Source organism: Centruroides vittatus, unplaced genomic scaffold (assembly GCF_030686945.1).
Source record: "Centruroides vittatus isolate TY-2023 unplaced genomic scaffold, ASM3068694v2 contig_377, whole genome shotgun sequence".
Classification (NCBI taxonomy): domain Eukaryota; kingdom Metazoa; phylum Arthropoda; class Arachnida; order Scorpiones; family Buthidae; genus Centruroides; species Centruroides vittatus.
The window spans coordinates 2,657,835-2,889,380 of record NW_027122198.1 but is presented as its reverse complement, the minus strand read 5'-3'; the positions used below and the strand labels follow the sequence as shown (position 1 = coordinate 2,889,380).

The window sequence follows — 231,546 nt, the reverse complement described above, 5'->3', positions numbered from 1 at the left end:
ACGTAGCTTCTATGTACAACGGATGGGAATTAACTGCCAATTTAATTTTCGAAACGGAGAAGGAATTTCCAGTTAGCCTTGGCTTTTCCGTTTGCGCCAGTGGGGCCGAAATTTCAAATTTTACATTTTCATCTTTCATCGAATAAAGACGCGAGACAAATGTACAGAGGGTGCGTCCGAGGTCTGGGTCCCGTTCTCCCAAAGGAACCACCCAAAAAATCCTCGTTTTACGACCGAGCCCTTCCAAGACGGTGGGCCGAGGGCCTTCTGATACCGGGTAAACTAGAAAATACGGTGAGAGATAAGAGCACCCTTATTCTTTTAAATAAAAAAGTCAAACCGGAGTAGAGGTGTGTTCTTTATCGGGTCAAAGTTTAGCACGTAGTCGCCTTATAACCCGAAATGTTTTCCGACAGATTGGTACGGAGGAGTGATCATTGCATTTAGTTACTAATAAGTCCACTCGACCGCCGGTCGAGTCGAGAAAAGTCGACGATACTAATAATAAGAACAGTGACGGCAATAGTAAAAATAACAATCCCCAAATTAAACTGGAAACCGAAACGAAAGGTTAAAACGCAAAGTTTGGAAGGATGGGTCCCGCCGGACGCTTGTTTTAAAGTATAAAATTACAAAACAAAGAGCCGAGCGAATGAAAAACGAATGTTTTCGAAAGTTTGTTGTAAAATAAATAAACCCGGGAACCGGGCAGTCCCACCAAACTCCGGTTTTCCGACGTCAGTACATTTGGACTTGAGAAGGCGGCGGAGGCGGAGGCGGAGGAGGAGGATGCTGATGGGGCGCTCCCGTCTGGTAGTAGCCTTGTTCGTAAGCTAAGAAAGAAAAACGTCCACCCATGAGTTACTCTTATACGTAAACATAAATAAAATTTGACCGTACAAAATTTCCGTCTTTATTGGCTACCGGGTAGCCGGTTAATTAAAACTAAAAATAATACGGTAATAATTAAAACTCTGCCTTTACACCGAAACCGAAACCAAAATTAAAATGGAATCGATGGAAAGTTAATATTTGGGAAAGTGTGGAAAAATACCGGTTGTGGGTCTGGATGAATTGGGTTATATTCCACGCAGGGAGTCCCAGTCGACTCTCTATTTGCAGCACTTCTGTAAAGTTAGTTTCGGTTTCGGTAGCGACAGAACATTTTGCTTTTAATATATAACATAGATTTATAACGACCAAGGCCGGAAACAAGTGAGGCCACAGAAGAGAGTAAAAAAAGGAAGGCGTGTCTCTACCGGTGCCTTTCTTTACTTCTAGAAGAGACTACAGATCCGTAGGGCAGTGGCCCCTCCGTTGCATCATTAAAAGACAACGGTTTAATACGGAATCGACGGTAAATGCATATTAATAATAGAAGTCGAAATAAGGAACGACGTTTAAGAACCCAAGGTTTTGGCTAATCGAATCCTCTTATATCGACGGTCCCCAAGTAAATAACGTCGACGAGTTTATTCCTTTCGGTCAATTTACGAAAACGGATAAAAACTAATTATTGGAAAGAGAAACTTTGGCACGTTCTTACCCCACGGCAGTTACGCTGGCATTGGGAAATTAGGCCGACAAAACGAAACGGGTAGTGGAGGATGTCGATTTTGGTCCTACCGACCGGATACGGGCTGCTAAACTTTCGCCCGCTTAACTTTTAAATAGGACCCGGTTCTCCACGAAAGTCCCGTGTACCTCGCCCGCCCGTCGCATTGCTGCACCCCAGCAAAGTAACAACGTCATTGTGGCCCGTCGAGAAAATGCAAATGACCGTGCCAAAGTTTTTGTAAGAGGCGATTTAGTGTAAAAATACAACTTTCACTACAAAACGTGTTTTTTACTTCTTAAATGGACGTGAAAACGTTGTAAACTTAAATAAAGACAATTAAAAGCCAGTTATCCGCAACCAAAAATCTAACAAAACCTTCTCCGTCCAGTCTGTCTGTGTTTTTAAAACCGTTTGGCCGCCACGTGGTCTTCTCTACATTACTGATGGGAACGAAGAAACTACAGGAGTCCGTATCTGGTGGAGGCTGAAGCCGTCCCCGGTCGATACCATCGAAATTGCTGGACTCCACATTCCGCTTCCGTTTCGCGGGTCTATTTTTCTAAATACACCTCTATTATTTGACAGGGGCGTGAAAATTTTTTGTTCAAATAATCTCTTTTATGGTGAAATCCTTTTGTGAGAAAGTAAGGCGATCCGAATTAAAGCCGTACAAAATTATTTATTCGAATTTAATTGTGAAATTTTTGTTAGATTCGAGACTGACCGACGAATATGTAACCTTTATGACCTAAACCACGGATGGGCAACCTTTTTCTATGTAAAGGCCTCATTTTAAGACTTTTGAACTGATGCGGGCTGCATACAAGAGAAAGAGAAAAAAAAAATGTTGGTAAATCAGAATTATTTATTCATATATAATTATAAATTAGCACAGGTATACTTAATTTAGCTTCTGGAACTAATGTAAACGTAATATATTGGAAATATTTGGTTAAATATTCGTCACTGCTAGTTTTAAATTAGTTTCCATGTGTCTGTTAGCCGGTTTCTGTTTTAATTTTTACTAAATTCATTGCGGGAAAAACTATACACATACATAAGTTGTAGAAAATAACGTTTGAATTTTTGCTGCGTACTTCCTTAAGCTGGGAAATTGATATATTTATTCACATTTTATGCGTCGCGGGCCGCAGGTTGCCCATCCCTGACCTAAACAATACCTTTCGTGGCCGGATGGCCGAGCGGTCGAGATGGCAGCCTACTGCCGTAGGAGAACCGGAAAATGTCTCTGGACGGGTCAAAAAATCCCAGGGGTTTTTCGACCCGTCTAGGGATACGTCGGGCCCCGTCCCTCGCCATCTAGCCGTACCCATAATGAGCTGGCTAAATGAGGCCCGCTCATTTAGGTTTTTTAAAACTTTAGGTAGACTTTTTTAGGTTTCGCTATTATTCAGGTTTTTTTAACTCTGTCCTGTGGGCAGAGAGTTAAAAAAAAACCTAAATAATACCGGAGCCTATATATACACTTACACGAAATAAGTTTTGCCAACAAAACCGGGTTATAAATATTTCGAATAATTGTCTGATATACGGCAAACTCGATACAACTGACTTGGAGTACCAGCCGATTCCGTCCGTCGTGACGATATTACAGACACGGTCCATAATATCGTAACGGACGTGCTGGTTACAAATTCTAAACGCAGTATTAAAGATACGGTTCACGGCCAATTCACATTGAAAAATATGGGAAAGTTTCCGTTTGCAACGAGTTGCACTAACTCGGGTTGCACACGCGGCAACTGGCAATCCGGGTGCAACTAACAGGCGGCACATCCGGCACGGTATTGCGTCGTCGCAACTGGACCACCGAATTGCATTGAGTACCGTTTATGGACGAATCCCGCTTCTGTATGTGGAGAAATGGCGACCGTGGAGGGATGGAGCGTATTCCGGTGCACATTTCCGGTACTCCGACGACGGACCGGACGTTGCACGAATTGTGGGGCCCGTGGTTCGGTCGCACCCGACACGGTGTTTCGGAAATACAATGCCCGACTGCAGGTCGCGCGACAAACTCTCACCAACCCGAAGAGAATTCGCGTCCTTCCTTGGTCGGAAGCCTCACCCAATCTCTCTCTCATTGAACACGCGTGGGACCTCGTCCGACGCGTGTTCAATGGGAGAGAGAGAGAGATTGGGTGAGGGGACCACCGCTATACCATAGACCAGGGGTGGCCAACAAGTCGATCGCGATCGACCAGTCGATCGCCAAGCCAATTTTGGTCGATCGCTAGCAATGTCTTGACTTAATGTATTATATTTGTAACCGAACGCAACTGTATGCATGCAGTTATGACTCGACTCATAAGCAGTGAGTGCACTTCGTACTGAAACAGTGTATAAACATAGTTTGTATTTCACACTTCCCCCTCCCCATTTAGACTATGCCTATGACAACAAGTCGATCGCGACACATTTTTACGATAAAAAGTAGATCTTATGTGCACAAAAGTTGGCCACCCCTGCCATATATGACACGCGAGGGACCATAGACGACACGCGTGCCGCAGTGGACACGACTTTACGACGGACACCTCGGGCAATCGTTAATCGCCTCGTTGGTAGTACGCTTTGCCATATTTGTTACCGAATAAACAAGTGTCTATTGCATATATTTGTTCTTTTAATCGTACGCTTATGTCTCTCACCTCTAACGGCATTGGCCTATATGGCCTTATTCTTCGTGACGCTGTGATTTCACTTTTTCGGGAGTGCGTATTCGAATCCTGAGGTATCTGTTTGAGCATTAATCTAAGGGTGTTAAAATTTTATATTATCACTGGGTCCGAAGACGGTGTATGACAGGCCAGGCCAGGCGGTCAATGGAACAGTCGACTCGGGTTAAGATTCTGAAAAATTTTGTCAGAGAGCGGTGCAATAATCCACGCTGGACAAAATGTTTCCTTTTTGTCGTCCCTGCTCTTTATCCCGGTAGCCGGGCTTTCGAAATTCCAATGGCCGCTTCTAAAAACCTTCGACGTCAGTCCCTTTTGCAGTTTCTCCCACACGAGAGGACCGCTTAGAGAAAAACTGTTACTGTTGACCGTATCCATTCATTTTGCCCACCTTTTTTCCGGTTTGGGATGCGCTCCTCCAGCACCCACACACTAAATATAATTAAAACTAGAGAACCTTACGTACCGCACTATGGTATACGTACTCCACTGTCGTATTAATAAACAGTTTTATCTAATACAATTTAAAACAGATTTTAAAGTTTTTGACGATGGCTTTAGACTTAGCGGTAGTTTATTTTATAAACGTGCAAAAATAGCCCAAAACGTCAACGGTCATTACGGTAAACAGACATTGGTTAGTATCGGGTTATCTTTCGTACGTAATTTAATTAAACAAATTTCTAAAACAAACATCACTGCAATTATTAAAAAAATATCATCACGATTAATTCTTTTGTTCTTTTTTGGTCGATTTATCATCCAATTTCTAATTTACTAATTACCTATTTACCGTGCCTTTGACTTTTTTACCGCCCCTTCTCCAGCTATAAAAGCTCGCCGCGTCTTCTCTTTTTCCCCGTATTTCGGCAGCCGTTAGTTAATTCGAATTCTTGTCTCGGATAATAAATGATAATAACAAATCGGATAAGTAGGATAAAGAAGCGTAGTGTGTGCGACAGTTTTTGGAAAATTCCTGCCGACCGTACATTAGCGAATCTACAATAAACTAGGAATAATAATAAAGTTTAGTGGTAAAATTTGGTTGGCTTTACAGCCAAAATCGTAAAAATTTGTATATTGCGGATCAAAATAATATAATAAAATACAACAGAATATCAAAAACCAACTTCTAGACTTCCGGACTGTTTTAATTAACAACGACGAGAACAAACCCTGATTTAGTTTAAGCCAAAGTTAATTGGAATTGTTGGATTTTAATATTCGAGCTACTTTTCAGGTGGTAAAATTAAGTGTGGACGATATTATTGTTGACATCTTTAAGTTATCGAAGATAGCCGACAATTTACTAATCGGGCATTGTTTGCATTGACAAAACCGAGGCATCTAATGATAGAAAAAGTATCAATTTCTTGTCAGGAATATTTTGGCAATATCATATATTACAAGTGCCGGCATTAAATGATGTAAATTATAAATTTATAAAAAGTAAATCGGCATAATAAATTTATAATTTGTTACGTTGATGTCCTTTTTAAATTTAAATATTAAAATATTTTAAACTATTATATTGATAATTATTTGGAGACAAAAGCTAGACTCCCAACCACGCAGAGAGATAAATGAAAACTCTGCAAAAAGAATTAGACATAAGTAATAATTGCAAACAGAAATCGACCAAAACAATCACCTAGAGCAGTGATTCTCAATCTTTTTTTCGTCACGGTACACTTTTAATAATTTAAAAATTTGGCGGCACACACAGTTACTTCGGTAAGTACCGCAGGACGTCATAACAGTGATTTTTAAACGCGGTTGGTTATTTAGGTCACATTGTCTAAACGCTTTGGTAACTACCGGCAGTTACCGGTAACACCGGTTACAGTTTCCAAACGCGCCCTAGGAAGGCAGAACCTATTGAACTACTTGTCTGACGTCGCTTATGTACGGGTATTCGCCGTGGCTGTACATTTCAAACATCTAGCGGCACAGTGGTTGAGAATCACTGACCTAGAGGCACCAAATATGCTCGTATTCTATCAAAATTCTACCAAAGAAATCAAAACCACGTTTTATTTTTAAAGATGTAAACGAAACAACTATTTTTACATAATTCGCAACTCATTTAACTTGAATTTGTACAAGTTGTTTACTTTTTGAGTATTAATAAGGGAATTATATAATTTAAGCAAAGAAAAGCTGGCAACGGGCATCGTAAACGAGAGGTGCTGGGAACCCCTTATTTACAAAGTTAAAGTTATGTATGGCAGTTTTGCATTATTAGTTATTATAAAAAGTTAAAAGGCTTATTTTGAGAGATAGGAATGAGATTTTAAAAGAAATTTGTAAATGTTAATAAATAGTGAAATTTTCATTAAGTCTTACACCACTCGAAATATGACACGTGATCACTTTATCTCCCCACCCCGTCGACCTTTAATCACCAAAATTTAATAGCATCGTTGTTCCATATACGGAAATAATCATTCCAAGATTCAAATTTTATGGTTATCCAGTCCCAAGATATAATGTAAAACAGATTTATTTATATTTTTGGGCTCGTGGAGTGTCAAAACACGAACGAATGGGGGAAACAATGCCCGGGAGAGTTTGACCCATCACCATACTTTCCCCGTTACATTCTATAACTGCGAGTAAAGTAACTTTCAAACTGTCAGATTACACGTTTTATTTCAAAATTTTTAAATTTTTTACAGACAGTTTGCATCTAGCGCTTGGATGGTAACCACTTTACACATTACTATAACACAATATTGCAAATCGTAGAAAAAGTTTTTATTGTAGTCTTTGGTAAATCAAAAGACTTTTAAAAGCTTTGAAAGTCATCCACCCACCTCCCAATGTTCCCTTTCAGAGTAAAAATAACTTTGCTATTATCTTCCATCTAAACGTTTCAAAGTTATTAACAAAAATTAATTATCGTTTAGGTAATTATCACCAGACTACAACAACTGTCTACCTTCGACATTAAATTTCTAACTTAAATTTCTAATTTCAAATTGGCTCAAAAACAGTAATTTCATTATTGTTTTGATTTTTAACATCAAACTGGTTTACTGAAAGAGCAAATTTTAGGAAAAACATACCAAAAACAAAATAATAAAATTGAAGGGGGCCGAATGTATTCTTTTCGCGAATTGGCAACAGGCATGCTCGAAATCCCATTACCCTATTCTCTTATCTGTAAATGCCTCTGTTACGAGGAATATCTAATGTTAAAATCTAATGCCGTGGAAATTTGTGGAGATCACGCAATCCTTATTCTCTTTTAAGGATGTCGATCAATTGCGTCTTACTAATGCAATAAAAGGTCGAATTATAAATAAAGTGTAATAGAAAACTTATCATGTAAACAAAATTTCACGTATTAATAAATAATAAACAACCAAAACCCGCCCTCTGTCCCGTTGCTTTAAAAGTGTATTCCGTCTTTTATAAAATCTGTGGAGCTAACTAAGAAGTCCGAACTTTGGTACACGTTTATAGGCCTATAGGTATTAAAATTTCTTGGCCCTTTTTTTAAATTCTGAAATTATTTGATAATTGTGCAGATACGAGCCTACTTCACTGTTGAACTAAAACAGCCAGCTATGCACAGATACTTGTAGGAATGATTGGCTAAAACAAAATACACAAAGCACCAGAGAGACACTAAGAGATAAGAGTAATAGGGATGGGAAAGTAAGAAAGAATTTACTAAATCTCCTTTTCTACAAAGGAAATTCTACCTGTTGCATTAGTCGGGACGGGACCGAACTGTCCGGACGGTAGATACGTCGCAGTGACGGCCGCTAGTACAGGTATGCCGGACCCGCTAAGGGGAGGGACTTGTATCGACGTTGATACTACTGTCGTCTCCATACCTGCTAATCGGGACCATAATTATATCAATAATTTGCTTATAAATTCAATCATAGTATAAAGTAACAAATGTAATATAATTAATGAAAATAGCAACATCGGGGGCCTTGGAAAGAATGGATGAAATTTCTGTTTTCTGTAAACACTCATTATTAAATTATATTTAATTCCACCATCAGTCAATATAAAGTGAATAATTCAAAAATAATTTGCATCTCTGAGTAATTTCTTATAAAGTATTAAAAAATTTTTATAATAAATTAATCAGAATGTAATCATTACATTTATATTTGTCTGTCAGTAATATTCCCGATAATGCTATTTAAAACTATTCTGTATCTGTTAATACTGTAGTAATCTGTTTGTGTTAGTGTGTAAAATTTATTAAAATGCAGTATCTAATATTATGAGTTGTATCCCAGTGGAAGTAAAAAAATAATTCCTTTAATTACACCTACAAATTTTATTTAAAATTTTTTGCTTCAATGGAGACTTGTTACACAAAGTAGGATCCCCATATATGGCTTGCCAATTATTTAAAAAAATAGGTTAATGTTGCCCTTGGTGCCAAGATAGCGGCTTGTCTCTGATTCCAGAAAGGAAACAGTGGAATACACGTTCTAACCTAACCTAACCTATTCTTATAAATTACCATAATTATTAGCAACCAAATTATTAGAATAAGTTAGGTTAGGTTAGAACATGTGTCCCACTGTTTCCTTGCTGGAATCAGAGATGAGCCGCCATCTTGGCACCAAGGGTAACATTAACCAAAAAATATATATGCTTTGAAATGAATGGAACAAAAAATTCAATGAAACATTGCTATCTAAAGAATTTCAAAGTATAACCAATCCCTGCATTTATACTGGAGGCCATAAAAGATGTTTGTTTTTAGCAGTTTACATAGATAAAGTAATAAGGCACGAGCATATGTTAACCGACTGAGACCAAAATAAAATAAATACATACGTTCACATTACGTATATATAGCTACCACATCTGACATTGAGAAAAATATTTTTAATTCACGAAGAAAAATATATTAAGAATTATGAGAATTTAACTCATCTGATTGGAGACCATCTAATATTTGAATATGTGCTCTGTGGAGAATTTATCATGCACTGTCAATGCAGCCGGAGAAATCACAAAAATTCCTAACTGCTAATATTACGGCACTAACCATCTAATATTTCTATGGATATGAGATACCTTAAGAAGAAATGAAATGCCTGATACATTCGAGAACATGTAGAGGAAAGTGGGCAATGATGCTCGATTAACAATCTGCTCACTTAGGTATTCTGAAAAAGAATGGAACCGTGAATGTGGCCGACATTTGCGACTAGCAAATGTCGTCGTAAGTTTATAGTCACGTAGTGGTCACTATCGGAAATGGTTTCTTTCATTTGTGTGTTGTTTTTGAGTTGATCTAGAAAATTTTGCAAATTTCAACTGAGGATGAGTACATCTTTATTTTAAATTGATAGTTTTAATTATTATATGAATAAACCACAAATATATAGTTCCCATTCTTACTTTTTATTTGATTTATAATATGCAGTTAGGCCAACAAAAAAGCATCAGAATCAAATATTGTTATTGTAACCTTCTTGTCACAATATACCAGAAAAAGGCACCAAGGAGAGAAATAGAAACTTACTTGTGTTTGTTTAACTTAGTTTTGGTTTTGGTCATTACCCAAGTAGGATATCAAGACAATTGTTAATTAACCAGTAGTTTTATATCAAAGAGTGCCCAATACAAGAATAATATTGAAGAGTAATGACACTCATGTAAGGTAAGTATAACAACCAGTGCCTTTAGGTAATATTTCACCCATTTTTTGCATTTCAAACAATGCTAGATGGCAAAAATTGAATGGACAAAATAAAACATTCACAAATTCTAACAGCTACTGTAGAAAATCTCAAACTGGAAACAGTAGAAAGCAACAATCTGAGAAGACCCAGATAAAAATTCCAAAACTGGTCACATAAAGATTGCAGAGATGTAGAAACTCAAAATATGATACTTATAAATGTGGCTATTGTTCTACATAAATCTTCAAATGAAATTATGAGTGCCAATGTCCAACCATTAAGAGGGTATAGCAGACATTGTCAGATATTCCTGCTTGATGGATAACATTGGAAATTATTTTTAAAATTTTTATTAATCAACTTCTATGTAAAAGTAAATAAAAAAAAAATTGCAAAGTACATTTTAAACAACAAAACATTTGGAAAGTGATTGGGTGGAAGTAAAAAAATTTTTGTTCTCTGAATTCAACAAAAAAGAAGAAACTTGAACTAGGAAAAATTGATGAAGAATCAGAATTTAAATGTTATGTCAATTCTGACTGGATAAGCAATCTTATTGTTCATAAAATAAACACGGGATATTTACTCATCTTAAAAGGAAGTCTTACTCATAGAGTCAGTAAAAAGCAACAAGTGTGTAGCATTTTGTCCACCAAAACTAAGTAGCCCTGGCTGAAGCTACCCAAGAAACTATACAAATGAAATGACTTCTAAAAGAAATAAATCTACTGATTATGACACCTATTAAAATATTTGAGGACAATCAAAGCTGTATTTGATTTTTAAAAGTAGGAAAAGCACAGCAGTGCACAAAACATATCGACACAAAATACCACCGTGTGCAATTTAAAAAGTTTGGGAGATATTAATATAATCTAGCAGTGGTGCCTTCAGACTATGAAAAAAGGGCATTGTACATTATGCAAGGAGCTTCAAATTCTATGATTCAATTTTATAAAAATTAGCCAGGATAAAAAACTTAAGTTTACAAACATTTTTAAGAAAATTCTTGAATTGCCACTGCCAGAGGGATATTTTTAACTTTTTTACATTTGGAAGTAAATGAGTAGTCTCAAATAAAAGGTCAACTCTGCTGTAGAATTGTTATTTTCTCATGTGCATTTGAAAGGACTAAGTGAAAAAAACACATATTGTATGTATTGTCTACTCAAGAATTTTCTTAAAATTTTTTGTAAATCTATGATTCAATGTCAGATCAGTGCTCCTACAAGATGGGAGTGGACTGGCCTTAAAGAAAGGAATGGGGGTTTTGATCAAAATATGAAGAAGTTGTCACATGTGTGTCAGTTAGGCAAGTTGCCTGGCAGACAATAGATGGCACTTTGTCCGGTCTACCAAACATGGAATATATCTTTTGTCTATCTTCCCGCCAGAACCACTTTTTGTAGGAGACCTTGTGCCAGTGACTCATGGCTGTATGTTGTTCCTTGTTACATGAAACAAAGCATATTCAGTCACTAGTAATATTTGACTTATTCTTAAACATTTCACTGTAACTAAACATTACAGTTGTATGGGTCAATGGACAAATATCATTCATTAGTTTCTTTTACATTTGAAGAATAGGCTAGAAGTCACAAATTTTCTGTTGTTTGAGGACCTCTTGGGGATGAGGTAAAGGGAAACCAAGACAAAAAAGGGTGCTACGTGCCCCAATGTACTGATACCCCCTGTAATTCAGTGATTCTTAAACTTTTTTGAGCCACACCCTCTTGGTTCCATAAACTTATACCCAATCTATCAACCATACATTAATCCCGCCAAATCCTCTTTCCATTGTGTGAGAAAGGCTTGGAAATAAAAAATAAAAATACTCCAGAAACTGGATTATACTATATTACAAACACTCCCTATCTTGGTATTCACCCAGCAGAATGGTGCAAGTTCAGAAAAACGAATGTGTTTGGTCTTCTAAGACCTACTGCAGGTCACAAATTTCAAATAAATCTGCTAAAAAATGACTTGGACACATTCTATTGGTCAGTTTTAGAGGATTTTAATAAATTCAAATTTTTGTATAAGCTCTTCTGCACCTGGCACATTTGAACACCAAAATGTTAGCTGTTCCATCTATTTGAAATTTGTGACCTGAAGCAGGTCTTAGAAGAAGACCGAAAACGTTAATTTTTCTGAATTTACATGATTTTATCACTGCTAAATCTTTCATTTCCAGTAAGATATAATACACAAACAAATGAACGTTTTTGATCTTAACCAAGATCTGCCTTAGGTTCTTGGATCACTTGAGTTCTAAATATGGAATGCTAAGATTCAAACGTTTTGAATACAAACTGTTTTAACCAGTATGGAATTAAGAACAAAGATCTGAAATAATATACTAAACTTAATTTATCTAAATATATCAAATTATAGACAAAGTGATTCAAGAACCTGAGGTAGATGTTGGTTAGGATCAAAAATGTTCGTATATTTGTGTCATATCTTACTAGAAATTTAAGGTTTAGTAGTGATATTTACATGTACCAGTAATTAGTCTAGAAGTTTGTTTTGTATTGCATGATTTTGCTGGATGAATATCAAGATAGGGAGTTTCTGCAGTAGGCTTAGACATATTCTTAGAAAAACTTTTCTACAAACCTCACACTTTGTGTTCTATCGTACATTGTTCTCCACATCTGGAAATCATTCAATGAAATGTTTCTTCTTACTCATTTTAACAGAGGAAAGAGAAAGGTTGTCAGTGACACTAACCCCCAGCTACAGTAACCATTCAGTCAGCATCCCCCTGCTGCCCACTTGCTTCTTTTCACCTCCTAGATTTACTCTTCTCCTACAGGGGAGCAGTAGTACCCACTTTGAGAGCCACTGATGTAATCTATTGTTCCAGTGAACTAATGATTGGTGACTTGTTAACCAAGCCACTTGATGCAAATAAGATTAAGTGTGGCTTTATTAAACCTTATTTATTTTCTTTTCTTTACTTTCCTTATACTATCTTTCTGTAGTAACAATTTTACTTCCGTTTTCTGTTTACTTAACCACGCGGTAGTTAGTCGACACATGTGGCCTGGACGGTAATAAAAACAAAAAGGGTGTGACACCGAGGGGTCGAGGGGTTACGTCAGAGGAGATAGGAGGACAGGAGCGAGAGGAAGGAAGATTTTTCGGAGAGAGAGAAAAACGGGACGAACAGAAACAAAGAAAGTTATTAAGGAACGGATCCGAGGTTTTTTTTTCTTATTTATTACCGCCAGTCACCCCTTCGAACCAATTTTCAGTCTTATCATTTCTGTTTAATTCTCTTCCACCTTATCTTTCTCTAGGGCCCTGTACTTAGTTAAGCTAGATATAAGTTAGAATAAGTTCTTTGTCTTGTCAGCACGCGGGGACTAATTGATGACATTGTTACGTGCAGTCCCAAATGTATTTGTATTAGTAATTAGTAAGTGTGTGTAATCGTTTCTTTGTAAATTATTTATGTTCGCTGAAATTAATAAACCTCTTTTTTTTAATTCTATCAAAGCCGAGCGACTCTCAGGGTCTTGTTATTCCATATACTCGGCTAACATAAGAAACTTACTTATGCTATCAAATTATATTAATTAATGGCTAATTATTGAGGAGGTGTATTACAATATAATGAGTGATTGAAATTATTAATAAATATAATGTCTACATGTATACAACATATGTCATAATGATTTGTAACATGTCTTTCTATCAAATAATAAAAGATTAGTGGCACTGTGATAACAACTCCTTAGGGAATTGTTAGTCACAGTGACCCCTTCTTTCGTTCTCCCGTTTTCTACACCAACCTTCCATAAACAAGTTGTATAATTTTTTACGTAATCTTTTGTTTTTTTTGTTTATTTAACCAGTTCTACAAATTTACTCACTTATATCAAATCTCTTACATGCTTAACAAGTCCAATAAACTTTTGAATTCCTGATCACTTAAGATGAAAGTTTCTGTCATTGAGAATGTCAAAAAGCTATAAATACTGATTACTGAGGAAAAATTCATGCAGAACAGGCAAATAAAATGACAAAATATTATGATCAGCATATTAAAGTTTTACATCCATTGAAGATGGGAGAGAAAGTATATTAAAAAAGAACCCCAAATCATATATCCTAACAATGCCTGAAGGCATTACTTATCACAGGTACCGGTACAGGTAGCAGCTAATGAAGACCTAAAGATTCCCTAATGATCAAATTAACTTTGGCTACTGGGGAGTACAGCTAACTCCCTCAGTCTCCCTGATAAAATTTCTTCAAGTGCAGCTACTAGTCAGCTAGAAAGTCTGACAAAACAACCCAAAAAGTTTTAATTCTCTGAAAATGACACAAGCCAGTGAAAACAAAGTTTTGATTTGTTCATTGTATTTTGTGATGTCAAGGCTGCAAGTGATAGAGCTGACAGAGTGTCTGGTGTCTGTGCAGTCACACTGCCATAAGTTAGTAGTAATGTACTTAAAAATTGTTCATTAAAGCTATTTGATAAAAGTATTAAAGGCACTGTCTCCACTTTTAACTCACTACAAAATTGCATCTATAGTTTATGTATAGGTTTCTAATAATGCAATTTTCTTGATATGATCACATAAATCTTGAATTACTTTAATGTATACTTTATATCATTAAAATGAAATATGCATTTTAAGTAAGAATACTTACCTTCTAACGATATACCTAATTGTACTAGAACGCATTCTGCGGCTATTTGCTTTGCTCCTTCAGGATATGTGCACAATTTATTTCCCTGAAAATGATTATATTGTCCAAGTAAACCAGGTATTGTAACCTGTAAATGAAAATGGAACATATAATTTAATAATAAACAAATAAATTAATAATAAAAATTTTATCCATAATTAATACAAAATCTTTTTAATCGTAATGTCTAAGTACAGTACATCTGATATGTGCTTGAAAATTTTTTAATAGATATAATTTATTAATTAAAAAAATTATAAACCACAGTAGTAATCTCTTCAACTGGATAGATACAACTTAAACTTCAAAATTCTTAAAATGTAGCATGTACTTTTGATGAACAATTGTCTTTTGACTATTTTAAATAGTCATTTTCAGGTTCAAGAATGTATGTGGACGAAGATACAATAAAACAAGAGACATATTGTATCTCTTTGTATCCAATCCCATCTACATGCTGATTTTTGTAGTTGTATAATTTTTTATATAGCTTATTTGACAGCTTAAAAATATAATTGAAAGTAAACTAAAATCCAAATGATTGTCATTGATATTAAATATAAGAGTAGATAATAAATTAGCCGGCATTGCTCAATACTAATGACGAACAACTGCACACCGGGCGTAAAATAAAATGTTACTCATGAGAAACCCGTAACTGGTGTGTAACATACAATATCAGTCACTACAAAGGAGGGGTTTTGAAAACATTTGTAGTGACTGATATTGTATGTTATGCACAGGTTACTGGTTTTTCGTGAGTAACATTTTAGTAGATAATAAATTTTAAGTAGTAATATATAGATAGAACAGGGTTGTCTAACCTTTTTTCCTAATGGGCAAAATTAGAAATTTACATATATTCAGCAGGCCACAAAAGTACAGTACCTTGTATAAATATATATCTTTTAGAAAAGTTCAAAATGTGAATATCAAATTGTAATAACAAATATATATACAGGGTGTGTGAAAAGTTCTGTCAATTTTATTTTTGTGTGTTTTTGGCATTTGTCATTGCATTTTTTGTTATTTTTTATGATTTTATTGGATTGTACGTGCAATTTTAATCAAGAAAGTGCTCTAATCATTTTTTTATTTTTAGTTGTGCTAACGTTATATCTCGTGAAAATGAACGTATCATCGTCGTTGAGTTGCACAAGTTGGGAATAAAGACAGCCGACATTGTTTGCGCGACTGGTTTCCAACAGAGGACTGTCTACAGGATTGTGAAACGTTTCAAGGAGACTGGAGGGACTGTGGACTGTCCTTGGAGCAGCTGTCCAACCACCGTTGTGACCACTCCAGAGAACATCAACAAGGTGCGATGCCGGATTCATCGCAATCCAGAGGTGTCCATGCGCAAAATGGCCAAGGAGCTCCAAATCAGTGAGGAGTGAGTCCGTAATATCATCAAGAGGAAGCTGGAATTTCACAGCTACAAGATCATCTGCATCCACTTCTTAAATGAAGTGACAAAGGCGAAGAGGTTCAAGAAAGCTCGCCGAATGTGTCGGCTGGTCAGCGCTGGTCGCTTGAACAAGGTGCTCTTCACTGACTAGAAGATTTTCACCCTCAAGTTGCTTCAAAACCTCCAAAACCATCGACAGCTGCTCAAGAAGGGTCAACAAAAGACTGCTGCTGCAAAAGCCATTGGTTGCAGCCATTTTCCGGCCTCAATCATGGTGTGGGCCAGCATCTGTGCCACTGGGAAGACACCGCTGGTCTTCACCGATCAAAATGTCAAGATCAATGCCGTCATCTACCAGCAATGGGCCCTACGTGACATATTGGAGCTGTGGGCGTCTCAGCACTTTGGCCCAGAAGGATTCATGCTTCAGCAAGACTGGGCACCAGCGCATTCAACCCAATCAACAATTACCATCTGTGAAGAGCTGTTTCCGGGCTTTTGGGGCAAAGACGTTTGGCCACCTAACTCGCCATATCTTAACCTGCTGGACTACTCGGTGTGGTCGATCCTAGAGCAAAATTCTCGGAAACACGATATGCCACCATGGACCAGCTAAAAGCAGTGTTGACGCATACCTGGGATGAAATTTCAGTGGAAGAATGTGCGACCATCATTGGAACTTTTCGCAAGCAACCACATAAATGCATTGAAGCCCAAGGAGGCAATTTTGAGCATTTGTTGTAAATTTTTTTGCTTATTGTTATTGTTATTCATTAAATAAAACTTATTGTTCATTTAGTTTTGTGAATTTATTTATTTGTACGGTATTTTTATACTGTTGAAGTGTTTCAAAAAATTAACAGAACTTTTCATGCACCCTGTATATACAATATACAGTATACATACCACCGACCCCACTTAATTTTTAAATATATATATATTTTACAAATATATATAATTAAAAAAAATACTGTATTACTTATTGACAGTAAAAATAAATTATACTCACACAAAATAAAAATAAACTCAAGGCAATTTTTGACATTGCCTTCCTTTTATAATATTGTCAATATCTGCTTTTATGGTACTAGTCTTATGTTAGTTAAATGGGAATCACACAACCTATTTCTTTCAGCAGTTTTGATGATTTTCATATATGAAAAAAAAAATTGTTCGCAGAAGTAGAGAGGTTGCAGCTGATGTTTTCAACACAAAAATGTGTATGTTGGACATTCAGCACTGCCTTCCTGTAAACCTAGGAGTTTGACAATGATGTTTGGAAAGTCAGTGGAATCATGCTCAACATTCCAAACACCATTGTCAAACGTCTAGACTTACAGGAAGGCAGCGCCGAATATCCGATGTACACGTTTTCACATTGAAAACTTTGGCTGCAACCTCTCTATTATGTACTACCCTACATGCGTAACAGTTTTCTAGTTAAAACAATTTTCTAGCACCAATTATGTCATTACGACATCAAAGTATATCCAGTGAAACGAAAATAATTTTTACAACATACTTTACCAAAATAAATGAAAATGTACCTAAAAAATTTAGGGTGCAGTGGATCGCATATAAATATTAAGTGGGCTGTGGGCTGGACATCTCTGGCATAGAATCTTTTGCACAATCTTGTGGCTATGTGGTCAATTCATTTACAGTATTTTTAAATATTTCAGTACATCTCTTGTGTTACTGCTTTTTGTGCATTCCTTGTTGTTTCTTCTCTAGTTATAGAAAATGTTCTACACTATTTAAAAGAAGGCTCATTTTCCATATCCCAATTTCAACATTTAGCACACTGATCACTTCACTCATCAACACAAGATCTATACCATACATAATTAGTAGTCTTGGTAAAACTAACTATAAATTACAAAATGCTCCTAATACAGTTTTTGTTTTTGATTGGACTACAATTTGAAAAATTTGCAGACCTATAAATTTCCACCATTGTCCATTCATCCTTCAATCTTGAGAACAGAGTTAGATAAATAAAATCCAAGACCAAATATGGAAACCTTAAAGACAGGAGGCTTCGATTAACTATATAAAAACTTCCCATACAAACTAGAAGTCATGTTATTTCAATTCAAAACTTCCCCTGAAAGCAATTAATAGATGACTGGCACTGTGACGGTACGTCATAATTTTGTATATACACGATAGTTATAAGCCTTATATTAATCCTTCAATTCTTTGTTCTGTCTCTCCCTTGTTTCTCGATCTTTCTATTTTCACTTTCCTTGCGGGTGGGGCAGTCCCTTCCCCGGAAGTAAGGGGGAGGACAAAAGAAGAAAAAGACCCGGAGGCAAAAGAACGGGAGTAACGGTCATTCTTGGTGTGGAGCTGGGACGGAGCAGACGTGGAGAAAGAATAGGATCGGCTCGTTCAGCGAAATAGAGATCTCGAGGACACATCGTTATTCTGGGTACCCCCTATCCCTTCTTATATATAATTCCATATATTTATCTAACTCTTCTTTCCCCTTTCTATAGCAAGTAAGTTAGTTTTAATCCTAGTTTGTAATAGTCCGGTGAATATCCTATTTGTAACTCGTTATAAATTTGTCGCGCTTATTGTGTGTGAACCACGTGTTTCCCTTTGTTATTTTTGTCTACTCCTTCGCCTACACGTGTGAGGTTTCGAGTCGGAGTTGTAAAAGAATCCTGCGTATCATCACGCGAGGTGAAAGAGTGTTTTATTGATTGTTGTTTTTTTTTTCATTAAACTTAAAGTTTTGTTTTATTGTAAATTTGTCCTTTCGTTGGCCATACACTCGCGTGACATAACAATGGCGTCCGCGACAGGATTCTTGCTCTGACCTCTCTGCGTGTAAACGACAATTTTTGTAAACTCGTGTTGTATTTTTTTGTATTGTCACCCTTCCCCTTTGTGTGACGCGCGTGGTGATTCTTTAATATGGCTACTAGTACTCCGGTAGACAGTTCTGTACAAAACGACAGACACAATAGTAACCCATCGTTCGTCGTGACCGGCTTCCTCGGCATGTTCCTGATGTTCTCGAATTCCCCCAGTGATTCCATAAATGTAATCCAATTCTTCCAAACTATTGAGAACATAGCTAACCTTGCCGGGTGGAATAACGTTGTGAAGATCGCCGTCTTGCAAGCAAGACTAAAAGGCGAACCTTTGGGAACGTTCTTTTGCTTACTGGAACAGTACCCACATTCCTATGACGAAATCAAACGAGACTTGATAAAATGTTTCGATAAGAGAAAGGCAGGAGGAAAGAATATAATTGATCAGTTACTAAATCTAAGGCAAGGGAATAACGAACCCGTTACCGATTTCATTATACGCACCAGAACACTTCTGGCTCGTGCGATTAAAGATCATCACGAGATAATTGCTCTACGTGACGAAATTATAATGGAGAGGTTTATAAAGGGGTTGTGCTCTCGTATAAGGGCCAACGTGATGAGGAGATCTCCCAAGTCTCTTGATGAGGCCTTCGAAATGGCAGAATTAGAAGAGAGGATTGAAATCGATTGTAACGGTACTAATGAGCGTAAAGGGGTTTATGCTGCGATGGGCGAAGACAATGAGTATGTATGTGATAAGAACGAATCCATTAATACTCATCAAATAGACCGCGAAAATAAATTAGATAGAATTGAAAAGCAGATTGAGGCTTTGACGGATGCCGTTAGTAAGCTCGTTAGCGTTCGTGATAAGAAGGATAGGGTCAATGATAAGAAATGTTTCAATTGCGGTATGAGAGGTCATTTCGCTCGCAGTTGCCCAGCACGCGGTAATCATAATTTAAACTTATAGAGGAACACCATGATAGCCAGTATCGTGCTCCACGTATACAATTAAATCTGGCAAAACACATTACTCGTTCTGTTAATGGTCTTCCCATTATTAAGGGTAAAATAAATAATCATGGTCTCACCCTGCTCGTCGATGCGGGCGCGGAAAAGTCTCTCCTGAGTTCCAAATTTGTTAAGCAGATATCCCGTACACATGTCAATCGCGCTACTATCGATTCTCATAGGATAGGCATAAGGGGCATCAATGGTATTGTTACCGAGTGTGAGAAAATATTGCGCTGTATCATAATGCACGGCACCAGTTGTCATGAGACTACTATCGCTTGCATGGCTCTCCCGGATCATGCCGAGTATGATGCTATAATTGGCATGGATGTGATAAGTAACATCCCTGCGATTATCGACAGTGTGAGAGAAATGGTGAGTGAGTGCTGTCGTAAGAGCTTCAATACTCCTATTTCCCCCGTTAATTGCGTTAATAATACGCCTATGGTATCCCAAGATCTTAGTCACTTAAATTCTCAGACAAAGGAAAGACTTTATAGTATATTAAATAAACACCCAGGTTGTTTTGCCACTTCTATATCCGAATTGAAGGGTACGACAAAGTTCTCTCATAAGCCCATTATCGAAACCAGCGAACCGGTCCATGCCAAGCAATACCGCATACCGGAGTGCTATCTGAAAGATCTCAAAAACCTACTAACATCTTACTTAAAGGCCGGCATCATAGAGGAGAGCTCCTCTGCCTGGAATTCCCCCATTTATATCATAAAAAAGGACTCGGGTGAGCTTCGTATGACCCTTGATCTAAGGCGTATTAACGAGTTTACACTCTCCCAAGACTTTCCCATAGCGAGGGTCGATGAAATACTGAGCAGGCTCCAGCTCCACGGAAGTCAGTACTTTTCTGTTTTAGATCTGAAATCAGGGTATTTTCAAATCCCCTTAGACCCCTCTATTGTTAAGTCACGCGAGTGTATGGCCAACGAAAGGACAAATTTACAATAAAACAAAACTTTAAGTTTAATGAAAAAAAAAAACAACAATCAATAAAACACTCTTTCACCTCGCGTGATGATACGCAGGATTCTTTTACAACTCCGACTCGAAACCTCACACGTGTAGGCGAAGGAGTAGACAAAAATAACAAAGGGAAACACGTGGTTCACACACAATAAGCGCGACAAATTTATAACGAGTTACAAATAGGATATTCACCGGACTATTACAAACTAGGATTAAAACTAACTTACTTGCTATAGAAAGGGGAAAGAAGAGTTAGATAAATATATGGAATTATATATAAGAAGGGATAGGGGGTACCCAGAATAACGATGTGTCCTCGAGATCTCTATTTCGCTGAACGAGCCGATCCTATTCTTTCTCCACGTCTGCTCCGTCCCAGCTCCACACCAAGAATGACCGTTACTCCCGTTCTTTTGCCTCCGGGTCTTTTTCTTCTTTTGTCCTCCCCCTTACTTCCGGGGAAAGGACTGCCCCACCCGCAAGGAAAGTGAAAATAGAAAGATCGAGAAACAAGGGAGAGACAGAACAAAGAATTGAAGGATTAATATAAGGCTTATAACTATCGCGTATATACAAAATTATGACGTACCGTCACATACGTCCCCCGACAAAGATTAATTGCCGTAGTGCAACCTACGATAATTCACTTTATTACCGCGCAGAAAATAGTTGTGACGGGGCCTTGGTGAAGCGTCGACTACCGCATTTTCATCAGGAGAACCTCCAAGACATTCGTTTTCCTCCTGTTGATCATGCATGTCTCTCGTTGGTACATGCGGGATTCGGATTTGAATCGGCAGATCATCTTCCTCTTCATCGTTACGTTCGGGTTCCTCAACTTTAGAAATTCTTTGCCTCCGCTTCCTATGTATCCTCCTAATGTTTATAGGTACTTGACACAGCTTTAAGCGGTCGACATGAACAGTCATGCGGTTACTACTAGAATTGTTCTCGATCTCTACTGTCACAGGACCCAAGATCCGGGCTATGCGAAACGGACCTAGGTACTTGGGGGAGAATTTTCCGAAACGCTTCCCTTTTTCCTTTCGCAAGAGCCAGACCCGCTGACCTATCTTCCAATCAGTGACATTCCTCCTCTGATTTATCCGATTTCGACCCTCTCTATTCTTATCTCTACCGACCTCGTAAGCTATTTCACGAATATACTTAAGTCTTCTCTTCCACTCACTGAGTGATTCGTCATTGACAAAATCATGTTCAATATCGTTAGGGAAAGCCCAGGGGAGGCGGGGATCGTATCCATATAAAAGAAAGGCGGGTGCTTCACCCGTTGAGGAGTGCGAGGCATTGTTGTATGCGAACACAGCAGGAGGTACGAATATGTCCCAGTCCTTGTTATTTCCGCACGATATGCGGGATATAATTTTCACGATAGATTTATTAAGGCGTTCACAAACGGAATTCGCGCAAGGGCGATACGCGGTGGTAACATTATGTTTGATGGAAAGGGACTCACAAGCCTCGCGAAATACCTGTGACGTAAAGTTGCCCCCCCTATCAGAAATAATGATCTCCGGGCAACCATAACGACAAATAACATGTTCGAATAAGACCTCAGTAACGGTCTGGGACGATTGATTTTGTATGGGGCATACCTCAGCATATCTAGTATATAAATCAATTATCGACATAAGATAACGGTAACCTCTTGATGTAATATTGAGAGGGCCGATTATATCGACAGCCACCTTTTGAAAAGGGAAGTTCGCCGTTTCCGTTTCCTGAAAGGGGGCACGGTTACGGTGAACATTATGCTGTTGACAGATGGTGCAAGACTTAATGTATTTTCTAACGTGGGTAGATAGGCCCCTTATGTGGTAATTGCGATCAATAAGGTTGCAAGTCTTCTCGATACCGAGATGACCGGCCAAAGGGGACGCATGAAACGCCTCTATAACTTCGTTGATCATATTCTTCCCTACACAGGGACGTCTCCAATGGCGCAAACCATAACGCCCAGGCTTAACGTTGATGAGAATGCTCCCCTCTAATTGGTACTCAGGTTGAATATCGGTGTTCGGAATTAGGTTATCATTAATATGATTTATCTTATGTACCTTCAACTTGTTAAGAAACTCATCACTCTCCTGCGAGTCAATAATGCGTCTCCAGAACCCATTACTCACGACATTCATATCGTAACTCATAGTTATACTAGCATCTTCATCGTCAATGGGGCGTGAAAGTAAATCCGCTACCGGGTTATGCTTTCCTTTTACATGATAGATTTTTATATCGTAGTCCGATAACTCCATTGACCAACGCATGAGACGTTTATTATGGTTATGCATGTTGTTTACATAAATTAGGGGTTTGTGGTCAGAATAGATATTTATAGTATGACCCAGCACGAGGGGTTTGAAATGGCGTAACGCCATTACGATAGATAAACATTCTTTCTCCACGGTTGCATAGTTTACTTCTGCCCCACGAAATTTTTTGCTAAAATAACCTACTGGGACGAAGCTCCCGTCCTGTAACTGGCCTAGCACAGCCCCGGCACTTTTATCAGAAGCATCAGTGTATAAACTGAAAGAGCTGTTGAAATCAGGATGAGCAAGTAGGGGAGGTTTCGTGAGGATAGTCTTAAATTTATCGAACGAGGCTTGACATTGTTCACTCCATAAGAACCTTTTTCCCTTTTTCGTTAGATCGATTAATGGGAGAGCTAACTCAGCAAATTTTGGGATAAAACTACGAAAAAAACCAACCATCCCAAGGAACGCGCGTACTTGTCTAACATTCACCGGGTGGCTCAGATCCGTGATGGCAGATATATTTTTGGGGTCGGGGAGGATCCCGTTTTTATCAATCACGTGTCCTAAGTACCGAACCTCGCTCATAATCAATTTACTTTTTTTAGGATGTAATTTTAAATTAGCGCTATCAAGGATGCTCAGGACCTTATCAAGAAGGTCCATATGGTCGTCTATCGTACGGGAAAATAACACAACATCGTCCTGGAATACGTAACAGTTGATACCCAGGAATTGACCCAACAGGTTAGACATTACGTACTGGAAATATCTTCCACTATTTTTAGCTCCCTGGGGTAACCTACACATTTGATATTTACCCCAGGGCGTGGAAAAAGCAAATATGTGTCTAATAGTGTGACGGTACGTCATAATTTTGTATATACGCGATAGTTATAAGCCTAATATTAATCCTTCAATTCTTTGTTCTGTCTCTCCCTTGTATCTCGATCTTTCTATTTTCACTTTCCTTGCGGGTGGGGCAGTCCTTTCCCCGGAAGTAAGGGGGAGGACAAAAGAAGAAAAAGACCCGGAGGCAAAAGAACGGGAGTAACGGTCATTCTTGGTGTGGAGCTGGGACGGAGCAGACGTGGAGAAAGAATAGGATCGGCTCGTTCAGCGAAATAGAGATCTCGAGGACACATCGTTATTCTGGGTACCCCCTATCCCTTCTTATATATAATTCCATATATTTATCTAACTCTTCTTTCCCCTTTCTATAGCAAGTAAGTTAGTTTTAATCCTAGTTTGTAATAGTCCGGTGAATATCCTATTTGTAACTCGTTATAAATTTGTCGCGCTTATTGTGTGTGAACCACGTGTTTCCCTTTGTTATTTTTGTCTACTCCTTCGCCTACACGTGTGAGGTTTCGAGTCGGAGTTGTAAAAGAATCCTGCGTATCATCACGCGAGGTGAAAGAGTGTTTTATTGATTGTTGTTTTTTTTTTTCATTAAACTTAAAGTTTTGTTTTATTGTAAATTTGTCCTTTCGTTGGCCATACACTCGCGTGACATAACAATGGCGTCCGCGACAGGATTCTTGCTCTGACCTCTCTGCGTGTAAACGACAATTTTTGTAAACTCGTGTTGTATTTTTTTGTATTGTCACCCTTCCCCTTTGTGTGACGCGCGTGGTGATTCTTTAATATGGCTACTAGTACTCCGGTAGACAGTTCTGTACAAAACGACAGACACAATAGTAACCCATCGTTCGTCGTGACCGGCTTCCTCGGCATGTTCCTGATGTTCTCGAATTCCCCCAGTGATTCCATAAATGTAATCCAATTCTTCCAAACTATTGAGAACATAGCTAACCTGGCTGGGTGGAATAACGTTGTGAAGATCGCCGTCTTGCAAGCAAGACTAAAAGGTGAACCTTTGGGAACGTTCTTTTGCTTACTGGAACAGTACCCACATTCCTATAATGAAATTAAACGAGACTTAATAAAATGTTTTGATAAGAGAAAGGCAGGAGGGAAGAATATAATTGACCAGTTACTAAATCTAAGGCAAGGGAATAACGAACCCGTTACCGATTTCATTATACGCACCAGAACACTTCTAGCTCGTGCGATTAAAGATCATCACGAGATAATTGCTTTACATGACAAAATTATAATGGAGAGGTTTATAAAGGGGTTGTGCTCTCGTATAAGGGCCAACGTGATGAGGAGATCTCCCAAGTCTCTTGATGAGGCCTTCGAAATGGCGGAATTAGAAGAAAGGATTGAAATCGATTGTAACGGTACTAATGAGCGTAAAGGAGTTTATGCTGCGATGGGCGAAGACAATGAGTATGTATGTGATAAGAACGAATCCATTAATACTCATCAAATAGACCGCGAAAATAAATTAGATAGAATTGAAAAGCAGATTGAGGCTTTGACGGATGCCGTTAGTAAGCTCGTAAGCGTTCGTGATAAGAAGGATAGGGTCAACGATAAGAAATGTTTCAATTGTGGTATGAGAGGTCATTTCGCTCGCAGTTGCCCAGCACGCGGTAATCATAATTTAAACTTATAGAGGAGCACCATGATAGCCAGTATCGTGCTCCACGTATACAATTAAATCTGGCAAAACACGTTACTCGTTCTGTTAATGGTCTTCCCATTATTAAGGGTAAAATAAATAACCATGGTCTCACCCTGCTCGTCGATACGGGCGCGGAAAAGTCTCTCCTGAGTACTAAATTTGTTAAGCAGATATCCCGTACGTATGTCAATCGCGCTACTATCGATTCTCATAGGATAGGCATAAGGGGCATCAATGGTATTGTTACCGAGTGTGAGAAAATATTACGCTGTGTCATAATGCACGGCACCAGTTGTCATGAGACTACTATCGCTTGCATGGCTCTCCCGGGTCATGCCGAGTATGATGCTATAATTGGCATGGATGTGATAAGTAACATCCCTGCGATTATCGACAGTGTGAGAGAAATGGTGAGTGAGTGCTGTCGTAAGAGCTTCAATACTCCTATTTCCCCCGTTAATTGCGTTAATAATACGCCTATGGTATCCCAAGATTTTAGTCACTTAAATTCTCAGACAAAGGAAAGACTTTATAGTATATTAAATAAACACCCAGGTTGTTTTGCCACTTCTATATCCGAATTGAAGGGTACGACGAAGTTCTCTCATAAGCCCATTATCGAAACCAGCGAACCGGTCCATGCCAAGCAATACCGCATACCGGAGTGCTATCTGAAAGATCTCAAAAACCTACTAACATCTTACTTAAAGGCCGGCATCATAGAGGAGAGCTCCTCTGCCTGGAATTCCCCCATTTATATCATAAAAAAGGACTCGGGTGAGCTTCGTATGACCCTTGATCTAAGGCGTATTAACGAGTTTACACTCTCCCAAGACTTTCCCATAGCGAGGGTCGATGAAATACTGAGCAGGCTCCACGGAAGTCAGTACTTTTCTGTTTTAGATCTTAAATCAGGATACTTTCAAATCCCCCTAGACCCCTCTATTAGGCACATATTTGCTTTCTCCACGCCCTGGGGTAAATATCAAATGTGTAGGTTACCCCAGGGAGCTAAAAATAGTGGAAGATATTTCCAGTATGTAATGTCTAACCTGTTGGGTCAATTCCTGGGTATCAACTGTTACGTATTCCAGGACGATGTTGTGTTATTTTCCCGTACGATAGACGACCATATGGACCTTCTTGATAAGGTCTTGAGTATCCTTGATTGCGCTAATTTAAAATTACATCCTGAAAAAAGTAAATTGATTATGAGCGAGGTACGGTACTTAGGGCACGTGATTGATAAAAACGGGATCCTCCCCGACCCCAAGAATATATCTGCCATCACAGATTTGAGCCACCCAGTGAATGTTAAACAAGTACGCGCGTTCCTTGGGATGGTCGGTTTTTTTCGCAGATTCATCCCAAAATTCGCTGAGTTAGCTCTCCCATTAATCGATCTAACGAAAAAGGGAAAAAGGTTCATATGGAGTGAACAATGTCAAGCCTCATTCGACAAATTTAAGACTATCCTCACGAAACCTCCCCTACTTGCTCATCCTGATTTCAACAGCCCTTTCAGTTTATACACTGACGCTTCTGATAAAAGTGCTGGGGCTGTGCTAGGCCAGTTACGGGACGGGGGCTTCGTCCCAGTAGGTTATTTTAGCAAAAAATTTCGTGGGGCAGAGGTAAACTATGCGACCGTGGAGAAAGAGTGTTTATCTATCATAATGGCGTTACGCCATTTCAAACCCCTCGTGCTAGGACATACTATAAATATTTATTCTGACCACAAACCCCTAATTTATGTAAACAACATGCATAATCATAATAAACGTCTCATGCGTTGGTCAATGGAGTTATCGGACTATGATATAAAAATCTATCATGTAAAAGGAAAACATAACCCGGTAGCGGATTTACTTTCACGCCCCATTGACGATGAAAATTCTAATATAACTATGAGTTATGATATGAATGTCGTGAGTAATGGGTTCTGGAGACGCATTATTGACTCGCAGGAGAGTGATGAGTTTCTTAACAAGTTGAAGGTACATAAGATAAATCATATTAATGATAACCTAATTCCGAACACCGATATTCAACCTGAGTACCAATTAGAGGGGAGCATTCTCATCAACGTTAAGCCTGGGCGTTATGGTTTGCGCCATTGGAGACGTCCCTGTGTAGGGAAGAATATGATCAACGAAGTTATAGAGGCGTTTCATGCGTCCCCTTTGGCCGGTCATCTCGGTATCGAGAAGACTTGCAACCTTATTGATCGCAATTACCACATAAGGGGCCTATCTACCCACGTTAGAAAATACATTAAGTCTTGCACCATCTGTCAACAGCATAATGTTCACCGTAACCGTGCCCCCTTTCAGGAAACGGAAACGGCGAACTTCCCTTTTCAAAAGGTGGCTGTCGATATAATCGGCCCTCTCAATATTACATCAAGAGGTTACCGTTATCTTATGTCGATAATTGATTTATATACTAGATATGCTGAGGTATGCCCCATACAAAATCAATCGTCCCAGACCGTTACTGAGGTCTTATTCGAACATGTTATTTGTCGTTATGGTTGCCCGGAGATCATTATTTCTGATAGGGGGGGCAACTTTACGTCACAGGTATTCCGCGAGGCATGTGAGTCTCTTTCCATCAAACATAATGTTACCACCGCGTATCGCCCTTGCGCGAATTCCGTTTGTGAACGCCTTAATAAATCTATCGTGAAAATTATATCCCGCATATCGTGCGGAAATAACAAGGACTGGGACATATTCGTACCTCCTGCTGTGTTCGCATACAACAATGCCTCGCACTCCTCAACGGGTGAAGCACCCGCCTTTCTTTTATATGGATACGATCCCCGCCTCCCCTGGGCTTTCCCTAACGATATTGAACATGATTTTGTCAATGACGAATCACTCAGTGAGTGGAAGAGAAGACTTAAGTATATTCGTGAAATAGCTTACGAGGTCGGTAGAGATAAGAATAGGGAGGGTCGAAATCGGATAAATCAGGGGAGGAATGTCACTGATTGGAAGATAGGTCAGCGGGTCTGGCTCTTGCGAAAGGAAAAAGGGAAGCGTTTCGGAAAATTCTCCCCCAAGTACCTAGGTCCGTTTCGCATAGCCCGGATCTTGGGTCCTGTGACAGTAGAGATCGAGAACAATTCTAGTAGTAACCGCATGACTGTTCATGTCGACCGCTTAAAGCTGTGTCAAGTACCTATAAACATTAGGAGGATACATAGGAAGCGGAGGCAAAGAATTTCTAAAGTTGAGGAACCCGAACGTAACGATGAAGAGGAAGATGATCTGCCGATTCAAATCCGAATCCCGCATGTACCAACGAGAGACATGCATGATCAACAGGAGGAAAACGAATGTCTTGGAGGTTCTCCCGATGAAAATGCGGTAGTCGACGCTTCACCAAGGCCCCGTCACAACTATTATCTGCGCGGTAATAAAGTGAATTATCGTAGGTTGCACTACGGCAATTAATCTTTGTCGGGGGACGTATGTGACGGTACGTCATAATTTTGTATATACGCGATAGTTATAAGCCTTATATTAATCCTTCAATTCTTTGTTCTGTCTCTCCTTGTTTCTCGATCTTTCTATTTTCACTTTCCTTGCGGGTGGGGCAGTCCTTTCCCCGGAAGTAAGGGGGAGGACAAAAGAAGAAAAAGACCCGGAGGCAAAAGAACGGGAGTAACGGTCATTCTTGGTGTGGAGCTGGGACGGAGCAGACGTGGAGAAAGAATAGGATCGGCTCGTTCAGCGAAATAGAGATCTCGAGGACACATCGTTATTCTGGGTACCCCCTATCCCTTCTTATATATAATTCCATATATTTATCTAACTCTTCTTTCCCCTTTCTATAGCAAGTAAGTTAGTTTTAATCCTAGTTTGTAATAGTCCGGTGAATATCCTATTTGTAACTCGTTATAAATTTGTCGCGCTTATTGTGTGTGAACCACGTGTTTCCCTTTGTTATTTTTGTCTACTCCTTCGCCTACACGTGTGAGGTTTCGAGTCGGAGTTGTAAAAGAATCCTGCGTATCATCACGCGAGGTGAAAGAGTGTTTTATTGATTGTTGTTTTTTTTTTCATTAAACTTAAAGTTTTGTTTTATTGTAAATTTGTCCTTTCGTTGGCCATACACTCGCGTGACATAACAGCACAACTCTATTGTTAAAGGAAAAGTATGATGTACAGGAGCAAGCCACTACTAATTTGAGGTGAAAAGCATATATTTTAAATTAAATAAATTCAGAATATGATTAAAAATGGCATCTTGACATTGTGACAATGTTACAATAAATAATTGCTTGTTATTCTTCTATTTTCAACAAATCCTTCATTATAATTATTTCTAAATATATTAGCAAATTATAAAAATATTATTAAATTTAATTAGACAAATTGCATTCAAAATTGATTATTATAACAAAACAATTATTTATTGTAATATCATCATAATGCCAAGATGCAATTTTTAATCATATTTTTAATTTATTTAATTTAAAATATATGCTCTCTGCTTCAAATTAGTTCTGTAGTGTATTGCCCTGAAAGGAGCAAGATAGATGACTGGTATGACTCCACTGGTAATGGAAAGGTATTGTGTACAAATACAATACCTTTCTGTTACCAATGGAGTCATGCCAGTTGTCTATCTAGCTCCTTTCAGGGGAAATTTTTGAATTGAATTCATGTGACTTCTGATTTGCATTGGAAGTTTGTATATAGTTAATTGAGGCCTCCTGCCCCTAAGTTTTCCACATCTGCTCTTAAATTTCATTTATCTAGCACAATTCTAGAGAGTAAGGATAGACAAACAGACAGCCAACAACAGTGGGAATTTATAGATCTACACTTTTTCAAATTGCAGCCCAATTATGTAAAAAATTCTTTGATTATTTATTTTATCTAGAAAATATTATAGTTATTTATGTATACTTTTAGTTAGTTTTTCTTAATACAAGAAAGTATTAATCTATTTGAAGACAATATAATTTAATTTACAACTTCATTAAGAAATTACCTTGTAAGCAAATAACTGTTCTGCATTATCCCCGAACTATTCTGAAAATGTGAGAGTAATTCAAATACTGGTTCTCCCCAGTTATTCTTTTCACAGACATCATAGAGTATCTGCAAAACAAATGCATTTATATATTTAAAACATATCATACAAGAAAAAATATAAAATTATAAACAAAAAATCACTAATATAAAAGATACTTTTATACTTGATTCAGTTATTCAAATTTCTAGTTTATTAAGTATATATTTGATGATAATGAAAAAAAAAGAATTTATTATCATTAATATATTACTAGAGAATGAATCAAGAAATACATTACACATGCTAATTTATTACTCCAAAGTTAAGATATTCTGACATTTTGCTCTTGTCATAGTAGCACTCCTCCCTGCCATTCTGGCTACTGAACAAACTTACATCCAGTATAAAAACACTTCTGAACATAACTTCAAGTTGATATTCTTTTGTTGATTTCTAATTCTTTTAGAATTTTTACTGATTTTTCTTATGTATTAACTAATATGAATAAAAAAACAAGTCCATAGCTCCTTATAATAACTTTCTTTTATTGCACTTCATTTTACCGTTGCCAACATCACATGTGATGCTGGCTAGACAAAAGAATGTTATGTTTCTTCATTAACCAATTTGTATACCCCCAACCCCAAGGCAATGGTGTTGACAATAAATAAAAATTTCTGAATATTTGATTTTATGTTCTTAATAGAAAAAGATTATTGTAAATTAAATTTTGGTCAGAAGGACCAACATCATTTCTTTTGAATAAAATGGTGCCTAAGCAAAGTAGAAAATTTATAGGTAAGCAAGAAAGAAATGAGAAACTACGTTTGATTACTTTGGACTCAAAGCCATTTGATGATGCTAAATGGTTTTAAGTCCAAAGTGATCCTATTTTCAAATCTAATGAATGTTTTTAAATAAACATACAAACAGGGACAGATTAAAGAATTTTTGGATTGTGAAATCTGATTTTGGAGCCTCCACGTTTATGTCTAGAAATAAATTATACTTTGAACGCTAACTAAGTCAATTAATGATGCATGCAATATACAAGTACAACCAAAAATAAAACTATGTAGACCAGAAATTTAAGATCAATAATTGAAATAAAAATGCAGACTACATTCTAACATTCAGACATTTTAAAGAAAAATCATTTTTAGTGAGAAATCCAGTCTGTCCATTATTTACAGGGTGTCCAACAATTTCCAATTTCTTTGAGATTTCCAAGTTTTCCAGGACGAAAACCTGCATTTTACCCTGACTAACTGAAAACAACTCATTGAATAAATCTGTTAAATTTCTCTCCCATTATTATCTATATGTGTGGTAATGATCTGTGTTGTTTACCCCTTATTCTTTTTTTAACAAATAAACAGCCATGGGGTGGTGTCTCTGTCGAGTCTGCTACTTTTTGATTCAGTGTGTCTTTGAAGGGGATCAAAGTAGTAGTGTGTAATTTATACTTACTTGTAAAGTTATTCTAGCCACAACCCATAAAAGCATAACTTGCACAAGTGATATATTTAATAAAATCAAAAACAGTTCACAATTTATTTGATGTTACCAAATGAAACTCAGTTATAAGACTGTTCAATTTCTTTTATTATAAAAAATGATTAATTTTTTTTTCATTTCAATTAATGTATTGTTGCTTCAAAATGTGCAGAAGATTGTATATCATCATATATATAATCATACAGTGGTGGACAAAACTTAAGGATGAAGAAGAAATGGGCATGTATATGAAAAACTATATGTGGTTTTAGACCAAGAAGAAAACAATAGTAACAAACGTACTACACCTTTTAAGTATCCAGTAGGAAGTTTTATTAGAATAAAAACGTTTTCGGCCGCATTAATCAGCCTTCGTCAGTTAACGAATATCAAAAACGAACAAACTTCGAAATTACAAAAAAAAAAAAAACGGAGACATAACATAGAGACTCTATGTCATCCAAACGAAGTAGAACTGATTCTTCTGCATCAAACAAGCAAAGAAAAACTTTATCTTTGAAATGCAAAGTTAACATTATTAAAGACTCCAATACAAAAATGAAAATTTGTAAATTGGCCAAGAAATTTGATCTGCCAGAATTGACGGTCAGAACAATTTTTCCTTTACCTTTTATGGTAAAGGAAAAATTCTCAAACCTGTGAAAACTTGACAGAAGGCCTCAGTTCAATTGAAAAGGGTTACAAATTTTAGAAAATATAGACTCCAACGAAGAGCACATTTCTTCTACAAAACAAGAAATAAAAAAATTATTAGCATGCTACGAGGAAATTTTGCAGGAGAAAAAATCTTTGAGCCGTCAGACGAATTTGTTAGATTTTATGAAGCTTTCTATATCAAAATAACTTTGGTTTACGATTTTAATAATATAATTTGTTATACATATGTATGATCTAAGATTTTATTAAACATTTTTTTATAAATTATCGTTTTCTTTAGTCTCCGGCCCCAATTAAAAATAACTTGTATGTATTTATATGCGAAATTATACCCCGACTTACGTGAATTCGACTTACACCCCGTAAGTCGAATTTGCATAAGTCGGGGTTATCACTCGGTCCCACCTATCGCATAAGTTCGGGGTATTACTCTATCTCATAAAAAGTAAAATCTATGTTTATTGTTTTGTAACTGTAAATTAAAAATTTGTAGCATGTACTGTACAACACTGGAGTAAATTAGCATGCATAATGTAATCTTAGACCATCATTCATATCATGTGACACAACAATGTGCACATTCAAATTGCTTTTGTTGTTCCCTTTCCATTATAAGCATTGCAATAATATATATATATTTTTTTCTTCTTCTGGGTTTTATACCAAATTTCCTGAGATTTCCATGACTCTTCCCTTATCTGATAAATTCCCTCACATTTCCAGGTTTTCAGGTCCATTGGACACCCTGTTATTTAGTTACATTTATGAAAGACGAGACTCCCTCAAGCTCGGGGTACCTACCACAGCAGTTGTTGCAGTAGCCTTAAAATGGTTTTGCATTCAGAAATAAAAACTGATAAAATTTTTAAATTGACAAATTTCTATTTTTAAGAAAACAATTTTATTATTCTTTTACATCAATTTTAACTTATTGAAACTTATATAAAGTCCTTTCAATGCTTTATGCAATTTACTAAAAACAAAACAAACCTAATTTTTGACACTGATTTAAATAAATTAAATATTTTACATAACTGATAATTTCAGTTACCTGAACTGGAGTACGCATAGGTTTCAAAGTAAATGGATTAGTAGGAATTAGTTCCATATTAGGTTGGAGTTCAATAAAACGATGCTGTAAAAAGATATTATTTAGATTACATGCAAAAAAAGAGAGAGAAAATATTAATAATAATAATTAGTACTTGTAATTTTTTACATTTAATTGAAATTAAATGTAATTCTAAATGAATTACATTAAATGTTTATTAAATTTAAACGTTAAATGATAGATAAAAATATTATGCTTATAGAATTTGGAGTAAATTTCACATTCTCCATTAATGAGAGATAAAAAGTCTTGGTCAATTAATTTTGAAATGTTTAATTTGAGAAGTTGTCAAAAAATTGCTAATATTTTCTGTCATAATTGAGCTAATTAAGTGATTTAATTAATAAAAAATGTAAACTAAATATGGGTGTACGTACATATAAGTCATCATCTGTTAAAAATTTTAATGATCGTTAAATTTGGGTGATTTAATTAAATTTTGATTATCACTCCAGAGTAGAATTTCACCCATAATTCTTCTTTAATGTGCAAATTTATTGCCAGTTATAAAATTCAAACTCCAACAGAAAACTAGGAATGTCCAATACATTAGATGTTGCGGGTTGCATCAGTTACCTTGTTCTGGGCCAGCACATCAATAAATTTACCGTTGTAATTGTGGGCTACGGCGATGCGTTTGATGTGCTGGATTTCACGAAACGCGTCATTAGTGTTAGAGCAATGGGTATAGGCCCTACGGCCTATACCCATTGGTACGTTAGCAAGTGGCAGCGCATATTAATAACATCTTTTGAAATGAGGTTCAAAATAAAATGATAGTTAAATGTTCTTGATACATAACTGAAAAAAACATATTAATTATAGGTACTAACATATTTTCTATATATAAAAAAATATTTAATTAAGAAATTAAACAAATCAAACAGTTATGATGCTTTCTTTTCTTAATAGCATTGCCCAGGCAAAAAATAAAAACAAACATTAAGATTATTAGCTTATTTCTCACTTCTAATACTTCTTATTATATTGTATTATACAGTCAAATCTATCTATAATGGAATCCCAAGTGACTGAACAACTCTTCCATAGTAGACAGGTTTCTGCTATATACTAGTTACCTACTATAGGTATCCCTTGATTAATGTGATTAATAGATTTCTTGATGTTACCGCATATATCAAAAGCACATTATTCAAATACATTGGTACCTTGGTACTCTACTGAAAAATCACACCCACTAGAACAAATTTCCGGTTAATAACAAATATTTTTATTTTAAAATTTATTTCTATTTTTTCATTCATCTGTAAAAAAAGTTCTCTAAGATAAAAATTAGTAATCAATTTAAAAACAAAATAAAACCTTACAGCAGCCTACCTTCATCAGACAAAATTATACTCAATTCAGTTTGTTTTTTCATAAGTGAAAAAAAACAAACTGCATGCAAAACACAATCAACATGTTTTACAGCCATTTCAAGTGAATGTAATGTTTCAACAATATGTGTCTGTGACATACTAACATTTTTTACAAATTCACAAATTGTTATTGCTGAAAACATAATGTTACATTTTCGTAAGCACAAAAAATCTTTCACACGCTGTTTCTAGCAAACAAATTAGTGAGCACAAACGTTTTCGGCCGTTTTAAAAGGCCTTCTTCAGGTGCACTGAGGACTGTTGGAAAGTCGGATAGCAAATGTTTACATGACGTCATTGTTTATGAGGGGTTTCCTCTTACAAGTGACGTCTTAGCAGAGAAGGTTTAAACGAAATTGACCTTGGAAAATATTTTAAGATTAGCCAAGCTGCGTGAACTATTGTCGAAGATATGCAAATTGTGAAAGGCGGAAAAAAGGAAAAGAAAAGGAAATAGAAAGAAAAAGGGAAAAAAGAAACCCGATAAATTTAGAAACTGCACGAGAGAACGAAACGGACAAGGAGAGGGTGGACCGGTCTATTTAATTAAGGGGGTTATCGAGGAGTGACCGCCAGGCAGGGGAGAGCGAATCTGCATCCCTGCTGTTAATGCAGTTTCCTTTGAGGGACTCAGTAAAGATTTCTATAGCTTCGATTGTTCTAAGTTTGCTACAGTCAAGAATAGGAACGGTAATCCTAGCATCTTCCCATTCAACTGTTATACTGGGTTCACTTGCAAACTGGGCTAGGGTGGAATTAAATTTTTTGTTGTGCGCGTTGTACCTATGCTCAGCTATCCTTTTGGTAAGCGATCTGTTGGTTGAGCCTATGTAGGTTAATTTATTGCTTGGCTTAACTCTATTGTCCACCAGCGGAACAGAGTAAACCCCTGGAATCCTGGCTTCGCTGCATTTATCCTTGTTATTTGTTAGAAGCTTATAAATTACGAGGACTGGAACTAACAGCTTTGTTAACAACGAGATCATGCGTTCTCTGGGCCAGCACATCAATAAATTTACCGTTGTAACCGTGGGCTACGGCGATGCGTTTGATGTGCTGGATTTCACGAAACGCGTCATTAGTGTTAGCCCTCTTTAACCACGACCTGGTCCTCCTGTCAAATGTCAACTCCAGAGTCATAAACCTACAAGAGCAAGTTCAGCAGTCTCTACGCAGGAAATACGCCAAAAAATTGAGTTGGGTAATGAAAAACCAAAAAAAACAGTGCAAAAACAAGCTGGAATGTCCCCTCATATGCTGGGACAATATTAAACCTCCAGAAGAGTTGGTTCAAGCCTTTAGATTTGGGCCTATGTTCGCTCCAAAACCTCCGAATATCTCAACCTATACTATCGTTCTGAATATCGCGAAACTTCTACTGCCCGTTAGAGCTCAACATAAAGAGTTCTTTAGATGGAATACAGCGCTCAGCAGAAGAATTAAAGAGGTTGACGACAGAGACAAGGTTTTCTGGACAAGCATAGATAAGAGTAAGAAATGGTTACAGGCTAACGATATCACCCTTACTAGGGTGGATAAAAGCAGAAACGTCGTTCTTATGAAGAAGCACACATATGTTCAGCTCCTCAAGGAATATATCAGGTCTACGGAATGCCAAAATATTGCGGAAAGTTTCTTTGACAAGCTCCAGAATAGGGTTGTTAGATTTACCTGTTCACCTCTAGCTAAACACCTACGCCTAGGGAATGCAACGATGCAGTCTCCCGAGGTACCAAGGCTTTTTGGCTATGCTAACGCCCATAAACCAGGCAAACAAATACGGCTGATCGTGGACAAGTCAAGATCCCCAACACTCCCCCTTGAAAGAGGTCTGCATGAGCTCCTCAGAGCTTATTTGAAAGAATATAGCTACACTCGTTTCGAACGCGGGTGAACTCGTCTCTAAATTACAAGGCATTGCTTTAACCGGGCAAGAATTTATCACAGTGTTGGACTATGAAGCTATGTATCCGTCCATTAAATTGGAGCCATGCTTCTGTGCCCTTAGAGACTTCCTCTTCCAAGCAGTTCCGCCCGGACCTAAGCACCACAAGCAGATTTTGGATCTGGCCCACCTAGTATGCTACAACTCCTTTTTCACCTTCAACCAGTGAATCTACCTTCAAAGAAGAGGGGTCCCAATGGGTAGCCCCCTGTCTGGAGACCTCTGTGAGTTAGTGGTTAGAAAATTAGATAGCAAAGTCCTACAAACCTTCAATGCAGACATTATACTCTACACGCGGTATGTTGATGATATTCTTATTATTTGGAGATCCGAACCGGACGTCGATAAGCTGCTGCAGACTGTTAATAACAATCCGTTTGGGCTTAAGTTAAAGCTTGATCAGCAGGAAGATAAGTTGGCCCATTTCCCTGACCTCAGTATTTTCCTAGACCATGGTTGTATAACCACTAGTGTATTCCATAAGCCTAATCTTCAACCTTTCTTCATCCCCTCAACCTCGAACAACCCCTTTACCTATAAAATTTCCGCCTACAGGGCCCTGATCCGTAGGGCCTATACCCATTGCTCTAACACTAATGACGCGTTTCGTGAAATCCAGCACATCAAACGCATTGCCGTAGCCCACGGTTACAACGGTAAATTCATTGATGTGCTGGCCCAGAGAATGCATGATCTCGTTGTTAACAAAGCTGTTAGTTCCAGTCCTCGTAACCTGCGAAGTAAGCAATTTGTTGTTGATTTCGACCCTAGGTTGAGCCAAGCGTATAAAATCTTATCCAAAAAAGCCAAAGTTGGTCTTACGTACAAGCGCAGCCCTACGATTTATAAGCTTCTAACAAATAACAAGGATAAATGCAGCGAAGCCAGGATTCCAGGGGTTTACTCTGTTCCGCTGGTGGACAATAGAGTTAAGCCAAGCAATAAATTAACCTACATAGGCTCAACCAACAGATCGCTTACCAAAAGGATAGCTGAGCATAGGTACAACGCGCGCAACAAAAAATTTAATTCCACCCTAGCCCAGTTTGCAAGCGAACCCAGTATAATGGCCGAATGGGAAGATGCTAGGATTACCGTTCCTATTCTTGACTGTAGCAAACTTAGAACAATCGAAGCTATAGAAATCTTTACTGAGTCCCTCAAAGGAAACTGCATTAACAGCAGGGATGCAGATTCGCTCTCCCCTGCCTGGCGGTCACTCCTCGATAACCCCCTTAATTAAATAGACCGGTCCACCCTCTCCTTGTCCGTTTCGTTCTCTCGTGCAGTTTCTAAATTTATCGGGTTTCTTTTTTCCCTTTTTCTTTCTATTTCCTTTTCTTTTCCTTTTTTCCGCCTTTCACAATTTGCATATCTTCGACAATAGTTCACGCAGCTTGGCTAATCTTAAAATATTTTCCAAGGTCAATTTCGTTTAAACCTTCTCTGCTAAGACGTCACTTGTAAGAGGAAACCCCTCATAAACAATGACGTCATGTAAACATTTGCTATCCGACTTTCCAACAGTCCTCAGTGCACCTGAAGAAGGCCTTTTAAAACGACCGAAAACGTTTGTGCTCACTAATTTGTTTGCTAGAAACAGCGTGTGAAAGGTTTTTTGTGCTTACGACTTTAAATTAGTTCTAGCTTTGTGTGCAGAGATTAGTTACATTTTCAGCAATCAAAATATGAATTTTGTGTGTTTTTTAGTGTGTCTGTTAACTAACAGTGGGCACCATTTTCTCAGAAATGTGAAATATAAGCTATTTCTTAGAACAATGTGCATCGTTGAATTCAGAATTTTGTTGCCATATTTTGCAAGTGAATTTAAAGTTGTTTTATTTTGTATATGTGAGTTAAGTTCAGATATGGCACATAAATGTACTGAACAGGAATTGTTTGAATTTATTAATGAAGAAATGAACAAATATAGTGATGATTATATTGATTTATCTGACAAAAGTCTAGCGATAATGTTCTAGACATAACTGAAATCAAAAAAGTACAAATAAGCCATGTAATTTTGTTATTATTTTAAACCTGTACAGTTCATATAATTTATACACTTTCTAGATATTCTCAATACAAAAGTCAGATTCCTATATTTCTGATCGTGCTAATGCCATCTCATCCACATTTGCTAAACCAACACACAACTATCAAAAACAGCTACAGAGTAGTATGGTCTGTAGTCAGAGGAAAGTCTACTAATGAAATTGATACAGTACATTATTATTATAAATGTAGCTGCCCACCATATTGTTTGTTTTATTTTTACACCTAACATCTTTCCCTTCATTCTTTGTTACTCCTTTTTCAAGAACTTTCTTTTCTCTCCTTTTGTTCTTTCATAACAACTAGAAGGTCCATTCCTGGAACCATTGGGAACAATAAAGAGGGAAGTCACGTGGAGTATTAGGAAGAAAGTCGCAAGGCATTCTTCAACCAGAGACACTTTTTTGCTCAAACCAAGAAAAGGACCGACAGTGCTAGGAGCAGAGTCAAATGAGAAAAGGTGATAGGTGACCCAAGCTTAATTCATGGATTGTGCAGTGAACTTTTGTGACGAGTAGAAAAGAAAAGGAAAAAAGGAAGGTATCAAAGCGCTTTGGGCCTAAAGAAAAAAGTAGAACTTTATATGAAGACTTCCCAGTGGACCCTCTTTTCATTATTCAATCACAAAGAAAAAATATCCTGAGTATATCCTTATTCTATCTTTATCCTCTTCGTCTGTCTCATTCCATATCTTTGTGTTCTAGTTTTTAAAATCATTTTATCATAGCCTTAGTTTATAATTATTGTAACACATGAACAGATATTATTTTTTGTACTTTTACGATGCTAGAAAAAATATTAGGGATGAAACAATCAATGATTGTATATATTTATATATACAATCATTGATTGATTGTATATATTTATATATACAATCATTGATTGATTGTATATATTTATATATACAATCATTGATTGTTTCATCCCTAATTTTATTGTATATAGTTATAATCCTATCTTATTTTTGCAATTTCCTCTTTTTTCCTTTGTCTATTCTTTCTTAAACTTTCCAAGATGACCGTTATCGCCGTGGGGATGGATTAGCTGTTCTGAGAATTGGTAGAGACAATAGCAGGTAGTGTGGCCTGGGGAAAAAGTGGCTAAGAGAGGGGTCACTTTTCGACTAGACACGAAGAGAGAAGGACGAAAAGAGAGAGGCTCGATTGTGATTTCTGAGAGAGGAAAGAAGTTTGCGATAGTCTAGTGAGGAACCGAAATATAGAGACCGGCATATTGGAGAACCCCGATAATTGAGAGAAGAAAGGATAGTGAAGAAAGCCACTATCGTCGAACCCAGATCATACACAAAGTATGTATCCGCTGAAGAAAGAGAAAACCCCGGGTGAATCATCCCTTCATTTCTTCTACCTTCCTGCTATTCCATCTTTCTTATTTTTCCTTAATATTAAGTTAGATTTAAGCTAGATTTAAGTTAAGTTAGTCACGCGATAACGAGGGACTGATTGTTACGCGCTAGAAAAATAACACACCATTTTGCTTTGTTTAGGGACAGAGTCCCCCCTGTTTGAAACACCTTGAATTGTAAGTCATAAAAAAATCAGTTGGGATTCCTTATAAAAAAAAAAAAAACCTTATTTGTTCTAAGTGGAATAAAGGGACATTGTCTATTATTGTAGTCGTTGCAGAGTCCTTTCTGTATGTTTCATTCGCAGACCGTACTGCCTCACTTTTATAGAACACCACAAACATTTTTCTGCTGGATTTTTTGGTTTCCTGTGTTCAATTTACTTATACTCAGTTGCCTGTGGGAGTTCAATAAGCTCATTAGTCTGAAAATAAAATTGGAAGTGGAAGGCTATAGGAAGGAATGAATATTTACTGTAATTGATACATCTTTTTTTTTTTGATTAAACACACAAGCAAAGAAGGCGTGATAAAATCAAAGAAAACTGTATTATAACAAATGAAGTGTACCAGAAATTACCATTGCCACTATCTTCTTTCAAGATTCATAAGCTTGTCAGGGTTGACTTCAAGGATTTTGTTTCAATCTTTTCTTTCACAACCTATTATCTTTCCTTTTTGTTTCTCTTCTTAGGTTAAGTATTGGTTTAAAATAGTTTAAGTTTCTACTGGACCACATCACTAATTTGTGTATCATGTATCAAATTGAAATCACATACTACACAAACTTTTATGTGTATCTATAATTCACATGAATATAAATATATGTTTCCTTTACATTTTTTGTGGTAAAACTTATTCTTATTTGGGATATTCACCATATTTTGACTTTCACAAAATAAAATTAGTTAGATTTTTATATCTTGAAACTATTATAAAGTTTGGAAAACAGAAGAATCAAAGAAAAATTTTTATATCTTAAGTCTAAAAGAAAATAAACTTTCAGCTTTACTGCAATTACTGTTAGGACTAGCACTGCTTACCAAAGCTGCGGAGTCGGTAAAAAAACACTTGACTCCAACTCTTGATAATTTTAGTAGGCAGACTCCAACTCCCAACTCTGGCAAAATTAAATACCAAGTCATTTTATGGGGTGTGCAGAGGTGCTCATAGGAGTATCAACTCTAAACTCTGAAAGGAGCCCAGGGCATTTACTTAAATACTTTTATAGTTAGTATTTTTAATATTTAACTTACATTAATATTTATTTGTATAAAAAATTAATTTTTAACAAATATTTTATAAGAGGAAGAAGAGGGGATGATAAAATTCTACTTCTACATATCTTTATTCTACAGCATTTGCACATCAATTTCACCCTTCCAGAAAAGTTAGTCCAACAGTGGCGTGCCGTCATTGGAAGCGATGGAAGCGCCGATTCCACCTTCCAATGACCTTCCCTTGTATTTTATAAAATATATATTTTCATATTTTAACGTACTTTGAATTAATTAAAATTAATATTTTATTATAACTGCATTATGTATCTTTTTACAAATTTCTATACTACATGTGAAAAAAAAACGATAAGATTGCTATTGTATATTCGAATAATTCGGTGGTGGAAGGAATGTCGAAACCGGGTCAGTTTCTAATCAGCCAGATTATATAGGCATTAGCACATGCGGTTTACAGAGCACCAACCTCACCCGGTTTAGCTGGTAGAAGCGACACACGCGTACAGAGTCCAACTTTATAACCCGAACTGGTTCTGAGCTGTTAGCCGCCTGCTTGTCAACTTCCAAGCAGCCAGATTATAGGCATTGGCGCATGCGCTTTACAGAGCACCAACGTCACGGTTTAGCTGGTAGAAGCGACACACACGTAAAGAGTACGCGACTTTATATCCCGGAGCGGTTGTGGGCTGTTAGCCGCCTGCTAGATATTCGACCACCCTCGCCCGATTATGTGAAACATGAGCAGACTAGATCAACGGCGGGCAACCCGCGGGCCAGCTACGGCTGGCGAAAAGTTTCTATCCGGCCCGCGAGATCTTTAATAGATTATTAAATTAAAAAAATAACTAATTAATTAGTTATTTTTCCAATTCTTTGTAATTTTCAAAAACGATAAGAGAAATAAATGTAGTAATTAACTTTTTATTTATTTATTTCATATTTGCAGACTAAAAAAATTGCAAGTCACAAGAAGGCGTCAATTAACTACTACGGCGCGAAAAAAAACGTAAAATTTATTCTGGCGCATGTTATAAAAAGGGTTGCCCACCCTAGACTAGATTTATAACAACCCAACCGATAGGAGTTTACTGGCACGTTTTTATGATAGTTCTGTATAGTTGACAGGAGTTTTAAAAAAATCCATTAAAATATTTGATATATTTATTCTGCGTTTATGCTGCTCTCCCATCTTATATTACTTACGGATTTCAATGTTAAACCGGTGATATTACGATTTAGTACGTCCCATCTGTAAGGGGATGCAGAAAAAACGTGTACAATTCTAGTACAGTGTTAAAAATTAACTGTTACTTTGGCAGCATCATTTACAACCAAATTTAATGAATGAGACGTACAGTACATACAATGGTACAAAAAAAGCTCTAGAATTTATTTTCCTTAAATTTACAATTTATATATCCGTTGTCATAAAAATTTGTCTTTCCACTGTTTTCCCAAGACTACAGATATTCAGGTACAAAGTAACTGGTTTCGACTTATTTCTACTTAAGAAGTGACTAAATAATTAAGAGATTAGGGAATGGGGACATAAATAAAACCCTGTTGAAAGAGCCAGAATTTTACTTCAACAAAAGCTTAACAGAACCAATCACTCGCTCAGTACAGTGGGAAACTGATTTCCGTGTACACCTGGTATTAAAACGAATTAGTTAGAAAACAAATGACTATTAAGTTTAACATATTTAGATTTTTACAGCTATGGTGAGAAACGTTTAAAATTTACAACAGCCCTGTGGCATCCTTTGAGATATACTAGTGATGCGACAAAAGAGGCATTTGACATTGACCGGTATCGGCACCCTCGGGATTTGGCACGCACACACTCACTACACACCTACCTGGACCGTCACTAGTTCCATCCATTAGCTACTCGTATCAAGATATTTGACTAAGTGGATTGTTTTAAGATTTAAAAAGTAAAGAATATTTTATGTTATTTTTATGTACGTTTCTTTACAAAGCTATATTTTAATTATAATTTTTTTAAAAGTATATTAATACAATTGAACAATACATTGTACCAGGTATGTATATCCACCGCACATTTTATTTCACCGAGTAAGTTTTATAATTTATTTTTAATTTTAGCCCTTATATCGTGGCTAGCAATTCAGAATGTAATTGTGATATTAAAAATACATTTAGAGAAGTCTACAGTTTTTACTGGCTTATCAAACAAATGAATACGAATGGACCCTAGACCAGTGATTCTTAACAGGGGGCCGCGGCCCCTGGGGGTCCATAAGAAGTTTGCTGGGGGCCGCCAAATTATGCAAAATTTCCTTCAGAATATAATAAAAAGAAAATTGATGTATAATCCGAATATCGTATTGAAAAGTGAAATAAGAAAGATAAAGTTTTCCTATTTAGTTTTTATTTATTTATTTTGTATTTCTTCCTACATACAACTTTGTTAGTACAGAAGAAATAAATGTAAATATGCTACTTACACCGCAGTATTTACTTCTTTTATTCCAAAGCAATTTTAAGAAACTATTAATGCTTGGAAATTTAAAAATAATTAGGAAAAATAGTAGGCTTTGAAAATTTAAATATTTTTGCAAAAGATATGCAAAATCCTTACGACAAGTGGGCGTTTTAGTTTTAGTTTAGTTTTAGCATCGACATTGGATCGATTTATGGACACGTTTCTTATTTTATTTTCTGTTAAAAATTAATGAGTTTTCATGTTTAATTGTGAAGTTTGAATGTTATTTAAATAGATAATGAAATAATAAAGTTATGATTTACATTTATTATATAAAAAATAAAGCAATAATAAAAAAATCAATTTATTATAGATAAATTATCAAATTATCAAATATAAATTATTATTAAAAAATGGGGGTCACAAAAAAATTATGAAATATTTGGTGGGCGGCGAGTATAAAAAGGTTAAGAATCACTGCCCTAGACCATCACTGACGCGCAATTAACTGATTGCCCCTGGAAGTCGGCTTCTTACAGAAACACAGCTTCCCTGTCATCAAATGTCACGGCACGCCACTGTAGTCCAACTAAAAAGATTGCAATCTAGCTACTTCAGCCCCTTGTTCAGAAAAGAAAAATATATACTCTGATCAATTAGTCTGGCTCATTCAGAAAAATAGAGTACTTATTTAGAGCAGGGATAATAAAGAAATGATTTTAAAATATTCAAATTCAATTGGCTCAAACTAATTTAACTACTAAACACAAATACTACAAAGGAAACTACATATTTAATACATAAAATTACTGCATTTTGCCAATTTCCAATATTAAACTTGACAAATTTTTCTGTGGAAAACCAAAAGAGAAAAATGCCAGAGTCAGCATTGGAGTTGACACATTTTTCCCAACTCCAACTCCACAGCCCTATTGCTTACCCATTTCCATATCCAAATATTTGAGTGTATCGAGGTGTAGAATAGAAAATTACTACCTGAATACTTAGGTAACTGTGCCATGAGTATCCATTTCAAAGTGTGTACTCGATATGCTAACAAACCAAATGGTTTTATAAAATGTTTGAACTAAAGAAAAGGTTTAATAATCTAATTAACCATTTTTAATTAAATGTTCTTTCTAAGGAATCATTATTTTCAATTTTTAAAAGAGTATTTTTGCAAACCAAAATATTTAATTAGAGAATTATATATTTTTAGATTTGCTTAATCATCAAGATTTGAAATAAGACATTTTATTAGATAAAAATAATTTATTCTGTTTTTAATCCACAACCTTAAACTATACAGCTTTAAAAATAAAGGCAAAAGGTTGTTTGTTTCTAATTTGTTAACAAATCCTGTAATTTGTTACAAGAGTATAAATGTATTAAAGTGTCTTTTAATTTCACAAATTTTAAGAAATATAAATAACCAGGAAAAAATTTACTTGGAAATTATACATAATCAAAATTATTAAAATAAAAATACCCACTGAAATGCATAGTTTCAATAAATAGGACTGTCATATCTGCTGGAAGATTTTTGGTACAAATATAAACATCAACAGAAACCCAATGCAAAGCAAATAGACACCCACAACTGCTATAAATAATCAGGCTATAATTTGGAAATAATAATTATACATTAATTATTAATTTCAATATGAGACAGTATCTAATGCCTCCCTCTAGTGTCAAATTCATTTCTAATGTAAAATTATTATTTCCAAATTATAGCCTGATTATTTACAGCAGTTGTGGGTGTCTATTAGATTTTTGGTAAAAAAAATTTAATTAAACACATATCAAATATTAGCCCTCAATTCTTGAGGATTGTTGTTTATTTATTTTATCACAAACTCACAAATTTACCCAATGTGGAACAACTCATCTCTCAGAATGTTTTTTTGTTCAATTTTTTGTTTGCTTTTTTCTCTCTGTTAAGTCCTGTCTCTCATTCTGATGTTAAATAATAATGTCAGGCACTGAACTTATTTGCAGAAATATCTTTTTAACATAAATTATGTATCAGTACTTGATTGCTATGGAGAACTTATCATACAGGAACGCTTTATCGATCACAAAAAGTGTTCCCGTATAATAAGTTCTCCGTAGCAATTTTGTGCTTAATTCCAAAAAACAAAGAATAAATTATATCTCTAACAATGAACTATGTTTGATAAAAAATTTGAACTTTCTTGTGTTTAAGACTTATTTATACTCAACAATATTTTATTTTTATCTCCTTTAGTACATTTTTGACTGTTATTTTATCTTTGGAAGTAAAACTTTTCTTTAAAAAATTTTATATGGCATTATAATCTATTTCATCTCAATTAAAATAAAATATCAATATATTTATTATCTCAATATTTATTTAACTTTAACTTCATTTTTATTTCAAGCGGAAGTTTTAAAACCCACAGGATATAAACCAACTGTAACAAGTAAAACAGTGAAGCCATTTTTGGGACAAGGCTATGTCTCAAAGAGCGCAAGCAACACACGCGCAAATGTGGAGATTTGCGCCTGTTTGTAGAAACAGTCTCAGCATTTTGTATTTTCTTTTTGACCTGGTTCTTGGTTCCCTGCCTACCTACAAGTCTGGTTTAGTTTATGTGTGCATGATTTGAATACCAAATACTCTGTGCCAAATTAAAACTCCTGACATGTACTCCTTCATACCTCTAAGGTGTACAGCCATTGACAGCAGTATGATTTTAGAGACGAGACATAGTTTTGTCAAAAATTTCATACCTCTAAAGGTTTACGAAAACTTGTTGCACCCCTTCCAAATCCTCCAGCATATCCTCTTCCACCTCGAACTCCGGCAGCCCCTCTTCCTCTTCCTCTAATCGCAATTCGAGATAATCCGCTATCAAAAACCAACAATTTATAATTAAAATTTATGTACTAGCATTTTTGTGTAATTTAAATATATATTTATATATTTTTAATTACATTAGTGATCGAAATTATATGAATACAAACTATTATATGAATTATGAATTGATATCAATTTTTAATTACATTAGTGTTACCTGTATTCTAACATTGACAATAATAATACTACAACACTGTGGATAAACAAAGATTAAATCAACAATTGTGTGACATGATTATCAAAGAACTGCTAATATATTCAATTTTATAGGCATATTAGTGAATAACATACTTTTCAATAAATAAAATTAATTATTACAACAAATTTATTTTTGTCAATCTTATAACTATACTTATGTGGCCGTCGGCCATGTTTTTTTTGTATAATTTTGTACATATGTTCGTATTTTATTGGATTAGTTTTAAGTCTTTCCTGTTTCTTTGTTCTAAAATTCTTCCTAGAACGTTTTCTTAATCCTTCTCCCATGGGGGTAAGACGACCAGTTCCGAGAACGTGGGAAAACAAAAGAAGAGTGTGGAGCCTGAGGGTAAAACGGCTGAAGAGAGACCATTCTTGTGTGGGATCCGAAGGAAGAAGCACGAGGAAGGCAGTGCTCGAGAGTAAAAAAAAGGAAAGAAACAAAAGAATACGAGAGACTGCAAGGTGCTAAGGGATCCGAGAAAGAAGTGGAGAACAGCGAACATATAAGTAGAACATCGAGACAAGTTAAAAGATAAGGTCTACGGCAACAGAGGAGTCAAAAGAGTATAAAGGAGAAAAGAATCGGAGAAGGTGTCTTACCCCAAGATTCATCGATTCAAAAAAAAATCCCGGGTATTTTCTAATCTTTCTCTCTGTCCTTTATTCTTAATTTCCATTTTTTCATTTTTATTTTAGTTATAAGATAGATGTAAGTTTAGTTTTTAAGTTAGAGTAAAAATATATCGACCCGCGTATATTTGTCACGTACCACGAAGTCTGGTTCGTTGGTTAGATAAAAAGAATTGGTCAACGCCTGTGTATCTTGACTAAGTAAGTGTAGTGCTACGCAACTATGTATTATTGTTATTATTATTATTATTAATTATTTTCTCGGTTTCCTTTTTGTATGTATCGGGTTTTCTTGGTTTGTACCGTGTCGCGTGGAATTTTCTTATGATGTCACCTTAGGATACGTGAGAAGCTTTCTGATTGGTCCAGAGTGGGACAATAAGTGAAGCGGACTTCCGGAGAGCGGGAAATATAAATTGAGGGACTCTCACGATTGAGGACACTTTTTGGCTGCTTTTGGATTCGTCGAGGAAGGTTGCCGAGGAAGGGTCAGCAAGGACGTCGGAGTTAGACCGGGAGAACAGGAGTCTAGAAAGGGCGACCACTTTCAGTCGGGAAGCACAATCCGTTTCCATCGTAGTGTAATTGAGAAGTATCAACGAGGGACGTACTTCTGGTGACGTAAATTACGTTCAGGTATCGGAAAGAACTATTAGTTTTGTGAATTAACGTAAAGAAAAGGAACGCTTGGAACTCGAGATCGTGTTGCATTTACTTAACATAATACCGTGATTCGTCGAAGGCTAATATATGCAATTATTGTATAGAAGGAAAATGTGTATGTATATATGTATATAGAGTATTGTAAATTTCGTTAGTTTTAAGTCGTGTATCGTGTAAACTTGAGGGTTAGGAAGCATCTCGCGGTTATTGTACTGTTAGAATAAATTACTGTTGTTTCGCCAAATTCGTGCACGTGTAATTGGTCATTACTTGAGTCCTTAACATACATCCTTATTACATCCGTGGACTTAGATCCATCGGATAATCAACATTGGCGTCCGCGACAGGATATTGATCGGGTTGTTTGTTGTAAAAGGACCGACCAAACGTGCATCTTGTATTAACCCCTCATCCTACTGCCGCTTATATCTGTAATTATAGCCATTGGAATTGTAAATTATATTATTGTAAAACCAAAAGGTTTCGGTAAACTATGGATGAACAAATTACCAGCGGATCTTCAGGGGCAGGGGAATTGGGCAATGTGCCTATTGTAACGGGATTTATGGGCATGATCCCATGTTTTTCGAACCTGCCCGGAGATATTTTAGATGTGAGTAGGTTTTTCCAAACCGTCGAGAACGTCGCGTCGTTGGCAAGCTGGGATGAGACTGTGAAGGTCACCGTAGTTCAAGCCCGCCTAAAAGGTGAGCCCTTGTCTTTATTTTTCGATTTAAGGGACCAGGGCGTCATGAGCTATGATGAAATAAGGAGGGCTCTTATAAAGTGCTTTGGTCGTAAAGAAAAAGAACAGGACCCGTTTGATCAGGTATTAAAGATCTCCCAGAGAAGAGGGGAGAGGGTTTGCGAATACGGGATTAGGATTAAGTCGTTGTTTTCACGAGCGGTGACGCGCAATTCTAATTTAGCGACGCTTCGCGACAATGCTGTTAAGGAATGCTTTATAAAAGGACTACTAGCGGAGATTAGGAGGCAGGTGATGCAGAGGCGGCCGGACACCTTGGATGAGGCGATAGTAAAGGCCGAAGAAGAAGAGGAAATCGAATCGGCCTGCAACAAACGAGGTGGGATAAGTGAGGTATGCGCAAATGTTGAGCATGAAAGGGGGTTGGAGAGAAGGGAAGTACAATTGGGTAAGCGTGTAGAGGAGTTGGAGACTCAAATAAGGAGTTTGACCGAGTCCATGGCATCTTTACTCGAGCACATGAAGGGGAACAATAACCGCGAGAGGTGGGGAAAAGAGCGCCGTTGTTACACGTGTGGTGAAATAGGCCATATTTCGAGAAAATGCAACAAGAGAAGAGGTTTAAACTAGTCAGAGGTCATTTGAAAGGTCAGGCGAATGACCGGTTAGTTAAATTAGAACTGACCAGAAAGATCCACTTGTCAGACCGGGGGTTACCGATTGTAAGAGGTGTAATCCTAGGACGTGAAATTGCTGGTCTAGTAGATACAGGTGCAGAAAGGACCGTAATTAAGAATGAATTGACTGAATATATCAGGCGTGAAAATAGGAATTGGGTGGTCCCAAACAATTCATGTATTAGTGGGATGTCGGGAGCACTCATAAACAGTGATGAGGCCGTAGCAATCGAGTGCTGTTTCCACGATGGGAAAAAGGTATGCACGACAACACCAAGTGTTGGGTTTCCTGAAAGGGCAGGTTACGAGATGATCATCGGGATGGACATTATTTGCCAGCACCCTGGGCTGTTGGTGGGGATCGAATCAGTGGTTAAGGCAGATAAGCAAGGTCGTGAAGGGAGATTTTGTATTAATATAAATAGTGAGGTAGGGGTGGCAGAGGTAGAAAGAGAGGTGTGGAGATTGGATCACCTAGATGAACCGGTTAAGAGGAAAATAATAAATATTTTGAGAAAGTATCCGGACGCTATTGCTAGCGAAATTGCCGAGTTATCTGGCACTAGCAGACATATGCACTCTGTTAGCCTGACGTCGGAACGTCCGGTCAACGTTAGACAGTACCGAATTCCGTACAGTTACTTACCTGGCCTTAAGAAGCAAGTTAGTGAGCTGATAAAAGCAGGTATATGTGAGGAGAGCTCATCGGAGTGGAACTCTCCTATACATGTTGTTCCTAAAAGCTCTGGTGAGATTCGTATCACTTTGGACCTGCGAAAAATTAATGATATAACAGAACCCCAAATATTCCCGATGGCTCGAATAGACGACATCTTATCCCAACTTAATGGGAACAGATATTTCTCGGTATTGGACTTAAAAGCAGGGTATTTCCAGATTCCTCTAGATCCCAAGGTAAGACACATATTTGCGTTCTCCACACCATGGGGAAAATACCAACTTTGTAGGATGCCTCAGGGTGGGAAGAATAGTGGGAGGTTTTTTCCAATACATTATGACGAAGATCTTAGCAAAATTTGTCGGAAATAGCTGCTTTGTGTTTCAAGATGATATTGTATTATTTTCACAAAGTTTGGAGGATCATCTTGAGCTTGTCGATCGAGTAATTAGTACATTAAGGGATGAGGGCCTAAAATTAAATCCGAGTAAATGCCAAATATTAGCAAAGGAGGTGAGATATTTAGGACATATTATTAATAGCGAGGGTGTGCGACCTGATCCCAACAATGTTGAGTCGATCAAGAAAGTGGAAACACCTCGTAGTGTAAAAGAGGTCCGCAGTTTTCTCGGTGTGGTTGGATTTTTTCGGAATTTTATCCCGTCGTTTTCCGATATCGCTGCTCCATTAACAGAACTCACCAAGAAAGGGAAGAGATTTTTATGGAGCCCAGAATGTCAGAGAGGTTTTGAAAAGTTAAAAGAGGCAATAGCAAGCCCACCAATTCTAGCTCACCCGGATTTTGATAGACCATTCTATTTGCACACTGACGCATCTGACAACGCGGCAGCTGCGGTGCTCGAACAACGGCACGAAAAGGGACTGGCTCCGATAGGCTATTTTAGTAGGAGATTTCAAGGGGCAGAAATCAATTATTCCACAATTGAGAAAGAATGTCTAGCAATTGTTTTAGCCTTAAGACACTTCAAATTTTTAATTCTAGGCCAAAAAACGATAATACTCTCTGACCATAAACCCCTTGTGTTCCTTAGCAACATTCAAAATGGGAGCAAGCGTCTGACTCGTTGGATAATGGAGATTATGGACTACCATATAGAAGTCCAACATGTGAAAGGCGTTGACAATAAAGTAGCGGACTTCCTTTCGAGGAACGTTAACGGGGTTCATCACTTCGATGTTGAATCTACAAGGGCTGTAATCCCTAATAGATACGAGATTGGTTTATCACAGGATCGCGATGAAACTTTTGGCCCCATAAAAAGGGATTTACTGAGAAGCCCCGGGAATAGAAATATTGGGAGCTATATGCACCAGTATGTAGTAATAAGCGAATGCCTGTATAGAAGAAGCCTCTTGAAGTCCCGTGACAAGTATGTTAGCCAATTATGCGTAGGGGAGGATCTTGCTAGGGAAGTGATTAAGGCTGTTCACGAAAACAATCTGTCGGGGCATTGGGGCGTGCGAAAAACTATAATTAACATTGAGAAACACTATTATATTCGGAATTTGAGGGAGAAGGTCGAAGGTGTCATTAAGACGTGTGAAAGGTGCCAGAGGCATAATGTACACAAAGGAAAGGCTCCTTTCCAAGAAAACGAGACGGCTGAGGCACCTTTCCAAAAGATTGCTGTGGATATAGTAGGACCTATCCGCACATCGAGCAGCGGTAACCGATTCATCCTTGTAATAGTAGATATTTTCACTCGTTTCGTCGAAGCACACCCTTTGAAGGACCAAACTGCATGGTCTGTGAGTAATACAATATTTAATGAAATCGTTTGTAGGTACGGTGCCCCAGAAGTAATTATTTCCGATAGAGGTACCAACTTTCTATCATCTTTATTCTCGGACTGTTGCAAGTGGTTAGGAATTAGGAGGAACATTACTACCGCTTATCGACCTTGTGCGAATGGCACGTGCGAACGGGTGAACAGATCGTTAGTCGAAATGATAACTAAATCCTCTGACGATGGGAGAGTCGAATGGGATGAAATGATACCTTCTGCATGTTTTGCCTATAACAATTCGCACCACACTGCCATAAATGAGTCACCTGCCTTCCTCTTGTATGGTGTTGATCCCCGTACCCCTAATATCGAATACCTGCCTGATGATATGTCTACCGATGAGCGTAGGGCATTCCTGGTCACGAAACTCCGTGCATTACGGGAAAATGCGAGTATCCATGCGCGAAATTACAACAAGAAAGGAAGGGATTATCGAAGCAAAGGGAGAACATTAGTAAGTTTTTCGGAAGGGCAGAGGGTTTGGGTGAGAAAGAAAGGTGTTAAAGGGAATAAGTTTTCTTATAATTATAAAGGACCCTTTCGGATCACCAAGGTGATAAACCCAACTACGTATCGTGTGGAGGGTTGCAATATGAAGGATCAGGAGACTGTCCATGTCGATCGCCTAAAACCTTGCTATGGCTATCCGATTTGTAATAAGAAAAAAAAGAGGGAGGATAGAGGAATTGTACTGGAGGATGATGATGAAGTCCTGGATGATCGGTTGGTGAGGAGACGTGGGGTGGTCACTAACACGCAAGGTGTTGACACAAGTGGTGTGCAGAAGTGCACTGACCTTGAGGTGCGTAAGAAACCTTATAACCTACGTGAACGCAAAATTGATTTCCGTAGTTTGCACTACGGGAAGTGAGTCGCTTGGGGGGGGAGATATGTAGTGCTACGCAACTATGTATTATTGTTATTATTATTATTATTAATTATTTTCTCGGTTTCCTTTTTGTATGTATCGGGTTTTCTTGGTTTGTACCGTGTCGCGTGGAATTTTCTTATGATGTCACCTTAGGATACGTGAGAAGCTTTCTGATTGGTCCAGAGTGGGACAATAAGTGAAGCGGACTTCCGGAGAGCGGGAAATATAAATTGAGGGACTCTCACGATTGAGGACACTTTTTGGCTGCTTTTGGATTCGTCGAGGAAGGTTGCCGAGGAAGGGTCAGCAAGGACGTCGGAGTTAGACCGGGAGAACAGGAGTCTAGAAAGGGCGACCACTTTCAGTCGGGAAGCACAATCCGTTTCCATCGTAGTGTAATTGAGAAGTATCAACGAGGGACGTACTTCTGGTGACGTAAATTACGTTCAGGTATCGGAAAGAACTATTAGTTTTGTGAATTAACGTAAAGAAAAGGAACGCTTGGAACTCGAGATCGTGTTGCATTTACTTAACATAATACCGTGATTCGTCGAAGGCTAATATATGCAATTATTGTATAGAAGGAAAATGTGTATGTATATATGTATATAGAGTATTGTAAATTTCGTTAGTTTTAAGTCGTGTATCGTGTAAACTTGAGGGTTAGGAAGCATCTCGCGGTTATTGTACTGTTAGAATAAATTACTGTTGTTTCGCCAAATTCGTGCACGTGTAATTGGTCATTACTTGAGTCCTTAACATACATCCTTATTACATCCGTGGACTTAGATCCATCGGATAATCAACATAAGTGAGATAAAGTTGGGATCGTGTAAAAAAGAACCGTTTCGTTGTGAATAAATATAACTTTGTGCTATTTTTGTAATCAAAGTCTTTTTTTTGTACCTTCCTGCTCGCGGGATCCAGTACGTATCATAACGAACTTCACACTTACATACTATATAGTATAGTATATACATTGTATATACTATACTACATTCATGGACAAAAATGGTTATGCATCCAAAAGGAAGTATTGGGACTGGATAAAACTTTAATAGTAAAAATGTTACAACAATGAGCTGTAATGAATTATTACATCAAAGCATTGCTTTTTGCTTTTTTCCCTTAATTCTATTAAACATTTCTACTAACTTAAACCCGTTATGTATGTCCCGTTATGTATGTTAGGGCTTATCAAACTAGTGAATATGAACATTAAAATTTCTTAAATTTAATATACAAGGTCTGTTCAAAAAATAATCAAACTTTATTTTTTTAACTTTTATTTTTGAAGTTACAGATTATTGGTTTTTGTCCTCTTCAAAGTACTCGCCTCCCCCTATTCACATACTTATCCCAGTGGTGTGTTGTGCTACAGCACTAGTATTATTGTAAAATTTATTTTTTGTGTATGTTTTGTTTGTTCTGTATTGGGTCATATATTGTACTAAATTCATTCTCTTTCGTTTTGTATCGGGACATCACATTTTAATGTGGTGCGTATTGTGTATCCGCTGATTGGGTGAGGGTTGGACCACGGGTGAATGAAGTACTCCCTAATGATGGGAAGTATAAATCCAGATGTTTCATCATGGGAAGCAATTCTTTTTGTTTGGGGTCTCCTGCTTGTTGCAAGTGAGAAAGAAATTGGTCACCAGTGAAAAGATTTGGATGCTAGAAATATGGAATAAGTAAAAGACAATCCAATTCCATCCACGTCAATTTAGCAATCATCAACAAGGAACGAGTGCTCAGTGACAAGGGAACTAGTAAAGACAAGTGTAAGACTTTTATTTTTCTAACATTGTAGCCAATTGTGGTGTTCTCATCACATGTGGAACCATTCTTGTAATTGTACAGAGGATATGAGAGTGGGGGTCGAAAGACCACTAAGTTCGTTGTATATGTATTTTTATTTTTGTGTATACATGCATTTGCTATTGTAAATTACTGTAAGGAAACTGTGGCCATGCGCTTTATTTTGTATATTGTAGTATATATTATTCTTAGTATTTATTCCATTTTCTTCCTCTTCGTTAGTTCTTTTGTCTATCTTTTCCTAGAAACTTCTGTCTTCCCTAACCCTTCCCTGTTCAAATGGTGATGACCTAATTAAAAGAAAAATAAAAGGTGGTAGCCTGAGGGCTAAGTGGAGGACACGAGGTCACTTTTAGACTGGGACGTTGAAGAGATAGGACGTGTTGTGAAGGCCTCCAGGTTGTTCTGGCATCAACTGGACAACAAAGGAGATGACAAGCCTAAGCTGGCTTTCGAGAGAAAATCCGAAATATATCCCGATATAGAAACCTCGAGAAGCTTATTGAGAGAATCGGATAGACGTCCACAATCAACAACCCGAAAAGTTAATAATCTAGCAAGCGCCACCATCACCCCAAGATCGCCGATACTTTGGGTACTCATTCTTCTCTATCATCATATATCCAACTATCCTATTGTCTATCTTTTCTTCTGTCTTTTTTTTATTTGTATAAGTAGTTTTAAATATTTAGTCGTAGTTCTTTATTTTTGTACTGCGGTGAATGTTCTTTTGTTGCGAGGTTGCTTGACGATTCTACCCGAGTATCTGCAGGAATTATATGTAGAAAAGGTTAACAGAGAAAGAACGAGGAGTGTCGGAATTGTAAAAGAATCCTGTAAAGTAAATAAACACGGGTGATTAAAACATATATGTGTGTTATATTCTCTTGTTGAATCACTCACCACGTGCATATCCTACAAAACCCACTAAGTCTCTTGTATCAAGACCTACTATGTTGTAATTACACAGAATAAATTTTATTTCCTCATCCATTAAAATTCGTCTAAAGTCCTTGTTGTATTCCCCTGCCTTTACCCTACCCATGAATGTAGAACAGGTGTTTCCGCTTTGCAAAGCAGTAAGCTTTGGTAAGCTTATTTCAGACTGTTCTGATGTGCTTGTGACAAATTTGTTCTAATGTCATTGTGTCAAAACAGTGTCCTTTCAGCACTGATTTTAATTTTGAAAACAAGAAAAATCACAAGGAGCCAGGTCTGGTGAGTTTGGAGGCTGGGAAAAACACTCATTTGATTTTTGGCACAAAGCTGGCAAATTGACAAGGCTGAGTGAACAAGTGCATTCTCATGGTGAAGACTGGATGGAACTTTAATAGTAAAAATGTTACAACAATGAGCTGTAATGAATAATTACATGAAAGCATTGTGTTTTGCTTTTTCCCTTAATTCTATTAAACATTTCTACTAACTTAAACCTGTTATGTACGTTCCGTTATGTATGTTAGGGCTTATCAAACTAGTGAATATGAACCATGAGTTGTCTCACCACAACTCTGGTCTCTTTTTGCAAATTTGTTTATGGAATTGTTTCAAAACATCTACTAGTACTGACAGTTGATTGTTTGACCTGGAGGCAAAAATTCTAATTACACAACTCTGATTTTCTGAATGTGTGTGTCATCAGTTTATGTCAAAAACTTTCCTGGTTGAGGGTCATCTTCAACTAATTGATGACTACTTTTGAATCAGGTAAACTATTCATAACACTACATACAACCTAGAACATCACCTCCAAACTTAATTCAGAAGTTGAAATGTTTCTGTAAAAGTTTTCCCCAGTTTTACACAAAACTTTACATTGCATCATTGTTCCCATAAATTGCATGTTGCAAAAATCACCACTAGCACTGAAACACCTTTCACTCAAAACAATAACATGAAAATGAAACAAGATATAAACAATCCAAAAATCACAGCTTACTTGGTAGGTTATCACAAACATAGTGTTGTCAACTTCACAACACTAGGTCACTCCATTTTTGTTCAATTCAAAAAGTTTGGTTATTTTTTAAATAGACCTCATATATTTAAGTTTTCAATACAAAGAGATTTTACAATAATTAAAACTAATGTATTGTGGTTGTTCGTATCAAGAGATTTGTACGTACGCGAACAAACGTTATAAATAGGAACATAAAAACTTATATATACAATTAAATATTCCTTTATTTCTCTCGGAACACGGTTCTTTTCTTTATTATTTACAATTGATCCCAACTTGAGTATCCTCACTGGGGAAGGGGTCGCCACTTATTCGCGTACAAGCAATAATACACATGCGCGTAACATAAAACCTATACAACCAACTTAAAAACTAAACTTATAACTACCTTAAAATTAATGTAATAGGGAAACAGATAGACTTAGGAAAGATAGAAAGTACATAGAAATAGACAGAAAGTACCCGGGTTCACAATCGATCAATACACTCGGGGAAGTACCCTTCCACAATGGTAGCCTTTCCTCCTCCTCCTTATTCGGCTGTTTGTCCTCAATGTTCTCCTATTTTCTCGGCGCTCCCTGGCCCTCGTGACTATTTTTCTCTGGCCTCGACGGTCCTGCAGCCTCCTTTCTTTCTCTCTCTTTTGAGTCTCGAACGCTGCCTTGCACCTCCGTTCCTCTCAAGGTCTAGCCAAAAAGTGTCCGTTCTTTTACCACTTAGTCCTCAGGACTTCCTCTTTTCTTTTTTTCTAACTCCCCAAATTCGTGGAAGTCCTAATACCCTCTTCTTTGTTTATCCCTTGGTTCTTAGAAGGAATAATCCTCCCCCTTCGGCGATAACGGTTGATATACGAATTGTTGAGACAAAGGAACGGAAATAAGAAAGTAGAAATGAAGGAAGAAGAAAGAAAGAAAGAAAAAAAATATATATATATATATGTATTTATAACTTACAAACTATAAAAAAAACACAAAAAAAAAAACACAATATGGCTGACAGCCACAGTATAAAATATATAAAATACACCCAAAGTGCATTTTGTGTGTATTTTATATATTTTATACATATTAGTTTAAATTTAAAATAAATGAGTTCTACCAAAAATTGCCGCATAATCCACTTGCATCAGAAGTTGGGCCAGATATGAATGGTAAAGATTAATCTGAACTTTGAACTCAATGATAAAACCAATTTTTGAAGAATTAGTTCACAGATCGAAGGTAATTATTCTGGTCGAGTGTGATCAACCCATGTATAAATGTTATTGTGTCATTTGTGGTGCTGCACACATAAGACTACCGTTACATTTATACATCTACGTTGTTGGAATCAATGATTGAAATTATTGTTAAATGTTATATGACATTGTTATGTACAATGCATTGTGCCTCAGTGATGTTTAGTAAATATTTTTCCGTTACGTAATAAAAGGTTGGCAGTGCTGTTGACCTCTTGGTAAGCCGTTGGTGATGGTGACCTCATTTTATTCTCCCCTTTTCAGCACTGCCTTCCGTGAGTCAAGACAGTGTAATCTTTTGTGTAATCAGTTTGTTCCTTTAGTAAAAACTGGTTAGACTCGCATAACTGGTTATGTAACAATCTCCGAAAAGCAACATACAGTCTAACATATGTATGGACATATATATATATGACCATACATATGTTAGATATATATATATATTATATATATAAATATAAATTGTGGTGCTGCACATATAAGACAGTAGTCATATATGTGCAGCACCACAAATGATACAATAACATTTATACATGGGTTGATCACACTCAATCAGAATAATTACCTTCAATCCGTGAACTAATTCTTCAATTACATACGTATGTATATATAATTGTTTGGTAATTTATTATTAATATAGCTGTTATATAGCCCCGATGACATACGGCAGTGGTTGGCTTTATTCTAAATGTAGATATATACATTACCAGCAAAACCCGATTTTATGCCAAACTAGTTTGGCGTAAGCATGTCAGGCCAAACTAGTTTAGAATTATTATTGAAGTATATTAATGGTTAATTTAAGTTTATCATAAAACACAAATCAGTTCATTTTTAATTTTAGTTTCATTTTAAAAGTTATTTTTATTATTTTGTTTGAATTTTTGAAAATATTTTCGAAAGTTTATTACCTTTAAAAGTGCACAGCTTAATAAAAAAAATACAAATTGATAAGTACTGATTAGCTTATTTTTATTTTATAGTTTTGTACAAGTGTTGTGTCACTTCTAATCAATACTGTTTTTGGTTAATTTTACCCTAGGTATCGAAGATGGCGGCTCGTCTCCGATTCCAGCGATCAGAAGACGGGGAACAGTGGGGACTCACGTTCTAACCTAACCTAACCTATTCTAATAATTTGGTTGCTAATAATTATAGTAATTTATTAGAATAGGTTAGGTTAGGTTAGAATGTGCGTCCCCACTATTCCCTGTCTTCTGATTGCTGAAATCGGAGACGAGCCGCCACCTTCGATATCTAGGGTAACATCAACCCCGTTTTTTATAATTAAGTAGACTATGAATAAATATTGTTCATCTAATTGATTGCCTTTTAATTTTATTTTAACTATTAATATATTTAACCATTAATATACTTGAATAATAATTCTAAACTAGTTTGGCGTAAAATCAGGTTCTGCCAGTAACATATATATATATCTACATTTAGAATAAAGCCAACCACTGCCATATGTCATCGGGCTATATAACAGCTGTATTAATAATAAATTACCAAACAATTTGACCCTAGAGGGAGGCGTTAGATGCCATCTCATAATAAATTTAATAATTGCATGTGAACAGATGGGATAATAAAACAGACTTATTAATGTCTATTTTGTTTTCCATTTTGTAACTTTGGCCTTTAGAACTAGTATGTAAATATAGTACATAACAAAACATTTAAAGTCTGTTTTGTTATCCATTTTGATAATTTTTCTAAATTTTATTGCTTCAAACTTATGTAATTTTTTTTCTTTTTTGAACATGTCCCTAAAAAATCTAAGTGTTTTTTCATTACATCCCAAAATGAAAATCCTTGTTTTCAAGAGCATGATATGTACTTGGTCAAATTTGGAACTTTCCACCATAATTAAACATTTTATTTTTCTTTGAAATGTTTTTAAGAAATTAAAATATGGCAAAGCTCTTTTTTTGCAAATTTTTAAAAATTATGTAAATATTTACTATGTTAAATAACTGTGGGCAGTTATTTAACATAGGACTGTTCTGATGGATAGATGAATATATAACTGTTCTGATGGAAGTCAACTACAGGAAGGATAAAGCTCTGGCTCTGGCAGTGGCCTACAAAGAAAGCTCTGTTGAGAGATGTGTACTTTGTCAAATGTAAAATTTTTGTAATAAAGTAAACATTTTATTGTTCTTTAAAATGTCTTTTTAAAAACTGGAGCAAACAGTTTAAATATACTTGCTTCCATAAGTGAAGATAATTAATGAAATTAGCTTCCATTGTGAAGATAATTAATGAAAATAGCATTGTGCACAAGCCATTTGCAAGGATGAATAGCATTGTGCACAATGCCATAGTGGGCATAAACAGCTGCACTGCATATGGATAACAAAACAAAAGCACCAAGAAACACATTTCAATAGGTGATTAAATAAGTGTTTACAAAGGTTATTAAGTGGCAATTTATGGTAATTTATAATATTTAAATAAAAAATTTTATTGATATTAATTTTATTTCTCTAAAAAATTTCTAAAATTTTTTATTTACCTTACTGTAGCAGCACTTGATTGTGGAATTCCATGCAAAGGAGGAGGGGGTAGTGGATAAACCATACTGGCTCCGTAATTACAAGTATCAAAACTTGCTTGGCTATATATGTATGGGCTATAACTGTTAACAGTTGTCCCTGAATTAGGGCGACTTCTTTGTTTCGTAGACCTATCAACGGGTTTTGCCCAGTTTATTTCAATTTTGGAATCATCAAGAATATAATCTGTAATAATTCATAAATATTTGTTTTAAACAATTGCTTGACAACACAAATGGCAGATTACTAGACAGATATACCATCATCAAAATACACTCAAATTAGAAAACAGAAATATTCCAAAATAATATTCAAGGTACAAGATTTGAATACAAATATAAATAACCCCATATAAATGTCATTAAATTAAATTAAATATTAGTAATAGATGAAAAACACTATACATAGGAGATTATTAACTGTAATTAAAAATATAGGATTAGTACAAGGTTCAAGCATTTAAAATGACAAAGACTTCAGAGTTAGATTAATGAATTAATGAAAATTTAACATTTATAATGAAAACTTTTTTTTATGAAATTTTTAATTCAACTAATTCACTTGTATAATAGAAATGTAAGATAAATAAACAATATACAATTGTGGTGTTCTATAAAAGTGAGGCAGTACAGTCCACGAATAAAACATACAGAAAGGACTCTGCAACAACTACGATAATAGACAATGTCCCTTTATTCCACTTAGAACAAATAAGGTTTTTTTTTTTTTTATAAGGAATCCCAACTGATTTTTTTATGACTTACAATTCAAGGTGTTTCAAACAGGGGGGACTCTGTCCCTAAACAAAGCACAATGGTGTGTTATTTTTCTAGCACGTAACAATCAGTCCCTCGTAATCGCGTGACTAACTTAACTTAAATCTAGCTTAAATCTAACTTAATATTAAGGAAAAATAAGAAAGATGGAATAGCAGGAAGGTAGAAGAAATGAAGGAATGATTCACCCGGGGTTTTCTCTTTCTTCGGCGGATACATACTTTGTGTATGATCTGGGTTCGACGATAGTGGCTTTCTTCACTATCCTTTCTTCTCTCAATTATCGGGGTTCTCCAATATGCCGGTCTCTATATTTCGGTTCCTCACTAGACTATCGCAAACTTCTTTCCTCTCTCAGAAATCACAATCGAGCCTCTCTCTTTTCGTCCTTCTCTCTTCGTGTCTAGTCGAAAAGTGACCCCTCTCTTAGCCACTTTTTCCCCAGGCCACACTACCTGCTATTGTCTCTACTGATTCTCAGAACGGCTAATCCAGCCCCACGGCGATAACGGTCATCTTGGAAAGTTTAAGAAAGAATAGACAAAGGAAAACAGAGGAAATTGCAAAAATAAGATAGGATTATAACTATATACAATTGTAGTGATCCATCACTTAATGTAATTGTAATTCCCCTGCATTATGGATGTTAGACTTTCTTTCTTTTTTTTGTCGGGTTGTAATTTTTGTATAATTATTCGCGTCTGTTTTTGTTTGTGTCGGGAGTTCACTTTTTATGTAACCTCACGGGTCTCTTATTGGTTATGTGAAAGTTGACGTATGCAAGTTATGACGTCAACAATGGTATAAAAGGGAGGAGCTTCACTGGAGACGACACTTTTTGTTGGCCTTCGGACTGGATTCGTTGGAGATTGTCGTGTACGATAAGAAGAGAGATTGGAGACAGTTTGAATGTGTGAAGCAATCCACTTTCATCCAAGGCCTGCCTGAAGACACGTGTATGAATTGGGTAGATATTTTTTATTAACTACAAAAGGACACATGTAAGACTGTTTTGTTAAGGTTTTCGAGTTTGTGTTATGAAAATTTTTGTTACCCCACAGAGAGGTAATAGAATAGTTTTGTAAATTTATGTTCGTGTTATATAGAATTTTGTATATATAAATAAGCCTGTAGGGTCCAGGAATAAATCTTTGTTAATACCTCACTGTATGAGAAAGTGTGAAGTCCTTTGTTTTTCTCTATATTGTATCGCCTGTTTCCCAACCGTGTACCCTGTATACCCAGGTATATCAGGATCTTAACACAATAAAATATATATATACAATATGGCCGACGATCACACAATATTTTTTTAATTGCTGGAGGCAGGGATAGATCACAACTGTAATCCTAGAGTAATCTCATCTTACACAAAGCCAAGGAAAATTTAGTTAAATGAAGTTGTTTATTGCATCCAATTTGTAAAAACTTAAGAAGCAGCAATACATACATTTCTCCATTTATTTTTTAGATGCACTTTCAGTAGTCCATTATTTGCACACTCATTAGCCAGTTTGAAGCTAATTACAAAGACTTGTGACATTAATGACACCTCATTTGCTTTAGTGCATATTACAGTAATACCACGAGTTAGGTAACAAGCAACTTATTTAAATTTGCAGTTACATAAAATGTAAATCTCAAAAATTGGAAAAAAAATGAGTAGAGTAACACTTAATTTTACAAAGAATTATTCTATTTCAAACATTCATTCAGTTTCTCTCTCAATTCCTTTCTTTCTTTTGCACTGTACTGATTTATTACTGTACTTCATTGCTCTGCTAATACTTTACATTTTGGTCTAATTGTAAGCACGTATGCAAGCGTACTGAGCACTCTTTCTTGTAAACAATTCTTTTATATAAAAAATGATAAATAAAATATGTACAGTACACATATAATAATAAATATAGTATTGAGTTATTAATTATGTAGTTACACTTAAGCAATTTACAAATTCAACTTACATAAAATTCAAGTTACGTAAAGGTCTACAGTCCGCATTACTTACATAACTTGGGATATTACTGTAATTCAATGCATTCTTATGCAGAGGTGATACTACAAACATGAAGTATATATAATTATACATAATAAGACTATTTGGATCATACAACAAAATTTACTGTATTTTACAGAGTATAAGACTGTAGTGTCATGACACTATGTTGTTTTATTCCTTTGGTAAACTCCGTATCGGAATTTACCGCCTAGTCGCGTACTTGTATACTATACTTAGTTCCGTTTGTCACGTACCGGGTTTTACCGTTGTTGTTTATCGTGATTGGTCTATGTTTGTGACGTATGGCTCGCGTGTCTTTTGTTCAATTTATTGGCGCGGTATATAAATTGTGGGAGCGCCATGTTCGAAGCTCTTTTTTTGTTTCCTTCTGGTGAACTATTCTTCATAGGAAGAACTTCAAGGGACTATATGAGAAGAAAGGGAGGTAAGGAGGGAGGAAGTCTGATGTAGCGAGGTTTGAGTTGTGAAGGGCAAGAAAAGCAATCCATCGTCATCGAGACGAAAACTTTGTGTGGACCTACGACGGTTACATTATATAACTGCTTTAAAAACGATTATTGCCGATCTATAGTTATTTCTCTCATTCGTTGGGAGAGTTACCAGCGATCGACCAGCATATGTGTCGTCAATGTAACTTTTGTAAATAGATTTAATCATAATTGTAATAGTTAGTATTAGGCTTAGCATTAGACTTAGATCATTAATTGCATTCGGGTAACAAATCATCCAGCCGGTGGAAGGATTTGTCGATACAGTCACAACGTGTAAACCTCAATATGTGTATGTATGTTATTAAAATTAATAATCGCCATATTTTTTGTTTGAGAAAAATCCTTATCGGTCTTACCCCCCCCCCTCTGTGAGCTTCGGCCATTCAACTGATATTCAAGACACACTTTTTTCTTCAAAAAATTTCCTCCAAAATTTAGGTGCATCTTATAGTCCGTAAAATACAGTACATCTTTACATACAAAAAAAATACAAGCAATTAAACAAAAGGAAGTTGATGCTGAACACATAATTTCACAAGCATCATTATAAGCATTTTCATACACCTAAACAATTTGACAATGATAGGATAATGTTTTATCTCTGTAATTAGGGTCATATGCAAAAATGTATCAATTGAAATGCTCAGTTTTGTTTGCTGTCATGAAATATTTAGAGTCAGGAATCTAGAGATCTTTGAAATCATTGACTAACATCAATGATTTTGAGGGAAAAGGATGAATTTATTATATTAATTACAAATTGTAATGACAGAATAAAATTCATACAAATATAATAAAGAATTAAGGAATATTTTAACATTTAACAAATACATTAAAAAAATTGATGGCTGTCACATAACAGATTGAAAGGGGGCATAATTTTTATTTGATTTTGACCATTTATGGCAAACACTTTATAACATGTAAGTATTTAGACTACAATGTAAGAAAGAAAGGTGAGAGAGCTCTGTTTCAAAACTGTCCAAAGTTATTTGTTCATATGTTATCTATCAGAGGGTACGTTGTAGTTGAGAATATTCACATGTAACTCTTTTCATGTGTATGAATGTAATCTATTACATTCATGCACATGAAAAAATAGTTGTTTCATTTATTTATGATTTATGACTACTTACAAAAAGTATTGGGTACCAATATTTGCTTCATCTGTTAGTGGTAAAGTGCCTTTTTCGGTAAATTAGTTTGAAATGTGCTGTCTTAACTATGGGCAAAATGTGTTTTGTGATTGGATGCAATGCACATGTTCAGAGAATATAAATTTATTTAAAGGACTTAAAGATCCAGAATTCTTACTGAAGTGGTGGCAAATGATTCCCAGAGAAGACAAACTTTACAAATCAAAAGATTTTGTTGGCAAAAGACATCTGCACCCCACTTTATTATTAATGAATGAAGTGCTACTAACAGAAGTATGTGGAAATTTCTGGGATTAAATGGAAACTTAGGTAAACTTAAAAATTCTATGGTAATTTGTTTATTGAAGCTGTTTTACATAGTTTAGTGACTTTTTATCTTAGGAGATGCTGAACATTATTTCGTGCTTCTGTAGCGCTTCACCGCTATTAACTAAATGTATATATTTATGTATTTTTTTTTTGTTCGATTGTTCTATTTTACATGTTTGTTTTTTTGTTTATGTCACGTCGCGTATATGTTTTTGTATCGGGTTTTAGATGTAACGCACAGCCATTTTGTTGTGTACCGTACCGTCTGTTGTCGTCATTGCTGTGCCGTGGTTTTTGATTGGCTATTTGGAGGATCACGTGAGAGGAAAAGAAAAAGCTCCCGGATGGTGGGAGATAATAACGGGCGACTTCCATGTGTCGAGGCATTTTCTTTTTCGTGGATCGGGGATCTGGAGCGGTGAAGAGACGAGAGAAAGGATTCGAAGCAGAGCAGCCAATCAGGAAGAGAAAAAACAAGAACCAGTGAGAAGAATCTCATTTTGTAACAATGTGTCTCACGAAATACGGCGACGGTATCTACCATCTTGTAAATGTTTGTATAGTTTTTTAAGGTTTAATCGCATATCAGTTTTAGTCTCGTGTAATCATAGTGTTATTGTCATCCTTATTTTTGTTAAGCATGCTGTTTGCCTGTTTAAATCAGGCGATCAATCCCCCTTTTTTTGTGTGTGTATTTAATAAACCTTTGTTTGTTTATCTATACGCTTCTACCGACTATTCATTTCCACTTTCTTTCATACCCGCAAACCACGTGCTTGCGGAGTCTACACTTCCTTCAGATGACAACAAAAAAATTTAAATATTTTCTGATACTCCTCATCTTATAAAAACAGTCAGGAATTGGCTTCTTAATGGATATAATTTACATCTAGTCTTATTTAAATGCTTATATTTGAATAGTAACTTATTTATTTACTTAGCATTTGAATGATGGCATCATTAAATGGGAACATTATCAAGCTTTGCTTGCTATGGATTCCAGAGCAGGCAGCTTAAAAGTTTATTCTAAAGTAACCCCTAATTACATTTATCAAGCACTTTTCAAAATATGAAAGTTAAATTGGCTACCCAAGTATGTTTCTATTAAATATGTAAATAGTATTAATATTTATAATTTATCTTGAAAAAACCCAGCAATGAGTTGCTTAACTTTTCTGGCAACATTTAAAATTTTGATGATGCCATCTATTACAATATTTTTATTACAAAAACTTTTATATATTTTTAATCATTATAAAATGGCAAAAAACCTTAATTTTGAGGGTAGGGAAGGGTTTCATAAAAAAAGTTGTAAATGCTAATAATGAGTAAAATTGCCATTAAGTTCAACCCTGAGATATAACACACGACTCCCATTATCTCTCCACCCCTTGACCTTTAACCACCAAAATTTAATAATCAAATCCCCCTAACACACAAACTTTCCTGCAAAATTTCAAAAATTTTCAACAAAAAGCATGGGAGTAGCAAGCTTCAAAAATGGTGAACAAAACTGCTCCATACACATACACTAACATCATACTAGGATTTCTTCATTTCCCAGTCTTTTGCTTGTCTCTGGATTTCCCTGAATCCCAGGATATAATTAATTATTTTTAAGATATAAAATAAATCTTAAAAACAAATGATATAATTATTTTTATTTTTAAGTAACTTAATATGTCCTGCAAATCTCCAAAATAATAACATTAATAATGCTGTGTAGAATATGTATTAAAAATTACTTTTGAATTATGTAGAAATTTTCACAAATAGAAAAAATTTATTAAAGTTTGTTGGAAACTGCTTACAACAAAAAATACCTTTGAATTGAGTTGAAAATTTAAAGAAAAAATGAACTTAGATCAAACTTCTAACTTAGAAAGTAATTTTCGTTATTTAAATAAAACATAATACTAATACATAATATTATTGTAAATTTTTATAATAAGATTTTAAAAAATAAACATGGTCAATACTCCAATCACTCAATTTGATTCTTATTTCACTAAAGAAAAGTCCTACTACCAAGAATGCACTTTTCGATTCAATCGATTCAGGTGGAATTGTCTTTAATGCATTTAAGAGAAGATGGATGTGTTTTTTCACCTGCAGCCTGGAAGATTTCTAGTTTGTTTTCCAGATGCGTTGCAGTGCTTCTTTTACTCTAAACTATTCTTAATCTGTATACTTTGGCTGCTTTAATAGTGGCATCAAGCTTACAGCCCGATAATTTGGCAGTTTGTTTGGCTTTAATATTCAGGTTTACGAAGAAAAACTTCATACTTGCATACTTAGTACTCGTTTGTATCCTTGCCCAATTTGCACAACCTGGCATAATGCAGTTATTGAAGCTACTGGGCATGGTTAAAAATTAAGACAGCATAAGCACAATTATTCTAGATATTACAGGCTCTGACAAGTAAAGAATTTTCAGTCCTGTCACAAATAGGCTACATATTGATTATTGACAGTCTGTGACATGCCATAATAAGCAAAAATTTAAAAAACTATGCAAGCTTAAAATTAATAAATATAAATGTATTCTGACAGTTTATAAGTTATACTTTGTATTTGCAAAATTTCCTCAACTTTAACACAGAATAAGAAGAAGGTGCAGGATTTCCCAGGATGAGAAGAATTTTCTGGTTAAAAAACAGCCAGAATGCTGGGATCCCATAGGAGAAACTTTAATCCATACATACAGACATGTAGTGCTCTGACACTATTTTTTTTTTTTTTAATATTATTTTCCTTTTTGCATTATTGTAATGTATCGGTTTTTTTTATTATTCGCCATTTTTTCGTCGTCGTGAATCGCATTTTGGGGGTCACGCGAACCACGTCGTGATTGGCTCTTCGCCAAGTTGTGGGGTGGATCATGTGACCCCGGTTAGAATAAAGTATAAAAGGCACTGCCACACAGGAGTGGGGCTTTTTTCGTTGTTGTTGGGTTTCCCCTGCTGAGGAAGAAGAACAAGGAAGGCAAGAGTCGCCGCCATTTTGTCTCAAGAAAGGTGACGGTTCAAGCAAGTAAGTGAATCCATCAGCATCGGCGTCAGGAGAACGAGAGGGAAGAACCACTGTGTTCGATAGTACTGCAGGATAGTAGGAACAAGTGTAAAGACTATTATTTTTTGGACTGGTGCTAACGAGTGACCCCACGTGCAGGTCAGTTATTACATGGTGAGGAGCATAGACTCATCGGAACAATCGCCTATGTATTTATTGTAAATAACTAGATTTAAGTAATTAGAGTTTAGATATAGAGCCGCGAATTTTTTTGTTTTCCGTTACCTATTGAAATTTCATTGTAGCCCACTCGAGTGAGTATGTTTGACGCCCGGTTAAATAATATAACAGTATTATAATAAAGGAATTCGTGTGGTTCACTTTTAAATTTTTTTGTTGGCCTTTTTTCTCTTACCCAACCTCAACCCTGTATACTTCGGTAATCACAGCGATTTACAGACAAAACCCCTAAGTGTTTTTTGCATTTCTCAACATCTCAAGGTCCCAGAGTTCAAAAATTCAAAAATCTTGTCATTTTTTGACTGATTGCCATACTTTCCCTATGTTATACATAACAGAGTTTGGAAAGTAATTAGATGAATCTAACTTTGTTTACATAATTTTGAATTTACTTTTTTAAATACTTCAATTTGACATACAGGTATTTAGCAACTTGACTACAGCTGGACTAAAGTTTTATGCTCACAGAGGTGACATCAATATTACTTATATGAATCTACCAGGTAAGTCATAGAACATATAAATGGTCCTTTTGATGCTCTTAATAGAAGATTTCCTTCAGAAGGTGAGAGAAATGAATCAACTGATCTACAAGTATGGAAATATTTTTACCCATACTCTATTTTCTTGTGACATTTATAGTATTATTTTAATAATTTAACAAAATTGGTTATTTATTATCCCTGTTGTAGGTACTTAAAGATAACCTCAAATGACTGAATATCTGGAAAACATTGTTAATAACAAGCAAATTCTATCAAAAGAGTTTTAACTCTCCAAACAGCTGAGAGTCTGCAAGTTACTTTGATGTCAGCTCAAGATTCGATTTGGTACTTTCTATATGATTGCAAATACAGATATTTTTACAGGGGAAATTAATCAAGATCTTCTCGAGGTAAGCATATAAGCTAAATTAAAGTATATGTATCAATCGGATTAACGTTAGTGCTTCTCCAATTCAATTTGTTAAGCTGGTGAGAAAAATGATCATCCAGCAGTACCAACATTTATACACTTGTACCAACTGCTGATAATTTACGTTTTGATAAAATCACCAGTATATGGAAATTGCACTATTAGTGAATTGTGATAATTAAGAGAAAGGGTTTTGTTGATCAACGAGGGCATATACTTGAAAAAAGATACAAGCAAAGTAAAAGATGGAAAAAATGAATTTATTATATGCAATATAAAAAATATAGGTACAAAAGGATTCCAACTCTAGAGAGGGTATTGATTAACAGTCACCCAAATTCAATCATTGGTAGAACAATTACAAAAATTATTGCAATCCATACAAAAAGGAATCAAAAGTAATATTTACAAAAATTTCTCTTTAACACTAATCCTTAATACTAATTTATACCTAGAAAGGAAATAGAAGATAGGGGTGAGTATAGTGAAGATGATGGATAGGATAGGAAAGAATACCCAAGTAGTGCAAACGTCATTTAGTTACCACGAGGGCAACATGGAAGCTTCTTAAACACTAAATTCTAGCTTCTGTCTTCTTTTTCCTCAGTTCTTGAGGGTTTTTGTATATTTGATAACAATAGCCAGTTACACATTTGGACTCATCAAGCTGAAATGCTGACTTTAACACACTAACTTCAGCCTAGAGATTTCAAAGTTCTGACTTCACCCGTCTATTCAGGCATCAAACACTGTGATATCTCTCTCCTGTCTTCCTCTCTCTTTGAGCACCAGCTCACAAATGACTTCCCTTCACCCATATGCCCTTGGCTAACCTCATTTACATTATGTTCGTGAATTCTATGAAGTGGGCCTCAATCTCCAAGAAAGAATGATTAAAAAAAATTACAAAGTTCCAGAAGGTGGAAAGAACAAAAGGACATAAGCATACAGCATGGCGTACAGCCACAGAACAAAAACCAGTTTTGGATTTGATAGATATATCCAGCTGTTAGCCGAGTATATGAAATAACAAGACCCTGAGAGTCGCTCGGCTTTGATAGAATAAAAAAAAAGGTTTATTAATTTCAGCGAACATAAATAATTTACAAAGAAACGATTACACACACTTACTAATTACTAATACAAATACATTTGGGACTGCGCGTAACAATGTCATCAATTAGTCCCCGCGTGCCGACAAGACAAAGAACTTATTCTAACTTATATCTAGCTTAACTAAGTACAGGGCCCTAGAGAAAGATAAGGTGGAAGAGAATTAAACAGAGATGATAAGACTGAAAATTGGTTCGAAGGGGTGACTGGCGGTAATAAATAAGAAAAAAAAACCTCGGATCCGTTCCTTAATAACTTTCTTTGTTTCTGTTCGTCCCGTTTTTCTCTCTCTCCGAAAAATCTTCCTTCCTCTCGCTCCTGTCCTCCTATCTCCTCTGACGTAACCCCTCGACCCCTCGGTGTCACACCCTTTTTGTTTTTATTACCGTCCAGGCCACATGTGTCGACTAACTACCGCGTGGTTAAGTAAATAGAAAACGGAAGTAAAATTGTTACTACAGGAAGATAGTATAAGGAAAGTAAAGAAAAGAAAATAAATAAGGTTTAATAAAGCCACATACGTCCCCACCAAAAGACATATTAACAATTAACAGAAACATTAATATGGATATACACAACCATTAATGGATGATGAACTACAGTTCATCTTCCAAAGTGAAGCCGGCGATAGTCCACTTTCTGCCCCCGTAAGTTATACGGGTGGGAGATATTACCCCTCTGTTCCAGCATGGTCTCATTACCCGAATCCTTGCGGTCTCCTTGATGCTGCTGGTTATGTTGATTATACCTATTGTAGCTCGCCCGTTGCGCAGTGGGTAGGTGAGGGATGTCTTCTTCCTCTTCAATCTCCTCGATCTCTCCGGATTGTGATCCTTCGTGTCCAATTGGGATGTTACGCTTCCGTCTAGGCTCACGGAAGTTTGAGAAGCACGGTTTTAGTCTGTCTATGTGTACAACAAGTTTTTCCTTTTTATTACAATTTTCGATTTCCGCGTTAACAGGCCCCAGGAGGCGAGAGACACGGAAAGGACCTAAATATTTTGGAGAAAACTTGCCTTGCTTCTTCCCTTTCCTTAACATCCAAACTTTCTGCCCTACCTCAAAGCTCCTCACCTTCCTCCCTGTGTTGATGCGGTTACGGTTAAGTTTGTTACGGTTGCGACTTAATTCGTATGCCGATTCACGGATGCATCGTAGCTTATCCATAAGGAAATCACGATACTCCCGAATACCCGGGTAGTCATTTGTCTGTTCAACAGGGAACGCATGAGGGAATTTAGGATCAAATCCGTAAAGAAGAAATGAAGGTGACTCACTAGTAGAGGAGTGTGTAGCATTATTATAAGCGAACACAGCAGTCTGTAAGAAGGTATCCCAATTGTTGTTGCTGCCGCCTGATATTCTGGCCAAAAGGTTACTGATGGATTTGTTCACACGTTCACAAACTGAGTTCGAACAAGGGCGATATGATGTCGTAACATTGTGCTTGACGGTAAGGATGTTGCACATTTCATTAAAGATGGAGGACGTAAAATTCGTGCCCCGGTCAGAGATGATGATCTCGGGACTGCCATATCTGCAGACTATCCTTTCGAAAAACACATTGGCTACAGAGGCCGCAGATTGGTCCCTTAAAGGGACGGCTTCTGTGTATCGAGTAAACATGTCAATTATGGTGAGAATATAACGATTACCCTTATGTGTTTGATTTAAAGGGCCAATTATGTCGATTGACACCTTTTGAAACGGATAATTAGCGACTTCCGTTTCTTGAAAGGGGGCTCTTCCTTGATGTAAGTTATGTTGTTGGCAAACTTTGCAGAACTTCACGAATCTATCGACGAGTTTTTTCATCTTCTTGAAGTAGTAGTAACGGTTGATCAGGTCACACGTTTTTTCTTTGCCGTAGTGTCCGGCTAATGGTGATTCATGGAATGCTTTAATTACGTCATTAATTGCTGTTTCCCCTACACAAACACGCCTCCATTGACGTATTCCAAACCGTCCCGGTCGTACGTGGACTAATACATCACCATCTACTTGATACTCAGGAAGTATGCCACTACTCGGGTAATCATTGTAAGAGGGTGGGAATTTAATTAAATGATTTCTCATTGGACCAAAAATTCTGTCCCCAATCTGGGACTTCTTTACCTTTTTCCACAACTCTTCACTGATGCAATTAATGACATCGCTGTTTGAGGGGGCTTCTTCTCTACTACCATGTGGTCGAGACAATAAATCAGCCACTGGGTTACTCTTCCCTTGAACATGCGTAATGACCAAATCAAAATTAGATAATTCTACGGCCCATCTCATGAGGCGGTTATTGTGATTTTTCATATTTTTCACAAAGGTTAAAGGTTTGTGGTCGGAAAGCACAGTGACCTTCTGACCAAGAATAAGATGTTTAAAGTGGCGGAGGGCTAAGATTATTGAGTAGCATTCCTTCTCGATAGTGGAATATTTTAGTTCGGGCCCACGGAACTTCCTACTAAAGTAGCCAATGGGAATGAGTTTCCCTTCGCTTTCCTGTTCTAAGACCGCACCAGCCCAGGTATCTGAAGCGTCCGAGTGCATGAAAAAAGGTATTTTAAAGTCGGGATGAGATAGCACAGGGGGTTTAGATAATAGTTCTTTAAATTTTTCGAAGCTTGATTGGCACTGGTCGTCCCATAAGAACTTTACATATTTTTTAGTCAGATATGTAAGAGGAAGAGCAATCTCGGCAAAGTTTGGGATAAAGTTGCGGAAGAATCCCACCATTCCGAGGAAACTCCTGACGTCTTTCACATTACGCGGGGGTTGGACTTCTTTAATCGCATCCACGTTGCAGGGATCAGGTCGTATCCCCTTACTATCGATGATGTGTCCCAGATACCGCACTTCTTTCACCATGAATTTCGATTTTTTTGGGTGCAATTTCAAGTTGGCTTTGTCTAATATAGAGATTACCTCCCTTAGGAGTTTCACGTGATCTTCAAAGGATTGGGAGAACAACACAATATCGTCTTGAAAGACGAAACAATTGATATCTATGAATCTCCCCAACAGCCTAGACATGGCGTATTGAAAATACCTCCCGCTATTCTTTCCACCTTGCGGGAGGCGGCACATCTGGAATTTTCCCCAAGGAGTAGAGAAAGCAAAGAAATGACGTGTTGATTCATGTATGGGTATCTGGAAATATCCAGACTTTAGGTCGATTACCGAGAAGAATTTGCTTCCCTGAAACTTCGTTAAGATCTCATCCACACGGGCTAGAGGGAACTCCTGGGACTGGGTTACTTCGTTAATTCTTCGTAGATCGAGAGTAACCCTTAACTCGCCGGACTCCTTCGGGACAATGTGAAGGGGGGAATTCCATTCAGAAGTACTCTCCTCGCAAATCCCCGCCTTCAGATATGAAACTATCATTTTCTTTAGTTCACTCAAATAACATTGCGGTATTCTATATTGTTTTGTATTAATTATTTGGTTACTCTTAATGATAGGTGTATGAAGAAATTCCTTAGTACCGGTCAAATCTTCTATTTTCCGTGCGAAACATCCGGGGTGTTCATTAAAGATACGCTCCACTTCCTTTTTTTCGTAGTCTTTCAAATGGGATAAATTAACCTCCATCGTATTATCGGATTCCTCCCTTCTGAATCCACAACACTGATAAAAGTCATCAATTTCGGTTCTATTCCAAGATGTTACATTCTCACCTGTTTCAATTAATACTTCCGGGAACCTGTTTAACACATCCATACCCAATACTCCTTCGTATTCGACTTCGGATGGCAAGTGCATGCAAGTCATTTGAACATTTTGAGTTCTCCCTCCTCTTTCGATCTTGATATTAGACTCCCATTCGCATTCGATAACCTCCCCACCGATTCCTCGTAGTCGTTTCCAACTCCTGTGAAGTGCACCGTTCGGTCCCCTACTCCATATCTCGCTCTGAGCGATCTTCAGGCTTAGCACGGACCTTTCCGCACCCGTATCGACCAGAAACTTGATACTGGTACCATAAGCATCACCAAGAATGAGGGGAAGGCCCTTTTTAGAGAAGAACACATTAGGGGCCAGGGTTAGCTCGATGCATGGGACGTGATACTGGCTATCATCACGCCCCGTAATTAGTTTAAATCATTTATATTCCGTTGAGGGCACTGGCGGGCCAGGTGGCGAGGATTCCCACAAATGTAACACCTTTTTAGGACAGATCGGTTCGGGCTATCCTTATTTTTATCTAGATTTCCACCCAGTCTTTCGACCAAACCATTAACAGTACTACATAACGACCCCACCATTTTTTCCAACCTTTCAAGTCTATCGTCTTCCTTTGTTTTCACAATATTCATCACACCATTCGGATCCTCATTAGCGGTTGGGTTCTTTATTTCAATGGTGTGTACAAATTTATTTTCTCTACTAACGTTACACTCGAGTTCGACCCGTTCTTCCCTCTCCGCTTCCTTAATTGCCTGATCTAAGGTCTGGGGTTCTCTCCTTAATACGTATCCCTTTAGCTGGGGCCTTAGGCCCTTTATAAATCTCTCTCTAATAATGTCATCCCTCAAGGCACCAATTTTTTCGTTATTGGAAGCGGCCTTCGACAACAGTGTATTCATGCGGATGACATAGTCACATACCGTCTCATCATGGTTCTGCTTAATACTTAAGAGTTGGTCGAGTGCATTCTTTTCCTTAAGTTCTCGCTTTTCGTAACATTGAATTAATTTTTGCCTAATTCCCTCAAAAGTACAAGGATCTTGGTCAGCCAAGCTGAAGAACGTCGATAATGGCCCCCCTTTTAACCGAGCTTGTAAGACAGCCAATTTCACTTCACTGTTCCACCCAGCCAGGCGAGATATATTATCTATGGTCTTGAAGAATTGGCGGACATTAACCAAATCACTGCCACTATTAGAAAAAATGGGAACCATTCCTAGAAACCCTGTGACTACAGGAGGGATCCCCTCACCCTCGCCTCCTGAGGATGTAGCAAGATTGTTCTGGTTACAATCATCCATAATTAATGATATAAAAATAATACAATTGATTACAAATTGTAGGGCCTTAAATCTACAGGCACGATAATACAATGCTACGTTCTATACAATAAAAACCGTATCCCGTTACTAACAGAATCCTGTCGCGGACGCCATTGTTAGCCGAGTATATGAAATAACAAGACCCTGAGAGTCGCTCGGCTTTGATAGAATTAAAAAAAGAGGTTTATTAATTTCAGCGAACATAAATAATTTACAAAGAAACGATTACACACACTTACTAATTACTAATACAAATACATTTGGGACTGCGCGTAACAATGTCATCAATTAGTCCCCGCGTGCCGACAAGACAAAGAACTTATTCTAACTTATATCTAGCTTAACTAAGTACAGGGCCCTAGAGAAAGATAAGGTGGAAGAGAATTAAACAGAGATGATAAGACTGAAAATTGGTTCGAAGGGGTGACTGGCGGTAATAAATAAGAAAAAAAAACCTCGGATCCGTTCCTTAATAACTTTCTTTGTTTCTGTTCGTCCCGTTTTTCTCTCTCTCCGAAAAATCTTCCTTCCTCTCGCTCCTGTCCTCCTATCTCCTCTGACGTAACCCCTCGACCCCTCGGTGTCACACCCTTTTTGTTTTTATTACCGTCCAGGCCACATGTGTCGACTAACTACCGCGTGGTTAAGTAAATAGAAAACGGAAGTAAAATTGTTACTACAGGAAGATAGTATAAGGAAAGTAAAGAAAAGAAAATAAATAAGGTTTAATAAAGCCACACAGCCTTTTGACAACAGAAACCTTAGGCTCAATAAAAGCCTGTTAAGTTTCAAAGTAACCTTTGAACTTTTGTTGGGGATAGTGACAAAAGAAGCACACACAAACACCTTTTGACAAACAAAATGATTTTAATAAAATAAAACCATCACTACTACACCCCAAGATATCCAGTAAGATAACAAATCACGACAAAACAAAGTAACAAATCAAATTTGCATGTATCCAGACAGCCATAGACTATTTTAACTAATTTAAACAAAAACTCCCAAAGATCAAATTGAATCAATTACAATAGTGGGACTAATAATAACTGAGTTACAATTATCTTTAAAATTCCTAAACTAAATATCTTGCCAGTAGGTGGCCGAACAATTGTCTTTGTGTTGAAGTTTCTTAAGCTTTAGCTGAAGCTCCTTATGTCTCCTTGCAAGTCCAATAATAAAGTCCATGTAGGTCATTTCTACCACACCACACAGTCACTTTGAATACCGTAACACACAAAGAAAAAAAAAATAGACATGTTTCACCAGCCAGCCAAGAAAAAAGACCCTTGTTGCCAATTCATGTCACCTTAAGTACTGTTCCCCTCTCCTAATGGGTTGCCAAACCCCCCATACGACATACAATAAAAATTATTATAAACAGCCCAAAAAACTGCAACAGCAAAAATAAAACAATTTTTTAACGAGAGACCACTGATATTTACTCAACATAGGAATTTGATTATAACATATGTGACAAAGGCTTTTTGCTGTTCCAAATTTCTTTGCAACATGTAGTATGTAGAATTTCAGCAAGTAGGAACATCTTGAATTAATTTGTGTTTCTGCAAACCTAACTTGTCTTTTGAATCTTCCAATTTGCTTATAGCTACAGCAGAATGATTAAAATGTGCGACAATATTTCTATTTACTGTGATTTTACTTTTCACATCTTGTTGAGAAAATATGGATTCATTTAGTGTCAGCTGCAGTGTATGTGTAAAGCATGATAATGCCTCTAAGTTGCAATTCCTAATTCCAGCTACCATATTTGCTCCAGATTATCTTAGTACTAAGAGTATCTTATGACTTTTGTCAACTTATACTATTCAAGAGTAATGTTTATCTATTAACTGATTTGTGTAGTGGTGTGGGAACCTTCAAAGGGAACAATTCGCAAAACAGCTCTTTTTTGCAAATTACGTGTAACAATAAAACCTGATACAATTTTTCTAAACAAAAAGGAATGCAATTACATGATAATACAAAACTTATAACAATAAAATTATTATAGTAGCAAAGCACTACACTCATCACTCCAATAATTGTTCATCAAATAAATAAAACTGTCTTTTGGCATGAAAACTTTTTAAAGATGTTATAAAACTCTTTAAAAGATGATAAAGATGTTGAAAATGTTGAGATGTTTGCACTTTGATGATGATCAAGTACCCACTTTAGTGATAATAAAAAACTGTGGCTGTACGCCATATATTTTTGTACATATGTATTATAGATTTAATTAGTTTTAATAATTTTCTCTCTTTCTTAACCCTTCTTTCTAACTTCCTTTGTTCATTGTTCTGGCTTCTGGGAACAGGGGCTTCCCACTCCCCACCCACCAGGGAGCCGTGTGGGACAAAGACTTCGAGTTGAGGACGAGTCAAATCTGGGTCACAAAGGGTCACTTTTTTTCTCTGGCCGGACACAAAGAAGCACGGACAAAAACAGCGAGCTCGTGAGACGGAATTCCACAAGAGCCGAATGGAGAGCCGTGAGGTGAGGATCCGGACTGTAGAATCAGAGACACCGAAAAGAATCGTAGGCATAAAAAACCTTTCACACTCTATTTCTAGCAAACAAATTAATGAGCACAAACGTTTTCGGCCGTCGAAAAGAAATTATAGTAGAAGATATTTAAAACATTGACGAACCCAGAGACACGCAGAATAAAGCATCAGCCGGCATCGAAGTTCAGCGAGAACAAGAGTACCCCACTATCCTATCAATTCTTCTCACTTCCCATCTCTATACTTTTCTATCCTTAGGTTTAAGTTAGTTAAGGATCGCGCGGGTTTCATTAGTATTGTCGGGCAAGTAGTTGCCAAGAAGGTAAGCTACTTGGGTTATTGTTACTATCGGACAGTAAGAGAAACTGGACCGAGGGAATCCAAAAGAACTCATCTGTATATATTGTTTATCGCGAAATTAAATTCGTTTTAATTGAATTCACGTGTCTGTGTATTCCTATCGCACTTCACACTTCACAAAACAAGCACTTTCCACATTGCATTGATGTCTTTTCCAGGTTAAAATAGTAAGTTAATTTTGAGATTGTTTGACCAATGAAGCATATTTAAAGTTGTAAGTGTTAAAATTCAAACATAAATACAAATTGAAGATGTTAAATATAATGAATTTTATGAATTTTATACAGAATAAAAGAAAGGTAAAATAATCAAGTAAATTATGAAAACTTAGGAGTAGAATATAAAAATGACTTTTATGAATAAAAATAAAACAAATATACTTCTTAATATATACTGGATGAATTATAATTCTTCCCTTCACGAAAAACCTTCATAATCCAGTGATAGGTGTTTCTACAACACCTAACGTTTTCAACCCCGTCTGGGTCTTCTTCAGGCACAGCTCATAAGAAATTTCAAATACCAGTGAATGGAACAAAAACCCGAAGTGATTTCTATTCCATATTTGGAATCATGGAATTGGAAGATAAGATGGAACATTATGCTCGTGTTGGGATGTTGTTTACACATGCGTACTATTACATTTGCCAATCTTTGAATATAAATTGAATTAAATCAATGTGAAGTTATTTGTGGGTGTGCATTTCCCTCATAACAATATTTCCAGGCGTGCGAGATGTTAATTGCATCCTTGTAGTTGATGCATGTGTTCTGCAATCCCGCCTTATATATCTCTAGTCTCTCCAATGTTCCAAGTTGGTTCGTATGGTGTGACATTCTGATTATACGAGCATTTTGGAGGTCGGTTGTGAATCCCGATTGTGTGGCATAAGTTGCCAGTGTGGTAGATTGTTTATTGTTGGCAATGTTGTACCTGTGCTCCCAGAGGCACTAATATGAGGTTCCCCTTTGGGATGACAGATTTAATAGAAGTTTGGTCTATGTGGGTTCGACCATACACTCTCTCTATCAGCGCCTCCAGGAGCACAGGTATGACATTGCCAACAATAAACAATCTACCACACTGGCAACTTATGCCACACAACCGGGAATCACAGCCGACCTCCAAAATGCTCGTATAATCAGAATGTTACACCATACGAACCAACTTGGAACATTGGAGACTCTAGAGATATATAAGGCGGGATTGCAGAACACATGCATCAACTACAAGGATGCAATTAACATCTCGCATGCCTGGAAATATTGTTATGAGGGAAATGCACACCCACAAATAACTTCACATTGATTTAATTCAATTTATATTCAAAGATTGGCAAATGTAATAGTACGCATGTGTAAACAACATCCCAACACGAGCATAATGTTCCATCTTATCTTCCAATTCCATGATTCCAAATATGGAATAGAATTCACTTCGGGTTTTTGTTCCATTCACTGGTATTTGAAATTTCTTATGAGCTGTGCCTGAAGAAGACCCGGATGGGGTTGAAAACGTTAGGTGTTGTAGAAACACCTATCACTGGATTATGAAGGTTTTTCGTGGAGGGAAGAATTAAAAATAAAACAAAATATAATAAAATACAAATTTAAATTTTTGTCACAAGGTATGATGTTACCCATTTAGAAGTTTAAATAGTGATATCCATATATTTGGGATTTCTATAGATTTGTTACAGAGTTCTAATGTAGATATGTATAATGCTTTCCAAATGAAGATAGATTTGCACTCAACACATAGTTTGAATGTTGAGTGCAAATCTATCTTCATTTAGGAAGCATTATACATATCTATATTATTATCATGTAACAAACCTACTTTAAAAATCCCAAATATATGGATATCACTATTTAAATTTCTAAATGGGTACCTTGTGACAAAAATTTAAATTTACATTTTATTTTATTTTAATTCATTAAAGTTTTATATCTTACTCTTAAATTTTCATAATTTACTTTATTACTTTATCTTTTTTTTATCCCATATAAAATTCATTATATTTAACAACTTCAATTTGTATTTACATTCAAATTTTAACACTTACAATTTTAAATATGCTCCATTGGTCAAATAATCTGAAGAAGACATCAATGCCATATGAAAAAATTGTTTTTTATTATCACTAAGATAGTTATTTTATTATCATCAAAATGCTAATTTCAACATTGTTAGAGTTTTAACACCAAAAGACAGTTTTATTTATTTGATGATTCGGTAATAAAAATTTTAGTTTTTTCACCATTTTACTTTATCATAAAGTAAATATATAAAACCTTGGCAGACAGTATTTAATTTTTTTAAAATTTAAAAACATTGCAAACATCTTATGTTATGTATTTGATTGTGAAATTGGCTAATTTACCAGAAGACACTGTTTCCATTCACATGATGTTGCGAGACCGTAGCCTAAAAGAAAAGGTTGTCTCCATATATAAGAATTCTGTTTTGGACTGTCACTGGTGTAAAAGATGTTTTGCGTTTATTATTAACTATTGTTATTTTAATATAACTTTTTGTGAACTTTTTCTAAATTTCTCCATCACTTAAGCAACTGTGTTACTTTTACATAGCATTCTTAACAAGTTCATGGCATCAGTAGATAAATGTTTAGGCAGCTGCTGGGCGTTACGAGTCACCCATGACTCGTAGTTTATTTTAATACAGGGCGGCACGAGTCACCAGTGCTGCCTCATACTATTAAATTAATATATTTTATTGCACCTAATAAAATAATATCGATATATCAAGCATGATGTTTGAAGAATTGTTATCAAAACATATGCGTCGCCCCACGGATAAAGAAGCAATTATGTCTGTAGCCCTAACTAGACATGTCCATACGAGTCACATGTGCCTCGTAATGCCATGAACGTGTTAAATACAGGGTGGACCAAAAAGAATATACGTATTTCAAACTGATATATTTAATAAACTGTAAGACATACAACTATGGAACTTGGGACACATATTTATGAAACTCTCTAGTTTAGATTACAGGTGTTCAATATGTCCTCCACCAGCAACACGAACAATATCACACCGATACTCAAATTCCTGCCATACTCGACTAAGCATGTCCGGTGTCACTGCATATGTAGCAAAACTGGTTGTTTCCGAGGCTGAACAAGGACAACCTCATTTTTCAACAAGACAGGGCACCCCCTCACTGGAATCGTCAAGTTCGTCAGTTTCTGAATGAAACTCTTCCGAACCGTTGGATTAAACGTCAAGGAGCTGACGATTTAGCACTTTTCAGCTGGCCTCCACGGTCACCGGATTTGACGCCGTGTGATTTCTTCCTATGGGGTTTCATCAAGGACACCGTCTATGTTCCTCCACTACCACAGAACCTCGATGAGTTGAAGAACCGGATCCGTACTGCCATTACATCAGTGACACCGGACATGCTTAGTCGAGTATGACAGGAATTTGAGTATCGGTGTGATATTGTTCGTGTCGCTGGTGGAGGACATACTGAACACCTGTAATCTAAACTAGAGAGTTTCATAAATATGTGTCCCAAGTTCCATAGTTGTATGTCTTACAGTTTATTAAATATATCAGTTTGAAAAACGTATATTCTTTTTGGTCCACCCTGTATAAGCATTACTTGCTCCAAAGTGTTAGATTCCAATATTAAAGTTTTTAAACACTAGTAGTTTTATTTTATTTATTTATTTACAAGTAAGTGGAAAAGCCTGAAGACAATTAATTTCTGTCCCAGATAATAAACCCCCCAAAAAAATAACACAAGTTAAAAGACATTAAAAACAATAAAACATAACAGATGAATAAATTATAACAATAAGAAATAAAAACTAAATTACATATTATATAAAATAGGTTTAGATTTGTTTTTATAAGAAGTAAAATTGCAATTTTAGTTTGATTATAAATCCTAACAAATTACTTTTAATATTTTTAATGTAAAAATTGTTAACATACCATTAAGTGAATTCAATGCTTTTTCAGCATCTTCTCTGCTTTTGTAATGTACGAAAGCAAAATCTCTCAACTTCTTCACTTTTTCAACTTTTAAAGAATTGTTACAGGAGAATACATCTCTAATTTTGTCTTCGGTTGAAGAGAGCATCAAGTTTCTTACGTATAAAACAGTAACCTAAACAGAATTTTAAAATTTTAAAGAGAATAGAAAACATTTTATTTTTCAAATTATCAACTACAGTTTTGTATTGTTAAAAAATTATTGATAAGAAATTTATTTAGTAAGAGAATATTTATTTAGTGATAAATATAAGTTTGAATGTTATCAGTACTCTTTCAGTTTATATATTATATCTTAAAAATTATAAAAGTTAAAAAAAGAATTCATATTATTATTCTATATTTACTTAATATTTATTCTTCAGAATTTAAACTTTAATTACTTTGATGATTAAATATCAAATTTTCTAAATGAATATAATGTAAATGATTTGATGAAGATTGTAGTGCTCCGCCACTATTTGTTCGTTTTTTTTTTTTTTGTTGTATATTTGTATATATTGTATATCATTAGACTTAACTTCGCGTCACTGTATCGGGTTATTATCGCGTTATTACTGTATCTAGTTATTATCGCGTTATTGTGTATCGGGTATTATTTTATCGCGTTTTCTTTGTAACGGGTTCTCTTTTCTTTGTTTAGTCATTCTTTGACGACACGTGTCCCCTTTTGTTCCACCTTTGGGGGACACGTGCAAAAGGGGGCCTTGGATTGGTTGCCGAAGGATCACGTGGGAGACGGCAACAGCGAACGATATATATAGAAGGTCCTGAGGTAGAAGGGCACCTTTTTTCCGGATCTTTGGAGGCCGAACGCTGTCAGTTGTGGAAGACCTGTGTCGAGCACGTGAGTGAGGATCAGGGAGCCCCGGAGAACAAAGAAGAGGTGTTTCATCAATCGAACTCCATCGGAGCCGTAGGAAAGATTAATGAACTAAAGTGAATCAGTACAGGCGTAGGACAGTCCAAGGTACAATCCTGAACAATTATATTTTTCTCCACGCGGGAATTTTGTCGGTACACTTGAGGCTGGAAGGGAATTTGTATGTAAGTTTTCTTTGTTCACCAGTTGGTGTTAGTTATTAATAAACACGTCTTCTGTAAGCCGACTTCTCTCTCCTTTTTTTTTTGTAGACCGGTAGACTTCGGTCTAACCTCAGGGTCCTAACAAGATTAATCAAAGCAATTAAAATGCATAAAATTTAATTAAATTAAATACTATAAATCGAAACTAAGCTAATACAAAATTGTATGATTAATAATTCTGTATTAATATGTTTGATTTATAAGAATTTATTTTAAGTATTTTTAAAATTCAAACAAACTTTATAAGAAAAATTACTATAAAAAAATATAATAAATTACTGAAATGTCAGTTCATGATTTCAATATTAATGATGTACTTCAGAACAAAACAGAAATTTCAGTCAATAATCAAAACATTTCTTTCAAATATGATTTTAATGAATAATTAACAAGTATTTATATAAAAATATAAAGTATCTTTTGAAAAAACCTATCTCTAGTTCACTATTAAGCATAACATTTTAAAGTAACAAATCAAAGTAAAAAATTAATTACCGAAAAAGTTTTGGTCTTTAAAGTGATAATGAAAACAAAAACAAATCACTTAGAATTTGGAATGTGTAATTTAGATAGTCCTTTTGTTAGATAAAAGTTGAAGAGCACTGTCTATCGTGTTAATAAGGTTTTGATGAGTAAACACAAAATAAATACAAAATATTAAAGTACTTTGCAAGTACTTTTCACATGTATAGAATGTCTTCTTCAGACCAAACAAAAACAAATTTTAGAATGTTGATATAAATTTTAACATTAATTTAAAACATATGTGTTAAATTTAAATGGTGCTATTAAACTAACATAAACTGAAAATTATTTTAAACTTACATAAATTGAAAATTATTGGCATATGTGATTTAATTTTTTAAGTTATTAAATAGTGAAACCCATATTTTTGGGAGCTCTAGAAGTGTAATCTAATGTGACACTGAAGTGTATCAGGTTAGATTACAATTGTATCCAAGTGTATAGATATATTAATACCAAAGGTCAAACAAAAATTCTTTGATTTTCTTGTTCTCAAGAAAATCAAGGAATAAACCTAGAAACTGTTGCCATCTTGGAAATATACTTGTCCCAGCAATATCAAGCACCTAAGCTGATCAACAAAGAGTGTAATGCAGTGAGACAATTCCTTTTAAAAGAGAACTTAAGAGTGATCATTTTGGACAAAGTTAAACAGTTTGTGTTCTACAAAAATTATGATTTTCTACTTAGAGCAAACCAATTTTTTTCACATTCTAGGTTTGTATTATTGACTTCAAACCCAACACCAGGTGTTCTGCATAAAACAAGTAAGGTTTTAGCCTAGGGTTGCCTGCTCATAACTTAGTCTCGCCTGGAGATTGTAGTGCTTGATCACTAAATGTATATATATTTTTTTGATTTTGTTTGTTTGTATCAATTATTTAATTTATTGTGTATTGTAGTTAGAGAAACGGAAATAAATTCCGTTCCGTTTATGTCGTCGCGTACCAACCCTTGACGGGTGAAGTTTGTAAACGGTCATTGGTGGATTGACGGGGCACATGATACAAAAGTTCCCGGATGGTGGGAACTTATAAAACGTGCATGTGGTGACATACAGAGTACTTTTTCTTTCTTGGAGATTGGCCTGGATCGAGCGAGAAGTTTACTAACGGATTAGAGGGAAAGAATTGGAGCGGTGGAGCTAGGAAGAACAATCCGGATCCATCGGCGTGAGGAAACGGTATGTGCCTTTTGCGACAATAGTATTTCGTGGAGGAAGGAACATTCATTCAGTCATCATATTTATTTCGCTAGAAAGGACTTTTTCCCAACACGTGAATGCCCCATTTCCCAATCGACTGAGTATAATGTGTAATTCGAACGTGCGTAATTATCGTCTGTAAATTAATTTGTATCTTGTTAGGTTAAGTCTGTGTCCCTTTTTTTTTTCTTCTTCCTCTCTTATTTTATTTAATTAATAAATTTTGTTATTGTGTAAAGTCCTTGTTTTTCTTACCGATCTTTATGTCAAGATTGTTTCGTTCATCCCAGACATTACAAGATGATGATTTAAGAAACCAAAAAAAAATCCCGGGGACATTTCCATATAAGTCTCAGGAGGTGAAGGGTCTAAAATAGGGTGAATACTAGCTGGCAGTATATTTCTAAATATTTTCAAAAATTACACTTTATTGCGATTTCCGACCCCCCGACTTAATTAAACATATATATAATAAAATCTATTAATTAAAAAAATTAAAAAACTATTGGATGTCTTTTTTGACATCAGAAAGTAGCTTTAAATAACTTTACCGAAGTAAAATACATGCACTAGAACTTTAGAATGATGAATGAAATTTGATTTAAAAAATCCCATAAAAAAACAATTAAGCATTAATCGTGCATCATTAAAGGTTGATTAAAATCGCGATAAAATTTTTTCACACAGGTAAAAATTTTTGGAAAAATTTGGAGACAAAAAACATCCAAAAATCAAAATATATATATATATATATATATATATATATGCTTTTTTTTTTTAAATTAAAAAAGTATATATATATATATATATATATACTTTTTTTTTTCTTGAGGGTCAACAGAACTGTTTGTTATGTAACACTATTTAGCCTGCTCGAGACTGACTAGATCGTGGGACGATAGGAGTAACTATATTCTATAACTTACCATTAATCATCAACCAACACGAACACTGATTATCAAACTGTCCCCTATGTAGGCTATATCATGTCACTCTCAATAGACATCTCTTGACAGAACAGTCATAAGAGAGAGTACAACTACATAGCGTGCAGCAGCATTGCGCCTGTGGCCGTCAGCCATATTGTTTTCTTGTTTATTTTTTTGTTTTAGTTCATAAGTTGTAAATACATATATATGTTTTCTATCTTCTGCTATGTATAGCAGCACCATCTCTGGCAATTCTTATATGTTATGTTGTAGCGCGCCTGCGCACTACAAGTCAGTTCTGTACCGCTTCTTGTTCAATAAAGACGTGCTTGTTACTTGTTCATAAGAATCCGTTTCCATCCTTCTTAATCTAATTCCGACGACCATACATACCAATTCTGGCGACGAGGTGGATTAAAGATAGTCTATTTCTTCAATTCTATTCAAGTTTCAGCAAGAATACTAACGTTTATTTTTTTTTCCTCGACGAAGTCAACACGTGGCTTCAAGCTAGACTTTGAACCTTTGACCCGTAAGTTACCGAATTGCTTATTATCATTATTTTCTTTCCTTTATTCGGAAATGGCAACGATTAACGTTAATCCGTATAACGTAAATAGTGATTGGGATGAATATGTGGAACAATTGGAAGAATTCTTTATAGCGTCTAATATCACTGACGATAGAAAAATGGTGGCTACTCTTCTTAGTCAGATGGGACCGGTGGCTTATAAATTGTTAAGAAACCTTTGTCAACCTGATAAACCCTCTTCGAAGACATTTTCTGACTTAAAAAGTATAATGAGATTACATAAAAATAAATCAGTTAGTATAATTTCCGAGAGAGCGAACTTTACTCGCCGGGTACAGAAAGAAGGAGAATCGATTAATGATTTCATAGTTGGGTTAAAATCTTTAAGCGAAAAGTGTGATTTTGGAGACTCCCTTGCAACACGTTTAAGAGATCAATTTGTGTCAGGCTTGTACGACCCTAGAATTCGTTCAAATCTTTTTGCTAAAAATGAATCGGAATTAGACCTTCAGAAAGCGATCAATTATGCTATTGCTATGGAACAAGCTCTGATTGATGCAGGTCGTTTCAATAAATTGCCACTCGAAAACGATTGTTTTAAAATTCGTTCCACAAAGTTCCCTAACAGAAAGAAGGAGTTTAGTGAGAATAGTTCTAGAGATAAAACTAAGTTCGAAACAAAGAAAACTGGTAGTTACATTTGTAGATCTTGTGGAAGCAAAGATCACTCCCGTGAGAATTGTAGATTTAGAACATTTACCTGTAATAAATGTGGCATACCTGGTCATATTGCAAGGGTTTGTGGAAAAACTAAGCATCCTCATGTGAGCGTACACCAACTATCTCGTACCAACAAAGATTCGAATGGTTATTCAGAGATAGATAATTCAACTTATTTTAATCTTTTCAATATTCAAGATGTCTCCACACCAGTTCCACCTATTATTCTCACTCTATCCATTAACAAGAAGAACATTAGTTTTGAAGTTGATACTGGCTCCCCACTTTCCATCATTTCTGAATCCACTTTCAACAGAGACTTATCATCCTTTTCTTTACATGAGTCTAAACATTTTCTTTGCACATATGGAAATTTCAAGTTGAATGTATTGGGATTTATCACAGTACCAGTTCTTTACAATCGTTCTCGCCATAAACTTCGCCTTTATGTGGTTCGTCATGGTAATGCTAATCTCATTGGAAGAGATTGGATTCGAGAGTTAAAGCTTTCATGTAAAATCAACAGTATTACTCCTGGGATTTCTCATACAAACTCTAATCTGCTTACTCTACTAGACAAATACTCTACTGTATTTTCTGATGGTATTGGATGTTCTAAATCAATATCCCTTCATTTAACCTTAAAACCAGATGCACATCCTATTTTTCTGAAACCAAGGACAGTTCCTTTTTCCCTCAGGGATAAAGTTGAAGCAGAGTTATCTAGGTTAGAAAAGGCTGGAGTAATTTCTAAGATATCCAACAGTGCTTGGGCTACACCTATAATTCCAGTAGTTAAAAATGATGGTAGTGTTAAGATAGCTGGACTTTTTAATCTAACCCTGAATAAGATGTTACAAATAGATGTCCATCCAATACCTCGTTTGGAAGAGATTTCCATGAAATTACTTGGAGGTGAGAAGTTCTCTACCTTTGACTTAAGTGATGCCTATAACCAATTCCAATTGGATGATGATAGTAAAAATTTAGTGGTTATCAATACTCATCTTGGATTGTATAAGTGCAATCGTCTCTTATATGGTATTGCATCTGCCCCTGCTTTATTTCAAAGAGCTATGGAGAAATTATTCTCCACAATTCCGAAAACGCAACCATATTTTGATGACTTGGTTACTTCTGGTACAAATCAGTCAGACCATTTCAGTAATATTGAAAGAATCCTATCCATTTGTGAAGTAGAAGGAATCAAACTAAATAAACAAAAGTGCAAATTCTTACAAGATTCTGTAAAATTCTTAGGATTTGAGATTTCAAAACAAGGAATTGCTCCTTTACCCTCAAAACTGGATCCTATATTAAAAGCTCATAAGCCTCGTAATGTCCATTCTCTACGTTCGTTCCTAGGCATGTTGAACTATTATTCTAAATTTGTACCTAAACTGTCTACTTATCTACACCCTCTCTACAAACTCTTACGTAAAGGATGTTCTTGGACCTGGACAAAAGAACATGAATCTGCTTTTCAAAGTGCAAAAAACTCATTAAAACAAGCTACACTTCTTATACACTATGATCCTAACAAAGAATTATACTTGGCTACAGATGCTTCTCAATTTGGTGTCGGCGCTGTTCTTTTCCATATTATCGACAATGTAAAACGTCCTATTACGTTTGCTAATGCTTTACTTTCACCTGCTCAACGTCGATATTCTCAGACAGAGAAAGAGGCATTATCCATTATTTTTGGTATCAAGAAATTTCGTCAATATCTTCTTGGTCGCCATTTCATCTTAGAAACAGATCATAAGCCCTTACTTGCAATTTTCGGTGATAAAAGAGGACAGAATGAGATTGTAGCTGCTAGACTACAAAGATGGAGCATCATACTGAATGACTATAATTATACAATCAAGTACATCTCCTCTGCAACTAATATCATAGCTGACGGCCTTTCCAGAAATACTACTAATGATTTATTCATAGAAGATTTTAGTAACTCAGTTCCAAGTTCATTATTTAATTTGCAGTTTGACTCCCTTCCTTTTACCAATAGTGCCTTTATAGAAGCATGTCGTACAGATAAACTTTTCAATGTTTTGCGTAAGTGTATCAAGAATAATTGGCTTCAGATAAATACAACTGTTAAGCCATTTCTTAAATTCAAGGATTCCCTTTCTCTAGAAGGAAACTTAATATTTATGGGTGATAGAATATTTGTTCCTGAAAAATTTCGCAGAAATGTTCTCATTGAATTACATTCTGGACATCAAGGTATTGTTAAATCGAAAATGTTAGCAAGATCAATTGTTTGGTGGCCAGGCATTGATAGTGATCTAGAACGAACAGTGAAAGAATGTATTTTATGTCAGTCTTACCATCGAAATCCTCCCTCTACTAATACTTTAAGATGGCCAATTCCTGAAGAGCCTTGGAGTAGATTGCACATTGACTTTGCTGGTCCATTCCTTGGAAAAATGTTTCTAATAGGTATTGATGCAAAAACTAAATATCCTGAAATTCAAATAATGCAATCCACAGATTCTTCCGCTACTATTCTGGCACTTAGATCTTGGTTTAGTCGTCATGGCCTTCCACTACATGTTCATTCTGATAATGGCCCTCAATTCACATCTCGTGAATTCAGAACGTTTTTAGCTCAGAACGGAATTCGTCAGACATTCTCTCCGCCGTACCATCCTGCAACTAATGGAGCAGTTGAAGGATTTATCAAAACGTTTAAGTCTTCTTTAAAAAAATTAATTCGTGAAAAGGATTTAATGACATCCCTCCTTCAATTTCTTACTTCATATCGTTCTACTCCTCACTGTTCTACTGGTAAAACACCAAGTGAGATGCTATTCAACAGAAAACTTCGCTCAAGACTAGATTTGCTGCGTCCTTTAACCTTATCGAATAACAACGTAGTTCGTCCACAGCGTTCATTTATGATAGGAGACACAATTTTTGCTCGTGACTTTTGTTCTAAAGAATATTGGGTTGCAGGTAAAGTTATTCAGAAACTTTCACCTGTTACATATAACATTGAGCTTCCTAATGGTTCCGTATGGAAACGTCATATTGATCAACTGAGATCTCGATCATCTGCATCCGTCGAATCTCAAGGTGCTTCATTCGTTCCTCTTCAGCTGTGGTGGGAAGAAAAAGAAGAAAATAATCCAATAGTTGAAAACACTCCTCAGAAAGATAACATGAAAAATTCCTCTTCAGATACTGCCTTAGCTTCAGACTCTTCTAATACTCAAGAATCAAGTCGTAGACATCGTAAAACCCCTACCTACTTACAAGACTATGTTTGTTTGTAATTCTCCTTAGGAGGGGATGATGCTATGTATTGCAGCGCCATCTCTGGCAATTCTTATATGTTATGTTGTAGCGCGCCTGCGCACTACAAGTCAGTTCTGTACCACTTCTTGTTCAATAAAGACGTGCTTGTTACTTGTTCATAAGAATCCATTTCCATCCTTCTTAATCTAATTCCGACGACCATACATACCATCTTCCTTCTTCCTTCATTTCTATTCTCTTATTTCCGTTCCTTTCCTCTTTGTCTCAACAATCTGACTGTTATCGCTGGAGGGCAGGATTACCCCTTCTAAGAACTAAGTAAGAACAAAAGAAGGCGAAGAAGCCCTGAAGGCTAAGTGGTAGAAGAACGGACACTTTTTGGCTAGACCTCGAGAGGAATAGAGGTGCAAGGCAGTGTCCGAGACTCAAAAGAGAGAGAAAGAAAGGAGGCTGCAGGACCGTTGAGGCCAGAGAAAAATAGGCACGAGGGCCAGAGAGCGCCGAGAAAATAGGAGAACATCGAGGATGAACAGCCGAATAAGGAGGAGGAGGAAAGGCTACCATTGTGGAAGGATACTTCCCCGAGTGTATCGATCGATTGTGAACCCAGGTACTTTCTGTCTATTTCTATATACTTTCTATCTTTCCTAAGTCTATCCGTTTCCCTATTACATTAGTTTTAAGGTAGTTATAAGTTTAGTTTTTAAGTTGGTTGTATAGGTTTTATGTTACGCGCGTGTGTATTATTGCTTGTATGCGAATAAGTGGCGACCCCTTCCCCAGTGAGGATACTCAAGTTGGGATCAATTGTAAATAATAAAGAAAAGAACCGTGTTCCGAGAGAAATAAAGGAATATTTAATTGTATATATAAGTTTTTATGTTCCTATTTATAACGTTTGTTCGCGTATGTACAAATCCCTCGATACAAACAACCACACGCCTATGCCAGTTATAGACGTTATGTATTTAAGCCAACGACCACCACACTAGTAATTTGGTACACAGGGGAAGAAATATATGCGAAGGTTTGCATATAATTTTGTACATATTCATTTCAACTTGCACAACCCAGAGAAATATTAATTAACCCCGGAGCCCAGAAATAACTCACTGAATCCCGGAGTCTCTGGGTCAAACCTGGATAGGTGGCAACCCTATTTTAGCCAGATTATTCCCTTGCCAAGAATCACTTTATCTCTTACTGGCCATTTAGATCCCCCACTAACAACATATGTTTGAGATTATTCTTTAAAGCAAAAGTACAAAAACCAGAGTAGCCATTCCCCCTTAGTAAATAAATGCACATACCCTACATATTTCTTAGAAAAGGAAAGGGCAAAATTTCTAAAATCCCTAATGCCCCACTCAGATCTAGTTACTTCAGTCATTGAAACAAACATGATAATCAACGAATATCTAGGTGCTTTACCATCAAATTCATATAAATTTTTCAAAATTGATGTTGTTTCCCTTTATCCGTCAATGCCGTATTTTGGGGCAATAATGTTGGCAAATGCACTACTACTTAACAAAAGTTTGTCTAGGCAGCAAGTTTTAGAATAATGTGAAGCTCTACTCCTAATAATAGAAAACCATTACTTTTGTTTTAATAACCAAATTTATCTTCAAAAACAGAGTACCAATTAGTTCTCCACTATCAGTGATACTTATAGAGTTAATCATGAAAAATATTAAATTTAGGAGTTTCTTTTTTTTTTGCACCTTTAGTGGTCCAGTATCTTCCACTATATATTAGATGTATAGATGATATATTACTAGCATGGGATGGAACTGAATTTGAATTTTTGCAGTTTATACAGCAATTATTCCAGATATCAATTTTAACAATTTCCAGATATCCTTTCAATCAATTTTACTGTAGAAAAAGAAAAAGACAGCAGCATCAATTTCCTAGATCTTCTAATACAAAAAAATGCCCAAAGGAGTTTGTTTCAGTGTATATCACAAGTTTCATCTGTCCTCACATTATACCAGCCACTTCATTCCTACTGTGGTGGGTAAAGCCCCCCCCATGTAATTATGTATGTATTATCGTATTTTATAAGTTAACATTTAACATTGTTCCACTAACCCCATCGTCTATGACTTTTCACTAATTTTCTAAAATATTTTTCTCATGGCGAGTTTTGGGTGAGTGCGAGGTCACTCACCCCTTGTCAAAGGAGAGGGGGACGATTTGCGGCATTGGCGAGAGAACGGCGGGAAGAAGAACACGTGTAGAGAGGGAGAAGATTGCCGATGAAGAAAAGAACAAGAGAGGGAAATTCAGAGTTGTGTGAAAGGACTGTGTTATCAAGAAGTGAAGTAGTTCTTTCTATTTAGATGTTTCGTACCACCGGAGGAGTTCCAAGTAGTCAGGTTTCGTCTTTCATTAATCGTAATAGGCCTCCTAAACTCGCCAAACAAAGAAAGGGGGGTCTTCTTAAAATATAACCATCTTATATTTCCTTTCTTAATCTAACTAACATTAGTTATAACCTAGTTTAAGTAGATTTAATTAGTATAGTAGCGCGATTAAAACCGATTGTAAACCAACCGCCTTCGCTTACTTATTTGTAATACGTGTGCATCCGTGAGATTATTCACATAACGTGGTTTTCTTTAACCCGTCACACCACACTACCACCAGGCTACTTAAATAATGCCATGTACTTATTAGCAGAGCCTACATATTACCATTATTGCAACATTTGATACTGGAAAGAGTTACAGTTTATACACTTGCAATAAATTAAAGTGTATTCACACCCATGTACTTAAATCCCTCTTCCCAGCATGGGGACTAATGATATTTTAACTGAATGACCACTTCATGCTCCTTCAGTTTGCTCCCAGTATTTGTTTTGTTTCTCCTATATAATACATTTTTTTCACTGCATGTATGTACAATTTAACTTATACACAATACTTGAAAAATTTATATTTTGCAGTTGAATTTGATCATCAAACTTTACATTAAAATCCACTTTACTCTTTAGCTTTACAGCCAATACTATATCAAATTTAATAAATTATTTTTTATATTCCTCGAATATACCCTGGATATAAGGAAAAGATATATATTTATCACCCTGTTTTTTAAATTTAATTTCATATCTATTTTCTTTATAAGTTTTAATCCATTTTGTCAATAATCTATTTGGATATCCATTTAATATAAATTTTGTAATTAACTGTTGTTGTTCTCCAAATTTTTGATAAAAATGTAATGAAATTATTTCTTTCTATAAACAATGGGCAGTTTGATTTATAATTTATTGTATTTTTAATATTACAGGCTTTTTTATATGTTTTAATTTTAATATTATGATCAAATCTTTTCATTGTAATGTCTAAATAATTAATGATGATGTCATTTTCTAATTCATATTGTGGCTGCATGCCATTATTGTATAGTTATAATTCATTTTATTTTAAAATATTATATTTCCCTTCCCTCTGAAATTTTCCTTCAACTCGTTCTTAATGGTGGAACAGCAGGTGGTCCCTTAAGAACAATGGGATGGTATGCCACCCTCAGGGCAGACGATAGACCACAAGGATATTAATAAAGAATCATCACACACCAGAGTAAGATGCAATTAATCTCTCATAAACCTTTAACCAACGTGAAGTACAAATAACTGTCCTAGCAAACATTTTCGGATCCCTCCTGGGTCCTTCTTCAAGCTACAAATCGTTTGTAACGATTAATCAGAACAAAGACCAGCCATTTAGAACAATATTTCAAATTGCAAAATTCAAATACAGAAAGGAATCACGTGCATACTAGGTTTCGTAAACTAAAGTCATTACATAATGTCCTGCTTCTTACTAAAATAGCTTCTGTATTTTATACAAATAAAAGTTGTTCTCAGAGGGTTGACTAGTGAAGAAAAATGAGCGTTGTTATCAGGGCCGTTCCGACCTGGTGGTGCAGAGGGTGCGGGGCACCCGGGCGGCAAGCCTAGGGGGCGGCGCGAGCCGCCTTAAAAAAAGGGGAAAAATTAACTTATCATTAACTCGTCTTAAGCTATTTTTCACGTCGGTCGCGAGGAAGATTTTACAGGAAAATACTCGTCTGTGGTCAAAGCAGGTTAGGTTAGGCAGAAAAATGCACGCACCAGGATAATTTCTTTTATTTTAATTTTAAACATGTAATCGTGTAAATCGCAACAGCTTAAAAAGTTTTTGTTTGATATCGTGGTTAGAGAGACAGTAAAAATTAAAGGTGAGTACATACATTAATTTGATTATATTTTGCTTTTGCACGGTTAAATAAAATTTAAATAATATTTTGTTAAATTAAATTTTGTAACTTAAATAATAATACCAACATAATAACAATAGTAAAACATTTTTCTTTTTTTTTTTAGTAAAATATAGTTTAATTAAAGATTAGCATAATCTTAATATTTTTTTGTTTTGATTAAAAATGTTGAAATTTTCAGACAAAATAAAAAATTTTGTAAAGTTTCCTTTCAAAAGTTGGTATTTTTCGAAAAACAAAGCTTAATTAATTTATGCTTCTTTAAATCTTCGAAAACAAAATTTTTTCGACGAATCATAACTTGGATTCATTTTTTTTTTTTTTTTTTGGTAGATGTCTGATAATCGAAAAAGGCTTTCTGGCGCACAGTACAGAAAAAGAAAGCGTGAAAAGGAAGAATTAGTTAAAAAGGCTAGTGGTTCACTCGAAACGTTTATTTGTAAATTTTTAACAACTTTGGGGGAAGGGGCGGCAAAATTATTCTCGCACCCGGGCGGCAGATACCCTAGGAACAGCCCTAGTTGTTATTCCCTAATTTTTATTTATATGTAGTCTGATCCTTTAATGTAGAAGAGGTATTCAATCATCTTTGTGGAATAGGGTTTGCCAAGCTAAAGAGAGGGTGATTTCATTCCTGGAATTGATGGGTGAAAATGTGTTGTAGGCCTTGTAGATCTTAACTTGTTCCAACCATTGGAGGTGGTCTACATATGAAGTTGTAATAATGAGCTTGGCGTTTGAGAAGTCTGCCGAGATCTCCGGATCAGATGCATAAATAGATAATGACGTGGAACACCTGTTGTTTCGGATGTCCTGTTGGTGCTCGCTTAGAAGGGCATCTTCTGAACGCTTAGCATTCAGAAGATGCCCTTCTATGTTTCATTTACTATGCAATGAAAAGACAAGCCTAGCAAAGATAAACTACCTGGGGTGTACATAGTGCCTCTCAAAGACCACTGATATGGCAAGGACTTAGTATACATTGATGCCACAAAGTGTGCGATTGGAATCAGATGGATGAAGCACCAACAGGACATCCGAAACAACAGGTGTTCCACGTCATTATCTATTTATGCATCTGATCCGGAGATCTCGGCAGACTTCTCAAACGCCAAGCTCATTATTACAACTTCATATGTAGACCATCTCCAATGGTTGGAACAAGTCAAGATCTACATGGCCTACAACACATTTTCACCCATCAATTCCAGGGATGAAATCACCCTCTCTTTAGCTTGGCAAACCCTATTCCACAAAGATGATTGAATACCTCTTCTACATTAAAGGATCAGAATACATATAAATAAAAATTAGGGAATAACAATGCTCATTTTTCTTCACTAGTCAACCCTCTGAGACCAACTTTTATTTGTATAAAACACAGAAGCTATTTTTGTAAGAAGCAGGACATTATGTAATGACTTTAGTTTACGAAACCTAGTATGCACGTGATTCCTTTCTGTATTTGAATTTTGCAATTTGAAATATTGTTCTAAACGGCTGGTCTTCGTTCTGATTAATCGTTACAAATGATTTGTAGCTTGAAGAAGGACCCAGGAGGGATCCGAAAACATTTGCTCGGACAGTTATTTGTACTTCATGCCATTTAAAGATTTATGAGAGATTAATTCCACAAGGATATTGTGGTATTACAACACCATTTTGATTAGTATTATTACTGTTTTTTTTGTTTGTAACGGTTGCGTTCCACAGTAGGGGGAGCCACTGTGAAGTAGTACTTAAGGTGTGCTCCCTTTTGTTCTTAGCACTTTCAGTTGTGCTATTCGTCAGGAGAGATAAAAGTGGACAAGCAAGTCAGAACTACAAAAGGAAAGTGTGTAGAACTTTATTTTTTTTATCCGTTTGCATTGGCATTTTGGAAACGACTCTTCCGTATGAACTACATCAGGACTTTTATATTAGTTAGATTGTACCAGGTGAAGTAGTTAGTTTTGTGCCAAACCGGAAGATTGGTAAAATTTTGTAATAGTAAATTCACGTGCTCATTATTGTAGTCTAGCCATTTTGTACAAATTACATCGGGAAAGCTTCACATTCTTAATATTGTAGTCTGGCCGTTTTTTGTTGTAAAATTAAATCAGATTTCCCTTAGTCTAGGACTACCAGGAATTACAATATTCTTAATGTGGAACTGGATGAGAGGAGACATGTGAAGAAAGCTCTCCAGCTTTTGTAGTGCCATATGGAGAAGACAAAAAGATAAAAGAGAAGTGAAATCCTGATAGTGAAAACACAAGAGTACTACTTCGTCCCAAACTATTTGTCTTAATAAGAGATTTGATGAACAAAACCATTATTCATCAAAATTAGAAAAGGTTCATCCTTTAGATCTATTGCATTGAGAGCACAGCCGATAATCTTGGGTACCCCTCTTTTTGTGTTCTACACTCTTCCTTGCTCTAAATCTACCTATTCTCTTAAATTAATAGTAGTTAGTTATAAGATAGTTGTAAGATATACCTATATATTCGTACTTGGCCTTTGTAAAATATTAATTAAGATTGCGATATTTCAATTTGTGCCTTTCTATTATTGTCAGTTACAGTATTAACATGTATTTGTATCAGGAATAGAGATTGTAAAGCTGACATCCTACATAGAAGATCCTGTATTCGGCTACGTGAATTAAAGATTCTTTTTTTTACTACACTTAGTTTTTGTCTAAAAATTTATACGTATCTTAACAATATACAAATTTTATATCCAAATCTATTTCATTAGCAAATTCTGCTATTTTATTTTCTGTTATAATACTCTTATCATAAATTATAAATATATCATCTACATATCTAACTATAAATTTAATTCCATTTAAGAGTATTGGTTTTTTTTATCCAGTTCTATCATACATAATTCTGCTAATTTGGGTTCTATAACTATACCCATGCTAATACAATTTACCTGTCTGTAAAACTTATTTTTTAAATGATTAAATTAAATTAAATTTATTAACCACATTTCCATTTTTAAATTTTCTACAGTATTTTCTATATTTTTGCCATTTTATAGAATGGTGCATTGAAGTTATATCCAAACTTAACATTCTGTAAGTTGGTTTTAAATTTACACTACATAACTTTCTTATTAATTCATCTGAATTTTTAATTGTATAAACAGTTAGGGTATATTTCTCAATTTTTCTTTAATAAATAATTCTAATTTATAGATCTTGATCTCTGATTTAATACGGATATTGGGAGAAAAAAAACATGAGGTTTCACTAGTCTTATATAGGTTTCATAACTGAATTTTAATTTTAAGTTCTAAAATTTGTTTTCGTTTGCCTGAAGAAGACATTCTATACATGTGGAAAGCACTTGCCAAATACTTTGTATTTATTTTGTGTTTTACTCATCAAAACTTTATTAACACTGATAGACAGTGCTCTTAAACTTTTATTTAATAAGAATCTGGCATTAAAAATTATTTCTTTCACAGTCCTTTTGTGTTTGAACTGTATCTAGAAGCAAAAGTCTGCACTGAGGATGGCTTTCAAAAGGCTAAAAATGTTATGGAATGTTAAGACTTTTTAACTGAAGTTTTAATTTCTTTTTGTTTTGTGTGAGTTATTAATTCAGATAAATTTATGTTTAAGGTATAAAATTTTATGTTTTAAAAATCTGTTTCACAGAACACCTGACAAATTTTTAAACAGCACACATTTTAAAAATCAGAAACTTTTGTCATAGAAATTAGCAGTCTACACAAGAGTGTGAGTTAGAGTTTAACAGAATAAAAATTTGCAATTTTGTTTTGTTTACCAGCAAAAGAAAAGTAATTGCATTAAATGATATTGAGAATATGGTCAAATTAGTTAAGGTAGTGATCGTACTGTAACATTTGGTGCATTTCTGTACGGCAACACGATGTTGGAATTCTTATTAAGAACTTGTATATGTATACAAAATACACTACTTGTGAAATTACCTGATTTTCTTTGTCTGGTAATATGATTTCTTTGTTTGATCATGATTCCCGTGTACCAAATATAACAATGGCATCCGCGACAGGATTCCAACAATAGTCACAGTTACAGATACAAAGTCAAATATTCTCCTACTTGTAAACCATTGATATTTAGAATATTACATTGTTATTTAGACCTTTTCAAATATGGCATCAGGAAATGACCACGCAGAAAGTACAGTGTCGGATCAATTCAATGTTACAAATTCCCCTCTGATTGTTACAGGATTTCTCCATTTTCCAATTCCCCCAGTGATACGGTAAATGTCCAACAATTCTTCCACACTGTCGAGAACAACTCTAAGCTTGCTGGATGGCAAGATGAAGTAAAAATTGTCATTCTCCAAGCCAAGTTAAAAGGGAAACCCTTAAGCACTTGTTTTTGTCTGATCAAACAATGCCTGGCATCATACGAAGATATAAGACGTGATATTATCAAACGTTTCACAAGGAAGTTCCCAAGAGAGAAAGATGCTATAGACCAACTGATGAACGTCAAACAGGGTAGTAATGAATCAGTGACAGATTTCATCATCTGCACTAGGACTCTGTTATCACATGCAGTAAAAAGTAACAAAAATATGGCAAGTCTACAAGATTACATCACCTTAGAGAGATTTATTAAAGGGTTAAATGGCAGAGTTAAGGGTTACGTCCTGGTGTACTCAGCTTCAGAGAAGCTGAGGAACAGATTGAATTAGAATGTAGTAGTTTCAGAGACCGGAGAAATTTAAACCTTGCTGTTCAACACCCTTCCAATAGTTCAGACTAACATAAAATCATATCTGTCGTTACAAAAAGTCAGGATAATGACCATATAAAAACTTTAGAAAATGAGGTTAAGGCTCTGACTGAGTCAGTTAACTGTTTACTATGAACACAAGAAAAACCTAATAAAAGTCAACCACGTGCATGCTTCAAGAGTGGTGACCTAACTCATATTGCACAAAATTTCCCAAAATGTAACAGACGAAATTTAAACTGTTAAAGGAGCTTGATGAAGGTCAGTATTGTGCTCTTGATGTCATAATAAACCTGACTCCAAATGTTTTTGTATGAAACAAGGATCTCCCCCTCGTTGAAAGCCACATCCTTGGATGAAAAATGAAATCTCTGCTTGATACCAGAGCTGAAAAGTCTTTATGTAATCTAGTTACTCTGAAAACAATCCCTAGTAGAGTATTAGCGAAATTAAAATTAGAATATGTTAATTTCGGAATAAGAGGTAACACTTGTATTATCACTTAACACTTGTAAACATCTATTCTATAAAAACCATAGCTTTCCAAAATCATTTGCATTCTATCGCAATGGCATGCATGCAGTTCCCTGACAATCTCGAGTATGAGGGTATTTTAGGTGTTGATGTTATAACAAAACACCCGACCTACTAGATAAGATAAAGGAATCACTTCGTAGAATGTCACCGACCTCACATAGAAATATAGATCTAGCATTTGATTGCTCAAGCTCCACCCCTGTAAACTTCCCAAGTTTAGAAGGTTTAAAATGTGGCTGTCCGTCATTTTGTTTTTGTAAATTTTGTATATAAAAGTAGAGCTCCTTTCTTCTTTCCTATCCCCTTTTTCCTTCCGCTAATGACCCTTTCCTGTCACCTGACAGGAGTAGGAATTTCGTGGGTCCCGATTGATAGTTTCGCCAACAAGGACAGGGAGGGGGTCCTGCCTGAGGTGATTGGGAGACATGGGGTGAGAAAACGACTACTTTTGGATCAGACACTGAGAAGGAAGGTTGAGGGAGACTCCTTTGGAATGTGCATGAAACGAACACCAACGGATAGAGCCCAGATAGAAAAGGTGGGACAAAATCGAGAACTAATTGAGAGATCCGTTCCTGTGAAGTCTCAAGAAACACCTTGGTGCATAGCGAGTACCCACCGCTTAGTATAAAATCCGATGCTAAAGGATTGGACATCCACCGTAATTGACCTCCCAGATCAGGACCCCTTTCGTCTAACTACCAGTAGCCTCCTATTACTTTCTTCATCTATCTATTTCTATTAGTTGTAGTGATAGGTTAAGTTTAGTTGTAAGTATAGTTATAAGTGGTTAATTCTAATCGTATTGAGTGTGACATAAATTGTTTGTAAAATTCTGAACAAGAGCAGAAACTTTATAAATATATCCGCGAAAATTCATCTCTGTGACGGGCATTAGTATCCTGTTAATTAAATAATTCAGCTAATAAATTTTTTTGTTCCTCGTGGCTTGTTCATATCTTTTGTCTTTTATATTCCACATATCACAAGAACATCATATTGAGAAAAGAGTTTGCAACTTATTTACAAAATATCCACAATGTTTTGCTATGTCTATCGCTGAGTTAAAAGGAACCTCGTTATTCTCAAACAAAGCCATTGTTGAATCTCAATGCCTGATCAATACTTGGCAATATAGAAACCCAGAATGTTACCTCAAAGAATTTAGAAAGTTGATTTTTTCGTATGTGGAGGCCAGCATAATAGAAGAGTTCCTCAGAATGGAACTTTCTGATCCACATTACAGAGAAAAATACAGGCGAGTTGTGCATGACCCTAGACCTTCAGTGAATAAATGAGATTACCTGTCCACAAGAATTTCTCCTTTCTCGGGTTGATGAAATTCTTAAGGCTACGGTTACTGTGGATGCGAATTCTGATGAAATCTTGTTCTGATGAGTTCGTCCAAACAAACAAATACGTGTTTTCCAATGACAGTGTTTACTGTGGCAGCTTAAACAAACATCAACAGCCAACCCGATATATTATAGCAATAAACCAACCAAAGCCGAATTTTTGGGCTGGAATCGGCTATATTAATAATAAATTATGAGATAATTTTATCATATTCTCATTATATGAGATATATTATTATATCTTATTATATGAAATATATAAATTATGAATAATTTTATATGAGATATTATCTCATAATTTATTATTAATATAGCCGATTCCAGCCTGAAAATTCAACTTTGGTTGGTTTATTACTTCAGCAGCGAAGGGCATGTCAGAACACGCACGATGTAGTCAGAACCATTCAAGCTAGTTTGATTTTTTCGTGCGTTCTGACATTGAAATTCAAGTGTTTTGGTTTTTACAACATGGATATTGATAAATTGATTAGTCTTGTGTTCGAGAATAGGTGTTTGTGGGACATGAAAGACAAAAACTATCACAACAGACATATTTCTCGGCAAAAGTGGGAGAAAATAGCTCAAGAAATCAACATTAGCAGTATTACAGCTCACCCTTATCGTCTCTTGTGGAAAATAAGTGGTTAACATGCTCTGTTTTGCCACCACCTATCAACAATAACTTAATCAATGGACTTTCAAGAAAATCAAAACTCATCAAGTTCGTCCATTTTGCTGGGAGGCAGAAATGTACTGACTATCAGAAAATGCGCACAATGTATCCACCTTGTTCTGATGAGGATATCAGACGTACTCGTCAGAACAAGATTTTATCAGAATTCGCATCCACAGTGACCGTAGCCTTAATAGATTCCGTGGCAGCCAGTATTTTTCAGTCCTTGATTTAAAGTCAGTGTATTTCCAAATTCCATTACATCCCTCAGTGAGACTTCTGAACCCCTTAGAGAAGTACCAAATGTGTTGCTTACCTCGAGCGGCGAGAAACAGTGGTCATTACTTTCAATGTGTCATGTCCAACCTGTTAGGACAGTTTGTAGGTATAAATTGCTTTATCTTTTAAGACACTATAATACTTTTTTCCAAATCAATTGATGAGTATCTTGAGTTACTCGATAAAGTCTTACGTATTTTAAATAAACCTAACCTAAAATTACATACACAAAAAAGCAAGTTCATTATGGAGGAGGTTTGTTACCTAGGCCATATTATTAATAGGAACGGCATACTCCCAGATCCAGAAAATGTACGTGCCATCCACGAAGTTCACCATCCTAAGAATGTCAAAGAGATACATAGTTTTTTGGGTATGGTCGGATTTTTAGAGAATTTATCCCAGATTTTGCAAGCATAGCCTTTCTGTTAACTGAGCTAATGAAAAAAGGAAAGAGGTTTATTTGGGACTCTTGCTGTCAGGAGAGTTTCTGTAAATTCACATAAACTCCTACTAAAACACCGGATTGTAAATAATTCTTCACCCAAAAACCTAATAACTGGTGCCAGTCCACTTAAATTATATGGCAAACGTTTTCGGACACTTCACTGCGCCCTTCCTCAAGCCTTCTAATCTTCTTACAACGAATTTTCGAACAAACGAAGTCATATTTCCGTTATGCACGTGCCAACCGAATAAAATTTAAAAATTAAAAAATCAAAAAATTAAAAAAAATCGAACAACTCAAATTCAAACCGTTCAACTATCTTCCGTAAATGAATCTTCCTCCAAACATTCTACTGTTTTGCTATTTACAAATTCCTACAGCGCTCCGCCCTTCCTCTAAAGAGCGATGACGTAAGCAGCTCTACGTCATTGCTAAACGTCGCACTTTTTAACAAATTTCAAAAACGCTCCTCCACTCCTTCAATAAAAGATCGTCATCCCGTTTCCTTTCTTTTACTCTGTCTCGTCTTTTTGCAGCAGGGCCTGCCAAGCCATCGATAATTTCACCTCATCTTTTGCGTTAATAGGCTGTGATGAACGGAAGGTCTTATAAATTTCTATTTGTTTCAGCCATCTAATTTGCTCAGCATGCTTAGTGGTAGCAAGCAACTTCGCTGCCCCGAAGTCCGGGACTATTTCCGGGTCGGACGCATAAATCGCTAATGAGGTGGTGGCTCTCCCATGTTCAATATCTTTCTGGTGTTCTCTCAATCTTACTTCCATCGCTCTTTTCGTGGATCCAATGTAGACCAATTCCTCATTGCACCTATTATCTGTTAGTGGGATAGCGTATACCCCAGGAAGTTTGCCACTATTCGTTTTGTCCTTATCATTCCATAGTAGTTGCAGCATAGACGGGCATCTGCTGTAAGCTATGTCGAACCCTTGTCTTTTCGCAATTTTTCTATATAAAGGTGCCAATATCGGGTTGTATGAAAGGGGTACATTCGCTGTTCTTTGATTATTCCCATTCACCGGAGTGTTAGGACCATCGCCATTTAGATAATTTCTTTCCAGTTGCTGTATCAGTCTGCCGTACCCGTGCTCTTGCGCCACCACCCGTAAGTGATCCAATTCCTTCTGTACTGCTTCCTGGGTGGTGCTGTGAGTGTACGCCCTTTTAATCAGGAACCTGAACGCAGCCATTTTATATCCGAACGGGTCACACGAATCCGCTGTTATGTAACTTGAGCTGCCTGTTGCCTTCCTGTACATACACCGCTGTTTGTATCCCGTCTTTTGCTATCTGAATGCCTATGTCCAGAAAGTGCACCTCCTTATTGCTATGTTGCTCCAACTCTATAGTAAGGCCGTAACTGTTGTCATTCATCCGTTGTATGAATGAGCCGACGTCCGGGTCTTTTTTCCATAATATTAAGACGTCATCCACGTACCTTCTATACATAATGATGTTCTGGCTGAAGCTTGGAATTATTCTCTCCTTTAATTTCCTTATGACCAATTCACATATGTCCCCTGATACGGCACTACCCATGGGTACTCCCTTCCCCTGTGCGTACGTGCTTCCTCCAAATTGAAAAAGGGATCCATAACAAATTAAATGTGGCAACTCCAGCACTTGATCATGTAACTTGCCAACATTGACTTTGACTTTTTGATCTTGCCATCATTGACTTTTTGCTACAACAAGTCAATGATGGCAAGTTACATGATCAAGTGCTGGAGTTGCCACATTTAATTTGTTATGGATCCCTTTTTCAATTTGGAGGAAGCACGTACGCACAGGGGAAGGGAGTGAGTACCCATGGGTAGTGCCATATCAGGGGACATATGTGAATTGGTCATAAGGAAATTAAAGGAGAGAATAATTCCAAGCTTCAGCCAGAACATCATTATGTATAGAAGGTACGTGGATGACGTCTTAATATTATGGAAAAAAGACCCGGACGTCGGCTCATTCATACAACGGATGAATGACAACAGTTACGGCCTTACTATAGAGTTGGAGCAACATAGCAATAAGGAGGTGCACTTTCTGGACATAGGCATTCAGATAGCAAAAGACGGGATACAAACAGCGGTGTATGTACAGGAAGGCAACAGGCAGCTCAAGTTACATAACAGCGGATTCGTGTGACCCGTTCGGATATAAAATGGCTGCGTTCAGGTTCCTGATTAAAAGGGCGTACACTCACAGCACCACCCAGGAAGCAGTACAGAAGGAATTGGATCACTTACGGGTGGTGGCGCAAGAGCACGGGTACGGCAGACTGATACAGCAACTGGAAAGAAATTATCTAAATGGCGACGGTCCTGACACTCCGGTGAATGGGAATAATCAAAGAACAGCGAATGTACCCCTTTCATACAACCCGATATTGGCACCTTTATATAGAAAAATTGCGAAAAGACAAGGGTTCGACATAGCTTACAGCAGATGCCCGTCTATGCTGCAACTACTATGGAATGATAAGGACAAAACGAATAGTGGCAAACTTCCTGGGGTATACGCTATCCCACTAACAGATAATAGGTGCAATGAGGAATTGGTCTACATTGGATCCACGAAAAGAGCGATGGAAGTAAGATTGAGAGAACACCAGAAAGATATTGAACATGGGAGAGCCACCACCTCATTAGCGATTTATGCGTCCGACCCGGAAATAGTCCCGGACTTCGGGGCAGCGAAGTTGCTTGCTACCACTAAGCATGCTGAGCAAATTAGATGGCTGAAACAAATAGAAATTTATAAGACCTTCCGTTCATCACAGCCTATTAACGCAAAAGATGAGGTGAAATTATCGATGGCTTGGCAGGCCCTGCTGCAAAAAGACGAGACAGAGTAAAAGAAAGGAAACGGGATGACGATCTTTTATTGAAGGAGTGGAGGAGCGTTTTTGAAATTTGTTAAAAAGTGCGACGTTTAGCAATGACGTAGAGCTGCTTACGTCATCGCTCTTTAGAGGAAGGGCGGAGCGCTGTAGGAATTTGTAAATAGCAAAACAGTAGAATGTTTGGAGGAAGATTCATTTACGGAAGATAGTTGAACGGTTTGAATTTGAGTTGTTCGATTTTTTTTAATTTTTTGATTTTTTAATTTTTAAATTTTATTTGGTTGGCATGTGCGTAACGGAAATATGACTTCGTTTGTTCGAAAATTCGTTGTAAGAAGATTAGAAGGCTTGAGGAAGGGCGCAGTGAAGTGTCTGAAAACGTTTGCCATATAATTTAAGTGGACTGGCACCGGTTATTAGGTTTTTGGGTGAAGAATTATTTCTGTAAATTTAAGGATGTCCTCAACAACCAGCCTGTATTAGCTCACCCCAATTTCTCCAATTCCTTTTATATGTGCTATAAACTGATGCCTCCGATCAGTGTGCCGGGGCAGTGTTGGGTCAGGTAAGAGAAGGAAAGTTTACGCCGATCAGACATTTTAGCAAGAAATTTCACTAGTCTGAACTAAGCTACTTGACGATTGAAAAGGAACGTTTATCTATAGTTTTATGTTAAGGTTAATCATATTCATCATCAGTAAACCACACTTTAGTTAGGCACTATCCGCTCATTTTGTGTGTCCGACCGTCAAGGGACTGCTCAGGATCGAGCTTCATAATTTGAAACTTGACCTTGTCAGTTATATATATACAAAAGGTAAGTTATTTACAAGCTAAGTCTTTGTCTATTGTCTGATAAATGTACACTTCCGTTTTGTCAATTGTTTACGATAGGAGGCATTTTTTTTCATGTAAGATCCAAGTTGGATGTGTATGAGTTAATAAATGTTCTTGTTACTTTTTGTCTCGCCCTGTTTTTGATTCGTTCGCGGTTATAAGAAATCACCACAGGTTATGGGCCCAGGTCCTGTGAACGAATCTCAACAGTCGAATTTGTCTGAAAGAAAGGAAATTGCATAAATTGAGAACCGCAAGTTGCGTCGAGACACATGTCAGCCACATCTTCGTTCATCGTCCGCAATCGCCATCTTCGACGAACTTCACTCGTCGGTCAACCTCGTCAGTGTTCGTAAGTGATCGCGAATTGCCTCCCGTTATCACCGTAAGTGTATTTAGATAAGACACAAAACTAATTAAGTAAATTATTTAGTCTGTCAATATGGATATCGTGAAATCTCAAATGAAAACTTTGTCAGAAAACTCACAGGGAAATATTAATTATATCTCATGGAAGTTTAAGCTAAATCTTACGTTGAGATCGAAGGACTTGTACGACGTTGCGAACGGAATCATTCTTAAACCTGAAGATGCGAATAATGCGGCAGATGTCGCAGCGTGGATTAAAAAGGATTTAGACGCTCAAACTTGTATAGGTTTAAATGTGAGCAGTAATATCGCAAAGAAAATTTCAAATTGCACCTCTGCATATAGTATGATACACAAATTAGAAACCTTATATGGTAAAAGATCCGATCTCACAATTGAAGAACTACAGAGAAATTTTTTAAATTATAAGTATGATTCAAGTAAGTCTGTAGTGGAGAATTGCTTATCAGTTCAACAATATGCAGAAGACTTAAAAGCTGAAGGAGAAACAATTAAGGAAAGCTGGATTATAACAAGAATGCTCGGAATACTGCCACCGAAACTATATCACTTCAGGACGCCATGGGATAATGCTAATCCAACGGACAAGAACATCGACACTTTAATTGAGCGACTTCGACTGGAAGAAGACAGATTGAAGGAAGACGACAAGAAGGAACCAATTGCACAGAATGCCCTCATTTCAAAACAGAAAACGCAAGGTAACAAGGACAGAAGTCAGCAGAAAAATTCAGGAGTTGAATGTTTTAGATGTGGACAAAAGGGACATGTAAAGAAATATTGCAAGAATAAGTCGTGTCAGAAATATTTCGAATATTGCAAGAAAACCTACAATTGTAACAACTGCAATCAAAAGGGCTATTTCGCAAGGGAATGTAAAAATGAGAAGTCAGACGAATCAGACAAAGGAGATAAGACCAAAGGACAACAACGAGCTCTTGTCTACAAAAATAAATGACAAGAACTCAAGATGAAACCAACAGGATATTTGGTATCAAGATAGTGCTGCCACACAGCACATGAAAGAATGGCTGACAAGCTACAAAGCGCTGGAGGAGTATACGAAGGTGATACTCAGGAACAACACAGAAATCAATGGAATCAGAGTAGGTGACGTAGAACTCGAGGCCTTTAATGGAAGGGAATGGTATCCAGCAACCGTGAAAGACGTTTTATATGTTCCTAATATATCATTCAATCTATTTTTGGTTACCCAAATGTTGGATAAAGGGTTTATTCAGACTGCCAATGCCAACATGTCAGTTATCGAAACGGCTGATAGAAAGGAACAAATAGCAGTAGCACAACGACTCGAAGGATTATATCAAATGATGTTCTGCAGAGAGGTCACAGGAATGTGCATGATGGCCAACTCAATCAAAGTCTGGCACGAAAGACTGGCACATCAGAATGTGAAGTATTGCAAGAGTATTTTGGACAGAAACAATATAAGATATATTGATGACTGGGACAACAACGTTTGTATTGGCTGTGTCTACGGCAAACAACATCATATCTCTCACCCAAGAAATAACAAGGTAGCGAAGGAAGTATTGGATCTGATACATGTTGACTTAGATGAAATGGATACCTTATCTCTGGGAAAGGCAAGATATTTTCTCTTATTCAAGGACGACTTTTCCCATTTTAGAACTGTTTATTTTTTACGAACCAAGGATGAAGCCCCTGCAGCATTGGATAAATACATGAAACTAGTTGAAAATCAATTTGGAAGAAAAGTGAAAAGTCTAAGGTCTGACAACGGGACAGAAATCAAAAATTCGACTACCAGAGAGTTATTGGAGGAGCTTGGAGTTTTTTCATACCAGAACAAACACATATACACCGCAGCAGAATGGACAAATAGAAAGGGAGATGCGCACCATAGTAGAGTCAGCTCGATCTGTTTTACATGCCAGGAATTTAAGCGAGAATCTTTGGGCTGAAGCTATTAACTACGCTGTATTCACCATTAATCAAACAGGAAAGAGCTCTGTAGATGACAAAAGTCCTGCTGAACTTTGGTTTGGACATATGGTAAACATCTCAAAATTAAAAAGTTTTGGCTGTGAGTGTTACGTGTTGATTGAGGATCATAAAAGGAGAAAGATGGAGAGAAAGTCTATGAAAGGAATCTTCGTCGGATATGATCTCAATTCACCCTGTTATAGAATCTACTTACCAGATGAAAAGGAGGTTGTCTGCTCTGACAATGTGATTTTCAATGAAGAGTCTGAAACTAAAGGAAGCACTGCCGAAGTCGAGACCTGCATGAAAGAAAAAGGAACAGGAGAGAAGATAGAAGAGCCTGAAACTGAAGACGAAACCGTGGAGGATTCGGATGATAGATGTTCACAGAATCATTCACGATACATCACTCTAGAAGAAACTGATGAAAGACCAGAACCTCCAAAGGAAACTCAACGAAGTTTAAGAGATCGCCGAAAACTAAAGGCTCCAACCAGATTCAATGATTATGAGATGGGACTTATTCACAACTATGCCATGATAGGAGAAACCGAGGATATTTCAGTTAAGGAGGCTTTGAAGGACAGAGGATGGTATAAAGCTATGCGGAACGAGTACGACAGCCTGATCAAACTGAAGACTTGGAGCTCGGTGGAACTTCCAAGATATGCAAAACCTCTTACATGTAGATGGGTGTTACGTCGTAAACAGGACGGCAGGATGAAAGCCAGACTTGTTGTGAGGGGATTCGAGCAAAGACAAGGCATCGATTATTCAGACACCTTCAGTCCCGTAGCCAGACATGCATCTATCAGACTCGTGCTCAGTCACGCAGCATCCAGTAAAATGAAAGTAACAGTTTTTGATGTCAAGACAGCTTACCTACATGCCAATCTCAAAGAAGAGATATATATGAACCAGCCGGAAGAATTCTCTGATGGGACAGAAAAAGTTTGCAAGCTTGAAAAGAGTCTGTACGGTTTAAAGCAAGCCGCCAAAGATTGAAACGACGAAATCTCTGACTTTTTTCTCACGATAGGATTCGCTAATACTGACGACGACCCATGCATTTATTATAACAACGACAGAAGTGTGATAATAATATTAGTTGTAGACGATGGGTTCATTGCCGCCCAAAATGAGGAGGACATTTTCAAGATTCTGAAGTTACTGAGTGACAAGTTTGAAATTACTTATAAAAGGACTTTACAATCACACATACCTAGGTATGAAGATCAAAGTGTCGTCTGAGGGAATTTTTGTGAGTCAACCTGATTACACGAAAAGAATATTAAAACGATTTAGGTATGATCAAGTGAACGCCGTGAATTCACCAATAGAGCCAGGAATGAAAACAAATTCTGAAAATCTTGTCAATGACCAGCCACTAGAAAAACAAAATCGTTACCTCGAAGCCGTCGGAAGCTTACTTTATTTAGCAACAATTTCCCGCCCAGATATAAGCTACGCCGTCAATTATCTGAGCAGATTCAGTAATTGACCCATGAAAAGTCACTGGAAGATGATTAAAAGAATTTTTCAGTATTTAAAAGGAACTACACATTTTGGAATATTTTTTAACCGCGATCCGAAATTGATAGCATATACAGATGCGGATTACAGAGGAGATGCCAATAGTCTACATTCCACAAGTGGAGTTCTTATCATGAGAGGAGGTCCAATTGTATGGTATTCAAGACAGCAGCGTCTTGTGGCAAATTCAACAGCTGAAGCCGAGTACCGTGCAGCAGTTTTATCTATCGACGATATCTGCTGGGTACGAAGAATAGGGATTGAACTGAGATTATTAAAGAATGATAAACCCACCCCGTTACTTGTTGACAATCAGTTGGCAATTCACATGCTTAAAAACGCTCACCAAGGAAAGATAACCAAGGGTAAAAAGCATATTGAGATTCTGAGAAAATTTATTCAGCAGCATATTGGCATGACTGTTGAACTGCAACATATTAAAAGCGTCGATCAGCTTGCTGACATATTAACAAAACCTTTGAATCGCGTAATATTCGAAAAGTTACGCTGTAATATGATTAAGGAGGAGTGTTAAGGTTAATCATATTCATCATCGTAAACCTGGCTTTAGTTAGGCGCTATCCGCTCATTTTGTGTGTCCGACCGTCAAGGGACTGCTCAGGATCGAGCTTCATAATTTGAAACTTGACCTTGTCAGTTATATATATACAAAAGGTAAATTATTTACAAGCTAAGTCTTTGTCTATTGTCTGATAAATGTACACTTCCGTTTTGTCAATTGTTTACGATAGGAGGCGTCCCTTTGTGTAAAATCCAAGTCGGATGTATGTGAGTTAATAAATGTTCTTGTTACTTTCGTCTCGCCCTGTTTTTGACTCATTCACGGTTATAAGAAATCACCACATTTTAGCTTTCTGACACTTTAAACCAATAGTATTAGGGCAAGATGTAAAAATTTACTCCGATCACAAACCCTTAACCCTTTCCCGGCCAGGGTACTGATCTATCGTTACCCTAATTGTTTCGCAAAACAGCCAGGGTACCGATTCATCGTTACCCTGTTAAAAATCGATTTTTATAAAATTTATCGACAACAGATGTCAGCACTTGACGGTATCGTCTTGTTTATCGTCTGTTTCACATATTTTTGTCCAGGTGGTGTTTTGTCGATGTAAAAAATTTTAATTATCGATGTTTTTTCCTTAATTTTTCATTTTCTGATAATTTTTTATTTCATTTTTAGCATATTCATGCAATAATATTACTATAATAAGTTCATTAATGCTATAATAAGTTTATTCAGCTATAATATGTTAATGCATCATAAATATTCAAGTTATGATCTTCAGTTCCGATATTTTATATATTTTTTTAATTTTTAATTTTTAATTATTTTTTAAATCTAAAATATCAGCAAATGTTACATCTATTGCTACTGGTAATCATATGTTTATTACGAAAATAAATAATCTTGTTTGATATAAAATGAATAAAGTATATTAGTTCATTATATTAGTTGAAAGCAGAATAAAGTTCAGATTTCAAACAAATGTTTGATATAATGTGCGATTATTTCACAACGAATAAACGTACATGCATAAATGTTATATCAAATTGTACAGAACAATATTGTACGTGTATTGGCTCAGTGACAATAAGAATGAAGTAACCAGACAATGTTAATTTTGACAAATAGTAACAAATTTTCAAGTCTGAATGTCAGTTATCATATATATATTTTTTTTTCTCATAAATTTTTCAAACAAACTTTATCGAAATATGTCGTATTTAAAACTAACTATATTGATAAATATATGTGATTTTTTTCATATGAATAAAATAATAATTTAATTTTTAGTGAATTTTTAAAATAATATTGCCTGATTCACCTATTTTGACTTTGGCCGTTTTACAAAATAAGGGGGCGTGGCAAACGGCAGGCTAAGAGTTAACATATCTAAAAAGCAGGCAGAATCATAACAAAAGATTGATGTGCTGGTCAATGGAGCTCTTGGATTACAATTATATCACATGTCACATAAAGAATAAACAAAATCCGGTTGCCGATTGGCTATCGCACACAGAGACTCAAACAAAAGAGTTAAAATCCCGCCAAGCTGTAATACAAAAACAACTGATAAGAAATTTTGGGAGAGGACAATCAACTCGCAAGACCAGGTTGTTCTTAAAGAAAATAAAAGATAATCACATAAATCAGAATTTTGGCCCCTTGTTACCGTCGAAGGAATACAACCCAAATACCAACTGGAAGGGGGCATATTAGTACACGTCAAGCCAGGACAATACGGTTTACACATGTGGCGACGCCCATGCGTTGGTAAGAATGCAGTTGGGGATGTTATTAAAGTCTTCCACGATTTGGACATTGCCGGTCATTTTGGCATCAAGAAGACACGTAATTTAATCGATTGCCATTATCACATCCACAATCTATTTAAGTTCGGTGCTTTATCAAAAACTGCACCATTTGCCATAGATTTAATTTACACTGCCGCTGCACCCTATTTCAAGAAGCGGAAATTGCCGAGTACCCCTTTCAAAAAATAGCAATAGATATTGTCGGACTACTCTGCATAACCCCTAGAGGAAATAGATATCTTATTAATAATTTTATAATGGCACTATCAAAGACACGGAACAGAACATCTAAGGCCAAAGACAGAGAAAAACAAAAAAATGAATTAATAAATACTTTTATCTCGAACAATTACCCAAACAGATTACTAATAAAATGGATAACTGCATTTATAAAAAACCGAATCAACGTTAAAAATAAGAATGAGAATATTACATATACATCATTCCCCTATATTAAAGGAACATTTGAAAAATATAGAAAAGTTTTCAGAAAATATAGTGTTATACTAGCAGCCAAACTAAAAAATAAAATTAAAAACATCTATAGCAATAAAATTAAAAATAACGAAATACTAAACGAAGCAGGAATGGTATACAAGATAAAATGCACATGTAAAAAACCAGCAATATACATTGGAGAAACAGGAAGGCAACTCAGAACCAGAATAAAAGAACACGAAGCAGCAATTAGACTTAAATATAACCAATCACCACAGACAAATCACTGAAGCAGGTTTGGATACACAATCAATGAAAAGTGTAAAAATAATCCACAGAGAAAAAGACAGTTATCTACGTAAATTCAAAGAACACTTCGCAATTGTTAATAAAAACAAAACCATAAGAGCCGTCCATAAATTATGTAAAGGCAATTTTAGCCATTCTGGACCTCCACCCACCCCTGTGTAAGAAACCGTAATATTTTCTTTGATCCCCCTCCCCTTCCCTATCTTATGTAATATTTAGGCATAATTTTATAGAAAGATTTTAACAAAAAATAAATTTTTTTAATGAAACCCTAAAAACCTTAGGTCCAAAATATATAATTATTAATTAGTTAATTAATATGTACTTGTACTATTATTTATAAAAGACTATGTAAACAAATTTAAAAATATAAAAATTTAATAAATTCAAATGAACAATTTACTTTAAGAACTTTATTTTTTAATTATTAACAATCTTTTTATTATCATCATTAATCAACGTCATAATATTCATTTTTATATTAATTTTAATTTTCACAAAACGACGCAAAAAACATTGACAAATTGACCAGTTAGTGCACGTGTAAACAGAAACTTCATACAAAATAAAACAAGAGATAATAGAAACCACATTCCATTGCCATACTAGTTACATCTTGGCTAAGGCCAAGAAAATAAACTACATGCTGATAAAATGTGCTAGGTGCACCAGGGGACTAAATCATAAAGCTTATAAAACTCTATATAATGGGACAACACAACCAATGCTACTTTACGCAGCCCTTAGCTGGAGTCATGTAACTAGTAAAAATTCAGTAGCAAGTAAATTACTCTCTCTTCAAAGACAGTTTACCATCAGAATTTCAAAGTGCTGCAGAACTGTTTCTACTAATGCCTCTCTGATTCTAGCAGAGCTCCTTCCTTTGCCACTATGTATTGTAGAAAAGGTTCTGAACTACTACATCAGAACTACAAACATCAAGGCTCAACGACAGTCTCTAGTCCTATCTACGGCTGTTCAAATGCTACCAAATTGCAATTACCCTATCTCTGATCATCACCCTGTAAACAAGGTTACCCCCAGGGTACTGTACATTTGGTGTCATCTACTTCCTCCATGGATAATCATGCAGACATTAATATCAACACAGTTGGGTCAAAAGCACCCTTCATGTTGGCTCAAGAATCTGTATCTTCCTCCAAACTGACATATTTTGCCCAAAATATGTTAGAAGGTACAGATACCTCCACATATCAAGCTGAAGAAGATGCTGTCTACCAAGCTGTTCAGTGGGCCACTTTACTACCAAATAAAACTCTGTCTATCAACATTTACAGTGATTCTTAGTCTGTCCTAAAAGCTCTATTAAATCCCAATTACAATAGCAATAAAATCACATATATCCAGCACCATATTAAAAATCTTGTAAATAAGAAACTTTTGTTTGTTCGTGGCCATACTTACATACTAGGAAATGAAAAAGCCGACTTTGAGGCTAAGTCAGCTGCAAAGGACACTGACTTGGACTACACTCACATCCCTCTCTCACGCAGCAGCCTTAAAAAATTATATTTATGACAGCGCTATGCAAAAGTGGAATCAATAATAGTTGAGCAGTAAAACTGGTAGAATAACAAAGACTTTATTTTCCTAGTGTTGAATGCAGGTTCTCATCACCAGTTAGAGATTTAATGTTTGCTACTGCTCAACTACTTATTGAGCATGTATAACTGGGCAGGAAACTGCCTCTTGCTTTTGCTCTCCAGAAAACCTAGACACCGTCCACCATATGATCTGTTATTGTCCAATTTACAATCAAGATAGACTTATTCTGAAATTAGAAATCTTTATACTTGGTTTTAGGTAGCCATATCCACTCAATAAGCTTGTTCAGAAGCCACTGTTTGATGCTTTTTACAATTATGTTCAAAAAATATGGAAGATAAGATTATTTATAATTTATAATTTCTAGTTTTACATTTTAGTTTTCACTAAAAACCAAATACTAATTTTATGTTTACTTTGTATCATGTATTTCGGTTTATGTATACTTAGTGTTATACACCCATAAGAATGGTGCACTTATTCAAATAAATAAATAAATAAAAAAAGAGAGAGATAAAAACAACTACACGGCCATGATAAAAAATGTGTCTGCTAGCGTTATTATTCTATCACATCACACTTGATGGCGTTAGTACAACGAGCGTTCTTAATAGAAACCGCCAAATTCAAAACTCCACCACTCAACAACATCAAAAAGTAAAAATAAGAATATTACGTAAGACGAGATCTATTACCCCCTACCCCTGAGTAAGAAATCGTAAGAAATCCTCCACCAAATATATATTTTATACTCACGGCCCACCAAATATTTCATAATTTTTTTGACCCCCAATTTTTTTAATAATAATTTATATTTGTTAAATTATCTATAATAAACTGATGTTTTTATTATTGCTTTATTTTTTTATATAAATGTAAATCATAACTTTGAATGTTATTTAAATAAATGAAATAATAAACTTCACAATTAAACATGAAAACTCATTGATTTCTAAAAATAAAATAAGAAACATGATGATAAATCAATCCAAAGTTGATGCTAAAACTAAACTGAAACTAAAACACCCACAACTTGTGAAGATTTTGCATATCTTTTGCAAAAATATTTAAATTTTCAAAGCCTACTATTTTTCCTAATTATTTTTAAAATTTCAAGCATTAATAGTTTCTTAGAATTGCTTTGGAATAAAAGAAGTAAATACTGTGGTGTAAGTAGCATATTTGCATTTATTTCTTCTGTACTAACAAATTTGTATGTAGGAAGAAATAAGAAATAAATAAAAAAGAACTAAATAGGAAAACTTCATCTTTCTTATTTCACTTTTCAATACGTTATACATCAATTTTCTTTTTATTATATTTTGAAGGAAATTTTGCATAATTTGGCGGCCTCCGGCAAACTTCTTATGGACCCCCAGGGGGTCGTGGCCCTGTCAAGAATCACTGCCTTAGGGGATAGAACATCAACAGGTGGCTGCATGTCTAACATAAAACAGGTTAGTTCACTATTGTGTAAATACCTGGTACGATTCAAAAGTTCGGGGAATGCAGTAATCTATGACAACAAAAGCATGTATTTGAAGTTACAGCGTATGAAATGGATTCTACCAAACCACCTCTACGTGTTCAGGTTAATTTCACCCATGTCATGTGATCAAACCGCGAGCGCTGCTGTTTTTTTCCGGAGATAGTTACCTTTGTCCTGCGACGTAATCAAAGTGGAGTTTCAAAGAACAACCTCCAACATTAAATTTTGTCAGCATTTAAATAAAACACCTACGGAGATTTTAAAAATTGCTAAGAAAGGTGTATGGTGATTCTACTGTGAAAGGTCACGGTGAAGTCGAAATGTTGGAGGTTGTTCTTGAAACTCCACTTTGATTACGTTGCAGGACAAAGGTAACTATCTCCGGAAAAAAACAGCAGCGCTTGCGGTTTGATCACATGACATGGGTAAAATTAACCTGAACACGTAGAGGTGGTTTGGTAGAATCCATTTCATACGCTGTAACTTCAAATACATGCTTTTGTTGTCATAGATTACTGCATTCCCCGAACTTTTGGATCGTACCACGTATATCCAAATAATGGAAGTTGTAATTTGTGAAGTTGTAATTTTACCGCAATAATCACTATAATAATTGTATTTATACCAATTTGTAGAAATGTAACACCTGATGAGGGGTGCAAGTTACACACAAAAACCTTGCACCCGAAATGCATAGTGAATAAAGAATAACAAAGATAACACTCAGAAGTTTTTGTCTCCGATGAAATGCGGTCCAGACAAAAAATCAGTTAACATCTTTGGATTTAACCTACGAAGTCTCATCAATTTTTTTGAAGAAATATTTAAAGAATTGATTTTTAAAGCAATATAAAGAAAACCACACCATTTATATAATACATATCTACTCTTATAGTAAATATAAAAGTTATTTTTAATAAAATCTCATAACAGTCAGAAAAGTTAGGCAACAAAAATTCTAGCTTCTTTTATTATTGTTTGCTTATAGTTAATATTCGGTAACAGAGATAGTAAATTTTACGAAAAATGTAGAAACAATCGAACCCCGTTTATACGTTTTTAAATTAAGGAAATGGAGGAAAATGTCGGATGGGTAAGACGAAACTACTTTTCACTGGTTTTGAGAGCGTCGTCTGGTAAGTACGGTGGAGAAAAAGTTGGCCCACAACCGAACATATAACAAAAGTAACCATACGTATAACAAAAGTAAAAGTAAAACAATGGAAATTAAGTGGCGTACGTTTAAGAAATTCGTCAAGTTGGCAATCTTCACTTTGTTTTGTGACAAACGGTACAAAGGAAAAACGCAAGATCCAAGTGTTTTATCGGGAGGATGCTGGTGCAGAAATTTAACTCCTAATGCCAAAAAACTACAACCGAGAAGAATATATTTTAATAGGCGTGGCGAAATCTGTCTTTTGTCCAATTTACGTACTGTACTTCCCTGCCGACGGCTTCCGTCGCATTTTATAGAAAAATTGGCCTAAACCCAGAAATTTCCCTTCCGCCGCCAAAAAAAGTTTGTTTCGGCCGAGGAATGGCATCCGGTGTAACACCGAAACAACGCATTCGCTGGAAACAGGCAATGGTTTCCGGTTGGGTTTCCACATTTCCTTAAAACGTAACTTCTGTCTGGGGAAATTCCCTACGCGGTTCTAAATTGCTCGGCCAACAGCCATAAGAATTGCCCCGGTCATTCTGGCTCTAAGCTCTATTGCCAGTGGAACATCGACTCCAACCTACATCTAAGATCGTCCGATCAAACAGTGTCTCCTCTCACCCCATGATGTTGGAATAATTCTCCAACCTATAAACACATTAGGAAATGATGACGTCGAGTTAGTTTTTGCAATATATGCCTAAGTTTTTTACTGCATCTTGTTCAAATTTCTATGTTATCGGGTCATTGAAGAGCTGGAGACCGTCAACATCCTTAATTCTCGTTAATTTGAAGAGAAACATCTAAATCGAAACAAGATTTTTTAATTTCGTCTTCGGTCATTTCTCCGTATTCGTAATATGTTAAGAGTTGGTTAAAAGATAATTATGTAAACCTTCTCCTGTAGTGTCTAATCTATATATATAAAAACGAATGTATGTCAGTCTGTTTGTCCTTCATGCATTACTACATCATTTATCCAATTGCCACGAAACTTTGGAAAGTTGTTTAATACACTCCCACGAAGGTTTGTGGCATATGTGAAGACTACCATTTCCCCCTTTCCAAAAATATCTTTATATATGGATTAAGGCTTTTATGTCCAACAGATGGCGCTAACTCCGACGACCTAAGTTTGCTTTTCTGTGAGAATGGACTAAAGCAGATCATTTTCTATTCTATCTATATAAATAAAATAATAACGTTCGTTTGTTCCTACCGATTCCTTTGAAATTTTGACACAACGTTGCATTCGAATACGCACGTGTTTTTATATAATATACATGTTGAAATTCCCCCCAGTGGGGGGAGATGGACAGGATTAAGGCTTACCGTGAAGAACTCGGCTTCTATTATACTATTTTACATGCGGTTTTTTGCGTTTTTGATTGCGTTTTAATAGATTACGTCAACAGAATATACACTAAAAAGGTATTTTTCGATATTCCCTTGCGGGGGAGAGGGACAGGATTAAGGCTTACTGTGAAGAACTCGACTTTTATTATACTATTTTAGATGCGTGTTTGATTGCGTTTTAATAAGGTACGTCAAGAGAATGTACACTAAGAAGGAATTTTTTGAAATTCCCCCCACGGGGGAAGTGTTATACATTTATAATAGATACATTTTGAGCCACAACAACGCGTGGCCGGGTCTGCTAGTACTGGATAAAACCCAACAAATAATTTTTCGACTGCCACTTCGGAAGTATCAATATTTACAATTCTTACTACAAACGCTATCCGTTCGGCATCTGACCTACAATCGAGAATTATAGAAAAATATTTCGTTTTCTTTATAAATTCCTGGATTTTTGATTTTGTGCCACTGCATTTCGTTTTGAAAAGCATGGCCTAAGTAATCAGACGTATGACTTTTAGCAGGTCGAGATTGTGTTATGTTATTGACATAATACGAGATAACGGGGTCAAATTTCTCTAACTTTTAAAAAATTTTCATTATTTGTTTCGTGTCATTTATCATTTTTACCCGGAAAGCTAAATACTACTCTGAAAAAACTGGACAATTACAACGATTCTTTCAATTAAAGCTCTCCGTCGTGTTTTTTTCAGAATCGAAGTGTCGTTCTTGTTCTTTATCAATGGTACAATTGTTGTCGAGGTGTGTTTTTAATTCGTACCACTTTTTACAATTTTGCATACGTTTTATACTCGTTTCGTGCCACGGTAAATGAGTGGCTAAATGTCGCCAATCTGTTTTCCCTTAAAACAAACAACTAGCAACGAGAGCAAAACACACTATTGGATTTCGTACAATAGATTAACAAGTTCTTTCAACTTTTTCAATGTTACGTAAAAGTCTCGTATAGTGTGACGCAAAAAATGATCTGCCGTTGTTACCTTCAGAAAATTTTATATTCTGAAGTACTAAAGGTTCCTTCCGAACTACGAGTTCTAATAACCGATTATTAATAATTGGTTGCCAGTTAAAAGGATCCCCCGTATCTACGTCGCATTCGGTCGTCGATTAACACGATTATTATTTTCTAAATTATCCCGGCCACGGCTTGATTCGGGCACCGATGATTCTCGACACAATTTCCAGCGAATTTCAGACTCGTCGTTTGATTTTTCACCTTCCATTTTTCGTCATTATTATTCCGAAGTGGCCGTCGATGCCGTCGAGTCAGCCTCCGACTTTACGAATTTCGGCACGGATCCTGGTAGTTTTGTTTTCCTTATCGCGTTCGTTCTTCCGCTGGCGATAAAACGCATTTGTTCTCCTATCCGACATAACCGAACGTATAGATACTATAATAGTGATAATCCTTCCCTTACATAAACTATTTGCTTTTGCTTTTCGAATATGTAAAACTGTCCTAACGATCTAAACCCGACTAAAGCGTGGATACAAAGTTCGTTTACAATAAATTTATTTATTTATTTAATTTATTTATTAAGTACATTGGAAACGTCAGAGACGATTGTATTTTACCCCTGATAACAAGAAATAAATGATCCCGAATAAAATAATAACAAAATATAAGACATAATAAAAATTATCAACAAAGCAAAACAAGTTACATTATGTATTATATAAAATAGATTTACATTTATTTTTAAAAAAGTTAAAATCACGATATAGGTGTGGTTCCACAGGCTGTATGTGAGATGCTATACGGTAAAAAAAAAAAAAAAAAAAATCTTTGTGAGGGAGAAAGGCGAAAATATGGTATGAAGAAGCATGATGTATTGCAGGTTCTTACAGTTGGGATGCGAAGATCTAACCAGTAGTTTGAAATTAAACCATTGAAAATTAAAGCAGAGAATGCGATCAAAATGTTTTAAGCGATCAGAAAGATTAGGAAGACCTAGGTGAACTCTTGCCACATCGTGGTTATCAGTAAAGGGTAAATTGCACAAAAGGGTAAATAAATAAGCACAAAACGAAAACATCGCCTGTTATTTATTCCGTTTGGGTCGTAATCTCACGCGATTTCTTAGGTGGTGTTTACGATTTACGCACCCGTTGTCCTAAAACTTTGTCTTTCCACTTCTTTCCCAAGACTAAATATTCGAGTAGATAGCCACCGGTTACAGCTTAATTTCTACCTACGAAATAGTTAAATAATTAAGAGAAGAGAGAATAAGAAACATAAAACTCCGCTGCCGGACTCGGAACTTTACTTAACAAAAACTTAACCGAACCAATCCCTAGCCTAGTAAACAATGGAAACAGATTTCTCGGTAATATTAGATGTAATAAAGAGAGATTTTTCCCGTTCGACGAGAGTGACGAAAGTTGTAATTTTAATAATTTCCGTGGATCTAAAACGAATAATTAAGAAAACAAATGACAGACAATCTACAAACCCGTCACGTCCTTTCCGGCTATACCGGTGACGCCACAAAAAAAGCCTTTGACGCCGCCCGCACCGGGACCGGCTCCGTCCGAAAACGCGCGCTTTGGTGTTCTATGGCCCTACCTAGTGTCGCGTCGACACAATGGATCCATCCATGTTTTTATCTGGCCAAGACCTAGCATTTTTTTATCTTTCTGTTCTTATTTTGCCCCGCAGGCACTACCGAGTAAGAGAATCTTTTATATTTAATCGTCTCCGTGGTGGATTAGGCCGGGTGCGGTAAGAAGTTAAATTAATGACGATTTTACTGGTTATTATAATTTACAATTTTTAAAAAAACCCATCCCTGCCTTCGAAATTAAATTTTTTGTCATTTTATAATAGTAAAAAATATAAAAAGTCTTAAAAAATAAAATACGGTAACAGATGACGCTATCAAATGTTGCCGGGAAGTTAAGCAACTGGTTATGGATTTCTTTTGCCTTCGAAACGAAAACGGAAAATTCGGCCGCGGCCCGGGTTTACAAAATATCGATAAACAAAAGTATTATTTCGTAGGCGAGGACTCGCCACAACCAGGAGGAATTTCCAATGAATTTCGTCCAAGGACGCATTTAAAGCATTTTTATCGACGCAGGTAGAAAAAGGTCGGGATCGGGCGATAATCGGGTTCCGGCCGTCGATTCCACTCGACTTTTCTCGCCGAGGTCCTATAATTCGACGGACCGTAAGAAAATCGCCAACGCACTCACGCATCAAACATCCACGCCTACAGAAAAAGATGTAGCAACCGGATACTTAACTTTCACGGCAACATATAAAACTGCGCGTGTGACGCCGTCCGTTACGGTATTTTATCATTAAAGCTTTTTATATCTTTAATTATTATAAAATGGCAAAAAGCTTAATTTTGAGAGCGGGAACGAGTTTTATAAAAAAAAAAAAAAAAAGAAGAAATTGTAAATGCTAATAACCACTAAATCGTATTAAATCTTACCCTACCAGAGATACACACCACCCCCGTTATCTCCCCACCCTCTCGACCTTCAACCGCCAAAAAATTTAATAGTATCCATCCCCTAATAAACAAACCTCCCATGAAATTTCAGAAAATTTCGACAAAAACCGCGGGAGTTATTAAGCTTCAAACGGGTGAATTAAATCGAGCCCTCTAAACGCACTAACGTAATAACATCCATACATACAGAAAACAAACCCGAATTTTTTTTTTTGCATTTCTCGACGTTTCCGAGTCTCGCGAGTCCAAAATGTAAAAATCTGGGTGGATCAGTTTGACCCGCGGCCATTACCAGTAAAATGACCGAGCGTGGTATAAGGGCAAAACGTGCGTAACGGTCTTCGGATAAAAAGAAAACTTCCCGAAACTCAAAATACTAACTAAATCATTTACCATAAAATATTACGAATCGGTTATATTAAGGATGGATTCGAATTTTTAACCCACCGAGGCGACAGTGCTAATAGGGCAAAGCGTTGCTATTTCGGCGATAAACTTTTCTTTCCTTGGACGATAAACGTGGTTTTTTGTAGTCGGGCAATTTCCTAACGCTCGTTTCTATCCGCCATTTGCACGCGTCGGAGAAAATGGAGGATAGGATAGGATAGGATACGTGTGAGGTTCTGCACCTCCGGGTGTTTATACCGACGTTTTCGTCCGCGTTTCGGCAAGAACGATAAATAAAAACGCGGCCAATATGGCCACCGGGAGAAAGATAACGGCCTTTATCTCTGCCGGTGCGCGTTTCTAGGTGAAATGCCAACGACAGACGTAAGTTACGCCCACTTTTTCAATTCCCTCGGTCCATTCGCAGTGAATACCGCGGAGTCCACGTTTGACGCGCTAGAATACCAACAACCGTCTCTATAATTGAAATTAATTTCCTTTGTCGCGATTTACGGTTAAAATTGGCAACCTCCGCGTCGGACGGGAGGAGGGTTCGAATCGTTCTCTTCCAAAACCGGAAGTAACGGTTGGAGCGAGGGGGTTACGAAATTCGGCCACGGGGGGAACCGCCTGAATTATCGGCGGAATCGAAGTCCGCCCGGTCTCTTATCCTAAAGGGGTGGACCGAGTTCTTATCTCTCACGCGCTCGATAAGGTCGAGGCTCATTTCGGGAGGAGAGCGAATCTCCGCTCCCGCGCGCGCCACCCCCCCGTCGTCGCACGTGCGCGGCCACCGGAAAGAGAGCGGAAACCGCCGGAAAACTCGGAATTATCTCGGGACGACCGAGAGTGCGGGTTTCCATTGACGCCGTTAAACCACGGAAGCGGGGAATTTGGTGGGTACTTACTTTGGACATGGTTTCCTCGTCCACTTCCGGCTCGGGCTCGGCCCAATCCACGGCGATGTCGTGGCCCCATAACTGGATCTTGCCGGGGATGAGCTTCCTCCTGGCCATGGCGGCGGCTCGGTGGTTCTCGTACTCCACGAAGGCGAATCCGCGGTTCTTGGACTTGTCGGTCACGCTGCTGTATAGGATGACGTCGACCACCCCTTCAGTCACCTTCCTCATCTCCGTCAGGATCTCCTCCTTGGTCTTGTTTTTGGGGATTCCGCCCACGAACAGTCGGCAGTTGTCTACCGACTTGCACACTCCGATGAAGCGACCCTTGCGAATCTCGAAATTGTCCAGTTCCCTGACGGCCCTCTTGGCCTCGGCCGGCCCGGTGTACATGACGAATCCGTATCCCCTGTTGCTCCCGCTGAAATCCATCATCAGACGGATTTCGTATATGCGCCCGATCTTCTCGAAGACGGGCACCAACTCGTCTTCGTACAGGTCGCGAGGAATTTTGCCTACGAACACTTCGCTGCCCTTGGGCGGGGGGCGCCCGTTCCAGTCGGGAGGAGGCCCGAATTTTCTCTGTCCGTTCTCCTGCACGATGTTATATCCGGTCCTATCCATCAGGGCCAGAAGAGCGGCTTCCTTGGTTTTCGGTGGATCCGCAGCCGAAACGTGTTCCGCCATACTGTCGAATGACTCCAAACCCGGCCGTATCGCTCGATCCCGTAACCGTCGTCCCTTCTCATTGGTCGACCTTCCGGACGTTAGGCTTTCGCCATTGGTCGGATGGACGCCGAGAGGCGCCTTTCGCTTTCCGTCAAGAAAATTAATATATATTTATATTTTTTAAAAATCGTCGCGGCGCTTCGATCGATTAACCGAAAACCGAAGAGAGAGGCGAAATTATTGTTGACCCGGTTATTCGAACTGGGTGATAAGTAATTCCCAACTTATCTGGAAGAATAGAAAAATTCTCTCCTCCCAGTCCGCAATGGTTGGTTGGATTTAATCAGATAATACCGGGCAAACACAACGGCCGGCAGCTCGGGGCCGTTCCCGAGGGAGCTTCTTACCAGAAACTGGCCGCTATTTAGGTCTTAGGCCAAAGAAAGCCCGAAAATTTTCCACTATTAGCCAGTTTGGTCAAATGGCTCAGAGGGGACTACGAATAGAGGGAATGCGTTTTCCAAAAGATAGGAACGTCGCCAAACTGAAATTAGCAACGTAACGCCATGACGTAACTATTATGGCTTTGATAAAAAGTCGCGGGGTTTATTTCGTCGAATTTGATAATTTCTTTGCCGGAACACGTATTCCATGCCGCTTTCGCTTATCGAGTATGAGGCGTTTCCGGAGCCTGAAACGAAGGACGGAATGCCACCGCCGTAATCTGAAATTTAGGCCGCAATTTAGGCAACGTAAACATCCTGCAGAACTTTAGTCATATGTCATCCATTCCGGCAAATTTCGATACAATCTTTCGAACGCTTATATCTATAGGCCTTTGAGAATACGGGTGCCGCTGGGGGCAATATTCGGTAGACCGAGGCTCTATGTCGTTTTTTTGAGAACATTACTCGATTACCTTAGAAATAAAGTATCTAAACTGATAATTTGGTGTCGAGGGGATGCCGCGGTACGGTAAACATCCTCCCGGATGCGTAATTAGTCGAAAACCTCCGACACTTACCGACGAAAACCGAAAATATACAGTATTTGGAATGTTTGGTTTTCCCAAGCGCGATCGGGTACAGAAGCGTTAACGATGCGAAGATTTACAGGTTTCGACATTGCAAATATAGCGTAGAAGACGGATGTCCTACGGTCGAGAATTTTTTCACATAAACGTTTTTGTCGTCGAGAAAGAACGACGAAGCGACGAAACTTTCGTAAGAACAGGAATTAACAAAAGGGGAAAGCTAGAAATGCTTGAAACCACAGTTCTGTTTTTCTTCTAAACATCTCGATAAATGAAAACGTACTGTACTTTGTAACTTAATCATATTGTAACGCGCAAACGGCTATATACATCAAGTAAGAAGGAAGGATTTATTTCGCCACTAGCAGGTACAGACGAAAAGAGAAAAAAGAAACAGAAAGAAAGTACCGCTTATCCAACCACGTCGAATGTTCTTTCAACTTGGTTGGATAAGCCGACGATCTCTCGGATCGTATTGCGTAAACTACTAACACAATGGACGAGTAAACTACTAACACAAACAGCGTTTCGTCTCTGGCAAAGCCAACAAATGCCCTAAAATTCCAAGCGCGGTAATTATTTTCCGGAAGGCGAAACCCAGTTGCGCGCGCCCTCTAAAAAACTTTATTCATTTCGTGTTGATATTTGATTAGTGGGGAATTTTCGATTGGGTTTCGGGACCTCAAGGGCTTATTAACTCGTTATGGTTTAAAGAAAAGCCGTGGTTTCGATTGGCCGCATAAACCTCATTTTTGTAAAAGTACACTAAAAAATAACTGGTGGCAAAGTTCTTTCCCATTTTTTTAGTTTCAGAGATGTTTGTGTATCGCGCCATAATGAGTAAGTACAGTCGACTCCGCATAAGTTGTCACCCGGATAACTCGACACCATCGGTTAAGTAGTCAATTTTCTGTGGTTCCGGCCGACTTACATAGGCATTGATGTTAAAAAAACTCCGGTTTACTCGTCACCACTAGATAAGTCGACATACTTTTGCTGTCCCACACTCCGATAAGTCGTCACCCCCTCCTGAAAAAATGAATTCACTCCGCACGTGTGGTGCGAACTCATTTTTTTAGGAGGGGGAGTCAATTTATTTATTAATATATAATTAATATATTAATATTATTAATTAATATCATTAATATATATATATATATACACATATTAATAAAAATGCCTTAACATTTTATGTATTTTTATGTATAAAATGATAACAGATAAACAAAAAAGAAAATATACAATCTACATCAACGTCACACTAGAATCCAATTTTGCATTTTCTCATGCCAGAGGCATTAAGAATCCCTAGACGTTACTTGCCAACAATTGACAATTGGGAAGACGATGTTTTAAAGGCGTTCGTGATCGTTGAAAAAGGAAGCCGAGACAGTTAAGTGCTCAAAACAAACAACACTAAACGAATTTTTCAGTTTTTCATCTACAGAGTAATTGTAAATGGAGGACACAAAGTATTGTAAGCCTATACTACTGTACAACGCTCTACTGTATTTCCTAATTGTAGTTTTGTGGGTTTTTTTCCAACTTCGCTTTAGTCGTCACATCGGATAACGCGACACATTTCCACTTCCCCTTGGGGTGTCGACTTATGCGGACTCGACTGTATTTGTTTTGTCAAGTTACGGCAACGCAACACTTGGGCCATCTGCCTTCCGGGAGGTCCTTTTAAGGGTAATCAGCCCCTATTCGGGCGTTACGGACGTGGAGAAAACTCGGAAAACTCCACGTGGCTAGTCGGTCCTGGCCAGGCGCAAACACACCACCGAACTCCCAGTGTTCGGGGGGAGGGAACGGAACCGCTTGGCTACTGGTGGACCGTAAAAAGTAAGAGAAGACCCTACGCCAGCGGTTCCCAACTTACTTTTATCGCGGAATCCTTTACACTTTAGTATAAAACATTGGAACCCTGACAATTTTTAATGATTATAGATAAAACAAGTAGAAACACCAAAAACAATTTATTGGAAATGTGAAAAAAAACGAAAACAGGTCAATAATGGAATACTAATATTATTATTAATATTTTACACCTTTTCTACCTCTGCATCTGTTCTACACCTTTCTACTTTCATTTTTTATGCCTGTTTCTTTTCCTGCAACTTTTCCGTACCTTTTCTACTCGTTAATTTTTTGTATCTTTCTTGTTCCTGCATATTTTAAATTCATTAAACGCTTTTCCTTTATTCCTACCTTTTTACCTATCCTTTTTTCTTACTTCTTTCTTGTTCCTCCATTTTTTAAATCTTTTCACCTCCCGCATACTTTCTTTATTCTTTTCCTTAATTCCTTTTTTGCATCTTATTTCTCATGTACATCTTTCCTTTGATCTTTACTTTATCTTTCTCCTTTTCTGCTTCTTCTTTTGTATTTTCTTCCTCCTTTTTCAATTTTTTTCTCGAAAAGAACGATAAGAAAACGCAGAAATATTTTTAAAATTTTGAAAAAATTTTTTCTTATCTTAAAAAAGGAAACTCTTCGTATACAGGTTAAATAAAGAGAAATAAAATGAAAGCACATCGTTAATCGATGCCAGAAGATAAAGGGGAGAAGGTAAAAATTAATTATAATTACACGTTTGAAGCAAGAAGTTCGAATTGTAAGTAAGAAAGATATGAATTTTCTGCATAGTTTTATGTCCCAATCACCCCATTATAAATCGAACGTGACTTCTGTCAGCTATGACCGATCGATTCTTTTCTAGAAAGTTAATTCTCGTCAATTTATTCCCCAAACAATTCATTTCTTGGACAGTTTTTTCCTGAATGGCATCTTACCGTTCTGCACACATTCCTTGCACGATACATTCCTCCCCAGACAATTTTTCCCTAGACATCACATCCCCAGATACTTCTAATACCAGCAATTTGCCTTCGGATATTTCTATCTGCAAACATTATTTTAGATAATTTATTCTAGACAATTCATTCCTACTTTAGCATCTTTCACGTCCTCAGCATATATTTGTTGCTGATGAATACTGAGAATCTAAAAACTTCGATTGGATCCTCAGCATCTTCATTGTCTTTGGCAGAACTTTAGTTACGTTGCTGATGATGCTGTGGAGATCTGATTAAAGGTTTCAGATTCTCGGGATCATGGTTAACGTCAAATGCCTCTTTTGTCACTCTCTAGTATACCACAAAGGACGCGACAGACCTCGGGACATATCATTGGACTGTAAGAATTGGGGACCGTCGTAGAGTGTACCGGGAACCGGATCGGAAGGGACTCTTGGCAGGCCCCTTTTGTCTTTTTCGAACAAAAGAAAAAGTAGAATGTTTATCTATATATATAATCGAGACGAGTTGATAATAATAATAATAACAATAACAATAATAATAATCAGTGCAGAGCCCAAACAGTTAGGAGTTGAAAGTTGAAATTTGGTACACAGTTAGGGTACGTCACGAGAACGCACACTAAGAAGGGATTTTTCGAAATTCCTCCCCACGGGAGAGAGGGACAGGATTAAGTCTTAACACTTCCATCAACAATGGAAGTGTCAACAATGGAAGTGTTACGTAACAATGGAATTGTTAAGAGAAAGCGACGTGCAAGACGCAGATGCAGTTTTTTTCGTTTTTGCGGGAAATCGAAATATTTTTAGACCCACCTAAAAATTCTCTAATTAGTCTGGAAACAGGGGGACCCAATTCTTGCATTCTGTGAAAACGGGTAAGGTTGACTATAACGTAATATTCTTAATCTTCGCTATCGTTACTTTTGCCCGAGCAACGCCGGGCCTATCTGCTAGTTTATTAATAAAATACAATTTTTAAGTACGTTCTGTGAATTTCTGAATATTTTAAACAAGCGAAAAATTTCCTTTCGGACGACTTTAACAACTCCCATTTAGGCCTTCGTTGGCCATTCCCCGCGTTTTAAAATACTTATATCAGTTAAACTATTGGCTACAAAAAGGTGCTATGAAGATCAATTCCTAGAATAACAAGTACAAACGCGTGGCATCTGTGCAAAAAATCCGGACGGACATACCGTACGTCGTTTCAATATAATTGGCAATACCTTTTTCATACAGGATAATGCATTAACACCAAATAATAGAATATTGAAATAAAGATTACATGTACTGTACAGTACAGTACAATGAATGCGAGAAGTTTGGGTAGGATTCGTCCGAGTATTGTATAGTACAGGGGTGGCCAACTTTTGTGCACATAAGATCTACTTTTTATCGTAAAAATGTGTCGCGATCGACTTGTTGTCATAGGCATAGTCTAAGTGAGGAGGGGGAAGTGTGAAATACATACTATGTTTAATACACTGTTTCAGTACAAAGTGCACTCACTGCTTGTGAGTCGAGTCATAACTGCATGCACACAGTTGCGTTCGGTTACAAATATAATGCATTAAGTCAAGACATCGCTAGCGATCGACCAAAATTGGCTTGGCGATCGACCGGTCGATCGCGATCGACTTGTTGGCCACCCCTGGTATAGTAGAAGTGGAAGTTTCGGTCGGAACCGTTCGGAAGAAAACGTTTCAGACCGGAAACTACGAGGAACAGTCACAATTCCGACGTAACATACCTCGTAACTGTTCCGGGAACTGCATTTCACATTCTAGTATAGTAGATATTAAACAGAAATGTTTAGTACATATAGAAGGAATCTATATGTTTACGAAATGGTAGCCAGGGTTCGTCCGAATAGGATGTCTATAATTTAAGTCCTTTTTGACCATTTAACCTTTACCCCAGGCATTTTGTCACCAATTTTTACACCCGGCGTCATGCCCGATCGGCCACTCGATATCGATAGCCAGCATTTCTGTAAAACAGAGCGTACGGTTTCTTTGGTTTATTTGCATTTTCTGCCAAGACGAGACTAACTTCAAAAACAGGCGATAGGAAAAAACGAAAGGAATTTACCGATTTACCACAACGGAATTAACGTCACTTTAGAAACGCTCTTATCTTGGTGGCACCGAGACGGGATTTGATTTACATTAAAACTTACGCTGTTTTACGGGGGAATTTCGGATTACCTAGGCCGTCTGGCTGAGGCGGTACTTCAAAAAGCCAGATTCTACGGTAATTGAATTACAGAAAAAAGGTGTTACTCGACAGAAAAAAAGAGACCGAGTTCTTATAATTTTGCCATCGATTTCCGTGACAAAATTATAATTTAAACCGCCTTCGGACCGGCGCAGGTGACTCAACTTAAATGACGAAACACGGCGTCGTGGTATCGATTTTCAGTCGATTTCGACAGAAGAAATCTTGGGTGCGAGGGCGAATGGGAGCGTAGGGAAACGAAATATCCGAATGCGCCAAAGGATCTCTCCCTTTACGTTCAAAAGCGCCGACATATTTCCCACTCTGCTGAACCAGTGGCCTACGTTCGAGCGATGGAAATTCTATAGTTTCGTGCCCGCAGTCGAACGACGGGAAGGAAAAAATGGCGGAAAGCGTATCAAAAGAGGAAAATAACGCAACCGAAGGGACGTGGCCTCGACGTAACGTAACATAAATGCTCGTCTGAACACGGTCTTAATTATTGGATTCTATTAGGGCCGGTTATGGACTGTTTGTCGCCTGCGTGCTAGAGATGTGATCGCAAGATTTATAACATAATCCGACCGATAGGAGTTTACTAGAACGTTTTTATGGCAGTTATGTATAGTTGACGAGGGTTTAGAAAATTCATAAAAACGTTGACTATATTCGTTTTGATTTTATCGAAATCAAAAACGTACAAGACCTATCCATAAAGTTAGAACTGTACTCTTGTCGCTTTCTTACTCGCCAATTGGTCGATAACATCCGATAATTCTAAACTTTCACACAATGGCTAAGGTCCTAGATCATTAGGCCTTTCCCCAGTCATTGACGCTCTTAAATATGTTGTTATAAGTTGGAGTTTCGAAGAATTCCTCTTACCCCACGATGTCGGAATAATTCTCCAACTAAACACATTAGGAAATGATGACGTCGTGTTAGTTTTTGCAATATATGCCAAGATTTTTACTGCGTCTGCAACTCCACTGTTCAAATTCCTATATGTTCACTGTTTTCTCGTAATCTTTACCCCATCCCCCATTGTCCCAGTTTCCGTAATCCCCTCTCCTCTTCGGACGTCCAACAAAACTTCACTCTTTTCCAAACTTTTATCGCTTTATGAATAATAAAATGCATAAACTGTATAAAACTTAATGAAATAAAACGGACGTCCATTGAAGTTTAATCTCTCCTCTCCCCTTGTCTGACTTTGCCCGATTTGTCATAACCTCCTCCTTCTCTCCCTCCCAGCGTGGACGTCATTTATGGATAATCCCTAAAAGTCTTGTAACCATCCAAACTTGACTAAAACGTGGATACCGAAGGTTCATTTGCACTAAATTAAAACAAGTACAAAAACAAAACAATACTCATTGTTTATTCTTTATCGGCAATCTAATCTCACACGATTTCTTGGGTTAAATTTACGATTTATGCATCCGTTGTCACAAAAATTTCTATCCACTTCTTTCCCAAGATTAGGAATATTCCAATACAAAGTAACCGGTTTCGACTTATTTCTACTTAAGTAGTTAAATAATAGATTAGGGAATTAGGGACACAAACAAAACCCTGCCGCAAGAGTCGGAATTTTACTTAAGTAAAAGCTTAACCGAACCAATCTCTAGCAGATACGAGGGACAGATTTCTTCGTAATATTAGATGTAATAAAGACAGAAATTTCCCAGTTGAATGAATGACCGAAAAATTGTAAATTTTGGAAATTCCCGTGGGTACCTGGTCCTAAAACGAATTCGTTAGAAAACAAATGACGGACAATCTATTCAACTTAACATATTTAGATTTTTATAGCTGTGGTGAGAAAAGTTTAAAATTTATGACCACCCTGTCGAGGGGCGGATCTAGGTTTTTCGGGGCCTAGGGCTTATTGAAGTCCAATGGGGCCCCATTTTTGTTAGATTGGGGTTTAAAATTCATTTTCAATAACGTCAAAATCAGAGTCGAAATATATTTATTTATGAAATGGTGTTGAATGATAAACTTTATATCTTGTATGAAAAAACACAATAAATAAAGAAATATTTACATTGATTATTTACTGACCAATTACGTTATATTGATTACAATAAAATAAAATAATACTATAAATTATCATTATTATTATATTATTAATATTAACTAATTTTTACTATACGATAAGTGCTCATTGTTAACGAAAAATGTATTATAAATTTATGATAATAATTCCAACTTTTGTGGGCCCTCGATACTTGGGGCCCAGGGCTTAAGCCCTATTTGTCCCTATGTAGATCCGTCCCCGACACTATCGAGCAGAGAATTGCGTCACTAGATGAGACCTTTATTCGAGTACAGTAAAAAATATACAAATATATTTAGCTTTACGACACTAACGGCGAAAAAGACGCGAAGAATAAAGACTAAAGGTACCGTTCGAAACCGGCAAATCCAAAAGACGGTTTATATGAAAGATCACCTTGGCAGTAGACACTGTTAAAAGTGGTAAACGGATAATGGCTGGAAAGTGTTCCACACAATTATCGTAACTTACGTGGAAGGGAGCAATAATCCTTTTGGCGTAATTTACCGCATTACACTCCAGCTGCGAAGAAATTAGGGCATCGACCAGACCAAACAGAAGGTAAAGAGACCGGATACCGTTGCACTTTACATTTAGATATCTTAAAATACGGTAGCCCCTGGCTATATCGTTCTGGATTTTCAGGTCCCCAAATTTTAAAAGCAATCCAGTCAATAAGTTTTAAAATATTAATTTCCATCGAATTTCTTTTTTCACCGATATACGGTAATTTATTGCTACCCTTGTTCTGTTAACTCTCACTGGGGGTGAAACAATAAATTGGTAGAGATCTAAATAAGCAAAATAGGTGGACACACCAATTATCATTTGTTTCCTTTTGATGTTAAAACTTTATTTATCGGTTTTAAGTACCGTCTCCTTATTTACAAGTTTCTGTCGATTGGAAATTTCACCAATCGACAGAATGGCAAGGACCTTGCAAAATGTGCAAGGAAAAGATTTCTTTATTTCTGAACGGAAGTTCTAACATTCTTAAACAGTTGTAACTTTGCTTTTTACAGAATTTTTACTCTGGAATTCTATAAGTTTTGATGTTCAATATTTATTTTTTTAAATTTTCAATTACTGTATTTATAATTTTTATTAAAAAACATAACGAATTGTTAATAAGCGATTAATTACGAAATATAATACTGTATAATAAAGCCGCAACTGATATTTTGTTTTTATAGCGACAGTCAGTGCCGTAACTAGGATTTTGGACGCCTATGGCCAAGAATAAAAATGGCGCCTTTTTAATTTTTGTTATTAAATAAAAATAAAAATGGTGGTTTATTTCTGAAATATATGTTCGTATAAATTACAGATAATAAATACTATATAAATAGAAGTGTCAAACACAAAATCGTGTTAATAACAACCACATGGCTTTTTCCATCTTTATTTAGTTGACTCAACTAAATAAAAGTGGAAAAAAGCTATGTGGTTGTTATTAACACGATTTTGTCTCAACTAAATAAAAGTGGAAAAAAGCTATGTGGTTGTTATTAACACGATTTTGTGTTTGACACTTCTAAGAATAATACAACACGGTTTCACAAAAATCTACTATATAAATATAATTATAGAAGTTTTTTTGGGTTATTAATTTTGTATACATATTATTCCGAAACCTCGTTGGCGCATTTATTAAATCGGCGCCTATGGCGGGAGCCACGTACGCCATACTCTAGTTACGGCTCTGGCGACAGTATTTGTCTTTGAATGTCATTGTTATAGAAACAATTATGTAAATAGGTGTCGGGTACCGATGTTTACGGAAACATCAATTAATACGACATAACCGCCGATAAAATTCGTTATTGCAAAAACTAAGGTTATTTTATATCGGAAACACTTGCCGATGAAAGAACAGAGGCTAGAGATTCCATAGCACGTATAGACTATTCTGTTTAGTATAAGGCCAGAATTTTTTGTACTCGGTTATATCGCGCTTTTTCTTTGTCTCTCGACGAGCGCGATATAACCAGGGACTATTGTTTTTTGAAACATTTGATGTCCCTTAATATATCGATTTTAACGCCACTGTCTGTAGAAGATGACGTAATTGCATTATATAGAGTCGATGTAAAAATAGCCCGGCCAAGCTAATCCCAGACTAAATCGCAATATGACGATTAACGATTTTAAATTGGCGATACATTGATCCGAGCTAAAAGTAGCACGGAAAACGATTACGAATAAATTTACTAACAAGGAGACGGCATGGCCGATTTTCGTCAAACTGGGCCAGTTATAGTGCATCCCGAGTTCCATGCAGTAAGGTGCAATACTCAAAACTCAGGTTGAAAACTGTAAATCACTTAAAACCTTTAGAATTTCTATTGCTTCCGGACGTAACCGACGTAATTCGAAATACCAACCTCCCGACTACTCCACCCAGGTGGAGTAGTCGGGTGGTTGGTATTTCGAATTACGTCGGTTTTAATGTAATTTTTTAAAATGCAAAGTTGCAATTTTCACTTTATTCTCGGTACTTTTAAATTTATGGGAGAGAAAAAGTTTATTCTTAGAAAATTGTAAATGCACAATAAATGTGGAAATAAAACAATAAAACCCATCTGTTTCGAGTAACAACTCGGTGTCAAAAGCAAATAACAAATGCTATCTAATAATATTTATTTAAAAACCAGCAATTATTTATTGTGACGTGGTCACAATGCCGGGCTGTAATTTTTAATTGCATTTTGAAATTATTTCATTTAAAATACTGCATATTCTCCGTCTGAAATTAGTAGTGGCTTGCCCCCGTACACCGTCCTTTTCCTTTAACAATAGAGTGGTGCTAGTCATCCAGCTCGTTTCGGGGAGGGGGGGAATTTTTTAAAATTCAAATAACGTTACTTCCGATTTTCGTGGCTAGTTATTATATACTTAATCGGGGCTTTCTGCTCCTAAGATTTCCATATCTGGTCTCCCTTTCATCTATTTAACTCCCTTGTCGAGATCAAGGAATGACGGACGGACGTACGGACGACGGTGTTAATTTATAGGTCTAAAATCTTTCAAAATTGCAGTCCAACAAAACATTTTCTGCGTATTCGTGTACAGTACGAAGTTATTCGGGCAAAAAAGTCATTATTTAACCTAATTGCATCTTCGTTGACCAAGAACGGAATCCGGTGCTGACATCAATAGCATAAAAAGGTGTTCTGCAGACGAATCGCTGCACGACAATATTATATTATGAAAGCATCCTTCAAAGTCAACATTTAATTGCAGTCGAAGGTTTATCAATTTCATGCGAGGAGGAAAAAACATCAAATGCTCCGATACTTTGAAATTTGATACGGTACGAATGATTCTCCTCCAAATTAGTTGACGACGAAGTGTTTTTAAATATTACTCGAGTTTGTTTTTCCAGTGATACATAAATCTTCTTATTGTAAAAATCCGCATTTATTCATTGCTCACACTGCAGAAATATTTATTTGTTTCGTATGCTTCTAGGAGAATTATTATCTACAAAACTGTGCTCCCGGAAGGCAAACAGATCGAATGTTGTTAATAATCTTATTATTAACAAAACTGGCCTGAAATAATGATAATTTTGTTTATATCTAATCCTCTTCCCAAATAAATGTTAGTAATGATCCCATACGTACACGAGTTTTCGAAAATAAATACAATAAATGCCAAGAATAAAGTAAAAGTTATAGTTTTGTTTTAAAAAATTACATTAAAATAATAAAAGAGATTCGAAACATTAGCATCCCGACTACAAAACTGGCGCACCTCCATCCAGCCATCCACTATCGAATCTTTCTCTCGTCTTTTTGAGTCAGGAAGCTTTCCTTCCTGACTCAGAATTATATCAATTTGGTTAATGTAACCCTTGGTGCCAAGATGGCGGCGCTTCCGGTAATCTCCAATCCGAGTGTCGTGAGGTAATAGCGATAGAGGAAGCTATCATGTAATTTACTGACGTAATACGTAATGACGTTTAACGTGATGTAAAAAAAAGAATGTGAAAGATTATGCAAATTTGTAAAATAGGACGTGGTAGACGGTAGTTTTTCGTGGAAATGTGCAAATTAACCAGTAGATAGACGATACTGACAGTGTTGCGTTGTATGTATAGTGGAATTTTTGATTTTTATTTTTTCAATAATTTTCCAAAAAAAAGTTAAAAAGGTAAATATATTGTTCTTAAACGATAGTATTTGTGAATTTGACATAAATAACAACTAAAGATGTTAATTTTTCAATTTTTTTTGATAATTCTGTGTCTAGTAGTTATGCAGAAATTAGGTCCGGTGAATTTTTGTTAGGTCGAACTCCCCGTAAATTCTAATAGATAGATGAAAATGAATATTTGAAATTAGCGTAGGACAATGATATTAATAATGACTTTAAATTTGCTTTAAAATTAGGACTACAACGAACTCATGCAAGGTGCAACTCGCGTGCTAAAACATGTAAATACTATAGAAGCGACTTAAAATCGTGTTTTTTAAGATTTGTAAAAGTGGTAATAAGTAATCAGCATACCAAGGAAACATTCAAAAGCATATTTGGCAATGTCCATTTTGGTCGTATTTTCTCTCTCGGTTCGCCCTCAAATTGTTTGAAATGTACGGCAAAATGGAATTACAGCATTCGGCACTGTCCGAAGCATATATCTGATTGAACAGGTATAGAGAAAACAAGGAGACAGTTTCCAATTTTTCGCAAAACAATTGGTTGCGATGTGTCCAGGGACTGGGAAAACTCCAAAATGTTTTGATCTACAATATGTTCCTTCTGCACTACTTCCGAACTTTAATAAGAAGCAAATACTGAAAATAGAGAAGGAATAGGAAAAGGCAACAGCAAATGTGAATAAAAAGGCAGCCAAACACTCCTCTAAGGTTGTTGCAGAAACGACAACATTAGGGAAGAAAGGACCTGCAAAAAATGAAATTGGAATCTACCAAGCTAAGGAAAAAAGTAGGATCGAATATAAAAAAGGAATCGTTAACGTGAGTGTTTTTTTTATTATCAATATTTTATCTTATATTATTATATTTTCGGAAACACGTGATCTCCGATCAAAATAGCGCTAAACGCCGCAGTTTCCAAACAAATCAAAGATAGCGACCGGAAGCGCCGCCATCTTGGCACCAAGGGTTACGTTAACCATAAATTTAATTATGGAAATGTATGGAAATGTTAAACTAACTCGTAAGTATTGGGATGGGTTAAAGTGTTACAAAAAGGGAATTTAGGATTTAGGGTGGTTTTAAGTTTTTCGTAGTTAGAGTTTAAGCCCATATCTTTCCTCGTTAATCTTTTGTGAATTATTGTAGGATGCTACGAAAAAGGACCTGCGGTATATGTTATTCACAATTGATAGTGTGTTTAGTAATGAGATAGATAGTAATTAATGTCGAGTCAAGAGAGGTTAGGAACAGATTAGAAAGAGGAAGGATTAAAAGTCAGTAGATTTAGTTTTTGGAATTCGGATATGGGATGTTAGAGGAAAGAGAGGGAATTAAACTGCAGCGTGTCACAAAAATGGAAATTCGGCTATTTAGGATCATATTTACGGGTGTTACATATAATGATTTAGAGGTTCAAAAATAGAATAAATGGAGGATGGTTATATATATATATATATACACTGTATATATATAGCAGTGATTCTTAACAGGGGCTGCGGCCCCCTGGGGTCCATAAGAAGTTTGCCGGAGGGCCGCCAAATTATTCAAAATTTCCTTCAGAATATAATAAAAAGAAAATTGATTGAAAAGTGAAATAAGAAAGATGAAGTTTTCCTATTTAGTTCTTTTTTATTTATTTCTTATTTCTTCCTACATACAACTTTCTTAGTACAGAAGAAATAAATGCAAATATGCTACTTACACCACAGTATTTACTTCTTTTATTCCAAAGCAATTCTAAGAAACTATTAATGCTTGGAATTTTAAAAGTAATTAGGAAAAATAGTAGGCTTTGAAAATTTAAATATTTTTGCAAAAGATATGCAAAATCTTTCACAAGTTGCGGGTGTTTTAGTTTTAGTTTAGTTTTAGCATCGACTTTGGATCGATTTATCGACATGTTTCTTATTTTATTTTTTGTTAAAAATCAATGAGTTTTCGTGTTTAAGTTTCACCTCCGAATGTTTTGCCAATCTCCATTTTGAGACCTCCCGAATCCAGAAAATCCAAAAAGTCTGTGTCGGCGTCTATGTCGTTTAATATCTCGGGATGGGTGGAGGTTAAGTAACGAAATTAGGAACGGTAACTTGTATATAAGGGGCATCGTGCTATTAAATTTTGGTGGTAGAAGATCGAAGATGGGGAAATGGTGGCAGGGCCGGTTCTAGGGTTTTGAGCGCCCCGGGCAAAACAAAATTTGCCGCCCTTTCATACAAGAATATACAAATTTACTGCAAATTAAAAAAAAAGTAAAAAAAGGCAAAAAATCAAAATTACACAATAAAGAACTGTATAAAAAATTTATTTATTTAAAGCACGGCAAGTGTTGTTAATGCAAAGTTTACAGAAAGACAAAGTTATTTAACCATTAAGGCGTATGACAGGCGCCAGTATCACTTTGACTATTCATAATTTTGTTGATATTTGTAATTTATAAATTTGATCTCGTCCATTTTTTGAGTAGATTGTTGTGATACGTGATACTGATTACAAATTATCTTTTCAAAATAAATAAAAATAAACTTTTTAGAGATTAAAAAGCATTTGTCTGCATCAATGTTGTGTGATAAAAGCCATAAAAATTCTTAGGTTTCATTATTTTAATTAGTAAATTTTTGTTTTTGTCTATTAATCCTTTTTTTGAGTTATTATGAATTCTGACTATACAAATAGTTTTCTTTGAATAATTGTAATATTATTTATATCTGTTGACAATAATAAAATAATTAGCGTTGTGACCTTTATTTGGTATTATTAAAGAAAAAACAATTTATTGCTTGCTAAAAAAATCGATGTCTCATGAAAAATGATCAATTTTAATTTATAAAATCTAAAAAAAAATAATGAATGTAAAAAAATATTTTATTTTTATATCGGCGCCCCTTAAAATTTGGCGCCCCGGGCAGTCGCCCGGCTTTCCCGCCTCTTTATCCGGCGCTGAATGGTGGGGAGTTACGTGCCGTGTCACCAGAGACCGGACTTAACATTTGTAATTGTTTTTATAAAACTCGCAACTACCCTCACAATTAAGTGTTTCGTCATTTTATAATATTTAATAATAAAATATTGTAATAGACGGCGCCGCACATAATTTATTTAATAGCACGATTAACAATATAAAAGTTATTTTTTAAATAAAATTTGTTAACAGCCGGAAAGACTGGTGGCTGGACTTTTTCCTTTTATAAGGTTGTTTTTGATAGAACGGTAGAAAAAAATTGCAAATTATTCGAAAACGGCAAAACTGTGAACCGACCAAACGGATACGACGGCTTCTTCCCGCCGCAAAGTCACCGGAGTGCCATCTACTTGGGAGCGGCTTAGCGCGAAGTCATCTCCCTTTACTTTCACCGGTGTTGGCTCGGGCCGCTGGGAAGAAATACGGGTTACGGGTTGGGCAGAAGCTACACGGCTATATCGCCCCGTCAGTCCGATAGATAGAGCGGTGGCGCCCTCTGGCAATGGAAGACTCAGTTAAAAATAACGATGAAAATAGTAGACTGGTTGGCACTGTAGATTAGAATGTAGCTGGGTTGGTGGCGCTTGCTAATAATTATAGTGTTTTGAATATTCATAGAAGAAGGACTTTAATATGCGTAGACTAGTTTTATTTTTGATATGCACGAGACAGTCGCTGATCTTGTTAATGGCGTAGCGTCGAGGATTCTGAGTAGACAGAAGGCGATTTCTGATACCTTGGAAGAAGACACACTCATCCAATCTGTGTAGGGAGGTATCGATTTCGGAGGGACAGTGGAGACATTTGTCCTGACTGGAAAGGTTCCGTTTGTGCAGGAAATGGTTGGTGAGGAGAGAACTGGAGCGGGCATTATTGATGAGGATGCAGGTATATCTGTCCAGGTCTTCGTAACTGGGGTCGGATGTTATATTCAGCCAAAGATAGGCTGCTCTTTTGGGATACGAAAAAATGAACCAGACCATTTTTTCTTTAGTATTCATGGATGCTAATGGAGCGGAAGTCTTCAGGGGAGATGGCGTTAGTATTGAAGGTGGAATTGGGATTGCTCTTGACGAGCTTATCGACGTCTTCGTTGATTGGGATACCTGCATGGCCAGGAGTCCATATGTAGGAGATGCTCGGGGAGTGGTTAGAGGGCACAGCGGCGATGATGTGTGAGTGAGGGGGACAGTTAGGAGAGATCATGCTTTCCAAGATAGACTTGGAGTCCGTACAGATGATGGTCGGCTTACAGGGCCGGTTCTAGGGTTTTGAGCGCCCCGGGCAAAACAAAATTTGCCGCCCTTTCATACAAGAATATACAAATTTACTGCAAATTAAAAAAAAGTAAAAAAAGGCAAAAAATCAAAATTACACAATAAAGAACTGTATAAAAAATTTATTTATTAAGCACGGCAAGTGTTGTTAATGGAAAGTTTACAGAAAGACAAAGTTATTTAACCATTAAGGCGTATGACAGGCGCCAGTACACTTTGACTATTCATAATTTTGTTGATATTTGTAATTTATAAATTTGATCTCGTCCATTTTTTGAGTAGATTGTTGTGATACGTGATACTGATTACAAATTATCTTTTCAAAATAAATAAAAATAAACTTTTTAGAGATTAAAAAGCATTTGTCTGCATCAATGTTGTGTGATAAAAGCCATAAAAATTCTTAGGTTTCATTATTTTAATTAGTAAATTTTTGTTTTTGTCTATTAATCTTTTTTTGAGTTATTATGAATTCTGACTATACAAATAGTTTTCTTTGAATAATTGTAATATTATTTATATCTGTTGACAATAATAAAATAATTAGCGTTGTGACCTTTATTTGGTATTATTAAAGAAAAAACAATTAATTGCTTGCTAAAAAAATCGATGTCTCATGAAAAATGATCAATTTTAATTTATAAAATCTAAAAAAATAATGAATGTAAAAAAATATTTTATTTTTATATCGGCGCCCCTTAAAATTTGGCGCCCCGGGCAGTCGCCCGGCTTGCCCGCTCCTATATCCGGCGCTGTCGGCTTATTAAGATCGACCGCATGGGACGTAGCTTGAAGGATGGCGTAACCTTTGGCCGTGAAGATGCTTGCCTCAGGGTGATGGGAGTAATGAGCAGAGATGTTATTCGTAATGTCGATGTAGGCGGAGGAGACAGACTGGTCTTTCTTGGAACCATCGGTAGCAATAAGCACATCGCAGTTCTGTTGTCGAATCCAATCGGCGAAATTGGCCTGTAGGACCGCGGGGGGAGGGCTGTTGGAAGGGTAGACCGGACGTGCAGTGAGAGGTTTTTTGACAGGAAAAGGGAGGATGTTAGACTGAATGCAACCATCCTGGGTGATATTGTGATGACGGATCCAGGCGCTGGCTGTCTGAATTAGAGGGATTTTTATAAGATTGATGTCTGCATCAGAATGAATGAAGTGCAAAATATCAGTATAAAGCGGGTCGATATTAATTTTTTTGGAGTAAGAGCTGAACTGCTTGATGATGCATTGATGGAACCTGGTAGAAATATTGGGTTTGTTAGCAGTGCGGAGGGTAATGATGATGTTGGAAGAGAAGGGAAGACCAAGACTCAGCTTGAGGTATTGGTTCTGAATGGTCTGGAGAGAATTGATTTGATGCTTTGTCAGGCGGCAGATGCCAGGAATAACATAAACGGCGAAGCTACTGATAGTGCTTTCAGCGACGGTGATGAGGTCGGATGGGCTGCCGCCACTTTTTTTGGAACAGAAGATTTTGAAGATGTTAAAGAGCTTTTTGCTCTTAGTAGCAATATAGTTGATGTGTTCATTCCAGGTGAGATTGCTGGTTATCCAGACGCCCAACAGCTTTGTCTTGGTGACGCAAGGTATAGGATGCCCCTTAAGCTGAAAGGTCTGTGAGACGTTTTTCTGACTGGGGATCGGCATAATGGTGCACTTTTGAGGCTGGATGGAAACATCGTTTGATGGGTCCAGCGCATAATGTTCAGAAGGAATTCGTGATTTGATGTAGACGATTCGGAGAGTAATCATGAATGATTACAGTGACGTCGTCTGCGTAAACGTAGATGTGAATATTGTCCGATTCCAGATTAAAAATGTCCTGCATAAAGATGGCAAATAGGAAAGGGGAAATGACGCTACCCTGGGGAATTCCTCTAGTGGGATTCACGGGATGGGAGAGAATGCCTCTCCAGAAATTCTAACCTTTAGGGAAAGCTCTCTCCGGAATCCTAGATCAGGAATGTCCAAACTACGGCCCGGCAGGTGATTTTATCCGGCCCGCGAAGGTTTTTGAAAAATACTGATTTTTTCGCGAGAACCGTTTGATTTTCAAAAATGTATATCAAAAATTGAAAAAAAATGCAAAAATCATATTTGATAAAATAAGGATTTTTAATTTTTAATAATAATAAAAATGAAAAAATATATACATAAAATTTTACTTAAATTTACAGTCGTAAAAATATTGTTTTGGGCCATTGTTCGGTAACTACCGAATTGGTACGAAGGCAGGCGAATAACGAAGGTACACGTATACACAGATTCTGTGGGCTGTCTTTATATTAGTGAGTAGAGGGGGTGGAAAATAAAGAATCGATGTGGCATCTCTGTAGTCAGCGCCGGATCCAATAGGTGAGAGGCCCGATTGAACTTTTTTTGCGAGACCCCTCAAACTTTAAATAACAAAATTAATTAACAGTTAATTTACATATTGAAATATGCTGTTATATTTGTGGAACCGCCCACAGAGGACTGGGTATAGTGTCCAGTGTGTTGTGGTTGGGCACATGAACTATGTACAGACACAAAAGATTGATGTTTTTTGTGTGTCAATTGTAAAATGTAGGGATATCCTATGTATTCCATCTTGCCTTCAGGGTGAGGGCAAGATAGGAATTATGAAGTAAAAACGTCAAAAATTCCAACAGATTTTATACTTAATATTAATTATTTTTAATTACACAATTTTTTAACCATCTAAGATCTCTGTCGAGACTGATTAAAATAAAAGCTTTATATTATGTTGTTTTATGTTTTTTTACATCATAAAGTTAAACCTTCCATCCTGCCCTCCCTTCCCCTATATCTGCAGTTCGATGGCTAGCTGTGGAAAAGTGCTATTGTAGTTCTTTAAGCTTAGAAATGAAATTAATTTATTTCTTGCGGAGAAAAATCACCCCGAACCACTTTTATCGGATGCCGAGTGGTTCTGGAAGTTGGCTTTTTTTGCAGATGTTGTGACACGCGTGAATAACTTGAACTTAAAGCTCCGAGGTAAAAACGAGTTAATTTGTGATTTTATTCGCGCAAATCAAAGCATTCGGGGCAAAGCTGATATTGCTCGAAAGCCAGATGAATGAATGTACCAGGACTATTTTTTTAATAAGGTCCGTTTGTGAATGGGAATGACGCTCAATTACAGCAGTGTGCATGAGCATCTGTTTTCAGCTTGCTTTGCACGTATTTAGATGCCATTTTCAGCCGTATCGTCTGTCTGTGTGCTGAGCTGTAAAAGTTTGTTATGTGTAAGAAAATTGAGTCGCCCGCCGACTGTTAGATACGATCTGTTATTCGATTTCAGCACGAAAGATCATGGTAACTGTCTTTTGGGACAGGAAAGGGACTTTGTTAGTGGATTTTATGCCAAGAGGCACAATAATCAATTCGGATGCTTATTCTGTGACCTTGAGAAAATTCCGCCGTGCCATACAAGACAAGCGGCGTGGCCTAATGTCTTCCGGCGGCAGACGGCAGATTTCTTTGAAGTCGGACTTTAAAAAAATTTTGAGCGGTATGACAAATGTTTGAACAAAAATGGAAATTATGTAGAAAAGTAGATAAAAGTATGTAGAATATGGAAAAAAAATATTTTAACGATATTTACAGTATTTTTCTCCTTATCAAAAAAACCTTATTTAAAAAATACCCTTCGTAATTTTACCAATTTCCCGTGCTGTGAAGAATTGAATACAGAAACTGACGAATAATTTCCAACCAGATTTGCGGTAAAAGTCATCGCGGATTTAAATAAGAATTTCAAAAGCGATTTTCTGATCTCGACACGAATTCAAAGGAAATTTCAAAATCCATTTGACTGCAACATTGCCGACGTTTCAAGTCAGTTACAAATGGAAATTATTGAGCTTCGAGCTAACGATCAAATGAAGGATAAATACAAAGAAGGAAACTTGGTCGATTTTTACAAATTTCTGAATGCAAAAGAGTTTCCAAATTTAAAGCAATTTGCTTGTAAATTTATTTCAATGTTTGGGACGACGTAAATGTGCGAAGGTGTGCGTATGCATAATTTGGACTTTTTCCAGGATGAAGTATCTGAAATGAAGGGGCAAATTTATCGGATGATCTTTGCAATCATCGCTTATAATTGATGTTTCAGATTTTAATCCCAACTTTAAAGAAATTCTTCAGCAAACAACACGGTTCCATCATTCTCATTAAAAGTTGCATGAAATAATTTTCTAATTATGTATAATTTAGCCATGTTTGTTTAGTATTGGTTTATCTGTAATTAACTGTAAAAAAATAAATTCAATGCCGCCTTAGTCATAATGTAATTTTTTAATTCACATATTCACGTGGCTCGCCGCAAATGTATTTAGGCCTAAATCCTAATCTGGCCCTTGCGGCAAAGTGTGGACACCCATCCTAGATAAAACTGGTACCGGTACCTCCGTGATAGTCCAGGTGCCGGATTAACGATCTTCTAGGGTAGAAGTTTAGCTTCCATAAAATTACGTTTAGAATGGTTTATCGGGATATATCGTAGTTAATTTTTTTTTTTTTTTGTTTGAATTAAGAGAAAAGTACCGACGTTTTTATTTATTTAACGTATCTTATTTAAAAAATGTTACTCCCTTTCCAGAATAATATTCGAAACATTGCTTATTGCCGCCCGACCCGCCCGCATGTTTTTTATATTAACGAAAAAGCTAATTTCCAATCCCTATTCAGTAAATATTCTGATTTTAAGTTTGGTACTGTTTTCGAGGACACGTGGGCTGCCACGAAATTAACCGTGGATAATACGGTCCCCGCCCCACCATACAGTCGATTACACTGACACTGCCAAAAAGAAATCTAAAGTCCGGATTCGCGAAAATGTTGAATACGACGTATCGTACCTGCAGTTCCCCAAGCTGGTCGTAATAATTCGATTTACCGTTGACCATAAAATATCACACATCGATTTCGACAGTACGCCGTTTCGTCCTAAAGGAATATAGTCCGGCAACTTACGATCGACGTCGGTCGTAAATGGCCGTACGACCTTTTCGTCAATCCGGGCTTAATACTCGTAGCTGTATTTCTATCCTTTGGCCGTGTTTGGTAATTCCCGAAAATCATAGGACCGGTTACGTACGTACGTCTTTTCGTTCGGATTAAATACCGCTCCGCCGTAACCAAATCGCCTTCGTGCGCAAAATCGTCCTTATTAAAATACGAGGAAGAGGAAATTTCGTTTCATTTGCAAAACTTTGGACTCTTCTTTTGTTAAAGGTACTGTACCTTTAAGCGCTACTTGGACGGAAGTTCCTTCTCCTCGTCTCTTTTTAATTCCTTTACGTATTTGTACAATAAAAGTCGGCAACCTTTATTTTCGTTCTCGGGCGCACTTCACCCGTTACGTCACGACCTTTTTTACGGCCGGTGTTCGGTAACTACGGGAATTTCCGTAAAAAAACTTTTACTTTCCGGCGGGTGGGATTTTTAGCGCAAGTATTTTTGTGGGTTACGGGGAGACCAAATTGCCGCCGGACGGCGCAGCCGGTGTTACAACTAAAATAAATGAAACGAAACGAAGAGCCGGTAATCAGTGTTTTTGATTACCAGAGGAATGGATTACGGATAGCGGGCGACGAAACGAAATTTGTCTGGTAGAAAAAGGATTTTAGTGCCGTTCTTCGGTGGTGGTCGGCAAATAACTGAAAAAGGTGATTGGGGATGATTTTCTACTAGTTTCTAACCAAATATAAAAAAATCGGCCGGACTCGGTTAATAATAATCGTCCATCTTTGCGAGTCGTTATTTTGCCAAATCTGTACTTTTGATAAATAAATAAGTTGTACGGTTTTTATAAAACATACAATAATGTTTGATCGACGTTAAAGAGAAGGGATATTACGTTATATATAAAGGGGAGGTAATTCGGAGAAATAATGGGAGAAAACGTTCCCTATCGTTTATCCACCCGTAGTAGGAGACACCGGATAAGACGGAAAAAATTAAAGGTGAGGCTACCGTCGTTTTACGACTTTGGCGCCGAATATTTTAACGGTCGACTTCTTTTAAACGTCCGTTTCTTCCGGACACACAAAAGCGAGCCTAGCAATTTTAATTTATTTTTAAAAAATTGATTCCAGTGCTTAGAGGCTCAAATACGACTAAATACCGTTTATCCGAAGGTTTGGACCAAACCGGGCTCCACCGGTGGGTTTCTTTCCGTCTCCGGAAATTCCTGCCGCAGACCGAAGGAAAAACTCTCTCGGTCCGGGTGCCTTTTCCCCAGGAAATATTCCATTTTATTTCTCGAACGACGGAGATTTCTAACGGTGTCCGGCCACCGCGGCACGAAAAACGAAAGCCACGAAAATTTCAGGACGGGGTCGAAAGGCGGTCTCTGCCGACGGAATTCGAAGACAATTAATGGTTTAACAACATTTTATTTTCCATAACGACCGGTTACAAAAGAGGACGGCCGAGGACAAAAAGATTCTAAGACCGGCGGAAGAACCCACCGCCGCCGCCCCCAGCCGTCCAGCGATTCTCTTTAAGTATTCTTCCGCCTCTTCCCCGCGTCCGGTTGGACAAATAACACCCACCACGACGAACGATACCGCGGATCCGCGCTGCACTCACCACCCGCCGGGTTTCAACTCCCACCGCCTTTCTCCAAACCCCTTGGCCGGGAGTTTTTGTAAAAAAACCCATGTTTTCCTTCCGGGCCGGGGGCCGTGGTCGACGGAATAAAGAGGGTGGAGGGCGACCGAACCGAAACTAGCAATTTTCTATTTAAAGGGCGAGCGAGAACGGTACCGTTTCCCACCTTCGGGCCAGCGTGTACCGGTAGCGTAGGCGGGCCGGTGGATCGACCCATCTACGATTAAACGGAACCCACAACTTAACCGTTACCTTCGAAGGTAGCCGGAAGAAGGGTAGCGGGGCCGATTAAGTAGAAACGGCCGGACGCCCGCCCACATTCCAAACCTAAATTTTTACCACGGGGTCGACCGTTCCGGATCTAGGGCTCCGTCGCTATTTCTGCCACCCGGGTGGCGAGTTTTACAAAAGGGAAGGGAGGCGGGAGGACATAGACGACGAAGATCTGGGGTCCGATAATTAAATCTTTAAATGCATAAAACTTAACAAATGTAAACGCAGTAACCGCCCGGCCGGTGTTTCTTCGACTAGATTTTTCCGGCCCGACGACGTAAACCTTTCCCACCCGGACCAGGCATAATTTAAAACTCGGGGCTTCCTCCCCGCCGGACGCTGTCGAAAAAATCTGCCCGGCAGAAAACGGCGCTTCGGAGCGGGGAAGTAAGTATCGGGTTTAAAGAGCCGACTTCGACGGAATCGTTTTTTCCGTTCGGCGGAAAAAAATACTTCCCGTCCTTTTATTCCCGGCGGTGGAAATCGTCCGACCCCGTTTATACGTTTCTCCCGGCCCTTTATTTTCGCGGCAGGGGCTAAAGTACGGAAATAATCGGGCGTCGATTATTTTATTGCGCAAATTCCCTTCTCGGTGGCCCACCGCCCGTAAAGTCCCTGGGGTAGACGGAGGGGAAGAAAGTCAGGTCCGTCGACGGTTTTCGTTTATTATCCGGAGGGGTCCGACTCTTTCCGCACCCGCCTAATTCTTGAAACTCCGGTTTATTATTAGCGCTTCTCGTCCTTCCCACCGATTAATACCGCGGTATTTGCGCCCCCGCCCGCACGATTTATCAACCGATAATATACACTTAGACTACGTCGTGCGCTCTAACGCAAATACGGTAATACCGAGAACTGGCCATTGGCTGAACGACGTACGAGAGGAAAGTGGCGTACTTTTAAAACGTTCTTTCTCGTTCTTTTTCCTTCGCCTGGAACATACCGGAACCGCACGCCGCGTCGGTCTTTGGCGCTTTAAAACACAAAAGCGCCGCGGGTTACGGAAAAATATGTACGAAACCGTACGAGACCGCCGGCAAATCACTTATCACGCGCGGTGGCATTTTAACTTGTCCACGGCGTAGTCGATGGGAACCTCCGGCGCCGTAAGCGCACCCTATCCGGTGTGGATTTTCGTCTACGTCGAAACGAAGGACCGACCGAGGACAGCGGGAACGCGCAATCTGCCGCCCGGAAAGGTACGAGGGCGCAGAACATATTTAACGCGTAACAGAGAGAAGCGTATAAACGGGGTTTAACGGGCTGCAGATTTAAGCCCGGGTGCCGAGCACGGGAAAGCGGAGATAAGCTTTAATTCAAAAATACGTCGGATGGATACGAAGAAACGTTTTGGTGGGCTTTAGCCACCAGTAGAATAATCGAAATTCGTAGGGCTTACGGCGGAAAAACGTAAAATTCCTTCGGAAGGGAAGGCGGCAGAAAGCTTATTCTTTACAAAAATTTTTAGTAAATTTCCAAGACGGGGCTGGGCTTCCGTCGGAGGGTGCTAAGGCTCCGCCTATTGGCTTTTATCGCCCTTTTATCGTCCATAAAATTTGCCATCTCTTCCCCCATATTTCCCGCCACCGTAGATTAAGGGACGTGGCTCGAACGGCCGAAAGAGTGGGAGAAAATCGGCAAATGGCTCTTAAGAATTCGGTATTTTTTCATTCTCTTTTTGAACCGCGAAAACCATCGACGTTCTACTTTTTCTCCTACATGGCGCGGGCAACGGATGGAACTTGGGGCCACCGTTCCTCCATTATCCGCCAGAATTTCCTACTTCCCAAACGTTCCTTTCTCTTTCCCCTCGCGCCTTAAAATCTACATTTAACGCCTGGTCCAGATGGATTGCCGCGGATTTTTGTCGGAATTTTTTCCCGTCCTCTCGGGCCGGAAGGCGCCCGTCGTTTAAATCGACGGAGGTAAACCCATCTTTTAAATTCGTAATTCTCGTTTGGGAGCGAGATCTCGCGGCGAGCGAAAAAAGACGTTCCCTCGGGTTACGAAAATAGAATAGAAAAGAAAATAACTGGAAAAACGAAAACAATTAAAAATATATATAATATAATAAATATATAAAATTAAAAAAAGTTTGATGTAAAAACGATAACGTTCTTTGGTGACTGGAAATGATTTATACAAGGAGAGGGCCCTATCTCAACTCGCCGATGAGAGAACTGAGATCGGAATTGAGGCGGTACTCGCCGATATCCGTCAGCTCCGAGTCGGTCACGGTCTTGCGGTGGAATATCGTTTGTTCGCCGTTGCATCTGGAGGAGGCGGCCGGAGGAGGAGGAACGCGCTCGGTGGGTAGAAAAAATATAACGGACAGAGCGATGACCACGTGCCAGACGCTGTGCACGTACTTGTAATTGTCCTCCGTCTCCACGAATGCGAAGAGAATTAGTCCCACGGCGGCCAGCACGGTGCCCGGAAGCAGACTCAGCAGCCACTTGACCTTCACCGGAAAACAAGCCTTCGAATAGTAACACTTGCGACCCTGAAAACAAGACACAGTTTACAAATATAAACCGTACAAACGCGTTAATTGTTCGTACCGTCGTAAATCCGCTTCCGCCACGAAAATTTTTATAAGTACTGTATAGTCAAACCTGTTTTTGTGCGGTGGCTAGGGACCACATAAAAGAAAACGCACGAAACTTCACGAGTGGCTATAAAAAATAGTTTTCGCAACACAATTAAAAAAATATTTTTTTATGTGGTGAATAGGGACCGCATAAAAAAGTCTCAAGTAGAAAATAACTCAAAACCGTACGAAATAACTAGGAATTGCCTTTTTAACTCCTTGGGCCTTTGTTCTGCAATCCCTAATGGGAAAAAATCCTCTAAGAATTTTATTTTTTATATTAATTAATTATTTCCAACTTAAATACGAATCTAACATTAAAAAGTTAAAAATAATCGTTAAAAATGATTTTATTTGATAAATACAGCTGCAGGAAGTGCTATTTCTTTTAACAAGGCGTGAAATTTCACGCCTTGTTAAAAGTCTAAAGCTGGTGTCTAAAGCAGTATAAAGCTGGAGGGGAGCTAACTTGCCGCATCTGTTCAAATATAACATATTTATGATTTTCATGCTATTAAAATAAGAGGGGACCGACAAAAACGTATGAGAAAAAAATTTTACTGAATAAAAAAATGAAAAAAAACCTGCTGATGTCATAGAAAACATCCAATAGAGTTTTAAAAAATTTTACAGAAGTCAATGATGTTCCAATTTGATTGAAATTTTCATATACCACACAAAAAGGAAAATCGCACAAAACAAATCGCACAGAAAAAGACCGCACAAAACAGGTTTGACTGTATGATCGTCACCTTATTCGTGGGTAAAAATTAGTGATGTAACGAATATTCGGTTACTATCCGGTATTCGGCCTATTTTTCGCTATTCGGCCGAATACCGAATATTTAATTACTATTCGGCCGAATACCGAATATTTAATTACTATTCGGCCGAATACCGAATACTTAAAAACAGGAGTAAGAAATTACAAAAACACAGTAAATTAATCATTTTGGTAACTTTTATTAATGCTGAACATTAAATTATAATTATTAAAGTTAATAAGAAATAGCATCTAACTCTAGTATTAAATTATTTCGTAATTAAATAATAATATAGCCTTTATCTAGCCCGATATCTTATGGCATTGATGGCGTGTAGGTTAGAATGTATCGGGCGTTAATGTTATTGTTTAGTTAATTATGTTATATTCGTATTCGCGTATATTTTTATATTTTTTAAGATATTTTAAAATGATTTACGAAACGTTTTATTGAAACGTATCGTATTTAATAAAAGAATTATTTATCTATTTCTAGAAGATGAGTAACTAATATATAATTTATTTTATATATAAAGCAAAGAATGAGCATTTCTCATTATATACAAAAGATAACATTTGAAAATCATGTTAAATTTAAAATCATGTTAAATTTTAAAAATATTGACAAAAACAATGGCAACAAAATATCACAAAACTTCACAAATAGAAACCCTCAATAATATATTTGAACTGTTCCACAACTGGGGAAAAACTAGACCATATGTCCCCACTAAAGTATATATCCTTAGGGTACTATTCAGTATACAAATACGTAGTAAAAACAAAATTTTAGTGCTTAATTAAAAAGTTAAAAAGATCGATTGCAAATAAAATAACTTAAAAGTTATAACTTACATTTAAATACCAACAACTGTCGAACCATATTGGGCTATTTACGGCTATTACATAAATTACAAACCAGTTTGGGACTAGAGGTAGATGTTAGGCTCCATCTCATATTAACTTTAATAATTATAATTTAATTAATTAATTAAAATAATTTAGAGCTACTGGAAGAAAAAATCGTAGTGACAGCGGGCCAATAGAGAGCAGGGTGCGCGATAATGCGGTTTGCGCGCCAATTTTCGTACGTGCATTATTCAAGCCGAATAGTTTGGCCGAATATTCGGCCATTCGGCCACGCTCCTGGCCGAATATTCGGTATTCGGCTGAGGCCGAATATACTATTCGTTACATCACTAGTAAAAATTAAATAGGAAGCGCAAACACCGCTTCCTCTTCTTACGTATTTAATTAAGGAAACCAGTTTTTTTCAATTTAAAAAAAATAAAATAAAATAAACGAAAACCATCTTTAACGCTTATAAGTATAGAAAGAAAAAATCGTTGTAAATTTTAAGACTGCCTACTCCAAAGAACTCTTTTGACGCGTTAGAGTAAGAAAATATATATATTTAGCGACGTTATAAAAGTAAACAAATGAATTATCATAAGGAGAGAATGGCAGTTTGCCATACTAACCCAAGAGAACAGCATGATTACGATTCCGGTCATGACCGGTATAATAAAGACCCAAATTCCGGTTCTCTGATACTCTACTCCCAGAGCGATTCCTAAGGCACCGATCATGTGCGCTATCGAACTGAAGGTCTGAGGGAGATCCGCCATGGCGATCAGCGTCACCCAAAACGACAAGATGGCCGAGTAAAAGTCGCAGTACTGTAACACTTCGTACTTCATCAGGCAGAAACTGAAAATGTCCACGTCGCAGGCATGATAAAACTGAAATGCAAAATTACCCGTTACAATACATTTTCAAATTTTCTACGCGTCTACGATCATAACGTACAGTACCAACGCCGGAATTTTCTTTTTGGGTAACTCGCCCACGATTTTCCACCCGGGCGCCGCCAAATATAGTGTCCGGCGGTACCGTACCTCTATTATTAAAAGTCACTGCATATTCGCACTTAAGAACCAAGTGTATTTAACGCGGTGGCCGCCTCCCTTTAATTTGAGTAAAAGGGCATGGACTACTAATTGTTATTACCCGGCTTAATAAATTCCCCTGCGGTGGCCTAAACCTATCCGGCTGTTCGACGGGCTACTTTTTCCGGATATTCCCATCGGATATTTAAAATGAGGTATGACCGCTGATGGGGGCGTCTGCGGTAGGAAACAAACGGGGCACTCCTCTCCATGGAATCGAGTAAAACGTTCCACAAATTGTAACCGTAAAAGTGATCGAGATAGGTAACCTTCGATGCAATACCATATTCTCTAATCTATTTGGAAAAAAACGAAACCGGCAATTATTTATTTTGATATGGTCACAATGTCGGACTGCAATTTTTAATTTATTTCATTTAAAATATGTGCGCTCCAACTCAAATTAACAGTGGTTCGCTCCTGTACATCATACTTTTCCTTTAACAATAGAGTCGTGTCAGTCATCTATTAACTGCTTTCAGGGGAAAAGGTTTGAATCGAAATAACGTGACTTCCATACGTAAGAACGTCCCAAACAAGCCGCTTGGGACGTTCTATCGGGATCAGACATGGAAAATCGGGGCCTCCTGCCCCTAAAGTTTCCATGTCTGATCTCGTTTATCGTCTATCTAACTCCGTTCTCGAGATTAAGGAGAGACGAACGGACAGACGATGGTAGGAATTTATAGGTCTACAATATTTTCAAATTGCAGCCCGATAATTAAATAAAAATTTATTGGTGTAATTATTTGTCTCCAACATTTGTCCCCCCCCAAAAAAAAATCTTACGCGGACGCCCACGGCCGCCGCCTACGTCGTATTAATTGAACTTTTACCCACGGCCACTGGAAGTACGGAAGATCCGCGCGTGGTCATCCTATCGGATTTTGGAGGATGAGATTTCGATAGATAAGCGCATCTTTTGGTCCCTACAATACGTTTTCGCTATTATTGCCCGTGCGGGCGCGCATCGGTCGATCAAAAGTGACACTTGATTATTGACAGTAGCGTTTTCTAGGTTTTTTGTATCCCTAACTCTTCGGACTCGACCTTCGAATTTCGCCAGTAAACACGTATAAACGTGCACCAAAAACGTTTAAAATCGAACGTCGATTACACTGTCTGCCGTCGGTTATGGTTACGGTGTTGGCGACAGTTAAATTTTCGTGTTATAATAGTAAATTCGTCCGTTCCCCTCTTTAGCATTTTCCATTTCGAAGATCCTTAGATTCCTGCCCGTAGATATTTACTCCTTTATGTGCAAAAACGGAATAGCGGAAGGGAAAGAAGAAAACGCGTAACTCCAGAGTGTGTAGTAGGAAATAAAATGGTGTTTACCATTGTTTAATTGCTGATAACTTATGTATGTGTCGTAATTATAAACTACTAATAAAACAAATTATAATAGACTGTGATGAAAATATAAATGTTTTAAATACGGGAGGTCCTCGTTTTCGCGACGTAACCGACGTATTTACGCATTAGTGGCTAAAGTGCTTTTATATTTGGAAGACAGAAGAAAACCGCGATATATTCTAACCGGCGAAATAACCAGAGGTTAGCGTATCTTTGTAAATTTAATATATTTGAAGATGACTTTATTATTCCTAAAATCTCGCCGTACACTTTCGCTTAGTTCGAGTTCAAATCCGGACGGTGTCCCCCGTTTCGCCAAAAGTCGTATTGGTAAAAGTAGGGAACAAAGAACCGTCTGGGCATTCGGTGTGGAGCGATTCCCAGTAGTTCCCAGTCCCGAACGGTTCCAATCGGGAACTTTATGTACTCTGCCCCGAAGATCGTCTAAAAGTTAGAGGAGGAATGGTGTACGTAGTAATTTTTCTTGTAGCTTTTTACACCTCGAGATATAATAAACGACTTGGTTTAATTCGATTTTTTCCGAGTTTGTTTTAAGACGGTATCGCCCCCGAATTAACGTATATATTTAGTTAGATAATTTTTTTTATCATATTTAAAAAAGTAAGACTTAGTAAATAGATTAGAATTTAAAGAACTTACGGTCGAAAAGAACATGGTGACGGTGTATACCACGGCTTCGGTATAATATCTTCGTTTGATGGCCAGAATTACGGCAGGCACGAAAAAGAGATTACTCAGTGTCAAAAGCAGTGTCTTGAGTAACAGCAGAGAAGGCATGGAAGCGTTTCTGTCGTCGGTACAGCCCCATCCTTGCCATCCTGTTTAAACCGTGAGGGGAAAAAAGATGTTTAATAAAAGTTCTTTTCGTTTTTATTCCTATTAATAAAAATGAATAAATAAATATTTCGAATCTCTAATTGAAGTATTTAACAAATTTTATTGAATTATTACTAATAAAATTAAATTTACATAAAGAAAGGTTAAAAATACTTTAACTATTTGAATTGTATTATAGACCTATTTATTGATTAAAAAAAAGTTTGTTCCGTCAATTTGAATAGTTATAATAAAAAATATATTTCGTTATATAATTATATAATTGCTGTTATATTGTGTACGTAAATTTGTTTTGGTACAATTTTCAAAAGTAAACATAATAGTAAATTGCCAAGGTACTCCAATTGCATAATTTGGTTTGATGAGGTCAGAAAAAATGCAAGAAAATCTCGGTTCAGCTGATAAAGTTTCACTTTGACACAAATTTTAAAATATTCTTTAGTATTTTATTTTGAAATAAATATATGGAACCAATTTACCACGTACACTGAGGATAGGGGTATACATTTTTGTCTAGTTTTGATTTAACATTCTCTTCTTAAACACAGTTCTGTTCTTGTTATCCTGACCCTCTGTTAACCAAAGTTTATAACGGAACATCGTAAAGAGTATGCTTGTGCCGTGTGGCAATGAAGGAATCGGCCTACTCCTCTAGAGGACTCGGGTTCAAATCCAAGTAAGCGACAAGCCAAGAATCGCTTAGTCCTTATTTGCTGTTGAGGATTAACATACACGAATATCAACAGTTGGTTTCTAAATAGTTCTATAATAGATATTATACAGGGTGGGTCAGGAGAACAGGGAAATAAGTTAGAAGATAACAGTATAGGTCATAACACTTTGTTTGAACGTGGATTTTATTCTCAGTAGTTTCAGAAATACAGCTGTTTGAAAATTATTCCCGTGCGACAATAATAATGAATGCTACGTGTATAATGTTGGCAATAAATACTCAAGAATTGAACCCCGACCTTCAACACACTTTACAATCGAGTCGATTGAACTTTACATCACTTTGGCTTACATCCACATCGTTATCGCACGTTCGATATCTTCTTCTGGAGATGCTATGACGAGATTCAATTTTGTCGGCGAATCTATGGTCAGTATCAAGTTATTCAAAGAAATGACACGTCATCTTTGTATACAAGTTACAAAGTGTATTGAGATTCAAAGTTCAATTTTTGATCATTTGTTGCGAACGTTATATACATAGCATTCGTCATTGTTATTATTGTATGTGAGCAACTTTCAAACAGCTTCGTCTTCAAAACTACTGAGGATAATAGTGTTTTTTGCTTACATTTGTCTCCCCACTTATTTTCCTCTCCCGACTCACCTCGGTATAGAGGGGAGGAATTACTGAAAATTTATCAGCATTTAAGATACAAGTTTAAGTAGGAGTGTCTAATAATATTGTGGCTGTACGCCATATTTTTGTACATATGAATTTTAGATTTAATTAGTTTTAATAATTTTCTCTCCTTCTTAACCCTTCTTTCTAATTTCCTTTGTCCATTGTTCTGGCTTCTGGGAACGCGGGCTTCCCACTCCCCACCCACCAGGGGGTCGTGTGGAACAAAGAGTTCGAGTGGAGGACGAGTAAAATCTGGGTCATCGAAGAGTCACTTTTTCTCCGGCCGGACACGAGGAAGCACGGACGAGAACAGCGAGCTCGTGAGAGGGAATTCCACGAGGGCCGAATAGAGAGCCGTGAGGTGAGGATCCGGACCGTAGAGTCAAAGACACTGACAAGAAATTATCCTAAAAGATATTTTTACAACGTTGACGAACCCAGAGATACGCAGAATAAACCACCAGCCGGCATCGGAGTTCAGCGAGAACAAGGGTACCCCACTATCCTATCAATTCTTCTCACTTCCTACTTTTATACTTTTCTATCCTTTTAGGTTTAAGTTAGTTAAGAATCGCGCGGGTTTTATTAGTATTGTCGGACAAGTAGCTGCTAAGAAGGTAAGCTACTTGGGTTATTGTTACAATCGGACAACAAGAGAAATTGGACTGAGGGAATCCAAAAAGAACTTATTTGTATATATTATTAATCGCGAAATTAAATTCGTTTTAATTGAATTCACGTGTCTGTGTATTCCTATCGCGCTTCCCACTTTACATTGGCGTCCGCGACAGGATTCTCTCCTCGTTGATCCAATTCTCTGTATAGCTGTACTGATTATCAGCCATCGTTGTAAGTTATATGGAGGACAAAGGTACTCCCAGTATGAGTTTGGTGGCAGAAAGCCACAGTGAGAACCCCCCACTCGTGGTTACTGGATTCTTAGGGATGATCCCCACTTTCTCAAATTCGCCTAACGACACGGTAAATATAAATCAACTATTTAGAACCATTGATAATGTGGCTAAGTTAGCCCAATGGGGGGACGAGGTTAAGGTGGCTGCGTTGCAAGCTAAACTAAAGGGTGAACCATTAAACACTTTCTTTTGTTTATTGGAGCAATCGCCTGCACCAACGTTTAAGGAAATTGAGCAAGATCTAATTAAATGTTTCCAGAAGCACGAAGGGAAAGGAAGGGGCTTACTCGATCAATTACTAAATTTGAGGCAAGGAGGAAAGGAATTAGTCAGTGAGTATATCATTAGGACTAAAACCATAATGTCTAGGGCTATCCGGAGTAACCCAAATATCGTGACATTCAAAGATGAGATTATCAAGGAGAGGTTCATCAGGGGATTAGACATAAGTATCCGAAGTCACGTATGTCGCAGGGAACCTGCTACCTTAGAGAAAGCTTTCGAATGCGCTGAAAGGGAGGAAGAGCTAGAAAAGGAATGTAGTAATCCTAGAGACCTCAAAACGGTCTGTTATAACTCCCAAAGCGAAGTGGGTGCTGAATGTACTAGTCCTGAAGTAAACCCTGACAAGACTCCAAAAGATGAGGATCGGTTAGCCAATTTAGAAAAAGGGTTGAAAACCCTGTTCGAAATAGTTTCCAAGATGGCCGAAAACTCGACCCAGACTACTAAGTCGCCTAATATTAACAGCAGACTTTGTTTCGTTTGCAATAGCCCAAATCACTTGGCTAGGAAATGCCCCAAAAGAAATAGTCAGGATTTAAACTAGTCCGGGAACCTGATCAGGGTCAGTGTCGTGTTCCCATCCTCATCTTTAAACTGACCGAATTTTCATCGTTCGGAGAGGGGACTCCCATTAATATGTGGCAGGGTAGTGGGGGTAGAGATTAAATTCTTAATTGACTCTGGTGCGGAAAGGTCTTTAGTTGATATAGCGCTGACTCAAAACGCGAAATTGGCTAAGTCCTTCCAGGTTGCAAGAAGGGGTGAGATCACCCATATCAGAGGTATCAACGGCACAATCTCCACATGTAAGGAAGTCCTAAAGGGATCGATAAGCTACAAGGATGAGATAATACCCGCTTCCCTTTGTTGTATGGAATTCCCGGATAGGCTAGAATACCAAGGGATCTTGGGGATGGATGTCATCAACTCAATCCCGTCATTGATAATTGATGGATGTACATTCATCAGTCGTGAAGCTAGAGTATTGAACCATAGTCCTCGCCCATCGATCATGTATTTCGATTGCTTAAGTAGTACTCTGGTTGGCACCGCCATAACTCCAGGAACTACAAAAACGAATGACGAAAATCAGGTGACTCGCGTCCTCGATAAGTATCCCGGTTTGTTTTCGGAGGGGGTCGAAGATTTGAAAGGCACCGATCTTTTTATGCACAGCCCTGAAATAGACACTAACCGGGTAATCAATACCCGTCAATACCGTATTCCGAATTGCTACCTTGCCGAGTTAAAAAAATTGACTGATGCATATCTTAAGGCAGGCATCATAGAGGAAAGCCATTCGGAATGGAATTCCCCCATCCATATTGTGAAGAAAACCTCGGGTGAAATCAGGATGACTTTGGACTTACGTAGGATTAATGACATAACGAAACCACAGGTGTTCCCGCTAAGTAGGGTGGACGAAATACTCACGACCTTCCATGGTAGCAAATACTTTTCCGTAATAGACCTCAAATCCGGTTACTTCCAGATCCCGCTTGACCCCAAGGTTAGGCATATATTTGCATTCACTACCCCTTGGTCCAAATATCAATTAACGCGTATCCCACAAGGGGGGAAGAACAGCGGTCGGTTCTTTCAATATTGTATGTCACGTCTCCTCGCCCCCTTCATCGGAAACAAATGTTATGTATTTCAGGATGATATCATCCTTTTTTCCCCTTCTCTGGAGGAGCATTTAAAACTTCTTGATCAAGTGATAGGGATCTTACATAAGGCAAATCTGAAGCTCCACCCTACCAAAAGCAAATTTTGTGTTAGAGAAATTAAATATTTAGGTCACATCATTAGTAGTGATGGTATATACCCTGACCCAGGCAACGTCGAAGCAATTAAGGAATGTAAAACCCCGCGTAATGTCAAAGAGGTTCGCAGTTTCCTCGGAATGGTCGGTTTTTTCCGCAATTTCATCCCCAATTTTTCCGAGATGGCGCTGCCCATGACTGAACTAACAAAAAAAGGGAAACATTTTGTTTGGGACAGTAATTGTCAGTCCAAGTTTATGAGGTTCAAGGAAGTTTTATCAAACCCCCCCCTTTTGGCACACCCAGATTTCTCTTCTCCGTTTGTGCTATATACCGATGCCTCTGATAGTTGGCTAGGTGCCGTTTTGGGACAGCAACGGGATGAAGGCGTGGTCCCACTCGGATATTATAGCAGGAAGTTTAGGGGACCGGAATTGAGGTATTCAACGATCGAGAAGGAGTGCCTTGCGATTATTCTCTCTCTCCGGCACTTCAAATCGATAGTTCTAGGTCACGAAGTTTCGGTATATTCGGATCATAAGCCCTTATCTTACTTGAGGAGTATGAATAATCACAACGACAGATTAATGAGATGGGCCTTAGAATTGACGAATTACGATGTTACGATAGCTCATGTTAGGGGTAAACACAATCCGGTGGCCGACCTTTTGTCACGCCCGATATGTTGCGGAGAGAGACCTAACTTGGTCAACCAGTGTTTAGATGTGCATAGTCCCAGTTTCCACCATAGAGTAGTGGAATCACAAATGAAAGACGATTTTTAAAAAAAAATGAAACTAGGTCTTGCGAAGGCTCAAAGGAACATGCACCAGGGTCTTGCCGGAAAGGGTGTCCAGCCAGAATTCCAGTTGGAAGGAGGTGTGTTAGTCCACATTAAACCAGGAAGATATGGACTATATAACTGGAAGCGGATATGTGTAGGTCAGAAAATGGGTGAAGAGGTTGTTAGAGCGTTCCATGAGTCTGGCCTTGGGGGGCACTTGGGCATAGAGAAGACTTGTAATACCGTTGACAGGCATTACTACATACGGGGTCTACAATCGGTAGTCCGATCGGTAGTGAGGGTGTGTAGGACATGTCAGAGGTTTAATTTACACAAGGGAAAGGAGCCGTTCCAAGAAACAGAGTTAGCTGGCTTCCCTTTTCAGAAGGTAGCTATAGATATAGTCGGCCCACTCATGGTTACTCCCAGCGGAAATCGGTACATTCTATCTATCATTGACGTTTTCACCAGGTATTCTGAAGCAATTCCTATTAAGGACCAGACTGCAAAGAACGTAGCAGACGCCATATTCCAGCATGTGATATGCCGTTACGGTTGCCCCGAAATTATTATCTCAGACCGGGGGGCTAATTTCACTTCTTCCACGTTTCAGGAATTATGTGGCGTACTCCGTATCAAACATAAAATCACTACTGCTTACCGTCCGTGTGCGAACTCGGTTTGTGAGCGATTTAATAAGTCTATATGTAGTATTATAGCTCGGATCTCCAGAGGAAGTAATGGGAAGTGGGATGAGCATCTTGCTCAGGCAGTGTTTGCTTATAATAACGCCACTCATGCATCCACCGGCGAATCCCCTGCCTTCCTTCTCTTCGGTTTTGACCCCAGGTTACCTCAGGTCTTTCCGACGGGCGTGCCGGCCCACCATAATTTGCATGATTATCGGAGGGAGCTGTTAGAAAAATTGAACACTGTTCGTAACTTGGCTTATTCACGGAGCAGGCAAAACAACTTAAAGAATAGGGAGCGGTGCAATATAAAAAGGAAAGGGCGTGGCTTTAGTGTTGGTGAGAGAGTGTGGCTGTTACGCAAGCACCAGGGTAGGAAGTTCGGAAAATTTTCCCCTAAGTATTCGGGTCCTTTCCGTATTACGAGAATTTTAGGTCCAGTAACCGCAGAGTTGGGTGGTAGTGATGGAAAGAAAAATTGTATTGTGCATTTCGATCGTTTGAAACCATATTATTCATATGCTGTATATAAGGGTCGAAACCATTACCGACCCAACAACAATGATTCCCCGGATATGTCTGATGATGATGGAGGTGATGAGATTGCACTACAGTACAGGAGACAGCCGATGATACCTATCAGGCGGCAAGAAGACGATGCATCACCAGAAAATCCCCTTGAATCGGATGACGAGCATCAAGCTGTTCCCGCAAGCGAGGGTCGATACCACCTTCGGAAAAGGAGAGTAGATTACTACAAACTCCATCATGGACTTTGAGCCTTTCCGATGGGGCGTATGTGGCTGTACGCCATATTTTTGTACATATGAATTTTAGATTTAATTAGTTTTAATAATTTTCTCTCCTTCTTAACCCTTCTTTCTAATTTCCTTTGTCCATTGTTCTGGCTTCTGGGAACGCGGGCTTCCCACTCCCCACCCACCAGGGGGTCGTGTGGAACAAAGAGTTCGAGTGGAGGACGAGTAAAATCTGGGTCATCGAAGAGTCACTTTTTCTCCGGCCGGACACGAGGAAGCACGGACGAGAACAGCGAGCTCGTGAGAGGGAATTCCACGAGGGCCGAATAGAGAGCCGTGAGGTGAGGATCCGGACCGTAGAGTCAAAGACACTGACAAGAAATTATCCTAAAAGATATTTTTACAACGTTGACGAACCCAGAGATACGCAGAATAAACCACCAGCCGGCATCGGAGTTCAGCGAGAACAAGGGTACCCCACTATCCTATCAATTCTTCTCACTTCCTACTTTTATACTTTTCTATCCTTTTAGGTTTAAGTTAGTTAAGAATCGCGCGGGTTTTATTAGTATTGTCGGACAAGTAGCTGCTAAGAAGGTAAGCTACTTGGGTTATTGTTACAATCGGACAACAAGAGAAATTGGACTGAGGGAATCCAAAAAGAACTTATTTGTATATATTATTAATCGCGAAATTAAATTCGTTTTAATTGAATTCACGTGTCTGTGTATTCCTATCGCGCTTCACACTTTACAATATCAATAAAAATGTGGATTGATGTACACAAAACGAGAGAAAAATAAAGGCGAGGCATACATATGCGTGTTTGATAGTTTCCAAAAAATAGTGACGGCAAATTAACGTGATAAGCACGTAAAGAATTTTCCATAAATTTTAAAAGATATTTTAATATGTTTAGATGAAGAGAAAGCCATTGGGAAACTCGTAATTACAATTTAAAACTGACAGATAACACATAGTGATACATAAGCCGCAGCCCGTTGCACAAAAATTCCAAATTACAAGCTACAAGACTTATAATACTTGTAACTTGTAGCAAGTAATTACAACTTTTACTGATTATAAATAACTTTACGCAATCAAAATTACTTAGGACTAGTAGCTTGTAACTTGTTACAAAACTGTTTATTCAATTCATTTTGCTTGTAATTTGTAAAGCTTGTAACAAGTACAAGCAGTTTATGCAACAAAATCTTGGTTTCAAATGACTTTAAAAAATAATCCATGCGTTATTTGTAGGAAATTAAAGTATTATCATAATCAAATCATAGTAATTTGGTCAAAATGCAGACAGTTAAGTTGCTAGCTTGTGCTGATTTTAATAATTATATTACATTAAATTTAATTTAAAAATTAATTAGCCAAAAATTATAAAATGAAATACTTTGGCATTTAACAATTTGAAAGGAAGAGAATATAATACCATTTATATTTATTACCTGAAAGACAATGACAAGAACTGAAATAAAACTGACGAAAATGATTTTCTTGACAATAGCCATGTTCTCCACAAGGTGTTCCTTCAAAAACGCAAGGCTGAAGATGTATACGTAAATCTACCATAACTCTTTCTACTTCGCACGGTTCCGAAACTGTTGCACTAAACACGAAAAATACAAGGGAATCGATAAATATATATTTTTACTTACAATATACAATTTTTTTCAACCAATAATAGTTTTTTTAAACCTCATGGAAAAAATAATATAAAATAATAAGCCAAAAACTTTTGAAGCCAAGAAAGTTCAAGATCCAAAGTCTCATAATTTTTTAAATTATGTCGAATATACTGTATTAATTTTCTTATCGAACTTATATAGCTTTTGAGATGGAGCAAACACAATTTTTTTTTTTATCTTTGATCTTTAGTAGTTAAGTTATAAACTTATAGAACAATATCGGTTATATATACAATTAATCTGAACAGATTTCATTCTTAAGTCTGAACAACATTATATTATGTATAATCAAGTGTGGTTTGCTATTTCATAATTTGAAACAGATCTCTATACTCATCTATTAAGTTCAATGACATTAGAATAGCCACTACTGGGCTTCATTGTAAACTTAAATTAGACAATAAAAAGGTTTTAGATATTCTATATAATATATAGCTAATATAACTAAAATATCATTAAAAATTTTCTGTTTTCAGAGATCAAAAACTTATTCAAAAACTTTATACTAAGAATAAGGAAGTTGAATATATATAATGTTTGATGTGTGTTTGACATACATAAAAGACAAATTTATCACTGTAATAATTTATTAGCACCTTTCAAGTTAGAATATTTGAACAAAAAATAAAATATTCAGTTTGTAATTTGATTCAATGATAGAATATTTTTGTCTTTATTAACTGTTTAAGCTATTACACAATTCATTTCTACTATTAATATATATATATTAAAAGTAGAAATGGATTAATGAATAATCCATTTAATAATAATAATTCCAGAAATGAATAATCCTATTAAAAAGGATTATTGTGTTCTGACCCAAAATATTTGTATGGTTGTAATTTTGATTTAATACAATATATTAATTAAAAATACATACAGAAGTGTATAAGTGTGCCTTTGTGTATGTCTGTGTTTTCTGTATTTAGATATCAATATTGTAGAAAAGTTTAAAATTCCGCACTTCACTTTGCCATCTGTGAAGTTCCATGGCACAGTGGTTAACATCTCCGCCTATGAATTGGAAGGCCCCCAGTTCGAACCTGTTCAATGAGAAAATTAGATTTTTTTTGTGTGTATGTTCTCAAAGATTCGAGAACACATGTCAATTCACTATCATTTACATATTTTGACTATGCCCTCACACTATAAAACCATGAGCTCTCAGATTAAGGGGTAGTTGTTGTCTTGTACTGCAGGCGGCAGTGTTTGTATGCTCTATGGGTGAATAAACATCCCTTTGTGTTTACCAGACTTGTTATTGTGGGTCACCATTCATCTACGTGACAATATTAACTCAACCATTCAAAGATATAAAGAAACCAAACTATACTTTATTCATTGAAAAATATTTTGGTTGTAGTCTGCACCATCTTCAAATCATCAGACAAATACAATAATAAGAATGAAAAATTTAAATTTTAATTTTAAGTTTATGTAAATGAAACATAAATTTGTAAAAGATGCCACGAGAACAAGTTTAAGTTTAAATGTCCACACAAGCTTGGGCGGCTGTAAATATGCACATATATAATGTACTTCGAAAACAAATGCCAATCCAATTATAACTCAAACATCTGTATGTGCTCAAATTAAAAATATGGTCGAATAATTTGTGCATTCAGATAAGTTAAAGACCACCTTGTACATAAAAATTCAAATGCTCAAAGTATTTGGACTTTTATGACAAGAAAATTCAGATTTAAGTGCCAAGATCACAAATTTACCAAACTTGCAATATCTTGGTACTTAATAAAACCAATGAGCTCTTATCTTCACAAAATGATCATCAAGTTGGTCATTCTGGGACTGTCCATTTTCAAACTCATCAAAAACAAAAGGCAATAAATAAAAATTTTAATAGAGTGGTAACTAAAAGAAGTATTATATAAAATTCTCTTAAATTAGTGATGTGGATAAGGTTTACTATATAGGAAGCACTATTTAATTAATCTGTGAAATCCAAGCCAAAAGAATATGAAACCAACCTCAGGAAAGGTGGGATTAAATTGCCTTTGCACCAGAAGCTCTGTGTAAGAATATAAAATATACACTGACATGATGCTTTCATGACAATGGAGAGAAAGGAATTCCATTAAAGAACCGTCATGAAGTTAATCATTGATATTGTTTGTCAGAATAAAAAATTACATTATTTCAAAAAGAATTCCTTTTCTTAAATAACAACCTAAATCAGAAACATTAATCAATAATAAAAGTCAACTCAATTATTAATTCAAATATTTACTTTAAAAACAAAAATTTGCTTAATGAATCATCCAACACCTAATGCTGAGAACTGTTTTATTTAACAGACATTAACGCTTTCAACCCAATATGATGAGCCATCTTCAGATGCAATGGAAATTCGAACGTGTTTAACATAACATTTAAATGACAGAACATTCAAACACTAAGCATTATGTGAGATCTGGAAATCCCCGTGAACGTAAAGTTTTACTAAATTATATCCGAATTAATAATTACCCCTTTATATCCGGATATAATCCGAATATAATACGACTTATAATAAAATTATTCCCTATATCAAATCGAAAATTTTCCTATTATAAACATCCTGCCTAAAAACTGTCCTGGATATAAACATCCTGCCTAAAAACGGTCCTGGACGAGAAAATATGCGTACCCGCCGTATAACTGTCAACTATCCATTGTTCTTACACTGAGTACAGATCATCTTGCAACTTAAGTTTATAGTTAGCGCCCGAATTCGCCGTATTGTTTCCAATCCCGGGAACACCTATGGCCTAAGCACATGCACGTGACCAACTTTCCCAGCAAAAAGCTATATAAGATGCTTCCTTCCCCCCCTCGGGGGAGTCAATCATCGATTTAGATCGAGTCGCAATCTTGTCCATTTTTGTCCTTTGTGCCTAAGGGAATATTTTACGTTGTGCTTCAAGAGTTACCGATCCTTCCCTTCAAAAGAAACACCGATCCTTGTGACCGACAGAATATTGGAAATACTGATTGTCTAAGAGGTATGGAACCCACTTATGTGAACTCTCTCTCTCCCTTCGTGTGATAGGGATATATAGCTTTATATATGTCACCCCTTTAATGTCAGATTTTGTAACGTATATTTTGTTTTTCCATTAAATCGTTGTTATCCTGTTAAATGGTGTCTTGTTTGCTCAAATATTCGCTTATCGCCTTACCACGACTCCACCTTCCCTCCTACACTCGACCGGATGAAAAAGTGGTCCCGTCCTTACGGGATCTCTACCAACAAATAAGCCATCTCTGACTCGTGGGCAAGTCCCTCCGACTTGTTAGCCAAAATCAGACAGAGGTCTGACCTCGTCGTCCCTCCTCGGTACCCACAATTAGGTGTTGGATGATTCATTAAGTATTTTAAAGAGCTGAGTTTGATATTTGGTTAACAAAAATTTGTTAATAAATGGAATATTTAAATTTGCAAGACAAAATAACTATTCAATTTAAAGCGTTCTGGTTGTTTTAATAATAAAATCGGAACAATCAATACATTCTTCAAACAACTACAATTACATCAAAAGAAAATACGTTTACTTACCCAGTGTGATTGTAACACGATGCAGAGAACGAAATAAACCACATTCCAGGTTGCGGAAAAGGGAAATACTTGAGAACGGTGGAACTTTCATTGGACGCGACAGTCATCCCGTAATCCGGACGACACCGAATAATGCCGTCACGATAAACAGGAGGACTACCTTGATGAATACACATGTTTACTTTTACAACTTGTGATGTTAAATTCTACAAAATATATTGGATTTGTTACATGATTTGTTAACATTATTTTGTTTAAAACTTTCAAATATAATTAATAAATTAATGTTTAAATCTAATTACAAATCAATATATCAAAATTACAAAATTTCTAAAAAATTAATGATAAACCAAAATGGAAAATTAATTTGTATTACTTACACTTGTTAAAAATAAAAAGCCAATAAATAGTCACTATTAATTTTTGATACACTGTTTCCATTTAATACTAAAATCAATATCTGTTTTAAATTAAAAAATCTGTATATTAAAAGAAAATCAGAAAGTTTCTTTTTTTTTATTTATTTATTGGTATTTGATTCCAAAACTAAATTTTTCTATTGTAAATGGAAAAATTTTTAGCTTCAATAACAAAAACTTCTAAATTTAATAATTTTCTGAAATAATTTTTAATATTTTTAAACTGAAAATACTTAAAGAAAATTTTTCTGATTGTAATGTAAATTAACCATCTTTGAAAAAAGTTATTTTGTGTCAGATAATTTATTCTTAAAAATTTTCAAAATGCAATGTCTCAATATAACGATAGAAAAAATAAATTTTGATTTTTGTTATAACATTTTGGATACACAATTACAAATTGTTTGAAGTAAAAGGATTACTGAAACCAAGACAAATCAAATAATTTATATTCAAATACATTGAAAACAGTTATTTTTTGTTATAACTTAGATTTATTATTTCCTGCCAAAGTAATCAGATATTTCAAGAATTTTTAGAAAACTAATTATCTGATTCAAAATTACAAGATTGATAGCAATAGTAAACAACAAATATTGAATAATTATCAAATTTTCTGATGGCTGAACTTGTATAACTTCTTCGCTTATCAAAGTTTTTATAGTTATAATTATTTTGTTTGAACAAATTAGTTATTTATTTATTAGTGTTGTCAATCTATTCTGAGATCTAATTCTTGTTTTGTTTAACATTAGCTTTTTCAATTTAAGTAAATATAGCAATACCAGATGACAATTTATTAAAGTTTGGATATTTCATTGATTAAGCATTTTAAATTCATTACCATGATAAGACCATCCAGATGAATTTTAGTTTGTAATGTACCGCCGATGTCAATAAAAGGAAGCAATTCAAATTTTATCAATATTGGAAAAATATCCGTTATACTTAGCCAAGAAGAAAACCAATCGTGGCCCTAAAAACCAAAACAACACCCATTAAAATTTAAAATTTTTTATTAATTTATATTATCTGCAAATATCATTATCCATAATAACAATAAATAATTATTAAAGATAATAAGTAAAAATAAATATAATTACATCTATAAGTAACAAAATAGAAACTTGTCTTCTAAAAATACAATCTATCTTACAATCATATACTCTAGTTTCTAAATTGTTTGTGTAAAGTTCTCCATTTTCTTTTCTATTAGCAATTCCTTATCAACTTTTATGATTCTAAGAAAATTCATATAATTATATTATTTTTGAATTAAGTACATAATTTGGTTAATTTTGGTTATTTCAGACATACTTGAATAAATGCTCAGAGTTTAAAATTTTACTACTCAGACACCTTATACTTCTGAGAAATTATTAATTTAATAATGCAAACGTTTTCCACCTGTTCCACAGGTCATCTTCAAGCAATTTTTACTTTTGGAATGTTATCTCGTGCAGGATCGAATGTATATGCGCACGATATTTCAAAATTTTAAAAAAACCGTTGGAACATTCCATGTAAAATATAAAATATAACATAATAAAAACATTAATAAAATTAATTAAATAAACGTATTGATCTGGGATGTATGTTGACATAATATATATCTATATTCTATACGGGATGAGGATACGTTGTAAGCTCGATTAAATGGGGTGTTTGTCAATCATGTATTTCCACGCAGTTGGCAAATTCGTTGCGTCTTTATAATTCAAACATCTACCTGTTGTCCCTGATCTGTATATTTCAAATTTTTCCATGGTTACATCAAGTACGCTCACCATCGTTAGCATTAACCATGGAAAAATTTGAAATATACAGATCAGGGACAACAGGTAGATGTTTGAATTATAAAGACGCAACAAATTTGCCAACTGCGTGGAAATACATGATTGACAAACACCCCATTTAATCGAGCTTACAATGTATCCTCATCCCGTATAGAATATAGATATATATTATGTCAACATACATCCCAGATCAATACTTTTATTTAATTAATTTTATTAATGTTTTTATTATTGTTTATATTTTATATTTTACATGGAATGTTCCAACGGATTTTTAAAATTTTGAAATATCGTGCGCATATACATTCGATCCTGCACGAGATAACATTCCAAAAGTAAAAATTGCTTGAAGATGACCTGTGGAACAGGTGGAAAATGTTCGCATTATTAAATTAATAATTTCTCAGAAGTATAAGGTGTCTGAGTAGTAATATTTCAGATATATATTTGTCTAATTCTAATGCATCTATTTAATACATTAGAATTAGACTGTCTTTAATTTCTCCAACATATGGTTTTGAAGCTTTTTCATCCATTCTATAAAAGTGGATATTTTGACAGTTTTTTTTTAAATAAAAAATATGAATAATATATTTATACATCATTTGTCACAGAAAACTAAAAATCTGAACTTTTTTATGAACATGTAAGCAATCTCCAAAATCTCTCAAATTCTGATTTATCAGAGAACAAATCACATTAACCTGATTTCTGTACTTTCCAAACAGTACATTTGTATCATGTCTTTTATAGAAACTAATAACTTGTGAAGATGGATCAGAAGATCCAAAAATACTATGGCAAGTTTGGAAAATGGGTTAATATGATTTGTCTGCTTACAATCCCTCATTTCTATTGTTTCTTCTTTTCTATTCTCATATCTGGAATATAACAATCACTTTATGTTGAAAATATGGAAAATATTTAGAATATAATGTAGTTGAGAGAGATATTAAAATACATTTATCTTCATTTACACACCACTAATATTTATGTCTCCCTATTAAATTCAAGATGGCCATACTTCATATTTTCAAGATAAAAACCAACAAAAACATATTTAAAAACTTTTCTATTAGGTTTGAGTTCCAGTGAAAGTTGAAACATTTCTGAAAATGAGAAGCTTCAAATATGACATCTTCCTAAAGTCCACTGAGCTCTAGAGCCACCGTTGACCTTATCATAAATGCAAATGCTAATTTTAATTTCATTTTCTACCTCTTTTATTGCAATATATGATGCATAAACTTATATTCTTTTTTTTATCAGTGTTTTTAAAAATCTACAGCTTTTAAACATGTGTCACAGATGCATTCTTGGACAGATTATTGTACTAATTTTTTATTTTGGCTTGTATTTATACATCTTGCCAAGTTTCTCGATGCAGAGCCAACCATTCCTCATAGTTTGGGCTGTTGTATATCTTCATTTTAGATGTAAAAGTTTTGTCTGACAGATTTTTTAGATGTATAAAAAAGTCTAAGTTTTTGACTTTTCATATCTTGTACTTTGTTTTAAATTGCAATGCAGATATGACAGCATTGTATAGCAATACAAAATGTCAGGGTTGAATCACAAAGGTAATTGAGTAGAGTCCCTCAATGAATGAAAGAATGAAACAAGTTATCTGTCAAGTCAGTTAAGAAATTTTAGTTTTATATAAAAAAATGATCTCTTGAAATTTCCAAATATATCTGAAAAACAATAAATACAATCTACAAGAATGAACAAATACATAAAGGTTTATAAAAACAAAAAACAAGATTGAAAATGTGTGTATTTTTGTACTTTGTTTTCCCTTTTATCTTTATAAAATAAAAATTATAAAGACTGAATATTTATATTATGTTGCTGTTTTTATCAAAACTTTCCTCAGATGTTCTCTTTTCTTATGATTAAATTATGGTAACTGTAGTATAATGCAATCCTCATCCAATAAGTTGCTTTATCTGACCAATCCAATGTAAGAGAATTCTTTCTTTGTTTCTTTTTTTCATCTTTCCTTTTGTATCAATCCTCCACATGCTTTAAGTTTTCTCATTACAAATGAAAATAGCTGAGGTAACACTGCCTTTTATAGACAAATGATTACAATTATTCAGTTCTAAAATGGAGATATCAATGTGATACTCTGTCTAAGATATACTTAGAATATGTCTGTGATAGATAATTCAAATGTCTCTATTCTTTTCTTGTCAGCTTTTGCTTCATATTTAAGTTTATATTCTTTGCTTATCATTATCAATCATGACATACTCACTGTATATATTAGAAAAATTATCTTTGATTCTAGCCTTTACATCGAATGAATTTCAAAGCATCTTATTTATTTTCCATAGAGATTATCGTTAATCATATAAGATAGAAACTCTGTTTATTTATACTAATTTAGACTATAGCTTCTTTGTAAATCTCATTGATATACTTATTTTTGTTTCTTCTACAGAATTTGTTAAATTCTTCCTTACATGTTTTATATTTCCTGTTTTTCATCTTTCTTAATTATAGCAGATTTAATCTCTCTTTTTTTTTTTTCCAGTAACAGTACCATCACATCTTTTAGCAACTCAATGATTATTATGTTGGGTTAAGTGAGATATACTCGGTTAACACCGGTGGCTGTGTACTATGCCCGGACCAAAGTCAAGGCATAGTAACCAAAACAGAAATTTAAAGAAGTGTATCAGTGTGTGTGTCTGTATTCAGGAATTTTCTCACAATATGACAGGTATTCAATATAGTGGCCTTCTGTAGTGTGATGTATGTGTTTCTATTCAATTGTAATGTGCCCAGGCTTTTGTGTAGTGTGTATGGTATGACACCTGTAGAGGAGAGAACAACAGGTACAATAACACCCTATCCATCCTCCACAGATGCCTTATTTCCTGGACGAGTTCTGTGTACTTGCTAATTTTTTCAGTGCATGCGTTTTGTATATTGTGAGTGTTTGGAATGGATATGTCTATAATGTATGTGATTTTATTGTGTTTGTCAATGAGTGTGATGTCTGGTCTGTTGTGGTAAATTGTTTTATCTGTGATTATGGCTCTGTCGTAGTACATTTTGTGCGTGTTGTTTTCCAATGCTGTCTGTGGAATGTATTTGTAATATGGTTTGTGGATGTCTACTAATTTGTGTTTCTTTGCAAGCTCTTGGTGTATTATATTTGCTACTTGATTATGTCTGTGTAAATAATCTGTCTGTGCCAAGAGCTTGCAACCAGAGGTGATGTGTTGTATAGTTTCTGGCATGATGTGACATTTTCTGCATGTGTCATTTGTGAGTGTTGTATCTTTGAGTATGTGTTTTCTGTGGTTTTTAGTATTTATGACCTGATCCTGTATGGCAATCATGAATCCTTCCGTCTCCCCAAAGAGGCATCCCCGAGCTAACCAGCTGTTTGACGCAGTTTTGTCAACAAAATCCTGGGCCAGATCATAAGGATGCCTGCCATAGAGTGCCTTTCAAGCCCACGATTGCTTTATTATTATTTTGTTGGGTTAAGTTAGATATACTCGGTTAACACCGGTGGCTAAGTACTATGCCGGACCAAAGTCAAGGCATAGTAACCAAAACAGAAATTAAAGAAGTGTGTCAGTGTGTGTGTCTGTATTCAGGAATTTTCTCACAATATGACATGTATTCAATATAGTGGCCTTCTGTAGAGTGATGTATGTGTTTCTATTCAATTCTAATGTGCCCAGGCTTTTGTGTAGTGTGTGTGGTATGACACCTGTAGAGGAGAGAACTACAGGTACAATAAGCACCCCATCCATCCTCCACAGATGCCTTATTTCCTGGGCGAGTTCTGTGTACTTGCTAATTTTTTCAGTGCATGCATTTTGTATATTGTGAGTGTTTGGAATGGATATGTCTATAATGTATGTGATTTTATTGTGTTTGTCAATGAGTGTAATGTCTGGTCTGTTGTGGTAAATTGTTTTATCTGTGATTATGGCTCTGTCGTAGTACATTTTGTGCGTGTTGTTTTCCAATACTGTCTGTGGAATGTACACAGACATTATTATTATTATTATTATTATGTTGGGTTAAGTTAGATATACTCGGTTAACACCGGTGGCTAAGTACTATGCCGGACCAAAGTCAAGGCATAGTAACCAAAACAGAAATTAAAGAAGTGTATCAGTGTGTGTGTCTGTATTCAGGAATTTTCTCATTATTATTATTATTATGTTGGGTTAAGTGAGATAAGTGAGATTATTATTATTATTATTTTAATCCTCTCTTTATATATATAGATATTAGGAGACAATTTTCTTTAAGGTAAGGGCATACTTGGACGGGCAAATGGTGTAGGTATGAGTGAAATACTAGGAGGTTTAGACAGCAGGAAACTTGAGTTAGTGACCTCATCAGTTTAAGGTGGATAGATGGAAATGTTACTTCTGTAAGTATGCAAGCTGAATTTCTTCCTATGCAACCTATCCTCACCATCCACCCACCCATCTGTCTAGTGTATGCACATCCATAATTTAAAATGCAAATGAATTTTTTTCACCATCCTCTCCATGTATGCCAGCCAGTGTGCATTTACCTTTACAGTTTAGTTTTTAATTCAAAAGTTACAAGCAAAAGAAAATCTGTTTGTTACTTTTGCACTATTCAGTATATATGAATACTTTTATAAGTCTTATCAGAAAGGGCCCCACAATAGTCTAGGAATACGTATATGTGTGTACAGGGCCAGTTTTGGACTGTTAGCTGCCTGTTTGCTATAGATATTTAGCCACCCCCATCAATGCCGATCACAAGTAAATTCATAACCTAACAACCCATGAGACTCTACCAGTATGTTTTATAACAGTTTCATATAGTTGACAGAGGTAAAAAATTCCATGAAAATAGTTAATATATATTTATTTTAATTTTATTTAAATCAAAACACTCCATAGATAACAGGTGCCCCCTGTTCAAAGTTATATTTTAACACCCATAATAAAACAGAATTTGCAAGTTAAAATGAAATTAATTTAAAGAAATATTTCTTATTTAGTATATAAATACAATATATATGTGTATATAAAAATTAATTTTAATAACATCTCTTAATTTATATTTCCTTTTGGTTAATTGTAACAATTAAAACAATAGTGTAAGTATCACCTTAAAATTAACAGTATGAAAATGAAGGCTCATTCACAAGTTATGCAATTGTAACCTTAAACTTAATCATAAAATGTTAACATAAATAAAGCTTGGTTATTTATGTCCATAAAATGCACAGCTATATCATTAGTTGTCAAACAAACATCAATCTATCAATTATTAAAACTAAAATATATGTGTAGTGATCAGAAAAAACTTTACAAGGCCAGCAACACAAATATTTTTAAAAATACAAAAAGAAATCATAAAAATTAATCTATTTCTGTGGACAGATGTAAAACATAATGTTACCAATAGGTATCCTCTAGGATTCCTCTTCACAAAGCAGTTTTCTAATAAGACAACTTGTGGTTCTAGTGACAAATTTAAGAGTCACAATGTCCTGTTTCACTGATACAAGTATTTATCATTATACTATATTTGTTGTTACAAAATGCATTTCAGCTCTAAATGGCCCTCTTTAGTTGTAACAAATAAAACAAATAAAAACCACAACTTACACAAAATCTCCATGAGAACATAATTATTAATGTTGCAATGAATAGTATATTTGACCTCAGGCTGAATACCGAATATTCGGCAAGGAGCATGGCCGAATAGCCAAATATTCAGCCAAACTATTCAGCTTGGTTAACACTCATACAAAAATTGGCACACAAACCGCATTATGGCAAGGATCGTCCACCCTGTTTTCTATTGGTCCACTGCACCACACTTTGCCAATCGCGTTAATTCTTGACAGTTGTAGTGGAAAGACATGAGTGTCATGGCAGTATGTGAAAAGCGATGATATCAAATGTGGATAACAATGAAATGACTTACACGTGTAAATAGCAGAAAAAGAACAGAGAAGGACTGTGAAGTGAAAATGTGAAAATAAACATGAAATTGAGTTGATAACATAATCGAACAAGTTGAGGCAGCATTGGCATGAAATTTGTTGCCGTCAATGCCAAATAATTGATCTCATACACTTCGGAAAGCTAAATGCTTGTAATGACTATAAGTCACTTAGCATGCATGGGTGAAAGCCTGGGGCCGTTCAGGATACCAAGCTGTCTCGAATCTGTGAAATCATAACTGTGACTTATACAGACATCCTATCTGTCTCTTTTCTCTGTTATCACCAGGTTATAAGTTACATAATTGTAAAATGGAAAATCTTTTCTTAGCATGTCTAAACTTTACAAAAGGAACATCACCCTCAAATTTTTCAGTTTCTAGCACCAGTAGTTTTGGCTCTGTGTTAATTCTCCTATTAGGACTTGTTCTTTTATATATGAGTATATAGATGACTAAACTACATAATAAGTAGGTAGTTTTCATTTGATTTGTTACCTTTTTTGATCTCTTAAAAAAATAACTTAGTTATATTACTTTTCCTTTGATCTTTTAGATAAATAAGCAAAAAATTTTACTTTCTCAAACTTGAAATTTATGTTCAGCATTAATAAAAGTTACCAAAACGATTAATTTACTGTGTTTTTGTTATTTCTTACTCTTGTTTTAGGTATTTGGTATTCAGCCGAATAGTGATTAAATATTCGATATTTAGCCAAATAGTGAAAAATAGGCTGAATAGGCTAAATACTGAATAGTAACCAAATATTCATTGCATAACTAATAATTATGTTATTTGTCTTCAGTGGACAAAGTATAATAGAATATAATATAATAGTATAATAGAGCTACTGACAGTATAATAGAGCTACCGACAAACAATAATAAAGTATTATTGTTTGTTGGCAGCTATACTTCATCAACAAAATCACTTAAACTGTTCAGGCATTTATTGTAACATATAAACTTTTTCATCCTATGCAGCCACCCAGCAATGGCAACTTTCCCTTCTTCATCAGTACTGAAATAATGATTATATCTGTAGTCCTTTACATAAGGAAAAATGAGAAAAAAAAAAACTCAGTCTGAGCTATATGAGAGATAATGGCAAATCTTCCATTAAAACATCTTGAGCATACATGAGAACAAAAACAATATACAAAAAAAGGCTTTAATTCACTCAATGGAACACAGGTTATTTTTCAGGGTGCCAGCTGATCTCTCTCCCTGAAATGGGTCTACAATAAGAGGTAAACTACAATTTATACAGAAACTTTGATTATATCTAGGCAATATGATCTTTATCTGAATCAATTACTTTATTCAAAGAATACAAATAATTTAGAACTAGATACTTAAGACTAAATATTACTAGATTATGAATATAATTAAGAGAAAAAAAATGAAGTATAAGGACAGTAGATAGAAAAGGGGTACCCAAAAAGATCTGTGATGATGTTTCTGTTGTGGTGGGTTGAGGGGACAAAACACTTTCCTGAGTCAATGGATAGACTTTCTCTTCTCCAAAATTCCTCCTATATTTGGCTATAAGAGTTGATAATATCTTCTTGTACTCTCACGATCAATGTTCCTCTCCTCTTCTCATAGCCTTTGTCTTCTCCCTGCAATGCTAAAATGTACTGGGAAGCTCTGTTTCCACGTCCGTCCTGGTCAGATCCCTCACCCAGAATGTGCACATGCTATCCTTATTGCCCTCAAGGTAATAAGGATGGGTAATCAATTTTAGAACAATGGAACAGAATGTGACCCTGAGTCATATTCCGTTCCATTGTTCTAAAGGGATTACCCATCACCACACCAAGAAAGGAGGGTTTGAACAAGAAAATTCTAGAAGGAAAAGACAATAGCAGAGAGATAGGGGAGAAGGAAATATACAAAATTTAAAGAAAAATAGAAAATATATAAAAATTATGGCATGCAGCAACAATCTGCAATAAATTAATACTGTAGTCTGAAGTGCTATAAGTAATTAGACATTGTCACAGGAAGATAATGCCTTGGATAAGGAATTCAGCATGCTTTCTATTAATGGTCTCCAACTAGCTACCATATCATAATATGAAGCAATTTCCACAAAAAAATTAAATAACTGCTTCTTTGTGAAACCATTTTTCTAACTTTATCACCATTTGAAAATGCACATGTGTCCCAAAGTAACATATCATTGTAACCGTTTATTGTTGCCAATGTAGATCATTACTATCTATTTACATTGGTATTACACTTAATGGTGCATTTGTTTTTATCCATGGACCTCGTAAAACTTACTTTTTGATCACCCCACATATTTCTAATAAAATATCTAAATTACAAAATATCTCTGATATTTTGAAATATTTATTAATTTATAAAAAGAATTTAATACCTGAATGAGAAATGAATCCAAAAAGTCTTGAGCATGTTTTATCCTAGTAAGCGGAATAATAGGAAGACAACCGTCGGCCAATTCCCATTCCGACATCAATATCTGCATATCGATTTCTTCCCCTTTTGGGAAATGCCGCCTGCTTTTCTGTCCTTGAGTTAAATTCAGCAATGACAATAGAGATTTTGTTGTTGCTGAAAGCTGTTCATCACTCGTAGGTAACTGATTAATTTTATTTTTGTTATGATACCATAATAATGAACATGCTGAAATAAACAATTTATTTATTTCAAATATATTATAAAAATGCATTATAACGTAATAAATGTTTTTTTTTTAAATTAAAGTAAATTGCAAATATCTTAAAATATTAAGAAATGATAATTTCATACTTGAAAAAATCTAGAGACATGTTGCTTAACTTTCCCAGCAACTTTTAAAACTGTGTGTGGGGCACCATACATTATGATATTTTATTATTAAAATCTTTTCATATTTTTAATTATTATAAAATGGCAAAAACCTTAATTTTAAGGATAAGGATGAATTTTTTATAAAATTCATCCTTATCCTTTTATAAAAAATTTTTATAAAAAATTGCAAATGCTAATAATGAATAAGATCATTAAGTCCAACCCTACTCAAGATATGACACAAGACCCTCTCCACTCATCAATCTTTAACCATGAAATTAAATAGCATCGGTCCCCCTAATACATAAACCTTCCTGCAAAATTTCAGAAAATTTCAAATAAAAGCATGGGAGTTATTAAGCTTCAAAAAGGGTGAACAAAATTGTGCCCCCTCCACACACACACACACACACACCCATCCATACATACCAAAAATCTCCAAAATTTTTTTGTATTTTGTGACATTTTAAGGTCCTGAGTCGACAAAAAATCTTGGGGTATGATTTTTTGACTGATTGCCATACTTTCCCTCTTTTATATATAACAGAGCTGGGAAAGTAAAATGCAAGCAAGTTAAGGCAACCAACTGGGAAGATATGATTTATTATTTTTTTCTATATTTTCTAATTTTTACTGTAGAGCGACATTTTTGTCCATTGGGCATCATATTATCATCTTATGTAAAGAATAAAAATACTTGTGAGGTTTTGTGATATTAATGCATTGTGATCAGGTCCAAGTAGTTCACCTACATGAATCTCTATGTAATATGGTGACACACCTTGTTAAATCCATGGCTTAAAATTTGGGAAAGAATCTATTGCTATATCTTTCAGCTAATTTAAATGTTATAAAGCCTAAACAATGAACTATACTGTCCTGGATCAAGCTTAATATCTTCAGTATTGATATAAATATCCATTATGAAGTTCTTGACATAGTCTCCAATTAACCACAAATAAACTGTACACACAACAATGAATGAGGTTAATTTGAGTTTGGCTAGTACTCAAGTTTTGACCAATTTACCACAGTTTTGCTAATCATCTAAACCTGGTAACTAAAGGATACACTAGATGTTTGTCTGTACAAGCAATAGTTCAAATAAAATAAGAATTATAAAAAAATAAATCAATATAATCTAAATTGATCAAGTAAGATGCCAATCTAGACTGTTACATTTAAAAATCAAATTTCTGGTTAAAGTCAGAGCTACTTCTAGTTTGAAATATGTGTAGTGCTACACTACTATGTGTTATGTATCGCTTTTCTATAAGTTTCTGTTATTCTAGCATGTAAGCAGTTCTGTTAATTTTGTATCGGGTCTGACTTTTTGTATTGTGGGGAAATACTCAATCTTTAGAGTATTCCCCGTGCAGGAACAAAACAAAAAAAAACTTCAAAAAAATAAATCACACACTCTATGACTCCAATGCAAGGAACTTAAAGTTTATTTTAGTCCTTCCAATCACTACTCTGTCCCTTCGCTATAACAGACACTAAAACAAAAGAAACAATACACACAAAAAAACAATCTCGTGACTCTATTGTCTACACGTCCTCTCTCTCTTTCTTTCTTCCGAAAAAAATCCTTCTTCTTCCGTTGAGCATGCACGATCTCCCTCTCTCTTTCTTTTTTTCTTCCGAAAACGCGGCCCATCCTTTCTTTACCCTGCGGCCCACCCAAGGATCACGCAATAGAACACGTGATCTTTGGACCACATATCTCCCCTTCTTCCATTAACTTTTACAACAGGAAGCTTTTACGCTATGAGGGCCTGTCCCTCCTTTACACCGTGAAACCCCCAAGGGGTTGGTTACGAACCAGTTAGGCAACAGAACGGTCTGAAGACCACAGTATATTAATTTGCATTGCATTCCGTTCGTTTTCTGGTATTACCATTTTCTCTGCTGCACCGATCTGAACTTGCTGATTGGTTCAAGGAGTGATTACGTACTAAAGCAACATTCCCAGATAGCAGGAAGTATAAATTCAAATACTTCACGTGTTCCAGTGAAACAAAGGAAGTACATTTTCTACCAACGATAAGTAATCCGATTCCATCTCGAAGAAGACAAGATATACGAATATAGAACATGTTGATTATGTCCGAGAATTGCTTAAGGACTTGAGTAAGAATATTATTTTATAGTCATAGACTTTATAGCATCATGGGAGATCAAGTTTTGATCCATGTGTTGAATGGGGCACTAATATATATGAAATTAACTAAGAAGAAACGTGAGAAAACGTTTATGTTTCATCTTGTATGTAATTGTAATTGTTGATATGCAAATTTGCCCTATTATTTAGATTGGAATCTCTCTCTTTGTTATGGAATCGTACTGATTGTTTGTGATAGGGCCTACTGTATATACTAAAGATACCACCTGTAGTATAGCATTGCATGTAAATGTTAATAAACCTGGCTTTGTTTTTTTTGTCTGAAAATTGTGAAGTCCTCATCACATTACCCTTTCACACAGACTGAGCATATCCTGGTATGCCTGAGATACTACAGATGAAAAAAGCTATCATCATCTGAAATAGTTAGACCACTTTTTATTCTGTGTCTATACTAATCAGTGCTCTGATAACCTCTACAAAACTTGGAACTAAATATGGCAAACATATAAGGTTTTAAAAGAGTTATTGGACTCCTACAATTTCTCTTCTCTCTACAACACAGAAACATCTAGTTTTGATTAATCTACAATTATTAGATTACTTATTTTTCTAAATTTATATATAATATTGTAAGATTTTAACTTCATTCACATTTATGTGTTAATTACCTGACAGAAGAATGTAAATGTAAACTACATTCGTTTTACTAATTTAATTTTTTTGTCATATGCTCACAATCATCAATGCTATTTTTATTTGAAATATTATACAATCTTATATCGATTTAATATTATTGAATATTATACTGTAATCAAAAATTTGCACAACAAAATAGGTAATAGTACAGAAATCATATTGTTGTTTACAGAGCATGTCATAATGTTAAATCATAATGTTTTTAGGACAATGTTCAATGTTAAAGATGATGGTTACAGCCTGTGTTCCAAATGACTACCTTCATCCTGGATACATTGTACTCTTAAGGTTAGCAGCCACTTTACATAGACACTGGCACATTTTAAATGTGCCAGTGTCAAACAAAAACAAAGCTGTAATAAATAATTGCTGTAACAAAGCTAACTTTAAGCTCATCAACAATTACTGCTCAACAATGAGTATATGCTGGATCTGAGAAAAAAACATACTCTGTACAATACCAACAGTTATCTACTACAATTCACTCAGACTTGTGTTTCTTGAAGTCAACACGAGTCACAAACTACAAGTATTACCACCAGTTGAGAAAAATATCTGATGGTTATGTTGTATACAATGATATGGACATTTGAAAATTGAATTGTGTGACCTTTTGATCACATTGTATAATTTAAAATTGGGAAATTAAGTAATCACTCAAACTATTAAATAAATATCATTGTTTATTCTAAGAATGGAGAGTTGGTGGAAAAATATACGTCTCCCAACTCAATATTTTTTAAAATCCACTCTGACACTGACTCCCATAAAAAGATTCGACTCCTCAACTCTCCATCCCAGAGACGGGGAGTCTGTGCAAAATTATACAACTCCCAACTCCTGAGTTGGTATTTTTAAAATTGACTCCAATTCTCATAAAGAGATTTGACTCTCCATCCCTGGTTTATTCAATACAAAGCTGAAGATGGCTAAGTTTTAGCCAAAAAATGCTTCATTTTTTTTCAATAAACAGTTCAGTTGCTTTAATTAATGATCTGCTTACATTTTTACACAATAGTACTGATATTCACTTTCATATTTTAAGTTTAAAATTCATATAAATATCATATAAAGTTAAGTGCAGACAGCTGTTAAAAATCATAATTAAAAACTGTATAAATATTTATTTTCATATTAATGAGAAAATAAATAACAAATGTTGCTAGTATTTTAGTAATATCTAATATATTTGTTACTAATTTTTTCTTTTTTCTTATAACTATTTCTTAAAAGTAAAGAATACCTTGTAAGTTTGCAGTAATAGTAAATGCCGCATGGGGTTCCGAAACTATCATGATATAATAATAAGCATCTGTTTCTGGTTGAGAAATTATATGTAAAAATTCATTGCTCTCATTGGTAATATTAATGTGTTCCGGAAAAGGCAGAGCATGGGCACGAATTCCGAAATCCGAAATACACGACTGAATTGTCGAACTAGCAGAGCTATTTGATGGAGAACAATTAGATATTACAATTTCCATTGCCCAAGTATTTTCAGGAACAAAGATTCTACAAAAGAAAGACAAATCTTACATAATTCAGAAGACTCAATTATAATTCTTACTTTATACAAAAATATTATTTATAATTAAAATTATTAATTCATATATTTTATTGATAATGGAATTATCATTTCTGAGAGAAAATAACAACAACAAACAACAAAAACCTTTTAAGATGCAATCTTTTTATTTAAACTTCTAACTTTTTCGGTCAGTTGATTGACCACCTTCAGGAAAAATTGAATAATTCCCATTTATAATGAATAAAACCTATTTTAGAATGTTTTTAAAAATTTCTTTTACAACTAATGCACATGTCTGGTATCAATAAGTACAATGTCTTGTGATAAGTGGAATGTAAAAGACAAATGATATGAACAATCCACGAGGAACAAAAATATTTATTTACAGAATTATTTTATTAACAGGTTACTGATGCCCGTCACAGAGACAAATTCTCGCAGATATATATAGTCTCCGCTCTCGTTCAGAATTTTACAATTTATGTTATACTCGATACGATTGTAATTAACTACTTATAACTATACTTACAACTAAACTTAACCTATCACTATAACTAATAGAAATACAAAGACGAAGAAAGTAACAGGAGGTGCTACCGGTAGTTAGACGAAAGGGATACTGATCTGGGATGTCAATTACGGTGGATGTCCAATCCGTTAGCATCGGGTTTTATACTATGCGGTGGATACTTGATATGCACCGAGGTGTTTCTTGAGACTTCACAGGAACGGATCTCTCAATTAGTTCTCGATTCTGTCCCACACTTTCTATCTGGGCTCTATCTGTTGGTCTTCATTTCATGCACGTACCCAAGGAGTCTCTCTCAACCTTCCTTCTCGGTGTCCGGTCGAAAAGTGTCCGTTATTCTTATCCCTCTGACTCACCATTTATTCGGGCAGGACCCCCTCCTGTCCCTTTTGTGAAAACCACCAATCAGGACCCACGAGAAAAGCTGTTCCTGTCAGGTGACGGGAAGGGTTAAGAGCGGAAGGGAGAAGGATTAAGGAAAGAAGAAAGGGTTCTAATTCTATACACAGTATTTACAAACAACAAAATGGCAGACAGCCACAGTCGTAAAAACAATATGAATAGATAAATACAATACAAGGAATAACATAAAATACAAAAAATACAAATAAAATGAAAAATTACACAAATAATAACATAAAAGGCCAAAACAATGTGTCTGTTACTTTTACCGTCTGTGAACTTTTTCTTACTGATATATTCACATTAAGCATGTCCTCCATGCTGCCGAAACTTCATCGATTCTCTAAATTTATCGCTTGTCCTGCTTGGTTGGTGTTGTGTATGTGCCATGCTTCTACGTATTTAATGTGTCACTTGTCATGGATATTTTGGATTATTTTTGCCTATTCCCATTCCATTATAACTTCTGTCGTGTCTGATATAACATGTCGCTAGTGTGATAACCGGCTGTTCATTTCTTATGTTACTTTTACTCTCTTTTACCCTTTCTTTTAATGACCTCCCTGTGGCTCCAATGTAGTATAGTTCTTTTTTGAAGCCTTTCATCTTGTATCTTGTATTCTATAAATTCCAGGAATAAGGCTCTGGTTCTATAGCTTCCTTGTCCGTACATAGCATCTGGTATATCGTGGGATTCCTTTTAAAAACTATCTTTTTGTTTGTGGTTTATAGTGAAATAGGAACAAGAGAAATAATCCAAAAGATCCATGACAAGCGACACATTAAATATGTAGAAGCATGGCACATACACAACACCAACCAAGCAGGACAAGCGATAAATTTAGAGAATCGATGAAGTTTCGGCAGCATGGAGGACATGCTTAATGTGAATATATCAGTAAGAAAAAGTTCACAGACGGTAAAAGTAACAGACACATTGTTTTGGCCTTTTATGTTATTATTTGTGTAATTTTTCATTTTATTTGTATTTTTTGTATTTTATGTTATTCCTTGTATTGTATTTATCTATTCATATTGTTAAGACGATTGTACTTATTGATACCAGACATGTGCATTAGTTGTAAAAGAAATTTTTAAAAACATTCTAAAATTGGTTTTATTCATTATAAATGGGAATTATTCAATTTTTCCTGAAGGTAGTCAATCAACTGACCAAAAAAGTTAGAAGTTTAAATAAAAAGATTGCGTCTTAAAGGGTTTTTGTTGTTTGTTGATTTTTAAGTGCAGATAGAGAAGAAAAAGTAAGAAATATAATTTCTATAAATTCATAATTATTACATATTATGTAATCTTGACAATTCCTAAAAAATCATTTTATTGAATTTTATTAAAGAAAAGAATTGTTCTACTCAAATACTTATGAAAGTAAAAAAATATATATAGATTTAGGTATATATATTATCTACATAAAGAATGTTCTGAAACTTGGCACCATGTTCAAAATTTAATAAATTAGCTGTTAAATTAAGGAAACTAATAGTTTTATTAGCATGTCCATTTAGTCCATCATCAGCTTTTCATGCAGAACTTATAACAAACTAAAATTGATAGTTGATTTTAAAATACTTTACAACAGTTTATATTTAGAATTCATAAGGAACAAAATTTAAAAATTACATTAGAACTTAAAATTCAAAGTAAATAGTTGTGATTGGAACGATTTTGAATATAAAATTCTGAAATATAAAATTGGAAAACGAATAAGAACTGTAAACTAAATATGATAATTATAATTTAAATAATATGTTATATATCTGTCAGCCCATGTCATTAAGTAAATTGGCTAGGATGTTGTAAAGATGGAAAAATCAGAACTATTCAACATATGTTCGTTGAATAGCTCTGATTTCTCTACCAGATCCATACTACATGTACATCTTGGTCATCATGAGACTTTATTTTAGCTATGTTTAGAGAAAATAAAAATATATAATTGTTCTAATTATCTAAGCTGAGAAAGCAGTCTTATTTCTTTAATTAAAATGGGAGTCTTCTACATACATTTTACTGATGATTATACAGCCCAATGAGATAGTAAAGCGATTCCTTTATCAATTAAACTATGTTTAGTTGATAAAGGAACCCCCAAATAAAAGATTGACTCCACCCATAAAGACCATTATGTTTCTGAGGTGTTCAAAAAGGACAGAATATGAAGATTTTCATAGTTTGTTCTAAATTGTGAATACATTATGTATGATTGTTTCGAGTTTAAGTGGAGGATTTGCCACAAACATGGGGCCAAGTTTGGTGGCCTCCCACAGACATCTCAAAGGAAAGAAGTCATTCCAGCATATCAGAGGATGTAGATCAGAAAAAGGAATACTGGGATGTTGGCAGGGGCAATCTAGATTTTTCAGGGCCTAGGGCTTATTGAAGCCCAATGGGGTCTCATTTTTTATTAATACAAATATAATAATAATTTATAGTATTATTATTAATAACTATTTTTTACTATACAATAAGTGCTCATTGTTAGTGAAAATGTATTAAAACTTTATGATAATAATTCAATTTTTGTGGGCCCAGGGCTTAAGCCCTATTAGTCCTTTTAATTTTTTTTGTTGTAATTAACGTATAATGTGTGTGTGTGTGTGTGTGTGTGTGTGTGTTACAAAATGTAAAAAGATATTAAAAAAAAAAAAAAAAAAAAAAATAAAAAAAAAAAAAAAAAAAGTAAGCAGACAAATAAAACACAACTCAAACAAACAACAAAAAACGAATAATAAAAAAACAACGTGAAAAACGCGAAAAACCAACAAATAAAAACAAAATCAACAATAACGAAACATAAAAACAACAAAAACGAAAACAAAAAAATAACACAAATTAATTAAACAAGGAAAAAAAAGAACAATTAAAGAAGAAACAAAAAAAAAACGAAAAAGACAAAACAAAAACCAAAATAAAAAATCAACAAACACAAGAAAAAACACAAGAAAGAATACACAAGACAACAAAAAACACATCATAAACATAATAAACAAGGAAAGAAGTCATTCCAGCATATCAGAGGATGTAGATCAGAAAAAGGAATACTGGGATGTTGGCAGGGGCAATCTAGATTTTTCAGGGCCTAGGGCTTATTGAAGCCCAATGGGGTCTCATTTTTTATTAATACAAATATAATAATAATTTATAGTATTATTATTAATAACTATTTTTTACTATACAATAAGTGCTCATTGTTAGTGAAAATGTATTAAAACTTTATGATAATAATTCAATTTTTGTGGGCCCAGGGCTTAAGCCCTATTAGTCCTTATGTAGATCTGCCCCTGGACATTGGTAACATAGTATCCAGGTGAGCTAGTTATGATTAGTCTGGCAGTAACTCGGCAACTAAGTCCACAACTCTTGCAGTAATCTCAATTAATAAATTAGCCAAAGAATGAAAAATGGAGTCCTCCAATTCTATAAGGTTCCAAAGGAGAGCATATTTGCAGTGTTGAACAGAAGGGATTGCTTTCCTTAAGCACACAAAATGCACTTTGGGAGAAGTGAAGTGCAACCAATGGGTAGACAGATTCTCCAAATCAACATGGGGTAAATTCCTAATGTTTGACATTCCAATAGAAAATCAAGTTTCACATTTTTTCTACAAATCTTCAAAATCAACTTGCAATATGTCTTGGCTGGAATAGCCCTTTAAAACTAATTCAGAGCTGCCGTGCAAAGATAACAAAAGATGATAATATAATTATCCAAACTACAGTTATGGCATTCCATTACATATTGTACTGGAAGATCATTAAAAACATCCAAAAGCATTTTAGTTATTAAATTTTTGCTGGTTTTTCAAGGTTATTTGAGTGTGTTTGTTATCTTTGCATGGCACCTCTGAATTAGTTTTAAATGGCTATGCCAGCCAAGACATATTGCAAGTTGGTTTTGAAGATTTATAGGAACAATGTTAAACTTGATTTTCTATTGGAATGTCAGACATTAGGAATTTACCCCATGTTGATTTACCCCATGATAATCCATCTATCCATTGGTTGCACTTCACTACTCCCAAAGTGCATTTTGTGTGCTTAAGGAAAGCAATCCCTTCTGTTCAATACCGCAAATATGCTCTCCTTTGGGACCTTATATGATTGGAGGATTCGGTTTTTCATTTTTTGGCTAATTTGTTAGTTGAGATTAATGCAAGAGTCATAGACTTAGTGGACTGAGTTACTTCCAGACTAAAACAGAGGTATCATAGCAAGCTCATCTGGATACTATGTTACCAACGTCCCCTTCTTCTGATCTACACCCTCTGATATGCTGGGATGACTTCTCTCCTCTGAGATGCCACCAAACTTGGCCCTTGGCCCCATGTTTGTGCCAAATCCTCCACCTAAACTTGAAACAATCATACCTAATGTGAAACATGCTTTGCAAGACTTAACGAAGTTCAGAAAGAATTGTAAATACAGTAGCCCATTGTTATATCATGCCTCACTATATCACTCATTGGAATATATCACATTATTTCTGTGTCATCCAAATTGTTATAATGGCATAAATATATAAACACATTGATTATATTGTGCCATCTCATATATTGATCATTTCAACTGTCTCCCTACAAGCACAATATAATAAGGAGCTACTGTATTTTTATACTTTATTATTGTTCTGGCCATTGTATTTATTAAACTATAATGTTCTTTGATTTATTTAGATAAAGACCTATATGTGAATCCAATGCAGTAGAAATTATCAGTATGATCATGTATATTCCTGGCTTACCTTGATCATTGATTCAATCTTTCTCCCTTAAAATTTGCATCATCATAAGTAATCTTTTAACTCTTATGCATATGTGTAAATCCTGTATATAATGTCATAACATTGAAATAAAAGACTTGACTGTGACAGTATAATATTCTAAATGTTCTGTCTTTCTTATTTTATTAGCTTTAGAAGAAAAGTACAAGTGTGTATTAATGAAGCCTTCAATAATCTTTCTAAAAACAATCATGCTGAAAGAAATATGAATAATTTTTTATAATTTCTTATTCATGTCTGTTGTGAATGTAAATTGCATGATGGCCCAGATTATCTATGTGCAAAATGTCACCAGTTTATGTGTATATAGGAACCAAGTGATGTAGGCTTTGAATTTTAAGTGTCAGAAGAATGAGAAATGATACCCAATGAAAAAAAGAGGAAGTAAAAAGCAGACAAGAAAAGTTTGAGAAAAAAAAAACATTGTGAAGAACAAAACATTTGCATTTTTCTTTTTTGAATCAAGGGCTGATCTATTGCTAACTGTATGTGTGGATGTATTCTTCCATTTTATGTTTATGATTAATATATTTATTTGTTTTAAAGAAAAAATGACTTTTTTTGTGTGTTTGAATTTAGAAAAGCTTGAAGAGAGCTGTTAAAAACACAAGAGAAAGTCAAACATTAAGTTTTAAATATATTTTTCCCAACTTTCAATTTTAAGTTCTAATTTAATTTTTAAATTTTATTCTATATAAAATGTATCATAAATGCAAATTATAGAATTATAGAATACTTTAGAGTATTCTAAAATCAACAGTCAATTACAGTTTGTTCTGCATGAAGAGCTAGTGATGGACAAAATGCATCTTTTGAATTAGAACTATTAGTTACCTCAATTTAGCAGTATCTTTATAACACACAACAGTTACAAATATTATATTATAATATTGAAAAAACAAAAATTAAAATATTCTATGTTCTATTTACAAATATATGAACATTTCATACTTGTTAAATACATTATAATCATCCAATTCTTTAATTTAAAACTCTAAAAATCTTTAGGTTAAAATTCAAGTAAAAACTACTCTTTGGTATCCGATTTTGAGTGAGTTAACATGCAAACAAATAAACAACGAAAGGTGCTATACTTCAAGAAACTTCTTATTTATTAACATCCCAAATGCATTTTGCAAAAGCCTCATCAGTGGATAATTAAACCTTGGCAACTCCTGTTCCTTTTATACCGGGTAACTTTTTCCCAGCGTGCATCTATTTGCATACCGTCATTCTGGTTTATCAGATTTACATATTCTATTATACAGAAATGTTCTATTATTCTTCTTTTTAAACAATTTTCTTCTTTATAAAGTATTTTTACATTATTATAAAGAAGAAAATTGTTTAAAAAGAAGAATAATAGAACATTTCTGTATAATAGAATATGTAAATCTGATAAACCAGAATGACGGTATGCAAATAGATGCACGCTGGGAAAAAGTTACCCGGTATAAAAGGAACAGGAGTTGCCAAGGTTCAATTACCCACTGATGAGGCTTTTGCAAAATGCATTTGGGATGTTAATAAATAAGAAGTTTCTTGAAGTATAGCACCTTTCGTTGTTTATTTGTTTGCATGTTAACTCACTCGAAATCGGATACAAAAGAGTAGTTTTTACTTGAATTTTAACCTAAAGATTTTTAGAGTTTTAAATTAAAGAATAGGATATATTACCCGATCCCAATGATTTTTTATCTCTTTGAATAGTTACATTATAATCATGTTTTGAATTAGACTGATTAAAGTAATTCTTATGTAGATGATCTACACTGTTGAACAAAATTAGGAAATAATGAAATATGTATTTCCAGAATAAGGCCACAAAGCACTGTCTTTTTCTCCCACCACGATAATGATAATGCAAAACTTTATTGCAATAAAAAAAATCAGCAATGAAACTTAAGAACCTGAAATTATGAATTATTCCATATAATCATTACAACATAGATCTGAAACTATCAGATTTTTTGGATAATCCCATAAATTAAAGTTTTTTTCATTGAATGCAAAATTTAAGTTGTCATTTGAAAATAAATAAATAAATAAAAGTATTTATATGTGTGAAATAATGAATTGAATTGTTAAATAAATTGAATGTTTGAAAAATGTGTCCCTCTAAATCAGTGTTTCCCAACATGTGTTGCGAGAGTGTCTCTGATATTTTGTGGAAATATTAAACACTTTTTAGAATTTTGAGCAAGCTCGTTTATAAAATTTAATTTATCCTCCATCTTTTTATCACCAGCCAATGAAAGGGAGAAGGAGACATTCTCTAAAATGTAGATTGCTGCAAAATTTGTGGCATTAGCATAAACTCTCAGAAAAGTTGTAAATGTCCTTGCATACGTTGGCATACCAACTCTTTGGAGCATCTATACATGTTGCGACTTACCAACTTAAATACCCACAATTGCTCTTTACAAATTGATTCAAACAGTCTTTCTAATTTTGTAGTATATTTGTAATTTGATGATTTTTTTGTCTTGGTAAGTTTAAACTTCCATATTATTAAAATTATTTAAATCAAATATAATTTATTTTCAATTTTTAGCAAAAAAATAAAAAATAAAATGGACACAGTTTTAATTAGAAAAGAATTTTAAATATTTTTATTTTAAAAATTATGATGGCGCAGAAATTTAATTAAATTTAAAGTGTGTTGCCAATTGTAAAAGGTTGGGAAACACTGCTCTAAATGATGAAATTGTATGATTAAAATAAATGACTTTTTATATTTTTTAAAACTGGTCACATTATTCTCTCTTCTCAAACTAATTTTATAAAAGTGAAAACTTTATTTATCAATCAACCATATATTTTTCAATTTGGAATGTTCATATCTTATTGTGACTGAAGGCAGCAAAAGCAGAATTTGTCAGTGAATTGCTCATCAGCTGAAAACCAAGAATATGCTAATTTTTTCTAAAACATTTCTTTTGTAAATTTGGCATAAATTTATAATTTTAATTCATCTTCATATGAATAAGAAATAACCGGAAAACTTTTCCTATTTATATGACTAAAAAACGTTATCATAAAGCTAGAAAGAATTAATCATTAAAATAATTTAAATTAGACTTATCCTCTTTGGCATGTTACAACAATTAATAAATACTTTGGAAATTTTTCATTCTAAACAATTTTATAAAAAATTTATAATTTTTGACAATTCAGTATACTCAACAAAAAATTAATAAACAGTAAAAATATTAAACTACAGCCGGAAATTACTATAAAGAATGAAAATGAAAATGAAATTAATATAATTATGCTATACATGAATTTAATATTTAAAAAAAATGAATAGGCAGTTGTACTTACTTGAATAAAGATATAACAGATACAGGCAAAATATTCAAGGTGACGCCAGGATTCAAAAGATGAATATCTGTTCGACGATTCCAAGATGCCATACTGCCCAAACTGTAGCGACATTTATGACTAATTCCCTGTAAAATTATTATTATTGTATGTAAAATAATAGCATTAATTTATGATTAAGTAATTATGATATTACAAATCAATTTCTTTTAAATTTAAGATCTGAATTCACATACATTAACATTTGTGAATACTAAATGTTATTGAAAATATATAACAATTAAGTTCATTGCTTAAAAACAGTAAGTAACTGTTAATTCAGATGAATCAAATTCACATTAAATTAAAAATGTTTCTTTTATCACACTACACCTTTTGTGTTGCCAAAATAGTTTTATTGAAAAAGGTGTAGTGTGATAAATTAATTATTCGCTGAGTACGTTTTGTTTAATAAAAATGTTTCTTCAGTAACATTTGATTAATATCAAAGTAATATGTATAGAAAATAAAATCCCTAAGTAATAAAAACTCATAGATTATATAATATACAATATCCAAACATAAATATTTTTAAATTTAAAATTATGTTTCACACAAAAAATAAATGCAAAAAAAACTCAAAAAATAATTACTAAAAAACTTATTGAATAATGTTGATAAAATTATGAATAAAAAATATGAAAGTAAAATTTTAGACCTATTACAATTGGTTCCATTTCTGTAAAATTATTTGAAAAAATAATTAACAGATGTATACTAATGTATCTAGATAGATATAATTTAATTAGTAAAAGACATTTTAGTTATAGAGGGAGTCAATTTATAAATCTGTTTTATGAAACATCAGTTAAAGAAATGAATAACTCTCTAATTGTCTTGGCAACATTAACATAAATACAACATTAACAACTGGATGGTCAAGCAGTCAAGTTGGCAGCCTACTGCTTTGGGGGACCCGGATCTAATCAGGACTAGTCAAAAAATACCCAGGAATTTTTCAGAAGGGCAGGAGCCAACCAAATATATCGGCCTGTCCCTCACCATCTGGCCATAACATTGTGGGCCTAGCCAAACCCATAATGGGCCTGCGAAAAAAGCCATCTCAGTGCCTACAGGGTGGAAAGAGTTAAAAAAAATCCAACATTAGCCTTTGATTCCACAAATGTGGATTCAATGTGCAGAATTAGCAAACATATCAGAATATGCAGAACAATGCTAAAGCAGTTTGTTTCATTTTTGAAAAACGAGATATTAAGTGTTAAATTGGAATGTATTATTTTAGAATTTTTGAATGGATTGTAGGAGTACCACTTTGGATCTGACATTATTTAATATATATATTAATTGCTCTATTTAGTTACATTAAAAATTTAATACATTACACAAATGATACAGTAATATTCTATATCATAACAAGATCTGAGTAATATTCCAACTAGCAATTTGGAATATTACTCAGATGCCATTTTTGATCTGGAGAAAAGTTTAACAACATTAAATGCTTTTGCTTAAAAGAATAAGTATTTGCAGAATCAGTACTTTCTTAGTTTCTCTTTCAAGAATATCATGTGAGACCGCAGATTTTTAGGGGAGAATTTTTAATGAAAGGAAACCTCCTTTTTTTTTGTTGTTTGAAATTGTTGTAAACATCTCCCTTAGAAAAAACTCCTTGCTGAGTATGGGAGCAGAGGTCTCCTCCACCTAGCAACAGTTAGGTGGGAAAGTTGACACTTATTTGTCAAGAATTGCAAGTCATTGTCAACAACAAACTGCTTTCCCACACTAATGCTATAAAAGCGCGAGCTACTGGAAGTCAGCGCATGTTTGCACTCAGAACTCATTTCTGTATTTGTGCCAGTCAATCTCTATGCAATGGACTTGGATCCCGTCTGAGAAGACATTCAACAGCTACAGACTCTTCCATACCATCAATGTCTGCCATACGACGAACTTTGATATATACCATCCATTCCCGCAGAGAGGTATTGTTTGTTAGCAATCTGTGAACTCTCTCTCCCCAGAAACGGGATTAGGCATAGCTAACAGCCTCCCTTTGTATAACTTGCATTTAACTGCGTTTAACCGAGCAGCCTTGTAAACGATCTTGTATGTTAACCCTAGCTAACCAATAAATGTTTTATTTGTTAACCTGTCAACCTGTTGATCTCTTTTTCCAGAAGGACATCCGTCGACTTAACGACGCACTCCCCACTCGTTTTGCCCTCCTAGCCATCCGACAACTCCGAGGTCAGGCTTTACCAGCCTGTGCAGATTAAGTGGTCAGAAGGGATTAACCCAACCCCTGCTTATCTCACAATCAGGATGGTTATAGAAATGAATGTAGTAACAGTGTAATACAAACCACAACACTTCCTGTGCTGTTAATTGAAATTTAATTCAATTTGTACATTTTCCTAAAAGATTCTTTGTAGCATATTACAAAGAATCAACCTAGATATTCTTGAAAAAAGTTAAGAAAGTGCTGATTTGGCAAATACTTATATGCACAATATCTTATCTAACTGAGAATTATTTATTGGAACAAATTGTTCTACAGGAACAACCTGCTCTGTAGAACAGGTTGAAAATGTTCATTACAATTCTCAGTGAGATAAGATGTTGGTGTACTTTAAGAAGATCTAGCTGGGTATTGTAGCGCTTCGCCGCTATTAACTATATGTATATATTTATGTATTTTTTTTTTTTGTTCGATTGTTCTATTTTATATGTTTGTTTTTTCGTTTATATCGCGTCGCGTATATGTTTTTGTATCGGGTTTTAGATGTAACGCACAGCCATTTTGTTGTGTACTGTACCGTCCGTTGTCGTCATTGCTGTGCCGCGGTTTTTGATTGGCTATGTGGAGGATCACGTGGGAGGAAAAGAAAAAGCTCCCGGATGGTGGGAGATAAAAACGGGTGACGTGTCGGGGCTTTCTTTTTCTTGGATCGGGGATCTGGAGCGGTGAAGAGACGAGAGAAAGGATTCGAAGCAGAGCAGCCGATCAGGAAGAGAAAAAACAAGAACCAGTGAGAAGAATCCCATTTTGTAACAACGTGTCCCACGAAATACGGCGACGGTATCTACCATCTTGTAAATGTTTGTATAGTTTTTTAAGGTTTAATCGCGTATTAGTTTTAGTCTCGTGATTAATTACTGTTGTAATCATAGTGTTATTGTCATCCTTATTTTTGTTAAGAACGCTGTTTGCCTGTTTAAATCAGGCGATCGATCCCCCTTTTTTTGTGTGTGTAATTAATAAACCTTTGTTTGTTTATCTATACGCTTCTACCGACTATTCATTTCCACTTTCTTTCATACCCGCAAACCACGTGCTTGCGGAGTCTACAGTATTAATTAAGTACTTACATGCAACTGAGTATGCAATTAAATGTTTTTACCTTTAATATAATTTACAAATTTTAGCATACATTTCTTTACAATCACTTAAAAATAAGTAAAATCCATTTAAGATGTATCTTGATTGATTCAGTGAAAGCGGATAAGTCATTTAATCTTTGATAATTTTAATATACTCAATCAATTAAAAATGCAATGATGAAAACAAAACTCTGCAAAGATACAAATCCTTTGAAAGAGACTCTTTAATCCATCCAATATTAACAATTCAAAATAAATGTTAAAAATTTGTAAATTTTTCATTCTAATATATTCTATAATATTTTTATCACTAAAAATATGCCTTTTATATCTTACCTGTTGTTTTATTTCATGATTCCAGTCAGGAATAAATGCCACAGCATACCAACTTCCTGGCAACGGATTCATTAGATGAAATTCTGACATTTCCCTAGGCTGAAAATGAGATATCGTTTCTAAAGAATATAGATGTTCCATAGGTATAAGCATATTTTCTGGAAAAGAAGCATTGTCGGGAGATATCACAGGATAGCTGCCGTACCGAAGATATCTAAAAGTAGAAAAAAATTACTAGGATAACTATTTTAATTTTATATTTCAATCTAATATAATTTAATTATAATTGTTTCAGTGATAAAAAATCTGTCATATTATTATATTATTATTAGCATATACAAAACTTATCTTAGATTCAAAAATATTTAATTTTTATTTCAATTCTTTAACAGAAATTTTGAAAGAAAAGAAATGCTATACAGTTTATGGAGTCGGAATGCAGTTAAATATTTTTCAAGATATTGCACATCTCACTGTCAGATCAATCACTTAAATATATGTAAAGATAAAAATTGATTCAAACATAAAAAACAAATTTCAATGATTTATAAATTTTCTTTAAAATTTTCATATTTTTTATTTTTTAAATAAAAACAGTGTTCTAAAATTAAATTATTAATAAAGTAATAAAATATTATCATTTTAAAAAACCACCCAAAAAATAAAACTTGCCAAAACTATTTAAATTGGCATTCAAATTATACATTCTTGTCTCAAAGTCTTTTATGATGACAAACTGATGTCAAGAACAACACTTTCAGATCTAAATCAGTACCTTCATGCTTATTCAAAACTGCAGTAATATACTGTATTTTGACTCGTTAAATGGATATCATCTTTGTTCCAAGATTATATACACAAAGACCTAAAAATAAACTTTAATTTCAACAATTTTCAATTGTCTTCAGGTTAATGAATAAAATATGGAAGTTAAATTAGCGTCTTTTTAAAAATGAATGTATTGGATGGTATGTATATGCAATGACTGACATCATTTCACTGAGCAATAGTTTGTAAGTGGGATCAAAAGGAAATTTCATACAAGGATTTCCATTTATTTATCTAACTAAAGTTTATTTTTTGCTGGATTTTTTGGTTTTTGTCTATATATACTATTCTATCCAGTTATTAGGAAATATTGTTTCAAGATTTTTAATGAAAAATACAATCAGTTGGTACAAGAAAAAATTCTTTAATATGACACTGTTTGATAGATTCATTTAATGTCCTAAAATGTTTCATTTATTAGCTACAATCATTTACCAAATTAAAGTTTAAATTAATATATATGAAAGAAAAACTGATTTTGTTGTTTTGATTATATCAATCTTTTTTAGTAATTACTCAAAACAAGAAAAATAATTTGTAACCGAGATCGATTTAAATAATTAAAAATATAAAAGCCATTGTTGTTCAGATTTTTGTTTCTACTTTTTGTATTGTTTGTTTGTGTTGTTTTGTAGATATATACAGTATTTTAAAGAAAACAATTACAACATATATTGAATTTTTTTTAAAGGACAATAGTAACATTCTTGATTAAAGCCAGACAATCTGCTAAATTATCAGGCTATAATTAGGTTATGTTAATAATCAGATATGAAGTAATTTGTCTAGACATAAGCAGTTATGCCATCTTCTAATAATTTTAATTTAGACTTTCTGGAAGAAAAGAATTGTCCTGAAGTGGGCTCGAATACACAACTTCTGTTTACCATACAGATGTGTTGCCAGTCATGCTACCTGGATGTCTTTTCGATCTTTGCTTCCAGAACTATTAATTTAGAAATAATCATATGAGTCACTTGTGGCACCAGCTGGGGGCAACTTAAGCCATGGGTGCTTAAGTCTGTGGCTTAAGATCGGACGGTGGTCCGGGTAGCATAAGCAACAATGCATCTGCACAGTAAGCAGAAGTTGCAAGTTTGAGTCCTGCTCCAGGTAGATTCTTTTCTTCCAGAAAGTCTATGTTAAAATTAATCTATACTAATATATAAAGTGAGAATGTTTGTTTGTTTGCCAGAGGTAATCTCAGAATCTACTAAACCAATTTTTAAAATTCTTTTGCTACTGGAAAGCTTATTCCTTCCAGATGAACATAGGCTATATATTGGGTTGTTCAGAAAGTAATTTCGTTTTTTCCATAGAAAAATAAAATGCAATATTCTTATAATAAATAAATATTTTATTGAATTATATATTGACCATTTTGGTCAAATACCTGTTGTCATTGTTTCTGGTAGTAACATGATTTCACATTCATAAAAATTTTGATCATTGTTTACAAAAAACTGATCTAAGTGATTTTTGACATTGTCATTTCAAGTAAATGTCTTACAGTTAAAAAAATTTGTATAAACTGGAACAAGTAATAATCTGAGTGTGCCCGATCTGGCGAATATGGTTGGTGTGATAACACATCCCATCTAAGCTATAACAGTTTCTGACCAGTTACCAAACTTGTGTGAAATTTGGCATTATCATGGTAAAACACTACACTGTGTTGATCAATTCTGGCCTTTTCTGTTTGATGATATTACTCAATTTGTTTACTCAATGGCAGTACACTTTCAAATCAATTGTTAAATTGTCTGGTAAAAGCTCAAAAAAAATTTCTTTAAAATCCCACCATAGAGAGCATCTCTCTTTAATAACATGTGGAACCCATATATTGAGCTTTGCAACGAAACCAATTCGTTTTAAGTAATAATAAACGGTTCAATTTAACAGATTTAATCTCTTAGTGATTTCACATGTTGTTATACGGCAGATTGCTTCAATCAGTACCTTTATTTTGTTTTCATTGGCTTCAAATGGTCATCCAGAATGTGGTGTATCTTTGATATCAAAATTGCCAGAATGCAATTTTGTAAACCAGTTTTGGCACTGTCTTTCTCTCAACACATCTTCTCCAAACATGTATCACAATTTTTTTCTTGTTTGAACAGCATTTTGATTTTTTAGTTATAAAAAAGCAAAATGTGCCGAAAATGATGCTTTCAATTTTGCATATTTGATGGGTCACCGAAAAAAAAAAAAACAATTGTACAGAATCAAACAAAATTTTTTTACAAATAAGTCTTAAAATGTCAGCTCTTGACGTATATAATAAAAATGTGGTTTAAAATAAAATTGGCTGGTAAAAATGCATCTAATTCCTCTAGTAACAAAAAAACGAAATTACTTTCCAAACAACCCAATACTATTTTCATATTAAAAAAGGAAAATGCACCAGAACAATATCTTTACTGTGGCATTTGTCTCGCATCATTGTTTGTCCGCTCCATTTGAGATCAACCCCCTTTGCCACCTGATGGGCTTGTTTAAACTTATCATCATCTTATATTTTCAAATTTGGTTTTGATTCATGCAGTTCAAGAAGTTGAGTATATGATTCGTTTATATTGTTTTGATCATTCGTTTTTTATAATAATTCTCATGTTATCAGATACTTACAACTATATAAAGAGTGAATTTACTTTCATAAACTTTTGTTGTAAGCCTATAGTATTTTTCTGTGTTCATTGTTTTAGTATTAATCCTACTGCATTTAAAAATTAGACTTATGTGTTGAGATACATAAATAGACCTACATAAATTGAATTCTTTCAATTTCTTTTCAGGAGTACACATCTACAAACTTCCAAACTCTTTAACCAATCTGGACCAAATACCACATGGTTACTCTCTGGTACCATATGGGAAACATGGATTATCATAAAACTTGGACGCCTCACTCATCTCTCTGATTTCATCCCACTACCCCAGCATTATAGTTGTGTCAGGGCATACCAGGGTGATGCCCTGGTACATTTTTTTAAAGCACAACAAAGCCCTTATACTTTTTGAACGTCTAGGGTGGACCTCAGCCAAAAAATGGAAAAAATTACTTCTTGTATAGTCTTTTGCACTGATTATAAATATATATAAGTCATTTTTGGCATATTTAAATTGTTTTGCAGATATTTGCACTAAAAAGTTGCTCTTTGTTCATATAAAACTACATAGACAGTGGCAATTCAAACCCAGCGCACTGGTAGTCATAAAGAAAAAAGTGTCATGGCACTAACCAGTGTCTTGGCACTTTTTAATTTATGACTACCCTGCTTACACTGCAACTCCCAAACCTTTTCAGCAATCTGGACAAATTTTGTATAGTTACTTTCTACAGTCTTCCAAAAATTATGTATTACTTTCAAACTCAACACTTGCACCTTCCCTAATTTCATCCCCCTGTTAAATTGTCAAACTCTTTGATTTGGATCGAATTTTTCTTAGCTACTTTCTAATCACCCTGTGGAAAACATATGCTATCTTATAACAAGGACAACTCAACTCTCTCCCAGAGTTCCAGGTAATGCTAGGCATTCTTTGCCAGTTTTTATAATTATTAAAATTATCGTTAATGTAACTCTTGGTGCTAAGATGGCAGGCTTGTCTCTGATTTCAGCAAGGAAACAGTGGAATGCACGTTCTAACCTAACCTAACCTATTCTAATAAATTACCATAATTATTAGCAACCAAATTATTAGAATAGGTTAGGTTAGAACATACATCCCACTGTTTCCTTGCTGGAATCAGAGACGAGCTACCATCTTGGCACCAAGGGTTACATTAACCAAATTATCACAAGATGACAGCCTAACTGTCTACCTCTAGACAAATTACTTCATATCTAATTATTAACTCTGCCTAATAATAGCATTATAACTTGGCAGATCATCTGGCTTTAAACAAAAATTGAGTTTGTGGATTGTTGTTTATATATAACATTCTTCTATTAATCAAAATTTAGTTTTAACTTAAGCAGGCCATTATCACTTACAATTTAACCAGGTACTCATTTTGGAATAAGGCAAATGAGGGCTAAACTGATTGAAATATAGTTAATTTTAAAATTTATTTATTTATTTATTTATTGATATGTAAATTTGTGATATTACATTGATGTGTTAACAAAATTGCTCTATTGAAAGACTGATTCTACAATCAAATATTAAAAACAGGAAAAACTGGGAACAGTCCTTAGAAATCAGGGAAATCTGGTCATCCCCATCTAATTATAATTTCTGACAACATAATGCTGTTTCTATTGAATACAGTAAAAATATTTTATTGTGTTTATAATTCTAATGATAATTAGCAAATCTTGTGTATACTACACTTACTGTAGGGAATCATATGCATAACTTGAGCACAGGTTCTTCCAGACTACAAAACAGTCGGTTCAAGTTGTGTATCGATGAAGAATAAAGTGGTTTATATAATCATAATATAATATTTTTCAGAATTATTGTATTATGTCTATATAAACCACTTCATTCTTCATATCTATTATATTAAATAAATTCTTTAAAAACTTATTTAACACTAGCTGATGAACCCAACATCACTTGGAAAAATGATATATTAAGTAAAGGTCCAAGGTACTCATATAAAAATGCATACAGGGTGTATATATATATATACACACTGGTAGATGATATATACAGTAATTCAATGTATTAAACCTCACTAACTAGTGATTCAGATAAGCAGTCTCATTTTTCCAATCCCATCAATCTTTCTTAGATGCTAATAAACTTTTATTATTGTTAAATTTTCATTAGATCCAACCATAACTCTTGTTAACTGATCAAAGTTAAGATCAAGATCATAATTTTTTGTTCATTTTTACAAAAGCATAATAGAATTCTTTTTCATAAATGAAAAATGAGAAAAATAAGAAATGAGATTGTAAGGTAATCACGACACTGCCATAGTTATCTCAAAAGTTAGAATCTCATTTTAACTTTATTCAACAAAGTCAGAATTCGGAAACAACTTTTTCAAAGTGCACGAAACAATTTCCATCTATACTTCAAGCATTTTTAAACTGCACAGTATTGTAAATGTGCATGTATGTCTGTGGATTTGTGTGCATTTTGCTGAAAAGTAAAGGAAAAAAATGCTAAAAATCTTTAAATGCACAAACTGTAGTGAATTGTTTAAACAGCACTTTATAGAAGGTAGATTGGACAACATGGACCGATACAATGGCTCACACGATCACTGGACTTCACCCAACTTTTATTTGTGGGGATATTTAAAGAATATTGTTTACGAAAAGGAACCAACAACTAGCAAACATAATTATGATTGAAAAAATTCAAACAGCTTGTGCAAACATACTTCAAAATATTTTATTACAAACTGTAAGACATTTCCAATAAAGAACTGACTTATGCATTCAAAAAAATGGAGATGTCTTTGAACATCATTTGCCATAGGATAAAACTGACATAGACTCTCAAGTTCATTAAGCATTCTGCTAAAAGTTTAATTCAAATCATAAATGTATTGAGTAAAATTAAGATGGTCTCAAGTTTTGGCCAGAGTTTTTGTATTAGTTCATTATTTGAAAAAAAAAATTATTCCAATAAATAATGATAATCTCCGAATGGTTTTTTAGCATGTTTCTTCCTTTCTTTTTAACAAAATTTATGCATCCACAGATGCATGTGTGGAGTAGTGGCGGCATAAAACTTCAAATGCTTGTATCTTCCAATAAGTGCATCTTTCAAAAAAAATGTTTTAGAGAAAAGTTTGTTTATTTTTGATGTAGAATCAGAATATGCAATAAAATCTGGGTGTTTCCAGTTAAGAAAATAAAAGTTGGTCCCATTTTCACCTATTGTAAAGCCATCTATGATGAAACCAATTGTGGCCCCCTCAAAGTCTAACATAACTGGTTCAATGATTTTTTTTGTAGAATATGTAGTTTTTTTAGTTATTCCACTGAATTGATTAAAATGGTTCATCTTGTATATAAGATTAAAAAAAATGTAGAAATTTAAAACTTTGTTATAAATATAAATAATGTAATATCATTTGTATAAACAAATTGGAAGATGCAGTGATTTGATTTAATTAAGTTTTTTTTTCGTAAAGATTCCAATCACAAGTTATAACTACAACTACTTTCATTTTTTATTATTTATTTCCATATGATCAAGAGGATATCACATTTTTCTTATTTAGAATTTCCTTACATAAAAGTTTCACCTAACATCTGAAAATATTTTCTGATAACTCTCTCCAAGATGTAATTCTAATATTTCAATGCAACTATACCCATAGGGAAAGCCAAAAAGAGCAATTTCTTGATGCAGAGCCCAGAAGGGGTTCGAAAATGTTCGTTTTTCGATGTTTCATTATCACACCATAATTTGGTTCCAAGTGCATCATTATGAGCAATTTCTTTTCTCAAGATTTGCTTTAATCTTTCTTTTTTCTTCTCTGCTTTTTTCAAGTAACAATTTTATAAAGCAATGGTATTTTTATATGAATAAATTTATTTTAGTAGTCATTATATTGAGGTAACTACAGTTCATGCATAATGAGATGACCCCTCTAGTTCTCTTTTATGCCATGTACAGGTACTGTATTGTTTGAAAAATCACATTTTATAAGAAACGTTAGTTGGAGTTTTCACTTGTTTTTTATCTATGTTTATTATTCATTTTCATGAAGATAGTATAAGTAGAAACAAATATGTTTAAGGAATATAATTTTAGTGAATCAACTGATTGGTTATTCAATCTGAATCATACACCCCTGTCATAAAAAAAGTTATGAGGAATGGTTCAATAAAACATAAGATTTGAATTTATTCATCAAAAGTTTATTTCATCCCCTTCAAGTAATCCCCTCCCACCGCAATGCACTTATGCCAACATTTTTTCCAATCCTTGAAATGTGCTCTTAAGTCATTTTCGTGAAACCCCTTTTGGGCTTGTAGCAAATTTTGTTTTATGGCATTGATCGACTTAAAATGATGACCACAAAGCAGAAATTTTAGTTGAGGAAATGGGAAAAAGCCACACAGTGCCATAATATGGAGCTTGTGAAACCATATTTGTTGAATTTTTAGCCAAAATTTCACCAACAACAAGAGAATTGTGAGCAGGTGCATTATCATGGTGAAAAATCCACGAATTTTCTCACCAAAAATCGAGTAGTTTTCTGCAAATTGCTTCATGTAAACAATGCAAAACACTGAAATAATATTCTTTGTTAACAGTTTGGTCAGTCTGAAGGAATTTGTTATGCATAACACCACAACAATAAAAAAAACAGTCAACATGACCTTGATTTTTGACTGACTTTGACAGTCTTTTTGATCTTGTTTCATCTTTCGAGCATCATTCACTTAATTGTTGAGCTGTTTTGGTATCAAAAGTGTAGATATATGTTTCATCACCTGTAATGATGCATTTTAACAACAATTTTCCTGAAGAAAACATTTCCTCAGCCATTCAAAAACATTGTTTTTGGAAAAAAATTCAACATTTTTGTATGACTTGAGAAGCAATGTGCGTCAAACCCAAATGATCTTTTAAACTTCTTGACAAGATACAAATGATACTGGAACATGTTCAATATTGTCCCTAATTGTTAAATGACAATCATTGAACATCAGATCTCTGAGTTGAGTGACACTGCTCATCAGTTAATGTGAATGGTCTGCAAGAGCATGGTTTGTCTTCGACACATTTTCTGCCTTCCTTGAACCTCTTGTATCACTCAAAAAGCTCCTGTTTTTGAAAGACTTTCATCACCAAAGGCTTTTTGCAACATTTCTAACATTTTTGTAGCAGTAATTCTGTTGAAAAACAAAATTTAATGCACATTCTTTGATCAATTACACTAGACATTTATAAATAAACAACAACTAACCAGTTATATAAAGACACCAACCAATGCCGAATTATCAGGCTAGAAACAGCTATAGCAATATTAATAATTTTAAGATAATTAAAATCATTAATATTGCTATAGCCATTTCTAGCCCGATAATTCAGCATTGGTTGGTGACTAGACATTTAGAAAGATTGCTGGGTCAGAAATTCTTTATACACAAGACAAGTGTTAATTTGCAAACCAAAACAGACTAACATACAGATCGCTGCTAGATGTTGATGAAAGTCATACCAAATGACAAAAATCAACAACTGTATCCTCTTGCATGTGTGCAGTTTAAATGAACCATTCTGATACCTTTTAATCACAGTGGTATATCCTTCCCTGAGACAAAATCCTGTAAGTACTCTTGCTTCAATATTTTGCTATGAAATCTTAATGCAGTTGGTGATTGGTTAATGAACAGTTTGGTTAATGAACAAATAGGATAAAGAACACTTTTGCTAAAAATTTTTATGTTCAGATAATGAACACATTTGGATAATGAACACCTCACAGAACAAACAAGAAGAAACAACGTAAAATAATGAATGGCCTTCCCTTGTCTTTAGGCAACAATTTGAAACTTTTCAGAGCTTGGGAAACCTCGACATTGACGCTCAACCTGGTATATATTGATCTGATAGTATTCCTCTGAACTTTGAAACTCTCTCTTGTAATTACAGTCTTTTATTTTTCTGGCAGAAACAATTCTTTTATAGCATTCGTGAGACTGTCAGGTGGGCACTCATTAAATTTTGTGTCAGTTTTTATTTTTGAAAGATGAGATTACAATAGCATAGGTAGAGAGTAGGAAGATGTCTGATGTTACTGGGCAGTATGGCTTGAACAGGTCTACAGTAGGCCGCAGTTCAATCTTATCTACAAAAGATACAGTATAATCAAGAAGACTCGAGCAGCTAAAGGAGTAATAGAAATGACATCTGAGAAAATAAAGATTGAGAAGCTCATAATGAAACCTGAAACTGATCTGACGACAGAAGAACGCCAAGAACTCTTGAATGAAGAACACCAAGAAACTCGGCGAGATATATTTTCTTCTGAGAAAGAAGATTAATGCCCATATCTGCTATTAAACAATTTTAAAGAAGTGGGAAGATGTCAGAACAACGTCTTAGAATGGCATCCAAACCAGGTTAAGGTTAATAGGCTTGGGAATTTCTACAATTACAATGCTTAATAAATATTTATTTAAATGTTTAAATATTTATATAAATATTTATTAAATGTGAATAATGCCGGCCGTGTTTCTGTATTTAATTTTTACTTAATTACAATGCTACTAATTACTTCTGAAAAATCCTGAAAAAAATAGAAAAGTAATTGACATTAGACTGATTGTTTAACCCCCACAAATGGAAAAACATGACTAATAAAAATGCAAGGCTGTGTATGTATGTATGCATTTTTATTATTATATATAAATAAACGTAGTAAGAAAGTACAGTCAAACCTGTTTTTATGCGCTCTTTTTATGTGCAATTTTTATTTGTGCGATTTTTTTAATGCGAATTTTTAATTTGTGCGGTATAGTTGGCGACTAGTCTCGTGCGATTCGTCATGTCTTACGTTGACTTATTATAGCTAAATAAACTTATTATAGCATAAATGCACTTATTATAGTAATATTATTGCATGAATATGCAAAAAATGAAATAATTTACTTTTTAAGTCAACAAAACACCACCTGGACAAAAATATGTAAAACAGACGATAGACCAGACGATGCAGTCAAGTGCTGACATCTGTTGTCAATAAATTCTATTTCGTACGGTTTTGAGTTATTTTCTATGTGAGACTTTTTTTATGCGGTCCCTGTTGACCGCATAAAAAAATATTTTTTAATTGTGTCGCGAAAACTATTATTTACAGCCATTCGTGAAGTTTCGTGAGATTTTTTTTAATGCGTTTTTTTTAATGCGGTCCCTATCCCCCGCATAAAAACAGGTTTGACTGTATATATTTTTATTTTTGGCGTCTCCAGAATGAATTAATCAAATTCCCATAAAACCTACAATGAATCGATAATCGGTTAACAAATAATTTCGATAGCAAACAAAGTCTTGGAACAGATTATGTTCGTTAACTGATCACCCACTGTACATTTTTATAATGCTTCTTTGAATACTTCTTGAATTTTATTAGCAATATTGTGTTTCTTACAATTAAATTTTGAAAATTAATTGTTGAATTTAATTCTTTGAATTAAACTATTGTTCCTATTTTCCTATTAAACTATTGTATATTTGAAGCAGACTTGTTTTACTAATTTTTGTAAGTTTTTGTCATCTTTAACATTCTATGAAACATTTTTTCCTCCCCATTTATTTAGAGAAGAATTTAAATGGTCATTATTCTACATGGTAAAATTCCAGATCTAGCAGTTTAGTAACCTTGTTGGAAGAGCCATAACAATTGCCCACACAAATCCCACAGTGTGTCCAGCAATGTTTTGAGCCTGTTACTAAAAGAAATTTTTAAGTGTCAATAAAGCAAATACAGGATTTAATAGGAAAACATCTGTAAAAAATATTTTATTTTGTATGCTTCATTACAGTAGCAAACCTCAATCTAAAACTATTTTGCAGATAGCTAAAATATGTTTTTGTACAGCTAACCAAATGCTGATTATTCAGTTATATTTTACATCATCACATCCAGTTTATGTTGCTTCTGGAGAAATACATTGTTTATGAATTAGCAAACAGGATTATTGATAACCTACTAATTTAGTTGACCTAGATGCTAAATGACACATGCCATTTCAGTTAAAATTAACAAAACCTGAAGTTAAAAAACACAAAATCATTACAGCAGAAATCATTCCTGTTAAATGATAAGAAATAAAAACTAATTGAGATACAAAACATACCTGTAGAATAATTACGTAAACAATTTTCTTCCATTTCACAACAATGAAGTCTCAGGAGACCCATATTCCTAAATTATGTAAAGGAAACAATGCCCATGGTGCCCAAATATAAAATTCAGTACTGCACCAACTTTGGTAATAGGTTCAATTGTTTTAATCAAGTAAAAATAGCCAACAGTCTTTTATACAAATTTGCATACCGAATATGCTTACAAAAAATAAAATGTATCTTTCATGATTCTACTAATATCAGGTAACAAAAATAACATAGGTTATTTTACATTTTAATCATATTTACACTTTAATTTAATAGGATGCAATTCTATTCATTATTCATACATTGGTATGAAATTATGCAAATGAAGTACTAGGTGAAAAGTGTTGAGATAGTTGAAGTTTAACATAACTCAATCCCCCAATACTCAAAATAATTGAAAAAAATAAAAATAAACAAGCAATTATTTTTTGTGACATTATCATAATGCTCTCAATTTTAATAGTGTCTTGTCTCTGTACATCATACTTTTCCTATTTATAACAGAGTCATCCTTTCACCTAACTCCATTCATGAGAAAATTTTGAATTGAAATAACATGACTTTCGGTCCAAAACAGATGTTCATATATAGTTAATCAAGGCCTCCTGCCCCTCAACTTTCCATATCTGGTCTCAACTTTCATCTAACTCCATTCTCAAGATTAAGGAAGGGCACAGACAGACAGCACCAATGGAAATTTATATATCTGCAATTTTTTAAAATTGCAGCCCAATAAAGTAACTAAATATAACTATAAATAAAACTTTCTCTTGCTCCTCATAAATCTGGCAGATTGTTTAGTAATACAAAAGTATTGGATAGTTGTTTATGTTGAGATAGAGGTAAAAAAAATTAACATGCATGATAGTTCTATGTCCTTAATGTTTTATTTCTTTCTTTTTATATTGTATACTTGGACCTTGTTTATAAATAAGTCTTATTATACTGGTGTAGTTTCTGATTAGCAGATGAAAATAAAAATATTTTGTTTTACCTTTTGACTAAGACTTCTTCTCTTTGCTAATCAGAAACTATAAGTCCTATTTATGAAAAAAAGGTCCAAATAGACAATATAAAAAGAAAAAATATCATACATGTTATTTTGTACAATACCAATATTCATTACTGATCTTGCACCATTGTTCATTGACAACAAAGCACCTACGTTGACTGAAATTGTTGGTTTAACATTGGCATTAATCACCAAGTTCATTGTTGCCAATTTGATTTCAATTGCTAAGCCAACATTACTGTCAACTTTTGGTCCAAAATTACATCCTAATTATAAGTCATTGTTGACTCAACAGTAGATTAACAACATTGGGCAAGTGTTGTAGATCTTAGACCAATGAAAATTTTATTGAAAATTCTACATGGGTGATTTTCATAGAAAAGCAGACAAAATATTTTCTAAAGCCACATTCAGACCAACTGTGCAACTTTGTTCCACACAGCAATGATCAGATCAAGACAGAGCAGAAATGTGCAAAACTGCTCAGAACAGCTTAGAATTGAACTAGGGCTATTTTAAAGATGCACTACTTGTTGCACTGTTGTAGATGTACTGCTGCTGAGAATATAGATTCATCTCTGCATCAAAAATCAAATTGTTGATCCTGTGTACTAAAATACTTCTGTCGCACATTAAATTTTCAGAGCTTAGTAAAAATATGTTCCTCAATGTTGTACATTCATTGTAAGGTACATTTGTGACCCTATCCAAAATATTATAAGCCTGAGTTAGCCTCAGATCCACTTTCTTCTTTAGTTTTGTATTAAGTTTCTTTAGAAAAAAACCTTTTCATTTGGACAAATTGTGGACTCCTTTATTTGTGGAAGTAGAGTGCTTAATGCTCTCATGGGATGAATGATCTTGTTTTGAATTCGTTTCATCTAAAGAAAGATGCGAAGAATCTCGTAATCCTTCTTCATTGGGAACCTGAAATTAAATAAAATCCATAGACAGTACAAAATTAAGGCTAGTAGGAACTATAATTTTAAATAAATCAAAATAAAATTTTTTATTGAATTTAGTTCTCAAAAAATAACTTATATCCACAAATTTTTTTTTGTATTGCATGATATTAGTTTTATAACTTCTAAAAACTATTAAATTGCAAGTCCTACCAGTGCACCAAACCAGTTAAACAAACAATAAAATTATTTAATATAAAGAACATTTTCATCTGTATCAAACAAAAATGTTTCTTGTATTAAATATTTTTGTTGTTTGGTGTACTGGTATGATTTTAGATAATTGTAAATCCTTTGTCATTTTGCAGATGCCCAACATTCCAGGAGAATGGTTACAATATTCAAAGAAATTTGAAGAATTCTGGAATTACCTTCATTGCTTAGCTACTGTAGATGGTAAACATATAATGCTGCAGGTGCTAATAAACAGTGGCAGTGAACGTTTTAACTACAAATTCTTCTTTAGCATTGTCCTATTTGTGCTTGTAAATGCTTATTATAATTTCTTGTTTGCCAATCTAAGTTTACAAGGTCACATATTAGATGGCAGCATATTTAAAAACAGTGTATTGTGGAAAAAATGCAGCTATCCCTTGTACAACACAACATTTCTACAAAATGGTTTCACTATAACATGGTTCAAAACTCCCCGTACAATATAGTTTTATTCCAACAATTTGGTGCAAGTTTTATTCCAACAATTTTGTGCAGAGAATTTGGGAAATCCTCTGCACAAAATTTCACAATTTTTAAGTGCAAACTCTGTTATTCAATATTTTTTTTTATTCAAGTAATCTTGCGTGTCAGCTCAAATTTGCCCACGGATTTTAGAAAATTGAAATTTTCAATATGCTTTGTGCCTTTTGTCAGGTTTAATTTAATGAAAACTGACAGTACAATTTATTCTTCCTTTTCTAGCTTTCTTAAAAACCAGATGTCATCATCATTGCTTTCAGACTTTAGCCTTTAAGACTTTCTTGTGTTTTGTTTTTTATACATTAATCTTGGTATTTAGTAAAGTTCATTTAAACATTTTTAGGTAAGTGTTATAAAACTGTTTTTTAACCATAGATAGGTAATCATTCATAATAATGACAAATGAAATACAGCAGTATCTCAATACTCAAACTGTTTCCAACTCTAACAATATGGTATTTGAACACAAATTCTGGAAAAAGATTCATTCTGTACTCAACTGAACAAATGCAGCTCACTAGAACAAATTTGTCATTAAAAACATATTTTTATTTTGTCATTTGTAAAAAATTTTTATGATAAAATTTAAACAATTAAGATGCTGCCAATTAATAAAGATTGACAAAAAAACTCAGATGACGATGATACTTCATAAAAAGAAAATGTTCTCATTTAAACCACACTTTCGGGAACCTCTTGCCAGTGTTGGACACAAAACAAAAAACCGGCAAGAGGTTCCCGAAAGTGTGATTTACATCCCCGGTGTTCCATGATTGTATGTAGATACTTGTTCTCATTTAATTAAAGTTAATATTAACATGTAATACAATAGTTTTAATTGTAATTGTTAGTTAATTATTGATTGGAAATAAATTATTGATTGCTTTAATAAATATATTCCTTTTAGTAACAAAAAAGAATAGTATACTTTTGGTAACTTTTGGAACCTAACCCTAACCCTATGTGTTTGCATTAGTTCTTTGTTTCTTATAGCATGGATTTACATAACATGGCACTTTTCCAGAACGTAACTACTGTGTTATATGAGGGATACCTATACATAAAAACTCCCTTAACATACCTGAACTAATACCACTTCCTTGGTATGAACAGGTTATATCTTACATTATTTTGGGTGATGAAGAATTTGCTTTGCATGAGAATATAATGAAACCTTATTCTGGCATCTGTAAAAAAGGGTCAAAAGAATATACAATTATCATCTGTCAAGAGCCCAGCAAGTAGTGGAAAATGCTTTTGGAATTCTTACCTCTGTGTAAAGGGTCTTGAGAAAACTCGTGCTTCTGGAGCCAAAGAAAGCCAGACATATTTGATGATTATTTATTTGCATTACTTTTTGAGACAGTAGAAAATCTAAACATTTGCATCTCTAGAAAAACTTTTGACAGTGTATTCAGTATGTACATTAGTTGAAAGAGCCTGGCAAAGGGAAATAAAGCAACCTTCATTGTGCAGTTTGAAGAACATGCCAAGAAAATGTTCTTGAAATGCCCAAGCAATTTGGAATGAAATCGCTGAATATTTCATTACAAGTGGACATATACCTTGACAAGATTATTGATACAATTGTATAAATATAAAATTGCAATGTTTTAACAAAAATACTTGTTTACATTATTCATCCGTTGTTCACTCCAGTTGACAGTCCACAATTTCACAAACATGGAGGCGACCTTTATTTAGAGGCTACTGCCTCCACAATAAAATGTAAATATGGTAAAAACGTCCTCTGGTGCTATTGCCATTTTCACATAAAATACACTTTCAAGTAAAAATAATAAATATAAAACATGGTCGATGGCATTACATTTAATTGTATAAATATAAAATTGCAACGTTTTAACAAAAATACTTGTTTATGTCATTCATCCGTCATTCGCTCCAGTTGACAGTTCACAATTTCACAAACACGGAGGCGACCTTTCTTTAGAGACCTTTCTTTAGACCTTTCTGTTTGTGAAATTGTAGACTGTCAACTGGAGCGAATGACGGATGAATGACGTAAACAAGTATTTTTGTTAAAACGTTGCAATTTTATATTTATACAATTAAATGTAAATATTAAATTGTATCAATCATAAATATGTTAAAATGTAAATATTAAATTGTATCAATCATAAATATAAAACATGGCCGAAGGCCATGTTTTATATTTATGATTGATACAATGCATTTTTGTAAACAATTCACTGTTTGAATAAAGGAATGTTAAAGCACTTACATTTTCTATGTTAATAGTGTCAGTGGATGTGTCCATTTCTTTTAGAAATTTGAAGTACAGGCACTCCCCTACTTATGAACAGGTTATGTTTCTGAGGTTTTGTCATAAGTCAAAAACTAACCTAGAAAGCACATTTGTACACAGAATAACCACATACATTGGTATTTGACTCTTCAATGTAATTAAGAGAATATATTTATTTGCTAGCTACTGCTTAGTAGCAGGTGTTTCAAATATGTTTTTTTTTAAACCTAATCCACTTAGGGTGGGCATAAATGCAAGAAGTGTGGTTCTATTACTATGGATACCAAACTTGACATTATAAATGTCAAGTTTGGTATCCATGATAATAGAACCACACTTCTTGCATTTATCTCCACTGCTAAGTTTACTATTATTTTGGATGCATTTTTGAAGCACTAATTGTAAAGTTTATGAAAATTGCAAATAACAGTAAAAAGTTCCATTCTTTCAACATTACCAACTTCAAGGCTATCTCACAAATGATGAAATGTCAGAATCTGCATGAAAACAAAAAATTATGACATGCAATTAAAAAAAATCCACATTAATTATTTATTAAAAATTTATTATTTATTACTGGCTAAAGACTGACTTCAACATCACCCACAACCAACAAGAGAACTTCAGAATTCAAGTTGCGGGTTCGAATCCCGCTTCGGGCCGATTCTTTTCTTCCAGTTAAGCCTAAATTTATTTAAATTATTTAAATATCTAAAATTCTAATTATTCTTAAAATTCTAATTATTAAATTTAGCAAGAGATGGCGCCTAACGCCTAACTCTAGTATCAAATTAACTTAAATTATTAATATTACTATAGACATTTGCTAGCCCGATAATTCGGCAGTTGTTGGTCTTTAAATTTTAGACTTGTTTGGTCAAATTGTTTGCAAGTAGAGAAGCTCCTGTATTTGAAAGCAATTCAATTGCTTTGGTAAATTTCTGCTTGTCCTGAAAGCATAATTTTTGAAGTATAAATGAAACCCAATACAACAACATTTGAATAAAGTTTTGAAAAAATTTGAACAAATTTTTGAATAAGCATTTGAATAAAATAAATAAAGCATAAAACTAAATAAGACATTTGAATAAGCATTTGAACCAACAACATAAATAAAGCAACATTTGAATGAAGTACAAGAAAGATGACTATTTAATTACCTTTTCCAATGCCCGTTGACTTCTTTGTTTTGATATTCTCTCTTCTATATGAAGTTAATAGGGAAGTCATTTTGTTTTTAATTTCACCCACATTTCACCCCATATTATCCACAATGTGCAGCCAAGCATCATTCTTTCTATTTTTTTGATGTGGTAATTATTGTCTTTTGAATCCCACAATTCTGGTTTTTGTCTGTACAGGTTAATTCCTTTTTTGATTTATTGATGATTCCACACAAAACTCATTTTTTACAATCAATAATTAACACATGAAACAAGTCTTGTGTTAATTAATTCAATCAGTAAAACCCACTCACATTCAGTAGAAAATCCCATTCAAATAGAACACACCAAATGTATCCTTTACTTTGATGTAATGACACTTTCCAGATCGTGTTTGTCGGTACTCGAAGTTGCACAATATGGCATAGTTTGCCGTCGGAACCGTCTGCGCCATGCCATGCCTCTTTATTTAGTTTGACATAATTTAGCAAGATTGATCTGGATGTGGCTTAATGGTTTTTACAGATATTTAAGTTTCATTATATTAATTGACATAACTCAACTACACAGATTTAATCAAGATTTTCTAATTGAAATTCTTGATTAAATCTGTGAGAAATCTCTATATAAGAAAATCTTACAAATTTAAATTTATCAATTAAAACCTAAATTTATATAAATCTTATTATAGAAAATCTTAAATCTTATATAATCATTTTTATTAAAAATTTTCTAAGAGAAAATCTTTTTATTAAAGATTTAAAAAGATGAAATTAAAAAACAGTAAATAATTTATTTAAATTTAAAATAAATATTTAATTAATATTTACATTCAGATTTGTTCATGGATCTGCAACAGTTAAGTCACTAAATAAAGTGCTAAAGATAAAGCATATAAAGGTAGACACTTCAAAAATTTGCTGGGGATCTCTATACTTTTCAATTATGGCACTGTTTGAAGGTAAAGTCATCGTTTCATTAAGTCTTCCATAATTTTTATAGCCTTACATGTATTCGCAGAACTATAAGATTATTGAAAACTTTAATACTAGTTTGTTTCCAAATTTTTTGTTTTCAACAGTCATATACCTTTGCTAAACAATAGATCTTTTATTCATATAATTTTTTTTATTTTTGAGTAAACACAATCTTGTTTTATGGATATTACATTTTAGTTAGTAATTATTAGCATTAATAATTGTACATTTATCAAACTTTATTTCTAAATTTAATTATCATTATGTTTCAATCATATTAATCTGTAGACTTCTTGATTTTTCCTATAAATTTTTTTCTTAGTAGTGTTAACAAGAATTATTATACATTTAAAAAGGGGATATGTAGGAAAGCAGTTTCTATAGTCTGAGATAGCATCTTAAAAACACTGAACAAGTGGGTTTAACTCAAGCCAAATTGATTATCATCTGAAAATGTTCCCTGTCACCCAGTGGCGTAGCGTAGTGGGGGCGGCCCACTCCAGGCAGCACTTTTAAGGGGTGACAAAATTTCACAATAAATAATAATATCTTGTAAAAATTTGAACCTTTTCATTTTATATTTTTGTCGCATCTACGATTCAGACCGATTGAAATGAAAATATATAATATATTGAGATGAAAAAATATAAATAGTAACAGTATCATTCTAGTTCTAATTGGAAGTTGATTTGCGTTTTATATTAAATTCATTAATAACTTAATCTTGTCAATTATCAAGGTATAATCATAAGTGTTCTATATCAATGTAACTGGCATATGTGTAAAAATTTTTGTAATAAATGTGATTATTATATTGTAAAACATATACAGTAGAGCGTCGATAAGTGGAACCAATTTGGGACTGGGGTCCTTCCAGTTAATGATTTGTTCCAGTTTCCGACTTTGTACAAAAAAATACATTAACCTGTCCGATGTTCAAATTTTTCTCCGTTGCGTGTCGCTTCGTGTTGAATTTTTGTCGATTTTAAGCCTAACGAAAATTTTTATAATAATCATCGAGGCTATCGTATCGTTAAAAATTATTTCTGCATTTTGTACAAACAAAATAAATATATTAAAGAATATAAAAAACATGAAAATTATACTTTAGAAGTAAATTTAGTATCAAAAACATTCGATTCAGCACGACACAGTCCGACTGAAAATCGTTCCACTTTCCGGCCATTCCACTTACCGACGTTCCACTTATCGACGTTCTACTGTATATATATATTATATATATGACTTTTTTATTTGTAACCTGTACAATACACAATAATGATGATTGTCCTTGCTGAAAAGTTCTTTAGAATTACTATATATTTTATTCTTTTAAACTGAGATACCTAAATAAGGGGCGGCAAAATTTTCCTCCAACCCGGGAAGCTGACACCCACACTACGCCACTGCTGTCCCTCAATTGCAAAAACCAAACAGACTGCACCTAGGGGTTTGTCGGTTTTGAAAAACAAGTTTTTTGAAGAAATTTATATAATTTGAAGACCGGGGTTTCCCAACTAAAAAACCAGTTTTTGAGCCTAGACTTAAACGTATAAATTAATTAATTATTTGATTAAAAACATCAACATTTTGGCACAAAATCGTCTGACATAAAATGGGAATATTGTTAAATACTAAGTTTCATAAAACAAACTACAAAAACAAAAAAATCTTCCTACACCTAAAAAGCATCTAATTCTCCCTACAATAGGGAGAAATCTTTCAACTACGGAAAAACGATAAAAAGATTTGTACACTTAAAAGAATGCCTCGTTTTAGCTTTGAATGACATCAGTGCTTCTCACACGTGGAACAAAGCAGAGTATTGTAAAATGTACAGCTCCTTAAAGTTTAAGGACCAATATGTTTAGTAGCTGATGCCTTAAGACGACAAAGTTTGCATCTTGTTGTCCTATTTATTAACAAGTAAAGATATATTTGAATTTCTGTTATGTGAATTGAAAAATTTGAAAACTGAAATTAGTTCCAAGTTGTTACATGCCATAGAGGTACGAATTCGAGAGAGAAGACAAACGGGATTAGTAATACTTCTCCTTTATTTACAAAATCCACAGAACATTTGGACAAAGTCATCTAGCATATTTCTTCCACTAGCTGCAAAATCTGATATCATTAAGTTATCTGGACAAATATTATCAAGATTATATCCAAATTATTCTATAGAAGATGACTGCAATGATGAAAAAGTGGCGAAGAAGAAAATGAACCCCTAGCTTTAAAAAATGCTATGGAAAAATCAATACATAAATATCTCCAAGAACCTGAAGTGACTTTGTCCAGCCCTAAGACACTAAAAAAGAAGTTTTTAGTATTAGAGGGTACAAATAGAAGAATGAAAAATTTAGATTTATTATTTAATGCTTTAAAAATGATTAAACCCAGCTCAGTAGCAAGTGAAAGAGTTTTTTCTATTTCTGGCAATTTTGTGTGCAAAATAAGGACACGGTTGAGCAATAGATCTATAGATGTTCTTTGCATTCTAAAATCATATTTTCTTAGGAAAAATAAGAAATAAAATAATATTTTGTAAGCATTCGTTGTTAATCCTTTTTCTTTATGGTTTTGTATAAAGTAAATTTTATAGTTTAATGTGATAATCCAGCATGTAGACATTGGTCGATTTTTTCTTTGTTTTCGTTATATTTTTGAAATTTTATAAATATTAAATAAATTAAAAAGTTTTAAAATAAATTTTAAACATTCCTTATTTCCATTTTGGGGGGGTTGAAAATTCGAAAACTGGTTTTTTAAAAAGTCGGTTTTTGTATAAACCCTACTGCAGATAAATTTCTCACCATTCCAAAAGGGTAACAGAAGTCCGTAAAAGTAAGAGATCTATTAACACACCTACTAAACAAGTGCTGCTCTATTAAATGCAGCAAATTGCAACACTGTACATTATGTACTTTTCTTATAGCTGGAGATTCAGCATAATCTACATATTAACTAACAGAGGTTAATAGAAGGAACAAGCAGCCTCTAAATCAGTGATTCTGAACTTTTTCTATTTCCTGCACACATCTTGATTTTTTAAAATGTTTCTGTACTTACATGAAAAATTTGTTCAGGTTTTTTTTATTTACAGAATACATCAAATTTCCAAATTTCCTCACATATACATTAGTTTAACTTTAGATGCAGCATAAGTAATTAAGAAAGACTCTCAAAAAATCCTCCAAACTTGTACTAACACAAACCTCAAATATTAATAATGGGTTTTAAGGATGTAGTAAATAAGTAATAGCATTTTTTGAAAAAAATGTTTTATTACAAATTCTATAATTTAATTTCTGTTACTAGTTAAATGTATATTTTTAAACATCTTTAATAAAAAATCTCACATCCCCAGAAGGTGTGTCTCAACTCACCATTATGCATATACCTTAGGTTAAGAACTACTGCTCTAGACGGACCATATTCATTTGTTATAATAAAAAGCAAGAATTTTAATGTACATTATGTATTATTATTAAAAAATTAGCAACTTAATACAATTAATAATGTGTGCATGATTGTTTATTTATATTTATATATACTGTATAATACTATACTTACATATGTACATTACGTGAAGCACAAGATGGATCATCCATAAATGCCACAAACTGCCATATGGCTCTAATAGTTTGAGTCGGAACAGAGAAATGAAATATAACAACATCCCGATAAGAATGAAAGGGTCTCAGCAGGCTTTCTTGGTAAGCATCTGATGGCACATAAACTATTAGAAAAAAACTTTTTTAAACAATGATTATAACAAAAGTAGGTTTGTAACATTAATTATAGAAGATAAATATGATTTAGAATTAATATTAGCATTGGGTATTTTTTATTAAATTGAAATAAATAAAATGTTAATATTTATTTTTAAATTTTTGTTAATTTTTGTAATGCAAAATCTATAAAAGATTATACTACATTGTATAAAAGTAATTGAAAAAAAATTAATTTAATGAAATATCATAAACAACCTTATTTTTACTTTTCCAGCAAAAACTCACTAGAAAAACATTTTTGGCCAACTCTAAGGGACATCAGGTCTAAATATAAAATTACATAAAATTCTTATATTCTACTTTGGAATGCAAAGGTGTTCCATAATGAATTTACAATATTTAAAAATTTTTTGGAAGCTAAGGCATTTAATCATGATTTCTAAATATATGAAGAAATTTTACAAATATTCAAAATATCAGGTCAGTCCATAAGTCCATGCCATTTTTATGACCTTGAGAAAAATTTTGTTTTGCTGTTAAAAATGTCAGTCTAATGTGATAATTTTTACACTGAAGTGTTAAATTGGATCTCATTTATATAATACTGTTCAGAATTGGGAGCATTTCAGTTGTTTATTTTGGTTAAAATGGAAGTAACCGATGAATATAAAAGACATATTTTATACTTTTTATTTTTAAGTGGTGAGAATGCTACAAATGCAGCCAAAAAAATAAGTACTGTACATAATCAAATTGTAATTAGTGCAAGGACTGTGCAGAAGTGGTTTGAAAGATTTAGAAACAATGATTTTAGTGTGGAGGATAAGGCTTGTACTGGAAGAAAGGTCTTACGTTGATGATGATGTTCTCTCTGCACTAGTTGAAGCAGAACCATCTTTAACAGTTGATGAAATTGCAGAACATTTAAATTCATCCCATGGAACTGTTCATAGACACCTACAACAAATCAGAAAAGTTTCAAAGCTAGGAAAATGGATACCACATGAACTGTCAATAGCTAAACGACAACAACTTGTAAACATTTGCATGTCTCTTTTATCCCGTATTGCTTTAGAACCTTTTCTTGATCGGCTGGTTACTAGAGACAAAAAATAGATCCTCTATAATAATGTGACAAGAAAAAAACAATGGATGGATCGCAACAAGCAGCCAAACCGACTGCAAAAGGTGGGTTGCATCCAAAACAAATTCTTTTGTCTGTTTGATAGGATATGTCGGGTGTAATTCACTTTGAGCTGTTAGAACCTAATCAAACAATTACAGCTCAAATGTATTGTGAGCAATTAGAGCATTTAAATGAAAAATTGGAAAAAAATCGACCATCATTAATGAACAGAAAGCAGGTTCTCTTGCAACATGACAATGCCAGACCACATGCTGCAAAAATAACTGTACAGAAACTTGAAAGCTACAACTGGGAAATTTTACCTCATCCACCATATTCGCCAGATATTGCTCCCAGTGATTATCATCTTTTTCGCAGTTTGCAGAATTTTTTAAAAGGGAAAACTTTTGAGGATAAGAACAATGTAAAGAAGGCTATTTCTGAATATTTTGATTCAAAACCGAAATCATTTTACAAAGATGAGATTAAAAAGCTACCATCAAGATGGCAAGAAATTGTACAAAATAATGGTGAATACATTATAGATTGAAATAAAATTTAATTAAAATTTTTTGTTGCTTTTTTTGTAGATAAAAATATGCACAAACTTATGGACTGACCTGATACAAGATTTTACAGATATTAAAATTAGTAAACTATTTTTAACCATTATTAAAATATTCTTCCAAAAAGCAATATATTCATATCTGGCCATCCTGTTTATGCATCATCATATTGACTATATCTGCTCATATTGACAATATGAGAAGGATGTGTTAAAAATAACAAGTTCAAGTAAATTTCTGACAGTTTTTGTCTAGTATAGACCTATATTTAAGCAATCATTGATATACACAGATTTTTAAAATGTGTGATAAAGAATATATTATTATAAATTTCTACAGTGAATATGTCCAACCCTTTTTTGTAATTCATCCTAGGTAATGGCTGATGAAGAACTTGCTCCAAAATTCATCCTGCAATAAAATATATACATGAAAAAGAAAAAATGAGTTTGGTTTCCTTTTAATCTGTGTGTTTCCTTACCTCTAGTATAATAAGTCTGATATTAAACAGTAGTCTTACAGCCATAATACAAACAATATTGTTTAATGTAGTTTAGTTCCTTCCTCCTGCCCTCCATGCTGAAAGAATATGTGAAAGCTCTTTTGACTGGTGTCCAGAAAGCTGCTAAGTTGTTAGAAAATGGGTCGTGTGACTCGGCCAGAACAAATATAGGCCTGTACATTGGTTTATGGTAAATTTTGGTTTGCATGTGGCCATTCTGCCAGGTTAGGAGTAGGCCCAAGAAGTGGATTTTGTTGGATTTTTCTTGTTCAATATCTAATTGCGGTCCAAACTGATTCTTGTTGAAATGTGTTAAAAATTCCTTCACGTCGGGTTTGCATCACCAAATGACAAGTACATCATCAATGTATCTAAGGTATGCAACTACATTTTCTTGAAATGGTGGTAGGGTCTCTGTTTTCAGTCGTCAAATCATTATTTCACAAAGGGTGTCGGAAATAGGGTTACTTACAGGCAACCTCTTTCTTGTAAATAAGTTACATTTTCAAATTGAAAGAAGGATAAATGGAAAATGATGTCTGCTAACTTGAGGATGTACAAGTGGTACTTTCCAGCATCTTTAATGTCGTTAAACACAAAGTTGCATAGCATGCAAAAGCATGGTTGTATTTGTATTGATGGGTATAGTGATTGAAATTCATTAAAGGCAAAGTTTGGATATGGTTAAATTGCAGAGATGTTCCAGCAAGACTTCCAAGCTGGTTATTGATTGGTCATAAGTCTTACATTATTATTAATAAACTTGTTCAGGATTTTTCCAGGTGGATTGTTGGAAATTCTGCTTTATCAACCATAGGACATAATGAGGTACCCAGTTTTTGTATTTTTGCAAATGCAAAAATTAGAGGTGTGGTAAGATTTTGGCTCATTCAAGAATTAAACATTCTGGCTTCAAAGGTCATAATATCCCTTCCTGAATCGTCCCATATTCCATTTTCTTCTTAATTTATAATCAAGTAGCTTTTTTGGTAATCTTCTGTCTATCTTTCTGTTTACATGATGTTTCCATTTCTGCCAAAATTTCATTATAGTCATTAATAGAAAACATATCTAGATCTTTTATGTTTTCATATCCACTATGGTGCAGCCTTTAATATATTGCAAAAAATCAATTTTTGCTTGAATTTTGCTTACATCTGCCTGTCACCCATCACCAATCACCTGTTTCAGAACTGTACCAGAGTTGCCGTAACTATAAAATTTAAGTCGCATCTCTTTCCTTGTTTTCCTCCATAAGATGTTGCTGACGATATTACAGATTGCTTGAAACTTATGTAATTTACTGTTAATATCACTGTCAGTCAAGAAACATCATAACCAAGGTATTAAAAATTTGATATTTGTTGAAAAATACCTTTTTTTCTATTAATATTTTAGTACAAACAGGAGTCCTGCCAATGAACACCACTGTTTTTGTTTTCTTAATGGATATTTTCATGTTGTAACTAGAACTGATTATATGTAATTGACAAACAACCTTTTATAAATCATTCTCTGTTTCCTGAATTATAACCAATCATTTGTGAACAATAAAGTTTGTAGAAGGACACTAGATTGATTTGTATATCAATTTGTAAATAATAGATGTCTTTTTAACTGTGTAACAAGTCATAAATATGAATAAACTAAAATATTTTACATAAATAATGTTAAAATAATTCTGTCAATTATATTAAAACTTCAAAATTTTCTATAAAATTACAAGGATCATTTTAAACTAAGAATAATTTTGTTGTAAAGTGATGTTAATTTATTTTAACTCAAAATCCTTCTTTTTACAATGAAAATATGTCTTAAACAATTTTTCAACATAATCCCTGTCGACATCCGAGTATTTTTGATATTGGAAGACGAGCTCAACGAGATTTCCCAGTTGAAGAACTCTACCACCCGTTCCTCAAACCAGTTGGCGACAACAGTCTCGTGGACGTCATTATTGGTCTGGATGCATTTTCCACCCAAAACTTCCTTTAATTTTGGGAAAAGATGAAAGTCAAAAGGCACCAGGTCGTGCCGTACGGCAGACGATCCGATACTTCACACGGAAACTTTTTTGACTTTTTTACCACATTTCAAACAACATCCAGATCTCGTTTCGTCGGGAATGTTCGTTCTTCCTTTATCGAAAAACCAACACCACTTCTGTCTGTCTTCCTCTTTTGTCACCCTTCTCCGTACACTTCAATTTGGCCGGCAAATGCATACGTATTTAAAAAACATATCTCCAATTGCACCTGGCAATTGGCAGAATGGACAACAGACACCATTCAAGAAATGTCGCCAAGAAAGTACGTCTGACGTTCTAAAGAGCTCAGAGTCGACCGAAGGGGCCGTAGATGCATTAAAACAGGCTCCCCTCCGAGTGAAAGTCCAAGGTGTCAATTTGCACCGTTAGCATACGGGGACGACTCTCACTTTAAAAAACAACCTCCATACTTACAAGAAGCCTATCTCAGAAATACAAATTAAAACTACATAATTCATTTTTAAATGAACATAGAATGAGAACATGATACCATATTAAAATAATATCAAACCGTATGCCACGGAACTGAAGGAAGAAAAAATTCGACAGTCGACTGGGACATCAAAAACCGTAATTAGGATGCATTTTGTTCAAACAGGCAAACGACAAATATTCTTGACACAAATCTCACCATTTTTGCACGGCAACTATCGTTCCAGAAAATAACAAACAAATTAGACGAACAAAATACCAAATTGTTTTTAATACAACGAAATGTTGTATTAAAAACAATTCGGTATTTTGTTCGAATTGCCAAGAGAAAATGTTAGGATGAATTTAAAAACGTCGAATTTATTAAAATTATATTTGGACTATACAAGTTGTAAGGTTTCTGAATTGCTAAATTTGAAGAATTGTATATTTTATTAAAAAATTTAATTTTGGTATTGTTTTCTATGCATATTTTGTGAAATAATGGCGAGAATAAAAATAGTGGAGTCAACAAACGTAAATATTAGAATGCCGTGCGAGAAATGTATCGAAGTTTACCGCCTCGTCTAATTAATTTCGTTACCGAGCTTTGAATTTATTCGCTAATACAAATTGAATTTTAAGAATAGAGTTAATCATTTTTTAAAGATTCTAGCGTAATTTCCTCCGAAAATTGGGATCGGCATCCGACTGCGCGATAAACGAATTGATGCGGATAAAAACCGGAGAAACTCTCCATCGATACATAACAAATCACTCGGCCTAACTCGACCACCTACGGTAAATGCAACCGGCTATATAATTAATATCGGCTGGTGTACGGTCGATTACGTAGGCATAAGGCCACTCCGTCCTCGTTACGTTATATTACGTCGATAATTAAAATGATAAAGGCAATAAAATCGAAGAGAAACCCGCTTAGGTCGGGGAAAAAGAAGAGCAAATAGGTGGATCTCCCTTCGATCGCCACATCGATCATCTCCTTCCCGTTCCTCTTTCTTTCACTAAACGAGTAAAACCGCAATACTTTGATGCGACAAAAAGAAATTGGGCATCGGGAACTCACCCAGAGCAGTGCAGGCGGGGTTAACGACGGACAGTATCAGAACCAACATCCACCGCAAGAAACAGCTGTTCGCCATTTTGGAGCGAAGACATCCCGGAAATGACGACTTTGTTTACATGGAAACGGGAAGCACGTGCGATTGCGTCATTCCGCCAACATTATCGTACGGAAAATTACGCGAAAATATGCGAAATTTAGCAGAACCGCCGTAAACTGTTCTAAACCGGCAAACAAACGATTCTATCGTAATATAAAATTGCAAGCCGTCGAAATGACGATAATTATAAAAGATTTGCAGAAAGGAAGCGATGTCGGTCTCGTCGTTTCCGGTCTAGCATTCTCCACTCCTTTTTTTTCGTGCTGGTTTTATAACGAAGAATTTCATTCGACGAATTCGTCCGCATAATCACTGATTCTGTGATTTTCGTCGATGGGAAATGGCGTTTCGCCGTTATTTCTACAGATAAATAGACATAAAAGGATAGATTCTGACGTATATTGACGTAATTAATATACTGTATCTGGATCTGTTTTATATTTAATAATCCAAGAAAAAAATAGCATTTCGATAGAAAACGAGTTCAACATTCGAAACGTATTACTGCGGAATCGTTAACCTATTTCATTTCAGGCGTGATATTTATGTCAAAGAGGTAAAATTTCATTTTTATTAACCTATTTCCGCGCCGAAATTACGACACGACATTAAATTATAGTCGAAATCTCCCAATTCGAATGCAAAATTCTATTAAGGATTATAAGAATTTTGCAGTAGTTCCGCTTCCCAGCAGTTAATCCGACCAGACGAGAATACGGCCCTCTGGCGGCCATAATTTTAAACGTGAAAAATCTTAACACCGAATAAGGCCATTAAAACAAATTGTGTTGTACTAAACAAGTACATAGAGAAAAGGAAATTTAAACTGTGGTGTAACTCTATTTGGAAATAAATAGAACGTAGAGTTTATATATTGCGGAATCGTTAACCTGTATTACTCATTGTAGCGTAAAATTTTTCAAGTACGGTACAATTAAAAATTATTATTTGCTCGAAACTTCTTTCCTACCCAATTTCGATGGCCGGCCGGATGGTCGAGCGATTAACCTGTCGGTTTACCACTCCGGAAGACCGGATTTCGAATCCGGGCGCCCTATCCGGTTGCCCCGTTTGGGTACGGCCGAACCCACCGCGGGTTTGATTAAGAGGCCCTCTTACGGAATGTTTCGCCAACATTGCCTAATCGCGGTATTTGTAAATCCAGTCATTAGACTAATACTGAGATTACTGACGCCAGGATTTTAGCGAAGGATTACTAAATCCCAGTGGCGTGCCGTGACATTTGATGATAGGGAAGCTGTGTTTCTGTAAGAAGCCGACTTATAGGGGCAATCAATTAATTGCGCGTCAGGGCCAGTTCGTATTCGTTTGTTCGATAAGCCAGTAAAAACCGTATATTTCTTTAAATGTATTTTTAATAGATTATCTGACGTACTTAATAAATAACAGAGGTAATTATATTGAACTTTCTTATTAGATTCAATAAATTCCCTATGTCCTCTAAATGCCAATTCTTGCTTTGAGAAAAAACATATAACTATTAATTTAGATATACCTATTAATCGTAATTATCTTGTTATAATTTTCAATATTTATTTTATATTGTCTACCAATGTTAAATTCTATTCCGCTTTGATTTCCAAATTGCTTCAATTTTACGAAAGAATCGTCATTCGTCATAAATTTTATCGTCAAAATGTCGAAATTTTTTGTTGACGTATTTATATTTAATTTAGGCATCGGTCTTTCTCTTTTAATAATGTTTTCTTTTTCATTATATGGTCTTGAGCCAAAACTTTTTAAAAATAAATTATTTAATCACTAGCCACGATATAAGAGCTAAAATTAAAATTATCAGAAAAACTTACTTGGTAAAACAAAATGTGTGATGAATATGCATACCTAATACAAAAAATTCTTCAATTGTATGAATATACTTTTAATGAAACTTATAATTAAATATAACTTTGGGAAGAAACGTACATAAAAATAACAAAATATTCTTTACTTTTTAAATCTTAAAACAATCCACTTAGTGAAATACTGTAGCTCCCTACGAGTGGCTAATGACTGGAATCAGAGACGGTTCAGGTAGGTGTGTGCGTGCCAAATCCCGAGGGTGCCGATACCGGTCAATGGCAAATGCCTCTTTTGTCGCATCACTAGTATATATCAAAGAACGCGACAGGGTTGTTTTAGATTTTAAACGTTTCTCGCCATAACTGTAAAAATCTAAATATGTTAAACTTAACAGATAGTTAGAAAACGAACAACGGACAAATTCGTTTTAGGACCAAATGTTCACGGAAATTTCCAAAATTTACAACTTTTCGGTCACTCTCATTGAACTGGAAAAATTTCTGTCTTTATTACGAAGAGATCAGACCCCACTGTACTCGGCAAGAGATTGGTTGGGTTAAGCTTCTGTTTAAGTAAAATTTCGGCTCTTTCATCGGGGTTTTATTTATGTTTCTAATTCCCTAATCGCTTAATTATTTAACTACTACTTAAGTAGAAATAAGCTGAAGCCGGTTACTTTGTACTTGAATATCTGTAGTCTTGGGAAAGAAGTGGAAAGAAATTTTTATGACAACCGATACATAAATCGTAAATTTAAGGAAAATAAATTCTAGAGCTTTTTCGTACCATTGTACGTCTCATTCATTACATTTGGTTGTAAATGATGCTGCCAAAGTAACAGTTAATTTTTAACACTGTACTAGAATTGTACACGTTTTTTCTGCATCCACTTACGGATGGGACGTACTAAATCGTAATATCACCGGTTTAACATTGAAATCCGTAAGTAATATAAGATGGGAGAGCAGAATAAACGCAGAATAAATATATCAAATATTTTAATGGATTTTTTAAAACTCTTGTCAACTATACAGAACTATCATAAAAACATACCAGTAAACTCCTATCGGTTGGATTAAGTTATAACCTTAATCCAACCGATTGGTTTAAGGTTATAACTTCAAATCCAAAAAGTTGCCGACCCTAGGGTGAGCAACCTTTTTTATAACATGGGCCAGAATAAATTTTACGTTTTTTCCGCGGGCCGTAGTAGTTAATTGACGCCTTCTTGTGACTTGTAATTTTTTTAGTCTGCAAATATGAAATAAATAAATAAAAAGTTAATTACTACATTTATTTCTCTAATCGTTTTCGAAAATTACAAAGAATTGGAAAATAACTATTAATTAGTTTAACTATTAACTATTAACTATTTTCCAATTTAATAATCTATTAAAGTTTAAATATTAAAATTCACAGAAGCAATCACAAAACCTTGTGTCTTCTTTTAACGTCCTTTTCGCACTCGGGAAACAACTGTCTTTACGGCGGAGTCGACCTTCTTTTGTAGGCTACTCTTCCGCCTCAATATGTAAAACACGGTTAAAAATATCCCCAAGGCTTTCGGCACAATCATTAAATTTAATTTACAAAAAATATAATTATAATTAAAATTAAATTAAAACATGCCAGGACAGAATTCATACTTTAAATATTAAAATTCACAGAAGCAATCACAAAACCTTGTGTCTTCTTTTAACGTCCTTTTCGCACTCGGGAGAAAGACACAAGAAGACACAAGGTTTTGTGATTGCTTCTGTGAATTTTAATATTTAAAGTATGAATTCTGTCCTGGCATGTTTTAATTATAATTTTAATTATAATATATATTTTTTGTAAATTAAATTTAATGATTGTGCCGAAAGCCTTGGGGATATTTTTAACCGTGTTTTACATATTGAGGCGGAAGAGTAGCCTACAAAAGAAGGTCGACTCCGCCGTAAAGACAGTTGTTTCCCGAGTGCGAAAAGGACGTTAAAAGAAGACACAAGGTTTTGTGATTGCTTCTGTGAATTTTAATATTTAAAGTATGAATTCTGTCCTGGCATGTTTTAATTATAATTTTAATTATAATTATATATTTTTTGTAAATTAAATTTAATGATTGTGCCGAAAGCCTTGGGGATATTTTTAACCGTGTTTTACATATTGAGGCGGAAGAGTAGCCTACAAAAGAAGGTCGACTCCGCCGTAAAGACAGTTGTTTCCCGAGTGCGAAAAGGACGTTAAAAGAAGACACAAGGTTTTGTGATTGCTTCTGTGAATTTTAATATTTAAAGTATGAATTCTGTCCTGGCATGTTTTAATTATAATTTTAATTATAATTATATTTTTTGTAAATTAAATTTAATGATTGTGCCGAAAGCCTTGGGGATATTTTTAACCGTGTTTTACATATTGAGGCGGAAGAGTAGCCTACAAAAGAAGGTCGACTCCGCCGTAAAGACAGTTGTTTCCCGAGTGCGAAAAGGACGTTAAAAGAAGACACAAGGTTTTGTGATTGCTTCTGTGAATTTTAATATTTAAAGTATGAATTCTGTCCTGGCATGTTTTAATTATAATTTTAATTATAATTATATTTTTTGTAATCTATTAAAGATCTCGCGGCCCGGATAGAAACTTTTCGCGAACCGTAGCTGGCCCGCGGGCCGGGGGTTGTCCGCCGTTGATCTAGTCTACTCGTGATTCACATAATCGGGCGAGGGCGGCCGAATATCTAGCAGGCAGGCGGCTAACAGCCCACAACCGGTCCGGGATATAAAATTAGAAGCTTTATGCGTGTGTTGCTTCTACCAGCTAAATCGGGTGAAGTTGGTGCTCTGTAAACCGCATGTGCCAATGCCTATAATCTGGCTGCTTGAAAGTTGACAGGCAGGCGGCTAACAGCTGAGAACCGGTCCGGGATATAAAATTAGATGCTTTATGCGTGTGTTGCTTCTACCGGCTAAATCGGGTGAGGTTGGTGCTCTGTAAACCGCATGTGCCAATGCCTATATAATCTGGCTGATTGGAAACTGACCCGGTTTCGACACTCCTTCCGCCACCGAATTATTCGAATATACAATAGCAATCTTATCGTTTTTTTTTTACATGTAGTGTAGAAATTTGTAAAAGATATATAATGCAGTTATAATAAAATATTAATTTTAATTAATGCAAAGTACGTTAAAATATGAAAATTTATATTTTATAAAATACAAGGGAAGGTCATTGGAAGGTTGAATCGGCGCTTCCATCGCTTCCAATGACGGCACGCCACTGCTAAATCCCGAGATATCAAGAACAGCATTAGTGAATCCAATCATCTCCAAATCAGCGTTGCTAGAAAATTTTCTTACACGTTACTTGATTGAATATTTTGGAAAGACGTAATACGCGCTTAGATGCAAATATGGCAGACGGCGAGAAATCGAGTCAGCTTTCAATAACTGCAATAGAGGTGATATAGGATGATTTCTTCTCGCATTATAGGCCAGAGGTGCTCGATGTTGTCACATACATGTACGACAGTTCTTTTAGACAGCCTATATCTTTCGATAAACAGTTGATCTTCGAACTTTTCAATAGGATTGGATCGTGGATAAGTTGTTCGAGTCTGTAGAGATGTAGGCAAAAACACCATGCGTCGAAACTGTCGACCGTTGCAAGTTATATCCGCTCCACGCGATGAAAATTTCAGGAGAGAATGGGTGACCAAATTGAATGTACAGTACAATTAGATAAATAAATTTTCCACGATTAGACACACACGTCCATACAGAATTATTAGGGGAAATACGTACAAAATGACATATGTTTTTATTTTAGGTTCATAACTCTTTATTGGTAAATCACAGCACTGTCATATTCTACGCCAATCATCTTTGGTTCTTTACCTATGAAAAGTAATAAACATTTATAATATAAAAATAATAGAAAAAAAATATTGTTAGTTTAATTGAGATCAGCCAAAATCCATTTTGTCCATATGCTATGGACAAAATGGCACATTACGTAAGGACAAAATGACATACACGTAAAAACTATAAAATTACTGACAAAGATCACAAATGAAACGCTTGGTTCTTTTAGAAACGTCAGCGCAAGAAGCGTGAGCCCAACGTAAACAATTTAAGCACCGTAACCAGTCTTCTCCAGGCTTAGATCGGGAAAAAAGATCATTGCAATATATGCATGGACAGTCCTCTTCATCATCTTGAGAGTTTTCAGGAAAATTTTCTTCTTCACTGTCTTCTTCAAGTAGCGTTTTAGTAACGTTTCGTCTCCTTTTCTCTGGCGGAGCTTTGAGCTCATTTTTTGATTTAATTGCCTTCATATTCGGAGTGGAAGTTAAAACTAAACAGGTTTGTCAAATCTTTGGCTTACGTTTTCCTTGGCCACTTATAAAACATCCTTTTGGGACTGGAGAAATCTCCTCAATAGACACAGCAAGAGTAGAGGACGATAGATGTTCTTTAGTAGCAGCTGATGAAAGATATTAAATTGAATAATACAGAGAAACCGAATCGCAGGGGGCCCCTGTAAAGTTAGCTATCCAAAGGAGAAAAGGCAATTTAGGAACCAAGTTCAACTCATTGAAAAAAATTTAAAAAAAGCTTTTTTCAAATAAAACAGATGTTTTCTTTTAAACAATAATGGAACATTTTTTGGAAGCCATTTTTTATAATTAATGAAACGTTAAGAGATTAAGGCAGGGGTGGCCAACATACGGCCCGCGTAATGGGTTTATGCGGCCCGCGATTAATTTTTCAATATTAGCTACTTAACTTCCAATAATTGGGTCGAAAAATCCCCAGGAATTTTTCGGGGGTGGTCCGTTCGGATATGTCGGGCCCCGTCCCTCACCACCCGGTCGCCCCATTGTGGGCCTGGCCGAACCCATAATGGGCCTACTAAAAGAGGCTCTCTTAGTGCCCACAGGGCGGAAAGAGTTAAAAAAAAAAAAACTTCCAATAATTGGTCGAATGGATGATTCGCGATACTTCATTAAAAAAAAAATTCCATTGTAGAGATTTACAACTTTTGTATTCGTCTGTTATAAATTTACACTATTATAAGAACGAAAGACCCACACTCACTGAAACTCATCTGCTATTCCCAGTGGCGTAGCGTGGGTGTCAGCCGCCCAGGGCGGAGGAAAATTTCGTCCCCCTTAAATAAAATACGGGGAATCCCTACAAGTCAGTACAGACGGTGTTGTCAGTCGCTACAATGAGCAAGATGTCATTATTATACATTCATTTAAAGAAAGGGGATTCCCCAGTTTCGTCAC

The 231,546-nt window shown here is 35.3% G+C and overlaps 3 protein-coding genes across 5 annotated transcripts; all 3 read right to left on the bottom strand.

The window, feature by feature from the left end:
• Positions 1-664: 664 nt before the first annotated feature.
• On the bottom strand, positions 665-49,196 carry LOC136975689 (APOBEC1 complementation factor-like). The gene is made up of 6 exons (XM_067270791.1): positions 49,186-49,196; positions 47,182-47,299; positions 33,934-34,017; positions 30,684-30,793; positions 14,592-14,718; positions 665-833 (listed from the first exon to the last, which is right to left on the bottom strand). The coding sequence occupies exons 1-5, from the start codon at positions 49,194-49,196 to the stop codon at positions 14,634-14,636; spliced, it is 408 nt and encodes a 135-aa protein (XP_067126892.1). The 3' UTR covers positions 665-833; positions 14,592-14,633.
• An 11,882-nt stretch (positions 49,197-61,078) lies between these two features.
• Positions 61,079-125,319, bottom strand: LOC136975688 (probable RNA-binding protein 46). Its single transcript, XM_067270789.1, has 3 exons — positions 124,634-125,319; positions 82,999-83,173; positions 61,079-61,308 (listed from the first exon to the last, which is right to left on the bottom strand). Exons 1-3 carry the CDS (start codon positions 125,309-125,311, stop codon positions 61,079-61,081), a joined length of 1,083 nt encoding a protein of 360 aa, XP_067126890.1. The 5' UTR covers positions 125,312-125,319.
• Positions 125,320-150,770: 25,451 nt separating this feature from the next.
• On the bottom strand, positions 150,771-224,627 carry LOC136975645 (transmembrane protein 8B-like). Of its 3 annotated transcripts, XM_067270733.1 has the most exons (12): positions 224,357-224,627; positions 218,457-218,622; positions 196,153-196,366; positions 192,436-192,563; positions 183,099-183,367; positions 178,619-178,884; positions 169,314-169,445; positions 168,051-168,256; positions 164,255-164,415; positions 156,044-156,222; positions 153,560-153,820; positions 150,771-151,228 (listed from the first exon to the last, which is right to left on the bottom strand). In XM_067270733.1, the coding sequence occupies exons 1-12, from the start codon at positions 224,430-224,432 to the stop codon at positions 150,881-150,883; spliced, it is 2,406 nt and encodes an 801-aa protein (XP_067126834.1). In that variant the 5' UTR covers positions 224,433-224,627; the 3' UTR covers positions 150,771-150,880. The 3 variants fall into 3 exon arrangements, with proteins under 3 accessions (XP_067126834.1, XP_067126835.1, XP_067126836.1); XM_067270734.1 differs by lacking the exons at positions 218,457-218,622; positions 224,357-224,627 and adding an exon at positions 209,237-209,662; XM_067270735.1 differs by lacking the exons at positions 218,457-218,622; positions 224,357-224,627 and adding an exon at positions 209,510-209,657.
• Positions 224,628-231,546: the final 6,919 nt, after the last annotated feature.

What these genes read in the sequence shown, in the direction of transcription:
- LOC136975689 (XM_067270791.1), bottom strand. An exon ending in CTATGCGTACTCCAGTTCAG is followed by an intron (nt 30,794 to 33,933) that starts GTAACTGAAATT and finishes TTTGTTTTGCAG; the next exon opens with ATACTCTATGATGTCTGTGA. An exon ending in AACAGTTATTTGCTTACAAG is followed by an intron (nt 14,719 to 30,683) that starts GTAATTTCTTAA and finishes TTTCATTTACAG; the next exon opens with GTTACAATACCTGGTTTACT.
- LOC136975688 (XM_067270789.1), bottom strand. Translation starts at nt 125,311, where the DNA reads ATGGCGGAACACGTTTCGGCTGCGGATCCACCGAAAACCAAGGAAGCC. An exon ending in ACGAGGAAACCATGTCCAAA is followed by an intron (nt 83,174 to 124,633) that starts GTAAGTACCCAC and finishes AATTCTGTTTAG; the next exon opens with GTTACTGTTTTATACGTAAG. An exon ending in AGCATTGAATTCACTTAATG is followed by an intron (nt 61,309 to 82,998) that starts GTATGTTAACAA and finishes GAATTATTACAG; the next exon opens with ATTATATTCTTGATGATTCC.
- LOC136975645 (XM_067270733.1), bottom strand. Translation starts at nt 224,432, where the DNA reads ATGGCGAACAGCTGTTTCTTGCGGTGGATGTTGGTTCTGATACTGTCC. An exon ending in TTCTTGTCATTGTCTTTCAG is followed by an intron (nt 156,223 to 164,254) that starts GTAATAAATATA and finishes CGGTTTAAACAG; the next exon opens with GATGGCAAGGATGGGGCTGT. An exon ending in TCACCATGTTCTTTTCGACC is followed by an intron (nt 153,821 to 156,043) that starts GTAAGTTCTTTA and finishes TTTGCATTTCAG; the next exon opens with TTTTATCATGCCTGCGACGT.